We start from the raw sequence: 288,358 nt of genomic DNA, 5'->3' as shown, positions 1-288,358 counted from the left end.
ACGGACTACTCGCATGGTTCACCTTTCTCAAGTGTGCAAGACCCACACCGAAGTCTCACTCGCAGAAGAGATAGACGGGAACTCCGAAAAAAACTGAACTAGCTTACGCTTGCAAACCGCGTAAACATTAAATTGCAGGAACCAATACGAAGTAAACAGTCTATAAGTACACTACAGCCTTGCATGCATCGCTCCCCCAGACATTTAACCACTCACTTTTACCGCGCGCCGCACATGATTGAAATGAGCAGAAATCCCAGTATGTGGTAGAGTGCTAAGTACCCCCTGACATGCACTTCACAGCGATCTGCACACTGTGTACATAGGTGTACATGTAGGCGTAACACCGTCTCGCCCTCCTCGAGTGTGCGCAGAACGCTGATGGAAGAAAACAGTCCAGAAGTGATTTCGTCTTGCAGAAATGCTGGTGCATGGCGGACGCCTTTTATACCACGAAGTCTGAAAAACTGGTCTGCTTACCTGTGGAAGTTTTTTCTCTGCTGTCTCATTAACCTCTTTTATGTTACTTGGCGCTTTTTTTCAAACTGCAGTAACATTTGCAGAATTCCATAGTTCCAGAAATTGCTCAGGGCATCAGAGCATCATGTGTTAGCTCTGCTCCATGGACAGCAGTACACTGGAGTGCGAAACTTAAGGACGAAAGTAACTTTCGTATGCTGTGCCGCTGCCAAGTAACACCGCTCGATGCGACGTGGACCATACGTACAGTCAATTCCACAAGAAAGTGTACGCCGCAATTTTAAATCTAACGCCCGCGGCGATATCTCTGTTAGTGGTCTCGAATCTGCACTCAACGCGCTTTTGTGCAGTGTGTAGATATAGAGTGTGAGAGATGAATGTTTTGTTTTGTCGGTTGCAGTTTTGGCTATTTGCGCCTATCCACAGCCAATTTCAACGCTGAAAAAATGTGCAACATTTATCAAAAATGCCTTCTGAGGTCCGTTAAGAAGCTATTTGGTTCGAACGAGGCAAACTGGGTGCTTCAAGAGGATAATGGTCCGAACATCGCAGCCGTCTCTGTACATCGTGGAAACAAGACAATGTGGTGTCCACGATGGACTGGCCTGCAATGTCTCCGGATGCAAATCCGATGGAAAATCTTTGATCGTATATTAAGATAATACTTTGTCTTTTGTCTTTGTCTTTGTCTTTGTCATGTAAAAGACAAAGTATCAATAATAGAAGGAACATCAAGTAGAGTAGCAAGCCTTGTTATTAAAATATCAAAAAGATACAAATAGTCCAAGACACGCTCCTACAGCAGGCTGTTCGGATGATGAAGTAGAAGCATTCTAAGAAGAAAAAAAATGCATATAACAAAGGACGAGACCGCCACTTTAAACTAGTAATTGGGGACTTAAATGCCAAGGTTGGTATAAAAAAAAGGAAAACAAAAAAAAAAAACAGGGTGATGTCTCAGTAGGCTGCCATAGAATCGATGAGAGGGACTAAAGAGCCGGCCGGTGTGGCCGAGCGGTTCTAGGCGCTTCAGTCTGGAACCACGCAACCGCTACGGTCGCAGGTTCGAATCCTGCCTCGGGCATGGATGTGTGTGATGTCCTTAGGTTAGCTAGGTTTAAGTAGTTCTAAGTTCTAGGGGACTGATGACGTCAGATGTTAAGTCCCAAAGTGCTCAGAGCCATTTGAAACATTTGAACGAAAGGGGTGAAAGGCTAGTTCATTTTGCGGAAGAAAATAAATTATTCATAATGAACACATTTTTTAAGAAACAGCATAATAGGAAATGGACATGGAGAAGCCCAAATCATGAGACCCAAAATGAAATAGATTTTCTCATCTCAAATCACACCAAAAAATCAAAGATGGTTCAGTTTTAAATCAATTCAATACTGGTAGCGACCATAGACTGGTAAGAGCGAAAATAAACATCAATACTCAACAAGAACGAAGAAAACTGATATCACAGAAAAAAAAAATTATATGTATCGATAAATTAAACGAAAGGAAAAAGTATCTTTAGCATGCCCTTCGAGTGGGATTAGAAGAGTCAACAGAAAATTTAGCTGAAACGATAATGGAAACTGCAAAACAAATAGGTTGACTGACAACAAATGCTAAATAACCAGGAAAGTTAAGGCCGGAAACCAAAGATTTACTTGTAAAAAGACGAGAGACGAAAATTAAAACTTCTTGTGACAAGATGGAATATTCAGAACTGTGTAAGTGTATAAGGAGGAATATGAAAGCCGACATACAAAAATACAATGAAAACACCATAAAATTGGCATCAGAGAGTAAAAGGAGCTTCAAGAAAGCTAAACAAAAGCTTATGATTGGTAAAAACGAAATCGTAGCAATTGACGGTGATAATGGGCGCATAACGGAAAAGGAAGAAATTCTAAAGCATATAAAGAATTTCTACAGTATGAAAGAACACATGAACCACTAGGAAAACATACGCACATGATGATGAAGTCCCCAAAATCCTCACCGAAGAAATAAGAAAAGCTATAAACGAGATGCAGAATGGCAAAGCATGGGGTCATGATGGTCTGCCAATTGACATACTGAAACTTACAGGGGAGTAAACAGAAAAACATCCGGCTAAAGTCTGTTATTCGTGTGTACAGAGTGGCAGCATCCCAACCTGCTGGGCCGGCCGCGGTGGTCTCGCGGTTCTAGGCGCGCAGTCCGGAACCGCGCGACTGCTACGGTCGCAGGTTCGAATCCTGCCTCGGGCATGGATGTGTGTGATGTCCTTAGGTTAGTTAGGTTTAAGTAGTTCTAAGTTCTAGGGGACTGATGACCACAGCTGTTAAGCCCCGTATTGCTCAGAGCCGTTTGAACCATTTGAACCAACCTGCTGGAACAAAGCAAACATAATCTTACTACATAAGAAGGGAAGTATTCACGATCTGAAGAACTATCGCCCCATTAGCTTACTTTCTGTTATATATAAAGTGTTCACTGAAGTCCTGATAAATCGCATTAAAATGGCCAAGACAGCCCATAGAAGAAGCTAGATTCCGCAGTGGTTTCAGTACAATTGACCATATAAACACACTGCATAAGTCGAGCCAATGAGTATGGAATGCTACTATGCATAGCCTTCACTGACTTCGTAAAAGTCCTTGATTCTGTCAGCTACACTGCAGTCATACAAGCACTGGCCGAGCAAGGAGTGGAAACAAAATATGTAAACATATTGTGCAACATTTATGACACGTCTATAGCGTCTAACAACATAGGAAAAAAACAAGTGCGAATTTCCCATTGGAAAAGGAGTAAAGCATGGCGATCCTATATCCCTGAAGTTATTTATAGCAGTTCTCGCGATGGCTATATCCAAAATTATTTGTAACAACAGAGGAATAAGGATAAATGGTAAAAGGCTCACCAACCTGAGATTTTCTGACGGTATGATGGTCCCAGCTAACAGTAAGATGGAAATGCAGTCCTCTATAAAAGACTTAACAGATCGCTCTCAGGAAGTTGAACTTAAAATAAATCACTCTAAAACTAAGGTTAAGCATAACAAGTTGGTAGCTGCAGAACACGTAACACTTCACGGCAGCATCCTAAACAAAGTTACAGAATATTTTTATCTGGGGCAATGAATTGGCACAAAAGGGAATTTGAAACCTGAAATTTTTCGTCGAATTAAACTGGGTTGGAGGACTTACAGAGTGAATTCAACAGTTTTTCAAATCTAACACGCCAGTCTAGTTGAAGAAGGCAGTTTTTGATCAGTGTGTCCTACCAGTTTTAACGTACGGGTGTGAAACTAGGACTTTAAATGAATTTTTCAAAAGGAAACTTAGAACTGCTCAGAGAGCTATGGAAAGGTCAAGGCTGACTAAGAAAAATCGACAGAAAAGTGAAGACATATGAGCAATAACAGGAGTGGCAGACTATGTTGCACGAACGAAGGATGGAAGATGGACAGAATCAGTTTTAGAGTGGAGTCCGAGAGAAAAACGGAGACCACCAGGGAGACCACCTGAACGCTGGGATAAGGAACCCAGGAAGGTTGCAGTCCTCAACTGACAGAAGACAGCAGCAGACAGAGATGCGTGGAAACACCTCTTAAAAATGTATTTAATAACTTAAAGAGGCTACATCTTCTATAGATTGAATTAGCTGAACAATAAATAAATATTAAGATGAAGCTTAAGGGAAAGCTAATATATACTTTGAAGCATCTGTCATGTAAAATGAGAACAATATGAAGATCGTTACAGAGAGGGTATACGGAAAATCTCGTGAAAAGCATACAAAAAAGGTTCCAAGTTATAATCGATAATGGCGGCGATTGAATTAGCTATTAGGTAATTGTGCAATTAGTATTTTCATGTAAACGTATATTTATAATAGTATCTTTTATTTCTTACATTCTTATTCTTATTCTTTACACGAATTGTTTACAGACGAATGGAGAAAATGGTAGAAGCCGACCTCGCGGAAGATTAGTTTAGATTCCATAGAAATGTTGGAACACGTGGGGCAATACTGATCCTCCTTAGCTTAGAAGATAGGTTAAGGAAAGGCAAACCTACGTTTCTAGCATCTGTAGACTTAGAGAAAGATTTTGATAATGTTGACTGGAATACACTCCTTCGAATTCTGAAGGTGGCTGGGGTAAAATACAGGGAGCGAAAGGCTATTTATAATTTCTACAGAAATCAGATGGCAGTTATAACAGTCAGGGGGCATGAAAGGGAGGTAGTGGTTGGGAAGGGAGTGAGACAGGGTTGAAGCCTGTCCCCGATGTTATTCAATCTGCATATTGAGGAAGTAGTAAAGGTAACAAAAGAAAAGTTGGGGGTAGGAATTACAATCCATGGAGAAGAAATAAAAACTTTGCCGGTTTATTAATTCTCCTGTATAGTCGTATATACTCTAAGACAAAGAAAGAATGCATCGCGATGAAATTATTCGAATGGGACGGAAATCGGTAGATGTGATGTACATGTGCAGACAAACAAATGGTTACAATTTCAGAAAAATTGGATGATCTATTCAAGAAATAAATCGTCACAAGTTAAGCTTGTCAATAATGCGTTGGTCCACATCTGCCATTATGCAAGCAGTTATTCGGCTAGGCATTGACAGATAGAGTTGTTGGATGTCCTCCTGAGAGATATCGTCCCAAACTCTGTCCAACTGGCGCGCTAGATCGTCAAAATTCCGAGCTGGTTTGGGAGCCCCGCCCATAGTGCTCCGAACGTTCTCCATTGGGGAGCGATGCGACGACCTTGGCGGCCATGGTAGGGTCTGGCAAGCACGAAGACAAGCAAGAGAAATACTCGTCGTGTGCGGGAGGGCGTTATCTTGCTGAAATGTAAGTCTTGAAGGGGAACAAAGCGGGGCATGGAATATCGTCGACGTACCACTGCGCAGTGCCGTGCCGCCGAAGAGAACCGAAGAGGTCCTGCTGTGAAAAATGGCATCCCAGACCACCAGTCCCGGTTGTCGGGCTGTAGTCAGCCCGGAATCCCACTGCTGACCGTGGCGCCTCTCTGGTGCGGTGCTCAGTTCGAAGCGGGCCTCATCACTAAAGACAACTCTACAGGCCAAAGATCTCCCTCGGGAGGACATCCAACTCTACCGATCAATGCCGAGCCGAATTGCTGTTTGCATAAGGGCCAGAGGGGGACCAACGCGTTGTCGACTTTCTCAATTTGTGAAACTCTTTCTCTTCAATAAATCATCCAGTTTTACTGAACGTATAATCTTTTGTTTATCTGTGCATATACGTTATATCTACCGATTTCCGTCTCATTCGAATGATTCCTTCAGGGTGTGTCGTTTGCTTTGTCTTATAGTGTACGTCAAAAGTTTAATTTTGTACGCCGGTTATCAGAAATAAACTACGCTACTCTGCAAAATTTAAGGACGAGACAGATAAAGCAGCATAACATGTTAATAACTCGATAGAAATGAACGAAAACGCGGGAGCATGTTGCCTCAGCTCGCACAGAAAGCAGGACGCCACATGGTGTGAGGTTAGCACGGCTGCAGCGCCAAATGGGGCAACACGAGGCAGTTGAAGGGGAGTGAAATGACAGTGTGTGTCAATCAGCACGATATTACGGCACACTGTGATGGTCTTCATCATTACAACGTGACCCGGAGACAACATTTAGGTGACTTCACAGGGAGAAGAATCATTGGGAAACTGGAAGAAGTAGAAAGTGTGACGGGTGGTATACCATGAGTTTGTTATTACTCAGAGCATTGTTTCGCGTGCCCAGAGAGCGTTCCGAACCACAGGCTGTGCTTGTGCTGCCCTCAGGACAGCGGGCGGTTGACCCGACCACTCTCGCCTACTGCAGCAGATGACTGCTAAATTGTGCAGGAGACAAGAAGGGATTCAGATCAAAAAAGCGGGTACAATTGCAACCACGTTTAACGGGACTTAAAAGCACACACGCTCCACAGTTGTAGGCCGACTGCATGGATGTGGTTAAAAACAGCTCTGAGCACTATGGGAGTTAACATCTGAGGTCATCAGTCTCCTAGAACTTAGAACTACTTAAACCTAGCTAGCCTAAGGACATCACACACATCCATGCCCGAGGCAGGATTCGAACCTGCGACCGTAGCGGTCGCGCGGTTCCGGACTGAAGCGCCTAGAACCGCTCGGTCATCCCGGCCGGCCATGGGTGTGGTCTCTTTGCCGGACGACCACAGCTCAATACAACTTGAAACGCCATATCTACGTGCACCCGGCCGGAGTGGCCGAGCGGTTATAGGCGCTACAGTCTGGAACCGCGCGACCGCTGCAGTCGCAGGTTCGAATCCTGCCACGGGCATGGATGTCTGTGATGTCCTTAGGTTAGTTAGGTTTAAGTAGTTCTAAGTTCTAGGGGACTGATGACCTCAGATGGTAAGTCCCATAGTGCTCAGAGCCATTTGAACCATTTTTAATCTTCATCTTACAACCCCCTTTCAAGACACTGTCCATTCCATTCAGCTGCTCTTCCAGGTCCTTTTCTGTCCCTGACAGAATTAATAAATATATATTACTAGAAAACAGACAAGCAAGACATTATAGAACACATACACGCCTAATTTATCAGTACAAGTAACAAACACGTACACCATGGTAACGTTCCTTTCGAACAAATATTTCTAACGTCGTCCACCATGACGAAGGTAATCGGTGCAGCAAGAAGTCATCAAGTGTCACTTGTACAACTAGAACAATTGCACAGATTGTTACGTCTTTATACATGTGTTACCTGTTCTTTCAGACATGTCCGATAGACCATTTTCATCCTGCAACCACTATGAATGAAGACACAACGGAATTAAAGGCATTAGCTGCCAGTGCGCTTTGATTTGTATCAAAGGGACAAGATGAAAATTTCTGCCACTCTTGTGTCAGTCATGTACTCTCTTGCATACACTTGGCGAAACATATGCTGCAAATGCTGGTGTTAGCTTTGCATGCCAATTCATCTCAGTCAACTATCTGGCTAATTTAGATACGGAGTAAGTACATTTATAGCTCTAGTTGGGCGCTTATATGAACCTTTATTGAGATCAGATGACGATAACTCTGTTTTACCGATTCCGGACATTGTAAACAAAGGTTTTACAAATACGATCTTGGCTGAAAACTAGTCTTCCTTCAAAATGAATATCCACAGATCGCCTTTTATTACTCATGAGCAAGTAAACAGAAAATACATAAATAAATAAAAATTATAGAAATACATAAATACATCAATAAATAAAAATTATAGAAATTACAGGGTGTTCATAAGTTATCTTTACAATTTTAAAACTCTATTCTACATCTACATCTACATCTACATGGATACTCTGAAAATCACATTTAAGTGCCTGGCAGTGGGTTAATCGAACCATCTTCACAATTTTCTATTTTCCAATCTCGTGTAGCGCGCGGAAAGAACGAAAACCTATATTTTCCCGTACGAGCTCTTATTTGCCTTATTTTGTCATAGTGATCGTTTTTCCTATGTAGATCGGTGTCAACAAAATATTTTCGCATTCGGAGGAGAAAGTTGGTGTTTGGAATTTCGTGAGCAGATTCCGCCGCAAAGAAAAACGCCTTTGTTTTAATGACGTCCACGCCAATCCTGTACCATTGCATTCACGCTCTCTCCCCTATTTCGCGATAATACGAAACGTCCTGGCCTTCTTTGAACTTTTTCGATGTACTCCGTCAATCCTATCTGGTAAGATCCCACACCGCGCAGCATTATTCTAAAAGTGGACGGACAAGCATAGTGTAGGTGGTTTCATTAGTAGATCTGTTACATTTTTTAAGTGTCCCGCCAATAAAACGCAGTCTTTGGTTAGCCTTCCTCACAACATTTTCTGTATGTTCCTTTCAATTTAAGTTGTTCGTAATTGTAATTATCAAGTATTTAGTTGGATTTATGGCCTTTAGATTTGACTGATTTATCGAGTAACCGAAGTTTAATAGATTCCTTTTATCACTCATGTGGATCATGAGTGCATTTAAGTGATTTAAGTTGCTTCACTACTCCGAGGATATTTACTTCTACGTTACTCATGTTGGCAGCTGTTCTTGATTCGAATTCTGGAATATTTAGTTCATCTTCTTGTGAAGGCACTTCGGAAGGCTGTGTTTAGTAACTCTGCTTTGGCAGCACTGTCTTCGATAGTATCTCCACTGCTGTCGCGCAAAGAAGGTATTGTGTCTTGCCGCTAGCATACTTCACATACTGTGAGAATCTCTTTGGATTTTCTGCCAGGTTTTGAGACAAAGTATCGTTGTGGAAACTATTATAAGCATCTCACATTGAAGTTTACGCTAAATTTCAAGCTTCTGTAAAAGATCGCCAATCTTGGGGATTTTGCGTCTGTTTAAATTTGACATGTTTGTTTCATTGTTTCTACAACAGTGTTCGGACCTGTTTTGTGTACCAACGAGGAACAGCTTCATCGTTTGTTAATTTATTTGGTATAAATCTCTCAATTGCTGCCGATACTATTTCTTTGAATTCAAGCCACAACTGGTCTACATTTATATTGTTAATTTGGAGGGAGTGGAGATTGTCTTTCAGGAAGGCGTCAAGTCAATTGTTATCTAATTTTTTGAATAGGTATATTTTTCGTTTATTTTTGGAGGATTTGTGTGTTACAATATTCAGTCTCGCTACGACAACCCTGTGTTCAATAACCCCTGTATCCGTTTTGATGCTCGTTATTATCTCACAATTATTTGTTGCTAAGAGGTCAAGCGTGTTTTCACAACCGTTTACTATTCGCGTGGGCTCATGAACTAACTGCTCGAAATAATTTTCATAGAATGCGTTTAGCACAATTTCGGATGATGTTTTATGCGAACCTCCGGGATTAAACATGTATTTTCGCCAACATATCGAGGGTAAATTAAAGTCACCACCAACTATTATCGTATGAGTCGGATACGTGTTTGAAATCAAATTCAAATTTTCTTTGAACCTTTTAGCAACTGTATCATCTGAATTGGGAGGTCTGTAAAAGGATACAATTATTATTTTATTCCGGTTGCCAAAAATGACTTCTGCCCTAACTAACTCACAGGAACTATCTATTTCTATGTCGCGACAAGATAAACTACTTCTGACAGCAACAAACACGTCACCACCAACCGTGTTTAGCCTATCCTTTCAGAACACCGTTAGGTTCTTCGCAAAAATTTCGGCTGAGCTTATCTCCGGCTTTAGCCAGCTTTCAGTACCTATAACGATTTAAGTATCAGTGCTTTCTATTAGCGCTTGGAGCTCTGGTACTTTCCCAGAACAGCTACGATAATTTAAAGTGTTATACCGATGGTTCCTGTATCTACGTTTGTAAGTAGGCTGTTTAGGTTTTCTTATTGGTAACGCCACGTAGCGCTCTGTATGAAAATCACTAGCTGTGCTGTGTACAGTCTGTAGCTAGTTTGCATTGTTGTCTGCAATTGTAGTGTTGGGCAGCTGGATGTTAACAGCGCGTAGCGTTGCACAGTTGGAGGTGAGACACCAGCAGTGGTGGATGTGGGGAAGTGAGATGGCGGATTTTTGAGAGCGGATGATCTGGACGTGTGTCAATCAGAAACAGTACACTTGTAAGTATGGATGTCATGAACTGCTATATATATTATGACTTTTGAACACTATTAAGGTAAATACATTGTTTGTTCTCTATCAAAATCTTTCATTTGCTAACTATGCCTATCAGTAGTTAGTGCCTTCAGTAGTTTGAATCTTTTATTTAGCTGGCAGTAGTGGCGCTCGCCGTATTGCAGTAGTTCGAGTAACGAAGATTTTTGTGAGGTAAGCGATTCGTGAAAGGGATAGGTTAATGTTAGTCAGGGCCATTCTTTTGTAGGCATTATTGAAAGTCAGATTGCGTTGCGCTAAAAATATTGTGTGTCAGTTTAAGCACAGTCATGTATAATTTTTCTAAGGGGACGTTTCACGTTCTTCCTGTGTTGAGCCTACACCCTTTGTGACTGAAGCGCTTCTTGTGTTTTCCCGAGACCCTCTAACCTAAAAAACCGCCCAGTCCACGCCACCCAGCCCCTGCTACCCGTGTAGCCGCCTCCTGCTTATAGTGGACACCTGACCTATTCAGCGGAACCCAAAACCAAACCACCCTTTGGCGCAAGTCGAGGTTGAGCCTACACAGTCGCAGAACCGTCTGAGCCTCTGATTCAGACCCTCCACTCGGCTCTGTACCAGAGGTCCGCAATCGGTTCTGTCGACTATGCTGCATATGGTCAGCTCTGCTTTCATCTCGCAAGCAAGACTGGCAGTCTTTACCACTTCTGTTAGCCGCCTGAAACCAGAGAGAATCTCTTCTGATCCAAAGTGACACCCATCATTGGTACCGACGTGAGCCATCACCTGTAGCTAGCTGGATCCTGTGCTCTTCATGGCATCCAGGAGGACTCGTTCCACGTCTGGAATGAGTCCACCCAGTATGCAAATGGAGTGCACATTGGTTTTCTTCCCCTTCTTGGCAGCCATGTCTCTAAGGGACCCCACAACGCGCCTAACGTTGGAGCTCCGAACAATCAATAATACCACTCTCTGTGATTGTGCAGATCTTGTAGGCTGAGAGGTTTCCTCTGAAACAGTACAGACGACGGCATCTGGCTCAGCGACAGTGTCAGCCACAGACAGCACCTGGAACCTGTTTGTCAAACTGGGGAGGCCTCACGTGAGGCCGCCTGGGAAGTCTTTCGCCACCTGCTACGCCCCAGGGCGACCTCCCACTCCACCACAGGTGAGGCGTCAACTTCAGTGTGAGCAGTAACTGAGCTGACCACCGGTGAGGACTGATCGGAAGACTCGGACGTGCTGCACATCTGTTCAATCCCCACGGCCGGCCCACAACAATGGTGCCCATCCACTGCTGCCTCAAGCTGTGTAAACGAAGCCATCTCAGCTTCGAGCTGAGAGCGAAGTGCCACGAACCTGGCTCGCATCCGCACACAACAATCGCAGTCCCTGTCCACACTAGACCGTGGAAAACCATACTATTCAGATAAACAGACTATCGGCAAGTGCTGCAGAATTCTACTGTAGGCACTGACGAAAACGTAGGAACTGTGCCTAATGAATTGGATTTATATGCAGAGATTCAAAAACCTAACTACCGAAGCACTCAGGTGAAACTAAATAATTCGCCCCTGATTAGGAACTTGTAATATGTCACAAGGTTTACTTTCCGACGCAAAAGAAAACTCGAGAACTGTGTCTATTAGATATCATGTTAATACGCAGAAACTCAAGAAATTAAACTGTTAAAGCACACAGATGACATTATAAAATTCGCTCCTGGTAAGGAACTCGTAAAAGTCACAAAATCGGTTACTTCCCTATCGCTGCGTCTGTCTCGACCAGCTGCTGCTGCCTGACAGTAACAACTGATTTCAAACATGTGACAAGACAACTCATACAATTTTGTTTCCTCATTAATACACGTCAATGTGTGTAACGCTAGTAGCATGTACGACGTCCTGTCGGCAGTAGTTTCTCTCCCCACTAAGTCCATGAATTCCACGATAACTAAAAGACGCCACAGTCACCTCTTTACTCTGTCTCAGTAACATAGTCCAGATCAGGGCTGTCCAACCCACCGACCACGGGCCGCATGCTGCCCAAAGCAAATACGAGGGCTGTCCAGATAGTAAGTTTCGATCGGTCGCGAAATGGAAACCACTGGGAAAATCCGGCAAACCTTTCCACAGATGTATTGGACAGTGTCTCTAGTACGCCCGTCGATCGTGTCGCGTCGCTCTTTTCAGTTTTGAGTGAACAGGGAGTACGTAAAGATGCGTAGGGAATAGCGTCTAACGCCAAGTATGAGGGCCTGGTTAGAGATTTCGCCTGTGTCATGCAACCCACATAACACAACTGTCGAGCAGTTCCTTCTTCATGCCAATTCTTGGCCGCACACTGCAGGGGCAATGAAGACGCTCCTGCAGCGGTTCCGATGAGATGTGTTTGATCACCCACAATACAGTCCGTAATTGGCTCCCCCTGAGTCTCATCTCTGCTCACAAGAACCACTGGCTATGAAGACAAAAATTTTCCACAGACAACAAGCTGCAGACCAGTGCAGATAACTGGCCGAAAGCACAGGCGGCTGCTTTCTATGACGTGAATATTGGAAAGTAGATACAACACTACGACAAAACTCGAAGTTGGAGCGGCGACTATGTAGAGAAGTAGGTAGAAGGTGTACCTAACTGTTTCAAATAAAACATTTCTCGTTTTCATTGTGGTTTCCATTTCGCCACCGATCGGAACTTACATACTGGACAACCTTCATATCAATGTGGCCCAAGAAGTGAGCATGTATCACACGATCGGTTAAAAAAAATACCATTAATGTAAAGTTGTGAACATAATGAAATTTGACATATAAAACGTCAGTTTAATTTCATCTTACTTTTTTAGAATAAAGAATCAATGTGAATGAATGTGTTAACCATAAACGTCCGACCGCCCCTCCCCCCTACATTTTTTTCTCTCAGCGGTTGTTAGTGTTATGGTGTTACGCATATTATGTGTGGCCCAAAAATACTCGTCTTCTTCCAGTATGGCACAGGCAAACTAAGAGGCTGGCCATTAAAATTGCTACACCAAGAAGAAATCCAGATGATAAACGGGTATTCATTGGACAAATATATTATACTAGAACTGACATGTGATTACATTTTCACGCAATTTGGGTGCATAGATCCTGAGAAATCAGTACCCAGAACAACCACCTCTGGCCGTAATAATGGCCTTGATACACCTGGACATTGAGTCAAACAGAGCTTCGATGGCGTGTACAGGCACAGCTGCCCGTGCAGCTTCAACACGATACCACAGTTCATCAAGAGTAGTGGCTGGCGTATTTTGACGAGCCACTTGCTCGGCCACCATTGACCAGACATTTTCAGTTGGTGAGAGATCTGCAGAATGTGCTGGCCAGGGCAGTAGTCGAACATTTTCTGTATCCAGAAAGGCCCGTACAGGACCTGGAACATGAGGTCGTGCATTATCCTGCTGAAACGTAGGGTTTCGCTGGGATCGAATGAAGGGTAGAGCCACGGGTCGTAACACATCTGAAATGTAACGTCCACTATTCAAAGTGCCGTCAATGCGAACAAGAGGTAACCGAGACGTGTAACCAATGGCACCCCATACCATCACCCCAGGTGATACACCATTATGGCGATGACGAATACACGCTCCCAATTTGCGTTCACCGCGATGTCCCCACACACGGATGTGATCATCATGATGCTGTAAACAGAACCTGGATTCATCTGAAAAAATGACGTTTTGCCATTCGTGCACCCACGTTCGTCGTTGAGTACACCATCGCAGGCGCTCCTGCCTGTGATGCAGCGTCAAGGGTAACCGCAGCCATGGTATCGGAGCTGATAGTCCATGCTGCTGCAAACGTCGTCGAACTGTTCGTGCAGATGGTTGTTGTCTTGCAAACGTCCCCATCTGTTGACTCAGGGATCGAGACGTGGCTGCACGATCCGTTACAGCCATGCAGATAAGATGCCTATCCTCTCGACTGCTAGTGATACGAGGCCGTTGGGATCCAGCATGGCGTTCCGTATTACCCTCGTGAACTCACTGATTCCATATTCTGCTAACAGTCATTGGACCTCGACCAACGCGAGCAGCAGTGTCGCGATACGATAAACCGCAATCGCGATAGGCTACAATCCGACCTTTATCGAAATCGGAAAATTGATGGTAGGCATTTCTCCTCCTTACACGAGGCATCACAACAACGTTTCACCAGGCAACGCCGGTCAACTGCTGTTTGTGTATGAGAAATCGGTTGGAAACATATGTCAGCACGTTGTAGGTTTCGCCACTGGCGCCAACCTTGTGTGAATGCTCTGAAAAGCTAATCATTTGCATATCACAGCATCTTCTTCCTGTCGGTTAAATTTCTCGTCTGTAGCGCGTCATCTTCGTGGTGTAGCAATTTTAATGGCCAGTAGTGTATCATATTTTCGGTAGGCGCTTTCAGCCATCTTGAGACATAAAAACTCGTCCCACAAATTAACACATACCGGATCGTAACGTTTCTTTCGAACAAATACACTGCCTTGCAAAAAAAGTAAAACAACGAAGACCACGGTCAGATTTCAGTGTAACTTCGTACTCGCACATGTCGTCGCTGGCTACGTAAATGACCAGAGTTGCAGTTTCCTGTGACAGGTGCAACGGCGACTATAGACCATTAGTGTTGTTCATGATCAGTGTTGTTTTCTGGCCCGGTGCCGTATAAGGGGCAGTCAAATGAAAACGAAACACCCGCCACAACGGGACATTTATAAGTAGTCCCCACATGCGTTAAGACATTTCATTTACGCCACTGGGACACGAGACGATCAATTACCGTTTCGTAGAACGCGGTCGGCCGCTGAGAGATCCACAACCGCAGGCACCCTCGCACTTCCTCGTCCGACTGAACCCGACGTGCACGCATGTCTTTCTTCGGGTCGCCAAAGCCGCGAACATCGCACGGTGAAAGGTCCAGACTGTACGAAGGGTGCTGCAGTGTTTCCCACCCAGATCGCTGAAGTGTAGTCTTCGCCCGACTGGCAGTGTGAGGGCGTACAACAGGATGACTCCGCCCGACATCATTGCTGGACGTTTTGACCTTATGGCACGTCGTAGTTTCTTCAAAGTGTCTTCATAGCGTTGCGAATTCATTGTTGTTCGCTCGAGGACCTCGACTAGCAGAGGGCTCCTGCAGACGAAGATGGAGGTTATCACCGGAACTTAAGTGAACATGTACGTTCCCAGCTGGCCTTCCAATTTGCCCTCGGGCTGACGAAACGTTGTCAAACGGAATCACACTACTGCTGGATGAGGCCTGCCCCCACACTGACACTCGGAGGAAGACTACACTTGGGCTATTTGGTTGGGAAACGATGCAGCGTCCTCTGCACAGCCCGTACCTTTCGCTGTTTGATTTTCACATCTTTGGCGACCTGAAGAAACACATACGCGGACGTCTGTTTCAGTCGAAGGAGGAAGTGCAGGGCTGGGTGCAGTTGTGGATCTGCCAGCTACCGACAGGAATTGATCATCTCGTCTTCCAGTGAGATTAATGTCTTCTTAACCCATGTGGTGATTACTTTAGTATGTAAACATTCCATGGTCCCGTTGTGGCGGGTGTTCGCTTTCCAGTTGACTGCCCCTCGCATCCAAGTTGTTAGGAATGGAAGTGCAGATACTGTGGTCACTGGTAACCTAATATGTTCCCACTTCACTGTGTTAACTGTTCTTCCCAAGAGCACCTGACTTTTCTGCACGGTCGTAACTGCACCACCGAGTGGACAACGCCTGTCAGTATAGACTAGCCGTTTTGCATCCGCACTTCCACTCTTTGACACTTCCTGACACGCTGTCCAGGGGAAAATATTAATGTCTTGCTCTTGTCGCATGTATTTGGAGACAGTAAGCAACACAAAAATATACTAAGGTAAAGTTCTGAAATATGGCCCCCTTTCTTATGATCACTTGTAAATCCATCAAACTGCTGGTACAAAGAAGAGTTCGTGCTTCATTACACACCCAAGTATGTTTACTATTTGCGCTAAGGTCAATTTTTGTAACAGATTTAAGAAGAATGTAGCAACTAATGGTAATGCAAAATAGTGGACATTTTACTTATGAATCCGAAAATGATCGCTATGTATTACAGACATTCAAAATCTGGGCAGACGGTAATAAAACGGGTAATAACACATAAGAACTTGCAGACATTAGTTAATACTAGAAAACATCCAACTATTAATAATTACTTTCCCAAAAAAGAGTGCAAATAATTATAGTTTCACGTAAATTCGTCCACTGCATTTTTCACGAATAGCACCATAGCACCATATCCACGGAATACATTTTTATTCTTCGTTGTACTACAAATACAATTTATTGCACACTGGGAGTTTCGTATCTTCGCAGTTTCAGTTTAATCACCAACACCTACTTTGGGGGACCATATCAGAACGGCCTGCGTTGTAGATGGCACTTGATTCCCAAAGGTAAAGCTGACGTAAAATATGTTTAAAAACTCCAAGATAAAGCAAAGAATGCTGTCTTCTTGCAGTTAAGAAACTGGATCTCTAACATTTATAGTTCACAGTGAAACACATTCTGTAACTAAAACATACCAAAAACTCACCTTTGTTCTGAAGAGAAAACACACGATTCCTTACTGTCACAGGCAATACTTCTCGCTTCATGCACTGTGCTGGAGTTACCAGTGACCTCTGAATAAGCTCATGCTAGTACCGCACGAGTGGACCACATACTGGAGAGTTTAGATACGAAGGTCATATTTGGATAAGTGGCCATATTTGGCTCTTTTAACTCCTAATAGCTGTAATTAATAGTCTGTAAGTCAAGTAAGTACTGATATAATGTTGTTCAGTACACTGCCCTCAGTCACCGATTCAAATATCTGCACTTGTACCCCTAACACGCTGTATACAGGTGACGTGAACAGCAGAGAATGTTGAGTTATTTCTGTGAAGCACACGGAGATGTTATGTACTCTTGTGAGACAGCGTTATCAGCACCTGACTGAGTGGATCTCCATTTTGGCGGCTGTTCGAATCGAGCAATATCGAGATTTGTGGGGCATTCGGATGTGACAGTGGCCTTCTGGTGCAAGGTATGGGAAACTGAAAGCAGACGTGCTCATCGTCAAGTGTCAGGTCGACCAGGTATGCCCAACCCAGGGGAGAATCGCCGTACTGTGCACCAGGCACATCGTAACCGCTTCACACCTGTGCCCGCCATACGAGGACGAGTAATGGATTGCCGGCAACATTCTGTCTTATCCTACACCATTTTTTCTTTCAAAATTAACTTATTAATACTAACTACGGAATTTATCAGTATAATACAGTCATATACAGGGTTATTACAAATGAGATATTTTCACAATGCTTTGCACACACATACAAAAACACAAAAAGTTTTTTTAGGCATTCACAAATGTTCGATACGTGCCCCTTTAATGATTCAGCAGACATCAAGCCGATAATCAAGTTCCTCCCACACTCGGCGCAGGATGTCCCCATCGATGAGTTCGAAAGCATCGTTGATGCGAGCTCACAGTTCTGGCACGTTTCTTGGTAGAGGAGGTTTAAACACTGAATCTTTCACATAATCCCACAGAAAGAAATCGCATGGGGTTAAGTCGGGAGAGCGTAGAGGCCATGACATGAATTGCTGATCGTGATCTCCACCACGACCGATCCATCGGTTTTCCAATCTCCTGTTTAAGAAATGCCGAACATCATGATGGAAGTGCGGTGGAGCACCATCCTGTTCAAAGATGAAGTCGGCGCTGTCGGTCTCCAGTTGTGGCATGAGCCAATTTTCCGCGGGCTAAGCGTGAAACTTGCCCGCATGCGTTCAACCGTTTCTTCGCTCACTGAAGGCCGACCCCTTGATTTCCGCTTACAGAGGCATGCAGAAGCTTTAAACTGCGCATACCATCGCCGAATGGAGTTAGCAGTTGGTGGATCTTTGTTGAACTTCGTCCTGAAGCGTCGTTGCACTGTTATGACTGACTGATGTGAGTGCATTTCAAGCACGACATACGCTTTCTCGGCTCCTGTCGCCATTTTATCTCACTGCGCTCTCGAGCGCTCCGGCGGCAGAAACCTGAAGTGCGGCTTCAGCCGAACAAAACTTTATGAGTTTTTCTACGTATCTGTAGTGTGTCGTGACCATATGTCAATGAATGGAGCTACAGTGAATTTATGAAATCGCTTCAATCATTTGTAATAGCCCTGTATATATAAGTACCACACAAAAAGTATTTGTTACTTGGCACATTAAAAAATTTCAGATTTTTTGTCACACTAACCAAAATTTCCTTCTTGCATAGGCTAAAGCTACAGCATAGTCACTATTAGCAGTCGATCATCATCTTCTTGTATTTATACCGTGGTCATCATTTTTAGCGTGTTGCCATATGTCGGGATTTTCAAGTGTTAGTTTTCGATATACAGTTGTAGTATGCTGCCGCCCATTGGAATCAAAACCGTAGGTGGAAACACAACCGCCAAAAAAACACTACTACTTAAGGACAACTAGCCACCTTGGATAACACAAACACACAAACATGACGAATACTGGTGGACCCCAGCAGCACAGCAAAATTAACTGGCACCACAAGGTGTAAACCAGCCGACCAACTGGCAACGCAGGGAAGCCTCATTGCAGACTATAGTTCAATTCTTTTATCTTGGCGGCTCGCACATGCCCGCCCAGACGCGGGAGATTGCTGCATTGCCAGTTGCACACGACGCACGCGCCAATCGAAGCAGCACCATAGTATAGCATAGTTCGCAAGCTTACGTTTAGGGGAGAGCGCGCAGTTCATGGAGTAATGCCACCACGGCCGCATTAAGCCTTTCGCTGCTACAGAGACGTGCTCCCCGCATTCCGCGCTGTGCGCGATTTTGTCACTGCACTGCTCGCCTGTGCAGACACACTTTTGTTGCAGTCGCGAAAGATGGAATATTTCTCAATATTACATACGACACCTATGTGATACTTAAATTAAATGAGATATTGTTACACAGTAAATTTTATATGAAATTTAGGTATCTTGTCCACATTTCATTCTCAACATTGTGGCAACTAAAATCGGCCATACGGAAAGTATACTCTATGGACATTTACCTCTGCAAACTCTTCAAAATTTCGTGCAATGGTTTACTATATTTAATGGTGCACAATAACTGCATTGAACATCGAAACAAAAGTAAGTCATTTATGGGGGGAAGGTATCAGTGAAGAAGATGTGTAAAAATCTAATTTTTGGGCCAAATGGTTTATGTGAAATCGAATGATAAGTGTGTCAAAGCAGTGAGAACACCATGTGTCTGCACAGGCGAGCAGTGCAGTTATGACAAAATCGCGCACAGCGCGGAATGCGGGTAGCACGTGTCTGCAGCAGCGAAAGGGTTAATGAAGAGACAAAGCACTAGAAATTTCAAAAAAATTGCATTCAACCGAATAAAATTCGTGAAGTAAGACACTTCGATATTGTTTTTAAATTAAGAAAATAATAAGCACTGCACAAGGTTTGAACTCTAACACCTTTCACTTACTAACCCAACGCCTTAACCGTTACGCTACCGCAACTCGTCCTAAGTTATGACAACACGAGGTATCTAACATGTCACGCAAAATACTGACAAACACTGGTGGTATGATTATGAATTACTCACACTTCGTCGAAGTGCAATAGGAAATAAACAATTACCGCTGTTCTTTATTGCGAAAAAGCGGTTCGTGAGATTGATACAAACACCTTTCCTTGCTATCGCCTGAATTAGAAGACTTATTGCTTGTTTGGTTTAATTAATTAATAGAATATGAAGCAATTGGTATAAAGAATGCTTTTTCCAAACTTTGTATCAAAGAAAATCTGCTATCAAGACATTGCTTTTGTTCTATTACTTTATTTATGACTGAACGTTTCTAAAACTGAAGACACTCGTCCGTGCTCTGCTCTGCAGTCGAGATCTGGCAACGTCGTTCTCTGTTCATTGGCTGACTGTGTTTTGTGACGTCAGATGCGCAGAACAAACCTAAACTCGGCCGCCAACATATATGACGCGCACTTTAAACGTAAGCAAACCTAACCAACATCTTTACACAGTTATCAATTTATGAGCAATAGATGTCCACTTATATGATAATCTCGGCATGTTACAGCTACAGACACTGCAGCTGGCCCAGGAGACTTCGCAGGTGCCCAGCCCAGAAGTACCCCTCCTCGAAAGGACTTGTGTAAGTAGGCTGTTTAGGTTTTTATGTCGGTAACGCCACGTAGCGCTCTGTATGAAAATCACTGACTGCGCTGTGTGCAGACTGTGGCTGGTTTGCATTGTTGGAATATTCTAGTGTTGGGCAGTTGGATGTGAACAGCGCGTAGCGCTGCGCAGTTGGAGGTGAGCCGTCAGCAGTGGTGGATGTGGGGAGAGAGACGGCGGAGTTTTGAGAGCGGATGATCTGGACGTGTGCCCATCAGAGACAGTAAATTTGTAAGACTGTATGTCATGAACTGATATATATATATATATATATATATAATGACTTTTGAACACTATTAAGGTAAATACATTGTTTGTTCGCTATCAAAATCTTTCATTTGCTAACTATACCCATCAGTTTACGCAGACCCAGTGATGAAATTTTGGAAGGAGGGAGAAAGATGACTCTCACTTGATACTTTCTCAATATTCTGCCTATCTGTGAAGAGATATTCCCAATAAATGGTAGATAAACAGTCGACCTGAAGGCCTCTTCCTCTTCCTTGTTCCGTCGTTTGTAGGTCTTCATCACTCTGTTCACTTGCCTAGGTGAAAAGCCATTCTTCAAAAATACTTTTTGCAGGTGTTCCAGTTCCGGTTGAAGACTGTCCGCGTCAGTGATAGTATGGGCACAGTGGATCAAGGTTTTGAGAACGCCCATTGTTTGTGCTGGATGGTGGCAACTAGTAGCTTGTAGATACAGGTCTGCGTGAATGGGCTTTCTGTACACCGAGTAACCAAGTGTGCCATCACTCTTCCGTCGCACCAAGACGTCTAAAAATGGCAGACAACCACCTTTCTGTATCTCCATGGTAAACTTTAAGTTTTCATGTATGGAGTTCATGTGACGTAAAAATTCTTGGAGACGGTACAGACCATGAGGCCACAATATAAAAGTGTCGTCAATGTACCGCCAAAATTTCATCACTAGTGGGCTCCGTTAAAGACGACCTGGGCCTGCGTAAATCAGGTGTTTACAAAATTCCGTGTGAATGCGGCAAATCATATATAGGGCAAACAACACGAACTGAGCCCGGAACGCATTGTGGAACACCAACGGCATACTCGCCTTCTCCAACCCACCAAGTCCGCAATCGCCGAACATTGTATTTCCACAGACCACTCCATGAATTACAACAACACAAAAATTTTGGCCCATACATCAAACTTTTGGAGCTCGATTATCAATGAATCTGTGGAAATAAGATTGTCTGACAACGAGACGCTCATCAATCAAGATAGCGATTGTCAGCTAAACTCTGCTTGGAATCCTGTTATAGAGAAGCTTCGTAGTCGACGTAGTTATCTGCATAAAGATGGAAATCGACCTGCCACCGATACGCCAGGCTTTCACAGTGGGGGGGGGCGCGAGGCGCAGCGCACGGAGCCGTTATGAACGCGCACGCTGAGCAGCGCATGCGCAATGTCACCTCAGAACGGCTTTAAATAGCGGAGCTCAGCGCGTAATCGCCTCCTCCCCCATCTCTTCCCCTCCCTCCCTTCTTCAGGTCTCCCTCATCTCCTTGAACCTGGCAGATCCTCTGTATTGATCATCATCAGTGTGCCACGTCAGTGTTCTGTTTCGTACTGTTTCTCGTGTGCGTCAAGAGGTGTGATTTTAATTGTGTACTGCCTTGAGGTTCGCCGTCAGTGTTACGTTGTGTGCTATGCCATCCGTCAACACCTTTATGCTCCAGTCATACTGTGCCTTGTGTTCTTTTAATCGTCGCAGTGTGTGGCTTTTTGTGTGTGCTACTTTTAAACAGTTTTTTATCTCCATTTTACAGTCACCCCGTTTTTTTTTGTTTTTTTTTTTGTATATTGCCATCCATGATGTTTTCCCTTTTTTATATCTATGTTCGCCTTCTTCTCTCCTTTGCTGTTTTTAAATGTCTTCTATTGTTTTGTTCTATGTCTTTCGGCTGAAGAGCAGCGCATATGCTGCTGCCAGCCCGCCCCGATGGGGAATTGAAATACAATAAAGAAAAAAAAAAAAAGCGTAATCGCCAGTAGTGATGGGCAAACTGAAACACGTAACTGTTTCGAAACAGATGAAACAGTACAATGTAATGTTTCGATACGCTGTTTCGAAACAGTGAAACAGTTTGTGTTTTGTAATCTAATAAACCTAGACATTTGATCATCTTGAATGTCTACTGTATAGGTATGTCCATATAAACACAAATGAAGTGCGAGAGCGCTAATCATATCGTAGAAAGTATGAAACTACCACTTAGGCGACTTGGCAGATTCGTATTTCCTGCAGCAAATGCGCTGCTTTCGTGTCGTGTGACTTTCATAGTTTTCAATTGGCTGAGGACAGCCATAGCTGAACACAGAAGAACCACCACGAACGGAACTGGAGGTGGGAGCAAACTGCAGAAACAACGGATATGCTACTATGATTCCCACATTCCGTTAGTATGGGTAATATACCCATCTTGCTAATTTCCGTGCACACAAAGGGAATCATTGTGGATAATAGGCAGTGACTATAGACTCACAAATAATTACAATAAATAACAAAATATAACAAAAAAAATTGTCTTTCAAGGTGTTTCGAACCGTTACTATAAATTCACCATGCTTCCCAGCCCTTCCCGTTCACCATTACACTATTAGTGATATGTCAAACAGATTGCATGCAATTATACCTACATCAAATTTATGTATATGTCTAATAACTGTCACTCTACGCCCTTTTTTATTCAAAATGTTGTAGGCTTACTTGCGTTTCTTAATATGATTACTGTGGATGACCAGAGAAACGTATGTTATGAAAAAAGTGTAATTTAACTGAATGATTTTCACATATTTATTATTTTGAATGTGAATAGTATACGTTGTTTTATTGTTTGGTTAGTGTTTATAAAGCAGATGTTACGCCATTTCGGAATAGGACAGTCAAATAGAAACGAAGCTTTATTTTCGGATATCTTAAGCTTCATGCTATTGCATGTCAAAAAGATTTCGACACTCTTGAAAGTGTTTCACGAAGTGGTATGTTGTGTTGCAGTACCTGTGCCAAGCCCGAATCTCGTCCGACACAGAGCGGAATGAAACATCACTGTTTCGATACAATTAGTCCGTTCCAAACACAGGTGGACTGAAACAGCCTCATTTTGAAACAACGATACAGTTTCTGTGTCTGGCTCGAGATCGAATCTGGTCCGGTTATCCGAGACAGGGGCGGAATGAAACACCACTGTTTCGAAACAGTGAACCACAGCCGTTCCGAAACACTGAAACAGTTCCACGTATCGATACACTGTATCGAAACAGAAACAGTGGCCAAGTGTGCTCGCCAGTGCTACTACAGTGGCATTCACCTGAAGATGGCCAGAAGACTCTGCGCCGAAATATCGTGGCAGGACGTTACTGATATCCGGCAGTTCTCCCGTGTTTTTATGGAACGATCAGTACGCCGGGAAAGCTTTAAACATCACAAGAAAAAAATGGTTCAAGTGGCTCTGAGCACTATGGGACTTAACTTCTGAGGTCATCAGTCCCCTAGAACTTAGAACTACTTAAACCTAAATAACCTAAGGACATCACACACATCCATGTCCGAGGCTGGATTCGAACCTGCGACCGTAGCGGTCACGCGGTTCCAGACTGGAGCGCCTAGAGCCGCTCGGCCACTCTGGCCGGCAGATGGCAAAAAAGCGCCGCTGCTGTTACTACCGGACCAGACTATCGCAGAGTTTTTTTTCCCCTTGGCGCTTGCCTTGGGACTTCTTTTCCTCTGTCCTTGAAACCACTTTTCGTCCAGTATCTTCGTCCTCGATACGACCTTGTTAGTGGGTAATCCTACTCAGACGAACGAATAACATCACCGCCCCACATCCCGTGAAGCTCTGGCTTAGCAACTAACAAATACGGAGGTGACAGTAGATCTTCTGTGATGGGTGACCACGTCGCTGTGGGCGTGGAGGGGCTCCACCCTTTATTTTAAAAAAATCTGCTCACAGGTGTGTTGTATACATTGTAGTATGCACAAGCACCATGACTGAATTATTGCTGCTGGACTGGGGACCTACCATTCTATGGGAAGATAGCCGTTAACATCAGAACACAAATAGCTGCGTTCGGAGTTATGCCTGACTGAGAAGCGAGGGCTGCTGATGAAACTGGCGCCGCATTATGTTCAGCGATGAATCGCGGTTCTGCACTATTCTAGATGACCGTCGTCGGCAAGAAGGGCTGCGATGCGGGGAGGATCCCATTCTTCCAGTGTTTTGGAGCTCCACACTAGTGTTACTCCTGACGTCACAGAGTGGGGAGCCATCAGTTATGACTTCAGGTTACGGTTGGCACTCACTGAGGGAACACCAAGGCACAACATTGTGCCACAGACACCCTGCGTCCTCATATGCCACCTCTCGCGCGACAGGACCATTGTGTTAGTTTCCAACAGGACAACGCTCTTCCGCACATGTCTTCGAACAATCCGCACGATTCTTAGATGCTCCTGTGGTCAGCAGGATCCCCCAATCTGTCCCAGACAGAACGTGTGTAGGACCATATAGGACGTCAACTCAGTATCATGTACAGGGTTATTACAAATGATTGAAGCGATTTCACAGCTCTACAATAACTTTATTATTTGAGATATTTTCACAATGCTTTGCATACACATACAAAAACTCAAAAAGTTTTTTTAGGCATTCACAAATGTTCGATATGTGCCCCTTTAGTGATTCGGCAGACATCAAGCCGATAATCAAGTTCCTCCCACACTCGGCGCAGCATGTCCCCATCAATGAGTTCGAAAGCATCGTTGATGCGAGCTCGCAGTTCTGGCACGTTTCTTCGTAGAGGAATCTTTCACATAACCCCACAGAAAGATATCGCATGGGGTTAAGTCGGGAGAGCGTGGAGGCCATGACATGAATTGCTGATCATGATCTCTACCACGACCGATCCATCGGTTTTCCAATCTCCTGTTTAAGAAATGCTGAACATCATGATGGAAGTGCGGTGGAGCACCATCCTGTTGAAAGATGAAGTCGGCGCTGTCGGTCTCCAGTTGTGGCATGAGCCAATTTTCCAGCATGTCCAGATACACGTGTCCTGTAACGTTTTTTTCGCAGAAGAAAAAGGGGCCGTAAACTTTAAACCGTGAGATTGCACAAAACACGTTAACTTTTGCTGCACAAATGCGTGAGGATTCTCTACCGCCCAGATTCGCACATTGTGTCTGTTCACTTCACCATTAAGAAAAAATGTTGCTTCATCACTGAAAACAAGTTTCGCACTGAACGCATCCTCTTCCATGAGCTGTTGCAACCGCGCCGAAAATTCAAAGCGTTTGACTTTGGCATCGGGTGTCAGGGCTTGTAGCAATTGTAAACGGTAAGGCTTCTGCTTTAGCCTTTTCCGTAAGATTTTCCAAACCGTCGGCTGTGGTACGTTTAGCTCCCTGCTTACTTTATTCGTCGACTTCCGCGGGCTACGCATAAAACTTGCCCGCACGCGTTCAACTGTTTCTTCGCTCGCTGCAGGCCGACCCGTTGATTTCCCCTTACAGAGGCATCCAGAAGCTTTAAACTGCGCATACCATCGCCGAATGGAGTTAGCAGTTGGTGGATCTTTGTTGAACTTCGTCCTGAAGTGTCGTTGCACTGTTATGACTGACTGATGTGAGTGCATTTCAAGCACGACATACGCTTTCTCGTCTCCTGTCGCCATTTTGTCTCACTGCGCTCTCGAGCGCTCTGGCGGCAGAAACCTGAAGTGCGGCTTCAGCCGAACAAAACTTTATGAGTTTTTCTACGTATCTGTAGTGTGTCGTGACCATATGTCAATGAATGGAGCTACAGTGAATTTATGAAATCGCTTCAATCATTTGTAATAGCCCTGTAAGCATCCAGGATATAACGACGAGATACAACAGCTGCAGGCCAGCTTGCCTCATGAGAGAATACAACGGCTTTACGACACCATTACCAACCGAATCATTATAAGCATCCAAGGCAGAGGGGCGTAGCGCCTAGCTGATAATTGGAATCGTAGTTCGGCTGTATTGTGGTGCCATTTTTCAACAAGACATTGCTGGTCCGCACACAGTAATGTGTCTACCAACTGTCTGTGTAACTTTGAGGTACTCACATGACCAGCAAGATGTGTCCCTGATAGAACATGTGGTTGGAGGAGCTTGTGTGTCATCTCTGTCTCAGTGCCAATATCCAAGATATCAAGGCGTAGATACAATCGTTGTGGGGGGCCCCCTTGCCTCACGAGAGCATACAATCGGCTTCACGATACCACTGCGAAACAGTGCACGAACCGCACCTTAGGTTTGCAAAGTCGTACTGATAAGTGGGCTCATACTGCCAAGTTTCTTTGTAAATTTGACTCAATTTTGTAACGACTGAAATAACATCACATCCTTTCTCAACATTTATTCCTCTCGTTTACATTTTTTTGTGCATTCCAACTTCAGTAGCGCCACGATGGGGTAATTTCATCTCTTACTGAGGATTGTTTTCCCATTCTCAGTTAGTCCTGACTGCTTAGTTTATATTTTTTTTTAGATTGTACATAATTTTTGGTACATTACGGTATGGATAGACTCTGTTCTTGAAGTGCTCGGACACAAGGAGAGTAGTTCGCCGTCCGGATGCAGCTGGAAGCTGAGCTGGCCACGCTCCACAGGCTCCATGCTACTGTTCGAAGCTGCAGAGACATCGGGGCGCCAGTGTCGAAAGCTGCGACACATTTGGTGCCGTTGGAATCCCCTGATAACTACGTCGTCGCTGCCTCTTCCGATACACAGCTTCTGACTCGTCTGTCTTCAATTGCCGGTGAATGGTGAACAGTTGTGGGCTCGCTTATCTCTGAGCGGAGAGCGAAAATGGGAACTTACCGCACGTCTGCCCACTTAGGCTTTAGCTACTCGCCCGAGGTGCTACCTATTGTTGAAAACACTTCAGAGTCAGCACGGGATGCCTCTGCTATTGAGACAGTGGCCGATTTTCCTTCCCATTCCGTACAAGGGCACAGAATGAGTATTTCAGCCACTGGGAGCTGCGACTTCGGCGATAATAGAACTCTTCAGGGAAACAGCAGCCGAGTGGAGAAAGACTGCCAGCGTACTCGCAATATGTTGTTGGGCCGTTGTAATGTCTCTTGCAGCGGTCTCTCCGCGATATTTTCAGAAATTTTATAAATTATATAACTCAGTACATATCTCGAAATATCTCTTCTTACCTTACCGATTCCTAAACTTTAATATACGATGATTATCAATGCAAATTAGTTTCAAGTCCTATTATTCCTTGGAGCGTCCATTTACTCCATGGAATAGCTTCTCTGCTATCTGTTTTCTCTTATGAAAAGAATGAAGGAGTGCTTGCCGATTAGCCGTGAAAGAAGGAGGATGTATATGTATGTATTGTTGAGCTAGTCGCCATCTTGATGAGATTCTGTATGACAAGGAATTTAATACATGAACTAAACTAAAGTAAGTGTGTTCGCGTATTATTTAACTGATTATTATTGACAATGTCTGCTTACTGCGCTGTGTTGCACGGGACCAGTGGGGATCGTCTGATTTACACTGGACGAACCTGCCGTTTTGTATGCTCAAGATATCTAGTTTATCACTTCAAATAAATAGGCTAACACGGCCTTACCAGCAGATCTCCGGTCTTCCCCATGTGATCACCGAAAGTTAATAATTATTACAAATGTTTTCAGGAGATCGACTGACAATTTACTTCGCACCGAGACTTCGAAATTGCTTCACTGCCTTATGGAATTTAAGTTAAGCTCAATTTAATCAGGATAGAACAGTATTGAACTGTGTGAATGTGATAAGCCTGCTTTGTGAATGAAAATTCCCTTAATATACGCATGTTTTTATTATCCTGACCAGTGAAGCTAAATCAGGCCGGTGTGAGAGAGGTTTTTTAAATTTTAGATCCCACAAAAAAAAATATTAAACCGTCTAGTCCGAGACGTGAAGGAGGCTGTACAGGTCGCTATCCAAACACTGGGTGCAACCAGCTGCAAATCGTGGCTCATGGCAGCGTGAATGCCAGGCCATCCCCGGTTCCTTTCGGCGATTGGCTGATGTGCTGAAGGCAGTGAGCATCGCACATGGGGTGTAGGTTAAGCTCACTATTTGTAACAACGTACCCAGAGTCAAACGCTGGCCTCTGGTTTCGGTAAGAAGGGAACGTCTAAACCAGAGACTCAGATGATTCTTGACGATATTGGTTGCGAATTTCTCGACCTCCGTTCCCTCAGCACGTCGGCAGTGTCCTACCCTCAGGAAACGGCTGCTAGGGTAGCTGAGTATGCGTGGCTGGTTATAGGAACCTGTCACCCTCTTAGGAACGGTGTTGAATTGCCTGCCGAAATACAAATACAAATGTTTTATTTCACCTTTGAGCATCTTTACATGCAATCTGTCTCGTCAAAGTTAACACAATAATAATAACTTTAATAATAACACAAACTTGAGCAAATGTCATCAAGTAAAATAATGTAAGATAGATACATTGCATATTTAATAAGTGACAATAACAACAAAAGGTTTCCTAATAGAGCACTTACTAGACAAATGACCTACTTAGCGAACTGAGTGAAAAGATAATAAATAATTAAACAGATGAATGCCAATAAGTACATAAAACAGTAATAAAATAATTACACAACGTGGAATATATAAAGTTTATTGTTAATTTATTGTTCATTCCCTTAAGAAATGTGCGTCATTTGTCAGACCCTGAAGGGACTCTTGAGCGAAGTAAATTCCCTTACTTTTCATCCATTTCAAAAGACTAATTTTAAATTTATTTATTGGCGCTGTGTATGCATTTTCGGGTTGTGTGTTGAGGTAGACAAGACCAAGATTACTGTAACTGTTATGGGTCTTCGCTGGCCTAGTATATGGCAAATTAATTGTATGTCCACTTCTTGTGCTATGGTAATTAACTGCCCTCCTTGGGTCAAATTTACTTGAATTCTCCGCAACAAAGACATGGCAGTTGTAGATATACTGGCTAGACACTGGCTAGGCACTGTCATTATATCTAGTTGTTTAAAATAATCTCGACGTGATTCACGTGGGCAAAGTCCTGCAATGCACCTTACAGCTTTCTTTTACCAGTTAAACATTAATTTATATCCTATGAAACTACGCCACAGTGCTATCCCATGACTCAAGTGGGAGTGGAAGAATACAAAATATGCATATAATAGAGGTCCCTCTCAGGCACAGCTCCTCACCTTGCACAGTAGATGGATGGCACGTGCAAGTCTTCCACATAATTTCCCTGTGTGGGTATCCCATCTGAGCTTTTGGTCTACATGAAATTCTAACAAGATGGATCAGCCGGATTATTCTCAGAGAAAGTTCCTCGGGAACACAATTTTCAGTGGAACCACTCCAGCGTTTTCCTCGGGCGATTTAGGGAAATCACTCAGATGGCTGGTCGGGAATTTGAACCGTTGTCCTCCCGAATGCAAGTCCAGTGTGCTGATCGCTGCGCCACCTGTCTCGGTAGTATTACGTCAGTAAACTGCAAGAGCGGATCAGATCCTAGAATTAGTGTCACGTATTAAAGGTAAAAATGCTCAGCTAGTATTAGGAACAGAAAAGCTGCTTCAAACCTGGACGCACAGCAGAGAAACCTTAAACACAAACTGTAATATATGTCGTAAAGTTTAGACGCCAATGGTGGCGGCGTATTTATTGCAGTAAGCATTTCAATCATATCTATTGAGATTATAACGGATTCCAAATGTGAAATAATCTGGGGGAAGTTGAGCATCAAAGGTGAGCCAAACATTGTAATAGCATCCTTTTATAGCCCACATGCACCAGGAGAGTAGTGGAAGAGTCCCTCAGAAAGAAAACCTGCAGTACTTCGTGAATAAGTTTCCTGATCAAGCTACTGCAATACGGAGGGTCTTCATTTGACAGCTATAGAACTGGAGAGTAATGTGATTCCCAGAGGCAGGGATTCATGTGACGTTGCTCTGAACATCTTGTCTGAAAAATCACTTCGAGCAGTTAGAGGACAACTCGTCAGGGCAATGTCTTAGACTCCCTATCCTCCTAGTAACAAAAAGACCAGAGCTTTTTGAATAAGTTAACGCAGAGGAGTAATCATAAGGCTGTGATTGCATTAACGACCACAGACGTTGTAAGGACTGTTAAAATGCATTGGAAAGCACTTTTCTTTAGCAAGGGTGACAAGATAAAAATTACAGGGTGTCTGTGTTGTTGTTGTTGTTGTTGTTGTTGTCGTCTTCAGTCTGAAGACTGGGTTGGTGCAGCTCTTCGTGCTACTCTATCCTGTCCAAGCCTCTTCATCTCCGAATAACTACTGCTGCCTACATCCTTCTGAATCTGGTTACTGTATTCATCTCTTGGTCTCTCTCTACAATTTTTACCTCCCAATGTTTCCTTCCAATACTAAATTCGTCATCCCTTGATGTCTCAGAATGTGTCCTATCATCCGATCCCTTCTTTCAGTAAAGTTGTGGCGCGTATTTGTTGCCTCCCCAGCTCTATTCAGTACCTCCTGATTAGTTACGTGATTTAGCCATCTAATCTTCAGCATACTTCTTTAGCGGCACATTTCAAAAACTTCTATTCTCTTCTTGTCTCGTCCATGTTTCACTTCCACCAGTGGCCACACTCCAGAAAAAAATACCTTCAGCAAATACTGCCTAACACTTACGTCTATATCCGATGTTAACAAATTTCTGTTCAGAAACGTTTTTCTTGTCATTGCCAGTCTGCATTTTATTTGCTCTCTACTTCGGCAATCATCAGTTATTTCACTGCCCAAATAGCAAACTTCATCTACTATTTTGTCTCATTTAATATTCTAATTGCCTCAGCATCACCTGATTTAATTCGACTGCATTCCGTAACTGTTTTGCTTTTGTTATGTTCATCTTATACCCTCCTTTCAAGACACTGTCCATTCCGTTCAACTACTCTTCCAAGTCCTTTGCTGTCTCTGATAGAAATGCAATGTCGTTGGCAAACCTCAAAGTTTCTATTTCTTTTCCCTAAACTTTACCTCCTGCTCCAAATTTTTCTTTGGTTTCCTTTACTGCTTGCTCAATTTACAGATTGAATAACATCAGAGATATGCTACAACCCTGTCTCATTCCCTTCTAAATCACTGCATCCCTTTCGAGTCTTACAACTACCCTCTGGTTTCTGTACAAGTTGTAAATATCCTTTTTTCCCTGTATTTTCACAGCAGTTAAGTCCCATAGTGCTCAGAGCCATTTGATTTGAACCCTGTATTTTACCACTGCTACCATCAGAATTTGAAGGAGATTTTTCAGGTCAACGTTGTCAAAAGCTTTCTCTAAGTCTACAAATGCTATACAAGTAGATTTCCCTTTCCTCAACCTATTTTCCATGAGAAGTCTTAGAATCAGTATTGCGTCACGTGTTCCTACATTTCTCCGAAATACAAACTGATCTTCCCAGAGGTCGGCTTCTACCAGTTTTTCCCTTCGTCTGCAAAGAAATCATGTTAGTATTTTGTAACCACGAGTTATTAAACTGATAGTTCAGTAATTTTCGCGCCTGTCAACACATGCTTGCCTTATAATTGGAATTATTATATTCTTTTTGAAGTCTGAGGATATTTCGGCTGTCTCAAACATCTTGCTCACCAGATGGAAGGGTTCTGCCATGGCTGGCTCTCCCAAGGCTGCCAGTAATTCTGATAGAATGTCATCTACTCCTGGGGCCTTGTTGAGACTTACGTCTTTCAGTGCTCTGTCAAATTCTTCTCGCACTATCATACCTCCCACATCATCTCCATCTAAGTCCTCTTCCATTTCTATAACATTGCCTTCAAGTTCATTTTCCTTCTAAAGAGCCTCTGTATATTACTTCCACCTTTCCGTTTTTCCTTTTTTGCATAGATCCTCTACCTTCTCAGCCAAGGACTGGTTTTCCACCAGAGCTCTTGATATTCATACAGTTGTTTCTCTTTTTTCCCCAAAGGCTTCTTTAATTTTCCTATAGGTGGTATCTAACATGCCCCTACTGGTATATGCTTCTAAATCATTACATTTGTCCTCTAGCCATTCCTGCTTAGCCGTTTTGCACTTCCTGTCAATCTCATTTTATGACATTTATATTCCCTTTCGCCTGCTTCATTTGCTGCATTTTTTCATATTTTCTCCTTTCATCAATTAAGTTTGATATCTCCTGTATTATCCAAAAGCTTCTCCCAGGTCTTGTCTTTTTACCTGTTTGATCCTCTGCTGCCTTCACTGTTTCGTCTTCTACTGTATTCCTTTCTCCCGTTCTAGTCACCGCGGCCTAATGCTCCCACTAACAGTGTCAACAGCCTGAGGTTCTTTCAACTTATCCAGGTTCCATCTCCTTAATTTCGTACCTTTTTGCAATGTCTTTAGTTCTAGTCTACGTTCATAACCACTAAACTGTGGTGAGAGTCCACATCTGCCCCTGGAAATGTATTGCAATTTAAAATCTGGTTCCGAACTCTACCTTACCATTATACAGGGTGTTACAAAAAGGTACGGCCAAACTTTCAGGAAACATTCCTCACACACAAATAAAGAAAAGATGTTATGTGGACATGTGTCCGGAAACGCTTAATTTCCATGTTAGAGCTCATTTTAATTTCGTCAGTATGTACTGTACTTCCTCGATTCACCGCCAGTTGGCCCAATTGAAGGAAGATAATGTTGACTTCGGTGCTTGTGTTGACATGCGACTCATTGCTCTACAGTACTAGCATCAAGCGCATCAGTACGTAGCATCAACAGGTTAGTGTTTATCACGAACGTGGTTTTGCAGTCAGTTCAATGTTTACAAATGCGGAGTTGGCAGATGCCCATTTGTTGTATGGATTAGCACGGGGCAATAGCCGTGGCGCAGTACGTTTGTATCGAGAAAGATTTCCAGAACGAACGTGTCCCGACAGGAAGACGTTCGAAGCAACTGATCGGCATCTTAAGGAGCACGGAACACTCCAGCCTATGACTCGCGTCTGGGGAAGACCTAGAACGACGAGGACACCTGCAATGGACGAGGCAATTCTTCGTGCACTTGACGATAACCCTAATGTCAGCGTCAGAGAAGTTGCTGCTGTACAAGGTAACGTTGACCACGCCACTGTATGGAGAGTGCTACGGGAGAACCAGTTGTTTCCGTACCATGTACATCGTGTGCAGGCACTATCAGCAGCTGATTGGCCTCCACGGGTACACTTCTGCGAATGGTTCATCCAACAATGTGTCAATCCTCATTTCAGTTCAAATGTTCTCTTTACGGAAGAGGCTTCATTCCAACGTGATCAAATTGTGAATTTTCACAATCAACATGTGTGGGCTGACGAGAATCAGCACGCAATTGTGCAATCACGTCATCAAAACAGATTTTCTGTGAACGTTTGGGCAGGCATTGTTGGTGATGTCTTGATTGGGCCCCACGTTCTTCCACCTACGCTCAATGGAGCACGTCATCATGATTTCATACGGGATACTCTACCTGTGCTGCTAGAACATGTGCCTTTTACAAGTGCGACACAACATGTGGTTCATGCACGATGGAGCTCCTGCACATTTCAGTCGAAGTGTTCGTACGCTTCTCAACAACAGATTCGGTGACCGATGGATTGGTAGAGGCGGACCAATTCCGTGGCCTCCACACTCTCCTGACCTCAAACCTCTTGACTTTCGTTTATGGGGGCATTTGAAAGCTCTTGTCTACGCAACCCCGGTACCAAATTTAGAGACTCTTCATGCTCTTATTGTGGACGGCTGTGATACAATACGCCACTCTCCAGGGCTGCATCAGCGCATCAGGGATTCCATGCGACGGAGGGTGGATGCATGTATCCTCGCTAACAGAGGACATTTTGAACATTTCCTGTAACAAAGTGTTTGAAGTCACGCTGGTACGTTCTGTTGCTGTGTGTTTCCATACCATGATTAATGTGATTTGACGAGAAATAATAAAATGAGCTCTAACATGGAAAGTAAGCGTTTCCGCACATATGTCCACGTGACATATTTTCTTTCTTTGCGTGTGAGGAATGTTTGTTGAAAGTTTGGCCGTACCTTTTTGTAACACCCTGTACAACAGTTTGAAATCTTCTAGGGTCTCCAGGTCTCTTCCACATATACAAACTTCTTTCATGATTCTTAAACCAAGTGCTAGTGATGATTAAATTATGCTCTGCGCAAAATTCTACCAGGCGACTTCCTCTTTCATTCCTTTCCCTCAGTCCATGTTCACGTACTGTTTTTCCTTTTCTTTCTTTTCCTACTATTGAATTCCAGTACCCCATCACAATTAAATTCTCGTCTCCTTTAACTATCTGAATAATTTCCTTTATCTTATCGTAGATTTCTTCAGTTTCTTCATCATCTGTGGAACTAGTTGGCACATAAACTTGTACTGATGTGGTGGACGTGTGCTTCGAGTCTATCTTCGCTACAATAATGCGTTCACATGCTGTTCATACTTATTTACCCCCATTCCTATTTTCTTTCCCATTATTAAACCCGCTCTTGCATTACCCCTATTTGATTTTGTATTTATAGCCCTGAGTTCACCCGACCAAAAGTCCTGTTACGCCTGCCACCAAAATTCACTAATTCCCACTAGTCTAACTTCAACCTATCCGTTTCCCTTTTCAAATTCTCTAACCTGTTTACCCAATTAAGGGACATAACATTCCATGCTCCGATCCGTAAAACGCCAGTTTTGTTTCTCTTAATGACGACGTCCTGATGAGTAGTCTCCACCCGGAAATTAGAATGAGAGACTATTTTACCTCCAGAATATTTTACCCAAGAAGACGCCACCATCATTTAGCCATACAGTAGAGCTGTTTGCCCTCGGGAAGAGTTAGGCCTCCTTACAGCTTTCAGCTGTTCGCAGTACCAGCACAGTGAGGTCGTTTTGGTTGATGTTAGAAGGCCAGATCAGTCAATCATACAGACTGTTGACCCTCTTCAGGAGCAACACCTTTATCTGGCCTCACAGCAGATACCCTTCCGTTGTGGTTGCACTTCTGGTACAGCTATCTGTACCGCTGAAGCATGCAAGGCACCCTACAGACTGCAAGATCCATGGTTCATGGAGATGGGGAGGGAGGGGGGGGTGGAGGGACTATCTGAGTAGCTAACATCATATATTCAATGCTGACGACGAAGATGTGGAGCGGGGAGCATGCATGGTTAAAATTCCAAAGCATCGTTCAATATGCCTTGGTCAAATTTGTTCAGAGCAAGGTTTTAAGGGATCAGAAAAACCCACCATTTTTAAGAACCGTATTTGAAAGTTGGTATGTGAGAAAAGAGACGTTCATCTCAGATTTAAGACTTAAAAACTAGCTGACAAACAAAAGTTGAACGAAGTTGAAGGAGGGTAAGAAGAGAAGCATTCAGTAACCTAGAAACTAAAATTTTTCCATCGAATCTGATTAAAAACTCTAAGAAACACTTTTACGCGCCATTCCAAGCCTAGGTGACAGGTCTACTGTTTTAACTTCAGGAGGCGGCCAGACGTTTCTACCACATTTAAATATCATTACATCAGTTTGAGTAAAATACTTTAATAACCTATACTTGTCTTCAGAAGACATCCATGTCCATATGTGGGACGATAATACATAATAATGTCTCAGAAAACACTCAGTGATAAACTGTTCTTTACATCAATTATAGTACTGCCGTTATCGCAACTGTTTATAGGTCTTGTACTGAGTAATTTGTCTACACAGAAATGGCAATCAAATATCACTTGCTACATTTAACTCTGAACTTCAGTACACTATTCTGACTAACAACAGTAGTTCACTGCTGAGTCTGAACTTCGATGACGCTGCTGTCAGAGTGGGCGAGTGGGTTCAGCACTGTTAACGTAACTGAAGTTAGATGCATCGGTGGCGTATGGAACAACTTGAGGACTTCTCTCCGCTGATACGTATCTTTCATTCGTGGGTGCATCTAGCAGCTGCTGTCTTTGGTGTGTGGGACCTCACTCTTTGGACGACACCACATTCCACCCCCAAACCTCCGCATCGTCATCGTGTAGAGACAGGGACTGCGGCGACAGTCTGTGGCAGTCCCCGCCCTAAACCACGGTACCCACTTTGCGACTGACCTGGACCACCGGCCCAAAAACCGACCAGAGCGTGCACGCCAGCGTCTTGGGACGCAGACGCTGTGGTTTGGATGACAGCAGGTGGAGCTCCAGGGGCGCCGCGCCAGCTGTCTGGAGGCCATGGATCTGGATCTGCACAGTGCCGCACGGCGCGCCGACCGTGACGGGCAGAGAGGCGGAGGTGGTGCTGTTCCAGACCCCAGCGGAGTGCTAGGTCTGTGGGCGAACATTCTGCGGCACATTCATTGACATAACAGCACTGCAGCTGATTCTAATGATGCTGGTGCAGCCCAAAGGAACACTGAATGACGTAAAGCGGACGGCCCAAGACTTCTGTGCTCCCAACGTCGTTTTCATCCAAAAACTTTGCAGGAACCTTTATCCTACAGTTGAAACTGTGCCTGACTCAGTGGAACGCACTGTTTCTGCAGCTTTTTTTTTATATAAAACGCATTTTAACCATCACCTGGTTACGAGTATTTGTTCCATTAGTCATATACCGGTTCCTGTTATTAACCATCACCCAGGATGTAGGACACAACCGATTAGTTAAAAGCATCCCACATTCCTTTCAAGTTGAACAACATCGAAATTATCCAGTGAAATTGTACAAACACTTGGCATAATTCGGAATACTGACAGTCATTTCTCATGTCAAATAGACCACTATCTATTGCGCTTTTTGAGTTATTCTACTTTCTTTGACATCGCAAAAGTCTCTAACATTCAATTTAGAAAGTTCTGCCTCTGGAATTAGATTCAATTTATCATAAAAACGTATGGCAGAAGTTTTTATGAAGCTACATCGTTTACTTTTAGATGTATTAAGTAAAACCCAATTTTTGCATCAAAAACTAGAAAATCAGGTTAGTTTAACATACCTTAGTACATAAGATACAAAGCAAAAATGACAACTCTATATTTGAGATATGTAATAATGATGCTGTACCAATTTTCATTGTGATATAGTAACTTAACAAAGCTACAGCAACATAGAAAGAGACAGCTTAGAGGCCATTGTCTTCCTTTGGCTACATTTGGAACATTCTGAAGGTTAAAGTTTAAAAGTTATCGCGCTAAGAATTTTCTGCAATATAAATCAAGTATACATTTACTCAGAGAGAAATTGGGGTCGTTCAAGGTCTTCAACTAACAACGATATAAATAATTTCCTAGTCAAAAAACGTGCTGGTCCATCTCCACTACCGACACTGGAAGCTGTTTTGAAGCGAGTGGTTCCTTCTCCATCCACACTGAGAATATATAAAGACTAATGTTTCTGCACTGAGGAAGTTATTCAGTCCTCGTCAATCTAACGGCAACTGTTACGCTCCGTTATAGAATGTGCTGTGATTCTGCCAATGTCTGCACAAGCCTCGGATGGTGTTAATGAAAACTAGCTTGATTGTTTTTTCGATCGAATGAAATACCACATATATCTTATTAAACTGTTTAAAAATGAAGTTACTTGGCTTAATAGTTCAAATGGTTAGCCAACGCATTAAGTCTTCAATATTCTGTTTCCTGTGCCACCGGCTACATTACAGAAAACCGTTCATCAGAGATATTGTCCTGTTTTATGGCGATCAATTACCTCTACTTAATTAGGAACAAAGAGTAGGAATCGTCTCTGAAATGTGTAAAGTGCTAGGAACGATAGAACAAGCTTTAACGATTTTCCACATTAATTCTTCTACTGTGAACTTAAGTCAGAATTTTTTGCTCAGTTAAATGACACTAGACTTTTGCTTGTCATTCTGGTTCCTGACTCCTCTGCCTTACTCTTACAGAGATATATCAGTTTATCTCACTTTCAGCGAGCTGAATAGTGGACCTGTGGACTGAAGACTACCACCAGTACATTCTCTATCACTTTCTGGCTGTATGCACTAGTAATTTTCAGGCCCTTGTAAAAGGCTGTAGTATCAAAAAATTGCGCACAACTACTAGACATTTCAACTTATAAAACGAACAAACAACCAATAGCATATCTTTACCTTGTCGCCCTACATTGAACCTATATAAAGAGAACATCTTTCCAGCACAACCAGTTCAGTGAAGCAGCAATTTGTGTAGCATTAGCAACAAATTTCATATAACATGTTAGTTTCCCTATGACAGCCTTCATGTTATGGGGTCCCAGCAAATCTTAAACCACAGACAAGTGCAAATGAATGGGATGAATAGCTTGTACATTTATTACATGTCCTAAATGTACAAGATCTTCGTGGAAGAAGGAGCACTTTCCACTGTTACAAATTAAGCCCACTAAGTTGAGAATAGGAGATGGCAGCACTACTGTCCCATGTTCATCTCAAAAACGTAGCAGGTCAGGTGTAGCTGTGAAGAAACCAGAGTGAAACATGACCATTTCGTGCTCATTTGCTGTAACATGGATCTGTATGGGGTGAAGTTTTATGTATTCTTCATTGTGCAGTGCTCGAATAGTTCAATTTCCCACATTATTCCCACTTCATATGGAATACTCAAAGTCCAAACTTCGTCCAAAATATTTCAGAGCAGCCTTCATAAAAACAAACATCCTTGAGATGGAGAGGAGAGAGGTGCCAGTAACTGTTTAATACAATATCACACGTCAGTCAACTTATATAAATGAAGACTAGTGACAAGGACATCGCATCCTGCAGCAATCTTCAGATCTTGAGTCCCACCACGAACAGCAATGTATGGTGAGTGAATTTGACACATCCAGTGGTTCTTCTATTTTTAAAGCAACATAGGACAGGAAAAAAGATACAGGCAGTGAACTATCACATCAGCTATAAATTGTGTGAGTGGTGTACATATTTGAACAATAATAGTTAATCAAAGTGGGAATCAGGATATAATCAGTTAAGAGGGCAGTGTTGATAAGGATAGTTTGGCCATGGATGTTATTACTGAACTGGGATTAATTAACATTCAAATTGTAGAGACTGTTGAAAATGACAGCTCAAATGTGAACATACCCATTGAGCTGTGGGATGCATGAATAAAGAACAATCTGTTAGTAATGCAAGAAGGGAGGATGTGCTATTGCAGTGTTTACAGGAACTGGATAAAACAATAGATGATACCAAGTAAGGGTTGAAGACAGATAATAAAAAGCTGAGGACAGATGATAATCAATGGTTGAGGCACAAGCTGAAGGCAGATATTCAAAATTTGAGAGTAGATTTGAACGAAATGTTGGATCAAAAAGTAATAGATATTTGTAATGAGATGTAGGATCAGTTCAATAAGTTTATGAAGAATTGTAGCACGTCACTTGACTTGACATGCAAAAATCTTAATTCATCTATGAGGCTAAGACACTCCGTCAGTAAATAGAAGCGGATGTAACCGAAATACAGACTCTTTTAAACTCGCAACAGGAAACTGTGAAACAAATTCTGCTGGATAGTGCAGTAACTAATGACAAGGTAGGTCATGTTTAAGACGCATTCAAACCAAGTAAAAATTCCGCCATTAAAGCAGTATCAGATGTGCAACAAAAATACTCAAATTTAGAGTCGAAAATTCAGAAACTGGGAAAAAATGAAGGAGCTAAAGATTTACGGTACACTAGTTGATATGAACTTAATCTGAAAAGCAATAGAAGTGCTACTCAAGAAAACCATAGTTCAGATTCTTGTACAAATATTATTGTTGATAACATGCTCGATCAAAATCAGTTTATGGAATTTGACCAATAGAAACAATTACATCTAGTGTCACTAAACAATTTAGAGTTGCATTTGTGTGCATTCAGAATGAGTCTGAAAAATCGGTATTTCTACACGAGACGTGAGTGCAGGTGCTAGAACATGAGTAAACCATGTATCTAGTTACTGCCCCACATTTGCAGAGTTCGAAAATGTATTCCTGCTCACTTGGGAAACAATGAAGTATCAAAGAGAAATTAATTTCGGTGCACAATTATGATTGCATCGAAGTGTCATTCATAACTCCTTCAAAAATGTTGGAAGCAGAATAGTTATCTGGGTGACCCTATCAGCGATGATGATCTGACTATAATTTTGGTAAAACACTTGCTGTGGAAAATAAAATGATAGCTTCGTGAACATTCGATGATTTCAGTGAACTATTATGAGTTGTTGACTGTTTAGAAGACATTGACAATGAAGGAACAGCAGTCGAATCTGAACAAGGCTCAACAAGTCGTAATCAACATTTTCAGTGATTCAAAGCAAAGTAGCAGTACAATTTTGGGCACTCGCTGTGAAATCTGCAAAATGATAATCGACCACATTACAACAACGCTTGAATAGGTGACTATTTGGGGAATTGCACACGTAATTATGATCGCTTTAGAAATGCTGAGAGGAGATAAAAAGATTCTGAAAGACAGAACTAAGACAAAAATTTTCAAGATCGCTCACCACTGGAAACCACAGATGATAGACACCAACAAAACGAGCAGACGCCTTTAAGCTAAATTTAATTTCAGATGAGACATGCTTCGCAACTTTTGATCACTTTAATCGATGATCTCCGAGATTTAAAATGATTAGATGCGATACTAAAGTCATTAAAGCCGAACTATTGAGGAAAGAAGTGAAGACGCCTTAATGCCAGTGTTTCAATTTAGTGTAAATAGTCGTAAAATTGCAGCAGTCATAGATACTGAAACTGATGCTACTGTTATATCCAGGAATTTATATCAACAACTTTGTTAAACAGAAGAGCTGCCTGTACGTCCTGTAAATAGTATGAACGTCAAAGAAAGTGGTCATGAAATTCATGCTATTACTGGGAAAGTGCTCACAAGCTGCAGATTTTAGAAAGATACTTTGAGTGGCAGAATCTGTGGTAATTATTTGTAGACCAAAAGAAAATATAGCATTGATTTTGTAATAGGTTGTTAAAGTATTTGTGATGATACTGAAGAACAGGGGGTTAATTTCGTCAGATTCATCAGAGAAGAAAAAGAAATTTATGCTGATTTAGAAGTTTAAGAAGAAGATAGATGATGGGGTAGAAACGCCAGCTTGCATGAAGAATAATGTGTGCACAATGAGAGAAGAGGCAAATCAGGAAATCGTGTCAGAAATACAGGAATAGATCGATAGTGTGAGTAATTTTCTCACATTCTATAGCGATGAATTGTGAAAACTCTTGCATACGCACACAGAGGTATTTTCAGGTATACTTGAATTGATTAAAGAATGTCATTATCAAATTAACGTGTAACTTCATGAACTGCTCAGGATGAAATTGTATCCAGTACCACTAACTAGAAGAGAAACTGTAGCAAAACAAATAAAAAGCATAATAGAAAATGACATTACTGAGAGATCGTATACATACAATAATTAAAAAGGATGGATCAGTCAGGCATGTTTTGGAAGCCTGAGCTGTCAGTCTTGTTCTTCTAATTAAGCAAGAATATCCAGAAAACCCAGAAGAGCTTTTGAGGATATTTGATGACACTTGTTCCCTTAGTAATTTGGATATGACAAGTAGTTATCGGCAGCTGGAGCTGGAGAAGAGAAGCCAAAAGTCTACATCGTTCTTATATAATGGATGTTGCTATCATTTCAAGTGGATGCCGCCCAGTTTAAATATTTCATCAGCATCAGCTGTTCTAGCTTTGGATGAGACTCTTCCAGAGAAACGTTTGCAGAATGTAACTTTACATGACAATATTTTGTTGTGTCTACTTCATGGGAGGCGCACATGGAAACAATGGATAAAGTTCTGTCTGCAAAAATCGGAATCTGTGAGGAAGAAGATGCAAATTTTTAGGTCATGTCGTCTTTTCAGTAGGAACTGTACCACATACGAAAAAATTACGAGTATTTCGAAATTTTCCAGTACCAACCCGTAAAAAAGCAGCTTCAATCATATCTCAGTCTTTGTGGATGCTACCATGTTTTGTTAAAGGACATTGCTTTCAACACTTGCTTCAATTAATTAAGGACACTGTGTACTGACCAACAGGAAGCTTTTGATGAGATCAGGAAGCAGCTCTTAAAAATTGTACTACTGCAGTCACCAGGTCTAGATAAATCATTTTATCTCGGGATAGATGCTAGTGAATTTCGGCTTGGAGTCCATTTGTATCAAATAGTCACTGCAAATGCTCAGTAACAAAATTGCACGATAGTGCTCGTAAGTCGAGTTTTCTCAGCATTGGAAAAGAAATGCAGTGTGACAGAGCGAAGCACTCACGATTATTTGGGGTTTTAAATTTTTCTGTTATTTTCTGCTCAGACAACACACCACTGTATTGACAGACTGTCAAGCATTATCCTTCCTATTTCCATGTAAGTTGATGCATAAGCGACTTGATATATTGGCACTTGTATTAGAGAAATTGTTTGGAAATCCAGTACATTCCTGGCGAAACAAACGTCGTACACAACGGTTTATGATATTTCCTTCAAATATTAAAAGGTATTTGCACCAAGACTCTACTTGTCAGAGAAATCAAGATTAATTTTGATAGAGGTGTGAACAGAGAGGCTAAAATTCTTAAGTTCGTCCATAACATCAAAACAAAGCAGGAAGTAGATGAAATTTTAAAAATGATCAAAACATTTTATCAGCATGAAGCAGATATTAAAATTTGGCGATATTGTCTAAATCATTATATCATCTTATACTAAAGAGTGGACTTAAGATCACGATAATGGAGAACTGACGTACCAAAACATAAATTTGATGATCCAAATAAATGTATGCATGCCAGTTTCACACCTTTGGTCCAAAGAAATGCTTACAACAACTTCAAGAATCGGTGATCTGTGATACCATGTCTCAGTGAGTATGAAGAATTATAAAAGAATTTCATTCATATCAGCATACTAAGGTGTCTATAATGCAACATAAAAGATTAACACATAACATTTTCCAACAAGCAACAGATGAAATCGTCACTTAGGACCTCTTTGGACCACTCCCTAAATCTCATTGAAATTTATTACAGATCTTAACTGTAGTGGAACAGTTTTCAAAATTTGCTCACTTCTTTCCACGGAGTAAAGTCAAGTTAAAAAACTAAAGCAAGTTTATTTTCTGAATACCAGTCAGCTTCGGACTATCTTGTCAGATAATGGACTGCAATTTAGTTCTAAAACGTGGAACTCTTTCATTGAAGAGCAGAAGATTAATCACAATACTACTTCCACATACACCATCTAGACTATTTCGAGCATGCTGTGGAAAGAAATAAAACAACTGGATTGTTGTTGTTGTGGTCTTCAGTCCTGAGACTGGTTTGATGCAGCTCTCCATGCTACTCTATCCTGTGCAAGCTTCTTCATCTCCCAGTACCTACTGCAACCTACATCCTTCTGAATCTGCTTAGTGTATTCATCTCTTGGTTTCCCTCTACGATTTTTACCCTCCACGCTGTCCTACAATACTAAATTAATGATCCCTTGATGCCTCAGAACATGTCCTACCAACCGATCCCTTCTTCTAGTCAAGTTGTGCCACAAACTCCTCTTCTCCCCAAACCTATTCAATACGTCCTCATTAGTTATGTGATCTACCCATCTAATCTTCAGCATTCTTCTGTAGCACCACATTTCGAAAGCTTCTATTCTCTTCTTGTCTAAACTATTTATCGTCCACGTTTCACTCCCACACATGGCTACACTCCATACAAATACTTTTAGAAACGACGTCCTGACACTTAAATTTATACTCGATGTTAACAAATTTCTCTTCTTCAGAAACGCTTTCCTTTCCATTGCCAGTCTACATTTTATACCCTCTCTACTTTGGCCATCATCAGTTATTTTACTCCCCATATCAAAACTCTTTTACTACTTCAAGTGTCTCGTTTCCTAATCTAATTCCATCAGCATCACCTGACTTAATTCGACTACATTCCATTATCCTCGTTTTGCTTTTGTTGATGTTCATCTCATATCCTCCTTTCAAGATACTGTCCATTCCGTTCAACTGCTCTTCCAAGTCCTTTGCTATATCTGACAGAATTACAATGTCATCGGCGAAACTCAAAGTTTTTATTTCTTCTCCATGGATTTTAATACCTACTCTGAATTTTTCTTTTGTTTCCTTTACTACTTGCTCAAGAACTGGATTAGTACATTTATTTTGAAGATGTGATGAACAGTTTATCTCAGGATAGTGCTGGTCTGAAACACTGTACACTTTTACCTGGCGATATATTCCATGAGGTCACTGGTTTTCTGTCACTAGCTGCGTTGATTGCCAAAGAAAGACAGCAAATGGAGAAGAGAGCACTAGCTAGAAAACTAAGACATGCCAGTTAGTGAAACCCATTGTATGTAAAGTCAGAATTGTATGCTGATACAACTGTATTTCAAAGTTTCAACGACAAAGGATGAAACCAATACACCTCTGCAATACCACATGGGACCATTTAGAATCTGAAAGATAGTGTATCTAAATTCTGTCGAACTGGATTCCATCATGTGAAGAACATTAAGATGTATCATTGGTGTATAGAGGAGAATAAAGGTGAATAGTGAAATAGGAATAAAGTTTTCATATTGTACCTGTATTTGGATATGAGAGACTAGCTGAGTATCTTTCCCATAGCTTTAGCATAAGAAACTGGTTGAGCATACTTCCTGTGATTAGGTTAGTGAACAGCACATCTTTACCAATGAGTTATTATAGAAACAGATTTTGTGCACAAATAAATTTTCTTATGAAGACAAAGTGTAATACACTGAATCATGTTGTATACAAAGTCACATACTGGTACTTTTCATGTTAATTGTGGGAGATTAATTACACATTTGATGATGTGAATAGTGCGAGTTTTGTTTTTGGAGTAATTGTATCCTCTTTTCTTTCTGTTCAAGCGATGCTGGTACACAACGCCACATCATTACCAATGAATGGACATGGCTCATGGGAGGAGTCTTATGTCACTTCTTGTGATCCTAGGAGTTGGCATATCTTCTGTAAAACAGTGCTTCCAATCTATGCTGCAGAGACCAGGCTGTGCACTAGCTGGCCCACTGTGAGCAACACAGAAGTGGTTTGTTTATCAACAGATGCACGTGAGGTAGAGTGACAATGTGAGCGTTTAATTACATTTGATAAATTATGTGCTGGCCAGGTTCTTTACAAAGCAGTATATCTACAAGTGCAGTGAGTGATTCAAACGAAACAGTGCAATGTTAAATGTGTTTATTTTTTAATATACCAAACTTTTGACATATTTATATACAAAAAATATTTGTTTATGTAAACTGCGTGCCACAAATCTATATCTGTCTCTTTCTAATTTTCTTTCTTCTTTTCTGAACTGAGTAACTGTTAACCTATCTGTGATCTGTGATTATCTTTGAAACCTAATACATCTTACATGCACATTTTATACATGGTGTTTTTATTTTTCATATGTGACTTTGTTATTAGTTAATGTTTATCTACAATGATAATGCTAACCAGAGGATCATTTTCTCTTAAAATACATATTCGTGGACATCATAAATCCTGTTTATATATAGACTAAAAACAGTTGATTTAAACTTTATTAATTTCTTCTGTGAAAGACATTTAAAAGTAAATTGGATAAAAGATGCTGTTTTGCAGTTGGTAGCCAATGAATTAACTTCATCTGCATTTTGTACTCGATTTTTGTTACTTTTTGAACTGAAATCTGCTTATTAACTAATAGTTCCCTTCCTATCCATTATCTCTAGATGATGGACAAATTCTGTAAACTGTTGTACTTTTTCCCTTTTTCCACTTACCTGTCTTTGAACACAACATTTTGAAGATTTTTGCTTATTCGATGTGTACTTATTTTTTGAAGTTATGCTTTCATCTAGTGACATTTGTTAGGCATACATAATCCAAGTGTCTGTTAATTTAGTGTCATGTAATATTTAGCTATGGATTCTTCTCTGTCTAATGGCCTCCTTCTTTTCTGATTAATTTCACGCTGAAGCTTTATGTCATCACAAAATTGCAGGCAAAATTTATTTTTTGAGGCCTGGGGATGTGTGAAGATCTTATACCTCCCAAATCACAATATTTACTATACTTTGTAACTTTTTGCTAAACTTATTGCACGCTGTAGAATTGTCTTATATTAATGCAGCTACAGCGGTTAACAATTTCCAGAATTTTAGAGTAATCTTTGCCCACTGACTGTGCTTTCTGACATAGTGATTGCCACTTTGTTTAAGCAATCCATAGAGGGAGATGGCTCAAATCCATCATAGTCATTTGATCACTGCACTTTCTAATGTGTTCGAGGTAATTTCCTGTGCCATGTTCAGGTGGGCTTAAGTTTCAATGTGAAGTGACTAATATCGTTTGTGGCATACAGGGTATTGCTAACCTGAGTATAAATAAACTGGTTTTGAAATGAGCAATAACTTCAATAATAAATCTTACAGTGTGTGATGCACCATTAACTGTTATCAGTCGAAGCTTTAGATTGTCCACATCCCAAGTTAACAGCAAAGGAAAGTACATAATTAGATCCTTTAAGTGGAGAAGAGAGAGGCGTCACCAATCGTGGCACCAATCATTATATCGTACCAGCTGATCTTGTTACACATTCTAGCAGCAGTTTATCATGCATTGCTGGAGCAATGAAGGACATAGAGTGCACACAAAATGCCATTTTCAAGAAGTGTCATGGAACAGATGTGCATAATTATAAGCCTATAATCTGAGTTCAGTCTGTTGTAGAATTATGTAATGTGTTTAGTGCTCAAATCTTACGACGTTTTTGGGAAACGAAAATCTTCTCTGTAAAAATCAACATTAATTCTGCAAACAGAGATATCGTGAAATAAAGCTCATGTTTTTGTCCATGAAAGCCAGAGTGCCATATATATCAACTTCCATGATCCTTGAATTCAAGGAAGGCATGTCGTTTAGTGAAAAAAGACTGTCCAAGTGAGAGTACAACTCCTGCACTGAGGCTTTTGCAGAAACTTAATTATGTATATATATATATATATATATATATATATATATATATATATATATATATATATATAGTTCATTTATGCTGGGAATCGAGAATCTAGCCGATTTTTTCCTGTTATCGATATCTATACTGGCAAGATATCAGTTCTGGGAATTCTCGGACCGTGTCAAAATCTCTGCAGTAGTTCCTGCAACTAGCATGCACACACAAAAAGAAGCGAGCAGAGGAATTCAGTTCATATATGTAGAGAGAGAAGACTTGATAAAACATTTCTGTATACTCACTAAAACATGACCACAAATTACATTTTATGTTTGCATGCAGTAATATTTTTCTATTATGTTTTTGGCAGATGAGAAATGTAAGTTCTAATGGCAAAAAGATATTTTTATGTCAAATAAATACAATTTAACAGTTTACGTATTTTTTCCTTTGCTTGTACTGTGAAGCTTGGCTTCTTGCAAAATTTCATGATTTTAGGGCAACAAGAAGTACCCTACATGTTTTGATGAGTGAGTTTGTGACATAAATGGGAATACATTTTAATTGCATTGACCCTAGAGCCTTGAGTTGTTTACACCTCCAAGGGACTGTAGATCTTATTATGTGACATAAATTTCAAACTGATGCGTTCACCCATTCCTGGAAAAAGAGGTCTTGATGAATGAACAGACAGACAAACAGATAACATTTGATCAAAAATAGTTTTTCGTATGATATAGTTACAAATTAACAATTTTCGAATTTCTTCTATTACTTGTAGTGTGAGACCTTGCTTATTAACAAATTTCATGATTCCAGCTCAATGGGACGTAACCTACAGGCGTTAATGAGTGAATTTTCGAGTAACAAAATATGTTACCTAATTGACCATATCTTTTGACTGCGTTGACTCAGAAATTTAAATGTTTTGCACCGTTAAGGGGTCATAGACTTTAATATGTTATACAAATGTGAACTTGAAATGCATGCCTGCTTCTGAGAAAAAGGGTTCTGAGCAGTTGTATGGACAGAGACAGACAGACAGACAGCAAACCAATCGTATAAGGATTCCACGTTTACTGACTGATGTATGGAATCCTAAAAATACGAACTTTCTCAGTAATGGACTAGATTTATGATTGGATACAAGATTTCCGTGCATGATGATGATGAGCGTTTGGCGTCATTGGCCGGGAGGCCCCTCGCGGGGCAGGTCCGGCCGCCATATCGCAGGTCTTATTACATTCGGCGCCACATTGGGCGACCTGCACGCCGGATGGGGATGAAATGATGATGAACACAACACAACACCCAGTCCCTGAGCGGAGAAAATCTCCGACCCAGCCGGGAATCGAACCCGGGCCCAGAGGACGGCAATCCGTCACGCTGACCACTCAGCTACTGGGGCGGACATTTCCGTGCAGATAGAACGCAACACATCGCTCTTAACGGAACAAAACGAGAGTGATGTGAATGTAATTCCCAGAGTACCACAAGGAAGTGTGACAGGGCTATTACTCTAAACAGCGTAGCTAAAAGGTCCAGTAGGAAGCGTTGGCAGCTCTTTAAGACTGTTGACAGATAATGTAGTTATCTATAACAAAGTAGCAACGTCAAAAAACAGTATAGATTTGTAGAATGACATACACAGGATAGATGGATCATGCAGGCTCTGGCAACTTATCCTGAACATGAATTTAACATACTGCGCATAAATAGGAAAAGAAGTCCACTACTGTACAACTGCACTATTAATGAAAAATTGCTGGAAACAGTATGTACCGGGTGATCAAAGAGTCAGTATAAATTTGAAAACTTAATAAACCACGGAATAATGTAGATAGAGAGGTAAAAATTGACACACATGCTTGGAATGACATGGGGTTTTATTAGAACAAAAAAAAACAAAGTTCACAAAATGTCCGACAGGTGGCGCTGGACAGCAAAACGTCAGTGACTGTGCATGACAATCATGTATAAAAGGAGCTGTAATGAGAGAGAGAATCAGATGCACCAGCAGTCGCAGTATGTTGGCGTTACCCGAAAAGGTGCTTTTTAGTGAAGCTGTATTATCAGAATGGGGAATGTGCTAGTTCAGCGTTACGATCCTATGGCCATAGAAAGGGGATTCGAACGGGTAAAGGTCCGTTGACAAATGCAGCTATGGCGAGAATGATTTCCAAGTTCGAAGCCACGAGTTGTTTAGACGATAGACCCCGTAGTGGCCGACCGAGCACAGGGCGTAATGCTGCTGAGACAGTTCAGGAAGAAATGGAGACTGTAGCGGGTTCGTCTATGCACGGGGAAGTCAGCGCTCGTGCAGTCGCATGTCGCACTGGCATTCCATACACTAATGTTTGGTTGGCACTCAGGCGTCCCCTCCAATGCTATCCGTACAAAATTCATTGGCACCATGAACTGTTACCTGGCGATTTAGTGAAGTGGAGGGCATTTGCGGTGTGGGCGTTTCAAAAGTTGGCGGAAGATGACTATTGATTAACGTGTTGTGGACTGACGAAGCTCACTTCACGCTCCGAGGGTCTGTGAACGCCTACAACTGCAGAATTTGGGCTACCCAAAATCCTAGAACTGTCGTGGAAACTCCATTGCACGACGAGAAAGTCATGGTATGGGATGGATTTACCACATCTACCGTTATCGGGCCTTTTTTCTTCGAGGAAATGCGTGATTATGGTTTTGTAACTGCTACCGTGACAGGTGATAGGTACGCCGATATGTTACAGAATCACATCATCACCAGCCTGGCTGATAAACACCTGCTAGAATGTACGATGTTTATGCAGGATGGCGCTCGACCCGATATTGCTAGACGCGTGAAAGATCTCTTGCGCGCGTCGTTTGGTGATGATCGTGTGCTCAGAGGCCACTTTCGTCATGCTTGGCCTCCCAGGTCCCCAGACCTCAGTTCGTGCGATTATTGGCTTTGGGGTTACCTGAAGTCGCAAATGTATCGTGATCGACCGACATCTCTAGGGATGCTGAAAGACAGCATCCGACGCCAATGCCTCACCATAACTCTGGACATGCTTTACAGTGCTGTTCCCAACATTATTCCTCGACTACAGCTATTGTTGAGGAATGATGGTGGACATATTGAGCATTTCCTGTAAAGAACATCATCTTTGCTTTGTCTTACTTTGTTATGATAATTATTGCTATTCTGATCAGATGAAACACCATGTGTGGGACATTTTTTGAACTTTGTTGGTTCTAATAAAACCCCATGTTATTCCATGCATGTGTGTCAATTTGTACCTCTCTATCTACATTATTCCGTGATTTATTCAGTTTTCAAATTTATACTGACTTTTTGATCATCTGGTACTGTACAATAGCTAGAGATAACTATTCAAAGTGACCTTAAGTGAATGACCACATAAAGCAAAAGGCAGAAAAAGCAGATGCTAGTCTGAGAATCATAGAAAGAATCTTAAGGAAATGGAACTCATCCAGGAAGAAGGTGGTTTACAAGGTACTTGTTTGACCGATTCTTGAGTATTGTTCATCAGTTTGGGACTCTTATCCGGTAGGGCTGAGAGAGGAGATAGACAAGAACCAACGATGAGCGGTGTGTTATATTGAGACCGTTTAGTCGCCACGAGAGCGTTATGGAGATGCTGAACAAAATCTAGTGGCAGATGCTACAAGAGAAGCATAGTGCATCAAGAAGAGGCTTACTACTGAAGTCCCAGCCGAGTGCATCCAGGTAAGATTCAGACAACATGTTACTTCCTCACGTTTAACGACTACAATGAGAAAAGTCGAGAAATTAGAGCTAACACAGAGACTTACTGATCATTCTTCCCACGCCCCACTCGCGAATTGAACAGGGAAGGGGCAATCAGTGGTACCATAAGTATCCTCCATCAAACAGTGTCAGCTGACTTGTGGAGTGCAGACGTAGGTGTTCAGAAATATAATTACCTTTCTCTTTATTCTGATCACTGTATCCCTTGCTGTTAACTTTCCACAAACATTTGTGGCTCCTCTATATTTCAATATCGCTTAGTTTTGCTCAGATCTGAAACTCCAACTTCCAGGTTTGTGCATGTCTGATGTCTGGGCAAATTTTCGATCCATGCGCTATAATCTATATAAGTAAATGTGCCGAATGCAGACAGATTGTTGCATGTGGATCAGCCATATATCATAAATAAATAAGTAAATAATCCGTAACCCTTTCAGGCCATATATGCACAATTGTGTGGGTACATTCTTTGCCAGATTACCACGACATGTTTAAAGTGCGACTGTTACAACCTGGGCCAAACAATAGTGCCAGTACTCTGACAATGACTGCCTTGAGCTGATGTCACAGTTATATTGTTAATTTCGTTATATTCTACTTGTTTTCAGAGTGCATAAAAATTTTGAAATATAGTTGAATGATGAATGAATCAAATGTAGTTCATAAAAATTGTTTGTTCAACACTAATTCTACATTAGATGCTTCGATAATTAAAGTAACACACCTGTGTGGGTTAGGCTTTTACTCCTTTTTTTACCGATTTCAGTTGTTGAGGTTAATGGGTGTCCATCTTTCTAGATACACTGACAGGTGCAGAGACTGAATACCTTCCAGTCAATCAGATGTGGAGGACTTTAGTAGTGGTGATGACATTGTTGATGAATCTTGCATGCCATCACTTAAGAAGAAAATTGCTGAAAGTAGAACTTCATCTGATGACTCCAAGGAGCAGCCCCTAGTTTTGAACCAGCAGGTAGCAAATTTAAATGAAACACAAGAGCAAATCCAAAATGAACAGGTACCACAGTGTGCACAACAACTGAATCTAGTGACAGCGAGAAAACATTTATGGAGGAAACGTCCTTCTTCTTCGCAAGGCCCTCCGATATCTGACATTTTCCTTGAATCACCAATGGCTCCTATGAAGTGCTTTCACACACACTTTCCTGGCGAATTTTTTGAGCTTGCATCCACATACACAAACATGTATCATTTATCTCAAACAGGCCACATTTTGGGAGTTACCATGCTGAAAGTAAGAAAAAGTTTTTGGAGCACTCATTCTAGTAGGCTATACCAAATACTCCACCTATGAGCATGTATTGGCATTGTGGATTTCGCCTTCTATTAATGGCAGACAGTATCACAAGGGTCATTTCTTCTCTGTATGAAAGTCGTTGCATGTTGTTGATACGAATCGTTTTCCGGAAGGGAAAGGGAAGTATGCACTCTGGAAAGTTCAACCTGCAATTGGGTTCATGAGGAATGCCTGTGTCAAATTGCCTCACCCCAGTGGAGGCCATTACTCTATCGATGGACAGATGATACCTTTTACTGGTCGTTGTTACTTGAAGCATATATACCAAACAAACCACGCCCAAGAGGTTAGGAAAGAGCAAGAGATTAGTCTTAGATTTTGATATTTGCCACTGAAAATCAACGCCTCTGCGTGAAGGCAGTTATGGCCTAGGGCTTAATATTGTGCTTCCACTGATTCAGATATTAGAGAGAGATTTTTATCTGTTCTTTGACAGATATTTTATAACTATTCCGCTGCTGGAAGCTCTGCGAGAAAAAGAATTGTATGGAACAGGAACAACCATGCCGGCCAGTGTGGCCACGCGGTTAAAGGCGCTTCAGTCTGGAACCGCGCGACCGCTACGGTCGCAGGTTCGAATCCTGCCTCGGGCATGGATGTGTGTGATGTCCTTAGGTTAGTTAGGTTTAACTAGTTCTAAGTTCTAGGGGACTGATGACCTCAGATGTTAAGTCCCATAGTGCTCAGAGCCATTTTGAACAACCATGTGTAATAAAATTAGAGATTGCACCTGACTGAAGTGAAAAAATTGAAAAGAGGTGACATGGAAGAATTCTGCAGGGATGACAACAATGCTGTCGTCATTCAATGGCAAGACAAAAAAGCAATGGCATTAGCGTCAAACTATTTTGTATGCAATTCAGTTACAAATCTAGAACGGTGGACCAAAAAGGAAAAAGTGTTTGTCAGTACTCCTTGTACATAACGTGTTACAAATTGTAATATGAGCATGGGAGGAATTAACATTTGTGTTCAGATGATGGAGGCCTGCAGAACATTTATAAAAACAAGAAAATGGACTCTGAAACTCATAATTCGTCTCATAGACCTTGCTTTTGCCAGTTCCTGGACAGAATTTAAGGAAGCTTGTCAAGTTGCTGGAGTACTTGCGAAGGATAAACTAGATCTTTTTGTGTCCAAGCTTTCGGTGAAAAACTGAGATATAGACTTTCTACTGGATTTTCCTGTATTCGCTAATTTTCGTAAGGAAGGCATTCAAATTTCATTGAGTTTCAATAAACAGTTTTCTCTCAGGCAGACGGCAACTTTTGGCTAACTACAGTATGGGACAGGATATGAATCAGCAGACACCAGAGCTCTACCTCCAGCACTGGAACCAAGCCAAATGCATATTCTAGGGTCATTTCCAGAGTTAATATTGTTACTTCTTCGGTCGATAGACGCTTCTCGACAGACTAGCTGTGTACGTGCTGTGTACGAAGCGTACATCTGTGACAACTGATCTCGACCGTACTACTACACTCTATGGTCGCCGATTGCGTCACGCGACGTGTTTATGTTGTTGTTGTTGAACAGGTGTCTGTCAGTGGCATAAAGTTTTGTTCTGTTAGAGCAAAGATGATAACCGACTTAGCAGATGATTACGCATCATACTTTAAACTTGAAGTAAATAAAGAGGCAAGTAAAGCGAAAAAAGTGCCAATAAACGAGGTCTTTTTGTCTCTCTCACACTCGTACCTATATATTGGAACTATTAGTAGAAGACTTGATACTGTTGGTATACTGGAAGTGAAGTTAAACGATTTTTGAGTGTGTTTTAATTATTTGTTTCTATTAAACAAACATTTAAATAAAAGAGTTCCTAATATTTCCCAGCATCACAGTTTAGAATTTGAATAGCAAAGTTTGAATTTCGATGTATTGTGATGCCAGCATATGATATAAATACCTGTAAGTTATCGAGAAAATGCGGCAAAAACGGAGTTGTGCACGCAACTGTGTTTCTCCGCATTTGTATGCGAGAGTTAATACGTCATTCGCAGCAGTGCATTGTCACTACTCTGTAAACCATATATTTATCTACGAAGTTTGGATAGTTCGCCTTATAATTCATCATAAAAATATAGTCATTACGCCTGTCTAATCAGCGAAAGAAACAGTACACAGCACTAGAATATAATTTTTTCATCATTAGCTGTATGTCCATCATCATTTGTAGTCTTGTCATTGTTGTTCCATCCGGTGCTTTTTGTCAACATCACATCATCTCCTTCTCGTGCCTATCTATCAATGACGTCAACCACACAATGCATCCTGTCTCTGAACTGCTGTATTTACTACTTCATCTTCACTTGGTAAACTTGTCCACTGCTTAGTTATCAAACAACATTCTTCTTCGCCCTTTTCTTCTTGTACCCCAATTTTCCAACTGTAGAAGAATATATTTGGTGTTCTATAAGCTGCGTCCTAGGTACACAGGTTGTCTTCTTTTAAATAGTGTTCACATTTCTCGCAGTGTGTGATTCGTCACAGTACTTTGGTGTTAGTTATTCTTGCTGTCCACAGTATTTTAAGCATTCTACAGTAAATCTACATTTAAAAGTCCTTGATTTTCTTTGCTGTTGGCTTATAAGTGTCCATTCTGCTGAAGCGTATAGAAGTATGTACCAGATGTAGCATCTGACAAATCAAACTGTAAGTTTTATATCTAGGCCTGTATTTGTGAGAATTTTCTTGAATTTTGTGAAAGCATTACAAGAGTTTCCCATGTAAAATTTTATCTCCTGATTTCCAATCATCTTTGAGCCATGTTCCAAGGTTCTTAAACTTTCTATTAAAGAGCCACAGAGTCAAAGATTTCCATTTGTAAAGGCTGTCATGTGACATTCATAAAATGTGTCTTTTTGGTGTTGGTATTCAGACCTAAACTACTGCTGTAATCTCCTACTCTGTTGAGGAATTCTTGGAGATACATAAATTATAACCAATTAATACTGTATCATCAGCATAGTTAATTTTATTGAAGAAGGCTCGATAAATCCTTATCCATTTTTTTCTATATCACCAAGAATAATTGACTTCTCTGCAGATATTAATAAAGTCACTGACCTCAACATTAGATGTAACCTTAGCTGTCTGATTTCAATATAAATTCTGTATGCAGTGGAAGTCTTTCTCATCTATATCCACCCTTTTGAGATTTTCAGTAAATTTATGATGATGTACACTGTAAAAGGCTTTTTCATGATCACTAAACCAAAGGCCTGCATTTTAATCCTTATCGTAGCAGTCTGCACACAAAAAATGTAATGCAGCTGTTGCTCCTCTTGCACCTAAACCTTTCCTGATCCCAGGCTGTTTCCCACCGATGACTCTCACTTAGAAAAACACTGCCTGACAAAAAAGTGTGGCACACAGAAAGGAAGGAAGAAACAAAATTAAACTTGACAGTTTGAAAGTTTATGAGTTGTTATTCCAGTGACTACAAAATTGAGTGAGATTTACAAAGAAGTATGACATTGCACCCCCCCCCCCCCCCCCCCTGGCATGGATGCATGCACTGATTCGGTCGGGTAGGGTTTCAGAAAGCTGTTGCATCCTTTCCAGAGGCAGATGCTCCTCAACTGCTGTAACTGGCCCTTGATATCCTTTGTACTGGCACTGGAGTGGGTTTGCTGTGCGAGCTGCCCCCACGTGTGTTCTATCAGGGACAGACCTGAGGGCTTTGCTGGTCATGGGATGACCTCGAAGTTACACAGATAGCTCACAGACATTTGTCGTGTGTGAAAGAGCATTGTGCTGTTGAAAAATGGCAGCACACCCTGTCGCACGAGAGGTGACACACAAGAATGCAGAATGTGTTGGCGTACTGAGCACCCGTGTGCCTTGCCAAAATGTCGGAAGGATGGACCTCGCCCCAGGTCACTGCCACATTTGCCGACGACGGTCGTCCTGAGTAGTCCAGAACTGCAATTGTCCACTGAACACAGTGTAATGCCATTCATCAGCAGTATATTCTTTCCAGTCATCACACTGCTCCAAAGGTGGCTGTTTGTGTCTGACGTTAACAGCTGCATGTGTGTGGGATGGTACTTCTCCCATCTAGCTGCTTTTAGTCTCTGACCAATGGTGCAGGGTGACATAGAATTTTTCAAAGGAGTCAGCTACTTGAATGAGATTTTCACTCTGCAACGGAGCTCAGTTGGTAGAGAACTTGCCTGCGAAAGGCAAAGGTCCCAAGTTCAGGCTCGGTCCAGCACGCAGTATTAATCTGCCAGGAAGTTTCGAGTCAGCAACTGATATGAAACTTCCTGGCAGATTAAAACTGTGTGCCGGACCGAGACTCGAACTTGGGACCTTTGCCTTTTGTGAGCAAGTGCTCTACCACTGAGCTACCCAAGCACGACTCATGCCCCTTCTTCACAGCTTTACTTCTGCCAGTACCTCGTCTCCTACCTTCCAAACTTTACAGAAGCTCTCCTGCAAACCTGCAGAACTAGCACTCCTGAAAGAAAGGATATTGCGGAGACATGGCTTAGCCACAGCCTAGGGGATATTTCCAGAATGAGATTTTCACTCTGCAGCGGAGTGTGCGCTGATATGAAACTTCCTGGCAGATTAAAACTGTCTTCTGCAAGGTTGCAGGAGAGCTTCTGTAAAGTTTGGAAGGTAGGAGACGAGGTACTGGCAGAAGTAAAGCTGTGAGGACGGGGTATGAGTCGTCCTTGGGTAGCTCAGTTGGTAGAGCACTTGCCCGCGAAAGGCAAAGGTCCCGAGTTCGAGTCTCTGTCCGGCACACAGTTTTAATCTGCCAGGAAGTTTCGAGTCAGCAACTTGTTCCTAGATCACAGGCATGAATGTGATGGGGTTATAATGTTCTTGGTGCACAGTACGATGTCCTCCCTTGCAATGGTCAGACAAAGTTGACTGGAACCTTGATGATGAATGTGCCCACCCTCATGTCTGCATGCAGTCCAACGTCGGGCCACTGTGACAGCTGCCCTACAAACCTGGACACTGCACGATTTCACCAGCTGTCCAAATGGAGTCTCACAATAAGACTCCTTTCAACCTCTGTCAGGTACTGATAACACCTTCTCATACAAGTACAGGGCATCTTTGTGTCTTTCACAGTGATCACTCACCATCTGCCACTGTTCATACCTTTACATGCCCTACCAGGTCTGGTAACAACACTAATGCATTCTGGTTACTGTTCTACCAGCCACAGAGAATTGCAGCTCCAGTAATTTGCAAGCCCACTGATGTGTGTGTGTGTGTGTGTGTGTGTGTGTGTGTGTGAATTGCAGCTCCAGTAATTTACAAGCCCGCTGTGTGTGTGTGTGTGTGTGTGTGTGTGTGTGTGTGTGTGTGTGTGTGTGTGTGTGTGTGTGAAGTTACATTGACGTCCGACCTTGCTTTCTGAGTGCTTCACCTTCTTGTTAAGTTGTGTATTTTAAAGGAGTACGTCATAAGACTAAAGAGTTTGTCACAGTTTTCCATGTTGTTCTTCTTTGGTAAGGGAATGGAAGATGATACAGTCCCTGGGTAAGGCAGTGACCTGTGTCATAAATTTTGTTAGTAACCTGTGTAAGACTGAACTTCTTCATCAAGAAGGCTAATGAGTCCACTGGAGTGTCATCGGGTCCTGTTATTTTATTGGTTTCTGTGTTTTGTATGGCTTTCATAATTTGAGATTCTGTTAGATTGTCATTCCTAGAAATCTCAACATTTGATCTGTCTCTAAAAAAATGTTCCTAATATAGTATTCCAACGTCTCTTTCTTTGCTGCATCATCAAGAAAAATTTTACGAGACATTTTTTCTTCTTTATATCCCAGCAGTTTCTTCCAGCTTTCATGTAAACCAAACTTATCAGGTGAAGCTTTTAAGGCTTTAATTTCTTCACACTTGCATTGTAACTAGCCTATTCATTTTTTACTTCACTAATTTCTGACATTATAAGTTTCTGAATATTGTTGTAATTGTTTAGATCTGTCTGGGCTCTCCTGTTTCAGTGTTCATCATCATGTCATCCATCTCTTGTTTTATATCCCAGTTTATACTGAGTGGTGGTTATCATAATGTTTCTTCTCTCTTCCCATACTTTGGTGCAGTTTTCTGGACCAGAGGTGTCCTGTAGTTACTATTTTACTGGTGATACACAAGGCCACTTCACTTCTGTGTTCAGACTGTTTGAGTTTTTCATGGGGTGTCTTTGCTGAGGTGGAGTTTTATCTTTAGAGAAACAGTGAGTATACAATCAGATAGTGTAAGTGGTCCAGGATAAGTGGATGAGCTTTACTGAAGTCCCAAAACACTTGTTGCTTAAAATGTATTCTACCTGATTACGATGTATATAGTCATTGAGTTGGTAATTTGAATGAACTATTGGTGACCATGTTTTCTTCCTGAATTGCAGTTGCGATCATCTTTCTCACTAATACTCCTATACAAAAACGTCCAACTAGATCTTCAAATCTGCCATTTTCCAGTTTGGCGTTGAAGTCTCCCACTATTAATATTAATTTCATGATGTTTTGTGAGGGTAGGTACTTCCTTGATTTGGTTGTAGAAAGTGTCTGCTTCTTGCTCATTTGTGTCGACAATTGGTGCATTCCCTTGAATTTTAGATTCACTGTCATGACAATGAGCTTTAATAAGGAACTCTGTCAGTATATAACACAAAATTTATAACACTCTTGGAAATGCACTGGGGAGAGTATAACGCCCACTCTCTAATATGATTTTGGTACTGGTTCCCAGAATAAAATAGTGTACCCCGCCAACAGTAGAACAATCTCCACTATCAACCCACCATGTGACTGTTATACCTAATATATCAATACTACTCGCCTCATTTCTTGGACCACATTTGCTAGATTTCCTGCTTCGTATATGCTTTGAACATTCCAACATTTGTTTTCTTCAGCTTTAACATGTATCTGCTCAAAACTGTTCTCTCTCCCCCACCCCCAGAGATCTGATTGGAAAACTATTCAAAACTCCACAACATTTACAAGTGAATGTATCCATGTGGTTCTCTAGGACATGTTTGGATGGCATTCCATTGCCTTCCCCTCAAAATGTCAGCCCCTCCTAACATGGATGCAGATGCTATTATCAGCTGCCCACTGTGGATCAGATGCTGCTGTGCTTGTTGTTCCAAGGGAAGTATTTGATTTCCCTCTTACCACTCACGTCTTTCTGCCACGTGAGAACACGTCCTGTAGAGGTTACAGACTTTCCACATCGCTTTCCCACAAATAACAAACAAGGAGGGAAAAGTCACTCCTGAAACTCAATCAAATCAACTACACTTCGTGAGTATAGTAGTTTCCTATGATTTATGAACACACAACTTTATTTTAGTTTTTGTCATTTCATTTGAGAATTAGTAAACAACATGATAGACACCAAAGATTCGAGCCTTAAGAAATGACCAGTCAATGTCACTAACAAGACAAAACCTTACGGAAAAATAAAAACTGACAAATTAATGGGATCTCAACAGGAATAGGTGGTTTTCGGCTAGAGATGTTCTTGTTATTAATCATTTCGGTCATATTAAAAAGTTGAAAATATAAGCTCACAGTAGGAAAATTGAGATTTTCATGAGGGACATAAATATAAATATGGACTGCTCGAAAAAAAGAGGGGCCTAAGAAGATTGTTATGATACAGTTACTGGCTCCACAACTTACATCTGAACTGTCACCTTCCCAACATAATGTCAACCCTCAGTTTAAATAGAGGAAAAATGTCAACATTGCACTTATCAGTCATAACACAAATGGGCTAGTGTGTGTTATTGGACACACCTATTCCACTGAAATCTTGGTTATGCTGACAAACTGTTCTGTATCATAGCCTGAGTTCTACATTAGGTTGGAAGATGGTAGTTTGGTTGAGAGTTGGTGAAGCTAACATGTGTAAAAGCCAAAAAAAGATCGTGCTAACAGCCTGACATGTAGCTTAGCGTAATGTTTACATTCACGCCATGTCTAATTGCACTTAACACACTCTTTGTCATAAAATCTAAAACTGCAAGGTAACATCAGGAAACATATATTAGATACGGGACATGTCCCCAAATGTTTTGATGTACATTATGTACATATACTGTACATAAACTACAAAAAATGCAAGGGGGTGGGGAGGGAGGGAGGGGCTACTACGTAACTTTAATCAGGAACGACATTATCACCATCTTCAGTACACTCACCATTTCCACTGGATGCATATAGATCTACTAAACAATGTGTCTAATCCACCTCCCACAAGAACTAAATAGCATTTTGTAAACAACACACACAAACAACTGCTATAACGGAAATGTTGAAGTCACCATCTGTATAACATATGTCACGTTTCAAAGAATATACCATTGGCTCGTATTGTCCGCTAGGCCCTTCATTTGTGGTGTATGCCAGGGAACACTAAAGAATCACATTTGTGTTTCAAATAGAAATTATATCAAGGTTAAGCATCCCATTAGCACTTCAAGTTGGCATTGAGTAGATGTTATGTAGAAGATGATATATTGAGATGAACTATCATATCTAATCAAAAACCAACTAGCTCATGTAGCTGTTAAGGAGCTGTGTGTGGTTATAAAGAAAAACAAGTGTTCATTTTTTGTAATTTAATACAAAGAGCATAATAGAGCAATACCTTTGTGCTAAATGTGAAATCTTTCCCCATTTATTTATGCTTATCATCACCATTTATCTTACAGTATTATAGACAAACAGTCACTAGTGGTTAAGGTTTCAAAAGAGGAGACTGAAGTCCCAAATGTATCTGTTATCATGTTCTTACTGCCTGTGAAATCTGTACCATCAACCATTTCTGCCAAAGTACGAAAACTATCAGATGAAATATTTACATTAACACACACATATATTCATAAAGTTCAGCACATGTTGGCCAATGAAGGAGTTAATGAGATGCATTAAGTTAGAAGATATATCCGCATGAGAATAACAGTGTGATTCTGTAGATGCCTATGACTGATGCAGGGGGGGGGGGGGGGGGGGAGAGAGAGACCAAGTTCTTGTGTAAGACTGATTTGTTCTTCCATGTGTCATGTCATTTTAACCAGTTTCTTCCTACTGATATTTGTAAGGATGCTGAAACGTCACCATCTCTGAGGGGCCATACCCCCCCTCCCCCCCACACACACAAAAACAAACCACAAACATATACATTCGTCTTTGTCCAGTAGATTTCTTTTACAGAACGTTTACAGCTAACTGTGAAATTTCTTGGGAAAATGGAAAGACTCTTGCAACCTGCGAAATGCAATATTGTGGTTGCTTGTAACAACAAATTGACATCACTTTGTTACTCTGATCCTGATATAGATGTCTATATCAGGATCTACATCATTTCATCAATAAAAGGAAACATACAGTTTCATTTCTTCTTACATATATTCAAATACTTTTTATATACTAGAAAAGATCCTTCAAACATTCTTAGATATGGACACAACACTATCTTCTGTACAAATTTCAGTAAATAATATAAAAAGTGTTCAACTATGTAAGCATCAGCAAAGGTAACTAACAAGCGTTTGCAGTACCAGAACTTGTAGAAGGGATAGTTGATTAACATTGACTTCACTTATTGTTTGGCCATTTGTAGGCTCTCATTACGCTGCTGCACACCATTTAACTTCTCATTAGATTTTTACACCATGGAAATTACTTCTTATGGAATTCAAACAGGGGTATAATGTTATTTATATCAATGATTACAATTGCGTGAACAATTCTCCCAAAAGCTGCTTTTTTATTGTTCAACACAAACATTTAAAATATATATATCTTGTCTTGTAAATGCAAAAAACTATCAGGACAAGGAAGAGTTGTCTGCTTTAAGTTTAGGTAGTGGCTATGCACTGTTCATGGTGTTTACTTTGTCAAACATATTTATCATTATATTTTGTTGATTTACTTTTTGAAAATTATTGTGCAATGTAAGTGAGACTGAAACAGTACTAAAAGTTGTGGGAACCATATGAATGCAGTGAAAGCTAATACTGGGTGAAGAGTAAGTTGAACTGAATTCTTAAGCAGCATAGTAATGTTTTGACTAAATTTTATGTTTGCATTTTATCTGGACACTAAGATTTTTAAACATCTAGTTTCATTTAATCCAACCTTCAGTACAAAGTGCTACTGCCTGAAACCTACAAGCTATCATTGAATGGAGCTGCACGATATGATTCATTAAGGCTAAATGCTTATAACTGCATAAGGATATGTTCATCTCTTTTGCATTTTAACCAAGCACATTTATTTTCGTATAGTAGGTATGGTTATTATAATATTTGTGATAGATGAGATACCTGGTGATGCCCAGGTTTATGGTGCCCTATACTTCATACATATGTAACTTATTTTAGACTTGTAAAGATTTATTGTATACAATGTTTGAAGTTCTATGATTAGGGACATGGACAAAGAGCTTGTATGCTTCAGTAACCAGAGAGAGCCACGTAGAGCTGGCCATATGAAAATCAACTCTCACCAATGTCTACACCCACAACATGTAGTGTCTGGCCTTGTGTTTTGTTTATGGTACTGGCACAAAATAAAGTCATCTGCAATTGTACACATTCAAAGCAAAATGGTAAATTGTTAGGAATAAGTCGGATTTGGGGTATAAAAATTCATTCACATGCACCACCTCTCACCTATCATCCTTCTGTGATGTTACATTGGAGAAATGTAGGCTTAAGCCTCTGTGAGTGAAGGGCTCCGAGGAGCGAGATAATGTGTGACACTCTCAATCGTATTTACGTCATGCCCCGTTTTCAGTAGGAGTTTCCAAAAAGCGTGTTAAAGCCTCATGTTCTCAAGCTGTAACAAGTCTTGCCTCAGGATCTTCATTGGTTCCTTGAGATTGCATAGTCTTCAGTCTTTTAACCCTTCTAGTGTATTCAGAAAGATTTGACAATTTTGTAGGTATTTTTATTCTTAAACAGAATGTAATGAGCAGGTGCCCCGATCACAAAGGAAACTTAATAAATTTGTTTTTCCAAGCAACTTATGTAACTAAAACTCACTGAAAGAAGAAAAGCTATGTTGCTAAGTTTTTAATACACAAAACAAAATCAGTAACTCTGTATATACAAGCCAAGTAAACTCGTTGTTAATTTGTGTTTGTAAAGATAACATTGTGATGCTTAATTCCTTCAGTGATGTACACTTCCAAAAATACATCTGTCACCGAGTTAAAAAAACGAACAGCACCCTTGGTTCTTTTGTGTTCTAATAAACTAACTCCACCATCTATTGGTTCTTTGGTGTGCAAGGCCATGATGATTAAACATCCAAAATACTAAGCCTAGCAGAATTTGCATAAAGCTACAAACCGTAATGTTTTTTTTTCTCCCTTGCTTTGGTTTTGATCAAATAAAGCCTATTCATTGCTGCAAGCTATGCTCAAGTTACCTGTGAAAACCTCATGAAAAGTCGTCTAATAGTTTCAAGATTAATGTGCTCATACATGGCTGTTTTACAATTTTACTGTTTTACTATTAGTATAGATGTAGATTAATATCAAAATAAAATGTCACATAGCAAGTATTACCTGTTGATTATTTGTCTTTCTGATTTTAGATATCTCCAGTAATGGAAACAATAGAAGATATGTTAACTCGCCTGGAAGAGTTTGAAAGCCTGATGGATATGGCAAGTTAAAATTAATTGTTTTTTGCAAAATATCCATATGATTTCATGACAGTAATTTCATTTCTGTTACTATAGTACATGGACATTTTTAAAATAGATTGCTCTCTATGTACGAACTAATTTACAGAGTGGTAAAAAAATAATGACTACTTACAAGGAAAAAAAAAGTATTGTGTAAACCGTACCAGAAATCTTGAAACATAGTCTTTTTTTCCGTAGGTAGACAGGAAAAGTGTGAAATTAGTAGCACAGGGAGGAAGGTCACTCAAAACTCTGCACTAAGAGATGGCTGTGCAAGAAGTCCACAGACATGAAAATAAAAGTGCAGACGAGAGATGAACTCCTGTCAAGTAATGGAAAATTGCTGGGTCCAGGGCAAAAACTATTTCAGAATATTGTTTTAGTTATAAAACATTTAGAAACATAGAATGGTTAAGAAACAAACTAAGTAGGAAGATCAGGGAAAGATAATTAATAAACAATTAATGCAAATGAAGAAACACTGATGTTAGTTCCACCACAGTTCCACCTGTCCTGTTTTCCAGTCTGCCGTGCCTATGACATTTGACATCTGTGATGAAGGGTGGCTGCCAAATTCCACGATGTCTGGACACAGTTTCCCCATGTGTTGAAGACACTCACCAAAGCGCATGATAAGTCTTGCGGTTTCCAAAATGCTCATGCCGAGCCACAGGGCCATGACAATCTGCCCTCGGCCAAACTCAGACAGAACATGCACCTTAGCCATTCTACACATGGACAGAAGCTCACTAATACTTCATGCTGCTTGTTTCAGAAACTAACATTAGAGAAATTAGCTACATAAAAGATTGAAAATTTGTTTCAACACTCTTGTAAAGTATAGCTTCTCATATGGTGATTCAGCTTACCAAGAAGTAATGAGCTAACATATTAATCATATACAGCTGACGTTCCCCACCTTTATCTACGATAATGATGTAGGTTGAAGCAGTGAATAAAAATTTATACCAGCATCGGCATTTGAACCTCGGTCTCCTGCTTACTAGGCAGATGCAGCAGCTGTTAAACCACACTGGCACTTCGGCTGCCACAGCTGTCTTCCTGCTTAATACGAATTCCAACTATGCCTCAGCCCATTGCTATTCCCCTTTTAAACTTGCGTTAGTATTGCCGAAGGCTCTCCAATATTTTAATAGCACCTTAGCTGTGAGCAAAATGCAGTTCACCCTGCCTGTACCTCAGGCATAGGTGACATATTACTCATATATAAAAACAAAGATGAGGTGACTTACCGAACAAAAGCGCTGGCAGGTCGATAGACACACAAACAAACACAAACATACACACAAAATTCAAGCTTTCGCAACAAACTGTTGCCTCATCAGGAAAGAGGGAAGGAGAGGGGAAGACGAAAGGAAGTGGGTTTTAAGGGAGAGGGTAAGGAGTCATTCCAATCCCGGGAGCGGAAAGACTTACCTTAGGGGGAAAAAAGGACAGGTATACACTCGCACACACGCACATATTTAAATATGTCTGCTTGTGTCTGTATGTGTGAATGGATATGTGCTTGTGTGCGAGTGTATACCTGTCCTTTTTTCCCCCTAAGGTAAGTCTTTCCGCTCCCGGGATTGGAATGACTCCTTACCCTCTCCCTTAAAACCCACTTCCTTTCGTCTTCCCCTCTCCTTCCCTCTTTCCTGATGAGGCAACAGTTTGTTGCGAAAGCTTGAATTTTGTGTGTATGTTTGTGTTTGTTTGTGTGTCTATCGACCTGCCAGCGCTTTTGTTCGGTAAGTCACCTCATCTTTGTTTTTATATATAATTTTTCCCATGTGGAATGTTTCCTTCCATTATATTGATATCATTAATTTGAATCCAACAATTACGTTTGTTATTGTCACTGTTGCATTTCGAAATCTTTTCTGTCGTCTTATTTTCCTCTTTCTGTTTTTGCCAGTAGTTTCACTTTGTATTCACCTTCTCCTTTTTACCGTAATCTGCTATACTATTTTATCCCGCCTATATATATACTCAATAATACGTAACCCACTTCCAAACCAAATTTTTTTTGCCTGCAGCACTACCGCCGCTATAATATCCACCGTTTCTAGTTCACAAACAGCTCCTTTCACCTTTTAAACAACCATTTCGGCCAGTTCTAATAACTTTCTCTTTATTTCCATTTCCGTTTTTCCCACATCACTGATCATTTTTAGCCGCTTCCCACAGGTTTTAATGCCATTATTTCTTCGTCAGACAATTGTTAGCCTCATTTTCGTAATCTGCCACCACAATACCACTCCTTTTAATATACTACACGTAGTTTCTTCGAAATTTTCCCGAATTTCTCCGTCCTTTAACGTGTTTTGGCGGCAACACAACCACCTAACCTTATGCACATCGTTGTCTACCAACCCAAGTCCAACATAGCCCAGCTGTAACCAACACCTTTTCGCCTTTTTTCATTCCAGATCTCCAGTTTCTTTCCGGTTCACCTTTATCTCTCCCCATATATTTTTATTTTCATTTTCATTTCACCTCATGTTACACTTTCCACCTTCTAATACCATGTCACCCTCACAACACCCCCACAATGACCCCATTAAGTTTTATTTACATTCCCTCCGCAAACATGGTCTTTAAATATGTCTGCTTGTGTCTGTATGTGTGGATGGATATGTGCGTGTGTGCGAGTGTATACCTGTCCTTTTTTCCCCCTAAGGTAAGTCTTTCCGCTCCCGGGATTGGAATGACTCCTTACCCTCTCCCTTAAAACCCACTTCCTTTCGTCTTCCCCTCTGCTTCCCTCTTTCCTGATGAGGCAACAGTTTGTTGCGAAAGCTTGAATTTTGTGTGTATGTTTGTGTTTGTTTGTGTGTCTATCGACCTGCCAGCGCTTTTGTTCGGTAAGTCACCTCATCTTTGTTTTTATATATAATTTTTCCCATGTGGAATGTTTCCTTCCATTATATTGACATATTACTCATTTACAGTTGTTTCTGATAAATACTGAGTCATTATTGTAGATAAATGTGAGACTCAATATGCCTCAGGAACATCAACTGTATATGATTAATATATAATCTATGGCTAAGGTACAGGCAGCATTAACCCCATGTTGCCCATTGCTAAGTTGCTATTCCAATATTGGAGAGCCTTGGCAATATTGATGTGAATTTTGAAGGGGAATATAATGGGCTGAAATGTGAGTTGGGATTCATATCAGGAAGGGAGATGTACTAGGGTAATCCATGTAGCTGTGGTAGCTGAAGTACCATTGTGATGTGGATAGTAAGCAGGAGACATGGGTTCAAATCCCAGCGCTGCTACTGATTCTAATTCATTGCTAGGGTCTACAGCATTATCCTAGTTAACACATTGTAACATGGGCCAGAACTTCATTACTTGGTTGATAACTCAGGCTTTTGTAGACAGCACCCAACATTTATTTTCATATAAAACAAGCTACTGGCACATGAAATAGGTGTGGCATCATAAACCTGGAAGATGGTAAGTTCATCATGGGCTAAGACAGGTAAGTCCTGAGAAAAAGCCCTATTGCAGTCCAAGTCCAAGCAAGATTCCAGTGGCAGTGGATACAGGTAAAGTCAGAAGAGCAAAACAGATGCAAACTGAAGAATTGTACAGTTCATTGTGAAGGGCACACTGGCGTCAGTGTAAGATGCAGGCATATGTATAGAACCCAGTACTCCGATATGTAAACAATACAGGCTGCAGCTGGCGTGTCATTGGGTCTGGCGGCCAGCTTACAGGGCACCTGGCCATAGTTTTCATACCAAGTGGCTTGCAGCACCTCTACCAGATGTCCTAGTAGTTAGATATATTTTCCATATTGGTATCTAGTAGGTTGACTAAACAAACCATCCCAAGTGATCATTTCAGTATTTAGCAGATGAAAATGTTCTACTAGCACATGTACTTTAACTTAATGTATTTTGTTACAATGTTATTGCTATTTTATGTTTAGCGACTTTGTCTTCAACTAAAGTAGGTCGTGGTTTGATCCAAACAACTAACAACATTCTGAATAAAGGTCATAGGCTGAGGCAGCTCAGGACTTTGATAAAAGACTCCACCTCCCTCATCTAAATATTGAAGCTGTGAGATGACAGACAGGACATGGCTAGACATGCACTGGTTTGAGGGGTGCCACTATGTGGAGCAAGTCCCAACACAGGCGAGCATAATCTGTGAGGAGGCAGGTTGTGGAGCTGTCTGCATGAGCGGCAGATGATGCTTGACCCTCCGCTATTGGTGAAGTATATGCACCATGAAGTAAAGCCAGCAGTCACATGGGCAGCAGGTGGTCTGTGAGGGTACAGTGAGTGTGTCTCCATGCTAGTGGCTGTTACGGATATGAATATGGCATCAAGGTGCTGCCATGGCAGATATTCGGAGATATCATGCGAGCTAACATCCCAGAGATGTTCAGACTCACATGCGGTTCTTCTTTGTCGAAATGTCTTGTCTCTAACTCGTGTAGGGGTTGAACCGCACGTGTCACATTACACGCCCTAAATTAGACACTTGTGACCCTTTGGTTAAGTCACCTGGCTGATAGCAAGTTTGCGAAATTGTATGAAACATACAAAGTTAATATAACATATAATAACACTAATAATAATATCGGTAGCTAAATTAACGACGCATAAAGGATGTAGGCCACACAGTTGTGATTTGGTTAGAATAAAGTTTATTCAGAAAGCAAACTAATAACGTATTTAGAGTTACTGTTACACTTGAGCGCATTTCCATTTTACACAGTTCACTCATTCACAATCTCATCGCGAAATACAAGTCCAATACTCCACCTTGTTATCTACACGAAGAGTTAGAGTTCACACCAGGCATGTGGCTGTTCACCGCTCAGAGGCTGAGCCCCGCGATACCATACAACATGAAATTTTCTAAGTCATTTCACTTCCTAGCTACCTAAAGACTGACCGTCCACCATCCACTGTAGCCGAGTAACCCGCCAAAATTCTGTGTGGCTCAGCATTCCGTCACCATCGTTTTGTGGGAACAAATCTGTTGAAATTTGAATTGGGTGTAGATACTATCCAGAATCTACACTGAACACTCCCCCGGTGGAATTGATACAGACAGGTCTAAACTATACAGTAAACAATTGATTTACAGCATTTGCAAGATGCTCATAAATTCTTCAATTATTCTGACACGTTATTCAAGTCCCACTGGAGACATGCATCTCATGACAGATTTACAATCGACTTCATCGACAAATTAATATTTTCTTTTAATTTAAATAACTCCCTTAGACTCAAAACTAACAACAAATATGAACAAATCTCATCCCTTGTTTAATTCCCTGCAGTGAAGCTGCGTACTCAGATTGTTACTCCATACAACAAGAAATTATTCCCCTAAAATATTCTCAAATAAGTAGATAAACATACATCTGTCTTCCTAGGCAAGCATTATTAATTTTCATTTTCCAAATTTCTCCAACCTCCATGCACCAAAATTCGCGTGACCATAACTTATAATTTGGAAATTACAACAAACATAAAACCATCAAAAAACTTAAGCCTAACATATATATACACATAAATAAATCCCTAATATACCCCCAAAAACCTAATTTATACACATACTGTGCACTGATTTTTGACTTGATACCATTCACCAAATAATGGAGTTCTCCGATCTCCTTGCACCCAGATGTGCGCCTAAACTATCTCTCTGTAATTGCATAGACCTCGTGCCAAAAAATATTCTTATGCTATGAAATAACAAATCAGCTACAATAAATCCTGAAATAAAACATTGCAAATTACCCCTCCAAATAATCTTATAATCTAATCACAGATACACTTATTTCTTAACCTACTTTCCCCTTCTCAATTTTGTCACATTTCTTAATCCTAGAAATTTTCCTGAAACAGAGCACTTGAGTCGGTAGGCATTAGGGAGCTGACATTCTACCACCACAGATGCCCCATAGTACAGCTCAAACAACTTTTTTATTTCTACATCCACTTTGCTGGACTTTTATTTCCCATGTACTAGGTCTTTGTCTCCTATTTTGTGTTTAATTGGTTTGTGCTGATATGGGATTTTACCGCCTGCTCCCTCTCATTGGCCAACTCAGCTTGGCACTGCGGGAACTCCACAGTTTCTGCCAATACAAATTTTGGTTTGACTCCCGTCATCACCTCCGAGGGCGAATATCCAGTTGCATTACTTTTCACGCTGTTTAGAATGTCCTCAAATGAATGTACGTATTCCACCCCTCAATTTCATAATCATCCCAAAATAATTCATTAAATGCTTCTTTTGCCCAAATTTCATTTTTTCTCCCTTCTAGACCTCTTGCTATCTTAAACTTCCCCCGAGTCCACAAATGAGACAATAACGATCGTAATCTTCTACCGTACCATCGCCAATCAGTTACAGTAAAATCACATTTCTCAACAGCTGATGAGACTAATGCTACGTCATCCATACTAACCTCCTTAACAAATTTCACTGTCACAATATCATCTGAAACATTCTGTCCAAATATCACTTTCTATATTAGAATCAAACTCTGTGTATTCTCCCTTAAAATTATCAACATTAGTAGCTACAACATAATTATCATGAAATGAAGCATTACTTTTTACTTCATTAAAAACACCTTCACAAACAGCACTTTCAACAGCCGCTGATACATCATACAACTTGCTACATGAAACCTCATTTATCTCCAACAACAAATCACCAATACAAGAACTGTACATAGTTTCACCATCCTCTGCCATTACATCACATAAATTGTAGCTACGGCTTCGTGCAATTTCAGGATCAACAGTACCATTAAATTCCACTGCATTTTGACTTAAACCTGAGCATTATACCTTTTCCTTTCCTACATGCTCCTGCAGCACATTAATTTCAGGTCGCACATCAAATTCAGATCCACATTCACTCTCAAACAAACATTCAAGATCCACAGTTCCATCCAGAATTTAGGGTTCACCTCCACTAGTAGAAAGATGCGCACAGATTTCTTCCTCTGAAGTATCAATTCCAGCAGCTTCAATTTTGGTAACTTCAGCACACAAAACATCATTACTACCTTCCTTCAAAACTAATTCACCAATATCCACCAGCACACACACAAATTCATCAACAGCTGATGAGACTAATGCTACGTCATCCATACTAACCTCCTTAACAAATTTCACTGTCACAATATCATCTGAAACATCATCACCTTCATCACTATAACCGTTACCGCTGGTTAGTACCTCTTTAGGATTTTCTATACCATCTCACTCCACCAAATTCAGCTCCACCTTAGCCTCCTTTTGACGCATAGAATCTTTCATTGTATTAACATTCACACTCTTTCACCTCACATTCGTAAAACAGATCATTTAGCCCTAAATTGTCACCATTGCCTTTATCGTTATCTTTCATTATCTTAGGATTACCTTTTATGTATGATCTGATTTGAAAATTTACCTATTTGATTCTCATCTCTTACTAATTTCTTTTCAAATTTCTGATGCCTTTCTGCCGTTTTATTGACACCTATCACATTTCCAGGTATTCGCATCCAGTTCATTGCTGGTTTGTTTTGCCATCACCAGACCTGAGATGCAGCAAAACTTAGTTTTCCGATCTCCCATCACGCTGGTTCATTTCACCAGGTGCCAGTCCTTCAAATCTACGTTCTTGGTGTCGGTCCCTGTCATGAAAGTATCCGTTCCCATTAATGCTTTGAAATTTATCATTGGATGTGTTCCTGTTACCGTTTCCCTTTTCAAAACTGCTGTTTGCGTTCCATTGATAACTTCCTGGATGTCTTTCATAGTAGTTACTCGGACTGTAGTTATGGTTTTCACTCTGAAAACCATTTGTCTGCTTATGTTGTGGTTTAATTTTCAATGCCCGTTCTAATTTTTGTACAAAGTCCAAAAATTTGTCGGTTGGATTGCTAGGACTGTGCAATAGATCCCACTGCAAATTTTCTGGTAACCACCTTTTCAACGTCGTAATTTCAGTAAGCACTCCCAATGGATATTTCACATGCATTAATCTCACATGTTCACGTTTACAAAATTGTCACAACAACTCGTTCCCATATTTAAATGTTGGCCCGTTCAGAAACTCATTTTTGACTCACATTTGTTTTGCTTCACTCCAGAAGCTGTTCACAAAACTGCTTTCAAATATTTCATAGGTAATGAAAGAATCACTGTGTATATTTGCCCACGATTGTGGTTCACCTTCCAAATGTATTTTCATGAATTTTATATTCGCCTTGTCAGACATTCCCTTTATAAAACCATCCCTGCATGCTGTTAGAAAATTTACTGTGTGATATTTCCCGCCGTCTCCAAAACATTTGACAGTTCCCGAGTTCATCCACAGAACACTGATCACTGTAGGGATTTGATGTGCAGCTAAAGAATTCAGTTCACTTTTTATTTCATTGATTTGCTTTTTAACTTCACAATTTTCAATTTTAATGCCAGATGCTATTTGTCCCTTTATTTATCTACTTCTTTCTCCCCTTTACCTATTCAAGTATCCCAAGTTCATCAGAAAGTTTGCCCATTTCATCCCAAATGGTTTTTAATTTTCTGTCTATCAGTTCCTCGATTACATCAGCAATTTTACCTGCTTTGTCTTTCACAACCAAAGATATTTTGGATTGAACCGAATCAATTTTTAAATTTATGTCACCCATATTGGCTTTAACAGATTCAATTTTGGATTCCAATTCTCTCATCATTTGCATTAATTGCGACATCATGTCTCTCCCAAATTCATGTCCCTTGCCTGATTTCAGACTATTTGTCCTACTAAACTCATCGCCGGTAATGCTCTCCCGCTCTGACTTCGGGCTAAGCGGCTCACTAGTATTTTCGACCCACACAAACTGGCCGACTCCTTAATATTAGCGACGTCTATTATTGGCTATTGAACTACAGAATCATACATAATCTCGGTATCAGCGCAGGTACTTAGCTTTGTCGTGCTGGATCCTTCTGCCATGGTATAGCTCCCAATGTTGCAGTTGAAGCCGACACTGAAGATCTCGTAGCCTCTGCTGTGGTACTGCAACCGCCGCTGCATGACGAATCGCCGTTGAAGATGCCACTGCTAACTGGAACCACGTGCTTTCAATATCACCTGTTCCTCTGCGTTACTTTTTTATCACTCCTAACCACTGCAAAAACTCTGTGCACACAACTGTTGCAAAATTCTTGTTTCACAGCCCCCACACAAATTGCGTAAACTGCCACAGACTTGGGACCTACATCACAGATGTCGTTAACTGTGAGAATTACAATTGTAATTTGACAACTATGAAAGAAGCCTAATATTCAGTCTTGAACTGATCTCACATGTAACTTTTGTGAGAGGTCCTCGCTATCAATGTTCAGATAGTACTTGTGGAAACACTTTCCAGAATTCAAATCCAGTTCTAAAACTTTTCAAAGTTCATATTCCGCAACTAACACTTTCCAAAATCCAATCCTATTCCAACACTTTGCAAGATTCTTATCCCTCAGCTAACACCTTTCAAATTCCTATCCCGGGCCAGCTCCCAATTGCGAGCTAACATCCCAAAGATGTTCAGGCCCACATGCAGTTCCTCTTCGTCGAAATGTCTTGGCTCAGACTCGTCTAGGGGTTGAACCACACGTGTCGCATTACATGCCCTAAATTAGGCACTTGTGACCCTTTGGTTAAGTTGTCTGGTTGACGGCAAGTTTGCGAAATTGTACGAAACATACAAAGTTAATATAACATATAATAATATCGGTAGCTAAATTAATGACCCATAAAGGATGTAGGCCACACAGTTGTGATTTGGTTAGAATAAAGTTTATTCAGAAAGCAAACTAATTACAAAAGGGGTCATATTTAGAGTTACTGTTACACTTGAGCCCATTTCCATTTTACACAGTTCACTCATTCACAATCTCGTCGTGAAATACAAGTCCAATAGTCCACTTTGTTATCTACATGAAGAGTTAGAGTTCACACCAGGCACATGGCTGTTCACCGCTCAGAGACTGAGTCCCGTGATACCACACAACATGAAATTTTCTAAGTCGTTTCACTTCCTAACTATCTAAAGACTGACTGTCCACTTTTGCGTCTCCCCCGGCACTGTCCCTCTGCCCATCTCCGGCCGCATCTCCCATGTGCTAAACATCGTCACTCAACTGACTAGTGCATTTCCCTTCCGTGAAGCCATCTGTCTGATTGGCTACACCTTATTCTACATTATTTTACATTTTAAAATATTTAAATAATCAAAGCTTGACCACCTTCGCGTTCTAAATAAAGTAACAATAATATTCATTACATAATAAATGTTAAATTCTTTTTCTTAAAACCAATACAATTTCCTTCTTAACTTTGAATTTCATGGCCAGGAGCCTTGCAACAGTGTGCTTTCTGATAAATAAATAAAGAACAAAAGTAACTATTATGCACTAAACCTTACAACAAATATTCTATTATGTAATGATTCAGTAAGGTGTTGTGCTGTCATCGTTCATTGTCTTTTGTAGGGGGAAATGATGATCTGATGCTTAACTGAAAATACTGATAATTTAAATCTACTACATCTTTTAAACAAATAAAGTTATGGAGTTGATATTTATACAACATTTGTCATTTTAATGATGCATTTTTACATGAAATGACAATCGTTAAGATCGACCAAAGCATTCAGATTTTAGCATTCAGGTCTTTGTTAAAAAAACTTGTTAATTTCACTTTAATGATAAATCCTAAACTATTATAGATATGATCAATATTCAAGTTTTATTGGGATCACCATGAAAATTTAAGAAAGATGGTAGATTAAAATTACTGTGGCTTCATTTGCTGAATTACTGCAGAATTAACTAGTTTTCATAAATGTTTCCCTTTATGGCCTATCTTAGGTCCACCATATTTAACGCTGATACACCTCCCTGGGCACAAGTAGCTCCAATGGAGTTTCCCTATGATGTAGGTTCTCATCTGTCTCACTCGCACACTACACTGCTTAGGCCTAATCAGCCTGGCCTCATTCAGCACAATAGACGCTTGTGAATTTCCCCATCTCGTGCCGAATCTGTGCTCTTTGTGGCACATGGTCCTGGACAACAGGATTTGTTTCACAATTCCTGGAAGGCTATCTCTTTTGGCCATATACTTAAATGAGAGCGAAATACCCATTAACTCACAATCACCATTTCACAGCTGCCACATAAGCAAAAGCTGTACTAATAAAGACACAGAATAGGCATTGGTACCACATGAAAGAGAGAAACAAGACAAGGAAGCAGGGATAAATATTGACTCTGTAGATATAACAGTAAGTCTAGTTAAAAGATATTGATGATGGAAGGTATGAATGTGTGTGTTTTCTTAAAATATTAATAACTTCTAAACATCTTAAGCAGTTTCGAGATTGAAGTTTTCACTCTGCAACAGATTGTGTGCTGATATGAAACCTCCTGACAGATTAAAACTGTGTGTTGCATCAAGACTCAAACTCGGAACCTTTGCCTTTCGCCGGCAAGTGCTGTACCAACTGAGCTACCCAAGCATGATTCACGCCCCGTCCTTACAGCTTTACTTCTGCCAGCACCTTGTGTCCTACCGTCCAAATTTCACAGAAGCTCTCCTGCGAAACTTGCAGAACTAGCTCTCCTGGAAGAAAGACACACAATCTGCCATGAAGTTTCATATCAGTTCACACTCCATTACAGAGTGAAAACTTGATTCTGCAAACATCCCCCCAGGCCATGTCTCCACAATATCCTTTCTTCCAGGAGTGCTGGTTCAGCAAGTTTTGGACGAGAGCTTCTGTGAAGCTTGGAAGATAGGAGATGAGTTACTGATGGAAGTAAAGCTGTGACGACAGGGCACGAGTTGTGCTTGGGTAGCTCTGTTGGTAGAGAACTTGCCTGCGAAAGGCAGAGGCCCTGAGCTCCAGTCTCGCTCTGGCACACAGTTTTAATCTGCCAGGAAGTTTCATTTTAAGCAGTCTTCACAAACGAAGTGTCAACTAGTATCAGTTGAATAGCATTACCAGAAAACAGCTTCAGAATTTCTGTTGAAGTTGTACAGTCTGAGTTTTAGTCAAATGTTTACGAAGTTGTACAGTCTGAGTTTTAGTCAAATGTTTATTCCGAGGTTTAAAAATTACATTCTAGTGCAAAATAAATTGCAAAACAATAAGTTTAGCGGCAGTATTGTATAATAGACTATGATAACTATCTGTAGAGTTTTGGTTCTCCTTATGTTTAAAATAGATAATAGTAAATACTGCTTGACCATTTCACTGAATAAGATGCAAATAACCAAAAAATCAAGACCACAGCAAAAAGCTTAACATCACCACAGAAAGCCAGTGAAATTCTAACCTTAATTCATGTGTAATAATTTTAGTAGTGATAAATGTAATGTAATATTTATTCAGTATAAAATTGATATGCAATAGACAAAAGACATTATGCTAGATCGAGTGATATTAAGACAATTGAACTGTCACTTATTAATAGCTCAAAGAAATTGGCAGCCAAGTTTGAATCAAATAAAGTTTTGGATGTGTACTTTTTATACTAATGTGTACAGTTTCTGTAATTTTGTGGTTTCTGCAATGACAGATTAGGGCTATATAAGGACAGCAGCTTATTGGCCTGGGTCAGTTTGCTTCGCAAGATGAGTAAGTCAAGACACGCGGGACTTTAACTCTGAAATGCAACAGCATCAGATTTCTGAAATTTCTGCATTTATTCGTTGACCTTGAAAACTTACCAACAACCTATCTGTCAAACTATAACTCTGAGCAGCAATGTGGTGAGCCAAACTTAGTGCATTCTTGATGGAGCTCACAAATCAATCTCCTGTTGCACTTGAAGTATTTAACAATGGTTCAGTAAACATTTAAGTTGCTGAATTGTACCCAGCTTTCGTACAGGACTTTTACTCATTTTATCAACCTTAATGCTCAATTTTGTCAAGTTATAAGAAGTTAACAGAATAATAACAAGGTAAGGCGGTAAGTTTGTAGCTGTCTCCTATACGCAAATGAAGCCAATAAACTTCAGAAATCAGTCGCATGCTTAGTCAAGCCATTTTATGCAAATAATAAGGTGTTCCTCCACCCCCCTGCCCCCCCCCCCTCCCCCTCCCAGCCACTTGAGGCAAGTACAGGAGATTTCAGAAACCAATATATAAAAGTCACAAAGGTTTATCCATGAACCATTCAATCTTCTAAGTATAATCTCATAATAGTTTCTCCTTTACAAAACTTACTGTTAGTAAACTAGTCCTCTATTCGTATCTCTCAACAGGGTCTGTACAAAACAAATTATTGAGAGGAGGTTTAATAAGACTTGACTTCTGGGAACTGGAGCATAAAATAGTAACACTGATTACACCACGCTTAATGGTCTCCAGAAAGGTTGAGAACCGCTGCTCTAGACACATCTGTTCAGTTTCTATTAGTAACTAATAATGTTCTGTTAACCACAACCTACCTGTAGAAGTACCTTTCAATTTCCAACTTACTATTGTTGTATGAGAAGCTTATCATATTTAATAGGCTTCTTATGTTTTGACAAAGTCCAAGTACTCTTTGATTTTTGTTTTTGTGCTGCTAAAACTGCAGTTTTTCAGAAACATTTACCATAAAAAAGGCCAAATTAAAACACTGCACATCACAAAGATTGGACAGACAGGGTTCTGACTATGTTGAATTCCTCCGGAAAAAATTTGTGCGAATAACCTCTTACTGGAAACATTCAGGTGTGTGTGTGTGTGTGTGTGTGTGTGTGTGTGTGTGTGTGTGTGTGTGAATGAGTGAGTGAGAGAATGACACGTCAGTCACACCCATTTGTGACTGTCTCACCCCTGGAGCTCTACATTTAGTGTTTGACGGAACACTTCATCTAAAGCCTTTCGTATTTGCTCAAACTACAACACAGTCTTCCCATTTAATGTGAAGAGCATTTTCAGCTATGTCCTGATGTCACCTTGAACTTCAATTGTTACCAGCTTCCCCAGTAATCACTATATGGTCTTCTTTACCAGGATATTTCCCCACAGTGGCTAAATCATAGGTGACACCAATGAGCCCCGTTATTGGCTTACAAATACTAGTTGCTTGCTGTTCACAATGCAAGAAGTCCTACACTAGTTCTGTTATACACCGCTCATTACTATTCAGTAGCAGAAGAATTTCTCAGCCTTTTCAAGCCTCTGGTATCAACCTTAATTTGCAAACTTTTCAAACTGCCTAGTTACATTACTCTTTATATGAATTTTATTGTGTAAATCACAGTGAACTCATTTCAGCGTATTGCCATCGCCAGGTGTTCTTATGTGTAATGTTGATACTGCCGTATGCTGTCTTTGCTGGAATTTGTATGTGGATATTACGTGAATGTTCGTTTTAGATGTACTGTTATACCTCATTTTTAGATTAGTCAGTTTTCCTTCTTGACAACTTGGATTAGTCAGTTTTTGTGTGTTACTTTTCCTATGTCTGAACAAAAATTCAGACAATGGCAGCATTGATATTACACATAGGAGCACCTGATGACACCAGTATGCCAAAAAGAGCTCATTGTTATTCATGCAATAAAACTTGTATAAAGAGCAGTGTAACTGATGTACCACTATTGAAATCATGCCACTACAAGACATCTTTTGTGCTACGCCCCAAGGAACAAGAATTATCAGGCTGCCCCTGAACTCCTTGGGTTGTCCACACACTTCAGTGTACAATCTCTAGGCTACTGAAGATGTTGGAGATGGCATATTTGCTAGACCTGAATCTCGTAGAGGATAATTGGTACACACCCGAGAGCCACATGTAAAAAAGTTACTGGTACCACCACCACGAACTACTCAGGACCCGGAATTCGCATTGGGAAAAAGTAGAACCATACCTGAGAGTTTCTGAGCAGCAGCACAAATGATGTCTCAGACCGATGAATGGAGTACATTGCTGTTTGTAGATGGCGTACTCATTATTGATCAGTTGGTTGGTGTAATGTGCTCTTGTTGGTCGTCCTTTATTTGTGCAGTATTGAGGGTTCTTACTGATCTGTGTAAATAAAGTTAACACATTCTGTGTATGTTTTTGTGGTCTTTTGATATGCAAATACCTATGAAAATAATGACTGCAGCACAAATGTATGATTGCCCTTTAGCAAATTTCAAGTAGTTTACATGTCAGATGCTTTCATACAGAGCTTATAATCATGATTTACTATATTTTATGGACTATAAGACACAATAGACTATAAGACATGTCTTAATTTTTAATCAGTTTTTTAATAACTTTTTACCATTTTTATTATTAGACTGCAAAGTCAGACTAAAAAGTTCTTAGTTTGTAAAACCAAACTGATCTTTAAATCCCCTAAAATCATCATCTGAACTGTCTTCTTCTTCTTCTTCCTCCACCTCCTCCTCCTCCTCCTCCTCCTCTTCGTTGTCCTCCTCATGTATAAGATGGTCTTCACTGCCATGGAGAGCATTACTTCTACCACATTTCGTTAAAGATTTAACAATAATGTCTTCTCTCACTCTAGACCACAATTGTTTTATCCACTGACACACTTGTTTGATTGTAGGTCATTTTAAAGCTCCCTTTGGCATGAATTCATTTTGGGTTTCATCCATCATCTATTTGTTCCATATCTCTCTCATAAGACATTTTAAATGGTTTATTTATCGAGACATCAAGAGGTTGCACTCGTGAAGTAAGTCCTCCAGGAATAACAGCAAGCTCTGTATTTCCCTGTCTCAATTTCTCTTTCACAGAATTTTTCAAATGACTACTAAACTGATCTGGCACAAGAAGAAAGGTTTTCTTCAATAAAGCACCTTTCCTTCTCTTCAAACCTTTGTTAATCCATAGTTTCATACCAGTCTCATCCTTCTAACCCTTGTCATGTATGTGAACAACATCATTTGGTGGTATTTCAGAAGGTTTTGTGCTCGGATTAAGTTTAGTACTGTCAGTACAACGTGAAATGACAACAGTGTAGCGCATTTTTTCATGTCCACTTGTTTTTATAGTTACAGTTTTAGCACCTTCCATGGCAGTGGTTCTGTTACCTGGCACATCAAATGATGTCAGAGGAGTTTTGTCCATACTAGCTATTTGGCTTAGTTCCATTCTCATTTCCTTTCAATGTTGAATAAAAAAGTGATGGAAAGATAATATTTTCTCTGATATCTTTTGGTTTTGGTTCGCATGCTAAGTCCATGATGTTTCATAAACCTGTAGCACCAACCAACTCCATCGTTCAAGTCTGTTAAGTTCCACTGTAGCACTAGCTTGTAGTGTGTATTTGAATCATTTTTGTATTAATTCCAGTGCCATTTTGATGGTGTCCTTGAATTCATTACAATACATCGTCTTCTAGTTTTGGCCGTTTTGCATTCAGTCCTCTATTTGCACACCTAGTCTTCGTCATTTTTTTCAGTTCTTCTTTACTAGCCCGCCAAACACAAATGGTTTCCTCTGTTGGTGGAGGGCCAAAATTCCTCTCAGCTGCTCTGTTTCTGTGTCCTTATGCATAAGCTATTACTTTCATTTGAATACCTTTTTTTTCCATTACAAAGCTAGCTACAAAGAAAAATATTTTACTGTTACCGATAACAAATCACTTTCAGTTCAAGTCCACTGGCAGTGTAGACTGCAATGATACCTCATGTGCAAGACAGTGTTGTGGGTCTTTGATGGCAGGACAGGAGGAAGACAGCATTAGCTAGCTTGTGAACCCCCACAACTCATGTTCATCACATCGGTGCACTGCTGCTGCCAGTTGAATCCAGTGTTGCCAGATAGAGAGAGATTTCCCGCAGCATTGAATATATGGCCATTTTTAAGACTGGTGGGAATTTTCATTCAAACACTGGACATTTTTGTATTAATTATTTAATAACATCTGAAAATTACAGGCAGTTTTTTAAAGGAAAAATTGCATCTTTTACTCTGTAAAATACAGTAATTGGTAAGGAATAACAGTAGTACTTGGAAAATAAATGCCAATTTTTGTGTCCGTGTGTTATTCTTTCCATTTTGTTTGTTTTCTTGAATTTATCAAGGTTTTTTTTTTTTTACTATGCACAGGTGCGAACAGATGTTACTCAGTCAGCTGTTGCCACAGTGCCAGATATTGTGGCCTGTAAGTCAGAACTGCGGACACTTTGTGATCGTATAGATTGCCTTGAGGCACTGGTGACACGTGTGCGACGTGATTTGGACACTGTCGAGTCTCAGCTTGACACTGCGGAAGCAACTGTTGGTGGTGAAGGTGTCATAAGGAACATGCTCAAGCCACTTTTTTTTGTAAGTCTTGAAGTCTAGTATTCTGTGTCTTGTTAGTAGAGGAATTCTGAATAGACTCTTAATTCCATATTGTTATTTGAACCATACTTCATACACAAAAATGAGTTTACATTGCAGTTTAGACTGAGGGTGAAAACCGGCTACAGTTTTTAAATATACAAAAATTCTCATGTTATTCTGAGAAAATTTGTGAAGGAACACTAAAGATATCAGAAGGTTGTGTTAGTTTTTTAACTTAAGGAATCAATGTGTGCCTTGCAATTCAAGAAGAATAAAACTATAATGTTCATCAAGCTGTGACATGGTCGTAAATAAAACAGTGACCTGAATATAGAATAAGTTTCCTTTACTTTATATCTGGTGTCACAAATTTTTTTTCATCAGACTACCAGTTTCAGTTTGTAATGACCATCTTCAGATCTGTTTTATGAAAACATGTCCTGTTGTACTGATTTTGATACATTTGACAATGCCACTATGGCTGCTGTACATTAGGATATTTTTTTGTAAAACAGGTCTGAAGATGGTGATTATAGACCGAAACTGGAAGTCTGATCACAAAAAAATTGTGACCATAGATATAAACTAAAGGAAATTTATTATAATATTTATTTTCTTTGAGAGAATGATTCTATACAAAAATGATCATCTCACCACTTTGCAGCTTCTCTTCCACAGACCATTATGGAAATGCATCAACCCTTTCATTTCACTCTTAGTTTGGAACATACTGGCACAGAATGCATCTACAATGAGACCAAACCTAACCTTCAGTTGAAGCTAAATATTTTGAGTATTCTATCCTGAGAGATACTCAAGAGTATCTTATTTATTTTCTTACGCTTTAACATGAGTGTTCTTCGAACAGCCACCCGAGTTCTACGCACATTGCCATGTGAGGCCAATACCACCTGAACTGTGACATGACCTGCCTCATCATGCTCTGCCTTATGTCAAGCTGCATTTCCTGCCTGTCTCATGCACTGACAGTCCCACACTTCCCACATTTCACCCGCCATGCCACACTCACATTGTGATGTGCCTTACAATCAAACCACTGATAGCAAACATACCTTCTGCCACTATCTGAAACTATCATTGTTCCACGCAGATTCTCCCACAATGTGGTTTGCCCTCAATAAGTGTTTGATGCCAGCCAGTGGCATTACTGAGAACAACGAGAAGTTCGCCGCTCTTCTTAACTACCTCGGAAACAGTGTGGACCTTATTAGTGACTTCCTGCTTTTGGACGTTCCAGCTTCTCACAAATATTGAACTGCAAAGACACTACTGCTACAATGACTAACACGCATGCTTGAGCAGTCATCAATCAGATACTGTGGCCAACAGCACCCTGTCTACACTCTGGTGCCACCTGCGAGTTCTAATTGGCCCAACGCTCCTGCCTGATCGCACACTATGGACACTTTGGCTCCTAAAACTGCCAGAGAACATCCAAACAGTGAAGCTAGCTCATGAAGAGGCACTGCTGGAGGTTAAACTTTGACTGCCTGATAGAATGCATGCACTATCACAACACTGCATTCTAATCAGCAACCAACATCAGTATACTGCAGACGACACCCAGTACACCTGCATCAAAACTGATTTTTCATGATCCAGGCCGAACTACCCCAACATTCTGTGCAGCCGTAGAGTGCTCGACAACAGCCAGACCGACCAGAACCGGACCGTACTCCCCACCTCTATCACCCCGAGTGCCTTTCACAGCTCCGGTGGACAACTGTCACCTATTGTGACAGCCGAAGTTGTCACCTTCCCAGCTGGCCACTGCGCTAACTATGTGTATAAAGAAAAGTGCATCAACCAAGTGCATGGTTGCTTGCATACCCAACACCCAACAATGCTGCTGCTGGTTTCACACCAGGTTTGGGGAGGATGCACAGCAGTGCAGATAAACCTGTGCCTTCTCAAACTAATATGATGACGCACTGTAGATGCACCAGGCTGCTGTTTGTTAACAAGCTGCCTCTCCACACCACAAGTAAACAGCACCAATGCAGTGTTTCAGAGGGCTGATGGCCCCTGACTGTCCCTCCCTGACAGGTGCCTGTGCACGTATTTCCTCGTCGATACCAGGGCCAATGTGAGCACCCTACCACCTGTTCCAGTGCCTGCTACGCTGTTGTCATTGCCACTGCAACTGCGTGCAGCCAGTGACACTGTAATTGCAGTTGCTGGAACTGCACACACCACGCTCGCCCTCAGCACAGATATGCAAATACCTTGGACATTGCTGTTGGCAGAGACAGTTGAACCGGTCTTGGCAGCTAACTTCCTATGGCACTGCCAACTACTCCCTGATATAAATTGTGCCCTCGTATTACAATGGGATATCCTGCAGTGTGGTCAGCAATACGTGACCAACGGCACTGCAATGCCCTGGGTCACACTGCCATCGCTCCACACACCACTCGACCTGAAGTTACAAAGTGAAGCGGTTTTCAACCAGCAATGCTTAAAGTTAGCTGAGTGCTCATCATTACATCATGACAATGAGGTCATGTACCTCACTGATGACCAACTACAGAGACGAATCGTGAATGCCACTGCATCACGACATGCAGCTCAACAGCACCTCGACAACCTTCGTCATCTCGACACTGATTACTACCGTGGCGCTGCTACTATGGACACTTCTCAGGTCAATGAAGCATCGTAACTCCCCCTTGAGTGCACTTCCGGGACAATGCCATGTCACGCTAACAGCAACGGCAAATAACATCATGTCCCGCTCACTGGACTTGCTCCGTGCTCCCCCATTAGACCACATACAATCTGTGCCATGCAGGACGGTATAGTCCACCATGTTAAACAACACCAGGTCCCCCTGTCCATTGCCACTTCCCATCGTTTAGCTCCCCACAAACTTAAAGCGAATAAAGCTGCGGTGGAAAAACTTTTGTGAGCTGGCATAGTCAGGCCGTCAGACAGTGCTTGGGCTCCCCAATTATACTAGTTCCTAAAAAGAATGGCACTTGCTGCCTGTGCAGCGGCTACTGCTATCTGAACGCCCTTACAATCATTAACAGCTTGCACATTGAAAACTTGCACAATTTTTCCCATGTCTTGGCATCTTCGATTGCAAAACAGCATACCTGCAAATTCCAATGGCAGATGAAGATGTATCAAAAACTTTGATAATTGTGCCATTCGGTCTCTTTGAGTTCCTCTATCTGTTGTACAGAGTAAAAAACATGGCACAGACATGGCAAAGCTTTATTGACAGCACACTGTTCAACTTGCCTTTTTGTTATGCCTACCTAGGTGATGTCAAAATCTTTTCGCAAAATCAGCAAGACCACAACAACCAGTTGCATATCGTCCTACTCCTGAGAAAACTGACCAGAAAGACCTCTTCCCACGTCCAAACAACTACAAAGAGCTGCATAGGTTTTTGGGGGTCACAAATTTCTACAGGAGCCAATTGCCACACACCACTGATACTTTGCTACCACTCACTCAAGTGAAGCACAACAAGAGTACATCTAGTAAATAACACCTTGATTGGGCACCACAAATGCGGCGGCCTTCAACGAAATAAAAGGGCACCTGTTACACAGCATGACCCTTGCCCACCCATTGCCTGAAGCACATCTAATTTATCGCGTCCGATGCTAGCGACCGTGTGATCGGGGCTATTTTACAGCAATAGATTGGTGGAATCCCATGTTCTCATGCAATGATACCTGCTCTACAACCATCATTTACAGAACCATACTGAGTGTTGTTGAAGTCAGTGAACCAGCTTAAACCGGCATGGTCTTTAACGGACATGCCATGCCCTGCCCCACCACCTCACATGCACCTGTTTTAATTTCCAAGTGCATGTGAATCTCCACGATTTTCTGCCTGACGACGTATCCGTCACATTATGTGATACCGACCTCATTATTACAGCTACCTACACAGACAGGTGGTCGGCCGCAAGCACTGTCACACAAAGTTTCATTCACACCACTCCTGTCTTGCCAGAAGCTAACATTGTAGATTCACTTCTTGTTTTTCAGCAGATGGTACACTCACCACCGCCACCCCGCTCCCCCTGCGGGTAAGCATAGGTCCGAGGTACTCCTACCTGTCATAAGAGGTGACTAAAAGGAGTCTCACACTTTTTGGCCCTATGAGTTCAGGTCCCATCCCATGGTTTGACATGCCACTTCCAAAATTCTACAAAAGTGCGGGCCATATGGGAAAGGATGCCTTACGTGGTGCATGAGTTATCATAATGCCCTTAGATTCGATCTCCTAAATCTCTGGTCGTGGCTTTGCATCTCCACCTGCGATTCAACTATTTTGCCAAGGACGCTTTCTTCCATTGTCTCCTGTCTTCTTTCGTCCCCATGACAATACTGGATTTCTCTGTGCCCATTATCCAGCATAGTAACAGTAGCCAGTCCGTTGTGGTGGGGCCATCATGTACCCATTTGGTGCTAGCCTCCTGACAACACAGGGATCCCACTGCTGATGCCTGAGCTGTAAACTCCCCACGTATGTCAAGGAGCAGATGCCTGTCTTCCTGGGGCATCAGGACTCCCGGCAACAGCCATCAAGCCAGTTGACCTTTGCTGTGGCTGGATGGTGCCCGAGGGGAGAGCCCCTGATCGGAGTGGGTGGTATCAGGGCAGATGACCTGCAATGAAGTAGACTAAGTCATCTTTTACTGGTGACTGTGTGGCACCAGCAGTCTCTAAGAAGGCAAGATCAAATAAAATGCCGACAGGTATGACCCTAAATCGTTTCCCTCCCTCACTACACCGTGGGAGGAATGTAGGGCTACAGAACAGAGAGTCTCAGTTTTTAGTCTGTAGCAGAACTGGTGGGGACTCCTTTCTACCTACAAAGCCTTAATTTTTCATTGAACACCTTGAGGGTAAGTTTGGAGAAGTGACAGTGCTGTCCAAGATGCAAAACTGCGGAGTCTCGATTCAGGCAGTATCCTCAGCTCAATCCCGAGTGTTACTTGCATGTGACAAGCTGAGTGATATTCCTGTTTCCTTCACTCCTGAGTGATATTCCTGTTTCCTTCACTCCCTATAAAAGCCTCAACATGGTGCAGGGGATCATTTTCCATCCTGATCTCCTTTTGCAGTCTGATGACGAGCTCCGCGCCAATTTAGAACGGCGGGGTGTTCATTTCGTACAGCACGTTTACAGGGGACCCAAAGTCAATAGCGTTGCTACTGGTGCCTTCATCTTGTGTGGTTCATTGCCTGAAAAGGTCAACATGATGGTTTACTGCTGTGACATTAAATCATACATCCCTCCCCCTATGTGGTGCTTTAAGTGCTGAAAATTTGGGCACACGTCTTCCCACTGCACTTCCAGCACCACATGTCAAGACTGCGGACGTCCACTGCTCCCAGATACTCCGTGTGCACCACCTCCCACTTGCATCAACTGTGGCGAGTACCATTCCCCCTGCTCGCCAGACTGCCCAGTACTCCAAAAGGGGTGGAAAATCGTGGAGTACAAGACCCTGGACCGGTTGACTTACACAGAGGCTAAACATAAATTTGAAAGATTACCCCCCATTCGATTGACATCGTCATATGCTGCAGCTATATCACCATCGCCATTCCGAGTGCCAGTGGTTCCTCAATCTGTGCCACGAACAGTGGGCCCTCAGGGTCACCAGAATACATCCGCCCCCTTGGTGGTAGGGGCCAAATCTTCCTCCATTCTTCCCAAAGCTACTACTTTGGGAGCAAGGCCCCCCCAAACACAGGGGACATTGATCCCCTCCCCCCAGCTGGAGAAGCAACAGCCTCCTGCGGCTCCTCTCATGCAGAAGGTGTCCCTCGGGGCCCTCACTCCCGAGGTCTCCACTAATGTTGTGGCAGACATTTGCCAGTGGCTCAAGGAGCCAAAAGCTGCTGGACGAAGAGCTTCACAGTCTTCCTCCATTCCTCACACCCCTCTTGGACCTGTGGCTGTTAGGAAAAGGACAATGCAGGAAATAACTGTCTGCAATGTATATCTTTCCCCAGATGGTGCAGTACCCCTGAACACATTGGCTGCACTGATTGATCAACTCCCGAAATCTTTCCTACTTTTGGGAGATTTTAAAGCTCGTAACCGCTTAGGGGGATGGCACTGTGCTTACTGGCCGAGGCAGAGATTCCAAAAATTTACTGTCACAACTTGACCTCTGCCTCTTAAATGCAGGTGCTTCCACACATTTCAGTGTGGCACATGACATATTCGGCCATTGATCTGTTGGTTTTCAGTCCTGGCCTTCTCCCATCTATCTATTGGAGAGCACACAATGACCTGTGTGGTAGTGACCACTTCCCCATCTTCCTGTCACTGCCCTAGCGTCAGGCCCATGGACGCGTGCGCAGATGGGCTATTAACAAGGCAGACTGGGAAGCCCTCACCTCTGCTGTCACCATTGAATCTCCCCCACATGGTAACATCGATGTGGTGGTTGAGCAGGTAACTACATTGATCATTTCTACAGTGGAAAACACGATCCCTCATTCTTTAGGGTGCCCCTGGTGAAAGACAATCCCTTGGTAGTTGCTAGAAGTCACTGAGGCAATTAAGGAGCATCGGCGAGCTCTACAGTGGCATAAGCAGTACCCTTCGCTGGAGCTCCTCACAGCCTTTACACGGCTTTGTGCCCGTATTCAGCGGCTTATCAAACAACGGAAACAGGAGTGTTGGGAGAGATAACGTCTCAACTGTTGGGTGCCATATGTCACCTTCCCAAGTCTGGGCAAAGATCAAACTCGTTTTTGGGTACCAGACCCCAACAGGTGTTTCTGGTGTTAACATAAATGGCATGTTATCTACAGACACACATGCGATTGCCAAGCACTGTGCTCATGCCTCTGCGTCAGAGAATTACTCCCCCCTCCTCCATCCTATAACACCCTACAACACCCCGTTTACAGAGTGGGAGCTCCTCAGTGCCTTTGCACATTGCCCCGACACAGCTCCTGGGCCAGATCGGATCCACAGTCAGATGATTCAACATCTCTTGTCTGACTACAAGCGACATCTCCTCGTGATCTTCAACCAGATCTGGTGCGATGGTGTCTTTCCATCACACTGGCAGGAGAGCACCATCATAACAGTGCTCAAACCCAGCAAAAACCTGTTTGATGTGGATAACTATCGGCCCATCAGCCTCACCAATGCTCTTTGTAAGCTGCTGGAACATATGGTGTGTCCTGGAATCACGTGGCCTACTGGCTCCATGGTTTCTGCCTGGGTCGCTCTACCACTCATAATCTTGTGTCCCTCGAGACTGCCATCCAAAGAGCCTTTTCCAGACACCAACACCTTATTGCCATCTTTCTTGCTTTTCAAAAAGCGTATGTCGCCACCTGGTGACATCATATCCTTGCCACATTATATAAGTGGGGTCTCGGCGGCCCGCTCCTGATTTTCATCCAGAATTTCCTGGCGCTTCGTACTTTCCATGTCCAAGTTGGTGCCTCCCTTAGTTCCCCCAAAACCGAGGAGAATGGGGTCCCGCAGGGCTCTGTATTGAGTGTATCTCTATTTTTAGTGGCCATTAACAGTCTAGCAGCAGCTGTAGGGCCGTCCGTACAGAGAGGGCTCTGTATACAGACAACTTCTGCATTTCGTACTGCTCCACCAGTACTGGTGTTGCTGAGTGGCACCTACTACAGCCATCTTCAAGGCGCAGTCATGGGCCCTAGCCCATGGCTTACAGTTTTCGGCCACATGGTTGTGTGTTATGCACTTCTGTCGGCGTCATGCCATACATGCAGAACCAGAACTTTACCTTACTGACAATCCCCTCACTGTAGTGGAGACACATCAATTTTTAGGACTAGTTTTCGATGCCCGCTTGACTTGGCTTCCTCACCTTCGTCAGCTTAAGCGGAAGTGCTGGCAGCACCTCAATGCACTCTGTTGCCTGAGCAACACCAGCTGGGGTGCAGATCACTCTACGCTGCTGCAGCTCTACAGAGCTCTTGTTCAATCCGCCTTGATTACGGAGGTCTGGTTTATGGATCAGCGGCACCCTCACGGTTGTGTTTACTCAACCCAGTCCACCACTGTGGTGTTCAACTATCAATGGGAGCTTTTGGGATGAGTCTGGTGACCAGCATCCTGGCAGAGGCTGGAGACCCTCCATTGCGTGTCAGGCATGCACAACTGCTCGCCAGTTACACTGCACACGTTCGTAGTTCTCCTGCACATCCGAATTACCATCTCCTTTTCCCACCCATGGCAGTTCATCTCCCACACCAGCGGCCCAGATCAGGTGTTACAATTGCAGTTTGCATCCAATCCCTTCTGTCTGAACTGGAGTCCTTGCCTTTACCACCAGTTCTCAAGGTCCATACATGTACACCTCCATGGTCTACACCTGCCGCGCAGCTGTTTGCTGTCACTTCCCCTCGATTCTTGACATATACCGAGGCCATGAATTGGTTTACACTGACAGCTCGATGGCTGATGTTCACGTCGGCTTCGCGTATGTCCATGGAGGACATATTGAACAGCATTCCTTGCCCGATGGCTGCAGTGTTTTCAGAGCTGGTGGCTATATCTTGTGCACTTGAGCACATCCATTCATGCCCTAGGGAGTCATTTCTTCCATGTACTGACTCCTCGAGCAGCCTACAAACTATTGACCAGTGCTACCCTCGTCATCCTTTGGTAGTGACCATCCGGGAGTCCATCTATGCCCTGGAATGGTCCGGTCAGTCAGTGGTGTTTTTGTGGACCCCAGGACTTGTCGGAATCCCAGGAAACGAACTTGCTGACAGGCTGGCCAAACAGGCTACACAGAAACCGCTTGTGGAGATCGGCTTTCCAATAACTGACTTGCGTTCATTTTCATGCCACCAGGTTTTTCGGCTTTGGGAGACTGAATGGCATAGTCTCAGTATGCACAACAAACTGCATGCCATTAAGGAGACTACGAATGTGTGGCAGTCCTCCATGTGGGCCTCTTGCAGGGGCTCTATGGTTTTCTGCCGGCTCCACATTAGCCATACTTGGGTGACCCACAGCTACCTCATGCACTGTGAAGATCCACCTCAGTGTCTATGTGATGCCCGGTTGACAGTGGCCCATATTCTGGTGCACCGTCCCACTTTGACTGCCCTGCGATGAAATCTTCGGTTGCTGGACTCTTTGCCACTAATTTTATATGACTATGCCTCATCAGCTGATTTAGTTTTAAGGGCAGAGGTTTTTAATGTGTTGCAGAGTGGCTGGCTTCTTGTTTTTATTCTCATGGTCAGCCAGCTATGGTAATCTGTTTTGTTGTTTTAATCTCTTCTACCTGTTTCTTGTGTTTCTGTGGTTTTCTTCTCCCCTTTTGCCCACTTAAGTGTTTGTTGCCCTTCCGTCAGTCTTGTGGTTTTCCTTTCTCTCCGTTTTGTGTTGTCAGTCTCGCTTGTTTTATTCTCACTCTTGTGGCATTGTTTTATTCAGAACAAGGGACTGATGACCTAGCAGTTTGGTAGGGACGCCTCTTTGAAACCAATCAACCACCCCGGTGTACATAACTGCCTGCCCCACACCTCCTGTGGATGCAACAATGCAAGGGAATCCTGCCAACAATACTGCAAAGCCAGCAACGATTAAAGATGCCACCAAGACTACTTCCTTATCTGCTAATGCTGCCAGCAGCAACCTGTTAGTCGCGCCACTGACCTCACAGTTTGGACATGTCCTGCGCCCCACAACGCACCCTGCTGAGTGCTGACTACGACGTGTCTTCCACCACATCCACCATCCACCATCACACAGCCATCTACATTACTTCAGATGGATGGCACCCCACCTATCTCTCCTCACGCGCTCCACACTACAGGGCTGGGGCAAGGGCGGGAGATGGGAGAGGAGGGGAGAGGGGGGGGGGGGGGGGGAGGTAGGGTGGTGGCGTAACATCTATGACCCTGTAAATTAGAATTGCTGTTCTGCAATGCATTAAGAGTTAGTATACTCTATACACTCATAATGCTTACACATAACATGTATATGTGCTTACTAATAAATAGTGTAGGAATTGTATCTCTTTGCTGTGTCACTATTCTGCTATCACATTGCCAGTACCCTATTTCCCACACCATTTTATTGTGATGCTGGGATTCAGAGAATTATAAAATATGTTACAACCAGCTGTCAGAATAGAATCCTCAGTCAAGTTAACAATCAAAACCATCAAATACAAAGTGCTTTATCCCAATGTATCCTTCTTGACTGACTGATGTCAGGTGGTATGAAATAACATCCTGTATCAATATTATATTGAATCATTGCTGATGTTTGTTTTATGGGCATGAGGCTCTGGTCAAAAAAGAAAGAAAAATACAAATATTGGCTGTGAAAGCCTGCATTCTATGATTATGTTGAATATTGGACTTAACTGTTTCAGAAGAACATGAACATCATCTTGCAAGTAAAAAGCAGAAATCAGAACCTCTCAGTTTATATGGTTACAGAAGCAAAGAAGGGAAGGCTGAAAGATGGGTGGAACATATCTAAGGGCTGTACAAATGAAACAAACTTGAAGACAGTGTTACAGAAATGGAAGAAGAGTTAGATGAAGATGAATTATAAGATGATGAAGACAATTAGGTGAAGATATGATACTGGGAAAAGAGCATTGAAAGACCTAGTCCAAACAAGACATTCTCTCACAATTTTTGAGGCCTTTGGGAGAACCAGTCATGACAAAATTATTCCATATGGTATGCAAGATGTATGAGGCAGGCAAAAAATCCTTAGACTTCAAGAAGAGGGCAATCATTCCAATTCCAAGAAAGGTAGGTACTGACAGGCATGAACCATCAGTTTAATAAGTCATGGTTGCAAAATACTAACATAGATTATTTATGGAAGAAAAGTAAGACATAAAAGCCTACCTTTGAAAAGGAGTTTTGGTTCTGGACAAATGTATGAACATGCGACACAATATTGACCCTATAACTTATCTTAAAAAGCAAGTTTAATAAAGCCAAACTTAAAATTATAGCATTTGTAGATACAGAGAAAGCTTTTATGTTGACTAGAACATGTTCTTTCAAACTCTGAAGGAAGTGAAAGATTATCCATAACTTTTACTAAAATCACTCTGTATATGTAGTTAAACATATGAAAATAATGTTGCAGACACCTGTAACCAAGTCAAATCTATAGTAAATGAAGTGAGCCAAGGAAAACGAGAATAAGAAACACAAGCCTTAGATGACATATGAAATGTTACAACTGAATGACCACGTATCTTTCAAAAGTAAAGGCCTGGTAATTACAGATAATTGCAGAAAGTAATCTGGAAGGAAATATATAATGCAAAAGAACATCATCTTCAAAGGCATATAGTGAAATAGAACTACTGAATGAAGCATGACTCATTCCACATGTGCTAGAAAGTAAGGCAAGTAGCAGGGATTAGCAACAGCAGAGGAAGAGGGCTCCTCTTTAATAAAGATTACATCTTCTCTTGTACTGAAGAGAAACTAGGTGAGTGGAATACATTGAAAGTCACTTCAGGGAGAAAGGAAGTGTTGATCATGGTGTCTGGGACAGTGATAGTATAGATATTGTAAGAACAGAAGTAGAGCGTGCCATAACAATACCAAAGATTGGAAAGGCTCCAGATACTGACAAAATGCACATTAAGTACTAAAGCTCTTCAAAAACAAGTCTCTTTCCTTGCTGGTTGGTTTGTTAACTATAGATGTGGAATCCTACCACATGATTGGCTCAGAACAATTGGTCTCTAAATACATTCTCCCAGTTGAATTTCATGGGCCTATTCCGATTCCCATGCCACTCTCGTTGATGTTGACCTAATCCTCACTGAGGGTCACCTGCACACTTCTGTTCACATTAAACTTAACTAACTAACAATAGTACTTTCATGTTGACAGTTGTGATACTTTCCATGTGAAACAGCCTCCCACACAGCCCTGACATTTGAGGCAAACATATTTGCTCAGCTGCAGACTTTTCATGGCAATACTCCAGCACTCTCACCTCAGCCTTCACTGGACGTAATTACTCCACCAGGCGAGTTCAAAAGCAGATTTCTCTGGTGATCACATCCAATCCTGCTACTGCTGATCCCTCCAAAGAACAACTTAGGAGTACACCTCTTGTCATTCAGTAGTACACTAGTCTTGAATGTATTAATCAGCTACTTTGAAAAGGTTATGAAATCCCAAAATCATTCCATGAAATTAGGTTCATTCTGTGCAGCATTTTCCCCACCACAACTAGACCTGCTCCTTATGCACCCATTTCCCTACCCTATGGCTCTTACCTATGTGATCGTCATCACTGTAAGACTTGCCTTAATCACCCTCCTACCACCATTTATACTGGTCTTGTAACTGGCAAAACATATGCAGTAAAACCCTGTTTTTGCATTCCCGCATTTATGTTTTCCCACTGTTTACGTTCATTTTTGTCAGTCCCATCAGAAGTCCTATTCTCTCAATACAATGCTTTTCCATCATTAACAATTCTGTCTTACAACATTTCCCCCATTTTAAATTTTGTTTGATGTTATCATGATCTTTAACATTAATTTTTATACAGATCTCTACAAAAAGTGCATCGTATTCCTGCTTCAAGTCAGCATTGGAACACAGCAGGAAATGCAGACTATGTGCAAAATTATTGATCATGTAATGTAGCGTTAGCACAGCAAACAAGATGTTCATTGTCACTTGTTGGGTCATGGTAACGTATATTATAGGTTCTCAGGGTTTGGAATAGTGGGAAAGTATGCTGAGTCACTGTCTTAGTGACGATCATGATTTGATGATAGTGACTCCAGTAGCAACCTTCCTTCTGCCTATTGCATTGTATTACAACAGCTTTAATTTAATTTGACAGTCATTTAAAACAAATAAACACCACCTTTGAAGACTGTCATCTTTTTAATGGGCTTTCAGAAATCATTGTTACTTCTGCATGAAATGCGCTAATATCTACTAGGTGTGCAGTCTTGGTTAGGTACAACCCGATGCCAGACATAAACATTCCTCCTCAAGATGCTCCAGAGCATAATGACAATTTCTGCCTTTTTTCTCACCCAGGGCGTCCCTGAGCCAAGTGACCTACTTGTCAGCAACAAGATGTAGATTTATGCCTACTGTTCACTGCTTATCAAGATATTAGTGTTTTAACCATTATTGTGTTACAAATTTCATTTACAGTAATTTTATAATGATTATCAATAATAAGTCTCTCATTAGAACATGAATATCTTTTTAATGTGATTTCATGAAAGACGTTTGCTTCCATATTTTATTTACTCCATCGGACAGGATCAGAATGAAGAGGGAAACCTGCAAGTGTGTTTGTATGTGTCAGCACTCAGCCACTGCTGTTATGATTATCACACACAAACATGCATTTCCTTCTTTGTTCCAACCTTGTCCTATGGTGTAAATAAAACACGGAAACAAAAGTCAAACAATGGAAAATCCAGGATGTTGAGTGTAACAATATTATGAGAAGGAAAGTTGTTACTCACCATATGGCATTGATGCTGAGTCGCAGATAGGCATGACAAAAAGACGCTTACAATTATAGCTTTCAGCCATTAAGGCCTTCGTCAACAATAGAAACAAATACGCAAACACTCACACACATGACTGCAGTCTCAGGCAACGGAAACAAAAGTCTTTTTTGAAACTACATTAAACAGATATTTGTGCTCTAATGTGACATTTACTGTTGATAATTATTATAAAATTATAGTAAAGAAAACTTGTAATACAACATTGGTTAAAACACCAAAGTTGGCAGTCTTTGTGAACAGTAGGCATGAAATCATGGCTTGCTGTGTTTCCTACGCTTTCCTGTATTTTACACTTTCTTGCATTTTACACTTTCTTGGGTTGGTTTGTTAAAATGTGTAAAAAGGGGGGGGGGGGGGTTTACTGTACTCTCAAAGGAAAAATCACCTGTGGAATGACACATGTCATGTACTAGCTGTTATTTAATATTGTTGAGCCTTTTGCATCATTGGTATGACTATCACCAAGTTATGAGTTTCAGTGAATGGGCAGAGGGTGTAGACTGATAAAACAGAATATCCTCTTGCAGGTCATGACCTCAGTGCCTCGTTCAACATATTCCATTTGGATCTTTCCATCTTACACTAGTTTCTCAGAAGACTGCTGTTGGGAACTGGCATTACAACATGTCCTTAGTTCTCGCCACACACCGTGCCTTAATTTATGTTAATTTCTTCAGTTTCAGAATTTCTCCTTCGTATCTATTCCTCTCTTCACTCCCTTCCGTATATTTTCCCTGCCCCTGCCTTTACCATCTGTTATGCACTTAGCTTTCTGCTCTTATTAACTCTTGCATGATGTTTTGTCACTAATCTCTGTCTTACTTATTACCCTATCTTCAATCTTTAAGTTTCCAAGTTTTCAAATATTTTCTTGTGCAACCCCCTACAATCAATCTTTTATTCTCATCCTGCCTGGTAAGTCTCTGCTGACCAAGGATTCTACGTGGCTTTTCCATAATTCTCCCCATTTCCTGAACCTCACCAGTCCTTTTCCTTCATCCCTCTTCCTTCCCCTTCAACCATTTTGCCAGAAGAAGGAGCCACTGGCTCTGGAAGCTTGCACGTTTTGTTAACTTTTATGTGTTTCTCGAGTTGGTGACATGCTGTTGGATTGTTTTGAGCTGGAGAATGGTGTTCATCAGAGCAGTGTTTTAAGTGTTACCCTCTTTGTCATAGCCATAAACAGCATCACATATATGGTAAGGAGTCCTGTACAGTGCTCCTTATTTGTGGACAATTTTTCTGTTTTCTTTCTTCTCCAGTGTTGCAAAGCAACCCATCAGTTGCAGCTTACAGTGCAGTGGTTGGAGGAATAGGCTGCAAAGACAGGTTTTCAATTTTTTGTAGATAAATGTGTGCGCATGTTCATTTCAATCGTTCTCATCATATTTTTAATTTACCTTTCATATGAGGGACACCAGTCTACATTTTGAAGACTTAGCGAAGTTTCTGGGCCTCATTTTTGACTTCAAACTGTCATGGTTACCGCACCTGAGAGACATGAAAGCTAGAACCCTGAAGGCACTAAATATCATCAAGTGCCTTAGGCACAGGTCTTGGGGATGTCTGCTTCAGTTTTGTAGGGCTTTTGTGTGTTCGTGGAAGGACTTTTATGTGAACACCTCAACAATGTAGCTGTCTTTACAGACTCCATTAGTTGCTCTGTTATTTTCCCAGATTGTATTCTCAAGGTCCAGTTGTCTCAACCTTACTGTCTTCATTGTAGAATTATATGCGATCTTGGAGCACGTGAGATGTTCTTCCAGCACTAAATTTCTTGTCTGTTCTGATTCTCTGAGTGTCCTTCACTCTCTACAATGCTTGTATCCAGCAGATAAAGTTGTTCAGAATATCCAGGACGCCCTCCTCCAGTTACAATGTCTGGGGAAGGAGGTGCCTTTCTGTTGAGTACCACGGCGCATGGGTATTGCACGGAATGAAAGGGTGGATCTAGCAGTTAAGGAGGCATGTTGTGATTCTCAGTTATTTCAGTGTGCTATTCCCCTGCATGCTGTAGCCTCACTGTTAAGATCCAGAATCTTGTGTCAGTGGGAGGAAGAGTGGTTGGAAGTGATTGAAAATAAGCTCCATCTAATGAAGTCCACAATGCGGCCATAGCATACCTCCTTCTTGCTCCAGTGAGACGATCCTCCATTGTGTGGTGCTTGTGATGTACAAATCACTGCGTGGCACATTTTATTGGCTTGTGTTTTATTTTCCAGCCAGCAGATTGTAGTGGATTTGCTGCCGGATCTGCCCTCTATTTTAAGTAACATTCAAATGAATGTGGTTCAAGTTTTAAAGTTTTGCAAAGTATCCAATATTTTCCCAAGACTTTAGGGAGATGGTTGTAATGTGTTAACAGGGTGACTGGCTCACCCATGTTTTTAGTATGTGGTCAGCCAGTGACATTTCCCTGTGCCTTCCTTTTAGCACCTTTCTCATTTTATTTGTGTTTTAGTCTCATCTATAGCTACTTTAACTCATTCTCCATTGTTTTAGTGCATATGAGTTAGTGATTGTGTGGTCAATTTGAGTGAGATGGGAGTGAGAGCAGAGTATGCAGGAGTTTTATGGATTTTATCCACATTCATTTGTTTTAATGAGTGTAAGGGCGCTGATAACACACACACACACACACACACACACACACACACACACGAGCACATGTGCGGGATTCCCTCGGGCGGGTTTCCCTCTTCGTTCCGATAATGTCGAACACTGTAAATAAAACACAGAAGCAAAGGTCTTTCATGAAAACACATTAAAAAGATATTCATGTTCTATGCGACTTATAATCAACAATCATTATAAAATTACTGTAAATGAAATTTGTAACATAATAATGGTTAAAACACTGAAGTCTTCATAAACAGAGAACGGCAGGCATGAATCTACATCTACATCTACATCTACATCTATACTCCGCGAGCCACCTTACGGTGTGTGGCGGAGGGTACTTATTGTACCACTATCTGATCCCCCCTTCCCTGTTCCATTCACGAATTGTGCGTGGGAAGAACGACTGCTTGTAAGTCTCCGTATTTGCTCTAATTTCTCGGATCTTTTCGTTGTGATCATTACGCGAGATATATGTGGGCGGTAGTAATATGTTGCCCATCTCTTCCCGGAATGTGCTCTCTCGTAATTTCGATAATAAACCTCTCCGTATTGCGTAACGCCTTTCTTGAAGTGTCCGCCACTGGAGCTTGTTCAGCATCTCCGTAACGCTCTCGCGCTGACTAAATGTCCCCATGACGAATCGCGCTGCTTTTCGCTGGATCATGTCTATCTCTTCTATTAATCCAACCTGGTAAGGGTCCCATACTGATGAGCAATACTCAAGAATCGGACGAACAAGCGTTTTGTAAGCTACTTCTTTCGTCGATGAGTCACATTTTCTTAGAATTCTTCCTATGAATCTCAACCTGGCGCCTGCTTTTCCCACTATTTGTTTTATGTGATCATTCCACTTCAGATCGCTCCGGATAGTAACTCCTAAGTATTTTACGGTCGTTACCGCTTCCAATGATTTACCACCTATGGCATAGTCGTACTGGAATGGATTTCTGCCCCTATGTATGCGCATTATATTACATTTATCTACGTTTAGGGAAAGCTGCCAGCTGTCGCACCATGCATTAATCCTCTGCAGGTCCTCCTGGAGTACGTACGAGTCTTCTGATGTTGCTACTTTCTTGTAGACAACCGTGTCATCTGCAAATAGCCTCACGGAGCTACCGATGTTGTCAACTAAGTCATTTATGTATATTGTAAACAATAAAGGTCCTATCACGCTTCCCTGCGGTACTCCCGAAATTACCTCTACATCTGCAGATTTTGAACCGTTAAGAATGACATGTTGTGTTCTTTCTTCTAGGAAATCCTGAATCCAATCACAAACCTGGTCCGATATTCCGTAAGCTCGTATTTTTTTCACTAAACGTAAGTGCGGAACCGTATCAAATGCCTTCCTGAAGTCCAGGAATACGGCATCAATCTGCTCGCCAGTGTCTACGGCACTGTGAATTTCTTGGGCAAATAGGGCGAGCTGAGTTTCACATGATCTCTGTTTGCGGAATCCATGTTGGTTATGATGAAGGAGATTTGTATTATCTAAGAACGTCATAATACGAGAACACAAAACATGTTCCATTATTCTACAACAGATTGACGTAAGCGAAATAGGCCTATAATTATTCGCATCTGATTTACGACCCTTCTTGAAAATGGGAACGACCTGCGCTTTCTTCCAGTCGCTAGGTACTTTACGTTCTTCCAGCGATCTACGATAAATTGCTGATAGAAAGGGGGCAAGTTCTTTAGCATAATCACTGTAGAATCTTAAGGGTATCTCGTCTGGTCCGGATGCTTTTCCGCTACTAAGTGATAGCAGTTGTTTCTCAATTCCGATATCGTTTATTTCAATATTTTCCATTTTGGCGTCCGTGCGACGGCTGAAGTCAGGGACCGTGTTACGATTTTCCGCAGTGAAACAGTTTCGGAACACTGAATTCAGTATTTCTGCCTTTCTTCGGTCGTCCTCTGTTTCGGTGCCATCGTGGTCAACGAGTGACTGAATAGGGGATTTAGATCCGCTTACCGATTTTACATATGACCAAAACTTTTTAGGGTTCTTGTTTAGATTGTTTGCCAATGTTTTATGTTCGAATTCGTTGAATGCTTCTCTCATTGCTCTCTTTACGCTCTTTTTCGCTTCGTTCAGCTTTTCCTTATCAGCTGTGATTCGACTACTCTTAAACCTATGATGAAGCTTTCTTTGTTTCCGTAGTACCTTTCGTACATGATTGTTATACCACGGTGGATCTTTCCCCTCGCTTTGGACCTTAGTCGGTACGAACTTATCTAAGGCGTACTGGACGATGTTTCTGAATTTTTTCCATTTTTGTTCCACATCCTCTTCCTCAGAAATGAACGTTTGATGGTGGTCACTCAGATATTCTGCGATTTGTGCCCTATCACTCTTGTTAAGCAAATATATTTTCCTTCCTTTCTTGGCATTTCTTATTACACTTGTAGTCATTGATGCAACCACTGACTTATGATCACTGATACCCTCTTCTACATTCACGGAGTCGAAAAGTTCCGGTCTATTTGTTGCTATGAGGTCTAAAACGTTAGCTTCACGAGTTGGTTCTCTAACTATCTGCTCGAAGTAATTCTCGGACAAGGCAGTCAGGATAATGTCACAAGAGTCTCTGTCCCTGGCTCCAGTTCTGATTGTGTGACTATCCCATTCTATACCTGGTAGATTGAAGTCTCCCCCTATTACAATAGTATGATCACGAAACTTCTTCACGACGTTCTGCAGGTTCTCTCTGAGGCGCTCAACTACTACGGTTGCTGATGCAGGTGGCCTATAGAAGCATCCGACTATCATATCTGACCCACCTTTGATACTTAACTTAACCCAGATTATTTCACATTCGCATTCGCTAATAACTTCACTGGATATTATTGAATTCTTTACTGCTATAAATACTCCTCCACCATTGGCGTTTATCCTATCCTTGCGGTATATATTCCATTCTGTGTCTAGGATTTCGTTACTGTTCACTTCCGGTTTTAACCAACTTTCCGTTCCTAATACTATATGTGCACTATTTTCTTCAATAAGAGATACTAATTCAGGAACCTTGCCCTGGATACTCCTGCAGTTTACCAATATTACGTTAACTTTTCCTGTTTTTGGTCTCTGAGGACGAACGTTCTTTATCAACGATGATAATGTCCTCTCTGGTAAGCCGTCAGGTATTTTATCGTTTCGCCCAAGGGGGGGTCCCTCTAACCTAAAAAACCCCAGTGTGCACGCCACACGTACTCTGCTACCCTAGTAGCTGCTTCCGGTGTGTAGTGCACGCCTGACCTGTCTAGGGGGGCCCTACAGTTCTCCACCCAATAACGGAGGTCGATGAATTTGCAACCATTATAGTCGCAGAGTCGTCTGAGCCTCTGGTTTAGACCCTCCACACGGCTCCAAACCAGAGGACCGCGATCGACCCTGGGCACTATGCTGCAGATATTAAGCTCAGCTTGCACTCCGCGTGCGATGCTGGTTGTCTTCACCAAATCAGCCAGCCGCCGGAAGGAACCAAGGATGGCCTCAGAACCCAAGCGGCAGGCGTCATTCGTTCCGACATGTGCTACTATCTGCAGCCGGTCACACCCAGTGCGTTCAATAGCTGCCGGAAGGGCCTCCTCCACATTACGGACGAGACCCCCCGGCAAGCACACCGAGTGCACACTGGCATTCTTCCCCGACCTACCCGCTATTTTCCTAAGGGGCTCCATAACCCGCCTAACGTTGGAGCTCCCTATAACTAATAGGCCCGCCCTCTGTGACTGTCGGGACCTTGCCGGAGAATCGGCCACTGGCCCAACAGGCGAGGCATCCTGTGGTGGCTCGGAAACGATGTCATCACCACTAGGAAGCACCCCGTACCTGTTGGAAAGGGGTAAGGCAGCTGCCACGCGGCCAGATCCCACCTTCGCCTTTCGGCCAGGCACGCGCGAGCCCACCACTGTCTGCCATTCACCCTGGAGTGATGGCTGGCCGGTAAGATGCTCACTGCCGGAAGACGCAGCGACATCAGGGGTTCCATGTGATTCCAAGGCCACCGAAGTAGGCATAGGTCTCACCACAGTTGCCCCAACGCCACTACGAGCCGACGCCTGCGCCTCGAGCTCGATGAGCCTAACAGACAAAGCCTCCACCTGCCTCCGAAGAGTGGCCAATTCTCCTTGCGTCCGCTCACAACAACCACAGTCCCTACACATGACTATGTTTACCCTACTCTATACGGTGACAAATTCCCAAGATAATCTTCTGATGAGCTACTCTGATAATCAAGAAACACTCACTGAAATACGAGACGCGAAAACTACGCTAGGTTTTCCCAGAAAAACTATTTAAAAGCTAAGCGCAGCAAATAAGTACAAAAACACTTTATACAAACAGTACTCGCTGCTGCTGGTGCTCTCGCTCTGGCTGTCACAAGACAACTGCTGATTCAAGTGACTAGTGGCTAACGGCCGCGAAACAAACAAAAGACGGTTTTAGGGCGCTTTCTGTTCTAAACGATCAAGAAAACACTAAGAAATCTAACACGAAAACTACGTAAAGTTTTATCAAGAACTGTTAGTTACTATGCAGAGCAGATAAACACAAATAGAATCCCTTCCTTAGTGGAAGGTCGTAAACAAAATGCAAAATAAACGCTTTATACAAACAGTACTCGCTGCTGCTGGTGCTCTCGCTCTTGCTGACAAGTAAGTCACTTGGCTCAGGGATGCCTTGGGCGAGAAAGAGGCAGAAATTATCATCATGTTATGGAGCATGTTGAGGAGGAATGTTTGTGTCTGACATCAAGCTGTCCAACCTAAGACTGCATGCCTAGTAGGGATTAGTGTGTGTCACATGGAAGTCACAACAATTTGTAAAAGCCCATTGTGGAGACAGCCTTTTCAAGAGTCGTGTTTATTTGTATAAATGACTGTGAAATTAAATTAAAGCTGTTTTAATACAACACAATGAGCAGAAGGAAGTTGCTACTGGAGTAACTATCATCAGATCATGATTGTCATTAAGGCAGTGACTTAGCATACTTTGTCACCCTGCAGACCAATCATGCAGGTGGCTGTGACCCAACACACTGACATTGAAAATCTTCCTTACCACACTAACGCTACATTACACCATCATTAACTTTGCATATAGTCTGCATTTTCTGCTTTTTTTCCATGGCTGACTTTGACCATGAATATGATGCACTTTTTGTAGAGATCTGTATAAAGATCAATGTTAAAGGTTGTGATAACATCAAACAAAACTTAAAATGCAGAAAGTGTTTAAAATTACTGCCAACTTTCTCTCCTCATCCCCCGAGGAGGATCCTTGTATGCCTTCTGTCTGTGTCTAGTATATATATCACATGGTCAAATTTGACATTGTTTCTCAGAGTGTTTTCACCATGTGTAACTGAGGTGGAACTCAGGAAACAGTCCAGTATTCACCTAAGCAGATGTGGAAAACCACCTAAAAACATGATCCAGGCTGGCCGACACAGCGGCCCCCAATGATAATATGTGAGGCAGATTATTTGCTTGGCTATCTGGGCAGTTAGTCGCCATTGATATCAATATATTTTGTGACACTAAGTTAGAGTTTTCTTTGGATTGACACCTCAAATATTTTCTACTAGCCTTTTAACAACATTAAAATTGGATTTTCAATCTCCTCATAATAGGCAGGTTTTAACACCCACCTGCACCTTCAATTAAGGAAAGTGCCATAACTGAGATCTGATAAATTGAGACATGGCTTCTTTTTATTTTGTGTTTGTCCTGCATCTACACAGGGTTGGCATGGTTACTATCAGAAATGGTGTGGTTAATTTAAGGACTGAACAGATGCCCTTCCTGTCATCACCCCTCACAGAGGGGAATATGTGTACCCAAGTGTCTGTGTATAGTGTTAATATGTGTAAGTGTGTGAACATCTTCTGAATGTTTGCAACTCGTGTAACTGAGGCAAGACTTTGGAAACAGCCAGGTATTCACCTAGTGGGCGTGGGAAACCACCTAAAAACTACATCCATGCTGGCCGGAACACTGGCCCTCCTCGTCAGTCCGTCGGGCTGATTCAGTCGGGGGCCAACGCACTTGCCCAAATCCCAGAAGCAATGTGTTAAGATGCACAGCAATCTGGGTGGATATAAATGACACATGGCATGCAGATAATAGAAAAATGGCCTTGCAGTGATCTGTGAAAAATTTCCATGTTTTCCCATTTTTTAATTTCTTTTCAGTCAGTGTCAAACTGTCACTGATATTCTCAACAAAGTACTTTAGGAGACAATACACAAAATCATGAAGAACATTATTGTTGCAATTGCAGGAGACCATGTTCCATTATGAGTGAAGAAACATATTTCTTCCTGCAGTACACATTCTCATAATGACTACGGAAGCAAAACTGGAGAAAATCAGGTTTATTCATGCTGCATTTACACGGAACAGAACTTCTGGAAGATGAAAACTGAACATGTCTTTTATTTATTTTTAAAAAAATGTGTTAACATTTGAATAGATCTTACTCTCTTGGCAAAATACGTTTTTTCATCGTAACTTGTTTAAACTGAATGGCCTCTCCAGGTTAGCTTTTCTGGTTCTGATTTAGTTAGCATGATGTATGTTTATCTTGAGTTAAATTTAGGAGGTTAATAACTTCTTTACCTGTTAAATATTTCTTCTTTTCTCATTGTACAAAAGTTATTCCATTCAGATTAACGTACATTTTTTAAAGCATGTCATACTCTGACAACCCAGTCTCATTTCATAAATGGTAAATGTTTACATTTGAGTGAATACAGATTGTTGAAAAGGCAATCTGTCAGCTAGAACCATATTTTCAGAGTAGTTGCTGGAGTGTTTAAATGACCATCTGGAAGCAATATTGAGAAATTGGTTTACGAGAACTGGGTGGGGGGTGGGGGGAGGGCATATAAACATAGTGACAGAATGATAGTGACATACTGACAATTGTACTTCCTACATATTGTCTTCAAATGGAATTCAGTATGGAGGGGTGGAGGATGAAAGAAATTGCTATGTACCCTCCTCCATGAATCATATTGCTTGTGGTGTACACCAATACACGTATATAATTTTTATACTTTCCACTGACTATTTACTATTTTATTGGCACCTCTTATTCATCTCATATATTTCAATTTAATTCTTTCTGTTTATTTTTTATCCTCTCCGTATTGTTATTAGTTTATTTTTGATTATATTCATATCAGTTATATTGTTTTAAAAATTCTCTTTGAGTTACATATTCACTTTTTAGTTCTGTTCCATCATATTTTATTGTTATTAGGTTTATACACATTTTTACTGGTTTGTAGCATCTAAATCTTGTCTGTTACAAGCTCTTAGTATTATTGGTTTTCTGTTTGTCACAAATTCATAGTATATCTCTTTTGCGTATATTCTAAGCAGCACATCCTGTTTTTGGATATTTTTGTCTTCCCAAGTTTCGTACTATGTCACGGATTTGTTGTTAGTGTTACTGTTAACAACTCATAACCTTCAGACTTTCTCTATTCACATCAAATATAAATTTACTGACCCATCAATATATGAACACGTATAAAGGTAATTCACCCTGTGAAGCGTATAGTTTGCAATTCATATATTTGATTTTGTTTTTCACTTCAACATGTGTTCGGAAGAGCATGGGATTATTCTAACACAGATTAGCTTCAATGCAAATGACACATTTTTACCAATATAAGATGTGGAGGTACTGCACACTGCAAAATCTTGCTCTGTATTCTATACCATATTATCAAAGGCACAGGGAATGTGTCCTCTAAGCACTGTTCTTTGGTACAGGTTGTTGTCAGAAGGTACTGATAGTGCCAGGCTCAGTGGCAAAGTCTGTACTGTGCTGAATTGGCAGCTTTCATGATTAAAGGACAGATCATAGAAGGTCTGTGTACCTGCTTAGAAAGAAAAAAAAAAAAAAAAAAAAAAAAAAAAAAAAAAAAAAGCGCTTACAAATTCTGAACAACTTTTCATCACTGTTATCCCGTTGGAGCATAATATCAGCAGTGTACCAAGGAAAGAATATGCAGTATCTGCAGGTTAGCTGATGCAATGGTTTCTGTTAACAATAATCAGTTTACAAAGCAAATGGGGATGATAGAGGTACCCAGTGCCATCATACACACAATCACACCTGCAGTTGGCCCCGTATGTAAATTCAGATATATACCTGAATATAGTTATCACCAAACTATTGTTCAACATTTATTCTGTGTCCCTGTACCCATAGATCTATATCTGGCAAGTACCACACACTGTCGCTATTTAGAGGCTTCGCGCTGCACCCACAACTGTGGCACAGCATCTGAAGGCTTAGGAACCCTATGCCACCACTTCCACTTACTAAATGTGAATGTTGGGGTACATCATTTGACAAAATGATGTCTTAGATCATTTTATTTTAGCAACAGTGGTTACTGCAGATTCCAGAAATGTCTCCATAAGGAAATTTATGTAAATTGAAGTTATATGACCACCTTTACAATATTCAGGGCTCCCTGTTCCAGCAGGACATTGTCAAACCCCGTGTCAATTGAAATGTGCAAGTTATATTCCCTATTCAGAATGCGTCCCAGAGTTACATGCTTAGCAGACAGCACCAATTGTGAACATGCTTTGGATGTTGTCAGCTGGCCCACTGTTCAGTCTTCCACTAGCCATTCTCAACAAACTGTGGAATTGGATAAAAGAAGTATAGATTTCTAATACTTTTTGAAACAGTGCTGCAATTCATTATAGTTAGTTCTGCTGGTTGCAGTGGCTTTGTTAAATGCCAACTTGTCAGTAAGTGACTGAATTCCACTGAAACTTTTCTCCTCTACACCAAGCTTATTCAAAAATATATTTTTGTAGCTAATTCAACCATTTTCATCCCCTTCTAATTTGTCATCTGCTGCATCCTCCTCCACCAGATTAAACATTGCTGTAAACCTTCATGTATACTCCTCCAAACCATTCCATCTCCTGACATGTGTTTTCAATACATTCGTATCTTCAGAAATTCTAATATCTGTTCGTGTTGTAAATTACCTGTCTGTTTAGTTACCTTTTGTATAAATTTATTGGTATTTTCTCCATTCCTACCTGGAGTTTCCATTGCTTGATGTAATTGGCATTTTGACATCTTAAGCCATTCAACAATTTCATCTGTTCTATAGTAACATCCATTTGGAAATTTAGGCCATGTACCTGTCCCCGTAATTATATGTATAGGAATATTTCTATTATTATTAGGAATTGTTTTAGGGGAGGGGGGCAATGATTACTTTGTTGCTACAAGTGCCTCTTATGTGGTTCTCATCATGGGGGGGGGGGGGGGGGGGGGGAGAGACTGTTGAGACAAAACAGTCATTAGCAATGTCTGAGTCGCTTGCCACACCTAAGTTGCATCATGCTTATTCACATATGAAAGGCTCCGCCAGAGCTGACTTGCAATTCCCCAGCATCTTCTGGAATCAAGATGAAATTCAGAAATTGCAACTCTCAGCATTTTGGGTGGAAAATAAAGGGAATGACAACATCAACCAACCTAAGATGACCTGATTAGTGAGTCCTCATTTTTATACATTATTGACAGTACAAGCAAACTTATAATATTCTCCGAATTTTCTCGGGTGTGCTCCGCCACTATGGGAGGTGGTCTGTAAAAGCATGTGATTATCATGTTTTCCCAACTTTAATGCTTAACTTCAACCAGATTATTTCACATTTGGAATGTGTAATAAATTCGCAAGATACTGTCAGTGTAAATCCCAATCTGAATTTAGATTTCACTGCTATTCGTTTTCAATGCCAGCAAGCGTTCTGCCCCTAGTACTATGTGGGCATCCTTTAATAACTGAATTTAAGGTGACGTGATAATCCCCTGAAGAAGCAGCATTAAGCATTAAGGAAAAGTAGATAATGTAAAAAAGCAGAACAAAATGAAATTATGACAGAAAATATAAAAAACTGGTTCTTTTACAGTCCATTCAGAAATGAAGAAGAAAAGAAGATAAAATAAAATTTAATTGAATTAATTGAAAGATTGACACTCTTTGGACTGCATGTCACTCCAAAATTATTCAAAGACAACTGTTTATTAATGTGATACCTTCAATTACCTGTAGTTTATGTATATGACCTAAAAAATGAAAGTTCTCAGAGAAGGAGAGTTTAATGATTTTGAAATAATGTGTCCATTAGGAAAGGAAATTCTCAAGTTACAGATAAGCTTAAACACTGTGTCCCAAATTATGCATACCTCCTAAGATTTCATTAACTGTTCAATGTCCAATGTCAAGTATTTTGAAAAAGATGGTTGTAAACAAACAGGCAGTCATTTTGCTATATAGTTAACATTCAAATTTCTATTACCTATCAAAATATTAAAGGAACTGTGGTTGTTTTAAATGGATCAACATACATACCAGTACACATCATCTGTTATCATAAAAAAAACATCATAACAGGATGGAAAGTATACTGAGCTGCCAGTCTGAATCTTTATATTTCCCACTTCATTAAGCAAGTATTGTACTGGAAATGTTAACAGTGGTTACATTATTGCAGTACTTTTTTCAAAAGCGATCTTAATGCCAGTAACATGTTTGTCCCATTTTAAATACTCACTTGTAAAAACTTATGTTTCTGTATCTTGAATCCCATTTGAAAAATTAGAACTGCCCATCTTGCATGGAAACCTTGTATACATTGGATACTTGTAATAAGATTTGTGTTTACTAGCTCTAAAGAGGTCAACTGCAAGTTGTTAGTTGTAAGTATGATTGTTTGTTATAACTATCAAACAATTGCCTGCAAGGCATATGTTGCTCATATTGCTCTACTGCAGCAGACATGTTTCCACTACGTGACTCATTGCATGTTGGTCAGTGGTACTTTGTTTATACAGTCTTGGGATTAAGTCTAGATTCGGAGTGGAGTTTGGTGTTAGGGAGCGTAACAGAAGTTATTCGTTGCCAACTAAAGCAGCATAATTTCAAGTTACAAGATATATTGTGACATGTGTTCAGTCACTGACGAAAAATGCTGTCGCTGAACTGATATTGGAAAAAATCTGTAATGGTAGACAGTGGCAGCATTCAGAAAGAGGTACAAGCTACTGAAAGTTGTTTGCAAGTACATTTGCTGAACACTTTGACTTTGTAATTAAGGAAGGAAATATCTATCTTTTGTGTTTGGTAAAATATATTGGGATTGTTTGCCTTTTTAATGTCACTGTTTACCAATGGTTCATTGTTTGTGATTTTTTAAACTGAGTGTGAACTTCCACATCAAGACAAACATTTTGTAGGTGTTATTATTCCAAAGAAGTAACTATCTTTGAGAGAGAGAAATCAGTAAATAGTGACCTACTTTCATCCATTAGTCGCCGGCCGGAGTGGCCATGTGGTTCTAGGCGCTACAGTCTGGAACCGAGCGACCGCTACGGTCGCAGGTTCGAATCCTGCCTCGGGCATGGATGTGTGTGATGTCCTTAGGTTAGTTAGGTTTAATTAATTCCAAGTTCTAGACGACTGATGACCTCAGAAGTTAAGTCGCATAGTGTTCAGAGCCATTTGAGCCATCCATTAGTGTTGTGTGGAATAATATTATACAGTACCTCTTCTTTAATAAAGAAAGTCTTCCTGGCTCGAAAACATATTTTAAGAGTAATATGTGTTGCTCAGCCATGATCATCTTTTAGACATCATGCAGAGAACTGGAAAACACTATGCTGCTTTATATTTTATTCTGGTATATAAGCTTATTTTCACTTTTTTGCCTCCATCAGTACATGTCCTGGCATTGTAAATGGACATATGTCAACTTGTAGACATATAGTTATTCCCTCAAGAAGTTTGTTGCAAATAATCCACTATAGTTCAAAGAAAACAGTGGTGTACATAATTACAATACCAGAAGGAAAATTGACATTCATTACTCCACGTTAGCTTTGTCTTCAGCACAAAAAGGGGTTTACGGTGCTGCAACAAAAAATTTTGACAGCATGTTCAGTGATATAAAATATATGAGACAGCAAAGCAAATTATGAAAACAAGCTGAAAAAGTTTCTCTTTGACAACTCCTATTCCGTAGGAGAATTTCTATTATTGTAATGTGTAATAGGTGGTGAGTAGGAATTACTAACTTACCCCTGTATATTTAATAAAAAAAAAGCCAAATTTATAATTGTTCAGCATGTAGCCGTATTTAGAAATTAAAAATTTGCAATGTTATCATGTGAAATGACTCATTCCAATTTATCATGCAGATGGTCCATTTAACATGAAAGTAACTAATTAATTTCTCAGCCTATTATACTTTAATAAGAGTGATTTTGTGTGTTCTCAATTGGTGCAAGTAAGTGGATGGAGCCCAATCAGTTTCCTACATATTTACCTAATTTTGTACTGTTTGTGCCCTAGTTTTCAAGACTTTAATTTTGTGCAAGTGTCAGACATAATTTAAAAGATGGCTGCCATGATGAAACATTTGTGAGGGGGTTAGGCTGGACCAGTAATGTTTTAGCAGAAGAAAAAGGAACTTAATCTTGGAACCTGCTGCTCAGTAGCTTTCTCCCCATACTCAGTTTGGCACTGTAAAATAGATCCTTCTTCTTCAGTATCTTGTTTTTAGCAGGCACTGAACTCATGTAGGGGCAAGGTGAAGTCATCTTCCACTTACATTGCCCAGTCCCATTCAGTTAGCTAGTTTTATAAAATTGGTTCAGTGTGCTCAATCTGTTTCGAAGATGAGAATAAAGGCTCTTTGTTAATTGCCGTGTTCTTATTTAACAGCCAGCCTTCCAGGATAATGTAGCAATTTTGCCTCTAATTACTTATCACAGTGATGGAAATGTTTTGCAGCCATTTATCCAATGGACTACATCCTCATCTACATCCATACTCCACAAGCCACCTGACGGTGTGTGGCAGAGGGTACCTTGAGTACCTCTATCAGTTCTCCGTTCTATTCCAGTACACAAACAGTGGAGAATTTCTGATTCCACACAAGACAATAACAGATGACTTATTCTCACTGCCTGTGATTTGAATTTTTCCCTCTCTCTTGCTGGTGCATATTGCCACAATTATTTCAGCAAATATGAAATATCAAAATAATGCTTTCTAACAGCTCAGCTCTTATTTCATGATTACTTGAGACAGGTTGTGCCAAGGAAACTTTTTGCTTGGTGTTCATTCTGCTTCATTTGACCTGACTGTTAATTTTCTGTGTTGATTTGATTTTGCCAAATGCATTTAATAATACTGCATGCACTTCTGCTTGTGCTTCAGTGCAACTGATATTTGATTTTGTATACACACTTTATCTGTCTCCTTGCTGTCAATATAAAATTTATTTCAACAATTCGTGTTCCTCATTCCTTTTATGTTTTATGCTCCCTCTAGTCATAAATGCTGGATATTTACTGCTTCACAACTGAGAAATGATGCAAGGAAGTAGGAAATGCCAGCAATAAAGTAACCAAATGTTTAATTATTTTAATAGTGCTTTACCAGAGTCCAACACACTCATTGAATGAAGGTTGTATTACAGACATCTTTAACTCAGTAGCACGGTTTCTGAAAGTCATTTCTCACATGTGGTCACTGTAAAATTAATTAATGCTCTTATTTTTGTCTAAAATCATCTTTTTGATGTAATGATAATTTAAAGAAAAGTGATAGTTTTGCTGCTTTTTATGTATAAATTTCGCAACTGTGAATTTGTTCTACTATGTAGATCCAGTTACAATTATGCAAAAATTATTACCAATATATATTTATTTATTTCAGAAAAAGTCTGATCCACTGTCAAGGGCAGCCAGTTCTCCACCATACCAGCCACCTGAAATTTTCAAAACAGATGACTATTTTCCAAAAACTGAGGAGTCAGGAGCAGCATCGAATGATTGAAGATTTCTGTGGAGAGGCACTGCTACTGATATATTTTTGTATACATTTATGTAAAAGAACGTAACATTTGAATATTTAGTCGAATCTTGAGTTTTGTGAATATTTGAAGACAGTATCTGATAATGTAACTGATGTTTATTTTCAAATGATTAAGGATTTTGTTTTATGTTAAACAAGAGTTACTGTTGTGAACACTACATAGTGACAGCCTGTTCTCTGTCATCCTGTTGCCAGAGGCAAGCATGTGGTGCTGTAGAGCTTCCAGTCAGCTAGTCGGCAGAAAGCTTTGCAGCCTTTTGATTTACAAAAACGAAAGTAATTACATTATTAAAGAGAATAAAAAATATTTCATGACTCAGCTTCTTAATTAGATGAAAGACTGAATTCCCTACACAAGTAGTGCCTTATAGAAATTCCTTCACCAAAGAAGACAAATTAAATACTCCTGAATTCCAATGAAAATCTTCTGCCAAGATGAGAAATGTAGAAGTAGATATCCTCGGTGTAGCAAACCAGCTTAAATCATTTTAATAAAGGCAAGGCTTCTGGTCCAGATTCTATACCAGTCAAGTTCCTTTCAGAATATACTGATACAATAGCTCCATATTTAGCAATTATATACAACTGCTCGCTCACAGAAAGATCCACACCTAGAGACTGGAAAAATTGCTTAAGTCACACCAATACTCAAAAAGGGAAATCCACTGAATTACAGGCCCATATCACTAACGTTGATTTGCAGTAGGGTTTCGGAACATATACTGTTTTTGAACATTATTAATTACATCGAAGATTATTGACATAGTCAGCACGGATTCAGAAAATATTGTTCTTGTGAAACACAACTAGCTCTTTATACTCTTGAAGTAATGAGTGCTATCGACAGGGGATGTCAACTTGATTGCATATTTTTAGATTTCCAAAAGGCTTTCAACATCATTCCTCACAAGAGTCTTCTAACCAAACTGCGTGCCTATGGAATATTACCTCAGTTGTACGACTGGACTCATGATTTCCTGTCAGAAGGGTCACATTTCATAGTAATAGACAGAAAGTCAATGAGTAAAACAGAAGTAATATCTGTCGTTCCCCAAGGAAGTGTTACAGGCCATCTATTGTTCCTGATCTATATTCACGACATAGGAGACAATCTGATTAGCCCTCTTAGATTGTTTGCAGATGATGCTGTCATTTACCATCAATGATTTATATATGATATCTATATGGTGCAAAAAGTTGCAATTGACCCTGAACAAAGAAAAGTGTGAAGTTATTCACATAAGTAATAAAAGAAATCCACTAAATTTCGATTATGTGGCAAGTCACACATACCTGAAGGCTGCAAATTCAACTAAATATTTAGGGATTACAATTACAAATAACCTAAATTGGAATGATCACATAGATAGATAATGTTGTGGGTAGAGCAAACCAAAGACTGCGATTCATTGGCAGAACACTTAAAAGGTGCAACAGGCTTACTAAAGAGACTACTTACACCACATCTGCCCTATTCTGGAGTACTGCTGTGTGCTCTGGGATCCGCATCAGGTGGGACTGACAGGTGACATCGAAAAAATTCAAAGAAGGGCAGCTCATTTTGTATTATCGCAAAATGGGGAGATAGTGCCACAGACATGATATGTGAATTGGAGTGGCAATCGTTAAAACAAAGGCATATTTTGTTGCCACAGGATCTTCTCGTGAAATTTCAATCGCTGAGACATGATCATCACAACAAAATAAGAGAAATCATTGCTCGCACAGAAAAATTTAGGTGTTCATTTTTCCTGCCATTCAAAAGTGGAATGGTAGAGAGACAGCTTGAAGGTGGCTCATTGAACCCTATGCCAGGCACTTTATTGTGAATAGCAGAGTAATTACGTAGTTCAGGTGTGGATGTAGATGACTTTTCAGTTGTGCTCTTATGATCCTGCCTAACCATATCCTCAGGTGGGGGTGGGGGAATTGATGATCAGTGTTATATGTGAGATCTTAGCTTTCCTTGTAGCTACATCATGTGTACGTTAAGTTAAACACTTAACTTTTCCTAATTGTGCATTTGCGCTACTTTAATGCTGTTATTGGCTGACTATATCATGTCCTCCATGCTCTGACTCTGCTGTTACAGGCTGGCAACACCATGTGACACAAGCTATCATTAGCTAACAATAGTGCATTGCAATCTCGATTTCAGTGCTTTGGAATTCATATGTTTATTTTCATAATAGGAAAATATGCAATGCACATGTTGCCATACGTCAAAGATCTTCCCAAAATGAGTCTTTTTTTTTTGCTGTGTTTTGTTTTCTGAAGTGCCGGCAACTTCTATGCTGATAAGTTTTACAGCACTGAGGGGAAAGTATATTGTCACTTAACACAGAAAAAATGTATTTTCACCTGAGGTATAGTGTATTTTTGCTTTAACCGGGAAATCCAGGAATTTTTTTCTTGTCTGAATGTAGACCCTCGACACTACTCACAAGATATTTTGCAGACAGTAGCCACATATAACACTGGCTGCACCTGTAAAACTATATCATTGTAGAGCACATAGTTCAGGAGAGACAAGAACATACACATAGAGCTGCGTGAAAATGAAACTAGGGCGAAATTCGCTGGAGATACAGGTGAAATATGTATACAGACTATATTTGATGTGCGTATGCAGGTAAAACCACAGGTAAAAAAGCTCACTGTAAACCCCTGGAACAAGTTCAACCAAATTTGGTACATATAACAGATACAATGTGGAAATAAATACTGTGGCATTACGAACCACTAGCATCCTATTGGGGTGAGTGTAACAACAGAAGAGAAGGGGGTGAGGAGCAGATGGACAGAGACAGGGAAGAAGAAATGGAGAGAGATAGAGAGAGAGAGAGAGATTGGATTTCTTTTATTCCCCTTTTTGTCATCTCACTGATTTGCATCTTTTCACCAGTACAATGATAGGAAAAAAAGAATATGATATTTTTCAGCTCATACTGCTGCACAAGTGGTCAAGTTGCTGGACGCACACTATCTCGGAGAGCAGAGTGTATCTCCCGAATGTGGAAAACCACGTATTGCTATTCCAGAGAAACGGTTACTTGGAAAGACAGATACAGCATACTCTGCACCACATGACTAGGGAGAAGTACAAAGTCGCAGAGAAAGTGGTAACCACAGCTTTTATACTGTACCCGGGTGTGCTGCTGGAGAAAAATTGAGTGCAGCTTCAGAAAGCAACAAGTTAAAATGATTTTCTACCCATCCAACAAATCACAGCATTACTGAGCAGCATTAAAGATAATCTAGGTTTACAGGTGGCTGGGGTATGCCAGATTCTGTGCAAATGCAGTAAAACATATATTGGACAAACAGTACACACCTTTGAGGATAGCTGCCAAGAACACCAATGTTACACCCAACTAATTTACTCCAGGTCAACGGTCACAGAACATTGTCTGTACATATGTGATGGAACCAGGATTTTAGCACAAAGGTCTGCATCATTAGGGAATCCATTGAAATATGGACCAGGATCAGTCTTATCAACTAAGACTGGGGCTACTTTCTCAGCAAGACTTGGACACCAGCTTTGTGTCTAATTAAGGAGAAGACACTCAGCAGAAACAACGAGTAGGTGGATGCAGTGCCTACATTGACGCTGCTACAGCGGGATGCCACCTTGGGCATGCACAGCCACAGTCACCAAAGCAGGCACCTCTTCGGCTGCCAACACACACACACACACACACACACACACACACACACACACACACACTCGGGCACAGGTTACATATAGAGCAGCCCACAGGAGATGTGGAGCAAGGGTACACAAGTCTGCTGTGCGCCCCAGGAGGTAAGTCTGTCAGAACATCAGGCGATGACAACATGTCTGATTGCCAGAATGTCTACTCACACAACGAACCAGCGCTATACCCGTGTACAGTTCGAGCGACAAATATGCCAGGAGAAACTGAAGAGTCAATCTAACTGTCCTTGCTGTCCCTATAAGAGTATATATTACTATGTGTGTCACTTAAATATTTGTTCTTGAAACTTTGTAAGCAGCTTTCCCAAAGTGGTCTACACCTATTTTCAAGCATCTACCCATTGAAGTTTTCCAGCACATCTGCGATGCTGTCTCTTTAGTCAGACATACATGTGGCCATTCGCGCTGCCCTTCCTTGTATGCAGTTACAAGAGAAATCTCTCGACTCAAAGAGGAATTCCGTGTGCCAGTTGTATTTACAACCATTATGTACCACTGTGATTAGAATGGTGAAAGCATTTGATTGTGTTACTCTTGGTTTGCCCACTATCGGGCTTTAAAATATACATGAGCCCCTCAGCAAAATGCATGAAATAATATACAAAATCACTATACGCACATTTGGTGAAAGCAATACCTGGACAATCCTCAGAATTACCTTCTTCAGCTGCAAAATCAAATGCCACTTGAATCACATTCTTAAAGTCACCAAATGTGTGGGAGTACTGCACCCAGTTGTTAGGCCAGGAATATTGAAGCATAGGCTGTTCATAACCAGCTGTCTGCCCCAATGTATCAGCCTATGCATTTTCATTATAAAAATTCTATTTCCTAATTTAGTGGCGAAGTTAGTGCAGAGTGTCCTTATGGAGTCTGTTATCCTTCTGGCATACATTTTATACTGCCAGAAGAAATATACATCCAAAGGCTGTGATCATGCATTCAGTGTCTTTACCTTTGACTAAATCGACTTTTAAAGTCAGTGAGCTCTCCTGCCCGACCCAGTCTGCTGTTATTGCTTACCTACTGAGAACACAATACTCACCGCCTCCTTCTATACTGACAGGGCTGTATGTTGTGACATCTACTGGGAAATACCGTATTACACAGGTGTGTGTGGATACTTTTAAGGGGAGGTTTACTATCATTTGGTTAAAAAAAAATCAACTTTTTTTAAAATTGCATCTTTGGACCCATAAAAGTGTTTAGAATCCAACCTTGAAACGATTTTTCTGAATACAGAACGGAAATGCTTGTTATTTGCGGTTGAAAAAAAAAAAAAAAAAGCACCTGCCTGAAATTGGCCTCTTTCACGCAGCAGTTTTTTTCTTTTGGTGGAAGAGTTATTGTACCGGTGCTTATGAGACAACACACAAAATTCAAATGAAAGTTTAAACGCGTGTGTTTGGAAGCTAGCCCCCTAGCATTTGCATTCTGGTGCGAAGACTGTGGAGATTGCAACTTTCCTGGCAGTGAGCAGCTTCAACAAAGGGTATTCAGCAATTCTGAAGACCATGACAACGATGGACATCAGCCTGGGACTCGATTTGATGCAGTTCGCCAAGCATTCGGACGACCACCGGATTAAAGCGGCCGAAAACTGCTTGTCACCGGCAGTATGAGCGACTCTTGAGCAGCGCAGGACGGCCCAGATTGAGCAGAACACCCTCTATGAGGAAGAGGAAGGTCTAGTTTATGGACCCGGAATAGCAGATTGAACATACATTGCATAATATGGCATTTATATGTAGTCAAAACTTAAAATGCGTTTTTCTCAAAATTACGTTTTTTTTATGAACCATGGACCTTGCCGTTGACGGGGAGGCTTGCGTGCCTCAGCAACACAGATAGCCGTACCGTAGGTGCAACCACAACGGAGGGGTATCTGTTGAGAGGCCAGACAAACGTGTGGTTCCTGAAGAGGGGCAGCAGCCTTTCCAGTAGTTGCAGGGGCAACAGTCTGGATGATTGACTGATCTGGCCTTGTAACACTAACCAAAACGGCCTTGCTGTGGTGGTACTGGGAATGGCTGAAAGCAAGGGGAAACTACAGCCGTAATTTTTCCCAAGGGCATGCAGCTTTACTGTATGGTTAAATGATGATGGCGTCCTCTTGGGTAAAATATTCCGGAGATACAATAGTCCCCCATTCGGAACTCCGGGTGGAGACTACTCAAGAGGACGTCGTTATCAGGAGAAAGAAAACTGACATTCTACGGATCGGAGTGTGGAATGTCAGATCCCTTAATCGGGCAGGTAAGTTAGAAAATTTAAAAAGGGAAATGGATAGGTTAAAGTTAGATATAGCGGGAATTGGTGAAGTTATAAATACAAAATCAAATAGGGGTAATGCAGGAGTAGGTTTAATAATGAATAAAAAAATAGGAGTGTGGGTAAGCTACTACAAACAGCACAGTGAACACGTTATTGTGGCCAAGATAGGTACAAAGCCCACGCCTACAACAGTAGTACAAGTTTATATGCCAACTAGCTCCACAGATGATGAAGAAATTGATGAAATGTATGATGAGATAAAAGAAATTATTCAGATAGTGAAGGGAGACCAAAATTTAATAGTCATGGGTGACTGGAATTCGATAGTAGGAAAAGGAAGAGAAGGAAACGTAGTAGGTGAATATGGAATGGGAGTAAGGAATGAACGAGGAAGATGCCTGGTAGAATTTTGCACAGAGCATAACTTTATCATGGCTAACACTTGTTTCAAGAACCATAAAAGAAGGCTGTATACATGAAAGAAGCCCAGAGATACTGGAAGGTCTCAGATAGACTATATAATGGTAAGACAGAGATTCGGGAACCAGGTTTTAAATTGTAAGACATTTCCAGGGGCAGATGTGGACTCTGACCACAATCTATTGGTTATGAATTGTAGATTAAAACTGAAGAAACTGCAAAAAGGTGGGAATTTAAGGAGATGGGACCTGAATAAACTGAAAGAACCAGAGGTTGTACAGAGTTTCAGGGAGAGCATAAGGGAACAATTGACAGAAACGGGGGAAAGAAATACAGTAGAAGAAGAATGGGTAGCTCTGAGGGATGAAGTAGTGAAGGCAGCAGAGGATCAAGTAGGTAAAAAGACGAGGGCTAATAGAAATCCTTGGGTAACAGAAGAGATATTGAATTTAATTGATGAATGGAGAAAATATAAAAATGCAGTAAATGAAGCATGCAAAAAGGAATACAAACGTCTCAAAAATGAGATCGACAGGAAGTGCAAAATGGCTAAGCAGGGATGGCTAGAGGACAAATGTAAGGATGTAGAGGCTTATCTCACTAGCGGTAAGATAGATACTGCCTACAGGAAAATTAAAGAGACCTTTGGAGAAAAGAGAGCCACTTGTATGAATATCAAGAGCTCAGATGGAGACCCAGTTCTCAAAGAAGGGAAAGCAGAAAGGTGGAAGGAGTATATAGAGGGTCTATACAAGGGCGATGTACTTGACGGCAATATTATGGAAATGGAAGAGGATGTAGATGAAGATGAAATGGGAGATAGGATACTGCGTGAAGGGTTTGACAGAGCACTGAACGACCTGAGTTGAAACAAGGTCCAGGGAGTAGACAACATTCCATCAGAACTACTGACGGCCTTGGGAGAGCCAGTCCTGACAAAACTCTACCATCTGGTGAGCAAGATGTATGAGACAGGCGAAATACCCTCAGACTTCAAGAAGAATATAATAATTCCAATCTCAAAGAAAGCAGGTGTTGATAGATGTGAAAATTACCAAACTATCAGTTTAATAAGTCACAGCTGCAAAATACTAACGCAAATTGTTTACAGAAGAATGGAAAAACTTTTAGAAGCCAACCTCGGGGAAGATCAGTTTGGATTCCGTAGAAATGTTGGAACATGTGAGGCAATACTGACCTTATGACTTATTTTAGAAGAAAGGTTAAGGAAACACAAACCTACATTTCTAGCATTTGTAGACTTAGAGAAAGCTTTTGACAATGTTGACTGGAATACTCTCTTTCAATTTCTAAATGTGGCAGGGGTAAAATACAGAAACCAGACGGCAGTTGTAAGAGTAGAGGGGCATGAAAGGAAAGCAGTGATTGGGAAGGGAGTGAGACAGGGTTGTAGCCTCTCTCCGATGTTATTCAATCTGGATATTGAGCAAGCAGTAAAGGAAACAAAAGAAAAATTCGGAGTTGGTATTAAAATCCATGGAGAAGAAATAAAAACTTTGAGGTCGGCCAATGGCATTGTAATTCTGTCAGAGACAGCAAAGGACTTGGAAGAGCAGTCGAATGGAATGGATAGTGTCTTGAAGCGAGGATATAAGATGAACATCAAGAAAAGCGAAACGAGGATAGTGGAATGTAGTCTAATTAAGTCGGGTGATGTTGAGGGAATTAGATTAGGAAATGAGACACTTAAAGTAGTAAAGGAGTTTTGCTATTTGGGGAGCAAAATAATTGATGATGGTCGAAGTAGAGAGGATATAAAATATAGACTGGCAATGGCAAGGAAAGCGTTTCTGAAGAAGAGAAATTTGTTAACATCGAGTATAGATTTAAGTGTCAGGAAGTCATTTCTGAAAGTATTTGTATGGAGTGTAGCCATGTATGGAAGTGAAACATGGACGATAACTAGTTTGGACAAGAAGAGAATAGAAGCTTTCGAAATGTGGTGCTACAGAAGAATGCTGAAGATTAGATGGGTAGATCATATAACTAATGAGGAGGTATTGAATAGGATTGCGGAGAAGAGGAGTTTGTGGCACAACTTGACAAGAAGAAGACACCGGTTGGTAGGACATGTTTTGAGGCATCAAGGGATCACAAATTTAGCATTGGAGGGCAGCATGAAGGGTAAAAGTTGTAGAGGGAGACAAAGAAATGAATACACTAAACGGATTCAGAAGGATGTAGGTTGCAGTAGGTACTGGGAGATGAAGAAGCTTGCACAGGATAGAGTAGCATGGAGAGCTGCATCAAACCAATCTCTGGACTGACCACCACAACAACAACAACACCTGTAAATAAATCATTTACTATTGTTGGGTCCTTGCGAGCACTTGAATATTTACAAAGTAGTATACACTTACAGTTATTTGTGACATTATCATTAACAACATTCACAAAAAAGGATTTTAAGTGGTCTTTTGACATTTTCCCACTTGTGTTAGCCTCCAAAGGTATGGTCTTCAGTAGCCTTTTTAACTTTCAGGCTGAAAGTTTTTCCTGAAGACACTTTTTTTTTCCTTTGGTGTCCACTCACTGAAAGTCCAACACATAATTTACAATTGTCAGACTGGACCAAGGCAACTGTTGATTTTTCTCCTTTTTAGATAGTGTTGCACCATATGTTAGTTCATTATTGAACCCACTTTAATCAGTGTTCCAAATGAATTGTTGCTCTGGAAACTTGCAGTTTTTTGGTTCACTTGATCTTCCTGTGCATCTCCAACTGTCATGAACGCAGTGTCTGTTTACAGTACTTTCAGTATTGTTTCTTGAGGCATGCTATGAAAGATGGAGAACATTTCAACTTTGTTTGGCCAACTTCTTTTGCATTTTGCACTGCCCAAAAAACAGACACATTTCCCTTCATTCCCTGCTGGGTCAAATGGGGATAGAAAGTGTTGTTTTATCTTCAGTTCTTTGGCTGGCTTGTTTCCTCTAAATGAATGGTCATTATGTTTTTTTTTCTCTCCACATAATCAAATATTACTTTGATGTTTGATGTGCTTTTTAATTGATGGATGTCTCTTCAATACTGTAATTAGTAACAGGTCACAGCTTTATGTGGAGGTGTATAGTAATAATCATAAGTACATTCAAGAAATTATTCCAAAAATTTTGTTTAAATGCTAACAATATTGGATTTCTTTCCTGGTGAAGGTTCATGCTCACCAGAACTGTTAGCTTCTTTTTGAGGAGCACTGTTTTTGAACACTATTAATCACATTATTGTCTATAAAATCATTTTCTTCATCCAGTACCCTATTCAGTGTTATTTCAGTTGAGCATTCAAATGAATGTTCATGTTTCTGAATAATCAGATCTACCAAAAACATTGCAAAACTATAACATCATCTTAACTTGGATCCCACAATATTTAAAACATCCCAAGCATTATTTTTTGCTGTATATGTATGAATATACTGACACAAATCTACTAAACACAACTATTTCTACAGAAACTGAGTGACTGGTGTATTAACCCCTCGCCCCCCCCTCCCCCTCCTCCGCCCTCCTTCAAGACACCAAGTGCTCTTGTGTACAAATCAAGGGCAACATAATCACACCCTGCCACTGATGTGGTTAGAAATGTGAGATAGGTCTATGCACAAATGTTTACACATAAATTCTTGTTCAAGCCAAGAGAAGTCCCTTGTCAGTATCCACTGTTAACTCTGTTTGGTAAGGCTCCTACACATTTGACCAATTTTCTAGAATGAGAGGATTTTCATTTTCATGGAGGATCTTTGACTGACAGATTATTGAAATAACCCAGAGTCCTTGTGTTTCATGTCCCCGTATGCCTTTCATTTACTGGTCACATGAGGGAGGAGGGAGTTCAGGGCTGCAAAATTACTGAAAAACAGTCTATGTAACTGTTGTTTCATTCCACATAAGTCTCATGAAATGATCATTACGAGAAAATTAGATGCCATATTGAGCTTTACTATCAATCATCTCTCCAACCACTTTTTAACGGAACAGGAACCAGAGTGAGGAATATAGTGGTACCAGAAGTACCCTCCACCACACGCAGTACGGTGGCTTGTGGAGTGTGTGTGTGTGTGTGTGTGTGTGTGTGAGTGTGTGTGTGTGTAGATGTTGGTTGATATTAGAAGTTTATACTACCATCTAAAATGTATGCAGTGCATCATGCCCTTTTGCACAGCCTGAGTGATTCCGCTTACTGAGCTGGTGATTTATTTGTTACCTACAACAGCTGACTATAAAGATGCAAGCATACTTTGTCTGATTCATCAAATGGGCCTGGTCCCCTAAGCAGTCCCAACAATGGAGCTGCATTTGCATGTTGTATAACAGGCCTATAGTGTTTGCTTGCTTAGTACCAAACACCAAATTTGTATGCAAAGCAATTAGGTACAATTCCACCTGAAGAGGAATGTATGAAACTTATTTCAGCTGTAAATAGTAAGTTCTTCCTATTCCCTTTGTGAGTGATTATAAGGAAAGTTCAACTGAAAAGATATGAAACATTGTAACATCAAACTGGTTGAACTTTGCGTATGCTGCTTTGTGGTAATGTACAGACACATCTAGGGATGTGAAGTAGTGTCTAGCATGTCCGTAAAAAATTCAAAGTTGTGCCCTCACCATGGACGGTGAGACTCCTCATCTTTTTGGACAAGCGAGGTACGATACTCACCAAATTCCTCGAGCACGGAAAAACTATTTACAGTGATGCATACTGTGAGAGATCCCATAACATATGCAAGTCCTTCAAGAGCAAATGGCCTGGGCTGGTCATGGAGGGCGTGATTCTGCTTTGCAATAATGTTCGTTGATATTACTCCATGTCACACAAAGTGCAATGGCCAAATTCAAGTGAGAGCATCAACCCTACACCCCAGACACGTTGCCCTGCAACTTCCATGTGTTTGGACCACTAAAAAAAAATCTCGCAGGGAATCATTTCAACTCGGACAATGAACTGAAGAACACAGTGGAGGACTGGCTCCTGCCATGGGGAAGAGGGAATCTTTCAGCTCTTGAAACAGTGGGACAGTTGTGCTCAGACCTCTGGGGATTACTCTGAATACAGGCTTCAATTATACTCTCGGCATTGTTTCTTAGCTTTTCTTTTGAACTCCCCTCATACATGGCACTGAAGTGAATTGCAACACCAAGAAGAACAGCAAATAACCAAAATTTAAAAATTGTGTGTATTTAGTGTAGTAAGAATACTATATGATTAAACGTTTAGGTGATATTGATGGTGTACAGGGTGTGAAGTTCAACGCGCAGAGCAGCCAGCTCTAGCAGCAGCAATGGCTCTGGCCCAAATGACACACAGGGTTACATCATTCCATGTTGCTTCAAGTCTATGCTCAGGGTAAACAATTGTAGTGCCTGGCGACTAGTGGCATGGCAATCACTTGACAACCTGCCCTTCACATGTGTGGTTACACTGAAATGTTATTCATTTGCATATTGAAGTATGTAGTACACTTTATGTCAGTTTAATGTTCATGTTTAACATGGACAACACTTTCGAGACTACTACAGGAACTGTTTTGTTGACGGCCTCCTTAAAGTATCCAGGGTACTACTGATGCTGGTGTAGAGGGATGTTTGCACTTTTGTTATTCAGCATTCAGAAATGTTGTCATTTTTCATTATTATTTTATTTAAAAAATTCAGTGTACTTTTATTCTCTAAGAAAACTGAAAAGAGGGGAGGGCATGACCTGTTCTTTTCGCAAACAGGGAAAACAATTAGCTGTCACAAAAGTGTAGTATAGCATTTTTAAGGGAATAAGGTAAGAAAATTTTGTGAAAATATGTGAACAAAAACCAAAGTATATAGAAGAAAACGGAAACACCTTTCTCATCAATGGGAAAGAAGTTCAGATAAATATTAAACATTACTATTCTTTCAATGGACTTCAGGATTTTTAGGCAGTATACATTAAGGGGAGCTGGAATGATGAAAGTGACAAAATTAATGTTTTTTGTTTTTTTTCATTATAAAATTATTTGGAGTTTTCTGAATAAATCAAATCAAGTTTCAGCCTTTTAAGTGAATTCTAAGTGTGTTTTTCATCGCTGCAAAGTTGACGCGTCGCGTAAACGGTTGTAGCGACTTGGTGTGTCACCTCTGACGGCGCCGATTGCTGGCTGCAAGCAGGGTATTTTTACGGAATTAGACAGTGTTTTGTTTTCCAACATTGTATGGCTTCACCTCTGTGACAAGTGACTGCTCATATCGGTAAACATAAACACTATAGCATGTGTGTTGACTTGTGGAGTTTGCTTTGTTTAGTTTAGCTGTTCAATTTTGCATATTTGATGAATTTTGCTCATACCTGTTTTACATATTTGGTTCGTGGATATCAATATGCCCCGTTTCAGCAGTCGAGCATTTAAGAAAAGGCACAAAAGAGTGGAAGAAGAAATCTTTTTTCGTTTTGAAGGGAGATGCTGCTCAGACTGCTTCACCAACTACTCCAAAGAATGTGATAGAAATCCTTCCAGCAAGAAACTTTGTGACAGCAAAGAAAAATTTGAAAACTATGGAAGTGACAGTAATGATGTGAATGAAATAATTAACATTTCCTTAATGAGATTTTCACTCTGCCAGGAAGTTTCAACATTTCCTTGTTCTCTAATATTTTGAAACATAATGTATTATGCCAAGTTTGCACAGAAAGAGGACTGTAATTGAAAATAGCTTCACACATTGGTTTGGCATGTAAAATGTTATTGAAGTGTAACAAATGTGCTGCAGAAGTTTTGTTTTCTAATTCTAACAGTATTCCTCGTAGTGGTAATAGTGGAAAGAAGGTGTACGATATAAATGTTAGGCTAGTGTATGGCTTGTGTTGCATCGGTAAGGGCAGTGCTGCAGGGACAATGTTATGTGGAATTATGAACTTGCAAAAACCACCAACCAAGTTTGGATTTTATAATGATTTGGTGGAATCTACTGCTGAAGATATTGCTCAAGCAACAATGACGAAAGCAGTTGAAGAATCTGTGACAGATTAAGGGGAATTGTAGAGATTTAACCATTGCTTTAGATGGATCATTGCAATGTAGAGGTCATAAATCTCTAAATGGAGTTGCGACAGCTACCAGTGGAGACAGTTGCAAAGTAATTGATGTTTCTATCCTCTCAAAACATTGTAGGTGCAAGGGCAATACCAAGGACGAACACAGTGAAAGTTGTGAAGCAAATTTTCACAGCACGAGTGGAGCGATGGAAGTAGAGGGACTGACAGCAATTTTTTCCAGATCACAGGAGTGGTATAATGTACGATACACTAACTATCTAGGAGATGGTGATTCTAAGGGATTTAAAGCTTTAGAGAACCCAGACTTTAAGGCAATGAAATTCACATTAAAAAACAGGAGTGCATTGGACATGTGCAGAAGCGCATGGGGGCTCGCTTGTGCAAACTACAGCAGACATTAGGATCCCAGAAGCTTAGTGATGGTAAGACCCTTGAAGGAAGAGGAAGATTGACAGATGAAACAGTTGATAGATGGCAGAGGCATTACGGGTGTGCAATTAGGCAAAATACAAGAAGCATTGAGCATATGAGGAGAGCAGTATGGGCATTATTTTTTCATACTGCACCAACAAATGAGCACCCACAACGTGCACTGTGCCCCACACTCAAGGTGTAAGTACCTATCAGGAAAGGAATATGCCCATATAAACAGTTTGCCAAATGCTATTATTGATGTAATTAAGCCCATATTCAGAGATTTATCACAGCCAAGTTTATTGGAAAAGTGTTTACATGAGAAAAGACAAAATCCAAATGAAAGTGTAAATAATTTAATTTGGATTAGGATTCCCAAAAGTGTGTGTGTGTGAACAGATAAAAACATTGCATTTTGAAGTGCTTAATTGCTGAAGGAAGACTAAGAGGTGCAGGAAGAAGAGAGAAAAGTCTACAACATGCAGCAAAAGGGAAGAAAAGACCAGTGAAAAGGAAACACTGGAAAAAGAAGAGGATGCTGCTAATCCATCATATGGGGCAGGACTGTATTAAAAAAACTTGGGAAGCCATTTCCCATAACTTTAAAATTTTCATCTTTGAGGAACATTTTCTCAAAAACTGCTAACAGTATATCATTGAAATTTATACACAATATTGTTTACTTCTTTTCCTTCGTGTTTATAACAAATTGTAAAAAAAAAAAAAATGTATAATTCAAGAGTTATAGAAGAAAAAATGCAAAATTTTAGAGAAAAAATTAGCATGTGTTTAAAAAAAAATGTAAAACAAAAACCAATAAATATTTCTTAACACGGCATTATAACTTTGTAGAGAAATATTCACTGAACATGTAGTCCAAATTTCAGAGCAATATGTTTAATGGTTTTAGAAAAAAATGTTCCTTCCATTTGCTAAAATTAACATGGATGAAATGGATTGTTCCAGCTCCCCTTAACATTTCACTACTGCACCCAGCCAGCACTTAAAAACAGTCTATTATCCTTATATGAGTAATATGTTGCTTGAACCAAAAACAGAAATTACGTATGGATGAATCACTTGTACACTTACACTAAAATTTCTCTTTAAAGCTTTTACGATTGTTGTATCAGTAGATTCTTATTTTACAAGCGTAAGTGTGGATTCACAAAATATTTATCATGTGGAAAACATTTCACTGCAGTTATCCTTCAAAACAGTGGAAGGGTTTTAAGGAAGGAGTTAATCTCTTTACATTATCACATCTTTATTTTCCAACACCTTTTCTCAGCTTATTCATTTTACAACTGGTTAAAATACTGGACTGGAGGTTATACTTTATAAACAAAAATATTCATTCTAAAGTCACTAATCTAAAATAGTCATATGCTTATTTTTATAACAACATTTAAATAAATTTAGAACTTTACAAAATTAAAATCAGACATGCCACAACTTTTCATAGTATGGTGAGCACAATTTAGTATTATTCTTAATATTTCTTTAAAAGAAAAGTTTATAAATACAGAAAATAATTTGCAGTATCTGCTTCCCATTATGGCATGACAACGTTAACAATGATTTAAAATTCTATTCCATTTTTGGTAAGTTATATTTCCCCATGTCACTAAAAAGAACTGCTAGCATTCTCTGAATCAGAAATTGTATAATGGCAGTTCTTTCTACAAACATAAATTCCAATCTGGAGAGAACCACAATAATAAAATATAATTTTCTTAAATTCATTTGAAAAAGTTGAATAATTTTATAGGTTACATAAATAAATACATCACACAACTATAAACATCATTGTATTCTTTCACAGTTTCCTCTTTTATGAAACATGTCCAATCTTATGAAACACAGCTCATTCACTCTCCCTCTACCAAACATGAAAACACACAGTGTCTTTCAATTTCCTACAGTACATACCATTTCTGCATAGTATACTCTACTATGCTTCTAACAGGAATGATCACTAACTGATTCTGTAAATATAGATCTTGCTGAGAAGACCAAAATAAAGAATTATCTATTGCACTAACCATTTTAATAATGACACTACATTGTAAGGGAAATGATGATTTAAAATACTTATCAAATGTGTTTTTTTTTTTTTTTTTTGCAAAAGTATGAAGGATAAAACATGAGCAAAGTAATACAACTGACAGACTATGTTTAAGGAAGATGGTTTTTTTTAAAAAAAAAAAAAAAACTACACTAAGAGTTGCTCACATGACTGACTAAAATAAATAAAAATGCAGCTGCAGAAAGTCATGTACAGAATATTAATCTACATACACATAAAATTAATACTTACATACACTGAATTTAATATTTACTGTCTATATACACTGAAAATACTTCTGCTATCTATCACAAATAATTCTCGAAACAGTAAATAGGAACCACATGATAGATTTACAGTTCTAATGCGGATTTTTTCTCCACCATCATACCCTTCATGGCAAGAGCTCAAAACAAACACTATTTGAAACAGTTGGCTAAAAACATTAAAATTGCATTATACAGAGTTCTATTCTGCAACGGGGAAAAAAGCAGTTTTAACACATTCCTACCAGAAAATCAGTTCAACATTGTTGAACCATTCAAAATGCAGTTTTTTGCTGTAATCAATTTCAGATAAATACTGGATTACTGTTGTAAATACAAAAACATGAATCTGCTATCTGAACCATTACAGTGGCCACACTATGAAGATTATAGCTTCTGTGATTTACTTGTGGCAAAATACTTCACAAATATGGAATAATGCATGCTTTGAGCCCTCATTTGTAGGAAGATGGTCTAAGCTAGAACTGTAAAAAAATACTTAGGTTTTAGTGGTTCCATATATTTTTGTATAATCTTATATAGACTCCGTAGGACTCTGGAATTCACTAAGGGCCTTAATTGGATTCTGTACTTTCTTTTGAGAACCTTTTCGAACCTTTGCTCTAACTTCTTCTGGCTTCTCTGGGCGTACTAAAGGTTTCTTCTCAGGTGCTTTCATCTTCCACACTACTATTGGGGACTGGAAAAAAAATACATGTGTAAGTGTGCAACATTGAGACTGGGAGTAACTCCATAATTAAATGATTATAATGAGTAGAATAGCTCCAATTGAAAGCAAATTTTCTTACAATTGTTGAACTTAATTAAGGTTTTTTAGTTGCAAAAGATACAAGTTGCAGGAATAAGATCTACATTAAAAGTGAACCAGCTACTAAAACTTCAAAGTTCATCTCAAAAAAATAAAGTTAAAAATTATCTTTTTGTTTCTTTCCAGATAACTGACTGCAGCCCTAGTACACATCAAAATCCCTGCACAACAGTACTGTAGCACACTGCAGGAGAAGCCCAATTAAAAACCGCACAGCCTACTGATAAAAGTACAGTAATTCATTTAGTGCATTTGAAAGAGAACAATGCTGCAACAGTCTGTTCTTCTGTTCAAAGTTAGTGTTTCTGACCCATAAAGTCACTCTGGTTTAATTATTGTACTGTAATGGCTTAGTTTTATGTGCTTGGAGATACATTTCTTAGTAGATATTTTGGGGAAGTTGGTATGCAGTTTCCATTTCCATGTTTCGGTGTCCGATTCCATTTGCTTATGTTTCCATTTCATTTTCCTGGGCGGTTTCATCAAGACATTTTAATTGTGGAACTCACTTTATTTTGCCATATTTCATCTCCATGAATTTTGGTGCTTGTTTGTTGCAGGATATCTGGAGACCAACTTTTCTGCAGTTTCTTTCAAAAGTTCAATTTGATCTTGTACTGATGAAATGTTGTGAGTTAAGACTGCAAAATTATCTCCAAATGCCAGGCAAACTGCAGGTTACTTGTGTCTGCTAAAGTGACTGCTTGGTCAATTTTGATGACTGATTTCTGTCTGTACCAGTCTTGTATCACTTTCTCATGGACACAGCTGAAAATTCTTTCTCCCATTTTGATTTTGAACAGTTCTCCCATTAACTAAACCTTGGAGTTGCGTCTTTGTGTCTGTCAGTGTCTGTTTTATAACTGCAAGTGTTTCAGATCTAACTCCTGTCCTTTTAATATCAGGAAGAGTTATTTGTGGTCAACTGAGTCATAGGCTTTTTTGAAATCAACAAGTGTGCAGACTACATTCCTACTACAAATTCTCTGATATCTCAGTATTAGCTTTAGGTTCAAGAGTTGTTCTGTGCGCAAACATCCTGGTCTCTCATTTTTGGTTGATATTGTTTCTGTGCTCAATCAAGAAGACACTGGGGTTTAATTTTGTACACAACCAATGTTAGTGAGATTCCCCTGTAGTTAATCACATTTGTTCAGTGTTCCTTCTTGTGAAATGAATGAATTAACACATTTTTCCAATCTTCTGTTTGCCAAATGTCTTGCAAGATTTTGATAATTTCTTTTATGGTGTCTGAGGCTGCTGACTTGAGGATTTCTGCTTCTATTTTATCTTCCTCTCATGCTTTACTGTTTCTGAGTCTTTTGATCTGTCTGGAAATTTCTTCTTGACCTGGCAGTAACAAATTTGGATAAGTGTTCTCAGGTTTTTGTTGTGGAAATTTTTATGTTGGAGCTGGGCAGTTAAGTAGTTCTTTAAAAGATATTGCAAGTTCCTTGAAGGGATTATTGAGAACCAATTGCCCATTTTATTTCTTGAAGCAGATACTTTGTAGTTGATGTCCTGAGTTTTAAAGTCCTTACAGAATTTGGAAGTGTGCGTTTTTAAAACGAACACGGATTTGCGAGAAATTGAGAAAAGCTATTTAATTTGTGCACTAACTTTCTAAATGCTTCTTTCGTGCCATTGTTACATTATAAGATGCAGATGTGATTGTCAGACAAGAGACTGAATTTCTAATGTTATATTTTGGTAATGTAATGAATCATTAAAACCTGAAAATTGATGCCTTTAAAAATGTGTGAAAGATACTGAAATTGCACACACTTTTTTTAAATTACATTAACATTATCTTGACTGCGAAAAATATAGCATGTACAATTCTACATTTCACAACACTACAGCAGTGATGCAAGTCCTCCTCTGCAGAGAAGCGAGTGGACAAGGCTGAACAGAATAAGAACTGGCCACGCCAGGTGCAACGCTATGATGCACAAGTGGGGACTCCGGAAATCTCCAGCCTGTGATTGTGGGGCCCAAGAACAAACTGTTCAACACATTGTTAGAGACTGTCCTCAGAGGAAGTATTCTGTACCATATAGTGACTTTATTAATGCTACTCCCTCTGCTATTAGTTGACTTCAATCATTAGATATTGAACTATGATTAAATGTATCTGCCTTTTTTTAAAACTTGCAATTTTATCAGTCAAAGTAGTCAGTAATATTAAGTTAGTGATTTTCACAATTTAAAAATGTGTATAAAATTTGTGTCAAAAAGTAAAAACTTAAGTATATGTAAAATTAAACTTTATGTACTTGTCAATGTTTGCTGTTGTTGCCATACGATAAATAAATAAATAAAATACCTTATTGTATCAGACTTCATTGGAATCTTTCCTTATGGATAAGCTGGTTTTTATACCACAATCAACATATTGCATTATATCCCCAGACAATAAGTTTGACTAATTATCCCAATGATTGTTGTGGAAGCTGTATACAACCCTTTTTTGTCTTAACAAAAACAGAATGCGAAAAAGTGCTGATAGAGAATGAAACCTTCCTTTGTCTTCCAATATATCTACATTTACACTCCATAATCCACCACATGGTGTATGGCGGAGGGTACTATGTACCACTACTAGTCACTTCCTTTTCTACTCTACTTGCAACAGAGGAATGACTGTTTACGTGCCTCCACATGAGCCTTAATTTCTCTTATCTTGTCTTTGAGGTCATTAATCAAAATGGACATTGCCAGCAGTAGTAATCAGCTGCAAATGTCTGTTCTCTAAACTCTCTCTGCAGTTTTTATGAAAAGATCATCGTCTTCCCTCAATGGATTCCCAATGGGGTTCACATTGCATTTCTGTAACACCTGGTTGTTGACTGAAACAACTGGTAACAAATCTAGCAGCATGCTTTGGAATTGCTTTAATGTCTGCCTTTAATCTGACATGGTGGAGATCCCAAATATTTGAGCAGTACTCAGGAATGGGTCGCACACAAGCATCCTATATGCGAATTGCTCTGTAGATGAGCTACACTTTCCTAAAACTCTCCTAATACACCAACGTCGACCATTCCCCTTCCCTACTACCACCCTTACATGCTCATTCTATTTCATATAGTTTTGCAATATTAAACATAGATACTTAATTGATGTGACTGTGCCAATCAGCACACCACAATACTGCATTCGAACACTATGGGATTGTTTTACACACTCATCTACGTTAACTTACACTTCTCTACATTTAGAGCAAGCTGTTATTCATCACACCAAATGGACATTCTGTCCGAGTAATCGTATATCCTTCTACAGTCATCAGCAAAGAATCACAGATTGCTCCTCATCCTTTCCCTTGGATCGTTTATGTATATACAGTTTCTTCAGAAATTTTGGTCTTCGTATAGGTACAATCAATTCAAAGTCTAGTATTTTAGAGTCAGCAATGTCTCAAACGAAGAATCACCTCTGTGATGTCATGTACAGTAAATAATCTGTCTTTTTTCCTTAGTCTCCTTTTTATAATGCCAAGATCCCTACCACACTACCACAGGGTAAGAAACTCTGTGATCTCACTGGAAATTAATGTTCAGTCTCACTGAATTTCCCAGGATTGGTTAGGTACAACAAATCTGCGGAGAGTCTGATTCTTATTCTGGGTTAAATTGGTAAACACTACTGTGTTTTTTTTTTTTTTTTTTTTTTTTTTTTTTTTTGGCGAACAATACTGATAATGTTATCTAAGCTTTATTTACAAAGAGGCATGAGTCGCAACTGAGGCCGCCTCATTTTTAAAAGAGCATGCATCATTGACTGGCTGTCTTATAAAAATAATGTTTTTCAGAATCCTATAGAATGTACACTGACACACCGATACTCGTTTAATGTCAGTTTGAGCAGTTATAAATGTAGTACCTGAAGCAGTAGCAAACTCACAATCACCAAATTACAGAGTGATGCTGTTTTAAAAATACACGATTCGAGTTCATAACTTATTTCTATGGAAGCCCCCCCATGAACCATGGACCTTGCCGTTGGTGGGGAGGCTTGCGTGCCTCAGCGATACAGATGGCCGTACCGTAGGTGCAACCACAATGGAGGGGTATCTGTTGAGAGGCCAGACAAACGTGTGGTTCCTGAAGAGGGGCAGCAGCCTTTTCAGTAGTTGCAGGGGCAACAGTCTGGATGATTGACTGATTTGGCCTTGTAACAACAACCAAAACGGCCTTGCTGTTCTGGTACTGCTGAAAGCAAGGGGAAACTACGGCCGTAATGTTTCGCGAGGACATGCAGCTTTACTGTATGATTAAATGATGATGGCGTCCTCTTGGGTAAAATATTCCGGAGGTAAAATAGTCCCCCATTCGGATCTCCGGGCGGGGACTACTCAAGAGGACGTCGTTATCAGGAGAAAGAAAACTGGCGTTCTACGGATCGGAGCGTGGGATGTCAGATCCATTAATCGAGCAGGTACGTTAGAAAATTTAAAAAGGGAAATGGATAGGTTAAAGTTAGATATAGTGGGAATTAGTGAAGTTCGGTGGCAAGAGGAACAAGACTTTTGGTCAGGTGAATACAGGGTAATAAATACAAAATCAAGTAGGGGTAATGCAGGAGTAGGTTTAATAATGAATAAAAAAATAGGAGTGCGGGTTAGCTACTACAAACAGCATAGTGAGCACATTATTGTGGCCAAGATAGACACAAAGTCCATGCCTACTACAGTAGTACAAGTTTATATGCCAACTAGCTCTGCAGATGATGAAGAAATAGATGAAATGTATGATGAGATAAAAGAAATTATTCAGGTAGTGAATGGAGACGAAAATCTAATAGTCATGGGTGACTAGAATTCGTCAGTAGGAAAAGGGAGAGAAGGAAACATAGTAGGTGAATATGGATTGGGGGGAAGAAATGAAAGAGGAAGCCGCCTTGTAGAATTTTGCACAGAGCATAACTTGATCATAGCTAACACTTGGTTCAAGAATCATAAAAGAAGGTTGTATACCTGGAAGAATCCTGGAGATACTAAAAGGTATCAGATAGATTATATAATGGTAAGACAGAGATTTAGGAACCAGGTTTTCAATTGTAAGACATTTCCAGGGGCAGATGTGGATTCTGACCACAATCTATTGGTTATGAACAGCAGATTGAAACTGAAGAAACTGCAAAAAGGTGGGAATTTAAGTAGATGGGACCTGGATAAACTGACTAAACCAGAGGTTGTAGAGAGTTGCGGGAGACCATAAGGGAACAATTGACAGGAATGGGGGAAAGAAATACAGTAGAAGAATGGGTAGCTTTGAGGGATGAAGTAGTGAAGGTAGCAGAGGATCAAGTAAATAAAAAGACGAGGGCTAATAGTAATCCTTGGGTAACAGAAGAAATACTGAATTTAATTGATGAAAGGAGAAAATATAAAAATGCAGTAAATGAAGCAGGCAAAAAGGAATACAAACGTCTCAAAAATGAGATCGACAGGAAGTGCAAAATGGCTAAGCAGGGATGGCTAGAGGACAAATGTAAGGATGTAGAGGCTTGTCTCACTAGGGGTAAGATAGATACTGCCTACAGGAAAATTAAAGAGACCTTTGGAGAAAAGAGAACCACTTGTATGAATATCAAGAGCTCAGTTGGCAACCCAGTTCTAAGCAAAGAAGGGAAGGCAGAAAGGTGGAAGGAGTATATAGAGGGTTTATACAAGGGCGATGTACTTGAGGACAATATTATGGAAATGGAAGAGGATGTAGATGAAGACGACATGAGAGATAGATAAGATACTGCGTGAAGAGTTTGACAGAGCACTGAAAGACCTGAGTCAAAACAAAGCCCCGGGAGTAGACAACATTCCATTAGAACTACTGATGGCCTTGGGAGAGCCAGTCATGACAAAACTCTACCATCTGGTGAGCAAGATGTATGAGACAGGCGAAATACCCACAGACTTCAAGAAGAATATAATAATTCCAATCCCAAAGAAAGCAGGTGTTGACAGATGCGAAAATTACCAAACTATCAATTTAATAAGTCATAGCTGCAAAATACTAACACGAATTCTTTACAGACGAATGGAAAAACTGGTAGAAGCGGACCTCGGGGAAGATCAGTTTGGATTCCGTAGAAATGTTGGAACACATGAGGCAATACTAACCTTACGACTTATCTTAGAAGAAAGATTAAGAAAAGGCAAACCTACATTTCTAGCATTTGTAGACTTAGAGAAAGCTTTTGACAATGTTAACTGGAATACTCTCTTTCAAATTCTGAAGGTGGCAGGGGTAAAATACAGGGAGCGAAAGGCTATTTACAATTTGTACAGAAACCAGATGGCAGTTATAAGAGTCGAGGGGCATGAAAGGGAAGCAGTGGTTGGGAAAGGAGTGAGACAGGGTTGTAGCCTCTCCCCGATGTTATTCAATCTGTATATTGAGCAAGCAGTAAAGGAAACAAAAGAAAAATTCGGAGTAGGTATTAAAATCCATGGAGAAGAAGTAAAAACTTTGAGGTTCGCCGATGACATTGTAATTCTGTCAGAGACAGCAAAGGACTTGGAAGAGCAGTTGAACGGAATGGACAGTGTCTTGAAAGGAGGATATAAGATGAACATCAACAAAAGCAAAACGAGGATAATGGAATGTAGTCAAATTAAATTGGGTGATACTGAGGGAATTAGATTAGGAAATGAGACACTTAAAGTATTAAAGGAGTTTTGCTATTTAGGGAGTAAAATAACTGATGATGGTCGAAGTAGAGAGGATATAAAATGTAGACTGGCAATGGCAAGGAAATCGTTTCTGAAGAAGAGAAATTTGTTAACATCGAGTATAGATTTAAGTGTCAGGAAGTCGTTTCTGAAAGTATTTGTATGGAGTGTAGCCATGTATGGAAGTGAAACATGGACGATAACCAGTTTGGACAAGAAGAGAATAGAAGCTTTCGAAATGTGGTGCTACAGAAGAATGCTGAAGATAAGGTGGGTAGATCACGTAACTAATGAGGAGGTATTGAATAGGATTGGGGAGAAGAGAAGTTTGTGGCACAACTTGACTAGAAGAAGGGGTCGGTTGGTAGGACATGTTTTGAGGCATCAAGGGATCACAAATTTAGCATTGGAGGGCAGCGTGGAGGGTAAAAATCGTAGAGGGAGACCAAGAGATGAATACACTAAGCAGATTCAGAAGGATGTAGGTTGCAGTAGGTACTGGGAGATGAAGAAGCTTGCACAGGATAGAGTAGCATGGAGAGCTGCATCAAACCAGTCTCAGGACTGATGACCACAACAACAACATAGAAGTCTTTCTCAATTTCATAATTAATTTGGCTGTCTCTTTTCTCACTGTCAGGAATGTTTTGTAGTTATCCTCTGTCTTCTCCTTGTTCCAATCGTTGTATGCACCCTGTCACGATTAGATACAATGTTCACATTCCTTATTCTATCAAGGGTTCTGTTTCCCTTTCTGCAAAGGAATTAATATTTGTGCCACTTTGATCAATTTTCTTACAACAGCTGTTTGACTGCTTTTCTCTAATTCTTCCATGAAAGATAGTTGCGTCCTGCTAGTGTCATATTTGGGGATTTGACTCCCCTCTCTCTCTCTCTCTCTCTCTCTCTCTGTGAACCTCTCAAGTTTTAAATGCAGTACTATTCTCATCAGGGTCAATTTGGAATTCAGTTATGAATGAGTTCGGTGATCTCCACATCATGTGTTTTGCTGGTTTCTATTTAAAGTGTGTTGACATGATTTTATCATCGAATATTCTGCACAGTTCAACTAACCTATGTCTGTTTTGGTTGGTCCATTTACGTGCTGGGAATTCTTCAGTTGTTTTTCTGCACTTTCTTTCTTTATTTGTTTACCTTTAAGTTGAAGCCGCCTAACAGGATTCTGACACGGTTTTGTTGAATTTTACATACTATTTCATTTACTGTTTCCAATGATTTATTATTATTATTGTTTTGTTGTTGTTAGTAATAACTCTATCTGTATTAGCTACTAGGTGGATTGAATAGCTCAGTCGTTGCTGATGCCAGCACCAATCCCACATAAAGGAGGAGGATGATGGACAACAGCCAGATAACATCTTGAGGCAACTTCTTCGGTTAACATCAGTAGTTGTAAATCACAACTAACTTCAAAAATCAAATATGGGAAAGTCCTTTGGGGGAAAAAAGTTCTACTGTCAAACTGAGAAATAAAACATAAATAGGCTACTTAGGTAGCCATGCAGATGACAGTAAAGACTTAAAGAATTTGCTGTCACCCAAACATTTACCAGTGCAGAACAACAGGATCAAGCTTAATCGAATCAACTATATCGCAACACACAATATTAATTCTCTACTAAAAACAGGAGAATACAAGAACTTTGTGGGCAATTCAGGCATAATAATAATAATAATAATAATAATAGCGGGGCTCCAAGGTTTGGGAAATACCATAGAAGAGCCATTTGAATATCAAGGGTACAGAAGTTACAACGGTAAACTTTGACAAAGGTTCATAAAACAATGCCCCCATTTGGAACGGAGTTTATAATCAACATAAAAATAATAGATTCTATCCCCAACTAGAAACAGACAAAAAAAAACTATTAAGATATAATCAGGAAATGGGCTACACAGAAACGTACCAATAGGAATGGCCAGACAGTGCAATCTCATCTTCAAATCCTCATACTCTAAAAGAAGGTGAAACAAATTTAAAACTTGTAAATACACTGACTGGAGAAAAGGAGAATGGCAGCTTAAGCACTTATGACCTTCACAGAGAACTCTACAGTGTTAGAGGAGTAAGACGAAACGAAGACTAGACATGAGCTCAGGCCACTACACTGTCAAAATAAAAATTAAATTTAAACATAAAAGGGGGGAATTACAGCCTATACCGATTAATCAGAAATTACAGTTACTGAGACACCATGCGTGGTGAAATTACCACTAAATCAATTCCAGAGAGTATTTCAAAATGTATGGAATACATCCCCCACCCGCAATGTTAATGTTGTAAAGAGAAGATGGAAATACGACACACAGGAACAAGGACAACCCTGAAATCATGAGAAAAGCATTCAGTAAACTTTTGAACTGTGCAGTACCGACAGAACTTTAAAAAATTAGCCCAAGAATTGGAAGCAGCTTTTAAGGAGCTGAAAAACTACATGCTAATTTGAGCAATCCAGCTACCTACATTGTTATATCTCTCTTTTGACTGTACAGACAAGATTTTCTTCCAACGTTTATATCATATGAATAAACAACAAATAGAGCAAGAAGCAGGTGAACACCAGGGAGAATTTGAATCCTTGGAGAAGCTGCACAGAACAAATCGTCACTTTAAAATTAATCACGACATATTACAGGAAACAAAGAAGGCCTCTTGTAATGACTTTTGTAGGTTTTAAAAAGATATATGACTGTGTCCATAGATATTCACTGTTGAAAATCCTAAGAAATTTTGGACTCCTCCCAAAATTAATCAAATTAACAGAACTCACCTTAAGCAACGCAAAACTGAAAGTCAAGTTCAAAGAAGAATTTTCAGCATCATTCTCCATAATAACAGGTTTAAGACGAGCAAATTGCTTGTCGCCACTACTTTTTAACTGCGCATTGAGATATATAGGGTGTCCCATTTATCTTGACTACCCTAAATAACTGTTTGTCCAGATGCAAATTACAAAATGTTTCAAGCAAAAGTTCTTTAGCAATCAGGGGGACATCAATCAGCATGACTGCCTTTGTTGTAGCTTTGTTTTTTTTATGAACAGCGGTATGACTTTTTTAAATGGCACCCCATATTTTTTGTTCAGTAATTCATTTCCCCTCCTAATGACCTATTCAAAAATGTATCACAGTGTACTATTCACTAAACACAAGGTTATTAATTAACACAACACTGACTTTGAGCCCAGGATCACAAACTTGTCCACATGCTGGAGTTGTTAGAAAACAAATGAAAACCAAATAAAAACATAACACAAAATTGACTGACTCTCCTGTACCATTGCCCAGGAGTAGAACATTCAAAGGTGCTGAAAGTGGTGACCCTGGACACCGATACACTGGTGCATTCGTTGAATGAAAGAATTATTTACTGCTTCCAGTGTTGCCTGCTGAAGAGCATTACAAGCAAGCACAATACATTCCTGCATGTCCTCTGGAGTTGTTGGAATATCGCAGTAGACAACGTCTTTAATGCATCCCCAAAGAAAAAAGTCCATAGGATTTAAATCAGGAGATGTAGCAGGCCAAGTAACTGTCCCTCCTTGACCAATCCATCTGCCAGGATACCTTCGGTTTAGAACATGATGTACACGCAAAGCATTATGTGCTGGACATCCATCGTATTAATACCGCATAAGCATTCTGGTTCTTAGCAGCACTTTATCCAGAAGAGGAGGAAGAATTCGTCTGAGGAAGTTGGCATACGCTGTGCTGTCTAGACTACCATTGCTGAAATAAGGGCCAATAATTGTAGTACCAAGCACCCCACAGCAGACTTTAACTCTCCATTGACGCTGATATTCCACCTGTCCAAGACATCGTGGGTTGGCGCTGGACCAATAATGCATGTTCCTTGTATTTACCTGTCCTTTGTTTGAGAAGGAACATTCATCAGTAAATAGAACATTGGAGAAGAAGTTCGGGTTGGCAAGGATTTGCTGCTGTGCCCACTGACAGAACTGTACACAATTCTGGAAATCATTCCCATGCAATTTTTGATGTAGGTGTACATGGTAAGGATAGAACCGGTGACGTGAAAGAATATTATGTACACTGGTTTTAGGAATGCCAATCTTGTGTTCAAGCTGTTGTGCGCTCACATGTGGATTCATAGCAACGGAAGTGAAAACAATAACTTCGGCAGTTTCGTCTGTGCGAGTGCTATTACGATTGTGTTTTTGTTGGTTGAAACTTCCCGTTTCCTGAAACGTCGCAACAAGACCCCTGTTTCCTGAAACGTCACAACAAGATGAGAAAACATCCATCAGGAAGGTGGGTTGTTGTCAGGATATCGCTCTCTGTACAGTTCCACTGCCTGTGTAGCATTTCGCCTACCTTCAACACAACAACAATAAAAGAAAGTTATGTCAATGCAGTTTGTAGAAAGGACAGCCTTTACTGTAAGCCTACTCTACACAACAGTTTTTAAAAGGACTAAACTGCTGTACTAAATGTACCAGTACATAAGAAAACAGTATTGCAAATACTGTTCTGCTAACTTACATTCCCCATAGATGACTAGCATCTCTACCTTCTCTTCATTGGTGTGAATTCTACTCACACAACTCTTCAACTGATTATTGTTGATGGAATGACGGGTGTGCATTCTACTTATGTTCACATTTGTCCTCTTTCAACGTCAACACATGGATGTATTCCATTACTCCGAGTACTTGCACTAAGTGCTGGGTGCGTCAGCATCAATGTTGTGTTATTTAATTAATAACATTGTGTTTCAGTGAATGGTACACTGTGATACATTTTTAATAGGTCTTTAGGAGCAGAAATGAATTACCGAATAAAAAATACAGGGTGCCATTTAAAAGAGTCACACCGCTGTTTATATCTTTGTAAAAAACAAAGCTACAACAAAGGCAATCATGCTGATAGATGTCCCCCCGACGGCTAAAGAACATTTGCTTGAAACATTTTGTAATTTGCATCTGGACAAACAGTTATTTAGGGTGGTTGAGATAAATGGGACACCCTGTATAATGAGGTAATGGTACAAAGTGAACTCTAAGAAGACTGAAACTTGAAAACTAACAAACAACAAAAATTTAAACTGTTCAGGACTCACAAATGACCTTTTGTTCCCATCCAACAAATATTCAGGAAACTCACTGACAACTCAAATCACTACAGAAAATAGTGCAAAAAACCAGCCTCAGAATACCCTTTGAAAAACAATAATTATGTTAGCTAACCCACTACGCAAATAAAAACCCAACAGAAAAATAAGTAATCAAAATTGTAGAGAAATTTAAATATTAATCATAAAACAACCACAATGAAAAACCAATATGGTGTAATAGAATAAACAAACCATCATAACTAAAAATGCAACAATAAATTCATCTCAATAGCCATAAAACAAAAACACTGTACAATCAAAAATAACATTTGCAAGTGAAACTATTTTCAAAACAATGAACTTTGCAGTAACAGATTCAATATTCAAGATAAAAAGAAGAAGATTCAGAGCACACACAAACAAAAATTCCCTAGAAAATAGGTACTGTATCCACTTGAAACAGAGTAGGAATTGGAACTGGCAATGAGCACAATCTGGAAAAAATGACTTGTTCTTTGCATATCTAGTCAGGTCATCAGAAAACAGAATCATCATCATCATCATCATCATCATCAGTAGAATAATAGATAAACTACTGAATATTAAGAGCAGTTTTAGATGGATTATGGATAATGAGGAAGATATGAAGGGATTACAAATTATGATAGAAGATTTACAAAACGAAAGAGACAAAACAAAGGAAATCAAAGAAATCGTACTACAGGCCAAGATAAACAGGGTGTTACGCGGACAACGAAAAAAAATTCCCGGATTTCCCGCTTAAAAATACACTTTCTACCGGGTGAAAGTATACTTTTTCCCTGTTAACGGACAGTATATTTTCTCTTGGAACTGTATAATTTATCAGTCCTTTGAATGGTTATGATTTTATACACGGGCGTAGAATTTCCCGGAGCTTTAGAAAATGAAACACAGTGGAAAAAACACGTTTTGGAAAGATCTTTGATGAGCAGCAACATGTACGCTGCATATTTTCGTATTACGAAAGTACAAATTTTAATTCCACCAAACACTGCATGTTACTTTCCGAAGCATTGAAATCGAGACTGCTATGCACTTTTGTAAGCCAGGCATAGCTCATGTCACGTGATCTCACAAGCCAATGATAGCGGGTATTCAGAGCTGAGGACACGTGATTTAGTCAGTCACTAGCAACATCACTGTTAAGTAGCGCAAAAACACAAACAGAAAAAGCTAAAGGTTTAAATTAATATACATAGTGTTGCTATACGAAATGCAAAGAGCTTTCACATATAATATTGGTTTATAAGATTAATACGCTGCAAGAGAAGCTAAGCTTTCACATATAATGTTGTTCTTTTATGCGCATATTACAATGTAAGATATATCACACAAATGTGTCAGTAAAATTTTTAATAACAACATAAATGTCTGATCTTCTGGGCTAGAAACTCATCTAAATGGCATGTCATCAAAGAGTTGATTTTTAAATGAGAGTCAAACGTTCTGTGATTTAAGAAATTCATCGTACATTCTTGCAAATAGTTCAACTTGCATAAAAGGAAATTTACTTTGATAGCAACGATTTCAAGCCACGATTAGGAATATCTTCCCGCGACCTATTAGAAATAGGTTCGTTTCTGCAGTTGCCAGAGAGCGCCAGATGACAGGCGTCACCGCGCTTGCGCAGCTATGATGTCGTAGGGAGCCCGTATGTTCGTATGTGTGAAACATTAAAAGATCTTACATTATGTCATAAAAGAAACAAGACATCAGAGGATACTCCAAGAGCATCAGAATTTCGTGACCCCTACTAAAATGTACACATTTAAAGTGCATATTTAAAGTGCACATTCGTATGTCCAGATTCCCAGTGAAGTAGGCCACGACCTGATATTAAGCTTTTCAATGTAGTTTTCGGGATGTAAATTTTCTTGGAGTATCAGTACTATGATATCTCATGTTTGGTTTTTTATTATGGCATAATACCATACGTGCTGGAAGCTGAAAACGTCCACTTTAAATGCAGCGAACAGTGTGTGGAATTAAACACTTCGTTTCAAATATATTGTCTACCTCAGCGTAAAAGATTAATAAAGGAAAATTTCTTTAGAAAACCGACAAAAATAACGTCATTGTTCTGCAAGGCAATTAATGCTTGACTGTCAGAAAAGTGGAAATAAAATCAAATCTGCAACTAACAATACATTTTAGCCTTCCGTAATTATGCGAATGTATTTTAATTCGCTTGATAGCCCCTGGCCACAAAAATCTGTTTTGTTTTCATTTGACTTGAGAGCAGTAAACAAAGAGGAAACAGCAAAATCACTAAAATGTAAACATGGGTCATGTGGAGACTACCCACTTCCCCACTATAACTCAGACTGCTCTGCCCATCAGCCCTGTATCTACAACATTTCCGAACCGGGGTAATACCCCGCCACAGCCTCGAGCATTTGAGATAGGACGTCAAAAACTAGAAAAATAAAATCAAATTTTCAAAAATATATTAATTTTGTAGTGCACATCCTTCTGAAGATGTCTAATGCATAAAATGTGTGTGTTCGAGGAAATGTAAGACACGTTATTTGGTCGTAAGTGTGCCAAAGTGTAGTGCCACACCTCTTCATACAGCATTCTCCTATCGCATGTCGTCACTGTATTTCGCTCTGTGGAATTGAAACACGTATATTTTGTAATGGATGCCATCAAACCATACTCAGGACAGTGGAAATTAAAATGTCCTGTGGTGCCTCTCCTGCTTACAGTCGGCCGGTTTGACATCCTGTTCCTCTTTTTCTTTTTCTTTTTTTCTTTTTTTTTATATATATAAAAAAATGATCTCTTCAGAATATTTGCACTCTTTATTCCCTATCAGCTTACAGCTTGCTGCTTTTGTGACATAAAATTAAATATAGGACACACAAAACCAGTAAAGACATGAGACAAGCAAGACAATACACATTTCTTCAATCCTTAGCTCCTAGAATTTCTCTCTCTCTAATCTTGCTACAGCTTTACATGGCGTGCTTTCCTTTCTGCAAAAGAATCTGTTACCTCATCAAAGTTCGTCAAACATTTTGCTACATGAAAAATCGAAATGTTGTCTAATACTGAAAAAGCTGTTAATACAAATAGGACCCAAGACTGGTGTGGTTTCTCGATCTGATTACGTCTATTCTGTCACTCTCTGCTAGATAAAAACAAAATAGGCCTTTCTAATACTGCAACAATTGTAACACACGAAATAAATGAGACTGTTTTGGCACAAATGGTCATTTTTTAACGACAGAATATAATTCACAAAGTACCAATATCAAATGCCTATTAGCCTACTATAAGCAAAAAGCTTTAATTTAGGAAATAGTTTCACACTTCATTCATACGCTCTAGTTTCTCAAGCATGAGATCGAAAAGTAGTAGTACATAATTTTTATGCAAACTTGGAATTGTCATATTGTTCCACAATTTGTGTGATGTCTCCGTTTCTTCTCCTTCCTCGTTCTAACAAAGAGTCTTGTTATCACTAATTCTGTAACTATTCCTGTCAATGTCAAAGCTTATTCGCTGGTTAATTTCACTAACTCTGCCAGAATCACCAGTTTAGTTATCCCGTGATTGTTCTCCAGTTAGGAGTTGTTACGTGTTCGTACAATGCGTTTTCCGTGCTACTTCCAGAATAGAACTTACAGCGGCTGCTAGCCGGGGACTGTACAACTGGCCCTTACTATTATAGCGATCTGACCAAAAATGTTCTGTCAAAATTTCATTTCAGTGGCCGAGCAGTTCTAGGCGCTTCAGTCTGGAACCGCGTGACCGCTACGGTCGCAGGTTCAAATCCTGCCCCAGGCATGGATGTGTGTGATGTTCTTAGGTTAGTTAGGTTTAAGTAGTTCTAAGTTCTAGGGGACTGGTGACCTCAGATGCTAAGTCCCATAGTGCTCAGAGCCATTTTAATACGTAATCTTTCTTACCTGTTATTCATTTATTTCCACTCCGGTAGTCTGAATCTATGGATTTCGCTAGTAATTATAACAATGCTCATCATTCGCAAAGCCAATCAACCACACAATCAAACAGTGGTTGGCATTCATCCATTCGGCCTTCCTACGCTCAGCTCGTATAGCCCCTTTTGTCTGTGGGAAAGTTTGTTTTTACATGTGACGAGGATTCCCCTGTCAGAGACATCATGTACACTATGCACGGATTCACAAATCAACTTATGATTCATTCAGAAATCAACTTAGAATGTGTTCAAAAACTGACAGGGATGCGTTTCAAAGTCATATTAATAATCAATAGACTAACGAGCACTAGATGCTAGGCGCTTTGTGAAACAAGGTTTTTTCCCCTCAAGAATATGAATGAATTTGCCCCCCCCCCCCCCCCCCCAGATTAGGACCTGCTGCGCATGCATGAATCTGGCACCTTGGGCACTCCAGTAAAATTTTTTCCGGTAGCATCTAGCTGCTAGCTGCTTACTGTGGCTGCTTACACAGCCAACAGCCACATTCCTGTAGCCAGAAGCGTGAGAAGTTACTGCTCAACTGCGAATACCCATGATCCGACTCGTAACTGTTAAAACGAATATAATGTAAACAGTTATAATGTCACGCTCATTGGAGGCAATTTACTGCTACAAAGCATTGCATAGTCTTCCTAAATCCTTTGACATATTTTGCTGTTGGCAGACGCTTATATGAGCCACTGTGTTTTGTTGTTGTATATGACGCATTTCCTTTGCAGTTTAAGTTTTATTTTCGTTTTTTCTCTCGTTCATGTTTTATTGCTGCAGTATTATTCTGCAGTAGCGGGATACAGTAATATCCTTTGTTACAGTATCTGTTCTTACCAGTCAAAAATACAAAAATTTAACTGAAAACAAAAACAATGAAAAATTCCCGGAATTCTAAAAAATTCCCGGGTTTTTCCCGATTTTCTCCCAGATGAAAAAATTCCCAGGTTTTTCCCATATCTCCCGGTTGTACTGGGTCATATACACGCTGATAAATAAATAAACAATTGGGAGGGTGATCTCATATAAAGATGGAAGTTGAGGTCCAAGAAAATGAAGAACTACTGGGCCAAAAGGAAAATGAAAAACAGATTGTTTAAAATTGACCAAAACTGATCAAGAACATAAAATATAAATAAACAAATATTATGACAATTATTTGTAGATATCGAACTATACATCAGTGGCATGAAGGGAAGTTTCCAAACAGTACATGTCTCTTTTGGCAAGGAAGAAAAACTTTTGCAACTTAACATGGAATTAAACTTCTGCCCCTTTACGTAGAAAGCCTAAAGGTTGAGCATTCAGCTACAGTGACTGTATCTATATCTAATAATAGCATATTTTATTTGCAAAAAAGCTTTTGTGTCTTCTTGGAACTAATTTAAAATACAGACAAAAAGATTTTTGCATAATATTCCAAGTATAAGTCTTCTTCTGTGTGTACTCAAAGTAATCTAGAAAAAAATGGTATGTTCCATTTCATTTACATAAATGCTGTACTAGACTGACAATGTGCCACCACTTTTTGTGCTGTCAAATGAACATGACATTTTATTCTAGAATCTCGTGTCATTAAATTAACAACCATATTATTTTTATACAGATATAATTCCCAGAGCCATAATTCAGTCTTCGATAATGATGCTGTAAGTCTAAAACATGTCAGAGAACCTCAGTATGGAATATTTTAGAAGAAGTATTGACTAAGAGAAAGCTTTATCCAAAATGGATGTGACATTTGTTGAATGCTGGCCAAAATCAAATGCAACAACAAATTTTTCAACCATGTTTGGGTTATTATGAAAAGACCTCCAACTGATTTTGTGTGTTGACTTGTTGCAGTGGGTGAGATGTGTGCCCCATCATTTCAGGCCAGGAACAAAAAAACCATCAGTGAGTGGAACATAGTCGCCCAACATAAAAAAGACTTTTGCTTTCATCTGTCGAAAGTGTGGAAGACAATTTTTAATTGTGGAAGACAATGTTTTCTTGGATGCAAACGGGGTTCTTCTTACAGGTCACCCATCAGTGAGTACTTGGCGATAACTATGTATGACTTCTGGACAACTGAATGAAACAAATATGAGAGCAGAGGAATGCCACAACAGAAAAAGAAGAAAATAATTCATCTACAGGAAAGTTGTGTTGGGGATGGGGAAACTGAGGATTTCAAGCACAGAAATTTGTGTCTGGAACATGTATTGAATGCAATGAAGATGCAATGAAGGAAGGCAAGTGTGTGCACATATTATACAGACTTCTCTTTCAGAAATGGAACCTACTCACCTGAAACATATTATCACACAAAGTGAATTTATTTAGAAGTGGACTGCATCAAAAAATAGGTGGGTTTTTGGATAATAACAAACATAATCTGTTTTTATCTGGCATTCAGTTTTTCACCATGATCTTGTATTTAAAAGGAAGTACGAAGTGCACAATTTGAAGAATAGCATAACCTGGTACAATGAGAATATAAAAAATACATATAATTCTATATAAAGCCCATTATAGTTACTTTCTACAATGAATGCTATAAAATAATTGTTTTGGGTATTTATTTGTACTAAACATATTTAGAAGGCAACGTGGTAACTCCAAAGTGCTAGTTTGTCTCCATTATTTGTGGTAACATATAACTGTATGATAAAATTATTGTAACTTACCGCAACAGTACCCTGTCTTGGATATTTTGTCGATGCGACATACGAAGCTTTAACGGTGAGGACTACAGCATTCATCAAGTTCTTTGCTGCTTGAATAAGTGATGTAGCGCTGTCCAACTGAAGAAAAACAGGAACATCATTTTTATGGAAAATTTGCACAGAAGCAATGACAATTCATCCATCCCACTTACACACACAGACATCCACACTAATATTATAAAGGCGAAAGTAACTCCATCTGCTACATCTTCACAATTAAACTTCTGAACAGACTTTGATGAAATCTGGTATGGAGATAGCTTGAAGGCTGAGGAGAAAAAAATGTTGATTCTTAAGAGGATGAAGTACAGAATACAAGATCTATTTTCTTTTATTACATCAGTGAACACAAACCACGTTAAAAAATTATTAAACTTGTTGTATAATGTACACACTACATAACACATGGCTACATCAATAGCACAGGGCATAGATGAGCGCTCCTGCCCACGTCCCTCCGCACGCACCGCTTGACAGCGACGCTATGCATGCAGCATTGTCAACTATTGGAGTAGTTTGCGGGAGGGGGGGGGGGGGGGGGGGGCACTAAGAGCTATACTTAACCGAACATTATAAAAGAGCTGGTAAGCAAAGTTAACCCTGAACTGCAAGCAAATATGGGAAATAAAGAATAGTTGTGAGAAAGGGCAATTTTGGCACTGTGTAATGAATTTGTAGAATTGATAAATGGAAAAATTATGTCACAAATAGAAAGAGATATTGTAGAATATCTGTCTGTCGATAATAATATGCACACTGAACGAATCACCTCACATCCTCTCTTTGGAATTGTTCGGAGCGCCTTTTCATTGACTGAGGTCAAAGATTGGTGTTCAAGTCCTCCTAATGAGAACTCTTGATGTGACCAGATTGTGTAATGGGTCAAAATTTTGTTAGAGTTAGTTAGTTAGTTAGTTAGTGGTACAGTTACAGGGGAAAGTATTCCAATTTCATGAATCCCTATTATACCAACAGACTCACCTTTTCAATTTAAAAGATTACAATTCTCAATAAAATTTGCTTTTGGAATGACTGTGAATAACGTGCAAGGGTAAACACTCAAAGTTGCTGGTGTGCGTTTAGAAAAACTTTGTTTTTCTAATGGATAACTCTACATAGGTGTGCTTATGTGTGTCCAACCCACAAAATCCTTAAGTCCTTGCAAGAACCAAAACATTGTTTATGGAACTGTGTTAGGAGCATGCAGTAAGTAATTGGTAAGAAATTAAAATTTGTGTAGTTTTCAGTGTTTGCTAACTAAGCTTCGGCACACAGCAAAATAATAAAAACACTCATAACATACCTATACACTGGCACTACATATATTTATACACAACACATTATACACACAGTTATTTATAAATTACTAGCTTGCTTACTCACCATCATTCATCATAAAAAAACTACTGATATGCAAACACAGCCCAGGGTCACAGCTAGTCTGTTACTTTCAGTGTGAAGAATACCTTGTTACTTTATAAAATGGCATGATTTGATACGAAATTGAGATAATTGTTTAATTTGAAAGTAGGATGATAACTTTCAAAAATATACAAAGCGGTATTGTTTCATTGAATTTTTGTCGTATGTTCATTGGCTTTACGAAATTCGATATATCAATTTTCAACCTCCGATCAGATAGGAAGGATACTGTTAAAACCGTACTATTCCTAACATAACTGATCTGTTTCTTGCATAGTTTCATTAACTATGTATTAGAAAGAAGAAGAAAAGCAAAAAACTTGTACATGTCTCACGTGAACAGGGGTCAGGCAATCGTTAAAACGAAAATACCCTCTTCATGAATCTGTACAAATGTATAACATAAACTAATGGGCTTACACCACCCCTTTCCTTACCTACCAACAAATTTCAAAGCCATATCACATTTAATACTTTTGGTTAATGATACCAATAGACTGATTTCATATTGCTGAAGTAGTTGTCACAACATGAATGTTAAGAGACTTGCATGGAGTCATCCGTTTGGCTCTACGTAGAACAAAGTACTCATCCAAATTCACTCAAGTACTGGAACAATATAACTCTGAATGACTTTACAGCACACTTATTTTTATTTATTTCCAGTTTTTATTTTTGCACTAAACTCTCCTTACGACATTATCTCAGTTCTTAACTACATGTTTTATTGCAACTGCTAACTACATTTCTCTAGTACCAGCTCATCTACCACTGGTGTACAACTTACAATGCAACATTAAGTCAATTCTGAGACAAAATGTGGTAACTGTAAACACAGAAACAATGAAAACAGAAACAATCTGCATGATGTCACACTCAATATAATATACTTACGCCAGAAACTATAAGCTCTCCACTAATATTCTGAACATCAGCCTTCACTTTAGATGTAATGTTCATCTGGTGACAATATAGAGCAATCCTCTGTAAGTAAGCCAACAGATCTTTCTTTGTCGATGATTCAGGGCACTGGTCAGCTATCTGTCTAGTAAGTTTGTCCAGTTTTGTTCCAGCTTCAGAAATTTTCTTTGCTGCATTTATAACGTCCATTGTTGTTTTCAATGGTCCCCGACCACTGCAGAATAAGAAAAGAAATAGTTGCAGCAAGGTACAACAAAACTGGTATAGCAAACCCAATAGCCATCATTCTGAGTGCATCATGTTATGAGTGCTTGAAATTTATAAAAAATTTTGAAAAGACATAAATATCAAAGAACTCACAACTGTCAGTACCTTTTCAGCTCTCTTAAATCATTCTTTTCCCCTTTCAAGTTACCTTATTCCCTCATCTACGTTATTTAATTAATTCATTGAACTTTTCTTCTATCAACTCAAATAACCAACAGCTTCTGACACTGCAGACTGTTGATGAATGTCTGTGCATATGGACTAGCTGTCCAGATATGTGAGTGGCTTGAAGACTTCTTAAGTAATAGTACCCCGTACACTGTACCTGACAGCAAGTGTTCATCAGAAACAAGGGCACAGTCAGGAAAGCCCGGGGGAAGCGTGACACAACTGCTCTTATTCTCTATATAGGTAAATGATCTGGCAGACAGGATGAACAGCAATTTGCGGCTGTTCACTGATGACACTGTGGTGTACAGAAAGGAGTTGGCATTGAGTGACTGTAGGAGGATACACAATGACTTAACACAGAACTTTTAGCTGGGAGATGAATAACAGCTTGCTCTAATGTAAAAAAGTAAGTTAATGCGGATGAATAAGAAAACAATCCTATAAAATTTGAACACAGCATCAGTCGTTGCTGCTTGACATAGTCACATCAATTAAATATCTGGGCATAATGTTGCAAAGCAATATGAAATGGAACAAGCACATCAGGTTGACAGTATGGAAGACAAATGGCTAATTTCATTTTAATGGGAGAATTTGGGGAAAGTGTAGTTCATCTATAAAGGAGATGGCATATATAACACTACCGTGACACATTGTCAAGTACTGCTCAAGCATTAAGGATCCCCACCAAATCAGATTAAAGGCTTGCTGCTAGATTTATTACCTGTACGTTCAATCGGTATGCAAGTATTATGGAGGTGCTCCATGAACTCAAATGGGAATCCCAGGAAGGAAAACAGCATTCTTTTCACATGGTACTACACAGGAAAATTAAAGAACCGGCATTTGAGGGCAACTGCAAAACAATTCTACTGCCACCAATGTATATTTCACCAAAGGACCATGAAGATAAGAGAAATTAGGGTTCGTACAGAAGCATCCAGACAATCATTATACCCCTCACTTTATTTGCAAGTAGAACAGGAAGGAAATGAATAGTAGTGGTATGTGGTATCCTTCACTATGGTGGCTTGCAGAGTACGTATGTAGATGCAGAAGTGCATTACAAAAAATTGTTGATTTTAAATTTGGCAGTCAGCTTCACTTCCAATGCTGTTGGGATGGAGGAAGGGAGGGAGGGAGGCATTTAAACTGGGGGGAGGAGAGAGACAACAAGTAGAAACAGGAAAAATTCTATTCTGAAAGTTGTTACATATTTGCACGGATGGTTATAATTAAAGTGCAGCTACTCACAAACATTCAATGCGGGCTGTAATTATCACATTGCAGCTAAACTTAGTAAGTATGCTAACAAGTTAATGTAGAACCAATTTATGCTGAAAGAAATATAGTTCCAATTTTGGTCACCATGTGCAAATCTGGCACTGTACGGCATCTCTGACAGTCATACTGACCAGTGTAAGTGGTGGTTAACAATAAAATCAACATTATGCCTTTCTCACTTGTGTGACCTTTTCTGCCCACATTCTGTTCCTAATCCATACACAGCACTAGATATGCACCTGGTAGCCAAAAATTGGAAATAATATTTTTCTCTGGGAGCCTATTAAGCCTTTCTCTGCTACAGACATGCTCTTTGCATTCAGTGCTGAGGTGGCTTTTGCTATGGCTGTACTGCTTCCCAAATGCTGGTGTCTGTGCTGAGAGAATGCATTCCAGCCAATATGAAATACTTATCATCCAATGTTTCGAGAACTATGAGATGAAAAAATTTGATTTTTGCACATGCAGCAGCAGCAGCAGGGGAACACACATGCAAAAGGATTTAACTTTTACAAGTTTTCTGAGCCAGTGGCTTGTAAAAGTTAAATCCTTTTGTGTGTGTGTGTGTGTGTGTGTGTGTGTGTGTGTGTGTGTGTGTGTGTGTGTTTCCCCTGCCACCACTTGGTGAGTAGATTTTTTTCATCTATCCATTTACATTATATTACCAAGTCTGATGTCTTTGCTTGATAAAGGACTGAATTTCTTTTTGTTACATGCCATAGTTAGCAGAGGTAAAAATGCATTGGTTAAACTTTGCACACGGTCGATTTTAGCTGTTACATTGCAGCAAATGAAATGTAGATAAGATATCAAAATTTCATTTAAAACTTAGAGCAGAAGAATATCTCATTTCCATCTCAATTTATTCGGTTTTATATCCAAAGGGCGGCCAAACTCAATGCATCCATTCACATCCTTTTGCACTGCAAATTATGTGGTCATAACAATCGCATCTCAAACGGTCACGACATCAAAATGAGGGGTTTTGCAAATGGTAGCACATAATGAGGCACGTACACTGATAAGCCAAAACATTAGACCACTCCCATCATGATGTTGGATGCTGCCTGGTAGCATTATGGACACATGATGCAGTAATGTAAGTATGTAAGCAGATTAAATACAGATGGGTGGTCACCCTGGTGAAGATATGGGTTGCAAATGGTGAAATCCATTGAGACAAGTGACTTTGACAAAGGCAGATTATTATTACGCAGAGTCTGTGAACAAGTATCTCAAAAACAGCGAAGCTAATCGAATCTTCATATGCCACTATCGTCAGCATCTAAAGAAAGAGGTAGAACAGCAACAAAATTGCCACTAGGCACTGAATGGTTGGACATACACAACCCTTCACAGAATATCAGATTTGGAGGCTTATCTGCTCTGTAAAGTAGGATAGGTGCCTGTGGCACAATGCTGGTGCACACACAAGTGTTTTGGAGCAGCACAAGGTTCATCATAGATTATTGAACATGGAGCTCCACAGTAGATCACCCCCAATGTGTTCACACATTGACCCTGCGACTTCGTCAGTTACGATTGCAGTGGGCATGGGGCCATTGGGATTCAACCGTCGATCAATGGAAATGTGCCGGCTCTTCTGGTTGGTTGGTCAGTTGATTCAGGGTAGGGGACCAAACAGAGAGATCACTGGTCCCATCAGATTAGGGAAGGGTGGGGGAGGAAGTCGGCTGGGCCCTTTCACAGGAACCATCCCAGCATTTACCTGAAGAGATTTAGGGAAATCACAGAAAACCTAAATCAGAATGGCCAGACATAGGTTTGAACCATCGTCATCCTGAATGTGAGTCCAGTGTGCTAATCATGTGCCACCTCACTCGGTACAGCTCTTCCGGTGAATCACATTTTTGGTACACTAGGTCAATGGTCGTCTCCAGAGACACAATCATTGAGATGAATGGCGGGTCAAAACATTCAGAGCAACACAGGTGAAGGCTGGTAGGAGCAGTATTATGCTATGGGAGACATTCTCCTGTACTTGCATGGGACCTGTAGTAGTAATCGAAAACACACTGACAGCTACGAATCACCTGCATCCCTTCATATTAGATTTCTTCATCGAAGACGATGTCATCTTTTAGCAGTATAATTATCTGTGTCTTGGAGCCACAACCATGCTACAGTATTTTGAGGAGCATTATAGTGAACTTGTGCTGATGTCTCAGTGACCAAATATGCCTGATGTAAATCCTATTGAACCCATCTGGACCGCTATCAGGCACCATCACTATGTATGCGAATCAGCAGTCCCATTATTTATGCGACTTACATGAACTGTGTGAAGACCTCTAATGCCACGTACCTTCATAAACCTACCAACAAACTGTCGGATCCCTGATATGCAGAATCAGTGCTGTATTTCGTACCAAATATGAACAAACAACCTATTAAGCAGGTGGTCATAATGTTTTGGCTCATCAGTGTGTGTTGTATGAGAAATACTCAAAACTTTTTTATCCACCGAGATGGAATAACTTGTCCTCAGCAGTGAGATGTCGGCAGCTCAGGAGGCATTTACACATCCACAGCTCTGTAGGGAAACCTAAGTGGCACACATATACACATCCACACTGCCTGGGAAACTGTGTAGCGGGACGTGCATAACGCCCACAACAGTGAAATGGTTAAAAGGGTTAAGGAGTGGGCCAACAGACAATGTTTTTTTTATCTTCATTCTTTCTTTCCTCATTTAAAAAAAGGCCTTACAAATGTGTGATACATTTAAGATTGAAAAGCAAATGGAAATGAAAGGCACAAACGAAAAATGCTCACAAGAGACTCAGAGATGCAAAGAATGAAACAGAGCATTTAAGTTTATCATCACAACAGTTTTCTTCAGCTTTGTGTACCTTAATTCCAAGGAATAAGATTTCTCCGTAAACAATTCTTCTTGGAAAAAATATTAACTTGCCCTGACATTTCAGCAAACTAGGCCTTTTATGGCAGAAAATTGTTATGTGTATAATCTTGAAATTCATGACCTTGGGAGTGGGGAGTTCACTGTGTTTACGTGACATCAATGGGGGATCAGATGAAATTCGGTAGGTCACACAATGTTTGACGCTACAGTGAGAAACCGAATAATGAAGTGAAGGAGGTTTCAGCACATTATGACAATTTTTGAGGAAAAAAAAAAAAAAAAGATTTTCAAAACTGCTACATTCGGATTAGGTTGTAAGTAGTATTGCTACCCACCTCAGAATCGAGAGTTGTCGCTTTTGAAAGTGTGGAGGATGATTCTTGGGGTTATGTGCGAGCTTTTGTACTAGGAGGCATGATTACTGCAAAAACATGTGGTTCACTAATGCCATGCATTGCATTTCCAAAAATGGTTTAAATTTTTGACAATATCAGTCAGGTATTTATTTATTTATTTATATCAGTGTTTCATTACTAAAACTGTCTTAAGTTACTATACACTAGTTTACTTTCCATATTCGTGTGTTGTGTCATAGATGCAACTATCAGTAGTGGCATGATGGTTACAGAGTCAAGAAACTTAAACTTGTACAAAATTCAGAGAACATTCTAGTTGATAGATGCTATAACTGTGTGCACTTACAATCCACTTGCGAAGATACTTTCGTACACTTATCACGTCGCGAGATCAAGTAACCAACGGCGCCACAAAGCAGTTATGCATACCATAAGATCACAGGCATCCTTGGTGTGAGCCAATCTTAATTACAAGGAGCTTTCATATATATCAAAAGCAGAACTCAGTATTCAGATAATAGAAGTGCTAGCTAATGAACAGCATGGCAATAGGTTGTATAGCGTCGTCCCCAGTGCTATATTACGAAAAGACTTAAAAAACAGTATTTATAAAGAAGAGACATTTAAAAATTGAATAATATATTTTTATCATGTAGCCGTAAAATAATAATTTATCTGGGTAGGTTTCGATTGCAAAGGAATAACTTATAACAAAATGATCTAAAGAGATGACAAGATACGCTCTTTTGTTAATTTTTTAGTCGTGTTCACTTCTTCTCTTGTCTTGATTGTGTATAGACAGACAACTTGCGAGTGCTGGCAAATGTAAGCATATTTGTATGAGTTAAGCATATAATATATTCATTTAATATTATTGTGCACTTTTAATTTGTAAGAGGTGATCCCGATTTCATGTCCGCCTTCCTTGAATTAACCTGCGTTCAAGTAATTTACAGTTCAACAATCGCAGTGGCCGATGCAGCCAACGACACCATTACGTGGCGATATTAACTTATGAAAAATTAGCGGAAGCGAAATACTCACCCGCTATTAACATAATATTAAATTTTCTCCACAGCCGCCCGACGTTTCAGAAATACGTAGCTTTAAGATTCTTATTTTCAGTACCATAGCTGACAGTCAGAGCCAGGACTCTGACTACGTGGCAATGGTTAACGGAGGTAAGAAAAATACTCTCACGCGTGTGAGGGCCGCAATTGTAATTAATAACTAAAGATCTTTTGCTTTAAAGTGAGCTGACTAGCCGAGGAAATTAATATGAAAAGTTCAACTTATATGCTCATGTTTTAAGATTCAGCGAGTCTAACATTCATTAACGTAACAAATAATTTGAAATTAATATTGTTCAAAAGGAGAACTTCAGGTAAGCATTTAATCATAAAATCAAAATTAAATGAAATATCATTTTTATTAAGGCCCACCACGTAAGTCGGCAACAATCAAAAAATAATAACAACAATAATAATATATTAAATTACGATGGCCGACGGACGCGAGAGTTGCAAGGTACTGTAAACAGACCACTGTGGCTCAAGTGTTAATTACATTTTTGTGGCTACTGTACAATTAAAACAATTTGTGAACACGGCAGCCCACATTTACATGTTTCCTGGTAAAATGTGTGTGGATCTTTACCCCATAACAAAGGTCTTCATGAAGCGTATGCTTCCTCAATGTGCATTTAGTTAAACAATTACAGGACCTAATTTATAACTGTTCATTGCAGCAAGAAGTAGAAAAGTGCTCAAGGGAAAACAGGTACATGTGATCTAAGCAACACACTCATTAAATATTCTTTGTGTGTGTGTGTGTGTGTGTGTGTGTGTGTGTGTGTGTGTGTGTGGTTCATTCAGGGCACAGGCTATGAGGTATAAACATGTATGAGGAGGAAAGCAGCAAAGACCTTTACCTCCCTTCAACTTCACCAATAAGACAAAGAATGAACTTCTTGTTTCAAAAGTCAGAGGTGCTGTTAATCAATTTTATTTATATATGCCTGTACTAGAAGCTATACCTCTTGAATGTAAGTAATTGCCCGTTCATCTGTCATTTGCAAATTTGGGAGGAAAGGCAGAGATAGGAAAGAGAGGGAGAACTTGAAAGATGAAAAGATGAGCCACAATCAATAGCAGAAATGAATGGTTATGGGAGAGGGGAGGGGGAGTGACAGGATTATGAAGAAAATGATCTTAATGAGAATACATAATAGCCCACAACATAAATGTGTCTGCCTATACACATTGGAATATTGATATTGAACGAGTATGAATCAAACTTTTACAGTCAAGACTGTTGAATATGTGCACTGTCTTTAAAATGCCCTTTATTCAAAGTAAAAATAAACAAGTTGCAGCAGAGGTGAATGTATAGTGTCATTTGATAGAAATTATTTCAATATACAAGACACAACAATAATTCCAACAATTTTGGATACAAACAGTAGAAGTAGATTATAAGTGTAGTAAGAATGGAGGAAACTACTGTATTTTTATTTCAGGCCAAAGAAGAAATGCTTCTTGTTTTCAGTTAATCTGCCAAATTTTTTATCATATTGCATGCCTCACAATATCATATCTGTCTTCAACAATAATAGAACATTCTGTAAGCTGTATTTGGCAATGCAACTGGACAAGGCATAGCTGAATTGGTTTTTGATAGGTGGTCCGACTCCAGAGCAAACTCAATAATCTTCAATAAAAATACGGTAGCGTGTGTGTACCGTACAATGCAATTCTTAAACATCCTAAAGCTGTCCAGCATCACCTACCTTCTACATTTTATATATTTACTGTCGATATACACACAAATTATTTTCATACTTGAATTGTTGCAAATATTCTTGCCTTTAAACCACAATATAGTAACAGACCATTAAATGTGTATGTAGTCAGAGAATCAACTAACTGCATGGAAAAATCCACAAGCCTGTTATATGTATTTAAAAGAATATGTAGTTAGAGAGTGAACTATTTGCATGGACAAATGCACAAGCATATTTTACGTATTTAAAAGAACCAATTATTTTACTTACCGTGTGAAATCAGTCATCTCCATCATAATCATGCACATGTGTTTTGCCAGAACAATAATATCATTTCCTGTGTCGTCCCACTTGGCAACTTCGCGATCAAATTTCAGTTTTTCACTACGGAAGTATTCTACCTGTTGGGCAATCTTCTGCTTATCTTCTTCAGTCATCTTACGCATGGCTTCCTGTAACATAGCTCCAAATCAAGCTCACTGCAAACACTGTGGGAATTCCTAATTTCTAAAACATAGAAATGAAATATTTTATCATTATTCTGGACTCTTTGTATCAAGTATTTTCATACAATTAAATTTATTTGTTTTCTCCAAGCTCATAACTGACTTGCCATAAGTATGGACTCGAACTTACAACTACCATGTACAGTGGTTGAACAGAGCAAAATATAACTTATGAATATGTATGTATCTGTTTATTAATTGAGGCCAGGAGGATAACAAGAGCAAGAATAACTTCCAGCTGTGTAGTTCAAGCTTTTCTGAACTATGTAGATAGGAGTTATCATTGTTACACATCCTACACTCCCTTACCTTCGTGGCCTCAATCTCTGCTGGCCCACTCCTCCCACACCCCCTAACCCACAGTCTCCCCTACCCCACGTATCTACTGCCTCTATCCCCCACATTCTCAGCTGGCTACCTCCTTCTGGGCTGCCAACTACCCCTCCTCAACCTCTCCTCCTGTTTTGTGCCAGCCCATCTGACACAGCCCCTCATGCCAATCCCCTGCTAAAATGTAACCACATCATCTTATGTTCAGCCTGCACAGTGTACACTGACTCACAAGGAAGGTTTGTGTATATGATTTACTGTCTGTAGCAAGATGTGTGTGTAATATAAATACTGTTATTTCTTCCATATTTAATTGGCATTTGGAGCAACATCTCACAGCTACAATCAGGTGGGAAGAGCAGTAAAGTAACAGCTGCCATAAAACCATACGGCAGCAAAGACTGACCACAATCTATAAATTAAAATTGGCTGCCATGTTTTTCTATCTGTATATGAAGGCTAATTGCACGAACTACTGCAGAGATTTTGGAATGGATTTCACTAACAGAAGGTTTGTGTACATCACTTCATATCATAAACAAATCATCCGGCTGTATACAGGGAGCTTTGCAAAGCCAGAGCAGGTCACTATTTATGTATAAAATAAAGTGTGGTTGCTTAGGGAATGTGGGCCAAATGCAAACATTTAAAAAATTAAATAACATTTGTCATTCAAAGAATGATGAAGCTTTCAAACTATCCAGACTTTGAATGAATTGTTAGTCAAATAATAATTTCTGTGTCGTTAGGTATTCACACTGACCAAAAATCTACACAAAGTGTGATGGTGGGAGACAGAAGGCCATTAGCAGTAGTGAATAAACAGAGTTGGTTGGTCGGTTGGTTTAAAAGGAGGAGGGAGGAAGAGACCAAACTCCTAGGTCATCGGTCCCTCGTTCCGATTAAAATAATTCCACAAGGGAGTAAAATAATCGAGAGATACAAAACACAGCTGGAAACCACAAGAATGACAGAAGCACAACAAACACTAAAATGGACAAAATCAGAGAAGAAAACCACAGAGAGATGCAAGAAAAATGTAGAAGAGATCAAAACAAGAGAGCAGATTACCATGGCTGGCTGACCAGGAGAAAAAAAGGAGAAGCCAGCCACTCTGCAACACATTAAAACCTCTACCATGAAAGCACTAGGGTGGCGGACATGCACTAAAACTTAGATCAAATGATAAAACCCACCCTCACGAATAAAAAGTAAAACTAAAGCTGCTGTTGAGGCATTGTCACCCAATAGGATGCTGGGAAAGTTAAAAGTCCACTGCAGAACAGCTAAAAGTGGGCAGTCCAGCAGAGGTGGACGACCATCATTTGTGAGCCACAGCAACACTGAGGTGGGTCCTCGCGACGGAGGAGGTAACCATGCATTAGTCACGTACGGCCAATGCAGAGCTGGCAGAGAACAACTGATTCCCTGTGAGAGGACCGCATGGAAGACTTCCACACATTCGTAGTCTCCTTAATGACATGCAGTTTGTTGGGCATAATGTTATGCCATTCCATCTCCCAAAGACAAAAAACCCTGGTGTGTAAGACAGAACGCAGGTCAGTTTCCAAGATACCCATCTCCAGAAGTAGTTTCCTCGTAGCCTGTTTGGCCAGCCTGTCAGCAAGTTCATTGCCTTGGATTCCGACATGTCCCGGGGTCCGCACAAACACCAGTGGATGACGGAACCATTCCAGGGCATAGACAGACTCCTGAATGGACACTACCAAAGGATGGCAAAGGTAGCATTGGTCAATAGCTCGTAGGCTGCTCAAGGAGTCAGTACACAGGAGAAATGACTCACCTGGGATGAGCGGATGTGCTCAAGAGCACGAGATAGGGCCGCCAGCTCTGCAGTGAAAACACTGCAGCCATTTGGCAAGGAGTGCTGTTCAATATGTCCTCCATTAACATACGCAAAGCCTACATGACCATCAGCCATCATCGGTACATGTCATGAATCGAGAGGAAGTAATAGCGGAGAGCCGCAGGGTTAACGGAGTCCTTAGGGCCACGCGAAAGGTCCAGAAGAATCTGCGGCCTAGGTGTACACCACGGAGGTGTATGTGAATGGACTTCGAGGAGTTCAGAGAGAAGGGACCGGATACAAACCGCAATCATAAGCCCTGATCTGGGCTGTCAACGTGGGAGATGAACCGCCATAGTTGGGAAAAAGAGACGGTAATTCGGATGCACAGGAGAACTATGAACGAGTGCAACATAACTGGCGAGCAGTTGTGCAAACATAATGTTCAATGGAGGGACTCTGGCCTCCACCAGGAAACTGGTCACAGGACTTATTCTAAAAGCTCCCATCGCTAGGTGAATGCCTTAGTGGTGCACTGGTTCGAGTAATCGCAATGCTGAGGATGACGCCGAACTATAAACCAGACTCCCATAGTCAAGGCAGGATTGAACAAGGGCTCTGTAGAGCTGCAGCAGCGTAGAGTGATCTGCACCCCAGTTGGTGTTGCTTAGGCAGTGGAGGGCATTGAGGTGCTGCCAGCACTTCCACTTAAGATGACGAAGGTGAGGTAGCCAAGTCAATTGGGCGTCGAAAACCAGTCCTAAGAATCGATATATATCAACTACAGTGAGTGGATCGTCACTAAGATAAAGTTCTGTTTCCGGATGAACAGTGCGAAGTCGACAGAAATGCACGACACATGGTTTCACGGCTGAAAGCTGGAAGCTGTAGGCTAGAGCCCATGACTGCGCCTTGTGAATGGCTCCCTGTAGGCGCCGCTCCCACTCTGTAAATAGGGCGTTACAGGGTTCACTGTGGCATGTAATGAACGAGAGGACTTTCCTTTCCATCCGCCATTAGAGGGTGCAAAAGGCTGGGGAGTAGTTCTCCGACGCAGAGGCTCGAGCATAGTGCTCAGCAAAGTGCTCGGCAATTGTGCTTGCATCAGTAGATAACACGCCATTGATGTTAATGCCAGGGACACCTGCAGGGTTTGGTACCCAAAAAGAAGTCTGATCTTCGTCCAGACATGGGAAGGTGACGTATGGCACCCAATGGTCAACACGTACCTCTCCCAACACTCCTGTTTCTGTCGTTTCACAAGCTGGCGACGCAGGCATGGAGCCCCTTAAAGGCTATTAGAAGTTCTAGGGAAGGGTGCTGCTTATGTCGCTGTAGAGCTCACAGATGCCCTTCAATTGCCTCAGCAACTTCAGATGAACACCAAGGGGTTGTCTTTCGCCGGGAGCATGCTAAAGAACAAGGGATCGCATTTTCCGCCACAGAAACGATTGTTGTAGTAACCTGCTCAACGACAACATTGATGACACCATGTGGGGGAGATTCAGTGGTGACAGCAGAGGTGAAGGCTTCCCAGTCTGCCTTGTTTAAAGCCCATCAGGGTAGGTGTCTGTAGGCATGAGACCAGGGGAGTGACAGGAAGATGAGGAAGGGGTCACTACCACACAGGTCATCATGTGCTCTCCAGTGGATAGATGGGAGAAGGCCAGGACTGCAAACCGACAGATCAATGACCGAATATGTGCCATGTGCCACACTGAAATGTGGGAAGGCACCTGTATTTAAGATGCAGAGGTCAAGTTGAGACAGTAAATTTTTGACCTCCCTACCTCGGCCAGTAATCATTGCACCACCCCACAAGGGGCTATGCATGTTAAAATCTCCCAAAAGTAGGAAAGGTTTAGGGAGTTGATCAATCAGTGCAGAGAATACGTTCAGGGGTACTGCACCATCTGGAGAAAGATATACATTGCAGACAGTTATTTCCTGCATTGTCCTTATCCTGACAGCCACAAGAGGGGTTTGAAAGGGCACAGGTTCACTACATATTGAGCTCAGGACATAGACGCAAACTCCACCTGACACACTATTGTAGTCGCTACAGTTCCTGTAATATCCCTTAGAGCCGCAGAGGACAGGGGCCCGCATTGCCAGGAACCAGGTTTCCTGAAGGGCAATGCAGAAAGCAGGTGTAAAGCTTAACAATTGCCATAGCTCAGCCAGGCAGTGGAAAAAACCACCTCAATTCCACTGGAGGATTACATGATCGTGAGACTGGGAAAGCATGAAACACTCAGTGAGGCAGTCTACACCTCAGAGTCAACTGCTACCACCAGATGAGTATCTGTGCAGTCGACATCCATTGTGTCTGAGGGCGCTGCGAGATCTAGGTCCTCAGCTGATGCCAGAATCTCCACCTCATCATCAAGACACAGAGCCTGTAGGTAGTGACATTGTGGGTGCCACCGCAGTGCCTTGGTTCTGGGGGGTCTTTTTCTTTTTAGGTTTCTCTCGCTGCTCCTTAGGTTTGTCTGGCTGGGAGGCCTTCACTGATTCAATCTCAGGGACTGAGGAGAACCGTGAAGCCCTACGACCAGCTACCTGTGGATGCTTCTGCCACTGGCAGGTGTCAGCTTTGCCCAAGGGATCCCTTCCTGGCGAGAGGAGCCGAAGAAGACTTACGCTCCTCCAGCTGTGAAAAGGGGACTGACTTCCCCAATGATTGGGAGAGTGTTGCTCCTGAAGTAGGTTGTGCAGGAGCAACAGGGAGGGAAATGCCCCCACCACCAAGTGGGCAGGTGGAGTCTGACGGCTCTGAGAGCCAATTGTACACGATGGAACTGAGGATGATAGAACCGTTGTCCTAGCGGAAGCGTAGGTTGACGTTGTATGCACAAGATGTAGCCTCTCATATTTTCTCTTAGCCTCAGAGTAGGTCAGTCGGTCCATGGCCTTGTATTCCATTATTTTTCTTTCTCTCTGGAGAATCCTGCAGTCTGGTGAGCAAGGCGAATGGTGCTCTCCGCAGCTGACACAGATGGGAGGTGAGGCACAGGGAATATTGGGATGTGAAGGACGTCCACAATATTGACAGGTGACACTGGAAGTACAGCAGGAAGACATATGGTCGAACTTCCAGCACTTAAAGCACTGCATCGGGGGAGGGATATACGGCTTTACATCACAGCGGTAGACCATCACCTTGACCTTCTCGAGTAATGTGCCACCCTTGAAGGCCAAGATGAAGACACCAGTGGCAACCTGATTCTCCCGTGGACCGCGGTGGACACGCGGGTCAAAATGGACTCCTCGGCGCTCTAAATTGGTGTGCAGCTAATCGTCAGACTGCAAAAGAAGGTCCCTGTGAAATACAATACCCTGAACCATATTTAAGCTCTTATAGGGCGTGATGGAAACAGAAACATCCCCTACCTTGCCACAGGCGAGTAGTACCCATCACTGGGCAGAGGACGCTGTTTTGATCAAGACTGACCCTGACCGCATTTTGGACAAGCCCCCCACCTCCCCAAACTTGTCCTCTAAATGCTCCACAAAAAACTGAGGTTTCATTGACAAGAAAGATTCCCCATCAACTCTTGTACATACACAGTACCGGGGTGAATAAGCTTCACTGCCATCCTTAGCCTGGCATTACTGCCATAGTGTAGCCCGGGGAGGGGGGCATTTCTGCCATGGTGTGGCCCGGGGAGGGGGTCGGGGTGGGGATGAGATTTGGGGTTGTATTTCTTAGCGCTGAAGTTAGATCTTGACCGCTTAGAGACTGCTGGTGTTTGACCACCAGCAAGAGACGACGTACTATGCTTCATGGCGTGTCATCCGCCCTAATGCCACCCACTCCGATCAGGGGCCCTCCCCATGAGCGCCACCCAGCCTCAGCACGGGTCACCTGGCAGGATGGCCATTGCTGAGAGTCCTGATGCCCCAGGATGATGGGCATCTACTCCTTGGCATACGTGGGGAGTTAACGACGCAGGCATCAGCAGAGCGATCCTTGTGTGGTCACGGGACTACAACCAACAGGGTACATGGCGGCCCCACCACAACGGACTGGCTGCCGTGATGGATATTGGCACAAATGAGCTAAGAAGTCCATTATAGTCGACAGTGCAGAAAGCGATCTGCACATTGGATGGAGGAAAATGCACCCAGATGGGTGACCTCACCCAACAGTTGGAGAATGAGCAGAAGTGCAGATCCACTTCAAGGAAGGATGCGAGAGGTCTCAGCGCATGATGGACACTATGCACCATGTAAGGCGCCCTCCCCAATTGGCTCGCTCATTGGGAAAATTTTGAAAAATGGAGGTCAAACCCTACAGGGGACCATCACATAAAGGCCAAAATGTGTGAGACTCCTTTTAGCCACCTCTTATGACAAGCAGGAATACCTCAGGCCCATTCTAACCCCAGACCCGCAGAGTGGCAAAACAGAGCTTAATATTGTTAACAACTGCAAAACTATAGGGCAGAGTGTGGGCATGAATAAGAGAAGAAAAGGGAAATGGGGTGTCCAAAGTTGGAGTAGGAGACAATTACAGTGGGATATGACAAGAAAGCCATTGTTGCCATGGCAAGGAGGTTAGGGTGAAAGAGAGGGGGGAGGGGAGGGAGAAAAAAGAGGGGGGAGGGGAGGGGGAAGAGAGAGAGGGGAGGGGGAAGAGGAAGTATACTATAGGTAGAAGTAAGGTAAAAGCTAATGCCATTTCCTGTTCTTTACGTAATGGATAGCTGCATCAAACCAGTTTCTGGACTAAAGACCACAACAACAACAACAACAACAACAACAACATGTGTGTCTATGTGTACTCCCAATTCATTTGCCAAAAAGTGGTTGCCTGCTGCCCTCAGATTATTTATAAAATTAACCCAGAGCTGAGATACCCAACTGTTCAATATCAAACTCATCTACAAACAGAGTCCATATTATTTGTATCTGCTGTTTAGGTATGGCACATAATGAAATTGAGCACCATTAAAGAGAGAGGTTTGGCTACAGAGGGTGGAAAAAAGACTGACAGGCAGAAGAGGTAAGATCCCCACCTCTTGATGCACCTCTCACATATTTCTCTCTAGGCCAGCACCACCCACCTGATATTTCTTTTTCATATTTCTCTCTATCCAGCTCGCACCCATTTCTTGCTGATTTGTATTCATTTTATTCTGCAATACTGCATGGCCTTCCTATTACAAATGTTCACAGACCTTGTAACCAATGAACACCTACATTAACAGTGTGTGCTCATCACACACACAACTTGCAGTTCTCATTTATCTTTGTCATTGTCCTCTCTCATGCAATAATACCCTTGCGCTCAGTTTTTAATTTGCCCTCAGTAAATTGTTTTGCCATTTCCCACCTCTCTTCCAATTCTTTCAGTCTTACTCTCCGGCAGGTATACCTCATGTTGATCAGTTATTGCACTTTCAAATGTGTCAGTCATTCATTGAACAAATGGTGTTCTGGAAACTGATTCTCACTACACTGAACACTTATGAAAGAAAATGGTTGTCTTACACAGAGCAGGCAAACTGTCTCAGGAAAACACAGTGACCACCTTGTAATTTTTTAATTATATATATCAGTCTAGGCCATACAAATTCACCATCAGATAATATAAGTATGTTCGATTGCAAACCATAATTTATTTCTACGTTAACCTATAACTCAGACAAAAATAAACAAATAAATAAATAAATGAAAAAGTCAGTCATAAATTTCTTCAAAAATAATGATTCCAGATGGATCAAATTGCTGCAATAATGCATATTTCAGTACTTCATATTTACTTATCATCATACAAGAAAGAAATAAAGGAAATGTCTAGTTTAGCATAGAGAAGACTCTATCTCTCTCTCTCTCTCTCTCTCTCTCTCTCTCTCTCTCTCATTCATTCAAGCATCCTTTAGTTTTTCATTTTTAATGACTTACAGTCTGGCAGATTACATTACCTAAAAATGATAATTCTACTATAATACTAATGACTATTAAATGGCAAAGAAAGTCTTAATAATACAGTAAAGTAAGTCTTGCTGTAGAAGGAACAAGTAAAGTTTAAGCCTTACCCTTGCAGTTGTGATTCCACTGATGTCAGGATACTCGTCAACACCATGTTCTCCTGTATGAGCACTCGCTGAAATTAATTAATGTTTTCTGTATTACTTTTTGAAAGTCAAATACAACAAAGATATTTGAATCTGATAATAAAGAAATAATGGCAAAAAAGATCTAACACCATTAATAAATGGATTGCTTACATTTGCTCCTTGTTTCAATTGTGTAATGTTCATCAAATTCAACATCTTCTGGGTCAAGTTCTTCATCAGTCTGAAAGGCAGGAAAAATGAATAACATGCGTAAGAGATAAATATCTGCTGAAAATTCTTTACTTATTTATTTACTTGTTTTTATTTATCACCACCACCACCAATTAACATGGCACCATTAATTAGTTAATTTACTATTTTGATAATATATTAACATGGCAAATTTAATTGTACAACTGTTCCATAGAACACATTCACAATAAAATATGTTACAATATGGAACATTTCAACAAGACAAACATAATATATATATAAAAACAAAGATGAGGTGACTTACCGAACAAAAGCGCTGGCAGGTCGATAGACACACAAACAAACACAAACATACACACAAAATTCAAGCTTTCGCAACAGACTGTTGCCTCATCAGGAAAGAGGGAAGGAGAGGGGAAGACGAAAGGAAGTGGGTTTTAAGGGAGAGGGTAAGGAGTCATTCCAATCCCGGGAGCGGAAAGACTTACCTTAGGGATATATAAAAACAAAGATGAGGTGACTTACCGAACAAAAGCGCTGGCAGGTCGATAGACACACAAACAAACACAAACATACACACAAAATTCAAGCTTTCGCAACAGACTGTTGCCTCATCAGGAAAGAGGGAAGGAGAGGGGAAGACGAAAGGAAGTGGGTTTTAAGGGAGAGGGTAAGGAGTCATTCCAATCCCGGGAGCGGAAAGACTTACCTTAGGGGGAAAAAAGGACAGGTATACACTTGCGCGCACACACACACACATATCCATCCACACATATACAGACACAAGCAGACATATTTAAAGACAAAGAGTTTGGGGCGCCCCACACTCTTTGTCTTTAAATATGTCTGCTTGTGTCTGTATATGTGTGGATGGATATGTGTGTGTGTGCGAGTGTATACCCGTCCTTTTTTCCCCCAAAGTAAGTCTTTCCGCTCCCGGGATTGGAATGACTCCTTACCCTCTCCCTTAAAACCCACATCCTTTCGTCTTTCCCTCTCCTTCCCTCTTTCCTGATGAGGCAACAGTTTGTTGCGAAAGCTTGAATTTTGTGTGTATGTTTGTGGTTGTTTGTGTGTCTGTCGACCTGCCAGCACTTTCATTTGGTAAGTCACATCATCTTTGTTTTTGGATATATAACTTGTTTGTGTGTCTATCGACCTGCCAGCGCTTTTGTTCGGTAAGTCACCTCATCTTTGTTTTTATATATATATATATATATAAACAAAGATGAGGTGACTTACCGAACAAAAGCGCTGGCAGGTCGATAGACACACAAACATACACACAAAATTCAAGCTTTCGCAACAAACTGTTGCCTCATCAGGAAATATATATATATATATATATGAGGTGACTTACCGAACGAAGAGGCAACAGTTTGTTGCGAAAGCTTGAATTTTGTGTGTATGTTTGTGTGTCTATCGACCTGCCAGCGCTTTCGTTCGGTAAGTCAACTCATCTTTGTTTTTATATATAATTTTTCCCACGTGGAATGTTTCCCTCTCTCCCTCTCTCTCTCTCTCTCTCTCTATATATATATATATATATATACACAGAAACATTCACAATCACAACACTAGAAGGAAAAAGATCTGCATTAATCTGTTATGAATACAACTTTGCCACAGAAGGGGCTGAAATATGCAGCTATAAAACTTTTTGACTATATACCAATGGAAATGAAATGTCTGAAAATAACAGAAGTGTTTTCAAATGTAGATTAAATATGTTTCTCTTTAATGACTCCTTCTTCTATATCATAGGGGAATTCTTGAACATAAATAAATTGTCTTTGTACAGAAAGTGAGGATGTGATTAATATTCCCAGTTGCTTAAAGAGAGTTATGCAGTACGTATGTGCACCCCAAATATAATTCTAATTACTTTCTTTTGTGTAATGAATAATTTTGACCTTAATGAGGAGTCACCCCAAAATATTATCCCATAAGACTCCAGTGAATGAACTTACAGACTTCTGCATCCAGAAAGTTAGCAATTACCATTATCGCAGAAGTCACAAAACTCAACATTTTATCAGGTTTACTATAAGGTTTAAGTTTTCATCAATAGCGGCACAAACCTAAGAACTTAGAATTGTCTACTCTTTTAATTATTTCTTGTTGGTATAGTACGTTAATAGAATGCAGGATACTTTTGACTGTACAAAGCTGGATGAGCTGTGATTTTTTAAAGCTAGCCCATTTGTGCAAAACTAATCAGCAACTTCAACAAAAATATGATTTACTATTTTCTCTATTGATACTTCTTCGCTCATTTCGCTATAATGGTCATCTGTAATCAGGATTAATTCTGTCTCCTGATTCAAATAAAATGGCAGATCATTAACATAAAGCAAGAACAGCAGTGGGCCAATGACTGAACCCTCTAGGACTCCCCCTGTATGTTCTCCCCATGCAGATGATGTGGCTTTGCTCTTTGTATTACCTGAACAGCCTAGGGTAGCTTCCAGCATTCTGTTTCTTAAATTCAAACAAAACCCAACATGTGCTGAACTACATATTCCATAAAAACTTCTCTTACAATATTATGAAAAGGATAGATTGCTACTCACCATACAGCAGATGTGTTGAATCGCAGACAGGCACAACAGAATTACTGCTCTGCATTTTAGCTTTCAAGTAACCAAAAGTTCTTTTTTTGAAGCAGAAAACACAAACGCAAACACAAATGCAAACACAAACACACACACACACACACACACACACACACACACACACGACCACTTTCTCTGGCCACTGTGGTCAGACTCAGTGTCCAGAGATATTTGTCCCATGTGTTTAAGTTGTGCTTGTGTGAATGTATGTGTGTTTTCTACTTCAGAAGAAGGCCTTTTGGCTGAAAGCTGAAATATATAGCAGTGTTTTGTGCCAGCCTGCCAACCTATCCTTTTGATAATGTTGTTATTCCACCCTGGACCTTCCATCATCTTGTTTCTCTGATAGAATATTATGACCAACACAATCAAATGCCTTTGATAAGTAATGGAAGATCCCAAATGTTGATATTTCATCACCTAAGATTTTATTATGTGCTCAGTAAGTGAGTTAATAGCTGATTCACTAGAGTGGCCCTTTTGAAATTCAAACTGTGCTTGGCTAGGGTGACAACTCCAAAGTACATTACCTTTTCAGATATTTTAGAAAATGATGTAGTGTTGCCACTGGGTAGTAGTTATTGACATCTGCAGAGCTGCTTTCCTACAGAGTTCCCCAACAATGACATATTTTAATCCACATGGGAAAACTCACAATTAATAAGGCATTACGTAAGTGACTGAGAACCTCCCATATTATATAGCCAAAACTTTTCATTGTCTGATTGGAAATGTTATCCACTCCGTAGGAACTTTAAACCCCTTTCAAAACAGAAATAAATTCATTAAGAAATATCTTGAATTTTGAGCTAGTATTAGGCTCACTGTAAACTTCACATCAGTCAACATTTTTAAGCTTTTTTTAAAAAAAATCTTCACCAGTTTTGTCATTAATCAGCCTCACAGTTTTGTTAGCAGGTTTGTAAACTGAACGTGGGGTTAAGTTACACAATGTGACTGACGAATAGTTTACCACAGAATAGCCATGTATCTTTAACTTCTGCTTGTATGAATACATTGTCTACCTGTATAATGGTACTACTATGTTGAGGAACTCTGGTAGTGAAATTTATGATTGATACTAAATAATATGTTGCCACTGAATTCATTTTAATGCCCGATTGCAGCAATGTCAGAATTTCTATTTCATCTTCATTTCATCATGTACAGGGTGTTTCAAAAATGACTGGTATATTTGAAACGGCAATAAAAACTAAACGAGCAGCGATAGAAATACACCGTTTGTTGCAATATGCTTGGGACAACAGTACATTTTCAGGCGGACAAACTTTCGAAATTACAGTAGTTACAATTTTCAACAACAGATGGCGCTGCAAGTGATGTGAAAGATATAGAAGACAACGCAGTCTGTGGGTGCGCCATTCTGTACGTCGTCTTTCTGCTGTAAGCGTGTGCTGTTCACAACGTGCAAGTGTGCTGTAGACAACGTGGTTTATTCCTTAGAACAGAGGATTTTGCTGGTGTTGGAATTCCACCGCCTAGAACACAGTGTTGTTGCAACAAGACGAAGTTTTCAACGGAGGTTTAATGTAACCAAAGGACCGAAAAGCGATACAATAAAGGATCTGTTTGCAAAATTTCAACGGACTGGGAACGTGACGGATGAACGTGCTGGAAAGGTAGGGCCACCGCATACGGCAACCACAGAGGGCAACGCGCAGCTAGTGCAGCAGGTGATCCAACAGTGGCCTCGGGTTTCCGTTTGCCGTGTTGCAGCTGCGGTCCAAATGACGCCAACGTCCACGTATCGTCTCATGCGCCAGAGTTTACACCTCTATCCATACAAAATTCAAACGCGGCAACCCCTCAGCGCCGCTACCATTGCTGCTCGAGAGACATTCGCTAACGATATAGTGCACAGGATTGATGACGGCGATATGCATGTGGGCAGCATTTGGTTTACTGATGAAGCTTATTTTTACCTGGACAGCTTCGTCAATAAACAGAACTGGCGCATATGGGGAACCAAAAAGCCCCATGTTGCAGTCCCATCGTCCCTGCATCCTCAAAAAGTACTGGTCTGGGCCGCCATTTCTTCCAAAGGAATCATTGGCCCATTTTTCAGATCCGAAACGATTACTGCATCTCGCTATCCGGACATTCTTCGTGAATTTGTGGCGGTACAAACTGCCTTAGATGACACTGCGAACACCTCGTGGTTTATGCAAGATGGTGCCCGGCCACATCGCACGGCCGACGTCTTTAATTTCCTGAATGAATATTTCGATGATCGTGTGATTGCTTTGGGCTATCCGAAACATACAGGAGGCGGCGTGGATTGGCCTCCCTATTCGCCAGACATGAACCCCTGTGACTTCTTTCTGTGGGGACACGTGAAAGACCAGGTGTACCGCCAGAATCCAGAAACAATTGAACAGCTGAAGCAGTACATCTCATCTGCATGTGAAGCCACGTTGTCAAAGGTTTCGGGTAATTTCATTCAGAGACTACGCCATATTATTGCTACGCATGGTGGATATGTGGAAAATATCGTACTATAGAGTTTCCCAGACCGCAGCGCCATCTGTTGTTGACAATTGTAACTATTGTAATTTCGAAAGTTTGTCTGCCTGAAAATGTACTGTTGTCCCAAGCATATTGCAACAAACGGTGTATTTCTATCGCTGCTCGTTTAGTTTGTATTGCCGTTTCAAATATACCGGTCATTTTTGAAACACCCTGTATATGTATGGCTGTAGTATCAACAATGGTGTCTGTTCTTTTGGACAAGTCTGAGAGAACGGACACCACATGTATATAAATAACATGTGGCTAACAGCATCTCTAGCTCACTTTTCCTATCAGAGTCCTTCAAGAAATTTACATTAAACTCACCCTTCCTTCTGCCTCACAGACAGCACAATAATGCATCAACATTCTTCAAGAAACTTATCAACTACGCAGTGGAGACCACTATACTGTCATGATAACAAGTATCACATTTCCCAATATAAACTCACAAGCACATGCTTCTATATCCTGATTGCACAGAATTTATTTTTTCTACATTTTTGTACTTATATTCCTTTTTTATGAATGTGACTACTACTATATCCAAACCTTTACATAAACCAGTAAACCCCAGATTCTTTAAAGAATCAAACTCCCATGAATAAAATAGCTTGAAACCTCTGATTACTTTAGAAATGAGTTAATGTGTTAATTATTTGACTTTAAGCAAGGAAGCGAGAAAAAGTGTAGGAAATGTTTGAAATTATGCTTAAAGTTTTATGAAAGTTTATCAGTGGCAACCAGTGAGCAAGCGGTAACACGCTACAGCACACTGTAAATATTTGAATAAATTATGCCATTTCTCTAGGTGTACGTGCCAGAAATCACACTAAAATTGTGCCATTTCTCTTCAAATGTTTGCTGGTATGTAAACAAAATGAACAAATACCTGTTTTGTAGCACTTTCTGCACAATAACTAGAAACCACAGTGCCAAGTGTGGAAATTATTTCAGCTGTACTACGATTCATTCAAGAGAGAGACGCAGTTATTCATTGTTCTACTGCACATACTACAATCCTCTCAGAACAAAGTCAGTAAAGGCAAGAACAGAAATAACCTGAAGTTAGGCAATAATCTCACCATGCCTTCAGAGCTCTAAACAAGTGATCAATCAAAAGTTAGAATGGAAGGCCAATCAAAAAGTGTTATGTTTCATTCATGGGTAGCTTTATATTTCTAATCTGTTTTTGGTGCACTGAAGATTCATAACAAACAAGTCACCCTTGGTACAATTTCTTATAATTAAATGTCAATTACTGATACATCAGCAATAAAAGCTTTCAGGAGACCCTAACATAAATAACAGTATTGTTAAATGTTGCACATGTTTAGCACGGCCACATTGTTAGAGATACACTGTCATGCAATCGGAAGAAGTAGGTCTGCATCCCGTTCTTTCCAACTACTAAGATCTCGCAAATAAATTAACAACTCATTTACTTTACTTTTTACTCCCTAGTATTAAGGCAAGGCAAGTAGATTTCATTTTTCATTGTTTTATTACAAGATGAACTGGGAGTCTCTGTCAATTTAATTTCTTTCAATAATGGCTGCCTGAATTCTGAATGTGACCTAAAATCAGTGTTTCACTTGATCCCGATAACCATAGGGAACACGAGTTAACCCGAAGCTGGTCATGCTACCCCAGAACTTAAAGAAAACCAGCACCGATTCATATCAGTGCCACCTCTGTGGCGGGTCAAGAATGTTTTTCCTCGTCCTCATAAAAGTTGGAAAATAACTCTAATTTTGCTTGTTTTAATTAGTTAATACCTTGTGGCACAATATTATGGGACAACACTTTCCATTCAAGAAGAACTTTTTTTATAAATTTCCACCATTTGATGGTAAATTGGTCATTTATTTTATACAATCAAGATTTCGGCTCTGATTCTCAAGTGCATGCTGAATTGCCTGTGACTTGTCACAAATATTTTAACATTTCCTTCAACATATTTCGACAATTACAGTCACAGACAGCTCAGACAGATTTTAACATTTCAACATAAACTGCAGAATGGCTACAAAGCCAAAATCATGACTGTGTAAATTAAATGAACAATTAACAGTCAAGTGGTGGAAATTTCTTTCAAAAAATTTTATATGATTGTGATCTCTCATAAAGGAAAGATCACAATGAACTAGTTTCCATACAATCCATAATAAGCAATTAAAAAGTAAACTAATCACTTCAGAAGCACTGACACTGTTGGACAGATACGTCTTTCTCCGGAAAGCTGTTTGAGGTATCAGTCATTGAGGTACACAATACTTTTTGCCAAGTAAGTTAATGTACACAGATTCACTTTAAATAAAATTAAGGGGAAAGGAGGAGGGGGAGGGAGCAACAGTTTACTTCGTTCACTGTTTAAACACAAGGTATAGCACAGCACAAAGCACTTTGTACTGACAGGCATGGGATAGCTGTAGGCAGGCAGCAGATTAGATGCTCAGTAGCTGCTTCTATTTCTTCCAGGTCATGCCTCAAACAGTATTTCTGGTTTTTATCCCAGCTGCCCCAACTATTAACACCTGATCTTCTTTGTTGAAACACTTACAGATTTGTCCGAAGTTTTCTGTTACCTGTTAAAGACTAGTACTTAGTTTCACAAAACTTGTAAACTGGTCCCCTGCACCTATCTTCCCTTTTTGTTCCATAGTTCCATTGTGAGGTGATCCTCAAGGATGTAGAGCATGTCATAAAAACAAAAATACACAATATATATTTATAAAGCATCTAACCTAGACTTCCACCTGCATTGCAGATCAGTCTCTCACTGCAAATTATATTCCAAAACAAGTTGTCAGTGTTCCACTCTTTTGCACACATATGACCACACACACCACAATACCAATACACCACAGGACAAAGCCAATATCCAGTATTGGTAGAGTCAATTGACCCTACAATTCGATAAAGAAATTTTGACAATGGAGTAGGAATTGGTCACCAATAAATCTTTTAAGCTCCTCTGAACTCAATAAGTAGCTTAACTTTTTATGGCTGCTGGCAAGTTATTGAAAATTTTTCTTTGTGAATAATGTACATCTTTCTTCAAAAAAGCAAATGACTTTAAATCTTTATGCAGATAATTATTACACGTCTAATATCTCACGAGCTGAGTTGTTGATTCGAGAAAGAGAGCTACATATCATATCGTATGAATTTATTGAACTGTTCCTAATATGTCTACTAGATGTTTCTAACATTACCTAATATCCCACTGCCACTCTTATGTAATGTTTATGCACATATAATATTTGTCCCATAGCAAAGACAAATCTTACCCTAAAATTACTGACCACAATGCACATTACTGATAGTTGTCAGATATAACGAGTAAATATTTGTTAGAAAAAGCAAACACTCACTCTGTTCATTAGTACAGCTCTTCTTATTTCTCTTACACCATCATATACAAGTCGAGATGCATCTATGAACTCATTCTCATCCACGTCCTTGGGTGGATTGGAAGACAAAGCATCTACCGCCACCTCAACTCGCTGAGCAAAATTTGGCATCACTGCACCACAGAACAAGTCATATAAATGCAAATGAGTGTTATTAACATGGTATAAAGTAAGAAAGTTAAATATTATTTACCTAATTTTATAAGCAGTACCTCAAAATTTGCACCCACATTCTTCATCATGTGATACCACTTTGGTTTATAAAGCAGAAACATTCTTTCTCAACATGCTATAACATTCATTGTTAGCAAGTAAAACCTCAAGGGAAGTACATGATGTAGCTATGCTGCAGGACTGGGCAAGTTGTTTAAGCTTACTCATACTCAAAAATACTATTTATTGCTAAATAGTTCTGCCGCCACTTGGTGAGTAGATTTTTATCCATCCAATTAAATAATGAATAGTAACATTGCAATTTCAACAGCCAAAAGCTTCAGAGTTCTGAGTTCACTCAAACACTGAGTCTGGTGAGTACCTGTTATAGCCTCAAAAGCATTGTTATTGTTAAACATGAATGTCCTATGTTATAAAATATGAGTTAATTGTACTGCTTCTGGCTTATAATGTAATTTGTCTTTCTTATATGTGGTTCACCATCTTGCACTATTTCCACATCACATGCATTACCATACTGTTTTTGCATATTGTAGATCTCACAAGATTTTGACAAAGAGTATTTTTCTTATAAAATCCAATGCCTTATGCCTTATTGGTGGTAAAGAGCTTCAGCAAAAGATAAAAGAAAAAAAAAAAAATAGTTGTCTTCTTTTCAAGATACAATAAACAGAGATAATTTAACTCAATTTTAATATGCTGTAGCTTCGAGTAAAATGCAACATTCTATGCATAACAAATCACTGTATATAAATTTCAATAAGGTTACAAAATATATTTCTGAATAAGTGTTGGCACTAGTTATATCTGCATCCAGATTCTTTTCACTTTCAATCAGGGGACCACAGGAATTTGCAGATAAAAATTTAAAATTTGAAATCAAGGTTAACTCTTATGGGTTTGGTGAATAATACTTCAGAATATAACCAGTATTATGATTCAAAAGTTGATACAGGAGTAACATTCGTTTTATATGATACGCTGTTTACTTTTTACTTTATTTTCTATTAATGCACATTATATTGTGCTTCGTCAGGGATTTTCTGTTACAGTTTTTTCTGGTTGCAATATTGTCATATCATGGCTATTGGGTGGGAGATGTGGGGACAGTGAGTTATCTTAGATTTAGGCCACGGAGGTTACGGGAGCGAAGGCTGAGCAGTGAGGATAGCTCTCATCTGCGCAGCTCAGGGAAGCCTGTGGTGGTGGGGAGGATCCAGATGGCCGGGTCGTGAAGCAGCCTTTGAAATCTTGCATGTTGTGTTCTGCTGCATGTTGTGCCCTAGTCCACACTGTTTTTGGCAACAGTTTGGCGGTGGCAATTCATTCTGGTTGACAGCTGGTTGGTTGTCATACCAATGTATAAGTGCTGTGCAGTGGTTGCAGCAGAGCTGGTATATGACATGGCTGCTTTCACAGGTGGCCAAGCCTCTGCTGGCATATATACGCCTGTGATGGGACTGGAGTAGGAAGTGCCGAGTGGGTGGATTGGGCAAGTCTTGAATCTGGGTCTTTCCACAAGCATATGATCCCTGTGGCAGGAGATTGCGGATGGGAGTGGCATAGTGATGACTAAGATGTTGTAGAGGTTGGGTGGGCTGCAGAACACCATTTTGGGAAGGGATGGAAGTATTCGGGTAGGATGTCTGTCATTTCAGAGCATCATGATAGATAATCAAAGCCCTGACAGAGGACATGGTTCACATGTTCCAGTCCTGGGTGATATTGAGTGACAAGGGGGTGCTTCTTTGTGGTTGGTTCTTGGGATGGGTGTGAGGATCAGGTGTGTGGGAGGATATGGTATGTGTGATCTGTTTGTGTATTAGGTCTAGAGGGTATTACCTGTCTGTGAAGGCCTTTGTGAGGCCTCCGGCATACTGGGCAAGGAAGTTCCCATCACCACAGATTCAACTGCCATGGGTGGCGAGGCTGTACGGGAGGGATTTTTTGGTGTGAAAGTGGTGGCAGCTGTCAAAGTGCAGGTACTGCCAGTGATTGGTGGGTCTGATGTGAACAAAGGTGTGAATGGGACCACCTCTCTCAGATCGACATCTAAGAAGGTGGCGCGACGGGTGAAAGAGGACCAGGTGAAGTGGATGGGAGAGAAGGTGTTGAGGTTGTGGAAGAATGAGGATAAGGTGTCCTGGGCTTGGGTGCAGATTGTAAAGATGTCATCAGTCAACATGAACCAGGCCAGGGTTTTGGGAAATAAGGAATGTTTCCTCTAGATGGCCCAGAAGAGGCTGGCATAAAAGAGTGCCATGAATTTCTTTTGTATTTCACTTAATTTATGAGAAAAACAATATGTATTGTTTATGACAAAACATAATGCATTGTTCTCTTACCTTGATCTCTCAATACTTTAACTGCCTCTAAAACTCTCTCTGTATATATTCCCGGTTCATAGTTATCCATTTCTGCCCCCACGACATTGCAAACACGGGATGAGCGGCCACGAATGGCTCCCGCGGTGCGATCTAAGGTGTCGGCATCCCCTTCCTGAAGCGCCAACACACACTTGTTCACATCTTCAAGAATATGGTTTTCTGAAAACAAGCACAAGAAACTTGAGAAATAACAGAGTATTACTTTTAAAAGACATAACTTATTTATCCCCTAACAACTTCCTCTGCTCACCGAAAATCAGGTGCAAGATTTTTACGCAAAGTGTCACAAAATACCATGATTATTCATTACAAAAATATTTCAGGCAATTGTGACTAAAAATTAATCTGCACATCAGATCTTGTAATTACTGTCTTCAAGTACAAGATCTGCTGTTCAATGCAAAGACGTATATGTTAATCTGTAACAGGGTACCAAGCAGCATGTCACAATATACAAAGAGAAAACCCAATACAATGCATTAAATTCTGTGAGGGCAAAGCACACTGAAGTGGAAATATAATTTACAGCTGTTCTAACTGGGTGGCCAGAGTTCTAAGAAACAGCCCTGAAGTCTTAGTATGGGAAATCCACCTAGTACTAGGCAAAATTACATTGGCATCCCCAGGCTTCAAAAGGGAAGACTGGCCTCAGGAGTGGACACACCCTGCAGAGACACAACATCCACACTACCGGTTACTGCAGCTGCTTGGCGGAACTGACAAGACTGCTGGCCTCACAGGAATTGCCAAGAATAACTGACGAGCAGTAAATACATTTAGGGTTTTTGTGAACATCCCTGAATATGCTGGCATCCTGAAGAAAGTAAAGTAACAAGAAACACGGACGGGAGAGAAAGGCAACGAGAATTATGCAAGAATATTCACAACTGATGAAGATACTTCATCCACCCACCCAATCACGAAAAAACACTGATTTGGAGTTACAGATAATGTGGAAAGTAGGACAGCACAAACCTAATATAAGATTTACCTTGTTGTCTGAATATATTACTTCTATGTTGGAAAATCAAACAATGGAAGCCCCGGATGGAATAACAACAATATGGAAAGGACAGATTGCTACTCACCACGAAGAGTATGCATTGAATCACAAACAGCCTCAATGAAAAAAAGAACACAAGAAATATTTTCCGCTTTTAGACAAAGTCCTTCTTCAGAAGTAGAACACACACATATTCACACAACTCTCAAATATATGGTCACTGTCTCCAGTAACCAAGACCCAACTGCTATCTTGGTAAGCTCAGCAGACAAAATGTTAGTTATCCCCTTAAAAGATCACAATAGTAACTTTTTAGTCCTCCAGGTGGTATAGAATTGGTACCAGACAATCAAGTGACACTACACTGCTGACCCTAGTTCAGGCAGTGAAGTGGTGTCTACGGGCCAGAGAGTTGTATGGAGGTGGGTTGATGTGGAGACATGAAACAATGGCAGAAAGGCCCTATTGTGTTTGGACATGACCATAACCATAAAGCTATGCATTGTTGGTTTATCCACGCGGACTATCCTATGTGTCCACGCAGTATACTGTAGTGTTCCTCTCAGACCCATGTAACACGCCGCAAAGATGCTGACTGTAAATATGATCTTAGCCGACTGGGACCATAGATGAGTCTCACGCTAAACTATCCTAATTACCAATGACAATCGGTCTCAAACTTGACAGAAATTTTGGTATAGCTGACTGCAGGCCCATTTCAACTAGATTCCCCGTAAACAATGTAAAGTCAACTGCCTGCAATGGACTTTTATAATTAAGGTACTTCACAAATGGCCACTGTGCATAGAACTGCACAGCTTCAGTGAGCCAAAGAACATAGAAACTGGGCAGTTGCTGACCTGGGTGGTAGTGAGGTACAACAAGTTACAACTTTCCCTTTTTCCAAATTATGCAAGGTGTCGAGCGCACTGACATCCCAATGAGGCACTTAACCTACAGTTTGAGGAGGATGTGACGGTTTTGTGATGTTTTAGGAATATGTTTTTCGAACCAAGGCTTGGATCTGCTCACTCAGGTTAAAGTTACCATGATGCAGGATGTTTATTTCAACACAATTTCTTCTATATCTTCCATGAATGTAACGATAACATGTGGATTCATATGACTATACACAAACATTCCAGAATACTGAAAAAGTCCGCTAAGTCGGCCAATCTTAGTACCAAAGAAAATGTCTGGAACTTTTTGGAACAGTAGCTGAAACTTAGCAATCAACATATCTACAATTTGATAGCTCTACAGAATCTCCAACAACCACCTGGATATGTATTACCTGACAAAAATTGAGGTCTCTCTTCCTCACCAAAGCTCGAACTGGTGTTTGTGATACTAGTCTAATGTCTTCTGGTAGAATGTAAGGAAGTATGACAGCACAAGGCTTTGAAGGAACGAGGGGAGGGGGTGTGGTGGGAAAGGGGGGGGGGGGGGACAAGGAGTTTTTTTGCATCTCCTATCCCAAGACCACAGTGAAAGTGTTATTACATAGATCAAATAAGGTGCTGGTAAGTTCCTATGAGACCAAACTGATGAGGTCATCAGTCCCTAGGCGTACACACTACTTCATCTAACTTAAACTAACTTACGCTAAGGACAACACACATACACACACCCGTGCCCAAGGGAGAACTTGAACCTCCGATGGTGGGAGCCGCGCGAACCCAAGCAAGGCCCCTCAGACCACATGGTTACCCCACGCAGCATCAAGTAATGTATGAAAAAAAAATGGAACACACAACTATGCAAGGTTTGCAAAGAATTGTACTTTGTTGCATACATTTACAACTGTTATAGAAGCTGTACTGAATGCTATCTTACCTGTTACATTACTGAAGTATGAATTAATGCACATATTTACCTGAGACTGCTAAGAAATCATCAATAGTAGTGATATCATCAACAGCCTCTGTCAAAATCCGCACTTGGTTTTCCCATGCATCACGGAAGACGTCCATATTTTCTTGAGCAACTTTTGAACGTGGCCTGGCTGCCAAAATGCGTGCTGCATTTATCACTTGAGGACAAAGATTCTCTATCTGTGCAGCAGCGTAACGTACCATCTTAACTCCATCTTCATTTCCAGACATGCTGCATGCTAAATTGGCAACCTGTAAACCAGAGAGATTTATTTAGACTAAACCAAAATTTCCCAGTAAGGTATTCATCAGGATGGCCCATGTTATGGCATCTACGTTTAAAGTATAATAAGTAAAGACAAAAATGTACAAACTAAATACTGTGTTCATAATCAGGATGATGATGTTCAACTCTCTGGCCATCTTAATATAGGTTTAGACAGTGTTATGAAAACAATAGACTGCTACCCACTAATAGCAGAGATGTATAGTCGCAGACAGGCACAACAAAAAGACTCCTGAACAAATAAGCTGTCAGCCAGAGGACTTTCTTCTGGAGGAACACACACACACACACACACACACACACACACAAACACACACACACACACACACACACAAAACCACCGGTCTGTCCTCAGTGGCCAGATGCAGTGGTTATGTGTTTGTGAGACTTTTAATTGTGTGAATATATATGTCTGTGTGTGTGTTTGAGAGGCGGGGGGGGGGGGCCTCTTTCAGAAGAAAGTCCTCTGGCTGACAGCTTATTTGTTCAGGAGTCTTTTTTTTGTGCCTGTCTGTGACTCTACATCTCCACTATATGGTGAGTAGCAATCTATCCTTTTCATAATACTGTCATTATTCCATCCCGGATTTTCCATCGTCTAATACAGGTTTTCTGTAATTTATCTAGACCACTTCTGGCAAATAATGTGATGGACCCTGCACAAAGGTCATGGCCAATTTCCTCCTCTACAATTGTCCAACTGTAAATGATCAAAGGCATGTTGTACTTTCTTCTTCTCCATAACAGTTTCTTAATTGTTATTGTAAAAATTACAATAAGGTACAACCAACCTCAAAATAATGGACAAAATACTCTAACAAACTGATTATGTGGAGCACAAGTTTTATCTTCCATTTCTTTCAATGCTTCTTGTAATTCCAGATAGATATAATGTCCATAAACAGATCTGCTTCACAGAGGAAGGTAGAGTGCATTTCAGGTAGGAGTCTGTGAACTAGAAAACTGACCCTGTGAGGAACAGTAGTGCAGAAGAAAGAACAACAGAAATATGAACCACGATCATCATCACCTTTCTTCTTCTTTCTACTTCTTCCTCTCCTTCACATGCAATACAAAGATCCCCAGTCATCAGTAAATACCATCACAACTAAGAGCTTTCCAATTTCCTGAACATTTCTTCATTTTTCAAAGTTTTGGTACGCCTCAGACTGAAGTGTTCGTCTAGTTGAACTCAGCTTAAAAACATGGCATTTCTCAGACATCATAACCCATATACCTAAGTGAAATCAAACAATGGAAAAACCAAGATGGAATGTAACAATACGAGAGAAGGAAAGTTGCTACTCACCATATAGCGGAGATGCTGAGTCGCGATAGACACAATGGCCAAAAGCTATGATTGTGTGAATCTTTTTACTGTGTCTATTGCGACTCAGCATCTCCGTTATATGGTGAGTAGCAACTTTCCTTCTGTCGTATTGTTACATACCTAAGTGAAAAATTGAGAAACATGATAAATATACTAATTGCTGCCTGTTTGAAAAATGTCTACTTAAAATAACTCTCATAATTTTACAAGTATCATACCATGCTTTTTGTAACAAACAGGGTTTACAACTAAAAATATTTTGAGACTTCCAAGGCGTACACTAAATAATGAGAAGTGCTTAAGAAGTTGAACACTGTAATAAATTCAAAAATTTAAAATTTTTACCTCGACCAGTTTATTTGCATGTTCAGTGAAGACTAGGGCATATTCTTCAACTTCCTTTTCATTTCCTGCCCTGGCCGCTTCAATGAGGACAAGAAGCGGAACGTTGGTCTCCAGGAAACTAAAATAAAATTGCAATATAGTTTAAGTAGCTAACTTAAAAATAACTTAATGAATAAATACATTAATGCTTAACAGATTTAAAAAACACTTTAACTGCTAATTATTGAGGAGAACGTGTAATAGCACAATTATACAACAATGTCACCATTAAAATGATGTATCACAATGAGCCTGACTTGTTCAAAAAATTTGCAAAGATAGTCCTATTACAGTGTAAAAACATTTGAACTTTATTATATTAATGTCACCAAAAATTTATCAATGTATATGACTGGGGAAAAAAGCATACACAACAAAACAAACTTTTTGTCCATTTTAACCACAGATAACTCTTTAAAAATGTGATGACATTTTTTCTATTTTGCAGTGCTCTGGTACATCAGCTCACAGATACTTAACAGTCATACAAATGACTATCTTCAACACTTTTCAAGGCAGTGACATATCAAGGTGATATCAGTTGAAAATATACTCTTCTATGTAATCAATGAAATACACTTCCATTTGTCACACTGGACCCTCCACATTGGTGATATCAATGAATCATTTTCAGCATTTTAATATGTCGCCTTGCCAGTATAAGTTCAACAATGTCTAGTCAGCAAGAATGAACGTATACCATTATATCACAACAGTTTGCCAACATTTGAAACTCAATTTTTTCTTCAAATTCTTTGCGGTTGTTTCTGTCATCATGTCTTTCTTTCCTTCTTATCCTTCAATTGTAACTTCATGAAAAAAGAGAGAATTTTATCTTCTTCATGATACTGTACGTCAGCTGTCCTTTGTTAGACACTGAATTGATTATGTTATCATCCTTAAATGGGAAGAAGGCAAAGTCTGACAAGCATGGACATCATCAAACCATTAGTTTAAAGATTTGCAAAATACTGATATAAATAATTCACAGAAGACTGGTAGAAGCTGTCCTTGTGTAAGATCGGTTTGGGTTCTGAACATGTAGGAACATTTGAGGCAATACTGATTCTGTGAATTACCTTTAAAGATAGCCTGAAGAAAGGCAAACAAACATTTATAGCATTTGTAGATGCAGAGAAGGACTTTGAAAATGTTGACTGGAATACACTTTTTGACATTATTAAGACAGTAGGGAGAAAAAACAGTAAATGAAAGGTTATCTACAATTTGAACAGAAACCACACAACAGCAATAAAAATCGAAAACACAGATGACAAGTGGCAGTCGAGAATGGAGTGAAACAAGAATTTTGCTTTAGCCAATGTTATTCAATCTGTACATTGAGCAAGCAGTAAAGAAAATCGAGGAGAGATCTGTAAAGGAGATTCAAGTTCAGAGAAAGTTAATAAAAATTTTTAAGATATGCCACAGACATTTTAATTCTGCACGAGATGTCAAAGGACTTTGAATACAAACTGACAGAATCAGTGGTGTGATGAAAGAGGTTCTAATATTAATATCACAAGAGAAAGACGAAGTCATCTCAAATCAAGTGATGATGTGGGAATTAGATTAGTAAATCTGATACTGAAAGCAGTAGGTGAGTTTTACTATTTGGCTCAGCAAAATAACTGATGATGGCTGAAGTAGAGAGGATATAAAATGCAAACTAGCAATAAGGTGAGCAAAGCTTTTCTGAAAAAGAGAACTTTGTTAGGATCAAATATAAATTTAAGTGTTAGAAAAGCTTTTCCTGAAGGTCAGATGGAAGTAAAACATGGACAATAAATCGTTCAACCAAGAACGGACTAAAAGATTCTGAAATGTTGTACTAGTAACAAAACATTAAAAAAGATGCTGAAAATTAGGTGGGTAGATTGGGTAACTAAGGAAGAAGCACAGAAACAAATTGGAGAGAAAAAAAATTATTTCACAATTTGAGTAGAACAGCAGTTCGCTTGACAGAGGACATCCCCAGCCTCTGGTATCTTCCGCCCTCCTAGCAGAGCCAGCTGCACTGGCCTTGTCTCCTCCGACAGTCGATCTGCTGCTGGGAAATCTCACACCCTCTCTGGTTTTGTGCCACAATTCACAGCACAAACCAGCCATTTTCGGCCCTAAGGGCCTTTTCAGGGGTGAGGGATATAGTATCCTCGCCAGTAGACATCGAGATGGATGCAGATGAGTATGGGTATCACAGTGCAACAGGGCAGAACACTGACATGGGAATTGGGGGGGGGGGGGGGGGGGGGGGGGGGGGGTTTGCTTGGGTGATCCACTGCAGGGGCAGAGCCATTGCCTCAGGAGTTTACCTGCCAGTGGCAACAGGCCTGGTCAGGCAGTCATTACATCTACATCTACTATCGGCAAACAACCATGGAGGGCATGATTAGAGGCTACATCCCACTGCAGCAGTTATTATGGTTTCTTCCTGTTCCATTCAAATATGGAGCATGGGAAGATTACTTGTCTGAATGCGTCTGTGCATGCTATACTTATTCTAATCTTGTCTTCAAGATCACTACGTGAGAGGTATGTAGGGGTTATAGTACATTCGTAGAATCATCATTTAAAGCCAGTTCTTGAGCAATACTCAAGTCCATCAGTGTCATATATGCAGCTGCCTTTACAGGTAAACCACTCTCTCCTAAAATTCTCCCAATAAACCAAAGTCAACCATTCGCCTCCCCTACCACAGTTCTCACATACTTGTTCCATCTCGTATTGCTTTGCAACGTTACACTCAGATATTTAAAAGACTTGACTGTGTCAAGCAGGTCACTAGTAATACTGTAACTGAACATTACAGGTTTGATCTTCGTAGTCACCAGCATTAACTTATATTTTTCCACATTTAGGGCTAGCTGCCATTCATCACACAAATTGGAAATTTTGTCTAAGTCATCTTGTATCTTCCTACAGTCACTCAACTTCAACACCTTACCATACACCATGGCATCATCAGCAAACCACCTCAGATTGCTGCCCACCCCACCCGCCAAGGTTATTTATGTGTATAGACAACAACAGAGGTCCCATCACACTTCCCTTGGGCACTCCTGACAATACCCTTGTCTCTGATGAACACTCGCCATCGCGGACCACATACTCGGTTCTATTATTTAAGAAGTCTTCGAGCCACTCACATTTCTGTGGACTTATTCCGTATGTTCATGACTTTATTAACAGCCTGCAATGGGGCACCACATCAAATGATTTCCGAAAATCTAGAAATAAGCAATCTATCTGTTGCCCTTCATCCATAGTTCGCAGTACACCATGTGAGAAAAGGTCAAGCTGAGTTTTGTATGAACAGTGATTTTTAAAGCCATGCTGATTCGTGGACTTAAGCTTCTCAGTCTCAAGAAAGTTTATTATATTCGAACTGAGAACGTGTTCAAGGATTCTGCAACAAACAGAACTTAGGGATATTGGTCAGTAATTTTGCAGGTCTGTTCTTTTACTCTTTTTATATATTGGAGTCACGTGCACCTTTCTCCAGTCACTTACGACTTTGTTCTGGGCGAGAGATTCACGACTTTGTGCTGGGCGAGAGATTCACGACAAATGCAAGCTAGGTAAGGAGCCAATGCTGTAGAATGATTTTTGTAAAATCGAACTGGGATTCCATCCAGACCAGGTGATTTGTTTACTTTCAAATCTTTCAGTTGCTCAATCACCATATCTGTTTCCAATCGAGCACATATGGGGCATCATCAAACGGTAACTATAGCCTCCATCCCACAAATTGACATTAGGCACCTGCACAACACAATGAATGCACGTTTGCATGCTTGAATTCAACATTCTGGTGGTTACACTGGTTAGTTATGTACCAGCATTTTGCATTTGCAACAGCTTATCTCGCATTTACATTAACCTGTGATCTTGCAATGTTGGTCACTTAAATATGTTACCTAGCAAACGTATTGCTGAAATTTCATTGCTCTACATTAACTGTTTTTTGTTGTTGCAATGCTTTTTCTGTCAGTGTATTTGCAACTAAACAGGAAAGGGGGGAAGTGACAGTGGTACACGACCTGCTCTCTGTCACATACCACAAGATGGCTTGCGAAGTGTAGGTATACATGTAGATGCGAATGTAGATTTAGTGTACATATTGAACAGTGGGATGAATTCCACAGCCTTCAAAGAGTTTGTGATTTCCCACCTTTGTCAGCATATACTGATAAGCTGTAGGAATCTGAGGTGAAAGGACGTTCTTATTATTTGTTTAGCTCCATATTTACTCCGTCTATTCCTGCACATCTCCTTTCTTTTTTAACGAGTTTTGTAGTTAACCCATTGTCAATAATTACAACTTTTTTCTTCTTCACAACACATCATTTCCACTATCATCTTGCCTGCACCACAACTCTGGATAACTTCTAGTCCACTGATTATATTCAGTTTTGCTGTACCTTTTCACGACTGGTTTTGTGGGGAGTGAAAAATATACAGGAAAGAAAATGAAAGACGTAGAAAACTAAAAGAAAGGAGTAGTTGTTATGAAGAAATGCTGAGTTGGAAGAAATTAAGGTAAATTGAGGCCAGGTGGGTGGCGAAAACGAAGGACATGTTGTAACGCTAGTTCCCACTTGCGGAGTTCTGAGATACTGGTGTCTGGGGGAAGAATCCAGATGGCACATGTGGGGAAACCAAGGCACCAAGGTCACGACTGTCATGTTGTAGACCATGCTCTGCAACAGGATATTATGTGTTGCCAGAATACACATTCAGCCTATGACCATTCATCCTAACTGATAATTTGGTGGTAATCATGTCGGTAGTCATATGTTTTGCCAGTTACATGGCTGGTATAGGTGGTGGTAGGAGGGTGCATAGGGTAAGTCTTGCAGCAGGGACGGTCACAGTGGTAGGAGAAGTACTGTAGAGAGATGGGTGCAAAAGGAGCATAGGGTCTGACAAGAATATTGCGGAGATTGGGAGGGCAACAAAAAGCTCTTCTAGGTGTGGTGGACATCACAATTTACATATACTATCAAATGGTGAGCCATCTGTGAAACGACACAAGTCATATACCAACTGTTATGTAAACATTGCTTGGCTTTTTACATTGGCTTGACTACCACCAAATTATCAGTTAGAATGAATGGACATAGACAGAAGGTGTATAGTGGCAACACACAATATCCTTTTGCAAAGCATGCTCTACAACATGACAATCATGATCTCGATGCCTATTTCACCACACGTGCCATCTGGAGTCTTCCTCCAGACACCAGTTTCTCAGAACTCCACAAGTGGGAACTAGCGTTACAACATGTCCTCGGTTTTCGCCACCCACCTGGCCTCAATTTACCATAGTTTCTTCTGCCCCAACATTTCTTCATAACAACTACTTTCTTCACTCCGTTTTAGTTTTCTACATCTTTCATTTTCTTACCTGTCTATTTTTCACTGCCCCCCCCCCCCTCTGTTACGTACAATGCACTTATCTTTTTACTCTTAGTAGTTTGTGCACAATGTTTAAGCAGTAATCTCTGTCTTCTATATTACCCTGTCTTCCACCTTTAAGCTCTCAGGTTTTCAAATCTTGTCTGGTGCAGCCCCAATAATCAATTTTTCCCTCTCGTTCTGTCCCGTAAGTCCCCCCTAACCCACGGTTTTGGGTTACTTTCCCGAAATCTACCCCTTTTCCTAGATCTCTTCAGTCCTTTTCCTTCATCCTTCTTCTTTCCCCTTCAACCCATCTGCCTGAAGAAGGAGCCACTGGCCCCAAAGGCCTGCCTAATTATAATCTTTTATGTGTGTGGTCTGCCGCCGCTTCGTGAGTAGATTTTTCACCTATCGAATTACCTTAATTTGTCAAAAATTGGTTGTTTTCATCTCTTTTAAAATTTATATGAAATGTGAGGGTTTTCATTCTATATAAGAAGCAGAATAAAATACATATATAGGCTTTCAGAGTGATTTTCACTCTGCAGCGGAGTGTGCACTGATATGAAACATCCTGGCAGATTAAAACTGTTGGTAGGAGACGAGATACTGGCAGAAGTAAAGGTGTGAGGACGAGGCGTGAGTGGTGCTTGGGTAGCTCAGATGGTAGAGCACTTGCCCGGAAAAGGCAAAGGTCCCGAGTTTGAGTCTCGGTCCGGCACACAGTTTTAATCTGCCAGGAAGTTTCATATACAGGCTTTTTTTAACTTATACATGATTCTGTAATTGCAAAGCTTCAATAAAACAGGAAAGAAAATAGACCACACACACACACACACACACACACACACACACACACACACACACACACACACAAAGAGAGAGAGAGAGAGAGAGAGAGAGAGAGAGAAAAAATGTTTACATTCAAGCATGTAGCAAGTGTGTATTTGAACAAAACAATTATACTGGAATTACACAATTTTAACTTAATATCCTGTTTATTACTTTCCGCACAGTGCGGAATGCCAACCTGTCCGACACGTGATCAACAACTGCCTTCCTCAGTTGCCGCCGGAGGTCTCTCGTCTTGCGGCACATGTGATCTAAGGCTCGCTCCAAGCCTTCACTCTGTTCTTTGGTACCCATCTGTCAAAAAATAAATTAGTCTTGAAATAAATTAGTCTTGAGCAGAATTTTATAATTTTCTTATCTTGATGAAGGTGATAAAAAATTAATGATTAAAAAAGTTAAATAATGGAAAAGACTATTTGTTGTGTCAGTATGCAACTCAAAGTGTCAACTTTATGGTGAGTAACAAACTATCCTGTTCATAATATTGTTGAAAGCGACACTAAAGAGCCTTAGCTGTACATCCCTGCCAACAGCCACAATGAGTACTGAATGCTACATGAAATGATAGAGGTCAGGAATGTAACTACAATCTGAAGACAGATGATGACATTCTTATCGGCCTCACTTGCCACAGATTGATTTCTGAAACTGTGTTATACTCCTAGTAAAATAAATAATAAATAAATAAATAAATCATGTCCTGAAGAGGACTGTAGCAGATTGGTTGAAACATCAGCAATTTAACTTACTTACAAAAATTATACTTATTTATTGAAAAGTTCATTTTTCAAGGATCTGAAACATTTTCAAAATTTACTTGTCTATGCCACTTGTATTAGATTCACCAAAACAGAACCACACTGCAACTGTACACTTTTAAATTGGCATTAGGTTGTACAAGGGGTATGGAGGAAGCAGCACTTAAGTTAGTTTTGCTAATGACAAGAAGGGCAAAAGCATTTACATAACTTTTACATTTCACATATCAGAAAACATTTATAACTATTACAACAGCTGAATCATTCAACAATGTCATGCAATTTGCTAAACGAACAACATAAGACAAGCGTGGAGAAAAATATGCAGAAAACTCAGCTGCAGGCTCCCACACCACTTATAAAACACACCATGTTGCGTGTTATTTTATCTATAACACAAAAAATTATGTACATAGAGTATCCAATGCTGCTGACAACCAGTTCTCACTGTTTCAAAGCAGATTAACGTAATTAGTGCACACTCAGCAAAATAGAGTAAGGAGTAGCTACAACCCAGGGGGTCACTATTAGCACCTCATATGCAAGAATTTGTATGATTGCATTGGTGCATCTGAAATAATCATTCCCAAGTGGAATGTAGAAGAAGTAACTGCTTCTGGATCATAACAATCATAATTCAAAACATTCTCAGCTTTCTTACTAAATCAGTTTATACAACTACTTAGAGGAATCATGTCAGATCATTCTCCGTGATTTCAAGGAAGCGGTATGTCCTCAACATGGTGACCAAATTATCTCTGTGAAAGAGAAATTATGCAATCAAAGGAGGATGGAACAACACTACTGAGAGAAGAGCAAAATGTGATATTTAAAACAGCACCTGATAGTCTCCGTGGAAGCAAGTTACTGCTAATGCTGATTGATTACACTAGCATGACTGTGGCTCAGTTAGGATTTTATGGCTAAAAACTACTCTTGATATATTAAGAGCACAATGCAATCAAGTAACCTTCATGTAGTCAACAAAATGTACATAAAAAGACTTGAATAAGTTGACAACATCCACACCGATTCTCGGTGACACAGTGGTCATAAAAATAAGCATGATAGGAAATGGGGTGAATTAGAAGATGGTACTAGCTTGGCAATGCTCAAATGTAGCTAATTATATCAGAAAGAATCAACAGCAGTTGTGTCACTATATAACAGAGGGAGCTGGAAGCAACATCATGTGGGACAACCCTCATTCATGCGGGTAAACATCAGCCCTAATGCAACTGGGCAAAAGTCGGAAATTATTCCTGTTTCTGTCAGGTGGCACCACGTGTACCATGATCTGCTCTCCTCACGCAGCTTAAGGCTGCGTTCACACTGCCAGCCGGGCCAGGCCGGGATGACGCGTACTGGCTCAGCTCGTGCCTAGCCAGCTCAGGCCGAAGTGTAGTGCATTCACATTGCGTGCCGCGCCGAGCCAGGACGGCGAAATGGGGGTAAATCCACTTCTCTGATTTTCATGTTTTAAAAATTCTTAGCAGTATATAAGACTTCGCCACACCGTTTTATGAACTTATTTTTTCCTTAAAAGCGTTACTTACGTCGTGAAAAAAGAAAAAGTCACTTTTCGTTTCGCGTGATTTCTTAGTTTCGTAACGTTTCCCAAGCGATTTTGAAGAAAGTATGCGGCTAAAAAATCTGATTTTTGTACACGTGGTAGTGTAACATCTTAGCTTCGAATTGAATCATTTATGTTTCCATATTTCTTAGCAGTCATTGTGAAATGATGCTATTTGTCAACGTTGTGCACTTGATTTACAAATCTTGTAGTGAAAAAGTTATGTAGCGGGTAGCTTACTGTTAGTTCCGTTTTAGATCATACATTGTTGGGAATGAAATGTAGCTAAAAGTACCAAAAAGTTTTTGAAATGATAATGATACTGATATCTGTCTCTGGTCACAAGTAATCGGAGCTATTCAGTGGCGTCAGTGCCGCGTCCGCAAGTTCGCGCGGTTACAGCTTGGTTTAGTGTAGTCATATAATGCAGGACAGAAAAAAAACTAATTACTAGTGATCAGCACAGACCTAGTGTCGGTCCCTCGTATTATTTTAATGGTCTCATTGTCTAGATAAAGTGTCTAGATAGAAGTGTCAATGACATAGGTCTGATAAAATATGATGCAAAACTAATCACAAAAACAAACTGGAGATTTGTGATACGTTTACTGCAGAAACTGAAGCGCAATTCTGTAGTCTCGTTGTCTACTTTGACAGAAAAAAATAATGGAGAGTTAATGAAACTACTGTAGATCGACACAGATGTGCGTTTCATTGTTCTTCATTGTTTTTTTTTCTTCCTTGGCGGGCTGCACTGCACTGTCAAGGTAATCCCCACTCTTTGGCTAAATGGCTGTTAGCTGCTGGAGGCCAAATAAATAAATTTAAAAAAATCCCTACCCTTCGACAGCTGACAAGCAAGTTAGTAGGAAACGCAGCTGCAGTCAACAGTTGCTCACCTTTAGCTAGTCTGTGCTGTCTTGTAGAACAATGTCTTCACTCTTTTATTGGTATTGTTTTGACTCTGCAGTAACTCATCGAGTTTTGAAGTACAGATGAACTAGGAGGTTATGGATTCATCCCATAAATAGCGACAGACATTTAGGAGAGTTTTTTTCTTTACATGAAGAACTTAAAAACTATCCTGAAAATTTTTATTCATATTACAGAATGAATCACAACACATTTCAGTATGTGCTGCAGAACATTCAAGACAAAATTTCGAAACAGACCACAAATTTTCGCAGAAGTATAACAGCAGAAGAAAAATTGTGTATAACGATAAGGTAAGATTAGTTAGTACAAACTTTTTGGTTTGCAGTAGAACTTTGTACAGCACTCACTACCCCAATTAATTTCAATTTCATTATTTTAATTGAAAGAATATAGAAGGGTGCAAGAAAATGTCTCTTTCATTATTTATTGTTGTACAACTGTGAAATGACATGGACTAAGTGAATATCTACTGTGCAAACAAAACTGTAAAAACTTCAACCAACACCACACTTGAGTAACACATTTTATGATTTTTTTTCTCAGGTATCTGTCCACTGGCATCTCCTTTCATGCACTAGCATTGTCATTCTGATTAGGAGTGTCCACCGTATCAGTGGTGGTGAAAGACGTTTGTATGGCCATATGGGAGTCACTTGCTCCCATTCATTTACCAACGCCAATTGTTTCTCAATTTAAAGAAATTGCCAGTGAAATGCATACGAGATGGGGATTTCCAAACTGTGTTGGATGTATAGATGGGAAGCACATACGTGTCCATTGTCCTAAACTTTCTGGCAGTATGTTTTACAATTACAAACAATACTATTCGATTGTACTCCAAGCAGTTGCTGATGCAAATTACAAATTTATAGCTGTAGATGTTGGTGCCTACGGTAAACAGTCTGATGCAGGCGTGTTTAAAGAAAGTATGTTATATAAGAAACTTACAAATGGGGAGCTGTTATTACCACCACCAACAAGACTTGAAGGAATGTGTCAGGAACTACCATACGTCATTTTGGGAGATGAAGCTTACCCCTTATTAGAGAATTTGATGAGACCTTTTCCTTGCAGAAATTTGGACAACGAGAAGATTCTATACAATGATATGCATTCCAGAGCAAGAAAAGTTGTTGAATGTGCATTTGCTATAATGACCAATAAATGGAGACTACTGAGGAAGGAAACTGAAACATCCATTTACGTAGCTGATCACATAGTCAAGTGCATTTGTCTGCTTCATAATATTGTCATTGACAGAAAAGGATGCAATGTTGAAGCTGAAAAGTTTTGTAACAATGCTGATAAGCAGACAGCTAGTGCCACATTCAACAGAAATTCCACATTACGTTCGAAAACTGTCAGGAACACTTTTGTTGAATATTTTGTTAAAAATGCAACTTCAAATAATTAAAAAACCTTTCAAAAATAAATTTTGGAATTGAAAGTACTTAGCTATTTACTATATTTTTGTGTATCTCATTTCATTGTAAATAAAACAAATAAAATTATAAAGGAAAATAATTTATATTTGTGTGTACTATCTGAAACACACTCCTTGGTTACTTCGTTCCATAATCTGGAAACTGCATCATTTCTGTCATACTAGCTGAATTTCTGATAACAAATTGATAGACACAAGTTTATGTCACATATATGTTATTCTGCATTCATTAATTAAAGTAAGAACATCACAAAAAGATGTCACAGACAACAGCTTATAGTAACGTGCCACAGCATGACTTTACAATGCATTGTCATCTGGTAGGGACACATTTCCGTCCCTCAGTGACACTCGTATCTGTTTCCGTTTACAAGTAAATGCGAACTATTCAGTGGCGGCAATGCCGCGATCGCTGGCAAGCTATTGTTGTAAATGCATGTAAATACGGTAGATTAAACAAATGAAATAAAAGTAATTTCGCATGTATCATTATAATAAACGTAATTTTTCCTCACTGATTGTGAAATGTAAGGTAACATCTTAACATAAAAGATGTGTGCAGTCACACTTGTTATGAAAGTAGAAGGGAGACGTGTGATGCGTGTACTGCAGCAGCTGTAGTGCTGCTCCACAGGCTCGCGCCTGCGGTCGGCTCGCACCGCCAATATTAAACACTCGGAAAGTGGCCGGCTCGGCTCTGGGAGGTTCACGCCGTGCCGGCGCAGCCCAGCCGCCAGTGTGAACACCGCAATTCAAAACCATGTGTTTGATATCAAAGCTGGCTGCGGCCCGGCCAGGCTCGGCTTGGCCCGGCCAGCAGTGTGAACACAGCCTAAGAGTGGCTTTCCTAATAGGTGCACAGATAATACTATTTACATGAAGATAGTGACATCACCACCACCACCACGAATAAACGTAGCTCCATTCTGGATTCAGGTGTGTGGAACAGCAGCTGGTTGATGAAATGTAATAATGATGTACCAACAGCTGTTATTTTGATACTTTTTTATTAGGAAACTAGTTTCAACATTCCAATCACACCATCATCAGGGTTGTCGCATGAATGACACCAAGTACCACTCGCGCTTGTATAAGACAAGCCACCAGTACTCTTATCTGGTTCCCCATCAGTACACTTATCTGGTTCCACAGATACCCAAACTTCACGAGCATGTGTGCTCTTCGCATGTGACAGTAATTGTTCATTAGACATTGGAACTTCATTAGCATGTGTGCTCGTCACTCGTGTGACAGCAACTGTTCGTTTGGCAGTTGATGCCACATGTGTGAAGGGCACAGAGCTCATTAAGTCTGGATATCTACAGAACCAGATATCTTATATGGTTTTGTAGATATCAAAACTTCATCAACTGTGTGCCTTGTCAGTCATGTGACAGTCTCGATGATGATGTGACTGGAACATCGAAATTGGTTGCCTAATAAAACAGCATAAAAATAATGTCTGTTGGTACTGTATTATTCTTAATTGACCTTTCCAAAACATCTGTTAAAAACTTCTGTCCACAAAGTTTTAATTTCCTTTTTTGGATAGTTGCTATGAGGTTTCTCTGCTTGCTCATCTCTTTCAAAACACCTAACTGAACTTTTTCTGTTCAAATGGCTCTCATTAGCTTCCTCCAAAGCCACATATGTATCACTTCTCAGCACTTCCTCCCTGTCTTCAATAGTGTTCAGCTTTCACAGCATACGAGAGCACGATCCAGATGAAAATCTTGACATTTGTTTTTTATAATAAATTCCTATTTCCCTTCTTTCAGTGAAAGCACAGTAAACTGTTGCATGTTGTTTTCCTATTTTCCATACGGTATCTGTAGTATTCTTTAGTTAACATGTGTAAAGGAAAAGAATTAACATTTTTTTATTTCTTTGAATTGTGATATCAGGTTTTCTCATTATTTTGTTTACTTACTATAATACCTTTTTTTTACTATTAGTTTTAAGATCAAAGTATTTCCTGTTGCAAATTTAGAAAATACACTCTGCATGTTTTTCACCATAAGTTACTAAGGCAAACTGCAAAGTTTGTACAGTGAATGGGAATTCTACTCTTTTTAACTTAACATGTTTTTCCCTTGAAGATCCTTGAACCTTTTACAATGAAAAGGTTATACAAATAAGAAGATATTTAGCATCCTTTTCTCACTTCTATTCTAATGGTAGCTTCACATTTCTGTTGTGTTTCTTCCTCTACATTTATTCCTCTCTTGAATCATGTTTATCACATTTTCTGTGATTCATGGTTTTTATCCCACTTGTTTTTCACCCAGTATTTCATCTGACATTTCTGTTACAATTTCGTTCACTGTATTTCATGATTTTATAGATATTTCACCTTTTTGCATAAATCATCTGGTTTCTTTTAAATTTTAAACTACACTTTACTATGGATGGCACATGGTCACAATCTTCATCTAATTCTGGATAGCTATGGATAGACTTCAATTTCTATACCTTCTGCAATAAAAAATTGGTAGCTATTACTACCACATGGAGCTTTCTATGTGTACCTCATTCTTTTACGCATTTTAAAGGTTGTGTTTGTTGTCACTAAGTCAAGTTCCTCAAAAAACTCAAGTAGATGCTCTCCTCTACAATTGGTGATTCCTAATCCAAATATCTCTGCTGCCCTCCTTTCCAGATAATTCCCCACTATGGCGCTGAAATCTCTCATTATTAATGAAGTTGAAAAATAGACTTGTATAGTCACTAAGTTGTTGCAGTCCTTCTACTTCTTAATTATCGTTTACTAGGTCTTCATAACAATATACACCCATTTTTTCCCAGTGTGACTGCTACCACATTTCTGCCTTGTTCTTCTCCTCCAATAATATTACTCTAATTTTAAAGCACTACCTCAACGTTCTTACCATTGCCATCTTGTTTCACAGAATGCTAAAATGTCAAACAATTTTGAGTTCTTCTAACTTCCTTGTTCTTAGTAGTACTGTTGCACAAAGACTGTTGAGTGTGATGAACAGCTTGTGACGCTCAGCATAATGATGTCGTACACAGGGACGTGAGCATCAGCTTGAACCCCGACACTGTTTCACAAGAAGATGTATTCAGAACGTAAGAGTACTTATTCATGAAGCTGATGAAGCAGAAGAAGCTAGCCAACTCCTCTGAAGAGTGAAGATGGGCAACAGTACAGCTCCCTCTAGGATCCTTCAGGACTGATAAACAAGAAAAACTGAACGAATGAAGTCATCCCTACCCAATTGTGACGCCTGGCTGCTACACCTTGCTGTCTCTTGCAGGGTAGGGAGACTGCTGTTGGAGAAGTACAGGACAGCAGACTCATCAAATTAGATCCTCACTCTCAGACGTGCTCAGATACTTGCCGACATTCTCTGTACACAGTGGTATTGGAGCATGTAAATAATGCCAACCACTGCCATCTCCATCGGCTGTTGGCTTCAAGGTGGAGATTACTGCAGGGCTAGATGAGGTATCCGGTCATCTACTACGGACTTTGTCATCAGTAGCAGCAGGCAAACCCCTGACCTGGAGAATTTATGCAGATGACTTGGCACCGCTGGGTCTCCCTCTGGCTGGCTTCCGCTTGCTTCCGGACACCTCTCTAATGGGACGCGTGTTAATTCCTGAGCTGCAGGCGGCTCAGTCTCTCTGTCACTTTACACCATTTCCTGACGGCTTCCATCACTGCTGATCACTGCACAGTGTGGGAGCACACGTTCGATGTCTAAATTGGACATTAGATGTCAGGGTTTGGACACAGTCTACCCCGGTGTGATACTCTGCAACCGCATCTTGGACATGCTGCTAAGAGCGGTGTCTGATACACTCTGAGGGCCCCTTCACTGATGCCGCAGTCTGCCACCAACAGGACATGCTGTGCTGGCTCCCGAGTTGGCAGCTGCTGATCCCAGCGCTCTCTGCCACCAACATCATTGAATAACAATGACCTCCTGCCTATTATAATGTTGTCTCTGCACTAGACTGAATTAAGAAATATTGTAAAGAGGGATGTTTCATTAATTTCCCGCAAAGCAGTTCCACATACCACAACCTCTACATCCCATGTGTCTGCAAGGATGCCTCACCTCCTCCTGATCTATGAATGGCCAAGTCCTCCGCAGCCCTGGATTAACTACCAATTCCAACAATATCTTTATATTCCATATGTCAAGTTCCATCCTCTTCCTCATACTCTGAACTGTATGCGTATAATAATGAAACTTCCTGGCAGATTAAAACTGTGTGCCGGACCGAGACTCGAACTCGAGACCTTTGCCTTCCGCGGGCAAGTGCTCTACCAACTGAGCTACCCAAGCACGACTCACGCCCCGTCCTCACAGCTTTACTTCTGCCAGTACCTCGTCTCCTACCTTCCTAACTTTACAGAAGCTCTCCTGCGAACCTTGCAGGACTAGTACTCCTGAAAGGAAGGATATTGCGGAGACATGGCTTAACCACAGCCTGGGGGGTGTTTCCAGAATGAGATTTTCATTCTGCAGCGGAGTGTGCACTTTCTTTCAGGAGTGCTAGTTCTGCAAGGTTCGCAGGAGAGCTTCCGTAAAGTCTGGAAGGTAGGAGACGAGGTACTGGCAGAAGTAAAGCTGTGAGGACGGGGCATGAGTCATGCTTGGGTAGCTCAGCTGGTAGAGCACTTGCTCGCGATAGGCAAAGGTCCCGAGTTCGAGTCTCGGTCCGGCACACAGTTTTTATCTGCCAGGAAGTTTCATATCAGCGCACACTCCGCTGCAGAGTTAAAATCTCATTCTGCGTATAATCATATTTGTACACAAAAATTGTTCCTTGATTTGCTGGAGGTAAGGTTTCATTTAATTTTATTTTATCCATTCCAAAGAGGTTGTGAAAGTCTTCTACAATTAAAAAGGGTTTCACTTTTATAATCAAGACATTTGCTGCTAGGAATTACAAAGGCTATTAACTTCATTAAACAAATAAAAACTGTGATATGGCAATACTTTTGATTATAAAAACATAACCAGAACGCCAATTCAAATTATTTTCCTTCCAGGATCATTTATCTAATTCTGTAAAATTACTAAATAATACAATTATTAATCTTGCACACTATTTTGAATAGTCCACTGAACACTACTGACAAAAGGAAGTAGAATTCAAGCATTTAACCACCATAATTTATTATGCATGCCTAAAAGGACTACTTTCCACAGGTGTGTGTACCTTTTGTAGTTGTATTTATGAGAGAGAAGGTAGCCAGCTATACTTTTTTCTTGTTTACTTCTAGTCTAAGCTTTGCCTAACTCCTTTTCTTTCTTAACACCTTTTATCAATAAGGATGTCATTGCATTTCCAGGAAGTATTATAGTTTTGCTTTGCTTGTCTTACTCCCCATTTTTCTTCAGACTTTTAACAAATAAGTATTTTATAATGCTAATATGTTTCTTCCAGCTTCTGGTGTTGATACAGGTGAATCTGATGCAACATTTGTATGTGAGCATTATATTCATTTTTCTCATGGCACATCATTTTCTCTCTTATTGCTCACTTTATACATGCCTTCAGAGAACAGTATGTACTTCTGATGAGCAATTCTGACAACTCAATACTGAAACAAATACAAAGCCTGTGCCTCCCCCCCCCCCCCCCTCCACCACTGCCAAATTTTTAAACAAAAAAACATCAACCACATTTTAAATCCTTACAAAACCAATACAGGACATTTATATAAATTGCAATAATCCATTTTATTCATATAAAAAATATAAAAAAACATTACCACATATAAGGTCACACGCAGGAGCCTTTCTGTAAAGCATACTGCAAGCAAAATTTTATGTTTGATACTAAGTGTGCAGGAAATGAAGACTGACTGCAGATTCACTTCTGAAATACATACAACAGTGCATTCAGACACAAAACTTCTTCTGTTGATTTAAAAGATACCAACATGCGGAAGAATTTTACAGAAAAGGAATGTATTATACAAAAGAGGACAGCTTTACCAAGAATGAAATTCTAAGGGACTAGCTGATGAATACTGCAGTGCGAAGAATAGTGTTGAATGTGTAATTATGATAAGGCTAGGTTTCAGATAATGCAGTCATCCCTAAATATAATTTTTTTTTCTGTAACTGCTGTTAGTATACCTAGACATTAAGAATTTAAATGATTTATAGACTATACTTCATTCCCAATTCAGAGGTTACTCAAGTCTGCTATAGGTTATGATTAGTGGCAGGTAGAAATTTCAATTCTTTTACGCACTGCGTAACCGAAGACAGTGGAATAATAGAGACGGCATTGGGGAGAAAGCAGTCACTTCTTATCATCAACATCATTGTGACTTCAATTAATAACATCTGAAGTCATTAGAACCAATATAGCACATTGCCTAAATTGGACATTATATGCAGACAAAATTAGTGTGTCTGAATTTACAATAAAGGACCTACATCCTAAGACAATTTGCTTTTATGTACAGATGATACAAGAAGGTAAATGGAACTATCTATTAATAGATCTCCTTATTAAGGACAACACACACAGTCCATGTTTAGGCAAATCAGTAACTGAAACCGCTGAAGTTTCAAAAACTGATCTAGTCTTTTTCTTCATGTGCTACAATGGTTGGTCGTACACTTTTTCACTGTTTTGAGTTGAGTAATACAGCACACAGTTGACTAGCACTTACAGAATATGAAGAAAAACTAGTTCAGTAGCAAATGAACATATTAACTTTGTTGTTAACACAAATAACAAATGTCAGACAACCACATGAGATAGCAGTTTTTCATGGTGACATTCTTGAATAAATGCTTTGTGGAGTTCTTGCCACATTAGATTTGTCAATCTCAAGCTTTCAACAACTTCCTCCCACATCATTTTCATCATCATGAGATTAGATTTCAGAGGGCTGTCCGGTACTTTAATTGGTGGAAGTATGTCATGGAGGTGTCACAAAGTCACAAAACGTCAATATGCCATCACAGATATGTTGATGTCTTATGAACACTGGTAGTGATGCTCATTTTGTTAGGCTGTGGAAAACTCAACCAATTCCTCTGTTGCCTTTCAGCAACATGCGTTTCCATGCACTATATAGCAATTTCAACAAATCTGCTGTTCCCGGACACAGCCTTGTGAACATACATGCGATTATGTTTGATAAAATAAAAATCTTATTCCATGCATCTACCTACTGGGATTCTGTCATCAAAGAAGCCATTGAAATCAGAATGTGTAACAACCTTAACCAAGACAGTGGCTACATCCTTAGTGGTGCATGGAAACAGGTGCTTGATGCTGAAAGGTGACAAAGAAATAAACTGAGTCTTCCACCATTTAACACAATCAGCATTTCTACCAATGTTTTTTCAGTTATAGGCGTAGACATATCTCTGGCGGGATTTGGAAGTTCTGGGGCTTCGTAACATCTCCATCATATAATTCAGTCAACTACTGTAGCCATTGGCCTTCTGAAATCTACTTTCCTGACAATGAAAACTGAGGAAGTCATTGAAAGATCGAGATCGACAAATCAGACACATAAGAACTCTGTGTAGCATTTATTCATGAATCAGTTATGCCAAGAAAATTTCAGAGCTTAATACAACTGAATAATGAATGCATCATTTTCTGGTTTTTGACCTTCTGATCAATATTTTCAGCCTGCAGTCACATAAAACACAAAATATAAAGCTTTACCCTCCTTTAACATCTGTGCTCTGACCTACTTTCTGATCTACAGCAGGTCAATGTTAATCCCGCAGTGTGCACGATAAAAGTATGACTACTGACTAAAGCAAATAACATTTCCTTTCAATTTACTTCTTAATAATTAATACATCAAATGGTTTCTTGTAAGTGTGTGGGAGAGTGTATAACATAACTATCACACTGTTATGACAACTTATTGATTGCTAAGATGATGAATATGCTGTTGTGGTATGATGGTAATTCTTTCAATGTTCGTAAAAGCATCATCTGGTAAACATAGTAGAAAATATTAGATGACAACTATCCACTGTCGCTGAGCAACAACAGCCAAGTAGGATAATAGCAAACAGAACACTCAATGTGAAAGAACCAAAATGTTCATTCTGCTCATACATGGATATAAGAAATCAGAATAAATTTAAGCTCTTATTATATGCTATAATGAGGATCAGTAATACAGATATGCTAATGACCTTTGGAAAGTTATAATTTTAATACTGCCAACTATCTTAACTGTTTTCTCACTCTGCAGCAGCTAGACATAATCTTTTGCAATGAAAGTGTAAGGGATTGAGCCTAATACAGTAACTTATTCTCTTTTCCACTGTTACTACACTCCAATAAAATTGCTTCTATCACTTTTAGCCATTTTCAACATTAAAACAATTCAAGATGTCAACCTATAAAAAATTCTAAATTGTCTTTCCCAAACTCATTAGTTTTCTGGGTAATATTTTAGTCCTTAAAAGTATTCATCTTTAATATGTCAATGCAACTTTTCAAATTATATGTTAGGAATGACTGCAATTTACTGTCACTCTACTTCAAATAATGAAAAGTGTCTGAAAACAACTATGATTACCATTTGTTCTACAAAACAAGTGTAAGTGTGCAACACTGACAGTTAGTTGATTAGTCAATTTGTTCAGCCTGATACATTGCATCAAAGTACAGAAGTAATTATTTACACTACCAAGAAAATTTTTTCTGTGTGAGATCTATCACAATGTGTGAAAGGAGGAAATTCTACATAATCTGGATACAACAGGACAATTGTAGCTGAATGCAGAAAACACAAGTACGCACACTCACACATATATATAAATATTTACCCCTCTCTTTCCTCCCCTTGCTGCTTGCAACTGCATTAGTCCCAGAGGAAAATAAAAAGTAAACAAAACATCAGTAATTAAGTTACATAAATAATATTTTCTATTTAAATAACATGCTTACATGGAATTCTAAAACTAATTACCAGAGTCTGTAGATCATGACTCAGTTCCATAGGCCAAACTGCCATCATGTCAGACTTACATTTGCCCAAAAATTACCCTGTAGGCATCACATTCCACAATGTTAACATGATACTGAACTAATAGTTTCTTGGTCACGTGACATAAATTTTTTTCTATACGATAATTCAATTTCTGAGAAACAAAATTCAGTAGGCAACCTTTGACATTTGTATAATAATTCATCAACTCACTACTGGATCTTATTTTCCTTGTTCATAAAAATCAATTCATGTAACTATTTTGTTCTTTGTATAAATATCATTCTGGTAAATATTCTTTTAATTAATGCAATGATCTTTTCTTGCACATGAAAGCTGGTCTACATGTAATCGAAAAATTCAAACTATGACACTTCATCTCCTGGATTTGTAAATTCTCTTGTCATAATTTATTTCAAAAAATGGAACAGATTCTAGAATATCACAAAACTTATTATTTACCCATGTAGTAACAGTCATGTTTTGTGGAATGCCACTGAAAATGAACTTGCACAGCATTGAAGAACATCTATATTGATAGAATGCTTCTGATAACTACAATCACCAAATTTCTTGGTATTTTTGCAATATATTTTATTACAGATGTTTGCAAATGTTACAGTACTATATTAATAAGAAAGGCATTCAATAAGTAATGCAACTTTTTTTTTTTTGGCAATTTTGGTCATAAAAATGTGCAATTTGCTGTGGGACATCATGGAATATTCATGTTTTAGCGCCTATAGTTCTAAAAGTTTGCGAAGTTATACGTAGCCTTCAAAATGGCATCTGTAATGGAGGTGCTTGCCACGCAGAGAGCTGTCACTGAGTTTCTTTTGGCAAAAAAATCAGAGCATCACAGATATTCACAGTTGCTCGGAGAACGTCTATGGAAACCTGGCAGTGAACAAAAGCACGGTGAGTCATTAGTCGAGGCTTCTGTCACCGCAAAAAGGTCACATAAACCTGTCCAATCTCCCATGTACTGGCCAGCTGCAAACAGCTATGACTCCTGCAACGTCAGAATGTGTGGACACACTTATTCGAGGTGATCAACGGATCACAATCAAAAACCTCACTGCTCTACTGGACATCTCTGTTGGCAGTGCTGGCACACTCATTCACCAGTTGGGGAACTCAAAGGTGTGTGCCCATTGGGTTTCTCACCATCTAATAGAAAACCACAAAGAGCAATGAAGGTGCACCCGTGGGGAATTACTTGCACGTTATCAGGCTGATTGTTAGATTTTTTGTGTCAAACATTATCACAGGTGATAAAATATGGGTTCATCACTTTGAACCAGAAACAAAACGGCACTCCACGGAGTGGCGCAAAACCACCTCTCCTCTGAAGAGGAAGTTCAAAGTCACACCCCCAACCTGTAAAGTCATGGTGACAGTTTGTGAGACTCTGAAGAGGCTATTCTGTTTGACGTCCTCCCTCATGGTGCAATGATCAATTCTGAAGTGTATTGTGCTACCCTTAGGAAACTGAAGATACAACTCCAGCATTCACATCACCACAAAAATGCAAGTGAACTTCTCCAAGGCAATGCAAGGCTTCACACAAGTCTGCAAACCTGAGAGGGGCTCACAAAACTCCACTGGACTATTCTTCCTAATCCACCCTAGAGCCCTGATCTCGCACCTTCTGACTTCCACTTGTTTGGTCCAATGAAGGATGCATTCTGCAGGAAGCAGCTTGTAGATGATGGAGAAGTTATTGATATAATAAGACACCGGCTCTGATGTTGACCAGTAGTGTTACCACGCAGGCCTCCCAGTAAGGCAGCATAAGGCCATCACAATGAATTGATATTTTGTTGAAAAATAGGGTTTTGTAACCAAAAGAGTGGGAAATAATATGGTGTATTGAAATCCTGAATAAAACCAACCTGCTGTCAGGCAAAAAAATGTGTTGCATTACTTACTGAATACCCCTCGTCCTTTCATTATCTCACAAGTGTTTTTAATTGTGTTTTAAGACTTAATTCCATATATTCTATACAAAGATTAACTGTCTGAAATAACTTATCTTTTTTTAAAGTTATGAGTTGCAGTCTGTGAGTTACTTATTAAGAGTTGTTAATAAAATCTTGTGCTTTAACATTTACAATGGTCTTATTAAAAGATAGTCACGCTACCCTACAAACTAAGGACTTGCTGCAGTGGACTGGCCCACATACCTCAATGATATATAAAGCCATATGGCGGGTGCAACCACATCAGAGAGGTATCTGTTGAGAAGCCAGACTAACTTATAGTTCCCGAAGAGTAGTAACAGCCTATTCAGTAGGTGCAGGGCAAGTCTGGGTGACTGACAGATCTGTTATTGTAATATTAGAAACTTGCCTTAGCTATGTTGGTACGGTGAACAGCTGGAAGTATGGGGAACTATAATTATTTCTCATGGGCTTGCAGCTCTACTGTAAGATTTAATGATAATCAAATGGTTCAAATGGCTCTGAGCACTATGGGACTCAACTGCTGAGGTCATTAGTCCCCTAGAACTTAGAACTAGTTAAACCTAACTAACCTAAGGACATCACAAACATCCATGCCCGAGGCAGGATTCGAACCTGCGACCGTAGCGGTCTTGCTGTTCCAGACTGCAGCGCCTTTAACCGCACGGCCACTTCGGCCGGCAATGATAATCAGATCCTCTTGGATAAAATATTCTGGAGTCAAAATAATTTCTCACATGGCTCTCCAGGAGGGGACTACTCAGGAGGACATTGTTATCAGAAAAAAACAGATCTCATATTCTATGGGCTGGAATAAGAAATTTTCGATCCCTTAATTGAGAAGGTAAGTTAGAGAACCTGAAAAGAGAAATGGACAGCTAGATGTTACGTATCATAGAAATTAGTAAGGCATAATAGTAGGATCGACAGGATTTCTTGTTGCGAGTACAGGGCTATCGATACAAAATCAAGCTGGTGTAATTTGGAAGTGGATCTAATAATGACTCAGAAAATAGGATGCATGTGTACTACCATGAACAGCACAGGGAACTCATCAACATAGCTCAGCCAAGCCAATCCAAGCCCATGATAGCAGTTCACCCAGGTCGAGACACAGATGGGGTTTGCATTGTTGCTAGTTCCAGGCAATAGTTGCTGTATGCCTATACGTGTGCTTTACACTTTAAGAAAGTGTGTATCCTGCAAATCATGTCTCTTGCTTGCTTATGTAGAATTTTTCACTTACCACCAAAGTCAGCTATGACACCTCGCAAAAAATGGAATAAAAATTCAGTAAATAATTCCTACATTCACGTTTAATGTTAACATTGGCTATGATGTTTGTGGCAGAGTACTCAGGACACTACTGAATGTTCATTGGCTGTTGGAGAATGCTTGACATAAATGCACAGAAGAAACCTAAACTCAACTGCCATCTTTCCTGACTCCACATATAGCTCTGCAGATGAAGATGAGATTGAAAAACTGTTGATGAGATAAAAGAGATTATCCAGTCTGTTAAGGCAGACAAAACTTTAATTCTGATGGGTGACTGGAATCTAATAGCAGGAAAAGGCAGAAATGTAGGAGAACATAGAGAACATAATCACTGCAAACATTTGGTTTAAGAATCTGACAGAAGTTTGTGTAGAAGGAACAGGCCCAGAGGTATCATATAATGGTAAGAAAGATACATCACAACCAAATTTTAAACCGCAAAACATTCACAGGAGCAGACATGGACTCTGTCTGGGATTTTTTTAGTACAAACTACAGATTGAAACTGAAAAGAATTACAGAAAGGTGGGAGGCTAAGGAGTTGGAATTTAGAAAAGTTGCAATACGAGTAATCGGAGGTACTTGTAACAAATGAAAAGGCTATAAAAGACTTGTCTCACAAAAAATCCTTAGCTAAGCATGTGACATTGAATTTAATCAATGAAAGGGGTAAATACAAAATTGCAGAAAATGAATTATGCAAAGGGAAATACAGGTAGCTGAAAACTACGATTGACAGAAAATGCAAAACAGGAAAAAAGTGAACATTGAAGCCAGGAAAAGCTGCACAAAAATGCATGACTGTGGGAAAGATAGGTGCCACCTATAGCAAAATTAAGGAAATCTTTGAAGAAAAGAGAAGCAGCTGTATTAATATCAAGTGCTCAAATGACAAGTCAGTACCAAGCAAAGAAGGGAAAGATTAAAGATGGAAGGAATGTCTAGAAGAGCTATACAAAGAAAATGAGCATCCTGTGGAAAGGAAACAGGAATTAGACAAAGATGTGATACTGAAAGGAAAATTTGACAGAATGCTGAAAGGTTAAGTGAAATCAAGGCACCTGGAGTAGAAGAGATTTCCTCAGAAGTATTGAAATTCTTGGGAGAGCTAGACATGACAGAACTGTTCCATCTGGTGTGCAAGATATATGAGACAGGCAAAATACCCTCAGACTTCAAGGAGAATGGAGTAAATCCAATTCCAAAGAAAGCAGGTACTTACAGGTATGAACAGTATCAAACCACCAATTTAACATAACAATGAAAACAATCAGTTATTGACAAAATTATTTAATCGGATAGTTTATAAAATCTACTCACCAAGCAGCAGCAGCAGCGGAACACACATTTAAAAGACTGTTGTAATTGTCAAGCTTCCAGAGCCAGTGCCTCCTTCTTCAGGCAGAAGAGTTGAAGGGGAAGGAAGAAGGGTGAAGGAAACAAAATGGAGAGGTCTAGGAAAAGGGGCAGATTTCAGGAAAGTCACCCGGAACCGCAGGTCAGGGGATACTTGCCATACAGGATGACAAGGAAAGACTGATTGAACAGTCAGTTCTGGGTGACTCTCCCGAAATCTACCCCTTTTCTTAGACCTCTCCAGTCCTTTCCTTTACCCTTCTTCCTTCCTCTTCAACTCTTCTGCCTGAAGAAGAAGCCACTGGCTCCGAAAGCTTGCCAATTACAACAGTCTTATGTGTGTGTTCTGCCGCCGCTTGGTGAGTACATCAGTTTAATATGCCATGCTTGCAAAATACTGATACCAATTAATAACAGGAGTATCAGAAGACCAGTAGAAGTCAATCTCAGGAAAGATCCGTTTGGGTTCTGAAGAAATTTGGGAACATATGAACTCATACTGACCCTACAACTTATCATGAAAGATAGTGTGCAGAAGGAAAAATCCACATTTATGGCATTTATAGATTGAGTAAAAGCTTTTGACATTGCTGACTGGAATGCACTCTTTAAAAATTCAGACAGTAGCAGTTAAAATATACAGGGAGTGAAAGCCTAACTACAATTTCCTCAGAATCCAGATTTCAGTTACAGAAGTCAAAAGGACACAAAAGGGAAATGATAGTTGAGAAGGCAGCGACAATGAATTGAAACCTATGCCACCTGCTATTCAATCTACACATCACAAAAGAGGGGAAGGAAACCCAGGAGAAATTTGGAAAGGGAATTGAAGTTCAGACAAAGAAAAACTATGATGTTTGATGTAAACATTTTAATTCTGTCAGAGACATCAAAGAAACAGTTGAATGGACTGGAAAGCGTCTTGAAAAAGAGATTATTCGATGAACATCAACAAAAGTAAAATGAGGATAATGGAATGTGGTAAAATTAAATCAGGTGACAGTGAGAAAATTAGATTAAGAAATGATACATTAGAAGTAGTAATGTGAGTTTTGCTGTATTGGAGCAAGGTAACAGACAACAGTCGAAACATATAGGATATGAAATGCAGTCCAGCTAAAGCAAGAAGTCTTTCTGATAAAGAGAAATAATTTAATATCTACTGTACATGTGTTAGGAAGTCATATTCCATGGAGTGTAGTCTGATGTCGAACTGAACTGTGGGCAGTAAGCAGTACTGACAAGAACAGAAATGTGGTGCTCCAAAAGAATGCTGAAGATTATATTTGTAGATTGGATAACTACTGACAAGGTACTGAATACAATGAGATGAAGAGGTTCGCACAGGGTAGACTAGTTTGGAGATCTAAATCAAACCAATCTTTTGGGGTGATGGCTATAATAACAAATCATACTGGGAATATTAATTAAGATTATTTCCCATTATAACTGGGCCATTGACCCCATGCACATAATTCTAGCCATTTACCAATTCTATACAAATGGGAATTTATCACTGAACTACAGGCTCTTCTATAATTATAATTATTAAATTTTATCTGCAGATTGCCATTTCAAAAAATTTTCCCTCTGTGTCTGTTACAAACCACTGAAACACATCTGAGGATAAATAAACATTGGTTACAATGTCCTTGATCTACCACAGCATCGGTCACTGGTCGAGTGACATATACGACCAACATTTCTCGATAACAGCACAAGACACAGGCAATAATATGTATGCACTGATGTAAGCATCAGTTTATTTTGTGATGGCAAAACATAGACATGGAAGTACAGAAAAACAAGGTTATTTGGCTCATGGATAAAAGTACATTTAAGAAATTAAGAGCAGAGTTTATAAGTCCAGTTTCTATATTATTTTTATTTTCATTAAGAATTAATTCAATTTATTTTATTTTCACTAACAATTTGTTTAATTTCACCTGAACCATCTGATTTGCTTATTTTCCATCTGCCTACCTCATCTGAGGTATTGATATGCCATTGACACTATTCTGTTTGACAAGTCGTAAAGGTATAAAGAGCTACTTTCAAAAAACAACACAAAATTACACAGAACTATTCAGATAGCAATTCATTCCTGAATATGTATATGAAATATGGGGTACATAAATTGAAACCATGCCAAAACACTTTTGAACAAGATAGTTAGAATAGGAAGATTAAATAGCGTAACATCTTGTCAACATCGTGAAAACTGGGGGGGGGGGGGGGGGAATTGAGACAAGCATTGCTGAAAGAATTGTCCCAATATTCATCTGAAGTGTTATCAGTAAACTGTAAATTGAGAGCAAAGAAAAATTTGTCACTTACAGAAATATTTCAGTGTAAGATATGTTATCTTCTGAGTGATACAGCACAACATGAAAGTGAAAAACCACTGCTTTCAAAAGTTTTTGATAATTTCATGCAATAACCAAAGAAAAATATACGGGATACTTGTCTTAATAATTGAAAAAACATGTTACTTGAGTAGTTAATTTCTTAGTTTCTCCATGTGATATGCAACAGTTCGCTTAATTAATGAAAAAGCAGGTCCAGTTGCTCTGTATTTCATTTAGTCCTCTAATGGTTTTGCCATTTTCTTTTATACATGTATACATCTATCATATGTAGGACAGTTTCAGATCAACTTGTTAATGGCTTAACAAAAAAAAAAATGCCGAAACTGGCAATGGACTAAATAAAGTTCTACTGAGCAACTGGAGTGGCTTTTTCATTAGTTAATGGCATGACAACAGGTATTACTTCAGCTGAATCTGTAATTCTCAGCTGCAAAACATAGTCCACAACACAGCTATGACTATGAATTTTAATGTAATGACTTTCAGTTATGTAAACAGTCACAAAAAAAGGCACAACATTCTGCACAGCACCAAAGGGAATTATTTTGGCAGTTACTCCTGACATCCATGACAAATAAGTTCTTTTGAAAATCCTTGTTACAAATGTAAATTATAAGAGCACATTAATCAAAAAATACAAAATGTGACTCTGTGAAATAACTGGAAGCCATTAATGGAGAAAATACCAATTCCAAAGACAGTTATTACTAAATGCTGATCACTGCAGCTGCTGGACAGCACAAATTGTACAGAGCTATGTATTCAGCATTAATGTCATATTACAGGACACCTCTGTTGCAGAGAAGGAATATACCATCTCTGAAAAGTGCTGTATAATGCTCATATGTAACAGAACATCTGAGATGTACCAGATGTACCACTGTACATTTCATCAGAGGTAAATAGATCAATGATGAAGGACACTGTGAACCCATACTAACTTGTCTGATTAGAGCAAAGAGTATCTATACTTCTGTGCCTGTTGCTCAGATGCTGCTGTGTGGATTTACACTTCCACACTGAGTGAAAAGGTGCACTTTGACTGTCCAAAAAGCTGCAGTAGACATGTGCAAAAGCTTGTGTATCAGACACATATTTCGCCTTGCACAACACTTTAATGGATGTTTTAGGTCTCAGAATTCTTACACGTAATCCATAACAGACTACAAATTGGGCCATTCCACGCCAGGTGGTCAAGAGGTTCCCGCATGACCATCATCGATTTTGGTGAAATTTTGCGTCAATATTTGTACATGTTCCCAATGAAGCTTGATAAAGTTTTACTTTCACTGATACAATACTTCCAGAGATACAGTCATTTATCTGACCCATACTACAACCACCAGAAGTACATCCATTATTTTTCAGCAACTTTAAGACATGTCATCTCAAGCAATATTTTCTTGAAAGAAACAAAATTTTGCCACCTTGCACAACTTTTTGTGTTCTATTAAGGAGGAGGGGGGGGGGGGGGGGACAGATCTCTTGAGCAGTTTCAGTATGGATAGTGAAAAAAAATTGTGTTTGGCTTTTTATACCTCCGGAAGAAATTGCAGGATAAATCTGAAACTTTGTACATATTAACTTACCAATCATCTCCACTATATGGTAAGTAGCAACTATCCTTTTCATAGTACTGTTACCAATGTAAGGTTTTCGAATAAAAAATTTCTTTCTCCTTCTGCTTTCCAGTAGTTCACAAATTGTGGACAAAGTTGATAATTTTTGTAGAAATGTCAAAAATGACTATTTTTAGCTCACTTTCACAAAAAGAAAGTCTACTGGAAACTCTTTTAAACTGTTTTAATTAGAAACTCTTGTGTTCTAAACAACCTAAAGAACTAGATTTGTTTTTGCAATGCGAGTGTATGAGGTCCTAAAAAAACAAGAAGGTGAAGGTGCATTTAAATTACGACCATAGTCCGATAGTCCTCAAATTAAATTTGACGTCTAATGTTATGTTATACAATTGTTTATTACACTTGGTAATACTAAAAGTCATGATGGCTAGGGAGTGTGACTGAAACAGAACGACTCGAAAACTTCAAAAATGGGATGTCTTTTTTTCCATGACTCATCACTAAAAGTCATGATGGCTAGGGAGTGTGACTGAAACAGAACGACTCGAAAACTTCAAAAATGGGATGTCTTTTTTTCCATGACTCATCATCATAACATCTTTCAGCCTGTTTTTCTGCTATGATAACTACAGAATCAAACTGGTCATGCACTTCAAAATGTAACTGTGCATTACCAAGCCACTGGACATCATGAGAGTAAATTTTTTGCACAAAAACTGCAAAACACATCGAATAAACTGCTTTCAAGTTTTACACCACTGTCACATTGTGTAAGTTTGGGGAACTTCATATCAGTCTCCCTGACATTTTTTTTTTTTTTTTTTTTTTTTTATAAATCATGCTACTGACAGTTTTCAGTATGTCTTTTTATTGTGCAATGCTACTGACATGCTAGTTTGATTCCAGTTTAAAGTATAGCACATTGTGTGTTCTCATAGTTTGCAGATTATGTAAATTGAGGTAATATCATGCAAATGTGTTGCTATCATCCATGGTAATTTAACAACTGCTGGTTTCTTTTAATGTGAGAAAAGCACCCTCCCCATCATCATAGGGGCAATGCCCACTAACTGTGCAACAGCAGTCACCAGTGGCTTGCTTTAGCACAGGTTCCCAAACCTTATAAAGGTTTCTTTACACAGGATCCCAAGATTGATGATACAGTTCTTTAAATCTCAGCAGACAAAGCCACAAAAGATCTCATTTACGATCTTAACCTTATGTTTCCTTCAAGTTACTTGAATTTTTTTTCAGGTTTCATTAATTTGCTGTAGAATGTCTTCAAGAAAATTATACCGCCAGCCAGACCAAGTCACTGAGGATGCTAGAATAACTGCAATGATGCGCTGTTCCAGAATCCGGCACTTGTCACTCCTTGAGAGCCAATAAAATGAATTTACTGGGCCACTTGAGTGTGTGAAACTTGTTAAAACATCCTTCTGCTCAACTGCTCTTAGATGGCCTGGTTTTGCTTCTTTCAAGAAAATATTGCCAGAGATATTATGTTTCGAAGTTGCCGAAAACTCTGAGGCGCTCTTTTGATAGTTGCACTATGGGGTCAAACAAAGGACTTTATCTATGGAAGTATTATATTAGCGAAAGCAAAATTTTCGCATTGTTCACTGGGTACAAGTGCAAATTTCGCACAAAATTTTAGCAAAATTCGTGATGGTCCTGTGGGAACTTTTTGCAAAATTAGACCACTTGGCATGGAATGGCTCTACACAGATTTATTTATATGACAGACTCATGTAGCTTTCAGTGAGAAATGAGACACCAGCACTTGTCCATTTCTAATATCCTGATCTCCTGCTTTGCATGACAGGAGTGCAAAGGTGCACTTGCACAATCAAACCTCTGATAATATGGCTCATCTCATCTTGCAAAAACACGGCGTATCATCTTAAGAGAACATTTTTTAAAAATTGTAGAGTGTTTCAATTCAATTCAATAACAAAACAAATTTACTTCTTTTCCAGCAAAGCCTGACTTATTAAAGTTCATAGTTATGTACAGTATGAAGACCAATAGCTGCCATGTTGTTGTTGTTGTTGTTGTGGTGGTGTTCAGTCCTAAGACTGTTTGATGCAGCTCTCCATGCTACTCTATCCTGTGCAAGCTTCTTCATCTCCAGTACTTACTGCAACCTACATCCTTCTGAATCTGCTTAGTGTATTCATCTCTTTGTCTTCCTCTACGATTTTTACCCTCCACACTGCCCTCCAATACTAAATTGGTGATCCCTTGATGCCTCAGAACACGTCCTACCAATTGATTCCTTCTTCTAGTCAATTTGTGCTACAAACTTCTCTTCTCCCCAATCCTATTCAATACCTCCTCATTAGTTACGTGATCTACCCACCTAATCTTCAACATTCTTCTGTAGCACCACATTTCGAAAGCTTCTATTCTCTTCTTGTCCAAACTATTTATTGTCCATGTTTCACTTCCATACATGGCTACACTCCATACAAACACTTTCAGGAACGACTTCCTGACATTTAAATGTATACTCGATGTTAACAAATTTCTCTTCTTCAGAAACGCTTTCCTTGCCATTGCCAGTCTACATTTTATATCCTCTTTACTTCGACCATTAGTTATTTTGCTCCCCAAATAGTAAAACTCCTTTACTACTTTAAGTGTCTCATTTCCTAATCTAATTCCCTCCAAAATTCAAAATAGCTGCCATACCTGTTTTAATAACTGTTAGCCGTAAATTCAACACAGCTAAAGGGTACCTCGTTAACTGCTGCAGCAATATTTTTTGTATCATTACTGATAAAGCAATGTCTTTTACTGAATTTCTGTAAAAATGTCATTTAAGATTGGCAATATGTGGTGAACTGCTGATTTTTAAGATATTCTGTTATCTCTGAATATCCTAGTGCTTTTTCAATACTCACCTTCATCATCATAATTGAGGTTGTCACAAATGATGAAATAAGATTAACTAGGACATCACAGTGAGGTAAAATCACAGAAATGCACCCTGATATGTGTAATTCACTGTACTAGTTCTCAGCAAATGTGTCAGCTTGGCAAAAAGTCAGAGGCAGTTCTCTTGAAATACAAAGATTCAAGATGGCTGCCTTCCACAATGGTACAAAATTGGTCACTGTTACTCGATTTTGCACTATTTAGTAAAGGTAACTATTATCTTCATAAAGTGCAGACAAGAAAAATAGCAAGATAATTTCTCAAATGTATCAGTACACACTAAAGTGTTAGGTCAATAAATTTTTATATGAAATAAAAATATTCTACTTCATAACTAATTGCCAAACACAATCTTACCAGTACAATGTCATATACATGGCACAGAAAAGATCAATGAATTAACTCATAACATAGAGGAATTGAGAGAATCACAAACTATCAAATTAAACAATATAAGTCTAAAAAGATAATGTAAGGATGACAGATGTCATTTCCTTAATTATTCAGTCTCCTATGTTTTGACAAAGTAACAATCATAATACAAGTGCTCTTTAGTATTCAGATTAAAGTGGAAATGATTCATTTCATAACAAAGCAAGGAAGAATAATATACTTTCCTAAAAGGAAAATTCAAAATGTAACCAAATTACTAGCTTCTATGAAACAAAAATGGCACTTACATTAGACATGTATTCAGACAGCAAGTCCTGCAGTGCCTGGCGCACGGCATTGCACTCTGCAACAATGCGCTCTCTCCTTTCATCTCTAGTGCATGAAGAATCAGCCATTAGAGCAGCTCCACTGATAATACTCTCCAGACGCTCTTCCAAAGAGGGACGAGTACGTACCTCATTGTATGTCAGAGGGTCAATAACAATGTGTTCCTAAGAGGAAAAACACACTGCAATTTCAATATAAAAATTCACTTCAATTCATTACTGCCAATTATAGCTGTAATATGACTAAGTTCTATTTATATAAAACTCAAGTGTCATCATTTTCTACATTCATCTTAACCACTCAACACTTTCTTTGGATGAACAGTTATCTTCTTTACATCATATTCATAAATTAAAGACCGTGTTAAATGCTATGTACCTTATATATACAGGAGGAAAACTCCAAAATGACAGTGTGTGCTACTGACTGTGGTGTGGTATCATTACTTACCTTTTCCCTTCCTTAAATAATAAAAAAAGAGGGGAAAATGAAGGGGGTGGGAGGCTTGTCATGAGACTTTTCTAAATAAGTATTTTTCTTTTATTACAGCTTGTTCAGTAAATGGTAACATCATGAAGAATAGATAACAAAACCGAGTATGTTGCACCAACATTCTTAAGCTTAATAAGATTCAACAATCAATAGCCGTCACTTATAGCTGTCATAAATTCCGTATTTAATTGAATACACAATTATTCACCAATTTGATTAATTTAAGGTTATGTTATCCATATATCACACATTTGGATGTCTACAACAAAATCTTGATATTGACTGTTGGCCAACCAAGAAGAAAAGAACTGCATTTAATAACATAACCATGGGAAAGCGAATATGCAATATACTTTTCAGAATATGCTGCCCTTGCTGTTACTTCAAATGAGATGGCAGTTACATCAACTAATCTACAATGTTTCATTTGAAACAACTGTTCTATTTGAAAAACTAATAACAGTACATGAAGAGTTCCAGTGAAAAATTAAGTGAACAACAGGTTGACGTTTATAAATAATGTAAATGTAAAAATTTGTAAACTGAACACAAAAACCAAAACCACATCAGTTAGAATCACCAAGAAATGATGGATCCTGAGCTGAGCATGTGATGCTAGAACATTCCAATTTTGGCACACATGAGAAAAGTAATTTTACAGAATATGAAGTTATATGCCAAAAATTATAACACTGGACTGCTATGCAATCTCCTCTCATGTTATAACAATAGAAATACAAATTCTGCAAGAAAATCATGTAAAAGCATGAACCACCAAGACAGAAAAGTGAAAACATGGGCCTGAGACACTGGTTCATAGTCACTGGAGAAGTGGTTTCAAGGATTTTACTTTCTAATTTCAATGTCAGTCAAATTAATCACTGAGGCAATTTTATATATTTTGTACACATTCGGCTGAAGTGGAAATGGCAACTTAATTAAGCAGACCTACGAACAAACACAAAACTATGTGCCACACTGTAACCATGGGACAGGCAGTTCATTAGATGCTGTAAAACTTGAAAAATAAACAGAAGTTTTGTGCGGCAATGTATGCATTTATAGGCAGTTTACACCAGCTATGCCCTAAAATAAACATATTAAATAATACAATTTTCTTCAAATTAATGATATGAATATAATAGAGGGAAACATTCCACGTGGGAAAAATATATCTAAAAAGAAAGATGATGAAACTTACCAAACAAAAGCGCTGGCAGGTCGATAGACACACAAACAAACACAAACATACACACAAAATTCTAGCTTTCGCAACCAATGGTTGCCTCGTCAGGAAAGAGGGAAGGAGAAGGAAAGACAAAAGGATATGGGTTTTAAGGGAGAGGGTAAGGAGTCATTCCAATCCCGGGAGCGGAAAGACTTACCTTAGGGGGAAAAAAGGACAGGTATACACTCGCACACACACACATATCCATCCACACATACACAGACACAAGCAGACATTTGTAAAGGCAAAGAGTTTGGGCATTTTTTGGGCAGAGATGTCAGTCGGGGCGGATCCCATGCCACTTTCCTTGACGTTGACCTCCACCTGTCCAATGGCCAGCTTCACACGTCCGTCCACATTAAACCCACCAACAAGCAACAGTACCTCCATTATGACAGCTGCCACCCATTCCACATCAAACGGTCCCTTCCCTACAGCCTAGGTCTTCGTGGCAAACGAATCTGCTCCAGTCCGGAATCCTTGAACCATTACACCAACAACCTGAAAACAGCTTTTGCATCCCGTAACTACCCTCCCGACCTGGTACAGAAGCAAATAACCAGAGCCACATCCTCATCTCCTCAAACCCGGAACCTTCCACAGAAGAACCCCAAAAGTGCCCCACTTGTGACAGGATACTTTCCGGGACTGGATCAGATTCTGAATGTGGCTCTCCAGCAGGGATACGACTTCCTCAAATCCTGCCCTGAAATGAGATCCATCCACATGAAATCCTCCCCACTCCACCAAGAGTGTCTTTCCGCCGTCCACCTAACCTTCGCAACCTCTTAGTTCATCCCTATGAAATCCCCAAACCACCTTCCCTACCCTCTGGCTCCTACCCCTGTAACCGCCCCCGGTGTAAAACCTGTCCCATGCACCCTCCCACCACCACCTATTCCAGTCCTGTAACCCGGAAGGTGTACACGATCAAAGGCAGAGCCACGTGTGAAAGCACCCACGTGATTTACCAACTGACCTGCCTACACTGTGAAGCGTTCTATGTGGGAATGACCAGCAACAAACTGTCCATTCGCATGAATGGACACAGGCAGACAGTGTTTGTTGGTAATGAGGATCACCCTGTGGCTAAACATGCCTTGGTGCACGGCCAGCACATCTTGGCACAGTGTTACACCGTCCGGGTTATCTGGATACTTCCCACTAACACCAACCTGTCAGAACTCCGGAGATGGGAACTTGCCCTTCAGCATATCCTTTCTTCTCGCTATCCGCCAGGCCTCAATCTCCGCTAATTTCTAATTTCAATTTGCCGCCGCTCATACCTCACCTGTCTTTCAACTTCATCTTTGCCTCTGTACATCCGCCCCGACTGACATCTCTGCCCAAAAAATGCCCAAACTCTTTGCCTTTACAAATGTCTGCTTGTGTCTGTGTATGTGTGGATGGATATGTGTGTGTGTGCGAGTGTATACCTGTCCTTTTTTCCCCCTAAGGTAAGTCTTTCCGCTCCCGGGATTGGAATGACTCCTTACCCTCTCCCTTAAAACCCATATCCTTTTGTCTTTCCTTCTCCTTCCCTCTTTCCTGACGAGGCAACCATTGGTTGCGAAAGCTAGAATTTTGTGTGTATGTTTGTGTTTGTTTGTGTGTCTATCGACCTGCCAGCGCTTTTGTTTGGTAAGTTTCATCATCTTTCTTTTTAAATACAATTTTCTGTCATTTCAAAATAATCTTTTGATTGTCCACTGATTCAACAAAGAGCAAGCCAGAATATTTTTTCTTCCAACTTTTATTTCACACTAACTCTACATGCAGAGGAGAATATTATCTTGCTGACCAGGAGAGAGAATAGTATTACTGTACTAACTGTGGTCATTTAGATATGCTAATATACATCAACATTTAAAATATTAGCTATAAATAAACAAACTTATTTGGGAGAAATACGGACAAACAGAAACAAAAAAGAAGACTAGGTTTTAAGGTATCACCAACAATGAGCTCATTTGACATGCCTAAATGAATTGTATATAAAAAATGTCGATACACACTGAGGTGACAAAAGTCTTGAGATACATCCTAATATTGTGTTGGATGTCCTTTTGCCAGGCACAGTGCAGCAATTCGACATGGCACAGATTCAACACGTTGTTGGAAGTCCCCTGCGGAATTACTGAGCCATGCTGTCTCTATAGCTGTCCATAACTGGGAAAGTGTTGCCATTCCAGGAGTTGTGCATGAACTGATCTCTCAATTACGGCCCACAAATGTTCGATGGGATTCACATTATGTGATCTGGATGGCCAATTCATTCACTCAAATTGTGCAGAACGTTCTTCAAACCTATCAACAACAACTGTGGCCTGGTGACAGTGCGAACCATCATCCATAAAAATTCCATACTCAACTGAGTACATGAATTCTACGAATGGCTGCAAACAACCATTTCCAATCAAAGATTGATTCAGTTGCGTCAGAGTGCTATAGCCATTCCAAGTAAACACAGCCCACACCAATATCGATCCACCACCAGCTCGCACAGTGTCTTGTCGACTACTCAGGTCTATGGCTCGTATGGCCTGCACCACATTCGAACCCTACCATCAGTTCTTACCAACTGAAATCAAGACTTAGTTTCCAGTTGCCTAGAGTCCAACTGATATGTCATGAGCCCAAGAGAGGCACTGCAGGCGATGTCCCGTTGTTTGCACAGGAACTCGCGTCTGACACCTGCTGCCATAGCCCATTAACACCAAATTTCACTACACCGTCCTAATGCATACATTCGCCATATATTCCACTTAATTTCTGCGGTTACTTCATGCAGTGCTGCTTGTCTGTTAGTACTGCAACTGCATAGAATTGTTACGGCTCTTGGTCTTAAGTGGCTTTTGGCCACTGCATTGTCCGTTGTGAGAGAATGCCTGAAATTTGGTAATGTCGGCACACTCTTGACACTGTGGATCTCGGAATACTGAATTCCCCACTGATTTCCGAATTGGAATGTTTCATATGACTAGCCCCAACTACCATTCTGAGTGCGAAGTTTGTTAACTCCTGTTGTGCAGCCATAATCGTGTCAGGAACGTTTCCACATGAATCACCTGAGTATAAATGACAGCTTCACCAACGCACTGCCCTTTTATACCTTGTGTACACAATACTAATGCCATCTGTATATGTGCATATCGCTATCCCATGACTTTTGTCTTCTCAGTGTTAAAGCATAGGTAAAACTATGAGTCACAATGTAAATTACTTATGTGAAAGCACATTCTACCAAACACAAATATAATAGGACTGGCAGTAGCTAATACTGCTAGAAAGTACCCTGAAATATGGCCTACTCAGTGGCTTTTAGTGTATGTTTGTATATGCAGATATAAAAAATCTGTAATTAATTTTTTTCTCAGCTACATGAATCAATATGTCATAGAACATTTTATACAATATATTTTAAATACAGCATGTGAATCATCAACTCTACCAGAAACATCTGCAGTTGGATGGCCACCATAAGAGGATGCATGCAAAATGCAAGTAAAATGAAGTGCAATGTCTCATCAAAATACATACACTGACCATTCAGAACATTACGACCACTGACCTACTACTGATGTAAACCCGTCCAGGTGATAGCAGCATTACCTGGTGAGAAATGACTGCACACATGGTGCACGAAGTATCAATGAGCGTGCTGTTGTGTGTAGAATGGGAAAGGCATGCAATATTTCTGAGTGTGACCGAAGACAGATTGTAATGGCTCAGAGGCTCGACACAAGCATTTCAGAAACTGCACAACTTTTCAACTGTGTGAGAAGTGCTGTGGTGAATGTCTCCAACACATGGTGAAACCAAGGTAAAAGCACATCCAGACATCATGGGGTTGGACGACCAACCCTCATTATTGATGTCGAGGCTGAGCAGACTGGAAAAACAGGGCAGGTGGCAAACTGTGGCAGACCTAACATCAAACTTTAATGCTGGGCAGAGTACAAGTGTGTCTGAACACACAGTGCACCAGACACTCCTAACGATGAGCCTTCGCAGCCGACAACCCATGCATGTGCCAATGTTAACACCACAACACTGGCAACTACAACTGAAAAGGGCATGTGCCCATCAGCAGTGGATGTTGGGGCAGTGGCAGAGCACTGCATGATCTGATGAATCCTGGTACCTTCTTCATCATGTCGATGGGATGGTAAGGATTCATCACCTTCCAGGGAAAGAGCTCTTTGACACCTGTACTGTGCGCTGGAGACAAGCTGGCAGTAGCTCCATTATGCTCTGGGGAACATTCACAGGGGCATCTGTGGATCCAATGGAGCTCGTGCAAGGCACCATGATGTGCAAGGAGTATTGCATACTGGTTGCAGACCACATACACTCCTTCATGATGATCATGTTCCCCAATGGCATTGTCATTTTTCAACACGATAGTGTGCCATGTCTCAAGGGCAAGAGTGTGATGGAGTGGTTAGAGGAATACAGTGGGTAGTTCAAATTGATATGTTGGCCCCCCAACTCAGCAAATCTGAACCCGATCGAATACATCTGGGATGTGATTGAACATGTTATGTCTGCAGATATGGTGCCAACTCCCTCCAGCGACCTACCGACGCCTCATTGCTTCCATGCCGTGACACGTCACCACTGTTATCCATGTCAAAGGTGGACACATCAGCTATTAGGTAGGTGGTCATAATGTTCTGGCTAATCAGTGTACATGTCGTGATGTTTGGAACTTTCCCGGCGTACTCATTGTTCCATAAAAACATGGGAGAACTTCTACAGCTGTACTCACCTGAAGAAGGCCAAAAGACTTTGTGCCGAAATATCATGGCAAGATGTTACTGACTTACGGCAGTTTTTATGGAACAAGTGTACATGTCGCTTAACACTAGAACCAGTGTATTATTTATATATCTACAATCACAACAGTGATCAAGTTGACAACTGCGGCACAGCTACCCCTTTTTACCTATTTTAACACATTGGTAATGGCAATATGAAATGCTGTTTATGAAAGGAACATTCAAACTAAAGGTTTATACATCGTTTTAATTCATAGTTATCAGTTTTTGTAACTGGACTGGTTTTGGTATAAGCATTAAACAGTATGCAAAACTGTATTTTCTTTTACTCCTGATTGCTGAATGCAAACAATGCATCACTTTGGGACTAATTTCATTCATTTTCCACACACAGGTTACCGACTGGTGCCACATACATCAGTCATCTTGATTTTACCATTTTACACTTTGTGCTGCATTCTACATTTCTTACTAACTGGTTTGTCTCCAGTATTTGACTCACTGCTGATTACAGGAAATCCTGTTTGCCACCTATTTTTCACATGTTCATGTCCTAGTTCTTTATTGAAATGCTGCAAAAACTGTTTGCGGGTGATAACTTTTTCATATAACTGCTCTGTTAAAGAATCCAAGGATTTATTTGGCAAAACCAATGTACTGTAAAACATCCTATCTGCAACACTGCTTTCACTTAATATTTTTTAGCCATGTGGTCCAATATACTACACTATATTTCACTTTATTATTCATTTCAAATCATATTCATCATCTATATCTGAACGACAAACACTGGGAACATAGCGCTTTTGAGATTCATATGTTGGTCATCAAATGAATCCCTGTACCTTTATTCTTCAATACTTTGGGCATGTGCAAAAATGTGAACCAATTTTCAGTTCACACTTTTCTTGTGCTTCTAAGGAATGGTGCCATAAGCTTCATGACGAGGTATACAGAAAGAGATTTTTTTGCCTCTGGTTTAAAGTTCACTTTTTGCCAAGTATCAAAATCCATGGAAGAGTGTGTCTACAACCACTGACAATCAAAATCTGATGCCAAAAGTATCTGCTTTACTAGCCATGTACTGCATAAATCTGCATGTGCTCTTGGTGGGAGATTGCTGTCCATCAATTGCAACGTTCTACCCCAAACTAGAAAAGAATTTCAATAAAAAATTCTAAACAATTTTAGATATATTACTATTACAAATAGTCACCAAAAAGTCACAACATGGTGAATTTTGATGTTTCTCTTCATATGTGACATTGGTCATGCTATCTGCTGTAAAAGATTTTGCTTATGTGCTCCTCCAACTGCCTTTAAGATATCATCCAAAATCTCCCGTCCCATCTTTCCCAAATTTTGAATGGTGGATATAACTGATACCTAGCCCTCCTTCCCCCTCTTTCTCAGCTGAATAAAATGTCATTCCTTCCAGATCCAGAATGATATGCTCATTTTTATTGACGAGTTTGTCTTTCTGCGTAACTGTCACTTATGTAACTTCTCTAAGCAGTATATAATTACATTCACTTGTTTCAGCACTATCTCAAATTTAATCATCACAACTAGTTTCTACTTGTCTTTCCATTTCACTACCCTCAGACTTTGCACTTGCTCTAAACTCAGAGCAGATGGTATAAACATTGTGTAATACCTTCTCTGACAACTTATAAGAAGTTCTCAATATCTGTGTAACAATATACACACAACCAGGCACTTTAGATATAGTAAGACACAATAATATATTGTAACACCACCTAACAGTCACGAGAAATGCAAGTGAGCTTTTTGCAGTACACACGGGTGACAATGCTGTGGGGTAAAAAAAAAAAAAAAAAAAAAAAACACCACTGGTGCAGTACTACATACACCATCAGAAATACACTGAAGTACCAAAGAAACTGGTATGGGCATTCGTATTCAAATACATAGGCAGAATACAACACTGAGGTCAACAACGCCTATATAAGACAAGAAGTGTCTGGCGCAATTGTTACATTGGTTACTGCTGCTGCGATGGCAGGTTATCGAGATTTAAGTGAGCTTGAATTTGGTGTTATAGTCGGCACACGAGTTATGGGACACAGCATCTCTGAGGTAGCGATGAAGTGGGGATTTTCCCATATGACCATTTCATGAGTGTACCGTGAATATCAGGAATCCAGTTAAACATCAAATCACCGACTTCGCTGTGGCCGGAATAAGATCCTGCAAGAACGGAACAAACAACGACTGAAGAGAATCGTTCGGACACACCATACATCCAGAATTGCTACAGAGTAGCTCCAAGAACACTCTTGTAAGTTTAAACACTTCCACTGGTCAACAAACTCCCCAGACATGAACATTATTGAGCATATCTGGGACACCTTGCAACGTGCTGTTCATATCTGGGATGCCTTGCAACGTGCTGTTCAGAATAGATCTCCACCCATTCTTACTCTTACTCTTACTGTTTTAGGGACAACCCTGCAGGATTCCTGGTGTCAGTTCCCCGCTGCACTACTTCAGACATTAGTCCATGCCATGCCACATCATGTTGAGGCAGTTCTTCGTGCTTGTGGGGGCCCTACACAATATTAGGTAGGTGTACCAGTTTCTTTGGTTCTTCAACGTAAAAGCAACGAATATAGCTACAGTTCTGTAAATTCTACAATGTAATCTCTGATGACAATAAATAACAGTCAAAAAATTTTGAAGTTTTATGAAAAAATATTATTGTTACTGGCAAACAAAATTTCAAAACAATCAGTGATTCCATGGTTCAAGCGTTACGTGAACATACTTGTAACACTCTCACATTGTTGACGGATAGTGTCGTCATTTCGTGAACGGTACTGTAACATCCCATGTAGCCTTCATTCAATGCAAATTGTGTTTAAATGTGTACACAGCAGTAAAATCAAAGTTAGTCCATAATTTTGAAATGACTAGATAAAGGTAATCTGGAACATACCCTAAAGACAAACTCCAAAAAGGCTGAGATCTGTTTGGAGAGTTGAAAGACAGTACTATCTGACCACAAAGGAGGTTGTTTTTGTGAACAGTCAAATTTTGGAGAGAGTTCAAAGATCTGATGATAGAACACAAATCCAAAAGTAGAGCTCAGAATGAAAAACTGTTGTTCAAAATCTGGACAAATATAAGCATGTACTGATCTCTATGTATGAGGTTAAGTCAATTTATTATCCGCAAAGTAGTTATAAAATTTTACTGTAATCAAATAGGAAACTTACAAGAACATCATTTATCGACATAGTCTCCTTGCGATTCAATACACTTGGTCCATCGTTGTACAAGCTTCCTGATGCCTTCATAAAATAAGGTTCTCAGTTGAGCTGCGAGCCTGGAATGCACCGTTTCTTTCACTGCTTCATCTGAGGCAAATTGATGGCCGCTTAATGCATGTTTGAGTGGACCAAACAAGTGATACTCAGAAGGGGAAAGATCGAGACTATATGGAGGATGATCCAGTACTTCAAATTTGAGTTTCTGGAGCGTTTCAGCAATGTGGGCAGCAGTATGCAGGTGGGCATTGTCGTGCAACAACACAACACCTTTTGACAGCAATCCTCGACATTTACTTCACATTGCAGGCTTTAGCCTGGCAATAACCATCTCACTGTAACATACACTGTTTATTATTGTGCCCCTTTCTCCATAATGTTCCAGTACAGGACCTTGTGCATCCTAAAAAGCTGTAAGCATCAGTTTTCCTGCGGACGGGTTGGGTCTTGAACCTTTTCTTGCATGGCGAATTTTTGGATGTTTCCATTCCATAATCTGCCATTTACTCTCCAGCTCGTAATGATGGATCCATGTTTTGTCACCAGTTATGATCCTGTCCAAGAAGTTGTCCCCTCATTACCATAGTGATCCAAATGTTTTTTGCAGATGTCCAAGTGCGTTCGTTTTTGCAAATGTGTGGTTGTTTTAGGATCTTGCACAAACTTTATGAAACCCAAGTCTGTTGTGAATGATTTCGTAGGCAGAACTGTGACTAATTTGCAGACGATGTGCCATTTTGTCAATAGTTAATCGTCTGTCCAAGAGAATCATTTCATGTGAACGCTCAATGGTTTCTTCATTTGTGGTGGTAGATGGTCATCCAGCTTCTTCATCGTGCGTAACACTTGTGCGACCATCTCTGAATTTTTCAATCCATTTGTAAACACACTGTTGTGGCAAAACACTGTTTCCACACTGTACCGAAAATCTTCAATGAATTTTGGCCCAATACGCCTTCCGACCACAAAAAAAACAGATCACTGAACGTTGCTCTTCTTTGGTGCAAATAGACAGCGAAGCAGCCATGATTAACAGAACGGCAGCGATAACGAAACTAACCTAGCAGGTGGAAAATGGCAAAGATTCACAACAAATAAACAAAGCATGCTTCACCAACGTAAAATGACAGTACTACCAAAATAAACAAAAATATAATTAAATTGCAGATAATAATTGACTTACTCTCATACATATTCATCAGCAGTCATAATGATAAAGTCATACAAATTAGGTCCCTGAAGGAGTACCCAGAATATCGCTGATCGCATTCTTCATTTGTTAAATGTAATAAGATGGTTGGAAACTAATAACTGCACTTTGTGATGTGCTGTATAGTGCACACTGGTCAACGGACTTCATCTGTGCTGAATATCTACAATAGGGTTCAGCTGAATCTAACGGATGGAGAGAAAAGAATACAAACAGGTCGATCAAGGTGTTGTTTAAAAATGAAAATCCACACAGGTACACAAATTCAAAAACAAAATTTTTGTCAGTCTATTAATACAGGCAACTCTTTGATTTATTGCATTAAGTTCAGACGGTTTTAAAACTTGAAAAGCTGCTGCAAATTGTCTGACCAAAAGAAAACAATAGCTGGAATAAAATGTTATGGAGAACAATTCAGATCAGAAATACAACAAATTATGAAAATTCTTGTTAAAGCAAGACAGTAAAGAAGAAATGTGATGACATAACTTTTAAATATCTTCAACTAATGTCAACTACAGTCACAGGTGCAGTCTAAACTATAAAGTTAACCATGCAGTTAACATGTGAAATAAAATTATACCCCTAGAAACACACTTGAATTTTAGAAGCTCTCTATAACCTAATGTGGATTTGGTTAGAAACTAAATCTAGTTTCTCTCTCTTTCTTAAATCCTGCAGAACACACACACAGTTATATCTATAAATTCCTGTAATATACTCTACTTGCCTCAAATGTCTCAAATTACATTACCACACACACACACACACACACACACACTGCCGATCCTCCTTTTATTCGTTTTGTCTCTTTTTGTGTTACTTTGCTGTATATATACTATTTTACTATGTCAAAAGAACATGTTAACTGCAATGCAAACTCGCAAAATTGTTTTCCATTTGAAGACGCATACAGATGATGTATGAGCAATTTTTTTTTCTTTCTCATGCCTCCCCCAAGTCCATATCAAGTTTCTTGAATGTTGTCCATCTGGAATCTCTTTCTTTCCCTTCTTCATCTTGGCACGTGCAGTGTTACAAATACTGATAGTAACATTAATGTCTATCTTGACTGAGTGATGCCAGATAGACATTTATAAATTTGTATTTCAAAGTATTTACATCTGTTTTATTTCAATATTTTCACACAATTTTGCTTCTTTTCAGTTTTATGTGGAGTTCACAAGATCATGCCAACATACTTTTCTATGGTCACAGTTTTCTTTTCCATCATCACAGTTCTGCACTTTTTGCCGATGGTCAGCAATCACGAGTGTTTGTAATCTGCGTTGTAAGTAGCCTCATTACACTCTACTTTAACAATTAGGAAAAGAGGAAGTCTAAAGCATTGCAATTAGTCCAGTCTAAATGCAAGAAGATATTTTGGGAAAAACATTAGAGAATTTTCTTAGCAATAAATTATTTGCAACCAATAGTTCAAATCTATAGAAGTAAAACAGATTAAATATATCTAATGCACATAATATGCAAGGATATTTCCTAAATTCAAAGTTATCATCACTGAACAAAAGTCATCTGTGATGCAGATGTCCAAGTGAAAATAATTAATATTGAAACATTCTCCAGTTTTCTACATTGAATTTTTTCAATAACCAGACACTAAAAGTAAGAAAATTAATTAAAACAAAAAGGCAATAATACTATGATCTATTTGACATTATTAGTACCAAGAAGTAGTACATTAAGTTGTGTGGAGTTTCCTCACATTCTAACAAAGTGATGATTTTCACTGTCAAAATTAATACATCAAAACACGAAGGCACGCTGCACACGATAAAACCTTCAGTTTGTTTGTCCAATTTCCCTCACATTTTATAACTTGACATCAGCATAACCATGGACCTTGCTACGGTGATGTGCCTGGCTTGCCTTAACAAAAAAGATAGCTGTACTGCAGGTATGCTCTGATCATACTTTACTGGTTATTAAATGCACATTACAACTAAAACAACAACAGAGCCACTGCTGTCTCTGAGTGCTAAGGCCCAACCACGACTGAGGCAAGCAGTGACCTTTGCTGGGGGTACAAAAGAGGCATGGTGTGGGGATGGGGATGATTAGCAGAGAAGGGCTGGAAGAAGCCGCTAGTGCTGCCTGTGGAAATGTGCACACGGACGTGGTGGCGACAGGACATTGAGCTACTAGCTGCAGCATCAAGAAGCTGTACCAGGAGCAGTGGGTGGAAAGGACGGGCAAAGGTGAGAGGATAGAAGTAAAGAACGGGAAAGGATTATGCAGGTGTGCTGATTGGACAGAAGGCATGTATGGGGCTGGAGGGGGAGCAGGGAAGGGGGAAGCGGAAAGGCAGGTGAAGGAGACACAGTAGCGAAAGCTGAAGGCAGGGATGTTATGGAAATGAAGGATATGTTGCAGAGAGAGCTCCCAACAGCACAATTCAGAACAGTTGGCGTTTGTGGGAATAATCCAGATGGTCATCTGGCCACCATCCTGAGCAATCTGGATCATTCCCACCAACACCAGCTTTTCTGATTGCATAGGTGGGAGATCTTTGGGAGAACAAACTGTGACAAAAGCAGGATGTATGAGACAAGCAAAACACCCTCAGATTTCTGAAAAACTGTAATAATACCAACTTCAAAGAAGGCCGGTTCTGACGAGTGTGAGTATTACCAAACCATTATTTTAATTAGACACAGTTGCAAAATAGTAATGTGAATTACCTACTGAATGATGAAACAGTTGGTGTAAGCTAGGGGGAGATCGAATTGGATTCTGGAGGAATGTAGGAATGTACAAAGCAATACTGACTACAACTTATCATAAAAAATACATTCCTCCAAGTCAAATTCACATTTAAAGCATCTGTAGATTTAGAAAAAGTTTTTGACACTGCTGACTGAAATACACTCTTTGCAATTCTGAATATACCATGGGTAAAACACAAAATGCAGAACATTAGCTGCAACTTGCACAGAAGCAAATACCAACAAAGTAATGGAATGTAATCAAATTAACTTTCATGATGCTGAGGGAATTAAATTAGGAAATGAGACACTAAAAATAGCAGGTGAGTTTTGATACTCAGGCAGTAAAGTAACAGATTATGGCCAAAGCAAAGAGGGTATATAATGTAGTCTTCTAATGGCAATAAAAGCCTTTCTGTGAAAAAAGTGGTAGTTCACATCAAATAAAAACTTACACCTAAGGAAGTATTCACCTCGCAGCAACCTTATTCAACACTGAAACAGAGAGGTCAAACAATAGAGGTTTTTGCATATGATGCTAGAGGTGAGTGCTAAAGATTAGACATGTACATCAGATAACTAATGATAAGCTACTCAATAGTATTGGGGAAAAAAGATTGTTGTGGTACAACTTGACTAAAGGAAAGGATAGGCTCATAGGACACACCTGTCATGCCGAAGAACACTTAATTTGGTACAATATGGATGTGTGGAAGTAAAAATTGTACAGGAATATCAATCTTGACAACAGTGAACAGGTCAAAGTAGAAGCAGACTGCAATAGTGACATAAAGATGAAGAGACTTGCATAGGATACACTTGCATAGAGAGCTACTTAAAAGCAGTATTTGGACCGAAGACAAAAAAAAGAAATAACCAGTTTAAAAAGTCATATTAGCAAAGTACTGAGACCAATTATTTACAGAAGAATGGAAAAATCAGTAGAAGTCGACCTCCGGGAACATCAATTTGAGTTCCAGAAAAGATGGGAATATGCACAGCAATACTGGCCTTGCAACTTATCTTAGAATAAATGCAAACCTACATTTATAGCATGTGTAGATTTAAAGCATGCTTTTGGCAACACTGAGTGGAATACACTCTGTAATCTTGAATGTTGTAGGGATAAAATACAGGGAGCACAGGTTATCCACAACCTCAACCTGTACAGAAATCAGATCACAGTTAACAAGAGTCAAAGGACATGACCAGGAAGCAGTGGTTGAGAAGTGAGTGAGACAGGAGTATAGCATATCTCTCACGTTATTCAATCTGTACATTACGTAAACAGTAATGGATACAAAGGAGAAATTTGAAGCGGTAAACAAAGATCAGGAAGAAGAAATAAAAAGACAGATGTTTGTCGATGACTTTATAGCTCTGTTAGACATAGTAAAGGACTGGGAAGAGCAGTTGAATGGAATGGATAGTGTCTATAAAAGACATTATAAGATGAGTGTCACCAGAAGCAAAACGAGAATAATAAAATGTAGTTGAATTAAATCAGGTGATGCTGCAGGAATTAGATTAGGAAACGAGACACTAAAATGTCATACACGAGTTTTGTTATTTGGACAGTAAAACAACTGATGATGGCCAAAGTAGAAAGTATACAAAATTCAAACTAACACCAGCAAGGAAAGAATATCTGAAAAACATAAATTTGTTCAAATTGAATATAAATTTAATTATTAGAAAGTGTTTTCTGGCAGTATTTGTCTACAGTGTAGCCTTGTAAGGAATTGAAACATGGAGAATAATCAATGCAGACGAGAAGAGAAGCTTTTGAAATGTGGTATTACAGAAGTAGGCTGAATATTAGATCGCCAGATTGAATAACTAATGAGGAAGTATAAAATCAAGTTGGGGGGAAAATTTTTTTTTGACACAACTTGACTAAAATATCAGACTGAAGAGCACAACAACAACAATAACAACAACATGGGAACTGATTAGTGCCCACAAAATAGACCCAGTGCTGAGCAGCAGACCAGACTGTAGGAAAGTCCATTCAATTGGAAAGTGTCAGAGCACAACAGTGGTAGTACGTGTGTCATTGCATTTGAGTGTTTGTTAACTGAAAAGAAGGAATTTGTATAAGATCCAAGCAATTTTATCTATAATTCCTCTATATAGTGAGTTGTTACTTATATTCATATATGTATTACAGTTGCCTGAGATTTTCTATTAATGCACACAACTTTTATGTACCATATTCATATCTAGTAAATAACTGTTAATCTGAGCAACGACACTGCCTCTTTATTTCTTCTTCCACTGTTCCAAGTTACCCGAACTTACTGTTTGTGAAGGTCTCTATTTCAACCCAAATTGTCATAGTTTCCTTACTGACTCTTTAATATTATGTTCTACCTGCTCTCTTTTCTCTGTGCCATTACCGAGATTAAACAACCATAAAATACTTAATCAACCTTTCAACAGTGTTTTCTAGCAATTCAACATAGTCTCTTCTATTTAAAAGCATACAAACAGAATATGAAAAATAAATACTCATGGAAATATGATAAGAACACAAACACATTAATTTTAATGTATCTCAGGATAATTTTAAAGTATCTCAGGAAGAACACCATATCACCAGTAACCATAAATTATGTTTAATAACCATACATTATGTTTAATAAGAGATAAACATTAAAACACCAATAACAGTCCTTAGCATATTATACAGTACAGGTAACATCGAACTTCAGTTACCAATGAAATAGTGAATGAACAGGAATGAACATTCATCAAACGTAACAAATGTAGATAGAATACACTCCCTAGCGTGTAAATGATAACTAATGCAAATTCATAAACAAACGAACAAAGAAACAAACAGGTACGTACATCAAAATCATCAAGTGCTGCAGCTAGTTCACCTGGGCCATCATACGGGTTCTGGGGCACAGAAGGCCCCTTGCCTTGTGCCACATCAGATATTGTGTTGACTGCTTCACAAACTTGTTTGAACACGTAGTCACGATTTGCTTTTGCTGCTGCAAGCTCAGGGTGACGTACATATACCTGCAGATTTTTGAGTTATATGGATATAGTTCAAGCCACTACAGCATCTACATTTAACAGTCTAGCCTAATCAACTATGCTAAAAATAAGCAATAGTTAGCTATTTACTCTGAAAGTCATCATTAAATAGACTAATGAACAACTTTCTTTTTTATGCTTAGTACAAAGTTTAAAACAAAAGAAAGATGTCATTGTTTTTCTGAACCAATTTCCATAAATTAAGTTCATAATCACCCTTGTAACCAAACTTGTTTCTGGTGGTTAACCTTAGAGGCTTTAAATGTAGCACAGCCAATGGGTAGATGCAACATTCTAATAAGCACAAGAAACCAGAAAAAATGAGAGGATACTTACTGTAGGCAATGCTTCCAGTCCCTTCACTTTGTGATTCAAAATACCTTATCTTTGCCACTGCGTGTTTGAAACCCCATGCTTCAATTACTCATATTTTGAGGTAGTGGTGGAGGTTGTTAAATCTAAAAGGGAATGGGAGGATTGTATGCCAGCATGAAGTATCAGTAGGATGCCAAATTAATATACTCACCATGTAGTTCGAGAAGTTCTGAAGTTTAGTGTGGAAGTACTCTACATTAAACAATGATTCGCATTGTAGAATAGGAAATAACTTATACTTTTTGTATGACAATAATGTATGCCCATTCAATAATTTATTCAGATTGTTATTTCAAACTTTGCTGAGATATTGAATAGTTGTGGTGGTCAGAGCTACCACTGTGAAGTGAATTATAGTGTAATACACACAGAAGATTGGTGATATTTTCAATTATTATCGAACTTTATGCAATACATCATATTTTTATGCAATGTTTCCATGTTTTAATCCTTAATGCATTCTGTAAGTCTGAATATAGTGACTGTTTTCAGATAGAGTAAATGTATTCACCTCACTCCACAGAAAGAGAGGCAGAATATAAACTCTTTTCATACACTGTCAATATAGTCAGTGAGATATTACTCTTATGGAAGTGATTTCAAACACCACAGCTCAAAATACAAGCAACAAACTAAAAAAAATGATGAAAGACTCAAAACACAGCAGAAAGGTAAGTGCAGTTGAAGTCTCATGACATCCCATAGAACAGACAGAAAATTAAGAAAAATGGTAGTGGAAAACTGAAAAGAACAGATACAAGTGATTAAGAACACGCTGGAGTGCCTATACTACCCATACTGTGGAGCAAAGATTCAATGAAATGGGGCTACAATACCACCGTGCCGCCAAGAGACACAAACGTAACCCAGTGATGAAACAAAAATGACTAGAATGGGACAAAAAGTACAAAAACTGGACCATGGATGACTGGAATGAGATAAATAAATGATCTCATCATCCTGCTCCTTCTTTTATGATAACAGACACTTCCAATTGTGACATGTAAATTCTTTTCGGGTCCATTTTTCTGATGAAACAAGTATGCAAATTCCGCAAGACAAAACAGAATTTGTGAGTTGCAGGAGGCATGAAACATTCCACAAAGATTGCACAGCTCGATGAGTCAAGCATCCTCTTTCAGTGACGGTTTGATTTGTGGTAAGTAGCAAAGGAAATGGACACATTTATATTGTGAAAGAGAGGACTTGTCAAGTTCAGTACTGGAAATCGTATTTCTTCCCTATGTGAACAACTGGTTTCCCAACAACAATTACATCTTTATGCACAATTCTGCACCAAGCCACAGTGCAAAATCTGTTACAAAATATTGAAATGAGACTGGAATTCATGTTTTGAACTGGCCAGGGAACTTCAGAGACATGAATCCAATTGAAAATGTCTGGCAAGGACTGAAGATGGAAATTGCAAAGGGAGATATACCCACGAGTAACATCAGGATGACAGAAAAACTTTTCAGACCATGGCACAGGATACTTTAACTCTATAATATGTCGAAGAAATGCATTATGAGCATTCCAAGGAGAATTAAAGATTTGATGGCTGATAAAGGAGAACATACCAAATACTGAACACTCTGTTCATCTTCATGATCTTCAGTAAAAATGTGTGTGTGTGTGTGTGTGTGTGTGTGTGTGTGTGTGTGTGTGTGTGTGTGTGTGTTTTTCTTCTTCTTTAAAATAGTTTAATGAAATATTAGTTAGACATGAAACTTAAGTTCATAAACATAATAAAATTGCTGTGTCCATTCAGTTAGTAAATCATTTGGCACATCACTGTATGTGTGGTGAGATGTGTTTCCCTTCCACAAACATATGCCACTGACATCCATGCATAAAATATTCATTCAATAATTAAAGACACAAATTGGTCTGGGGGAAAAACTGGTAGTAGGGCAAGTTTGGTACTTCTATGGCTTTAAGTTGGCATCAGTGGGATGAGCCCTGATTAGCTGATGTATCAACATTGTTTTGTTTATAACCTCAAAAATACATTTCAAGATGGCGAGTCCACTTGAAATATCCACACTAGTTGAACAACATTCAGTTTTTCGTTTTTTGCTTGCTGATGGCAAGAAACCAGAGAATATATACTGTAGAATGTCTAAAGTTTATGGTGAAGGTTGTATGAATCGTGCAAATTTTTACAAGTGGGTACAGCAGTTCAAAAATTGTTGCGACTCAGTGATTGCCAAACACTATTCTGGTTGACCAGTTGCAGTTTCAACTCCCTCACTTGAAAGTCGAATCGATTACATCATTCGTGCCAACCGCCGTGTGACTATGGAAATGATAGTTGATAAGGTTCAAGTTAGTACTGGTGCAGTTCATAACATTATCTGTAACACGCTGAAGTGCCGCAAAACATGTGCGAGACGGATCCCAAAGGAGTTGACACACCTACACAAGGAAACAAGGTTGAGAGTGTGCACAGAGCTACAGGAATGTTGTAAAAGAGAAAGTGTGCACTTCCTCAACAAAGCTTTTTAACTTGTGATGAAACTTGGGTTCATTATTACGAGCCAGAATCAAAAAGACAAAGCACACCACCTCACCTGTCATGAAAAAATTCTAAACTCACACATCAGCAGGAAAAGTCATGTTGACGTGTTTTGGGATGCTGAAGGTCCAGTTTTTTTTTTTTTTATCACCTCAAAGAGCAACATACAATGAACAGCCAGTACTACTCGGATTGCTTTTAAACAAGGTGAAAGCAGCCATGAGAGACAGATGTTGTGGAACTCAGAGGAGAGGTGTGGTTCTCCAGCAAGACAACGCACATCCTCGTATTGCTCAACTACCACGAAACCATCAACAAAATGGGCTGGGAAGTACTGCCTCATCACCCTTACAGTCCTGATTTAGCACCTAGTGATATCCATTCGTTTCGTGCACTGAAGGAGGCATTATGTGGGAAGAGGTTCCACGACAACAAGGACATGAAAAAGTTCGTAGGAAATTTGTTCAAAGATAAAGAGTTCTTCACAGCCGGAAAAGAAAGCTTGTAACCCATTGGAACAAGTGCACAAATATTTAAGGGGATTATGTTGAAAAGTAGAAAAAGTATTGTTTTGTAAAAACAAACACTTTTTTCTCCAGACCAATTTGTCACATTAATTATTGAATTACCCTCGTATATAGAGGGGAATGGATAGGTTAAAGTTAGATATAGTGGGAATTAGTGAAGTTCGGTGGCAGGAGGAACAAGACTTTTGGTCAGGTGATTACAGGGTTATAAATACAAAATCAAATAGGGGTAATGCAGGAGTAGGTTTAATAATGAATAAAAAAATAGGAGTGCGGGTTAGCTACTACAAACGGCATAGTGAACGCATTATTGTGGCCAAGATAGACACAAAGCCCATGCCTACTACAGTAGTACAAGTTTATATGCCAACTAGCTCTGCAGATGATGAAGAAATTGATGAAATGTATGACGAGATAAAAGAAATTATTCAGGTAGTGAAGGGAGACGAAAATTTAATAGTCATGGGTGACTGGAATTCGTCAGTACGAAAAGGGAGAGAAGGAAACATAGTAGGTGAATATGGATTGGGGCGAAGAAATGAAAGAGGAAGCCGCCTTGTAGAATTTTGCACAGAGCATAACTTAATCATAGCTAACACTTGGTTCAAGAATCATGAAAGAAGGTTGTATACCTGGAAGAATCCTGGAGATACTAAAAGGTATCAGACAGATTACATAATGGTAAGACAGAGATTTAGGAACCAGGTTTTAAATTGTAAGACATTTCCAGGGGCGGATGTGGATTCTGACCACAATCTATTGGTTATGAACTGCAGATTGAAACTGAAGAAACTGCAAAAAGGCGGGAATTTAAGGAGATGGGACCTGGATAAACTGAAAGAACCAGAGGTTGTAGAGAGTTTCAGGGAGAGCATTACGGAACGATTGACAACAATGGGGGAAAGAAATACAGTAGGAGAAGAATGGGTAGCTTTGAGAGACATGATAGTGAAGGCAGCAGAGGATCAAGTAGGTAAAAAGACGAGGGCTAATAGAAATCCTTGGGTAACAGAAGAGATGTTGAATTTAATGGATGAATGGAGAAAATATAAAAATGCAGTAAAAGAAGCCCGTCTCAAAAATGAGATCGACAGGAAGTGCAAAATGGCTAAGCATGGATGGTTAGAGGACAAATGTAAGGATGTAGAGGCACATATCACTAGGGGTAAGATAGATACTGCCTACAGAAAAATTAAGAGAGACCTTTGGAGAAAAAGAGAACCACTTGCATGAATATCAAGAGCTCAGATGGAAACCCAGTTCTAAGCAAAGAAGGGAAAGCAGAAAGGTGGAAGGAGTACATAGAGGGTCTATACAAGGGTGATGTTCTTGAGGACAATATTATAGAAATGGAAGAGAATGTAGATGAAGATGAAATAGGATATATGATACTGTGTGAAGAGTTGGACAGAGCACTGAAAGACCTAAGTTGAAACAAGGCCCTGGGAGTAGACAACACTTCATTAGAACTACTGACAGCCTTGAGAGAGCCAGGCCTAACAAAACTCTACCATCTAGTAAGCAAGATGTATGAGACAGGCGAAATACCCTCAGACTTCAAGAAGAATATACACTACTGGACATTAAAATTGCTACACCAAGAAGAAATGCAGATGATAAATGGGTATTCATTGGACAAATATATTATACTAGAACTGATATGTGATTACATTTTCACACAATTTGGGTGCATAGATCCTGAGAAATCAGTACCCAGAACAACAACCACCTCTGGCCATAATAATGGCCTTGATACACCTGGGCATTGAGTCAAACAGAGCTTGGATGGCATGTACAGGTACAGCTGCCCATGAATGCAGCTTTAACACGATACCACAGTTCATCAACAGTAGTGACGAGCCAGTTGCTCAGCCATCACTGACCAGATGTTTTCAGTTGGTGAGAGATCTGGAGAATGTGCTGGCCAGGGCAGCAGTCGAAAATTTTCTGTATCCAGAAAGGCCCATACAGGACCTGCAACATGAGGTCGTGCATTATACTGCTGAAATGTAGGGTTTCGCAGGGATCAAACGAAGGGTAGAGCCACGGGTCGTAACACATCTGAAATGTAGCATCCACTGTTCAAAGTGCCGTCAGTGCGAACAAGAGGTGACCCAGACGTGTAACCAATGGCACCCCATACCATTACGCCGGGTGATACGCCAGTGTGGCGATGACGAATACACGCTTCCAATGTGCGTTCACCGCGATGTCACCAAACACGGATGCGACCGTCATGATGCTGTAAACAGAACCTGGATTCATCCAAAAAAATTACGTTTTGCCATTTGTGCACCCAGGTTTATCGTTGAGTACACCATGGCAGGCGCTCCTGTCTGTAATGCAGCGTCAAGGGTAACTGCAGCCACGGTCTCCGAGCTGATAGTCCATGCTGCTGCAAACGTCATCTAACTGTTCGTGCAGATGGTTGTTGTCTTGCAAACGTCCTCATCTGTTGACTCCGGGATCGAGACGTGGCTGCACGATCCGTTACAGCCATGCGGATGAGATGCCTGTCATCTCGACTGCTAGTGATACGAGGCCGCTGGGATCCAGCACGGCATTCCGTATTACCCTCGTGAACCCACCGATTACATATTCTGCTAACAGTCATTGGATCTCGACCAACGCGAGCAGCAATGCCATGATACGATAAACCGCAATCGCGATAGGCTAGATTCCGACCTTTATAAAAGTCTGAAATGTGATGGTACGCGTTTCCCCTCCTTACACGAGGCATCACAACAACATTTCACCAGGCAACGCCGCTCATCTGCTGTTTGTGTATGAGAAATCAGTTGGAAACTTTCCTTATGTCAGCACGTTGTAGGTGTCGCCACCGACGCCAACCTAGTGTGAATGCTCTGAAAAGCTAACCATTTGCATATCACAGCATCTTCTTCCTGTCAGTTAAATTTCGTGTCTGTAGCACATCATCTTCATGGTGTAGCAATTTTAATGGCCAGTAGTGTAATAATTCCAATCCCAAAGAAAGAAGGTGTTGACAGATGTGAAAATTAGCGAACTATCAGTTTAATAAGCCATGGCTGCAAAATACTAACACGAATTCTTTACAGACAAATGGAAAAACTGGTAGTAGCCAACCTCGGGGAAGATCAGTTTGGATTCCATAGAAATGTTGGAACACATGAGGCAATACTGGCCCTATGACTTATCTTGGAAAGATTAAGGAAAGGCAAACATACGTTTCTAGTATTTGTAGACTTAGAGAAAGGTTTTGACAATGTTGACTGGAATACTCTCTTTCAAATTCTGAAGATGGCAGGGGTAAAATACATGGAGTGAAGGGCTATTTACAATTTGTACAGAAACCAGATGGCAGTTGTAAGAGTACAGGGGCATGAAAGGGAAGCAGTGGTTGGGAAGGGAGTGAGACAGGGTCGTAGCCTCTCCCCGATTTTATTCAATATGTATACTGAGCAAGCAGTAAAGGAAACAAAAGAAAAATTCGGAGTAGGTATTAAAATCCATGGAGGAGAAATAAAAACTTTGAGGTTCGCCGATTACATTGTAATTCTGTCGTCAGAGACAGCAAAGGACCTGGAAGAGCAGCTGAACGGAATGGACAATGTCTTGAAAGGAGGATATAAGATGAACATCAACAAAAGCAAAACGAGGATAATGGAATGCATCCAAATTAAATCAGATGATGCTGCGGGAATTAGATTAGGAAATGAGACGCTTAAAGTAGTAAATGAGTTTTGCTATTTGGGGAGCAAAATAACTGATGATGGTCGAAGCAGAGAGGATTTAAAATGTAGACTGGCAATGGCAAGGAAAGCGTTTCTGAAGAAGAGAAGTTTATTAACATTGAGTATAGTTTTGTGTGTCAAGAAGTCATTTCTGAAAGTATTTGTATGGAGTGTAGCCATGTATGGAAGTGAAACATGGACGATAAATAGTTTGGACATGAAGAGAATAGAAGCTTTCGAAATGTGGTGCTACAGAAGAATGCTGAAGATTAGATGGGTAGATCACATAACAAATGAGGAGGTATTGAATAGAATTGGGGAGAAGGGGAGTTTGTGGCACAACTTGACTAGAAGAAGGGATCTGTTGGTAGGGCATATTCTGAGGCATCAAGGGATCACCAATTTAGTATTGGAGGGCAGTGTGGAGGGTAAAACTCGTAGAGGGAGACCAAGAGATGAATACACTAAGCAGATTCAGAAGGATGTGGGTTGCAGTGAGTACTGGGAGATGAAGAAGCTTGCACATGGTAGGGTAGCATGGAGAGCTGCATCAAACCAGTCTCTGGACTGAAGACAACAACAACAACAACAGAGGAATGAACATAAAACTGTATGATATGTACAAATGGAAAGGGAAAGAAAGTAAGCATACAGATTTCAGGGGTAGAAGATAGTACTATGCATTGGTTCAGATGCACAGCATACATGAGGGCCTATTGAAGTTAAGAGTACCAGCGAAAGGCACACCTGTGTTCTCACTCCCTAAGCTAGTTCTGTTAGTAATGGCTTTAGATTTTAGTGTAGCATGCATTCTCTCCTAAGAAATGTAAAACAGTGGGCAGCTGTAGGTGTTCATCCCATTTCAGTTTATGTTGTAGAGCAGTTAAGATGACACATTCTTTGAGTATATGAAGTACTGTAAAAGGTGCTCCACAAGCGCACTTTGCGAGGAGGGGTGTGACCAATGTGCAAGCAGTTTAGAACCACAGCTGCTTTGTGACAGGCCATGCCAAGAGTGAAGTTCGCCAGTCTTTAGTGGTCTTGTTTATCTATTGGAGTTTTTTCAAATGTGCAGTATTTTGCCATTCTATGTTCCCTATCTCAGATAAGTGTCTTGAGATGGGATCAAACATCACTGTCTGATGTTCACAGTTGTAATGTTTCCACTATTGTTGCATCCTTGGAAAGTCTGTCACCAAGTTGATTACCTAGGACGCCCATGTGACCGTGTCCATAGAAAAGTTATGGAGATTTTTATCCTGTAGAGATTATATAGCGGGTTGTGAATGTTGGAGACCAGCAGATTTCGTGTATAGCAATGGTCTATTACTCACAGTCGAATCAAGGACCCATATATATGAGGTTTGGGTGAATTTCGATACGCTGAAGAGCTCGAAATATGGCTGTTACTTATGCAATAAATGTACTGCACATACTCAGTACAGAGTATTGCTCCTCCACAGCCATTGGCATAGTCAACACATTCATTGAACTCAGAGAAACCTGTATATATGATTTAATTGTGTGGATAATCATGATATATAGAGTTAATCATCTGCTGTCAGTGGTGGAATCTATAGTTCCCTTGGTGTAACAGTGCATGTCCATCCATATCACTGGCCTAGGGACATACCAAGGGAAATCAAAGATGTGTTCTTGCATAAAAAGCAAGTGAGGAGAGTTGGAGTTCTCTACATAGATCTTCAAGGCATACCTCAGCTAGTATAAATGTTCAGAGGTGTTTCATAGGCAGCCAGGTTCTGTAATTTTGTAGCAGAATGGGATAACAAGGGTATTCTAGCTGCTGGTTGAGAGCAAGTGAGTATCCGATCAGGAGTAGCTCGTGTTGCACTCTCAAAGGAAGGCTGCCTGTTTCTACAAGGAGGATCAATACAAAAGGCTCCAGTTGCTACACTTACTCCATTATGTTGTAAAGGGTCTAATACATCCAGCATAGATGTTGCTGCTGAACCGTAAGCAATATATTCATAGCCTAAGATAGGTCAAATTAGCATTTTAAAAAACATTGATAAAACCACTTGATCAATTCCCCAGGAGGAGATGATGGTGATGGTGATCGTGATGAAGATGCAACAGAGAGCATTTAGACTCCTCAAGCAATAATCCCTGAGTTGGTGTATGTGTGGTGTCCATGTTACTTTAATATTAAATAATAATGCTAAAAAGCTACTTCTAGTAGCTCGTCTCCTAAGTATAGCTCCAAGTGAGGATGTACAGATTTAAGTCTGCAAAAACGCATGACACACGAATTTGTTCTCAAAAAACAGTATCCGTGCTATTAGGCTCAATATCATACCGTTCTTGTAGCATTCTTAAGTTGCCATTCCACAATATGGAGTGGTGGAGAGTTACATTACTCATATATACAGACACCATTGATATACAATGTCGATGAGACGTGGGATGCACAATGGGTGGCTCTTAAATATTTACTTATTCTGTATTAAGATTATATTTTACAAGTACAGTTGTTAACAAACTACATGGGAGTTTGAAATGGCAACACTAAAATTTAGCATTACATAATGGGTAAACAGATATTTCCAGGCATCACCTAAATTAAGTTATACAATTCTAGTAGCCATCCATTTTCTTTTGAGCAACGAATTATGATACTCAAAATATAATTTCCAAGTTTACAATGCACATTATTACAATGACCAAATAGTATTACAACACAAATCACTAAAGCAGCTTAGAAAATGGGTTTGACAACTGAGTCTTTAGATAACTTGTGGAAGAAGAGCCATAATTCATTTACCTTTGAGGCTGTGAGTAACATAGTGGAATGCTTCTTGAGGACTGCTCTTGCAGCTGCCAGATCATCTCTTAACTGAGGATCCTTCAGTTCTTGTTGCCTCTTTGCTGCTTGGCTCATAAGTTCCGAGGCATTACGACCAAATGCTTTGATGTTGTCCAACAATTCTGATTGGCTTGATGCATTCTTCAGTTTCTCCAAGTCGTCTTCAACCTAAAGGCACCACAGAAAATAATAAATTAAGGAAATGACACTTGTGTGTGTGAACTGTCAATGATTTAATTCAAAATTGTGGTTAAAAACTAACATAATAATATCTGACAGGTGCGTTCACTAACCAATTGCTGTAATAAGAACAGCTGGAGCAGGTTACACAGCCACAAATTATTATTATTATTATTATTATTATTATTACTATTATTTCTCTTTCCTGTCTCAGACGTTATGTCTGGTTAAAAATGGAAGGTTACGTCGACCTTGATCAAGCGTGACTTCCATTATTATTATTATTATTATTATTTCTTTTTTGTCTCAGACGTTATGTCTGGTTAAAAATGGAAGGTGATGCTGACCTTGATCAAGCATGACTTCCTTTTAACTGTACGGTATATGTTACATTGCATTTAGGAACTTTCGGGTAATTGAACAAGTGTCAATAATTACAGATTTCTGTAGTTGTGTATATATAAGCTTGGATGTAGCTGTATTGCATTGATGTACTGGTAGATATTGTGTGGTGTGACTCCTGTAGTTGATAGTATAATTGGTATAATGTCAACTTTATCCTGATGCCACATGTCCTTGACTTCCTCAGCCAGTTGGATGTATTTTTCAATTTTTTCTCCTGTTTTCTTTTGTATATTTGTTGTATTGGGTATGGATATTTCGATTAGTTGTGTTAATTTCTTCTTTTTATTGGTGAGTATGATGTCAGGTTTGTTATGTGGTGTTGTTTTATCTGTTATAATGGTTCTGTTCCAGTATAATTTGTATTCATCGTTCTCCAGTACATTTTGTGGTGCATACTTGTATGTGGGAACATGTTGTTTTATAAGTTTATGTTGTAAGGCAAGCTGTTGATGTATTATTTTCACTACATTGTCATGTCTTCTGGGGTATTCTGTATTTGCTAGTATTGTACATCCACTTGTGATGTGATCTACTGTTTCTATTTGTTGTTTGCAAAGTCTTATTATTACTATTATTATTAACAGCAAAAATAATAACAGCAGGATTCCAGTTTTTAAAGTATTTGCTTCATCAAAAGAAATGAAGTTTGGAAATAAGGAAAACTGGTTAGTTTTATAAGTGCTGGTAGGAAAGAAAAATCACACTGTGTTGTTTTCACAGTAGTACAAAATGCAGGAAGAAGATCAATGACTTCCTTTTATGTGCATTATGTACCACCTAACAGTGCTGCTCAAAGTAATTTTTCCTTGTTGCCAGTAATTAAATTTTTCACTTTTTTGCTGTTTCCTGCACATTTTCCTTCTGACAAAGAACCATTTAAATGTTCCAAAAGCTAGTAATATAATTACCCCTTTTAAAAAAACTATCTCCATGTCCCCCACTCTATTTACTCATTCTTCATTGTTACTCGCCTTTTATCTCGAATATTTTCAGCAACGTACTAACATTGTGACAAAATGCCCCGGATAATGCTTTAATACCTACTCAAGGTTGCTTCATGAGTATATCATATAGCTGCCAACCTTGAGAAGAGGCTATCAGTAATCGCATGGCAAATATGGAGGGCAATTTTTTTTATTTATTTACTTATTATTATTTTTTTATTAGAAGCCTGACTTAGGCCATTAAATGCTATATTTCAGACAATGTGGTATGTATTATTAAGTATGGATAAATGTTTTGTGACATCACCTGGTTAGAAAGATCGCAACAGCTTACAGACAAATGCCTTGAACTCTTAACAGCACTTGATTCCCAAGCAGTTTTATTCATGTAATTTAAGCTGACATGCAGAGGATGGAAAATTTTCATCAGAACTTTCAACCGAGTCAAAAGTGCATGTTGAGTGGTCATGGCAAATGTTCTTTGAAAAGAACTGTCACAAAAAATAAGACGACGACAGCTGCATATGTCACCGCAGATCTGAATGTCACACTTATGAACCATGTCAGCAGTGAAACAACATGAAGGCAGTTCCATAAGCAGGGAATTGCAGGGCAGGTGAACATAAATTCCAAAACCACTCATCATTGATGCAAATTCCCATAAAAGGAAAATGTGGTACTGAAGCCATAAAACCTGGACTATGGAGCAATGGAACAAATTCATACGATTGGACGAGTCTTGTTGTACACAGTTTCCAACTTCTGGCTGTGTTTACATTGTAAGACTGAAAAATGGTGGGGGTTCAGTAAATGATTAGGGCAACCTTGTCATCTTATTTCATGGGCCCCATAGTTACTCTAGGATGCATTACTGCCAAGCATTATGTGAGCATTTTGGCTAGTCAGGTCCATCGCAGGGTACAATGTTCATTCCCAATGGTGATGCTGTGTTCCAAGATGACAGGGCCCCTGCTGACACAGCTTGCATCAACCAGGACTGGTTTTGTAAGCAGGAGGATGAACTGTCATATCTCCCACCTCATCACCAGTCACCAGATTTCAATAATATTAAGCCTTCGGTTGTCCACTTTGTAGAGGAAAATGCCTGATCGCTCACCACCTCCATCATCATTCCCTGAACTTGCAGCTATTTTCCAGGAACAATGGTACAAGATTCCTTTAAAAACTGTATAAGATGTGTATTCATCCTTTTTGGGACAATTGGAAGCTGTTTCAAATCCCAACGGTTTTCCTACACCATTTAGGAATGGTAACATTTTGTGTTTTGGTATTTCCAAATTTCTGTCCACCCCTGCAGCTAAGATGTTATCATCAGAATACTTCTAGATATGTTCATACGAGATAAATTCTTCTGAATTTGGGGTGTGGAGTATATACTGAAAGTCTTGAGTGGCACCCTGAGGAGACACTACCATGCGCACTCTCCATGCTCCAAATCACTGGAAGCAGATTTTTCCACATGGAGAAATTTTAAGCCAGTTAGAACTATCTGCTATCCTACCAGTGTAAATATTAAGAAATAATAAACTACACCAATTGAAAGTTCTTCACCTATTGCTTTGAAATTTTGATACAATGCTGCATCTGAATATACACATGCTTTTATATACCTACTAGAGTGCTACATGCGCCTTTTTATATACCTACTGCAGTGCTATATGCACATTTTTATATATTTACTGGAACACCCTGAGGTAGGTGTGTGTGTGTGTGTGTGTGTGTGTGTGTGTGTGTGTGTGTGTGAAGGCGCCTGCACGAGTGTGCGCACGTCGAGAATTTCCTCCCAAACCCTTGGACTGATTTCAACCAAATTTGGTACAGAAACAGCAAACCTCACAAGTATCAGCACTGTGAGGTTTATAACCTCCCAGCTATAATAGTAGCAGAGATATGGACAAATATGTCTTTTTTTTCCAGCTCCTGGCACATAGGCTGCCTTACCACAATAGGCATGTCACGTGGAAACTATCGACCTGCCAAAGTTACCTGTTTTGCAGGCAAGCCTACATGTCACAGGCAAAAATGGGTTTTCTGGGTCATTCAGTGTGAATAGAAGAAAACTATCACATCCAAAAATCAACAGCCCAAGGAAAGAAAGTACTCAATGAATACACATCACTGTGCAATAAAACTCTCTTCGCCACAATAGAAAAACTATACAAATAACACCCACAACCAAAACAACTGAGGAGAAAAAAAAATTCTCCCTCTCTCTCTACCCCACTCCTGGACACACACACACACACACACACACACACACACACACACACACACCACAGATGCCAAATACACTTCAAACTCGCACGCCTCACCCAGCCAAACATGCTACGGAACAAATGAACACCACACAGCCACAAAAACACGTAATGGCAGCAAAACTCTGCCAAGTTTTGAAAAATCAGTGAAAGTGCAGTGTCAAGCGACTATAGGCCACGAAATCTGCCTGTTCACATCACCAGCAACATATGAGAAAGCACCACAATAACAAAACCATAAGCTACGCACGAAAAATGTGATTTATATTCATTTCTGATTGAAAATGCGTAATAAACAGAAAAATAAAAATTACGTTTTGCCGTTTTGCAGATGAGAAGTTGTAGCTTGTATAGCAGAATAGCTGCCAAAATAAATGTCCAATAGTATGATGTAAGGTATGTAAACTAATGCATACATCCACTCTTTTTGCCAATTAGCTATAAACAGAACTTTGATATAATGTTATACACAACACATAGTGCATCAGGTTGTTAATAAATATCTCAACTGTGAACTATGAACAAATGATGTATAATATTTTACAACAATTATTCATTCACAATTGTAAATATTATGTACCAAAAGTTTCGCTAAATGTTAATTTATAACAACAATTTTACAGTTAAAAAATAATTAAGAACCAACTGAAGATAGCACAAAATGTGCTGAAAAATGTCTGGGTGAAACAAAACAGAAGAGAGGTGTCTTGCATAAGGCGGAGTTCCTGTTCCCGGGAAATATCCTGTATGGACAAAACTTGATCAACAACAGAACTATAGAACAGGTCAAACATTAATTACTTTGGCTGTGACATCGTATGTAAGTATGACGAAGACATAGGGAGGAAATTAGCTAAGTCTGGGAATAATGTGGAACAATAAACAGCTATGTAAAAAATAAAATGAGGTAACAAACAAGATTGTAAAAAGGAAAGTTGCTACTCACTATATAGCAGAGATGCTGAGTCACAGATAGGCACAATAAAAAGACTGTCATGAATACAGCTTTCAGCGAGTAAGCGTAGCAACTTTCCTTTTCACAACAATGCGACATTCCAACCTGATTTTTCCATTGTTTAACAAACAAGACTGAAATTCTATAAGACAAACGCAGTTCCAATGCTTCTTTACCGAAATGAATCATATGTTATAAGTAAACATCAAGAACGCCACATACAAGCAACGGAGATGAGGTTTCTATGAGCAGTAAAGTGATGAACAAAAGCCAACAGATTTTGAAATTTGGAAATTAAGGGTAGAGCTGAACATGTTTAGCATCCTCTACAAAATACAAGATAATAGAAGAAACTGGAATGAACATAACAAAGGAATGAATGGAGGAAGATTATTTCTCCAGATAAGATTTAAGCCAATTGCGGGAAGTAGTCAGGGAAGACCGAGGTAGCAATCGGTACTGTAACAGGCAAAATAAAAAAATGGCCTACTGTTTGAAGTGAAGATGATGTTAACTTTTTCTTCTCTTGCTGGTATACTGAGAATTATTAAATCTTTGTTCATACGCCACAATGCTGCCACATCTGTGGCTATCTGTCCTCAACATCCTTAACACCCTTTGAAAGGCCCACATTTCAAATGCCTTACACAATACTGCACCAAATCCTATAAAGTCTCAATTCCATGGAGTGGGATACTGAACACGTGGCATTGAAGTAATCAGGTGCAAGGTGTAATACTTATGTCAAGGTTGTCACAGATTTCCTCATTTGCTGGAAATGGCTTGTTCAATTCTACAGAGAAGTCCCAGTTATCATTGATTTGATATGCCAAATATTTATATGCTTTCAATCTTGTCATTACCAAGTGCAAGAGTGCCCTGATTTTTATCTGTTTCTGTTGACAACCATTCATTTGTCCTCCTGATGTATAAACGTGAAACTATGTTATTGCTATCTTCAGTAACAGTGTTTACTTGTTTTTCCAGCCTGTTTATATGTAAGATAGTGTCACCGACATTATCTGATATTCTGACTTCTGGCAGAGACTCTATGCCTGGTAATCCGTATGATTCATAACCACAATGGTGGTGCCTCTGTTGGCAGCTAGCATCATAAGGGTAGGATCAGGGTTTAGGTGGTAGATTCCAGTCGTTTCAGATTTGCAAAGAATGCTCTACATCACTGGCCTCTTACTTCGTTTGCATTTATCGGAAATCTCTCGACTAGCACAAAATGCCTAGTGACTGGGAAAAAGTGCAGATGATTCCTATATATAAGAGGGATAAAAGAATGGACCTGGAAAATTACAGACCAAATCCTTAACATTTGTTTTCTGCAGAATTCTAGAGCATATTCTGAGTTTGAATATAATAAATTTCCTACAGACCAAAAAGCTCATATCCATGAATCAGCACAGCTTTATAAAGCACTGCTTGTGTGAAACCCAAATCGCTCTTTTCTCACAAGATATACTGTGAACTACGGATTAATGGTACAGGCAGATTCCATATTTCTAGGTTTCCAAAAAGCAATCGACACAATACCCCACTGCAGACTGATAACAAATGTACATGAATACAGAATATGTGACTGGCTCGAATACTTCTTAAGTAATAAAACCTGTATGTTGTCCTCCCCCCCCCCTCCCCCATAACCATGGACCTTGCCGTTGGTGGGGAGGCTTGCGTGCCTCAGCAACACAGATAGCCATACCGTAGGTGCAACTACAACGGAGGGGTATCCGTTGAGAGGCCAGACAAACATGTGGTCCCCGAAGAGGGGCAACAGCCTTTTCAGTAGTTGCAGGGGCAACAGTCTGGATGATTGACTGATCTGGTCTTGTAACACTAACCAAAACGGCCTTGCTGTGCTGGTACTGCGAACGGCTGAAAGCAAGGCGAACTACGGCCCTAATTTTTCCCGAGGGCATGCAGCTTTACTGTATGGTTAAATGATGATGGCGTCCTCTTGGGTAAAATATTCTGGAGGTAAAATAGTCCCCCATTTGGATCTCCGGGCGGGGACTACTCAGGAGGATGTCGTTATCAGGAGAAAGAAAACTGGCGTTCTACGGATCGGAGCGTGGAATGTCAGATCCCTTAATCAAGCAGGTAGGTTAGAAAATTTATAAAGGGAAATGGATAGGTTAAAGTCAGATATAGTGGGAATTAGTGAAGTTCGGTGGCAGGAGGAACAAGACTTCTGGTCAGGTGATTACAGGGTTATAAACACAAAATCAAATAGGGGTAATGCAGGAGTAGGTTTAATAATGAATAGGAAAGTAGGAATGCGGGTAAGCTACGACAAACAGCATAGTGAACGCATTATTGTGGCCAAGATAGATACAAGGCCCACGCTTACTACAGTAGTACAAGTTTATATGCCAACTAGCTCTGCAGATGACGAAGAAATTGGAGAAATGTATGATGAAATAAAAGAAATTATTCAGATTGTGAAGGGAGACGAAAATTTAATAGTCATGGGTGACTGGAATTCGGCAGTAGGAAAAGGAAGAGAAGGAAACGTAGTAGGTGAATATGGACTGGGGGTAAGAAATGAAAGAGGAAGCTGCCTGGTAGAATATTGCACAGAGCACAACTTAATCATAGCTAACACTTGGTTCAAGAATCATGAAAGATGGTTGTATACATGGAAGAAGCCCAGAGATACTGACAGGTTTCAGATAGATTACATAATGGTAAGATAGAGATTTAGGAACCAGGTTTTAAATTGTAAAACATTTCCAGGGGCAGATGTGGATTCTGACCACAATCTACTGGTTATGACCTGTAGATTAAAACTGAAGAAACTGCAAAAAGGTGGGAATTTAAAGAGACGGGACCTGGATAAACTGACTAAACCAGAGGTTGTAGAGAGTTTCAGGGAGAGCATAAGGGAACAATTGACAGGAATGGGGGAAAGAAATACAGTAGAAGAAGAATGGGTAGCTCTGAGGGATGAAGTAGTGAAGGCAGCAGAGGAGCAAGTAGGTAAAAAGACAAGGGCTGGTAGAAATCCTTGGATGACAGAAATATTGAATTTAATTGATGAAAGGAGAAAATATAAAAATGCAGTATATGAAGCAGGCAAAAAGCAATACAGATGTCTCAAAAATGAGATCGACAGGAAGTGCAAAATGGCTAAGCAGGGATGGCTAGAGGACAAATGTAAGGATGTAGAGGCTTATCTTACTAGGGGTAAGATAGATACTGCCTACAGGAAAATTAAAGAGACCTTTGGAGAAAAGAGAACCACTTGCATGAATATCAAGAGCTCAGATGGAAACCCAGTTCTAAGCAAAGAAGGGAAAGCAGAAAGGTGGAAGGAGTACATAGAGGGTCTATACAAGGGTGATGTACTTGAGGACAATATTATGGAAATGGAAGAGGATGTAGATGAAGATGAAATGGGAGATATGATACTGCGTGAAGAGTTTGACAGAGCACTGAAAGACGTCAGTCAAAACAAGGCCCCGGGAGTAGACAACATTCCATTAGAACTACTGACAGCCTTGGGAGAGCCAGTCCTGACGAAACTCTACAATCTGGTGAGCAAGATGTATGAGGGAGGCAAAATACCCTCAGACTTCAAGAAGAATATAATAATTCCAATTCCAAAGGAAGCAGGTGTTGACAAATGTGAAAATTACCAAACTATCAGTTTAATACATCACAGCTGCCAAATTATAACACGGATTCTTTACAGACGAATGGAAAAACTAGTAGAAGCCGACCTCGAGGAAGATCAGTTTGGATTCAGTAAAAATGATGGGAAACGTGAGGCAATGCTGACCCTACGACTTATCTTAAAAGCTAGGTTAAGGAAAGGCAAACCTACGTTTCTAGCATTTGTAGACTTACAGAAAGCTTTTGACAATGTTGACTGGAATACGCACTTTCAAATTCTGAAGGTGGCAGGGGTAAAATACAGGGAGCGAAAGGCTATTTACAATTTGTACAGAAACCAGATGGCAGTTGTAAGAGTCGAGCGACATGAAAGGAAAGCAGTGGTTGGGAAGGGAGTGAGACAGGGTTATAGTCTCTCCCCGATGTTATTCAATCTGTATATTGAGCAAGCAGTGAAGGAAACAAAAGAAAAATTCGGAGTAGGTATTAAAATCCATGGAGAAGAAATAAAAACTTTGAGGTTCGCCGATAACATTGTAATTATGGCAGAGACAGCAAAGGACCTGAATGAGCAGTTGAATGGAATAGACAGTGTCTTGAAAGGAGGATATAAGATGAACATCAACAAAAGCAAACCGAGGATAATGGAATGTATCCAAATTGAATCGGGTGATGCTGAGGGAATTAGATTAGGAAATGAGACACTTAAAGCAGTAAAGGAATTTTGCTATTTGGTGAGCAAAATAACTGAAAGGATATAAAATGTAGACTGGCAATGGCAAGGAAAGCATTTCTGAAGAAGAGAAATTTGTTAACATTGAGTATAGATTTAAGTGTCAGGAAGTCATTTCTGAAAGTATTTGTATGGAGTGTAGCCATGTACGGAAGTGAAACATGGACGATAAATAGTTTGGACAAGAAGAGAATAGAAGCTTTGAAATGTGGTGCTACAAAATAATGCTGAAGATTAGATGGGTAGATCACATAACTAATGAGGAAGTATTGAATAGGATTGGGGAGAAGGGGAGTTTGTGGCACAATTTGACTAGAAGAAGGGATCGGTTGGTAGGGCATGTGTTGAGGCATCAAGGGATCACCAATTTAGTACTGGAGGGCAGCGTGGAGGGTAAAAATCGTAGAGGGAGACCAAGAGATGAATACACTAAGCAGATTCAGAAGGATGTAGGTTGCAGTAGGTACTGGGAGATGAAGAAGCTTGCACAGGATAGAGGAGCAAGGAGAGCTGCATCAAACCAGTCTCTGGACTGAAGACCACAACAAGAACATGTTGTCCTCGATGGCAAGTGTTCATCAGAGACAGGGATAACATCAGGAGTACCCCAAGGAAGTGTGACAGGACCATTGCTATTTTCTATATACATAAATGATCTGGCAGGCAGGGTGGGCAGCAATCTGTGGTTGTTTGCTGATGATGCTGTGGTGAACAGAAAAGGCAAAGTTAAGTGACTGTAGGTTGATACAGCATGACATAGACAAAATCTTTAGTCGATATGATGAATGGCAGCTGGCTCTTAATGTAGAAAAATGTAAGTCAATGCAGATGAGTAGGAAAAACAAACCCTTAATGTTCAGATACAGCATTAGTAGTGTCCCGCTTGACACACTCGTGCAGTTTAAATATCTGGGTGTAACACTGTGAAGCAATATGAAATGAAACAGCATAGAAGGATTATGGTTGGGAAGGCAAATGGTGGACTTCGATTTTTTGCGAGAATTTTTGGAAAGTGTAGTTCATCTACGTAGGAGGTCTCATATAGGACGCCAGTGCGACATATTCTTGAGTACTGGGATACGTACCAGGTCAGATTGAAAGAAGATATCAAAGGAATTCAGAGGCAAGGTGCTAGATTTGTTACTGGTAGGTTCAATCAGCATGCAGGTGTTATGGATATGCTTTGGAAGCTCACGTGGGAATCCCTGGAGGGAGGAAGACATTCTCTCCGAAGAACACTACTGATAAAGTTCAGATAATCAGCATTTGAAGTTGACAGCAGAATGATCCTACTGCCGCCAACATACAATTCGCATACGGACCACAAAGGTAAGGTACGAGAAATTAGGACTTGTATGGAGGCATATACACAGTCATTTTTCCCTCGCTCTATTTGCGATTGGAGCAGGAAAGGAAACAACTAGTTGTGGAACAGGGTACCTTCTGCCACACAGCGTACGGTGGCTCGCAGAGTATGTACATGTTTCCGTAGTTGTGTTGGTCTCCATGGTGAGGGATTTGGGGAAAGATGTGACGCACAGTTTGAGACGAGGAAATTATGGGAAGTCGTGGCAAAAAAGTGTTTCACTGTAGCACTTGGAGATGATAGCGGCCATTTGCGTTTCAGTTCTGCTTGTGTAAATGTGTTTGTGAATTGTCTAGTTCTGAGGAAGGATATCATCCGAAAGCCGAACATTTCTAGCATTCTTCTTCACTGTGCCTGCCTGCGACTCAACGACTCCTCTATGTGGAGGGTAGCAATCTATCCTTCCCATACTGGACTTTTCACTGATTGATTTTGCATAACAGTTGCTCTTCTATACCACAACTCGATGCTGTTTCCCTTTGCTACTATTTTCTATTGGATTACATCACTCAGCATCTGCCCTTCTCTTTCTCTACTTTCCAAAGTTTTACTGTTGCCGTCTGAACTGCACACATTCCCACCACTTCCCACATTGCCAATGATGGTCCAACTTAAAGTCCCTTTATACCAACTATCTTAAGATTTTATTGCAACCCAGAATCAAAGGAAGACATCTCACAGTTGGTACATAATTTTCTCTGCTCTGATACAATGTTTTATATATTAGCACACATTATACAATAGTAAACTGCTCTATGGTTCTACACACAATGAAGAAATGGAATAAATTCACACTGAAGCAACAATCTGAATGTTTACATAAATCGAAATAGTGTACAGCAATGAGATCAACTGACAAATGAAACTACACTATGCAATTCATAATCAGCACACTGTTTGGAGGACCTCTTACAAGACATGAATCAGACATTCATTTGGTCAACAGAAGGTTGACTTCAATAGCAAATACTCTACATATCAAGGTAGCAGCATTTATAACTCACTGTCAAATCAGATGAAACTACATTCTGCAAGAAATTTTAAAATGAAGCCTAAAAGTTACTTACACTGTAGTGCCCATTAAATATTGAGTTGAAGTGAATTTGCCTTAGAAATGTAATGATAAATTCCTTTAAAAGTATAAATATTACACACAGGTGTACTTCAGAAGCTTCCCTCTATATGTAATACGGAATGTACAACTTTTGTGTATATATAAAATAAATGTGAATGTCCTGACATTCCCCTTGCATGTAAGGGTCAATTCAACCAGAGGTTCCCACCTGACCATCTCTAATTTTGTTAAAACTTTTACCAATGCTGCAGGCACGTCTCAAAGAAAGTTCTGTAAAGTTTTAGCTCAATATATGCTGTACTTTTGGCACCAGGGCCATGAGCTTCAAGGTCACTCAGCCGAAGAGCATATTATCACAAATAAATCATCATATTTGACAACTCTTTATAAATTGATTAGTGCAGTGAGAAACCTGAAAATTGGTGTGTTTACTCAACTTTTAGTGCTAAGTTCAGGTTTAACAAGGACAACGTAAATGAGGTAGCACACTTTCGTCAGCTGCTGCTCCCAGTGGGCAAAATGGACCTACCATACATACGTCACCCCAGTTTCAACCATTGGTATCTCCTGCCCAAAACATTTTTATGTCATGATATTTGATTTGTATTTCAAGAAAGTTGATGTTAGACCACATAATTAATATTAACTTTCAAGCTTCTTTAGTTATTGAGATATCTGGACCTAGGCTGGTGTCTTAAATTCAATCATCAAATTTGACCTACATTCAAGGTCAAATATCTGAAAATAGTGGTCAATAATTTCTTTCCCAACCAGTTATATTAGAAAGACGAGACTTTTATCTCCTAGGCACTTCTTTTCACTTGTTGGTATCTTTTCTTTAAGAGACAACATTTACCTTCAAAAGTAAACAACTTTGTCACGGTAAATGTGTATTTGACATAAATTGATGCACGAGAATCAATTTCCATATGAACTGGAATCTAATTTATTTCCTTTTTATTTTTGTCCATGATGGCTACGTTTGTGAACCGTGACTGTGTGGGATAATAATTTGTAATTTCTACTACCAGTCACTTTTCTGGTAGCAAAAATTACAAATAAATAATTACTTTATTTCCACTGGGAGAGTAGCCAGGTCACTTTACACCCATTCAAAGCTTATTACAGAGGTACTGAAGCTAACCAAAATTTGAACATCTGCATGACCAGTTATTCCCTCAAGCACGACATTGTTGTTGAGAATGTTTATTTGACAAGGGTGATCAGGCACCTTTAGAATACAATTGCAAAAAACTGCTATTTCCATTATTTCAATGACAGTTCTCTGCCCATCACATAAATTTCAAGAACTTTTTCAACTTATGTAATCATGAATGATTTGTAAGCAAGGCTGATTGGAACTTCTTTGGGACAAGCCATGCTAAATCTCCATGCTATTGAATTGTTGGAACAGCAAAATGACTTGCATCATATGCAAGCCTTCAGCGTCCAAGAAAAACTAAATTTTGAGATGGTTCAACTTGTTCACATTTTGTGATGAGATGTGCATGGAAACAAGTTGTTACACACTGAAAAGGCTGAAGATGATATTGCAAGATTGGCTCAAGAAGAAATGTTTGAAAATGGCAAAATCATTTCTAGAATAAGAGATAATCAGCAATTTGTGCCAACCAACAAAAAAAAAAAGGATTCACATTAGCAAACTTTCAATCATGTTTTGTATCACTTATTGCTGCTTTCGCCCAAGGAAATGATTTTCTTAGTGTGCAAAATGCCAAGTTGTACCATGGCTCAAAATCCATGTTGAACTGTAACTCCTTCTACAGCTGGCTAGGCAAACCAGTTCAAAGCTTAGAAGAAAGCAAATGCCCTCCACCATTATCTCTCCACAAGGCCACTGGTCAAAAGCTCAACTGTGGCCCGAGTCGTGAGTCTGTGCCTGCCTGTCTACTCTCAACACGACTATTCAGTGAGTGGTTACGTTTACTTTCACTGTTCTTAATGCACACGCTGTTGATTCCTATAGAAATATACACATGCAGTGCCCATTCAACATTGTATGGGTACAGCCACAACCTACCTTTCTTGGAAAATTTACTCTAAACTTAAAGTACTTCTATAGTAATGCTATTTGTCGAAATACTAACCACTCGAAGAGACTTTAACAAAAGATGCACATCGACCATGTCTGCGAGTATGAGCAGCCTGGTAACAGCTGATAAAAGGTTCCGGGCTGCTCGTACCATGTTGCCCCTTTTCAGTGATGAACATGGATCATCTGCAAATTCACGAGCTGCCACACTCATCGCATCACCTATTTAAAAAAAGTTCAAATTTAAGGTATATTTATAACAAGTGCACATAAATGAACACTTTAGCTTAAAAAAAAAAAAAGTCAACTACGAGTTAGGTTCAGGAGGTAAAGAAAAATTTACAAAGAAACAATGGCCGGCCGCTGTGGCCAAGCGGTTCGAGGCGCTTCAGTCCGGAACCGCGCTGCTGCTACAGTCACAGGTTCGAATCCTACCTCGGGCATGGATGTGTGTGATGTCCTTAGATTAGTCAGGTTTAAGTAGTTATAAATCTAGGTGACTGATAACCTCAGATGTTAAGTCCCATAGTACTTAGAGCCATTTGAAGCACTTGAAAGAAACAATGTAAGAGAAGTAACAACAGATGCATGTGACAGTTTCAAAATACAAGTATTACAAGTGGAAGAATTCCAATATAGGAAGAAAAAGGTGGTAACTGGTCCTCTGAAGTCCTAAAAAATACAGGGAAAAAAGATGACATGAGTGTCAAGCAAAACAATCAGTAACGAAGGAGAGAAAGCACTAGCTTCATCCCTAATGATAGAACTGTTGCAAATAATGAACTGGAATATACTGTAGCAGATTGAGGCATTGTGTGTAGTTCAACAATCAAATCATTAATTTATTTTATTTATTTATTTATTGTTCCGAGGGACCACATTAAGGAGAAGTCTCCATGGTCATGGAACGAGTCAATACATGAAATTATAACACGATTGTAGAAACAGATAAAATGAAATATAAGAAACATATTCAGTTGTAGATTGTAGAAACAGATAAAATGAAATATAAGAAACATATTCAGGCGACACGTTGCTAGTTTAAATAAAGAAAATCAAGAATGTAACACTGGAATTTGCTTAATTTTTTAGCTCTTCCAGGAGCTCCTCGACAGAATAGAACGAGTGAGCCATGAGGAAACTCTTCAGTTTAGACTTAAAAGCGTTTGGGCTACTGCTAAGATTTTTGAGTTCTTGTGGTAGCTTATTGAAAATGGGTGCAGCAGAATACTGCACTCCTTTCTGCACAAGAGTCAAGGAAGTGCATTCCACATGCAGATTTGATTTCTGCCTAGTATTAACTGAGTGAAAGCTGCTAACTCTTGGGAATAAGCTAATATTGCTAACAACAAACGACATTAAAGAAAATATATACTGTGAGGGCAATGTCAAAATTCCCAGACTATTGAATAGGGGTCGACAAGAGGTTTTCGAACTTACACCACACATAGCTCGAACAGCCTGTTTTTGAGCCAAAAATACCCTTTTTGAATCAGAAGAATTACCCCAAAAAATAATACCATATGACATAAGCGTATGAAAATATGCGAAGTAGACTACTTTTCGTGTTGAAATGTCACTTATTTCAGATACTGTTCTAATGGCAAATAAAGCGGCATTTAGTTTGTGGACAAGATCCTGAACATGGGCTTTCCACAACAGCTTACTATCCTATCCGTACGCCTACGAACTTGAACTGTTCTGTCTCGCTTATAACATGCCCATTCTGTCTGATTAAAATATCAGTTCTTGTTGAATTGTGAGTTAGAAACTGTAAAAACTGAGTCTTACTGTGATTTAGCATCAAATTATTTTCCACAAGCCACGAACTTATTTCATGAACTACATTATTTGATAATGTTTCAATATTACACACAAGATCCTTCGCTACGAAGCTGGTGTCATCAGCAAACAGAAATATTTTTGAATCACCTGTAATACTAGAAGGCATATCATTTATATAAATAAGTAACAGCAGTGGCCCCAGCACCGATCCTTGTGGAACGCCCCATTTAACAGTGCCCCATTGGGACTGAACATCATTACCACTCTCAATATTGCGGAGAATTACCTTCTGCTTTCTGTTCTTAAAGTAAGAGGCGAACCAATTGTAAGCTACTCCCCTTACTCCATAATGTTCCAACTTCTGCAGTAATATTTTGTGGTCAACACAGTCAAAAGCCTTCGTTAAATCAAAGAAAACATCTAACGTTTGCAACCTTTTATTTAATCCGTCCAAAACCTCACAGAGAAAAGAGACTATAGCATTTTCAGTTGTTAAGCCATTTCCAAAACCAAACTGTACATTTGACAGCAAATTATGTGAATTTAAATGCTGCAGTAACCTTGTATATACAACCCTCTCGATAACTTTAGCAAACACCGATGGCATAGAAATAGGTCTATAATTATCAACATTATCCCTGTCTCCCTTTTTATAAAGTGGCTTCACTACCGAGTACTTTAATCGGTCAGGAAACTGACCACTCCTAAAGGAAAAGTTACAGATATGGCTAAGTACTGGGCTAACATACATAGAACAATACTTCAGTATTCTGCTAGATACCCCGTCATATCCATGAGAGTTCTTGGTCTTTAGTGATTTAATTATTAACTCAATCTACCTCTTGTCAGTATCATGGAGGAGCATTTCAGGTAACAGTCTCGGAACTCTTTTTTCTACAAGTGCTATATGATTCCCTGTTGGGACTAGGTTTCTATTTAGTTCACCTGGTATATTCAGAAAGTGATTATTAAATACTGTACATATGTGCGACTCATCAGTAACACGGACATTCCCACTATGCACTGATTCTATATCCTCGACCTGTCTCTGCAGACCAGCCACTTCCTTTACGACCAACCATATGGTTTTAATTTTATCCTGAGACTTAGCTATTCTATCTGCATACCACATACTTTTTGCCTTCCTAATAACTTTTTAAGCACCTTACAATACTGTTTGTAATGGGCTACTGCATTTAGATTGTGACTGTTTCTAAAGTTTTGATATAATTGCCACTTTGTTCCACAAGATATTCTTATACCTTTAGTCAGCCACCCAGGCTGCCTGTTTGTGCTAGTACCCTGTTTTGAACGTTCTAACGGAAAGCAACTTTCAAAGAGCATGAGAAAAGTCTTGAGGAAAGCATTATATTTATCGTCTACTGTATCAGCACTATAAACATCTTGCCACTCTTGTTCCTTGATAAGGTTTACAAAAGTCTCTACAGCAACTGGATCAGCTTTCCTAAAAAGTTGGTAACTATATTTAACATGTGTTGCAGCACAAAAATCTTTTAGACTTAAAATTTGTGCATCATGATCTGAAAGGCCCTTCTAGTAATGACGAATGAACAAAAATATTGTCTATGGTTGTTCTACTGTTCCCTTGCACTCTCGTTGGAAAGAATACGGTTTGCATAAGATTATATGAATTAAGGAGGTCTACCAGCATCCTTTTCCTTGCACAATCACTTATACAATTGATATTGAAGTCACCACATATAACTAACTTTTTTTTTTCCTATAAAGTGAACCAAGAACCTCCTCTAGCTTTAGCAAAAATGTTGTGAAATCGGAGTCTGGGGATCTATAAATAACAACAGTAAGAAGTTTAGCTCCACTAAATTTAACCACACCTGCACAACATTCAAACACCTTTTCAGTGCAGTACTTTGAAACATCAATTGACTCAAATGGGGTACCGTTTTTCACATACATCAGGAACACATTTAAGTAACATGTCTCGTGTAATGTGCATTATGGTTTGTAACAGGGTTTTTGGAAGAGCTGGTCTTACTTCTATGAGAATAACATCCGACAAAGAGTGCACACAGATCCGTTGCTAGTCAGTATGTTATCTGCCCTTGAGAAAGACTTTTTCTTGGCTGTGTCTGAAGTCCAGGCATTTTCAGTGCACCTGAACTGTGACAAAATTGCAGTCATACATGTAACACAGGAGTGTTACCTGTCATACACTGAAGAGCCAAAGAATACCTGCCTAATATCGTGTAGGGCCCCCGTACGCACGCAGAAGTGCCACAACACAATGTGGCATGGACTCTACTATTGTCTGAAGTAGTGCTGGAGGGAACTGACACCAAGAATCCTATAGGGCTGTCCATAAATCCCTAAGAGCATGAGGAGTTGGAGATCGCTTCTGAACAGCACATTGCATGGCATCCCAGATATGCTCAGGAATGTTCGTGTCTGGGGAGTTTGGTGGCCAGTGGAAGTGTTTAAACTCAGAAGAGTGTTCCTAGAGTCAATCTGTAGCAATCCTGGATGTCTGGGGTGTCACACTGCCCTGCTGGCATTGTCCAAGTCCGTCGGAATGCACAATGGACATGAATGGATGCAGGTGATCAGACAGGATGCTTACATATGTGTCACCTGTAAGAGACACATCAAAGGTCTCATATCACTCCAACTGCACATGCCCTACACCATTACAGAGCCTCCACCAGCTTGAACATTCCCCTGCTGACATGTAGGGTCCATGGATTCATGAGGTTGTCTCCATACCCGTACACATCCATCCACTTGATACGATTTGAAATGAGACTTGTCCGATCAGGCAACACGTTTCCAGCCATCAACAGTCCAACACCAGTGTTGGTGGGCCCAAGAGAGTTGTATAGCTTTGTGTTGTGAGTCATCAAGGGTACACAAGTGGGCATTTGGCTCCAAAAGAGCATACCAATGATGTTTCATTGGGTGTTTCGCACGGTGACACTTGTTGATGGCCCAGCATTGAAAGCTGCCGCAATTTGCAGAAGGGTTGCACTTCTGTCACAATGAATGATTCTCTTCAGTCTTCGTTGGTGCTGTCCCTGCAGGATCTTTTTCCGGCCGCAGCAATGTCAGAGATTTGACATTTTACCAGATTCCTGATATTCACAGTACACTCGTGAAATGGTCATAAGGGAAAATCCCCACTTCATCACTACCTCGGTGATGCTGTATCCCATCGCACATGCGCCAACTGTAACACCATGTTCAAACTCACTTAAATCTTGATAACCTGCCATTGTAGTAGCAGTAATCGATCTAACAACTGCGCTAGGCACCAAAGTGCCGTATTCTGCCTGTTTACATATCTTTGTATCTGAATACGCATGCCTATACCAGTTTCTTTGGCGCTTCAGTGTATAACCTCTCTCTATACAGTGCTAGGAGCTGTGTTATTATAAACAAATCGAATATAAATTATCAGTGTCCAGGCTAAAAAAGGCTCCTGGTGCCCACAAAACCATATAAACTTTAAACCCTTAATGTTAAAACCCAGGTTACCTCATTGCTATTATTTGACAGAAATTTAAAATCCTGAGTATACTAGCGCACCTTAAGAACCCTACTTGTATCCATTTCAGCACTGATAGTTACGTGTTTGGCCAATAGAGAGAATCTGGTCCTACATTTGTAGCCTGGCTGTCGTGTTTTGGCTGAGGTGGTCACCACTACATAATGTCTTTACTGTGTACAGCTTTGGATATTTGACAACAAAACGCACACTCTCGGCCTCTCTCCTGTATTGTTCTTTAGGCAATGCTTCCAAAAAAGGGTGGCTATAGTGATCCTGAGTTTGACATTGGATTTAGCACCTCACGAAGTGAAGAAGAACATGGCATTACTTATTAAGAGACTGAAAGTGATGACAGTTCATCAGAGGAGTGACAAGTGCTCGCTGGTGATACGAAATAAATACGTCCACTGTGGTCCAGCCAGCTCCTCCCAGATTTATGTTCACAGGAAACCGTTGTGAAATACTTGGTTACTCTTCAAAGCTACACATAAACTAAAAATGACTTCCAGTTTCAAGATATTTTAGTCAACATCCAGTGCACATGTATAATCAGAATTTTATTATTGGTGATCTCAAACTTGTGTAACTCATTATTTTGAGCCTTAAAAGCTATCTTTATATGTCAATATGTAATTTCATTCACTACAGAATGTTTTTCATTAATAAAAAGAAATATTTTGGAAGATAATTTGAAAAAAAAAATCATTATGTTGACGGGTAATAACCACCACACAGAATTAAAAAATGTGATGCAAAGACACACAGAGAAAGACAAGGAACACGGACATTACAAATAATGGTCATAAGCAAACAGATCCATTGTGGTTGCAGCAACAATTCAGAATATATATTAATGTATTCAAATGAGATGACACTCTTTATAGCATCTATCTATCTCAGAAAGGAGATATTAACGTGTAAAAAGTGTTGTTGTTGTTGTTGTTGCTGCTGCTGCTGCTGGTGGTGGTGGTGGTGGTGGTTTCAGTTCACAAACTGGTGTCATGCAGCTAGTCTATCACGTACATGTCTCTCTATCTCTGCGTAACTACTGCAGCCTATATCCAATTTCAACTACTTTCTGTAGTTAATCCAAAGACTTCCCTACAAGTTTTATCCTCCACAATTTGGCCATTGGCAAACTAATTATACACTGATGCTCCCTTTTAATAAATTAAAATTATAATTAATAAATTATTTAATAAATTAGTTCAATTAAATTTGATATCACTTATTTTATTTCATCTATATGCATAACTTCTAATGCTTCTTTCTACAGATGGAACAAAGAATATCCCCAGAACTTCCCCACCCCACATATAAATGAAAAGGTAAGGGCAAATATAGAGCTCCCCCTTAAGCTTAATTGCCCCAAACCTTTCACCTATAACCAGTAATTCCATTATTACAAGTTCGCCACTGTAAAAAGTTACATCATAAATTGACACTCCATAACTGAATGCAGAAGTATTAGTTTTCAAACTAACAAAGTGTGTGTTACAGCCTAGAAATAAGTCATGGTCATGCCTGAGACACAATACTGATATCTTGCCATAGACACCACTGGGAACATCTAGTTGGAAAGCAATAGCTCTGCTGTTGAGAATTCTTTGAAAGAACAGTAAAAGCCAAAATGAAACTCAATACACTGATATCTATCTTCAAAGCTATTTTTCAAGAAATGAAGTTTATAGAGACTGTAAGTGAACACCTGGAAGTTACACTTAAGGACAAGTGTTACAGTTACAATGGAGGTTACAATCGTCTAAATTAGAAAGTCAGAAATGAAAACAACAAGGAGGTGGCAGAAAGAAGATAAAAAGATAAAACCTTCAAAAGGACACACACACACACACACACACACACAGACACACACACACTCATATGTGCCTGTACAGAGAGAGAGAGAGAGAGAGAGAGAGAGAGAGAGAGAGAGGGGGGGGGGGGAGGGGGGAGGGGGAGAGGGGGTACTCTAACTCAAAACAGGATTCCTCTGCATGTAGGTAAAGTTCTCTGTTGTTTTTGTGTCTTTCAGTGACTCAGTACCTTAGGTAATTAGTGAGTTGTTACTTTCATGCCTAATTTTTTTTTTTTAAATACTGTTCAGTCATTTCTACCAAGAATGGGAGAAAGCTTTCCACCCAGTCAAGCACTGACAGAACAAAATTTAATGAGATGATTCTGATTTTTGTTGCAAAAGTGTGTATTACTGTTTAAAACACTAAAACAACATTCACAAGTTGTTTCACAAACAATGACCAAAAACCACACAACACACAGGTGCTGAAACATGTTTAGGTAACAAGAAAAAACAGTGTTTTGAAGAAGGAAAAAATGGAACATATATCCCATAACAAACTATTTTAGAACTGCAGTGTTCCTTGAAACATACCTGTTTTTCGAACCTCTTCTACAGCAGCAAGCATCTCTTGCTTTATATCTGGATTCTCATATGCTATCATTTCTCCTTTTTCAATAAAGTTTTCTGTGGCTTTTTCAACTGCTGCAACAAGTACGTGGGCTCGTTTCGATCTACCTTTCTTCTTTTTTGAAGGGCCTTTGGTATTGACCAATGTTGTGACCTAAAAATATTTAAAACTAGCTGATTACACAGCACACATTGATAATTATTTATGACCCCCCCCCCTCCTCATTCTATTAGACATGGTAATAAATCAAATCTACATATACAACAAAACCAAAGTAAAAACTAGGTTGTTTTGGAACCCAGTTTTTAAATCAAAAACACAGAAGACCAAAAAGAGGAGCTTCGAGCTTCAAACCTTAGTAAAATGAATAAAACCAAAGTAAATTTAATGATACGTTATTAATTATACAGTAAAATGTTTTATAAATTCACTGTAATATTAACTTAAGACAAAACTGATCATACACAACATTTTTAATTTCCCTCTTCACCTTCAGGGGCAAAAGCAAATAATTCTTGGTAAACCAATTCTTGAGCAAGCAATATAAAGTTGCCCATGGAAGAAACACAAAAATCTCAAATTTATTCCTCAGTACTGGACAGTTTGTCCACATCAACTAAAACATGTGGTACTGGTCGTCGGTTTTGAGAGTCTGTGAAGTAACTTAGTTCTGTTATGTGATGTAAAGGTCGTGCGGTCTATCTGAAATGGATAATGTTTGAAGAGAAGGTGTTTTGGAGTTTTTGGTGACGCTCTCTAGTGTTGAATATTGATGTTTCAAAATTATTTTTGAATGATGTTAGTGAGTCATTGGGCTTTCGAAGTGCTGTTTGCTAGGATTTGTGTTGGAATTGTTGTACTTGGTGATTTTTAGAGAGTTTTTTTAAGCAGTTATTGGCAAACAGATTTGTTATCGCTTTAGACTTATTAGTTTGATGAGATGTCCACAGCTGAAAAATTAATTGCTCTTTTTTTTCCTCAAGGGTACGACTGTGACATTTTGCCGCAGATCACCACATGCCGCAATGGCAAGTCAACAATTATTACATTTTCATAGTAGCATGGGTTAATGGCTGATATGTGAGGTACCAATTTTAGGGCAAAGCTACAAAATCAACCAAATTTGCTGCGCCTCAGACAAAGATCAAGTATATCTGTCACTGTCGGAATGACAATATTTGGAGATCCATTCATGGTGGTTCCTGGTTTGGCATTAATGGTTTTGTTTTTTGTTTGTGTGTGTGTAATACCTCCTATCATCATGTCGGACCTTCTTTTGCCCAACATATAGTGCAGCAACTCAACAGGGCATGGACTCAACAGTGAGTTGAAAGTCTTCCGGAGAAATATTGAGCCATGCAGCCTCCATAGCTGTCCACAATTGCAAAAGTGTTGCTGGTGCAGGAGTTCGTGCACAAACTGACCTCTCAATTATGTCCCATAAATACATGACGGGACTGATGTCGGGCTACATATGTGGCCAAGTCATTCACTTCAACTGTCCAGTACGTTCTTCAAACCAATCGCAAACAACTATGGCCTGGTGACATGGCACACTGTCATCCATAAAAATTCCATTGTTGTTTGTGAACATAACATTCACAATGGCTGAAAATGGTCTCCAAGTAGCCAAACATAACATTTGCAGTCAATGACCAGTTCAGTTGGACCACAGGACCCAGTGCATTCCATGTAAACACATCCCACACCATTATGAAGCACCACCAGCTTACACAATGCCTTGTTGACAACTTGGGTCCATGGCTCTGTAGGGTCTGCGCCACACTCAATACCTACTATCAGATCTTAAAAACTGAAATCAGGACTCACTTGACGAGGTCACAGTTTTCCAGTCTTCTAGTGCCCAGCCGAGCCCCGGAGAGGAACTGCAGACGCTGTCAAGCTGTTAGTGAAGGCATCCGCATCAGTTGTCTGCTGTCATAGCCGATTAATGGTAAATTTCGCCACTTTGGTCCTAACAGATATGTTTATAGCATATCCCACATAGATTTCTATGGTTATTTCACAATGTGTTGCTTGTCTGTTAGCACTGACAACACCATGCAAACGTCACTGCTCTTGGTTGATAAGTGAAGGCCATCCGCCACTGCATTGTCCATGGTGAGAGGTAATGCTTGAAATTTGGTATTCTCGGCACTCTCGACACTGTGGATCTCAGAATGTTTAAGTCCCTAATGATTTCCAAACTGGAATGTCCCATGCACCTAGCTTCAACTGCCATTCCACATTCAAGGTCCATTAATTCCCATCTTGTGGCCATAACCACATCAGAAACCTTTTCACATGAATCACCTGAGTACAAATGACAACGCCGCCAATGCACTGTCCTTTTATACCTTATGTATATGAAACGACTGCCATTAGTATACGTATATATCAAAATCGCATGACTTCTGTCACCTCAGTGTACGTTTTTATTTGTTTTTTATCACAGTATGTGTGTTATTTGTACATAAAAATTGGTGTTACTGTATTTATAGTAATTACTGTGTTGTTAGTCAAAGGTAACAATGACTGACTGCAACTGGTAGGTAGGCCTATCATGGAGTTTGATCTAACTACGTCAGACAGGTTAGGTTTCCAATAATAGTTTCAAAAGTGGGTTTTTGCTTCTTGGTATTGCACTCTTCCTTTGAACTACAAAGGTCACGTTAAATTTCCCATACCAATTTATTATGCGGATTGTGTTTTTGTGGCATTGCAGTCTTTGTTTGAACCACATCAGCCAAGTAAAATGTTTATGACCGGCTTTTGGAGCAATGTATGGTTCTGTGGTATCCTGGACATCATTTGTGTTATATACGTCAAGCAAAATTTTCGAGCTCAGTATTTTTGCAGATTTATTTTTGTGTTCATAACACAGAGTTAACTTTTTATCTTTGCATTTATAGACATTCAGTGGATTTTTGAGGATTTTTGCTTGCTAGATTTTTGCATTAGTTTTTCTTTCAGTATGTCTTTAATATTAGGAATGTAATATTTTTTTGATTCCCGCTGAAAGTCTTTAATTCCTGAGTTTGTCCCATTAGTTTTAACTTCTTTTTCCAGCTAAACATACTTTGTATATTTTTTGTCTGATCATCTTTAGTGCATGATGTCATGGCCACCATACTGTATAAGGGTAAAATGACAATGTCTGCCATCTTGGCGTTGTCTAGGGACACACTCACAGTGTCAGACATTTTGGCAGTTGCGATTGTCCTTGTGATCTGATCATGATACAGAAGATACATTCACGCAACTCACACACACGACTGGAGTCTCAGGCAAGTGAAACCCCACTGTGAGCAGCAGCAACAGTGCATGATGGGAGTGGCAATGGGGGGGGGGGGGGGGGGGGGGGGGTAAGGAGGAGGCTGGGGAGGGGAGGGATAGTATAGTGAAGTGCTGCTGGTTAGAGGGGGGGGGGCAGGGGAAAGGTTGGAATGAGGGGGATGGGTGTGGGGGGGGGGGGGGGGGAAGTAGTGGAAAAGGAGAGAAATAAAAAGACTGGGTGTGGTGGTGGAATGACAGCTGTGCAGTGCTGGAATGGCAACAGGGAAGGGGCTGGATGGGTGAGGACAGTGATTAACGAAGGTTGAGGCTGGGAGGGTTACGGGAATGTAGGATGTGTTGCAGGGAAAGTTCCCACCTGCGCAATTCAGAAAAGATGGTGTTGGTGGGAATGATCCATATGGCACGGGCTGTGAAGCCATCACTGAAATGAAAGATATCATGTATGGCAACGTGATGTTAGTGACCAGACAGGAGTAGGTGGTGGTGGGAGGATGTACGGGACAGGTCTTGCACCTATGTCTATTAAAGGGGTACGAGCCATGTGGTAAGGGATTGGGAGCAGGGGTTGTGTAAGGATGGACAAGTGCAATGTGAAGGTTCAGTGGACGATGGAATACCACGGTGGGAGGAGTGCGAAGAATAGTGAGCAGGACATTTCTCATTTCAGGGCACAACGAGAGGAAATCGAAACCCTGGCTGAGAATGTAATTCAGTTGCTCCAGTCCTGGGTGGTACTGAGTTACGAGGGAAATGTTCCTCTATGGCCAGACGGTGGGACTTTAGGAGGTGGTGGGAGACTGAAAAGATAAGGCACAGCCCTCGGCATATTTCGAGAGGGACTGCTCGTCACTGAAGATGCGACAACCATGGGTGGCTAGGCTGTACGGAAGGGACTTCTTGGGATGGAACAGGTGGCAGCTGTTGAAGTGGAGGTATTGCTGGTGGTTAGTAGGTTTGATATGGACTGAGGTACTGATGTAGATATCTTTGAGGTGGAGGTCAACATCTAGGAAGGTGGCTTGTTGGGTTGAGTAGGACCATGTGAAGCAAATGGGGTAGAAGTTGTTGAGGTTTCGGAGGAACGTGGATAGGGTGTCCACACCTTTGATCCAGATAGCAAAGATGTCATCAACCAGGTGAGGGCTTTAGAATTCTGGATTTTTATGAAGGATTCCTCTAGATTGCCCATGAATAGGTTGGCATAGGATGGTGCCACGTGGGTGCCCATAGCTGTACCCTGGATTTGTTTGTAGGTAATGCTTTCAAAGGATAAGTAATTGTGAGTGAGGATATAGTTGGTCATGGCGACTAGGAAGGAGATTGTTGGTTTGGAATACGTCGGGCGTTGGGAAAGGTAGTTTCAATAGCGGTAATGTCATGGACATTAGGAATGTGAGTGTAGAAGGAGGTAGAATTAATAGTGATGAGCACGGCACCATGTGGTAAAGGGACAGGAATTGTGGAGAGTTGGTGGAGGAAATGGTGGGTATCTTTTATATACGAGGGTAAGTTCAAGGTAATAGGTTGAAGGTGTTGGTATACGAGAGCAGAGATTCTCTCAGTGGGGGCACAGTAACTGGCCACAATGGGGCATCCTGGGTAGTTACGTTTATGGACTTCAGGAATCACATAGAAGGTAGGAGTGCAAGGAGTGGCAGGGGTCAGTAAAGAAATGGACTACGGGGAGAGGTTCTGGGATGGGCCCAATATTTTGAGTAGCGACTGGAGATCCTGCTGGAGTACTGGAATGGTTTGTAGGTGGAAGTATCTGACAGCTGGTGGAGTCCTTCCGCCAGGTAATTCTTGTGGTTTAAAACAACAGTGGTGGAGCCTCTGTACGCTTGTTGGATTACAAGGTTGGGATCAGTTTTTAGATGGTGGACTGTTATTCTTTCTGCGGATGTAAGGTTAGATTTATGTTGAGGGATTTGGGGAATGATGGTGAGGCAAGGTTCGAGTTTAAGAAATTCTGGAAAGTTAACAGGGGGTGGTCTGGGGGCAGTGGGAGTGGATCATGGTTGGATGGAGGGTGGAACTGAATTAGGCAAGGTTCAATATTGGTCTTTGGTTGAGTCTGATTGTTAGGGTTGGTGGTGAAAAAGTTTTTCCACCGTAGGGACTGGTAGAAGGAGAGAAAGTCTTTAACAAGTACTGCATGACTGAATTTTGGAGTGGGGCAAAAGGTGAGACCTCTGGAAAGGACTGATATTTCTGTGGGGCCAAGGCATCTGGAGGAATGGTTCAGGACTGTGTTCCGGGTCTGTTTAGGTTGTGGATTCTATGTGGTGGTGGGAGGAAGTTCTGGAGCGTAGGGTAAGTGTAGTAGGTTTGCAAGACAGGGTTTGTCAGCTATGAGCGGACGTGAGGGAGGTTAGGAGGGGACATGGCTCACAGAATCCCATCTAATGGCCTTACCATCAAATTACCCATCTCTGGCTGCCACCACTCCTTCCACGTTTTCCGCATTACTTCCACAATAGAACTTAAGCGGCTGCTAGCTGGGGACTGCACACATGATCCTTATTAGTGTAGCGATCTGGCCTAAAATTTAATTTTCTTTGATACACCGAGAAGATAATACATAATCTTTCTCACCTATTATTCCTGTCAGTCGTTTATTTCCATTCTGGCAGTCTGAATCTATGGATTTCACTAGTAATTATAACAACGTTGATCATTCGCAAACCCCATCAACCAAATAATCAAGACAGTGATTGGCATTCATCCGTTCTGCTTTACTCTGCTCAGCTCATATAGCCTTGTCCCATTTGTCTGCGGAAAGTTTATTGACAGATTCAATGAGGATTATCTTGACAGAGACATCATGTACACTATGCACGCATTCAAAAATCAACTTATGATTCATTCAGAAATCAACTTAAAATGTGTTCAAAAATGTTCAAAACCAAGAGGGATGCGTTTCAAAATCATATGAGCAATCAATAGACCAACGTGCACTGGATGATAGGCGCTTCGTGAAACAGGTTTTTTTCCCTTAAGGATATGAATTTGGCGTCCCCTTTTCCCGGTAGCATCTAGCTGCTTGCTGTGACTGCTTGCACAGCCAACAGCCACATTCCTGTAGCCAGAAGCGGGAGAATCTACTACTCAAAAGCGACACAACTCCGCATGCGCCGGCTCGTAACTGCTAAAATGAATCTAATGTAAACAGCTGTGACTTCACGCTCATCAGAGGCAAATTGTTGTTATGAAGCATTGCACAGTCTTCCTAAAGTCTCTGACACATTTTGCTATTGGCGGATGCTTGCATGAGCACTGTGTGTCATTGTTGTATATGGCACATTTCCTTTGTAATTTAAGTTATTTTCGTTTTTTTCTCTCATTTATGTTTTATTGTTAAAGTATTATTCTGCAGTAGCAGGATACAGTAGGGACTAGTACCCTTTGTTAGCGTAGCGGTTCTTACCAGTCAAAATTACAAAAATTTAAGAGAAAACTAAAACAATGAAAAATTCCCGGAATTCTAAAAAATTCCCGGGTTTTTCCCGGATTAAAAAATCCCCGCGTTTTTCCTGGATCTCCCAGATCGTATACACCCTGGTTTCCAACCTATTTATTACTTTCTCACCATTTGTTACACTTATCACTGGTATAATACCCTTAGATGTGCAGAATCGAATATGTTGTGTCTTTTTAAAATTGAGGGAGAGACCACTCTCACGTAACCAGTCAATGATACTTCTCAGAACATTGTTTACCTTTTCTTCTGTTTGCATACGTATGCTTGGGCTCATGACCAACAACTCCAGCACCTCAGGCCGAGGTGACTGGCGTTGCCAGTCATGTGCATGAGGTGTGCTTGCTTGTGTGTACAATGGTGTTTGTCTCTCTTTCACTGATGAAGGCTGTGGCCAAAAGCTATATGTAAGAGTCTTTTAATCATGCCTTTCTGCAACTTAATGTGTCTTCTTTACAGTAGGTAGAGATCTGTCTTTTCCTACATTGTTGATATTCCTGCCTGGAGTTCCCATTGTTTCATTATTCTAACTTGTTAACAGCGTCATTACACACTCTTTCAGACATTAATGGCATTTTGTCCTATAACATTCTTCCCCACATAATGGAAGAAAACAAAAAAATAAACATTATAGAAACCAGTATAGCAGGTACAGAAGTTTTAGAACATGCACAGACAAATCCTATATGGAATTTATTATTAACACAATGATAAGTACATAAAAGATCAACTTGAAGATCCAATCATATTCAATGAATACTTTACTTTGGTAAGGAAAGCCGTCAAGTATGACATACACCTGTCAGTTCCACCAGCGAGTGTGTATAAGTGTGATTTGTAGCAAAACCAGTGCTAAAAGCAGCCAACAGATGGCACTGACACCAAAATATCAGTGACATCAGGTATTCATGTATAAAATGAACTGTAGTGAGAGAGGGAGTAAGATGCACCAGCAACTGTGGCATGTTGACTTTGCCAAAAAAAAAAAAAAAACACTGTTAGTAAGGCTTTACTATGAGAATGGGGAATCCGCTACTGGAGCTTTGTGATCCTATCACCATAAGAAGGATATTCGTATGCGTAAAGATCTTGTGACAAGTGTCGCTGTGAAGAAAATTTTCACGAATTTCAGAGCTCCATAGTGGGCAACTAGATACAAATGCAATTGCTGCTTGGACAGTTCAGGAAGAAATGGAGACATTACTAGGTTCCTATCTACATGGTGTATCAGTGCTTGTGAAATCACATGTCACACCAGCATTCCATGCACTACTGTTTCGAGAGCACTAAAGTCTACTCTCCAATGCTATTAGCTCAAAATCCAGCACACTCATGAACTGGGCACTTCAAAAACTGGGGGAAGATGACAACTGGTTGCCTAAAGTGTCATAGGTCAACGAAGCCTATTTCACACTCCAAGTGACTGTCAGCACCCACAACTGCAGCATTTGGGCTATCACAAATTCTACATCTGCCAATGGACAACCCATTGCATGACAAGAAACCACAGGTGTAGATATGACACACCACTTGCGATCAGACCCTTTTTCTTTGAGGAAACACAGGGTGCTTCTTTTCAAACTGTCAGTGTGGTTGGTGCAATGTTTGGCAATACATTTGAGAATCGCAGCATCCCTAGCCTGACTGATAAACACCTGCTTTTATGCCGGACCTGTGTCACCCGATATTGCTGCACATGTGAAAAATCTCTAGCGCACATTGTTTGGTGAGAATCACATGCTGAGCCACCGTTTCCACCAAACTTGGCCTCCCAGATCCCCAGACATTAATTTGTGCAATTATTGGTTGTGGGGTTACCTGAAGTCGCAAATCTACCTCATTAGGTATGCTAATTGACAGAAATTTCTCTCCGCGCCTACTGATTTGCTCTTCACAAATTCACCCTTGACTACAGGTATTTTTTATGAATGATAGCCAACATGTTAACCATTTGTTATAAAGAACATTACCTTTGGTAAAAATCATTAGTTATAATAATTATTGTTTTTGTATCATTTTAGGTGTCATCTGATGGTTATTTTGTACACTTTTTTGGTTTCAATAAAATCCTATGTCATTTCAAGAATGTGTGACTATTTTTGCCTCCCTAACTACATTATTCCACAACGTATTGAATTCTTAAATGTTAATGGACTTTTGGGTCATTATCGTTAGCAAGTTTGCCAAAGATATTGTTGTCTTAAATACTGCAGAGCATGCTTTATTTTCCACACCTGAACTACGGAATAAAAACTTGGGAAGCAATACCCAAAGTAAATCTTAATTAAGCTACTCATTCTCCAAAAACCCGCTAAAAGAATCATATGCAGATCTACATATAAGGACTCATGCAATGGCCTATTTCCAACAGCTGGTGTGCTGACCATAATAAACATGTAATATTCTAAAGCAAACAATAGGAAGTCCACGACGGACTAACAACACTATGCAAAGGATAGATTGCTACTCACCACATAGATGAGGCGGTAAGTCACAGATAGGCACAATTGTTTGGTATTTACTGCCAGAAAATTAATATTTTTATTATGCCTGTCTCAACATCTCCTCTATGTGATGAGTAGTAATCTATCCTTTCCACATTGTTTTATATTCTAAAAGCTATGTCACTTGTTTACTTGTTAAAATACTGCACCTCCATCCCGGCCCCAAGATACATTCTGATTTGCATCAGTACAATACTTGAAAGAAAGAAGAAAGAAAGAAAAAATTTACACCAACAGCCACAGAATAGCAGTCTACAAAAATGGTCCACAATGTGCAGGATTAAAATTTGCCCGCACAGTGCATAGTATAGTTACGACTCTTCTCATAGTGGAGTTGAGTTTCACCTTAAGAAATTCCTTTTACAATGCTCTTTCTACAGACAGTTACATGCGAAAGATGTAGTGTTTTGAAAAAAATATTAACAGCAGCAAGCTATTTGTTAATAGATTAGATTAGAATCAGTTTTCGTTCCATAGACCCAAAAAATGAGATGATTCTCATGGGTGTGGAACATGTCAGAAACTATGACATAAAACATAAAACATTAGAATATAATATTTACTACCTTGATCATTTGTCAGGAGATAGTCGAAAATAAGCTAATACAATGCAGTAAACTGGGACAGCTAATACTTACAGAATTAACACAATCTCAGAATGAAACACTGTTATCCACTATTAATAAATTTATCATACGCAAAATACCTAATTTTGACTCTTGTGATGAAGTGTTGTCAAAACTGAAATCTAACAGGTATCCTTACTTAAACTGACTTAACAGTCTCAGTTAAGATATTCATCTATGGAGTAGGAGGAGTTGCCTATCAAAAAGTCTTTCAAACTTCGTTTAAACTGTGCTTTATCTGAAACCGAGTTTTTAATGGTTACTGGCAATTTTTTAAACCTTATCAAAAGATAATCAATGATGTAGGCCCATGTTGTGTAATAAGAATTGTAATGTTTGCTGTTTGTACACACGCAGTGAATCATTTGATACTGAAACAAAAGTATTAACTTAGTATTATTATTATTAATTATTTATTATTACTATGTGATTAACAAATCAATTCTGCTGGGTATAACAATGGGAGTGTAATTTGTTTAGTACTTAGTGACAGGAAATTAATTTTTTTATATCCAAGTGTATGGCCCAGAAATTTCATGTAACAAGACCAGTCTCTCTGACAAAAGGTATTACTAAAAGTTACTTAGAAGACACTTCTAACATTCTTTGTAATTAATGTATGACATACATGCACAATATGCATCAAAATACTCATCGGAGACTTTGTTATTATCTAACATTTTCTCAATTTACCTTGTTGGTTAAATGGAGAAAAGTATGTTCAAATATAGCATTACAGTAGGCTACAGGACAATCTGTTACCATGACCTTTATTTGATACTCGTATACGTTGGCTTCATGAATTGACAACCAAATTATTACCTTTCAACATAACATAGACCTATGTCACCACAACCAAGATTTCAAAGGTGTTTTAATGGACATATAATTTTTGGCACTGGCGTGCATGTTTTTCAATCAACCCTGATCTTGGTACAATGCATTTCTCCACTCAGGTTGTCACTTCCTGGCCACCGTCTTCATTCCAGCACAACTACTGAATATCACATAATGATCCACCTCATATTAAGACTTGCCTTCATGTCAATTTGATTCATTATGTTTAAGAGATTTTTTTTCTCTTGCTGACTCTCACTACTTCTTCATTCCTTAATCACTCCATTTGAGTTCAACATTCTACCGTAACACCACTCTGAAAAGTTTCTAATGATCTCTTTTCCTGACTTCCTCACAGTCCTTGTTTCACAATCGCACTGAGCTGTGCTCCAAACACAATTACTCATCAAAATAGTCTTCTGTTCTCAAGGTTTATATAGTTTTGGATGTTAGCCTCACATTTGTGTCTTTCACTGATGTGTGTATGACATTCACATTCCCATATTTTTTTATTTAGTGCTCAATTTATCACATTCATGGTATAAAATTTCCTGCTTGGTTAATCTGATATTCATGACACAGAACTTCTCTTAATTTAATTTGGTATGTCTCTGTACACATACACAAAAATCTCATAACTTCATTCCTGTTAAATCTGTTTCTTTCTACATTGGCCATATCTATTTTTACTGAACATCTCATCTCATGGTTCTATGATCACTTTAAATTCTAAAGTAGTTTAAGACTATCATATCCCATATAGAGTCTATACTACTTGAGTCAGTTTCAATCTTAGTTTCATTTGGTCCCTGACTGTGCCTGATAAGAACAATTCCACATTCTCCCTCATTCACCTCAGAGCTTATATTTTATCTCATTCTTCAGCATTAATCTGAGTAACATATGAGGCAGGTTTTCACTACAAAACTTTCTAATCAACCTTCTGAAAAAGCAGAAGAACCTGTGTTACACTTCAAAGAATCTAGTACTGAAAGTGTAATGCTAAAGCGTGTTCTGAAGTGCTCTCTCTTTGCTTGCAGCAATTGCTGCTTGACAATCATGAACTGCAACATTTTGAGGTTTATTCAAAACTACACCCTATTACCTTCTTACAACAATAAATACTGCAGTTCATATTAACAAAGGAAATGTTTTCAAGACTCTATGGCACAATAAAGAGCTTCTTGGACACAGATGCATGATTAATAGCATAGTCCGATGTCTACAGTGAGTTAGAAAATGACAGTTTGCCTGTAAGTTTGCAAAAGTAATCAATATGAACACCAACGAAAGACTGAGGTTGTGGAATTATCGGCTAGAGCGAAACAGAGCCACAGCCCATCTTATCTCTACCAGTCTAGATTAGATTAGTACTTGTTCCATAGATCATGAATACGATACTTCGTAATGATGCGGAACATGTCAGGTTAATAAAAGGTGTCCATACAAGATATTACATTAGACAAAATATTACGTGACACTCAATAATTTTTTTTTCTTTTTTTTGTGGAGGTTGGGAAATTACCCACTTACTATATTCAAAATTCATCTAATGAGTAGGAGTTGCCATTAAGAAATTCTTTTAATTTCCTTTTAAATGCTATATGGCTATCTGTCAGACTTTTGATGCTATTAGGTAAGTGACCAAAAACTTTTGTGGCAGCATAATTTACCCCCTTCTGAGCCAAAGTTAGATTTAACCTTGAGCAGTGAAGATCATCCTTTCTCCTAGTGTTGTAGCCATGTACGCTGCTATTACTTTTGAATTCCTTCGGATTGTTAATAACAAATTTCATAAGTGAATATATATATTGTGAGGGTACTGCAAAGATTTCTAGCTCTTTAAATAAGTGTCTGCAGGATGATCTTGGATGAGCTCCAGCTATCATTCTGATGACATGCTTTTGTGCAATGAACACTCCTTTACTCAATGATGAGTTACCCCAGGATATGATTCCATACGAAAGCAGAGAATGAAAATAGGCGTGGCAAGCTGAGATGTAAATCGCCAAAATTTGCAATGACCCTAACAGCATAAGTAGCTGAACTCAAATGTTTCAACAGATGTTCAGTGTTTTTTCCAGTTCAACCCCTCATCAATGCATACACCTAGAAATTTTGAATATTCTACCTTAGCTACCAATTTCTGATCGAAGTCTATATTTATTAATGGGGTCATTCCATTTACTGTGTGGAACTGTATATTCTATGTTTTGTCAAAGTTTAATGAGAGCCCATTTGCAGAGATCCATTTAATGATTTCTGAAAAACATCATTTACAATTTCACCAGTTAATTCTTGTCTGTCGGGTGTGATAGCTATACTTGTATCATGGGCAAAAAGTACCAGCTTTGCACCTTCGTGAATATAGAATGGCAAGTCATTAATATATATTAAGAACAGCAGAGGACCCAAGACCGAACCTTGCGGCATCCCATTCTTGATTGTTCCCCAGTTTGAGAAATCACCAGTTTTTTGCATATTATGTGAACTGTTTGTTTCAACTTTCTGCACTCTTCCAGTTAGGTATGATTTAAATCATTGGAGCTGTGTCACATTCATACCACAGTACTTGAGCTTATCTAGAAGTATTCCATGATTTACACAATCAAAAGCCTTTGATAGATGACAAAAAATCCCAACAGGTGACTTCCGGTTACTCAGCGCATTTAATATTTCATTAGTGAAAGTATATATAGCATTTTCCGTTGAAAAACCCTTCTGGAAACCAAACTGACATTTTGTTAAAACTTTATTTTTACAAAGGTGTGAAGCTACTCTACAATACATTACTTTTTCAAGAATTTTGGATAAGGCAGTCAGAAGAGAGATTGGGCAGTAGTTGATGACATCAGACGTATCCCCTTTTTAATGCAGTGGTATAACAATGGCATACTTCAGTCTATCTGGGAAAATACCCTGCTTCAGAGAGCTATTACATACATGGTTAAGAATCCCACTTATTTCTTGGGAACAAGCTTTTATTATCCTGCTGGAAATGCCATCAAACCCATGTGAGCATTTATTCTTGAGAGAGTTTATTATCTTCCTAATTTCAGATGGAGAGGTGGGTGGAATTTCAATTGTATCAAATGGTGTGGGTAAGGCCTCTTCCATTAACTGCCTTGCTTCTTCTAATGAACATTTAGATCCTATTTTCTCTACAACATATAAAAATGATTATTCAAAATGTTTTCGACTTCCGGCTTATTGTTTATCAAGTTTCCATTCGCTTTGATGGTGATGCCGTCATCCTGTACTCTTTGTTGTCCTGTCTCCCTTGTAATAATATTCCAAATTGTTTTGATTTTGTTATCAGAGGTATTAATCTCAGACATGATGCACATTCTTCTGGACTTTTTAATAACCTTTCTTAACGTAGCACAGTAGTTTTTATAATATTTGGCTGTTTCTGGGTCATTACTCTTTCTTGTTGTTAGATACAGTTCCCTTTTGTGGTTACAAGATATTTTTATTCCTTTAGTAAGCCAAGGTTTTTTGCATAGTTTCTTATAATTAGATGTAACTACTTTCTTGGGGAAACAATTTTCAAATTCTCTTACAAGTGTATCATGAAATAAGTTATATTTTATATGATGACTAACTGAAACCCTCAGCTGCCGACAGGTGGTGTTGCTATACCTCAATGTGGACAGCTGAAAATGTGTGCCCCGACCGGGACTTGAACCCATGATCGCCTGCTTACATGGCAGATGCTCTATCCATCTGAGACACCGAGAACACAGATGAATAGCGTGACTGCAGGGACTTATCCCTTGCACGCTTCCCGTGGGACTCACATTCCCAACTGTCCACAATTCTACATATGTAATGTACCTTATAGACATTTATTTGCCCATTCACTCATTACTCGCGCACGCTTTGGCGATTCCCGTAAGAGTTTGGGCAACCTGTGCGCATTCACACAGATGAAGGTCAATGGCTGGGTAGCCTTTTAACTATATATATGAAGTCAGTAACTGTTCTCGAAAGAACAGATTACTGTTGTTGACTGTGCAGCTTTTCCCTGGAATACACGATGACTAACTGAAACCCTCAGCTGCCGACAGGTGTTGCTGATATACCTCGATGTGGACAGCTGAAAATGTGTGCCCTGACCGGGACTTGAATGGGCAAATGTCTATAAGGTACATCACATATGTAGAATTGTGGACAGTTGGGAATGTGAGACTCACGGGAAGCGTGCAAGGGATAAGTCCCTGCAGTCACGCTATTCATCTGTGTCCTCGGTGGCTCAGATGGATAGAGCGTCTGCCATGTAAGCAGGAGGTCCCGGGTTCGAGTCCCGGTCGGGGCACACATTTTCAGCTGTCCACATCGAGGTATATCAACAACACCTGTCGGCAGCTGAGGGTTTCAGTTAGTCACCATGTATTCCAGGGAAAAGCTGCACGGTCAACAACAGTAATCTGTTCTTTCGAGAACAGTTACTGTCTTCATATATATAGTTATATTTTAAATTAGCATCGGGTTCCTTGTACACCTCATCCTAGTATAACTGCTGAAGATTTTCTATGAAATTTCTAATGGTTAGTCATTAATTGAACGCACAACTTTGGAGGGTAGGTTTGAATTACTGAATGGAGCTATGTCATATACTGTAACTAGCTGAGCATCATGATCAGAAAGACCATTCTCAACAGGACAAGAATTTATGTTTTTAAACCTATCTTGGTCTATAAAAATGTTATCTATCAATGCCCTGCTGTCCTTTACTACCCGAGTAGGAAAATTAATGACAGATGTCAAATTAAAAGAACCGAGCGAGACTTCCAGGTCATTCTCCCTATTACACTCTTCCAATGAATCAACATATAAGTCCCCACAAATAATAATTTGCTTTCCCCTATGTGACAGATAGCACAACACGGCATCCAAGTTTTCCAGGAATAAATGAAAGTTTCCTGAAGGGGACCTATATACTGTTACAATTATAAAAGAGCCCTCCTTCAGTTTAAGTTGACAGGCACATGCTTCTATATGTTGCTCTAGACAAAACTTTTTTGTATCTAAGCTTTCTACACAGTGATAGCTTTTGACATATATGGCAACTCCTCCTCCCACCTTATTCTCTCTACTCATATGTGCAGCTAGCTTATAACCACTGATATTTACCTTTTCCATATCAGACACAATGTGATGCTCAGACAGGCATAGTAGGCTATATCTATTACATTAATAGATTCAATGTCATCTAAACAAACCAGGAGCTCATCTTCTTTATTCTTCAATCCCAGAATATTTTGGTGAAAAATGGTAACATTTTTTACTTTACTTTTCTGAGAATCTACCTTTTTCTTTAATCCACCAATATTTTGGTTAAATACGGTAACAATATTATTTACTTTCCTGTTGTGAGAATTTTGGACCTCTTTAGCACCTGCCTGTCTGAACTTCTCATTGGACACTGATATTAGCTTAAAAACGAGGTACATCCATGAGTACTAGTGTCCCCCCCTTTATGGATTTCGCTAACAACCCTGCCAGTTTACCTTTCCCTTTCCTATTGAGATGTAGGCCATGCCTTGTGAAATTCCCCCTATCAATAGTCTTGACAGGAACCAATCCAATGTCTGACAGAGTGGCCGCCCTGTGCAACCGATCCAACTCCATATTTACCCTCCTGACAGAGCAGTTCAACTGGGGCTGATCATGTCGCACGAAAGCAGGCACCAGCCCAACATTGGTATGGGTCGTTGCTGAGGCTATTTTCACCAGGTCACACTCAATGCTGTAGCCCTGATCCCTATCAATACTGTTTCCCACTCCACCCACTACCATCACATGATCCTGCTTTGTGAATCCCTTGCACAAGGAACCTATATCCTCTACCACCTGGCTAAGACTTGCACTTGGCTTGAAAAAGTTTGTGACCTGGTACCTGTCACCTAATTTTTCCTGCAAAATCTGGCCCACACCTCTTCCATGGCTGCTACCTAGCAACAGAACTTTCCTCTTACTTTCTACTTTCTTTGAAACAGTTGGTTTTCTAGTGAAATTCTGTTGCATCTTAACTGCATCTACTTCCACTGGAGCCTCTTCCTTACTTAACTGTGGTAGGAAGGCAAATCTATTGGTTGTGCCAATTGGGAAACTGTCAGACACTGTCCTCTTTTGTGGCCCCTGTTCCCAGCTACCACTTCCCACTGCTGTTTGCCTTCCTCCTCTTCAGTTCCTCCCCCGCTCTGTCCAAATCAGCCTGAAGGGCTCTAATTTTCTCCTCCTGTTCAGCTATAATCCTATCTCTTGAGCAAACCCTGCAGGAGAATGGAAGAGTCTCGTTTGCTTCCCCAATTCCCACGCCGCTACAATTTCCCCAATGAAACAACCTGTCACAACAGCTGCACAAAACCCCTGAACTAACTTTCCTACAGCAGCTCACACAATTAGTATCCATGGTAGTTTGGAAATTAGTTAAAGAGATTTACTAAGTGATAACGATAATATATTAAATACAGATGCAAAAGGACACTAAATATGTTTTGGAAACTAATATGTAAGTCACCTATTACCAAATGCACTTAAATTTGTGGTAAAACACTAAACAGGCTATGCCTATTACCAGATACTGGTACCCGTCAAAGAAAAATTCATGAAAAAGTATTCCAAATACGCTCTTTCATCCTACAGTGCCTATCTGGACATACAATGATGATAACCTTTGGTTCGGTAGTTCATAATTACCTGAAGCACCAATGGTTCCAGAGTTTTCTCGACAGACATAGTACGGATCTCTAGGTTTTTCGGATCCCATTTGAGTGTAGCACCAAAGTGTTCCGCCATTCTTGATGGGTTGACTGGACTTCACGTAGAACTGTTCCAAATAGATGAAACTATGAACTTACGGAAAATCAGTCCACAAAATTTAAATTCACTTTTTCTGTATGAATGCACACAAATCTTTCAGTCACACGATAAGAAAGGAAGCCACTATCGACAAACAATAAACAGGAACGTGCAAAACACAAAATAACAGTTCAAACAAGATTGTTTGGTGAAGTGCTTTTATCACAAATCGCTTTGGGTGGGTCTCATATACACTATTGTCAAACTCTTTGAATCCGATGACACACGCCTCTCTGTGACTCACCCAAAGATAACACAGAAGTATCGATTGAGCTTCGATAGCAAGTATTCCAATATTTTTAAGCTCTGAACAGTCAATCCATACACAATAATCATTGTAACATGATCCTAGAGCGAATGAATTACTAATACTTATGTTAACACGGTCCGCGGTCTATCAAAACACAATTATGTATTCATATTTATTCAAATACGTTTCACTGCAATTTTCATATCATCAGTGACTTGTTGTATGTTTCTCAAATTCACAAAGATCTAAGTAGCATCCGAGACCGTTCCAGCAAGTATCAGTATCCAGGGTAGGCGTTAACGATTTAATGGATCTTTCTATCGATCACTAGACTCAGCCATACGAGTAAACGAAAAAATCCAGAGAAAACTCTCTTCAGCGCACATCACCGTCAATCACACTGACATCACCGGAAGAGTCTGCAGTCAACCAAGAATCGATACTATTATATAACTGGTGGGAGCAACAAGATTAAATGCCTATTACGAATATTACCTGGGAAGACCACGCTTGAAGGAAATACATTAGGTCTAGTAGCAACTAATGGCACTGACATCGCCGAGAATGACCACATTGAAACTGGGATCAGTGAACATCAGTTAGTTGTTGCAACAATGATTACGAAGTAAAGTAGATAAAGAACATGTTTGGTAGCGCAAAGAGGAATGTGTGAAACCATCAATGAGTACTGAAGAAGAATGTTATTGAAACACCTTTCACAAAAATACTATCATCTGGATTATCGAACGAAATTTGTGATTGAATTGAGGAATTCATGGCACGAAAGGTGAAGTATGCTGTCTTTGCTGGAGAGGAGAGTCACTGGCATTTGTAAAAGTAACTTTAGGTGTACCCAAAGGAAGTGTGATGGAACACTTGCTGTTCCTGTTATATATGTGAACAGAATAGAATAGAAGATTTATTGTCGCATAACATGTCATATAAAATCAAATGTTTGGCACATAGGTGACTTGTCAGTTTAAAGCTACCTTCTAAGTCTAAGTATACCGAATAATTTACAGCTGTTTTTTTAATTTTAAGTATCACAAAATGCTTTAATATAATCATGTTGAAAATAAAGTAAAATTAAGAGTAAATATTACTTTAAAGAAATCCTAGGTATTGTTAGTAGATCTCCAGTTTCTGTTTCTCCACTGCAGACAGAGTCCTTAATGCCAATCTCGATTGACTATTGCAAACTGTGGAGAGCTTATAGAGAACGATAAACAATTTCAAAGACAGTTTCAGGGATGATAAGGACCTGAAATACACGAACGAGATGCACACCTGAACTCTAAGAACTTGGAGACGTAATAAGGACATGCAACAGTTGTACAGAGGGTAGCACACACCACCATGTCCTTACAATGACATTCAGTCGGGACTGAAGAAACACTTACAAGTGAGACACAATGCACTGAGTGATGACCACCGTGACTCAAATGTGATTAATGCTTCTCCAACCCATACCAATCATGGCGTTGATGGAAATACAGTCTACAGGATACTTACTATTGAGGGTCCAACTGTCTTCTGTAAAGTGTAGTGACTACCCCCTGGTTACATGTTGCAGAAACACCTGTAAATGAATTATTAAAGAAGGGCATAGTATATCCTTCAGATACTGCATGGGCTTCCCCAATCAACTTAGTTTCAAAAAATATGATACATATAGGAAGTGTAAGAACTACACAGCATTGAACACACAAAGCATATCAGACAGATATGCCATTCGGAATATCCAAGACTTTGCTCATTCATTGACTGGTGCTCCATTCTTTAGTCTGATAGATTACGAGAAATTTTATTTACAGTTACCTATGGCCATGGAGGAGATTTCAAAGAACCCCTAATTGCACCTTTTGGTTTGTTTGGGGTCTTGTACATGCTTTTCGATTTAAAAAGTGCTGCCAGACCTGGCAGCACTTTATTGGTTGAGTTCTTGGCAAACTTCTTTTTTGTTTCCCTTATCTGGATGATGTAATGATTTTCTTCAGCAGCTTGAGGGGCATCGTCATCAGATCTTTAGAACGGTGGACAAATTAGATACTGTCGAAATAGTTCAGGGGTGAACTGCCACATGGCAGTGTCTAACAGGCACAATATTTTGGCAAATGACTATGTTCCCACTATGGGGGGGGGGGGTGGTGGAGGGCAGAGCCACACTTTTATCTCCTCCCCTCTGCCTCTGATCGCTCGTTTTGATGTTTGATGTCTCGTCAAAATTCGAGCATATGTCATAGGAAACCTTATGATGCTTCTTGCAAGACTATCATCAATCTCATGGTCAAGGAACTGGATGAGGATGCAGTGTCAGTTCTTAAGAAAGGACTCCATTTTGCAGCCCACTCCTAAATCTGCATCTATCACAGACTTTATCAGCTCAATGGGACAGGTTGCTGAAGTTGAAGAAGTATGTTGTGAAACTTGTGGCACTGTCACATAAATAAAACCTATGAAACCGAACATCTCTTGTAGGGAGAGGTCAGCCATAAGGAAACTAAGAGAGGATTCTGATATTGTGGCCTTACCAGACGACATGGACAAAGCAACTGAGGTCCACTCTCATGAGGATGACACTTTAAAAATGTGAGATCTGCTAGAAGACAGTGCATACCACAAGATCGACACTGATCCTACGAAGAGGGTGGAGAGAAAGACAACAGCGCTTCTCAAATAATCCAGCTTGCCAGACAAGATTGTTAAGAAGCTAAGACAGACAGCATCAGTTCCACCAAGACTTCATGGACTGCCGAAGGTTCACAAGGATTACGCCCCATTATCAGCAACATTGGTGCTCTGACATTCTCACTCACTGAGTGCCTAAAAGATATGCTCAGGCAGTTGGGAAATGCTCACATCATATGAGCAACTCTGTAAATTACATGGGAAGCCTTAACAACTTTAAGCTTAAAGATACTGACATCCTTGTGAGTTTCGACGTTGTCTCTTTTGACCAGAGTGCCTTTACAAGAATCCTTAGAATTTGTTGGCTAGAAATTTGATGAAACTATGATCAACCTTTTTGGCACATACTTTCTTTTCGACAGTGGCTACTACAAGCAGACGGAAGGAATAGCCATCAGGAGCCCCCTTTCACCAGTTGTCGCCAATGTGCATATGGAGTATTTCGAGGAGGAAGCTCTGGAATCGCCCCAATGAAAACCTACCTCTTCCTTCTGGTATGTAAACCACACCTTCATAGAAGGCCGCATGGGAAAGCCAAGCTGAATGACTTCCTTACAAGACTCAGCTCCAAACACCAGAATATCAATTTTACCAGGAAGTCGAAGGGGAATTGAGTGCTCCCCTTTCTTGATGTTCTGGTTAAAAGAAAAGTGGTCAGCACTTTGGGCCACTGTATGTACCAGAAGAAGATGCTCACTGACCTGTACTTATATAGCGACATCTGCCGCCTCCCATCTCATAGGAATGATGTGTCCAAAACTTTGGCATAGAGGGCTCACTCCCTTCCTGACAACGAAAGTATCAATCAAGAACTTGAACATATGAGTGAACATATGAGAGTGGTTTTCCAGAAGAATCGCTGCAGGGAGTGGCAAATTAAGCGAGCCCTACATCCTATACCCTCTGTACAACCAGAAGAGAGTCCCAGAAGGATATAGCTTTTTGTGGCGCATTATCCTGGAAGATAGGACGAATTCTCCAGAAACACCAAGTGAAGACGGTCTTCTGTCCACCAGCCAAAACACAGGCACTGCTTGGTAGTGTGAAAGACGACCTTGGACTTCGGAAATCTGGGGTCTGTCAGATGCCCTGTCAATGTTGTGAAGACATACATAGGTCAGACAGTGTGTGCTGTTGAAGATCATTGCTGAGAACACCAACAGCACACCAGACTGCAACAGCCTAAGAAGTCGGCATCCGCAGAACTGTGCCTGACGGATTTACATGGCATGGGTTATGACCACACCAAGGTTCTGACACAGACGTCTAGCTTCTCAGACTGTGTCACTAAGGAACCTATTGAGATTCGAGTAAGGGAAGTACTGATAAATCGTGTTAGCGGGTGCATCCTTAGTAAGGCATGGGATTCCACTATTAGAATGGTCAAAAAGAGAAAAGAGCTGCCAGACACAGAAATGACTTCAGGGCCAGGTGAAGGAGCAGCAGGGGTGCCACTATCATGCTTACCAGAGTGCAAACCTAGGACAGGACACTCTGTCAATGGGAGGAGTGGGGGTAGGGATGCTGGATGCAGGTGACTGATGAAGTAGACAATCAGAGAGGGAGGGGGAGGAACAAAAGCTCGGTGTCAGCTACCCCATCAGTCAGTTCATGGGCACTCCTGATGATGGCAACATTGTTGTTTGCCCAAATATTGTGCCCATTGGACACTGACATCCAATAGCTCACCCATGAACTATTTCAACACGAAGTACACTGGGAGAAGCTGAAGAATCACAAGTTAGTTATTGTTGTGAACAAAGGCAAATGGTAGTTATGCCACAGTTCAGTGACATTCTTGGGGCATTCGGTGACAGCAGGCTGGGATCAGACCTAAAGTAGAGAGAGCTGAACTTATTAAACAGATTCTGTGTTCCGAGAACTCAGAAGCTTTCTGTAGATGACAATTTTTTACAGGCGACGTATCTTGCAAGCTGCAAGGATCCAGACATCCTGAACCAACGCTTTGGCAGGCAAAGGGAAAACAGCCTCTGCAATGGCCAACAGGTACTCCACATGCATTCTAGCCTATCAAAGAGTGCTTACTAAATCCAACATCGTGGCTCACCCTTTGCCATTGGCGCATTTATCCATTATAGCAAATGCAAGTGAATCAGCTATTGGTGCAGTTTGGCAACAGACTGTCAAGGGACATCAGCATGTCCTGATTTCTTTTTGCATAAGTTGACTGAGGCTACTACGGTCAGTCTACGACCACAATCTTTTGGCACTATATGAAGCAGTGAAGTACTTAAGAGATATATGGAGGGATTTTATCTCACAATTTTTACCGACCATCGTCCTTTGGTTCACACAATGCATAATCCAATTAGGAACACTGTACTCCATCGTTCCCAACACTTGCACTGCACTGGACAGATCCCCAACAATAACTTACCCCTGTGATGCGATACCTTGCCAGGACAGGTTATGTCCTCAGGTCCCCACAACATTATTAAGTGAGTGCTTTCTGTGGTCAAGTATTAAAGCTGACAGCAGACAATGGACATGAGCCTGTTTTGTTTGCCATGCATTTCTGCAACAGGGAAAATTTGATATACGTGAAGGTAGACTACAACATGTTCATTTGGACATGGCTGATCCACTACCTCAGTTGAATGGGTTTACATATATTTTATCCTTAATTGACAGGATAACACAATGGGTGGAAGTTGCAACTTTAAAAGAATGACTGCCGGGTCTACTATTTTGGCCTTCATTAACACATTTTTTGCTCACTTTGGTTACCCATCATCAATTAGTGCTGACCAGGAGCATACGTCTGAGTCGCATCTTTTCGAAGAATTGTGTAAAATGTGCAGTATTCATTGTGTAATAAGTGCAATATTCAATCTTCCCACACTACTGCATACACCCCAGAAAGCAATGGCACAGCTGAACGCTGACATCAAACACTTAGGGCTGAATGCATCAACATCAATTAAAAGTTAATTGTGGTTAAGAGAGGATTTAACCATGGTCAACATAAAGTTCGACTGCACCAACCTCAGTTAAGAGTTAAAGAATGGAGATGATTGCAGTTGAAGTTGACCATGATTGGAGACTTGTTCATCTTGAATAGATCTCAATTACAATAAAGTAAATAGATTAGATTAGACTCAGTTTTCATTTCATAGACCCAAAAATGAGATGATTCTCGTGGGTGTGGAACATGTCAGAAAGTATAACATAAAAACCTAAAACAATTGAATATAATACTTACTACCATCATAGTTTTCAGGAGATTGTCAAAATACGTGAATACAATGTGGTAAACTGGAACAGCTAATATTTACAGAATTAACACACTATCAGAATGAAACATTGTTATGCACTATTAATAAATTTACCATACAAAAATACCTAGTCTTGATGTTGTGACCAAGTGCTGTCAAAACTGAAATCTAACAGACATTTTTAATTAAGCTGGCTTAACAATCTCTGTTGAGATATTCATCTATAGAGTAGAAGGAGTTGCCTGTCAAAAAGTTTTCAAACTCAGTTTAAACTGTGTTTTATCTGAACCCAAGTATTTAATGGTTGCTGGCAATTTATTAAAAATGTGTGTTCCTGAATATTGGACCCCTTTTTGGACCAAGGTAAGTGATTTTAAGTCTTTATGTAGATTGTTCTTATTCCTAGTATTGATACTATGTGTTGAGCTATTGGCTGGAAATAGAGATATATTACTTGCAACAAATTTCATTAAGGAATAAATATACTGAGAAGCAGTGGTAAGAATACAAAGTTCCTTGAACAGGTTTCTACAGTACATGATGTACTTGAATGTACACCACTAACGATTCTAATCACACACTTTTGCATCCGAAAAACTTTGGCTCAGTTTGATTAGCTACCCCAGAATATGATCCCGTATGACATTATAGAATGAAAGTAAGCAAAGTATGCAAGTTTTTTTACATTTATATCTCCTACATCTGACATCATTCTCACTGCAAATACAAACTTGTTAAGATGCTTAAGTAATTCTGTGGTATGACGTTCCCAACTGAATTTATTATCAAGTTTTAATCCGAGAAATTTAACACTGTCAACCTCTTCGATCTGCATGTCTTCATATGTTATACATATGCTGGAAGGAGCTCTCTTACAGGTTCTAAACTGCACATAGTAGGTCTTCTCAGAGTTTAATGACAGTGAACTAGCTTTAAACCATTTATTAATGTAAATGAAAATTTGATTAGCAGCTATTTCTAAATCTGTACTTGACTTGCTACTTATTTCAACGTTTGTATCATCTGTAAATAAAACAAACTTAGCATCTGGCAATGTAACAGACAAGAGGTCATTAATGTACACAAGAAAAAGTAATGGACCCAAGATAGAACCTTGAGGAACACTACATGTAATTAATTCCCAGTCAGATAAAGACTGACTGCTTACTGCACAGGTAATTTGCAATGACACACTTTGTTTTCTGTTGGATAGACAAGACTCAAACCATTTTGCGGTATTGCTGGTGACACCATAATATTCTAATTTACTTAAGAGAATGCTGTGGTTCACACAGTCAAAGGCTTTTGACAGGTCACAGAAAATGCCAGTAGCGTCTAATTTATTATCTAATGAATTAAGTACATTCTCACTGTAACTGTAAATAGCTTTCTCTATATCAGAACCCTTAAGAAATCCAAACTGTGACTCAGACAATATGTGTTGTATTAAGATGGTGACACGTTTGTGTTTTAGATGGCATAGAAGATGAACAAATGTTTCAATTTGGCTACATAAATCGTCACCATAACTGAACTGATGTACTTGTGGAAAGGAAAGGGGAAATCCTTTAGAAGATTACAACCATGGGAAATTTGAAGAGAAGTTTTGTCTTTCAAACGAAAGAGTGTAGTGGTCACTGAGTAAAATCAACGAAAGATTGGAATTTCTTACTTACCGAAATAATTCTGTCTCGCCCACGAACAGTTTTCTAATGACATTAAGGGCATATGCTTCTGAATTAATTACTGCACCTGGATTGGGAGTACTGCTGTCATCGCCAACTGCTGACCCTTCAATCACACCTACATTCAAATCCATGTATCTTGAACTATTATTGCAATATAAATCTAAGTACAATTAAAATTAGTGTTTTTGTATATGTCAACAACAGAAATTTATTAATTTATGAATTAAATAAAATTTAATTTTACCTGGAGGGGAATTAGACTATGTTGCTGTATTTGATCATGCTTCCAGTTTATCTCTAACAATACACCAGTCCATTTTTTTAGATTCTAAAATTTTTACATTACAGTCAACCAGATCTTACAGAATACCAGAATTTTAAGTAATTTGGCTCCTTTTCTTACTCTCATAGCACAGTGACAATACCTACACTATGAGAACAAACATAAAAGCGCACCTAAGTACCACAGACAACGATCCACATTATCTTTGCATGTATAATGGGCACTTTCCTTGGTAGCACATAAGTTAAATTTCCAGTTAGCTGAACGCACTCTGGTAACCGGTGTTTAATGGTGATACAGCACAGAGACAACTTCAT

General features: G+C 39.8%; 2 protein-coding genes and 1 non-coding gene across 5 annotated transcripts; 2 read left to right on the top strand and 1 right to left on the bottom strand.

Moving 5' to 3' along the window:
- Positions 1-53,902: 53,902 nt before the first annotated feature.
- On the top strand, positions 53,903-111,865 carry LOC126481452 (biogenesis of lysosome-related organelles complex 1 subunit 4). 2 transcript variants are annotated; one of them, XR_007587563.1, is made up of 5 exons: positions 53,903-54,065; positions 64,018-64,089; positions 81,212-81,430; positions 91,824-92,214; positions 111,392-111,865. XR_007587563.1 is itself a non-coding variant. In XM_050105224.1 (4 exons), the coding sequence occupies exons 1-4, from the start codon at positions 53,913-53,915 to the stop codon at positions 111,509-111,511; spliced, it is 564 nt and encodes a 187-aa protein (XP_049961181.1). In that variant the 5' UTR covers positions 53,904-53,912; the 3' UTR covers positions 111,512-111,865. The 2 variants fall into 2 exon arrangements, 1 of the variants encoding a protein (XP_049961181.1); XM_050105224.1 differs by lacking the exon at positions 91,824-92,214 and having other exon boundaries at positions 53,904-54,065.
- A 15,768-nt stretch (positions 111,866-127,633) lies between these two features.
- LOC126481011 (catenin alpha) lies at positions 127,634-280,106 on the bottom strand. 2 transcript variants are annotated; one of them, XM_050104467.1, is made up of 18 exons: positions 279,735-280,106; positions 262,251-262,440; positions 254,609-254,775; positions 240,898-241,107; positions 230,788-230,964; positions 214,168-214,371; positions 201,840-201,869; positions 188,503-188,618; positions 182,034-182,151; positions 180,075-180,324; positions 177,154-177,354; positions 174,596-174,747; positions 166,033-166,102; positions 165,841-165,908; positions 157,424-157,605; positions 149,383-149,623; positions 147,028-147,144; positions 127,634-128,461 (listed from the first exon to the last, which is right to left on the bottom strand). In XM_050104467.1, exons 1-18 carry the CDS (start codon positions 279,831-279,833, stop codon positions 128,297-128,299), a joined length of 2,757 nt encoding a protein of 918 aa, XP_049960424.1. In that variant the 5' UTR covers positions 279,834-280,106; the 3' UTR covers positions 127,634-128,296. The 2 variants fall into 2 exon arrangements, with proteins under 2 accessions (XP_049960424.1, XP_049960425.1); XM_050104468.1 differs by lacking the exon at positions 201,840-201,869.
- Trnat-ugu (transfer RNA threonine (anticodon UGU)) lies at positions 277,274-277,347 on the top strand. The gene has a single exon. It is a non-coding gene; the product is annotated as a tRNA-Thr (tRNA).
- Positions 280,107-288,358: the final 8,252 nt, after the last annotated feature.

Source organism: Schistocerca serialis, chromosome 5, assembly GCF_023864345.2.
Source record: "Schistocerca serialis cubense isolate TAMUIC-IGC-003099 chromosome 5, iqSchSeri2.2, whole genome shotgun sequence".
Taxonomy (NCBI): Eukaryota; Metazoa; Arthropoda; class Insecta; order Orthoptera; family Acrididae; genus Schistocerca; species Schistocerca serialis.
The sequence above is the reverse complement of the archived record's forward strand: the minus strand, read 5'-3'. Positions and strand labels throughout refer to the sequence as shown.

Coding starts and splice junctions, on each gene's coding strand:
- LOC126481011 (XM_050104467.1), bottom strand. CDS start 279,833: ATGGCGGAACACTTTGGTGCTACACTCAAATGGGATCCGAAAAACCTA. Junction 241,108..254,608: donor TGTTAAAGTCTCTTCGAGTG/GTTAGTATTTCG, acceptor TGGTGCCTTTAG/GTTGAAGACGACTTGGAGAA. Junction 157,606..165,840: donor GTGGAATCACAACTGCAAGG/GTAAGGCTTAAA, acceptor GCTATGTTACAG/GAAGCCATGCGTAAGATGAC.
- LOC126481452 (XM_050105224.1), top strand. CDS start 53,913: ATGGTCGCCGATTGCGTCACGCGACGTGTTTATGTTGTTGTTGTTGAA. Junction 64,090..81,211: donor TTGAAAGCCTGATGGATATG/GCAAGTTAAAAT, acceptor TACTATGCACAG/GTGCGAACAGATGTTACTCA. Junction 81,431..111,391: donor TGCTCAAGCCACTTTTTTTT/GTAAGTCTTGAA, acceptor TATTTATTTCAG/AAAAAGTCTGATCCACTGTC.